Below are 273,981 nucleotides of genomic sequence, written 5' to 3'. Positions count from 1 at the left end.
CACAGACACACTCTCCAAGTCCACCCTCGACCACTGACCTGGCCTACGAGCCAGAACTGACTCAAGACAAGAAGAAAGCATCCCTAGAAGGGGAGTAGGGACTAGTTGGTTAGAGATGAGGGGTGAGGGACTGGAAACCAGGACTCCTGGGTTCTGTTCCCAGCTTTACCACTAACTTTGGGCAAGTGCCTTCCCCTCTCTGAACCAATTTCCCTCATGACAAAGGGATGGGGGGCTTAGTACCTGAAAAGCCCTTTCCGATGCTATTGCAGACCCTTGGCTCCTTTCCCCACTCTGCCTTCCATGCTGGCTACAGCCCCGCCCCAAAGTGCTGGGGTGGGGGGTGGCCTGTCCCAGGCTGTGGATGGATGGATGGGAGGGAGGGTTCTCACCTGTATGGCCTGCACCAGGCGGTTGCTGAGCTCCAGGGCAGCTGAGGCTGTGGAGGTCCCAAAGGAGGCAGCCCCGCGCTGCAGCCCCCGGATGATGCGCCCATCCTTGCGGTACTGTTCGATGGGCAGCCAGAACAGGTCACGCAGACCGTGGACTAGGGGAGGAAAAAAAAGGGGCCAGCTTAGCCGGACGTGGAGGAACACCATCGCGTCCTACCCGCCTCCATCGCCCCCACTATGCTTGGCCCCCATCACCCACTCCACACTTGCTCCAAGCCTCCATCCCCCCTACCTCCCACCTCTCCACACTCACACCAGCCCCCCACCCCCGCATCTCCCCTCCTCCATCACCCACCCCTTATGTCCTGACCCATGCCCTCTCCCCTCCCCCTGATCTAGAGCGAGGTGGTTCTCCCCACACAGGGGCTTGGCACAAAGCTGGGGGGAGCCCTGTGCAAGGAGGGGGTGAGGGCTGTGCCAGGAACTCACAGAGCTGGACGACCGAGTGCATGGGCCCCACACCACCCAGGATGCCTGGCAGCTGGTTCTTGCGGATGTCCGTCAGCCACTCAGTGAGGGCGTAGCTGATCACTTTGTCCACGCCCAGGAGCCTGGGGGGGGGGAAACAGACAGAGGGCATTGTGGGAAAGAATGACCAGCCCCAACCGTGCCCTCTTAGAGATGACTAAGCCCTGGAGCCACGCTACAGACTGCGCCCCGCCCCCTCCCCAGCAACTAGCAGGGCCCCAGCGGTGCCCGTCAGAGTAAGAGAGTGGGGCAGAAACAGGGAGCTCCATCCCCGAGTCTGAGCCCTGCATGGGCACAGCCCACACCCACTGCCTGCACTGACTCCGCCTCCCCCCGGCCCCCCAGGACTGGGCACGTCCCAGGCCCCCCAGTTCACCCATGTCTGCAGCAGAGGCGCTTGAGCTTGAGCTCAGAGCAGTTGAGCTGGGCCAGGCCGATGAGGATCCCGGCAAAGGTGCCCTGAAGAGGGGGAGAGAGAAAGGGTTAAAGCACTGCTGATGCACAGCCCACACCCCTCCCCCACAGCCCCCCCGCAACACTCCCTATCCCACACCCATCCCCCACACCTCCATATATGCACAGCCACTCCCCTCGTACCATGTGTACCCTGCATTCCCCTGCTCCTATCTATGCACAGCTCCCACCCCCCGGCACTGCCCTAACCCACAGTGCAATGCACACAGCCACAACCTCCCCCCCCCACCCCCAATAGCAGCCAGGCACTCCTCTGTTCTAAACCTGGTTCCCACATTCAGCCTTCCTTGCCTCAGTTTCCCCAGTTCTAGAATGGGGATTACTCCTCCTATGAACAGCAACCTCCCCCCCTAAATGCAGGCATGTCTCCACTCCCACCCTCCAGGTACCTCCCCCCCTCCCCCCCCGCAGCTGGCAAAAGAGGTTAGCTCTGTCCCCACTGCCCAGGCAACCAGGGTCAGTTTTGATGGGGTCTCCCCAGGCCAGTCTGATCTCAACTGACACCACCTGAACTTGTTCCACACCAGTAAACTCCACCCTGACCCCAGTAGCATTCAAACCAGTGACCTAAGGGTCAAAGGTGTCACGGATAGTCCCACTGCCCCCTCTAGTGCCAGCTCCCGGGGCTACATTAAGGCCCACCAGACAACAGCCAAAGGAGTGGATTCTCACCCCCTGGAGAGGCTGCTCAGCACTCCACCCCCAGACCCAGTAGAGAGGGAGCAGCATCCCCACCCCACAACTCTAGAGCCTGCCCCACTCCAACGTCCACCAGTACCAGAGCCCACCCCCCACACCCACACACCACCCTGGGCCAGATGCCACCCCAATACCTCCCCCCACCCCCACTCCCATCCAGGGCCAGATCCTGCCCAAAAGCCACAGAGCTCATCCAACACTATCCCCCTCCATCCCCAGTCCTTCCAGCAGGAGGCAAGAAGCTCTGTCTAGTTGGGGAGGGAGAGAGGGTCTGGGATTCCCCACCACCTCTGCCCCACCCAGAGGTTCACTGGCATCTCCACACCCCAGCCTCACTTACCACCTGGTCCATGGTCATATGCTTCCCATGATAGTCCAGCCAGATGGGCACTTCCGATGTGAACCGGAACTCCCTGGGGATCAACCAATCGGGACAGAGAGCTAGAGAGACTGGCAGACGAGGGGGCAGGACTTACAGCCGGGCCACCTCATGGGCACAGATCTTACGCTAAGCAGAACCCGAGCCTGGATGGAGACCACCAAAATCTTGGAACTGCAGGCAGCGGGGGTGGGGACTCAGCAGGGGGCGCTCCCCCCCCCCCTCGCCGCAATGAGCGCTGACCCAGTGCAGTGCTAGGGGGCGCTGTGCTGCAGGGAGCAGAGATCAGTACGAAGCACTCTGCCAGACAAAATGTGTAACTAAGGTCCTGCTGCTGTGTGGTCACTGATGGTCCCCCCCGGTACGGATCAGGCTGTGAGGAACTCCATGAGCCGGGCCGCATTCTATCTTCCATCATTTCTGTTCTGCCTCATTCACCCCTCATGTTCCCCCACCCACCGCTTCAATTCGAAATAAGATCCCCCTTCGCTGATCACTGTGCAGCAGCCCCTTCGCCCCACCCCAGAGGCAGCAGCATCTCGTACCTAAAGTAGATGGGTTGGTCCGTGGAGGACGAGGCATTGGAGGAGGAGCTGTTTTCGCTCAGTGTGGGCTCCACAGAAGCTGTCATCTCTACCCCCCCTGCCACCAACCCTGGCCCCCGGCTCCCTTCCTGCTCCTTCCCCAGAGATTCTGACTCAGTGGCTGGGCTGGCTCGGACCCCTGGATCTGGGCGGGCTAGTGGGCGGAGAGAGAAAAAAAAAAAAAAAAGGTGGTCAAAGAGCAGGGGCTTCACATGCCTCCCCCTGCTCAGCATCTCAGTTTCCCCCTCTCTAACTCAGCAGGCTGTACCTAGGGGCGGGCAAACTTTTTGGCCTGAGGGCCACATCGGGTTTCCAAAATTGTATGGAGGGCTGGTTAGGGAAAGCTGTGCCTCCCCAAACAGCCAGGCGTGGCCTGGCCCCCACCCTCATCCAACCCTCCCTCTCCTTTCTGACTGTCCCCTCCCCCCCCCAGGGACCCTTGCCCCATCCATCCCTCCCTGTCCCCCGACTGCCCCCACCACCCCATCCAACCCCCCCCTTCCTGACTGCCCCCCTGACACCCCTGCCCCCATTCAACCCCCCTGTTCCCTGCCCTCTCACCACCCCAACCCCTATCCACACCCCCGCCCCCTGACCACCACCCCGAACTCCCCTGCCCTCTATCCAACCCCCCCCCACTCCCTGCCCCCTTACTGCGCTGCCTGGAGCACCGGTGGCTGGCAGCGCTACACCCACGCCGCCCAGAGCACCGGGACAGGCAGTCGTGCCGCCGCGCAGCACAGAGCACCGGGTCAGGCCGGGCTCTGCAGCTGCGCTGCCCGGCCAGAGCTCGCAGCCCTGTCGCCCAGAGCATTGCGCTGGCGGCGCAGTGAGCTGAGGCTGCAGGGGAGGGGAACAACAAGGGAGGGGCCAGGGGGCTAGCCTCCCTGCCAGGAGCTCAGGGGCCAGGCAGGACGGTCCCGCAGGGGCCGTAGTTTGCCCTCCTCTGCTGTACATGCTCTTGGCAGCTCAGGCCTTAACAACACCCCCATCTTGTGGTGACAGGTGGTAGTGTAGCTGGCAGAGCCCATGAAATGCACAGTCAGGAGGAGCCCAGGTTACAGTTACTGTAACTCTTGGTGTGGCCAGACGCTCACGTGGCCCGAGAGTCTGTCCCCCTGCCTCAGTTTCCCCAGCATTAGAAAGGTTTATGCCAGCGCTACAAAGAGCCAGAAGACCCTCAGAGGAGGAAGCTTTATCCCTCCCCAGCCAGCCAGCCCGCACCTCTGGGCTGCCCTTCAACTCACGTTCTGTCCCAGCCTCCATGGGCAACACAGGGTTAATGCTGGCAGCCAGGCTGGTGAAGAAATCCTTCAGGAAAAACAAGGCATCCTGGTGGTGGGGGGAGAGACAGCAACAGGCAGTGTTATACTGGAAGGTGGGCAGCCCTCAGTCACAGACCTGGCTGTGCTAATTACCATTCTTTTAGGCTAAACGGAAGGAGCAGTTAAGCCCCTTTATGAGGGAAAGAGCTGGAAACAATAGAAGCCACTGCCCAAGGCCACAGGCATGAGCCATGTGGGCTGTGGGGTTTCCAGACCGGCTGCAAATGCAGGGGCTGGGGGATTGCCTGGCAAGCTGGGTGTGCGCGCGAGGCAGAGAGCCAGCACACAGCAAGAGAAGCAGAGGTGAGTGTGGCCCTGGGAGACAGAGCTCCTTGGACACTGGGCTAGCTTAGAAATTGTGAGCAAGGAACCAGCTGTTCGTTCCTGCTGTGATCAGGGACACAGGACCGTGGGCAGGGGTGAAAGTGGGCCGGTACAGCGTACCGGTAAGAAGCCGGTACCGTCCCATACGCAGACCATGTTAAAGTGCTGCCCTTCCCCGTCAGTGGCCTTGCCAGTAGGGATCCCACCGGCAGGGCCGCCGATGGGGGAGGCAAAAGGGGCCGCTGCTCCGGGGCCAGCGATTTAAAAGGGCCCAGGATTCCCGGCCACCCCTACCGCAGCAGCGGCCGGAGCCCCAGACCCTCTAAAATCGCTGCTGAGCCCCTGATCCCCCAGTCCCCCTTCTGCCTGAGGTCCCGCCCCTTCCAGGGGCCGGAGCTGGCCCCCATACCGGTAAGAATTTAATATTCCTTTCACCCCTGGCTGTGGGGACGTTCATTGCAAGCAGACAGGATGGCACCGGAGAACTTGCCCCCTCACGTCATCAATTTCTCCTCCCCTTGGGAGCAATCACTTGGCAAAACGCCAGATGCTGGCAAATCGCTTGGGCCAAGGGAGCACCAGGCAGAGTCTGAGCCCATCATTCGCAAAGGAGGGGGTGGGAGGTGGGGGATCCTTGAATGGGGGCTGGGGAGGGACAATGCTGAACCCCAGGAAGTTGGAGCTCCAGGAGACAAAGAGTTGCTTCCATTCATACTTGGAGACACAGGCCTTTCTGCTCTAGGGGGCACCAGCTCTGATCCAGCCCCACAGCAGGGAACTGGCTTACAAGGCCTTTCCCCTTGAGGGGGTGCTGGTCTGAATCCAGAGCCAGGTCATTAGGGACTGGGGAGGGGGAAAATGTTTCTGGATCAGGGCTCCCCCAGGGTGTGGGGCCAGGGCAGGGAGTCTCTAGGCAGGGCCCATGGAGCTATCTATCTGTAGCCCCGCTCACCTGGTCGATGTTGAGCCGCAGCGGCAAGAGGGAGACGCGCAAGCAGCACTCGGGGCCGCCCAGCCCGGCCTCAGGGCAGACATGCAGGGCCTTGATGGTGAGCTATGGGGAGAGGTGGCCGTCACTCATGGGGAGAGGAAGGGGAGGGTACGGTCCACTGCCCTCCCTCAGCAGGGATGGAGCAAGCACCCCACCCCTCCCGCAGTTCAGATCCTGCACCCACCCCACACCAAACCCTGCCCCCCAGAGCCCTCCCCCTGCTCAGATCCCACCCCTCCCCCCAGAGCCCACCCCTATACAGAGCTCACTGCCCCCCCACCCCAGTGCCCAACCCACACCAACCCCCTCCCTTCATGCCCACCCCAGATACCTTCCCCATCCCCCAACTGCAGTGGCTGCCCCACACCAACAGTCCTCAGAACTCACCCCTACCCCAGGCCTGGATCCTACCCCCCAGCCTCTCCTTAAACCCCAGCACTCACCTCATGTCAACTCCCTAGTATCTGCCCCTATCCCACCCTAGCCCCCCACCCCTGCCCCTTACCCATGCCTCTGTTAGCCCCCCAGCAGTACCATGTTGGAGTGGGCCCGGCGTGGCATCTTCTCGCTGGTGTACAAGTAGAGGAACTTGTTGATCTGGGAGGACGCCAGCCGGTCACGAATCTCCAGCTCCTGCACGATGAACACCTGCCGCGACACTGGCTGCTCCTCCAGCTCCGTGGACAGCTTCTCTGCCCCAGTGGGGTAGGTCTCATGCTGGAAGCTCACCTGGGGAGAAACTAAGGCTTGATAATAATGGGAGGGGGGTCCCTGACAGGCCAGACACACCCCGCAGAAGGGCTGGGAGCAGAACACGGTTCTATAGCATCAGGGGAGTTGAATATCATGTCTATGACAAGGAGGTCAGACCAATGGGCCTACCCAGCCCACTATCCTGTGGCAGGGAGTTCCCCAGAAAATCCTTTGTGGGACGGATGTTAAGCCCCACCCACTCACACATACCCCCGCCCTCACCTTGGTGAGTTGTATCTCCATGAGCAGGTCATGGAGGCGCCCGGTCCCGCCCTGCGTGCGCCAGGTGTTCTGGGGCCGGTTGGCCATGGAGGAGCGGGAAGGGGAGCTGCGGGCGCTTGACAAGCTGGGCCTCATCCTGTGGAGTGGGGGAGAGACAGGGTCACAGCTGTCCAGCCCAGCCCCAGGGCAGGCCGTGCCTGCCAGGAATCAAGGTCTCACCTGGGTGAGTGGGCGTGTCCTGGGGTGGCACGCCCGACCCCAAAGTCCCGCCCTCCATAAAGGTGCCAGACCACTGAGATCTCACGCAGCATGACCCGGCTCTCAGGCAATGGGAAGTGTGCCGGGGCCTTCAGCAGGTCTGTGCTGCCCAGCGGGCGCGAGAAGTAGCCATCCTTGATGGGCACCGGCCCCTCCAGCAGCTTTGTCACCACTGGCTCTCCGTCCTTGGGCTGGGGGAGGGGTGTGAGAAGAGGGGGAGAAGAGACACACACACAGGCAGGCCTCAGAGCAAATCAGTGGGCCCAGATGTCCAAACCCCACCCCCGATATCCCACTATTTCATCCTTCCTAAAAAATCCAGACATTTGGACCCAGCCCTGCTCCACCCCCAACTTTTCCCTATCCCTCCCAGCTCCCCATGGACCCCAAAGCCCTACCCCTGATCAGTCATAGCCCCCCGGGCCTCACAGCTTCCCCTCAGTCCCCCATCCCCGTGTGCCCCACAGCCCCTGCCTCCCCTTACTGGGATGCCCATGCCAGGCGCGTCCAGGATGCAGAAGTCGTCATTATCAGTGGCCTCACTCTCCTCCTCGCTGCCCTCCGAGGAGCAGAAATCTAGCCCCACTTCCACGGGCGCCGGGGGCAGGGCAGCAGGTGGTGGGGGGCAAGGCTTGCCCCCAGCACTGTTCTCCCCCGGGAAGAGATACACTGAAACAGGGGAGGTTTGGTGCAACTGCCCGGCCTCTCCTGGGAGGAGAGATTGACACTGGTGAGATTGGCCCCAATGAAATACCCTGCCATCCCGCCCGACGTCCGCCCTGCCTTGGATTGGTCCAAACAGGCCCCGCCTGCCCGACATCCCCCCCGCCCCTGGATCGAGCCAACGGCCCCTCCCCGGATCAGGACAATGGGCCCCTCCAGCCCCGGATTAGCCCATTCAGCCAGCTGACAATTTGGGGCATGGGGGTGACACTAATTTCTCTAGCCCTGCAGCAGGAGGGATGCAGCCACATGCCACCCAGCCCCCAACCCTTCCTCTCGACCCCCAAGGAGTTGTAGAGGCAGCAAGGGGACAGCGTGGTCCCCTCGGCTCCCCAGGCTCCCACCGGCACCCCCTACCAGACTCTAACGCCAGGTCCCTCAGGCTGCGGTCGGTGTCGATGAGGGCGTCAGTCAGGTCCCGCTGGTTAATGGTGGCCGTCTCAGCGGGCAGGCAGGAGGGCAGTGAGGCCGGGCTCTCTGACAGCTGGGGGCCAACAAAAACCAGGGGGTGTTATGTACCGAGTGATGAGTACCCATGGATCAGCACTGCCAGGGGAGAGCGCCCCCAGCTGAGCCCCACCCTGCTCCCTGGGGCACAGCACCCACTAGCACAGGGCGGGGGCACTTGGGTCAGTGCTGACGGCCAGGGGAGACACCCTCTATTGAGCTAAGTTCCCTCTAAGCTTCGTGGCCACCTATTAAGCCCCACCAGCCCCAGCACAGACCTGCCTCGGCCGGGGGAGAGGAGCCCCTCCCTCGGCCCAGCCCAGCTTCACCTGAGCTGCCGCAGCCAGGGAGAGAGCTGGAGGGGAGTCCTGTCTCCCCACTGCAGCCCTGGGGCAGTCAGAACCCCAAACCCCCCATCCCTGGCCCCACCCCTGAGCCTGCACTCCAACCCTCTGCCCCAGCCCTGAGCCCCCTCCCGTACCCCAAACCCCTCATCCCCAGCCCCACCCCTCATCCTAACCCTCTGCCCCCTCCCACACTGAACCCCTCAGCCCCACGCCCACCACATGAATTTTGTTATGTGCACCAATATGGAGGTGATGTCACACGTCACCTCCATATTGGTGCACATAAAATTCACTCGGCACATGGACTTAAAAAAATTAGAGGGAAGACCGATACTGGGCCCTCGTGCCCTGCAGAACAGTGCCTCCTAGTGCCACACAGCAGTACTGGAGTCTGCTCCGATTGCCAGGGCAGAGCACCACCTACTGAACTCCCCCATGTCCCTCCAGCATATGCCTTTCCTTCACAGCTGTTAAGGCCAGACCATCAGATCATCCTGTCCAAACTCCTGCAAAACGCAAGCCAGAGAACTTCCCCATGAGATCCCTGCATCCAGCCCAGACCTGAGGGTTGAGCTAGAGTGCAGCTCGGAGACAAACACCAAGTCTTGATTTAAAGACCCTCAAGGGCTGGAGACCACCCCGCATCCCTGCGAAAGTTGCTGCAATGGTGAATCTCTCCCCGCTAAAAAAGAAAAAAGTGTGCCTTATTTCTCCTCCGATTGGTGCAGTTTCAGGTATTGGATCTCACTGGGGTAGGTCCTCCAGCCATGCTCCAAACTGGCTCAACCCCACCTAACTAAACTACAAAAGATCCCTGCGCATGCCCCCCATTCAGGTACTGAACTGGCCTGACCCTGCTTAACTAGAGCATTGGAAGATCCCCATGCAGGTCCCCCATCCAGGCATCGAGCCAGCCTGACCTACTCAGCTAGGGATGACACCAGTCCAGACTTCCTCTCCCTACCTGCACCTTCTGGCCAGCAATCTCCGTGGGGCTGTCCTGCCGGGGTGGCGGGTGGAGGTCCCCGTGGTTGACCACGTACTGGATAAGGTTGGCCAGCATGGCGCAGGAGTCAGCACAGGTATGGAGATGCACCACGTTGTTGGAGCAGCGCAGCTCGAACAGCGGCTGGGTCTGGAGTGGAACAAAGCGAGTGGGAGACAGCCTGTGTCATACTGGGGTGGGGAGCTAGAGCAATGGGATCCCGGGTCCTTGGGAGAGGTCGGCACAGACAGCACAGGGCTCCTGAGGGGAGGTGGGGCTGCTTAGGTCCCGCAGGCTCAAAACACAGCAAGGCTGCTTCGAAAACACCAGAAGCTGCACTGGAGAAGGCTCACACCCCGCAAGGCTACAGCGAGGGACAAGGAGGGCTGAGAAGTCACCCGCCTCCTGCATTCAGCCACATGAAGTGTCCTCCCCACTCTGCGCAGTCACCTTTTAAGGGGGGGGTTCTCTCCTGGGATTTCCATTGCAGTTACCAGGCCCGCCCCCACCCTGCCCTTTCTGGCTGGGCTGGGCCTCACCAGCTTCCCATCAGCGCTCCCCTTCCACGTGGTGATGACCAGCTCGAGCAGATCCACGTCCAGTACACACACGTAATCTGAGGCCAAGGGAGAACAGAGATTCAGCCCGACTGGATCCCTGGGTCTATCCTGGGCTCTGGGAAGGGAGTGGGGCCTGGTGGGTTGGAGCAGGGAGGGCTGGGAGTCAGGACTCCTGGGTTCTGCTCCATGTTCGCTTTAATTTGGGCACTTCCTCCACACTCCTCTTTGTGCATTAGGTTCCCTGCAGCAACAACACACCCAGGACGGGGGACGGTTAAATCCATTCAAACATTTGGGAAACCCCTTGAAATCCACAGATGGAAGATTATTAAGCAATATGGGGTGTCTTCTACAGAGCCGCCTGCCACCATGCTGGGCTATGAGTGCTAGCTCCCGCATACAACTACTGACCAGGCGCAAGCTTGCTTAGCTTGAAAGACCTGCTGAGAGCCCAGTCTGAGGGGCTACGGGGGCATGATGCTTGAGGGATACCTGCTGCTCCCCAGCAGCCTTTCAAATAGCTGCTGTTTTCAGTACCCAGAGCACAGAAGAAGGATGGACACGCGGCCCGTCCAACTCTTACCCTTCCGCAGATCGACTGTCTCCACGTCGCATTTGTCAGACAAGTAGATGGCAGAGTCATCCAGAATAAACCTGGGGGAAAGGGAGTGACTTAAACTCTGCTGCCCCCCCACCAGTAGGCACATACCAGCCAGATCGAGTACAATCAAGATCTTGTCCATCACTGTACAATAACCATGAACACAAGGGCCCCATACAGTGCAATAGGTATCTGGCCCTGTGACACAGACCCCGACTCCCACCCTGGACCAAGGGAGTAAGTGCTGGGTAGCGGCTGGCTCAAGGAATAGGATGCCATTCTAGAGGGCATCGGTGCCAATCCAGCCCCGGGTGGGAAGACAGGGAACGGCACACAGGCCTTTCCCCTCTAGGGGCGCTGGCTCTGATCTGACCCCAGAACCGTGGGACTGGCTGGCTCGTGAGGATGGAGAACGGGATATGGGGCCTTCTAGGGGTGCCGGCTCTGTCCTGGCCCCAGGGTGGGGAGATTGGCTGGCTCAGAGAGGTGGGGAATGGGATACAGGATGCCAGCTGCTGTGAAGAGACTGTGCATGCTGGGGTGAGACTCCTCCAATAAGAGCACCTGGCCCACCGGTTCATGGCTACACCCCAGGTAACTGGAGCAGACACAGGCAAAGAAATCACTCAGGATTCCATCGTACTGGGCTCCTTCTACCACGCCCACCACCATGGCGTCCAGGCACCGTAAGATGGTGGCTCCAAAGCTGCTGACCCCATCTTCTTCCACACAAGCCAGCATTGGTATTGTGAGCAGCCCAGGCTCAGTCCAGAGGGAACAGGTCTCAAACCCCCTGATCTCACCAGCCCGGGGGAGGGACAGGCCCTCCCTGGAGTGGGCAGCTCTCTTGGGATGTCCCCAGCTGGAGGACGCCTACCTGAGCAGGAAGATTGAAGTATCCACAATTATGTTGCTGGACAAGGTGAAGGTCTCGGCCATGATGAGCACGCGGACGGGGAGGTACAAGGGCCTGAGGGGTGAGATGGTAGTGACAGAACCAGTGCCGGGGCAGGGTGTGGTGAGAGGGCTAAAGGAGCCAAGGAGAGTACCCGCACGGCAGGGTTATCCCACGCGTGCCCCGCCCCAGCCAAGATGGGATTGCAGCCTTCACAGAGGACAGATGATCCACAGCTGCCCTCTCCTAGGTCGTTACTCCTTGCTCTGAAGCATATGGTACTGGCCACAGCCGGAGACAGGATACTGAACCAGATGGCCCTCGGTTCTGATCCTGTCTGGCCGGGCCAGTGTTCCTGTCCCAGCTGAGACTATCTCAAGGTGACAGAGGCTCCCACCATCACATCGAATCTCCAGGATGCCAAGATAAGAAAGAGAGCAGACAGCAGAGACCAGGCTGGGAGGTTTTGCTTTAACAAAGACCCCACACCCCTCCCAGAGCTGGGGATAGAACCCCAGAGTCCTGGCTCCCAAACCCCCCTGCTCTAACCCACTAGACTCCACTCGCCTCTCTGAGCTGGGACAGAACCTGGGAGTCTGGATTTCCTCAGACCAGATCTGCTATTCTAACTTCTTTGTCTCACCTCTGTTCCTCCTGTACAAACAGCCAAAGGCCTCTCCTATTTTACAGCCACCCTTTTCCCCGTGCAGCCCATTTGCCTCTGCTCCCCTCAGTACCTGTAGTCAACTGCGCAGCAGAAGAGGTGGGTGTGCAGCACCGTAATGACCGTTGGGGGGACAAAGCCAAGAATTGGATCATCCAGTACGTCCAGGAAGTCAATCAGCTGAAAGAAAGGGCGACAGAGCGTGAGCGTGCACGCCCCAGACAGCAGGTTTTAATGGGAGCAGAAAGACCCGTGCTGATCCCCCCAGGTGGAGGATTCTCCCCACCCCCACCCGCCCCAGATCCCTGCATCCAGCCCCAGTGCCCTGTGGTTGAAGTAGGAGGATTCTCTTTAGACCAGGGGTGTCGGACATACAGATCCAGCCTGGCCAATGCATTTGTGTGGCCCGGAATCTCAGCTTTCATGAAAAAAGGAGCAAGTTTTTAGGCCTCACAGACTCCTCCATGTGCCTCGTGTATAAACAATTTCATGGCACCTGCCTGAGTCTGCCGAAAGCCTGAGCCAATGGCTGAGAGATGCGGGAGCTGCACTGAGTGAGAATGACACAGCGAGCTGCTAGTCTCAGAGCTGACCTTTCCACCTGACACACTCATCTGGCCCCGATCTGTAACAGATTTATCCTCACAAACACCCCTTGGAGGCAGGGCAGGGTTCTTATTCCCACTGCAGACTGGGAAACTGAGGCACAGAGGGGCAAAATGACTTGCCCACGGTCACAGCAGGCCAGTGGCAGAGCTGGGAATAGAATCCAGGTCTCCTGAGTCCCAGGCCAGTGCTCTAGCCACTAGGACACCCTGCCTCACTCCATCACCACTTTATAAGTAGGGAAAAAGAGGTCCAAAGTCACACAGGGAGCCTATGGCAGAGCCAGGAATTGAGCCCAGGTCTCAAGTCCCTGGCGAACACCCTAACCACTGGACAATCCCCATTCTCATCCAGATCAGCTATTCCACTGTTGATCACGACAGCAGAAGGAACCGGGTGGGGGCTTACGCCTGCAAGGGGCAAGAATTGCCACAATTAAACAGAGATTCAGGCCCTGCCCAATGAATGAGTTCGACCCCCCTTAGCTGGACACCAGGGCACGAGTCCAAGCTATAGAGGATCCAGCCTGTCCCCTGTCCCCATGCTGGTGTTGGCCCAGCTTCCATTCCTGGCCCTAAGTCTCCCTCAGCCCCATGGCTGCTACACTGCACACGCCCCTCTGCTATTCACTCCAGGATGGGTATTTCCGGCCCAGGACGTACCTGTGTGTACCAACTCTGATTGGTCAGCGCCATGTGATGTCGCATGGTGGCCCCTTCGAGCCTCAAGGTGACCAGGAACTCCTGGATTCGGGTTGCAAAAGGGAAGATTGGGAAAGCAAAGTTAAAAAGCAGGGAGATTTTCCACCCCACCCCAGACGGGGAAAGGCTCTACAATGGGCAGGATGGGGGGGAAGCCATTTATGAACCCCCTTAGGACATCTTCCCCCAAACACACCAGGCCAGTGGGCTTCTAGCACCCCCACATGCCAGTCCACCCCAGCTGGGCCCCATCCAGACCCATGGCTGTTCATGCCAAGTCACCCCCCACATGAGGCAGTGCACAGGAAGACAGAGCCACTTCTGTTGATTCATGACCATGCCAGATCAGAGGAGCCCTATTTGCTTCAAGCCAGAACTGTCCCGGTGGCTCTCTGAGGTGGGGAAGGGACAGAGGAGATCCTACAGGGTAACAGCCTCTAGGAACAGACAAGTCAGATGAAAGCTGGCGCTGAGATGTTTTAAGTTAAACAATAAATGCAGATCCCAGGGAGGGGTTGCTTTGGCTCTTAGCCTGTTTGGAGAAGGGAGAGCAGAGGGAGCCCTCCCAGCTGAGTCCCCTCTCCCTCAGCCCAGAGAGTGGAGACAAGATACCTTGATGTTCTTCTTCAAGTCCAGGTTGATGCGGATGGCAGCTGAGAGCATCTTGAGGGGCCTGTCCTTCCTGCCCCCTGCCAGCCCACTCAGCACCCCCTCCTCTGAGGAGTAGATTGTGGGGTGCAGCCTGTCAGGGGGGCTGAAGCTGGGGATCTCCAAACGACTGGCCAGGAAGTAGTCCTCTACCACAGCTGAGGGGACACAGAGTTTGGTTGGCTGGCTGGCTAGCCAGCCATCCCTCCCACTAACCCCCTCCCAGTGCCCTGTGCGGCAGAGCACTGGCCTGGGACTCAGGAGAGCTGAACTCTGTTCCCAGCTCTGCCACTGGCCTGCTGGGTGACGCCAGGTAGAGTCACTGCCCTGCTCTCCCTCAGTAAAATGGGGTAACGATCCTGACCTCCTTCATAACCCACTCAGACAGCTACTGATATGAACTCGGTATTAACAACTCTTGCAGCTGCATCCCCACCCCCTCCAGCATTGATCTGTCTCTTTAAGACCCACCGCCACCCTAGATGTCCCCCCACCACTCTGAACTACCGCAGGGTGCAAGAGCCTCCTCCTTTGCAATCCCCACTGCAGGGAACTGCCTCCTGGCAGACCTCAGCCCAGCTGCCTCTTTGGCTGCTCCCACCGGAGGTCACTACGAGGTTGGGCACAGAGGGCAGCGCAGGCCTGACCTGCTGCCCTTTGGCCTGGATGGGCCAAGTGAAACCCCAATTCCACAGCACTTCATGAGATCCCTGGAGGGCTCTGAAGAAATCAGACGGGTCCTGTGTGCCAGGGAGCAGGGCTGTGACTCGGCAGCCCTGGGATCTATTCTGTAACCATGGGCCCTTGCCAGTTGCCCAGCCAGTACGTGGGGATAGGTATGAATCCATGGCTCAGTGGGAGAGTCCTGGCTCCCAGCCCCCACTGCTTCAGCCCATCAGACACAGGAACAGAACCCCCGCTCTGACAGATGAGATCCTCCTCAGGACAGAACCCAGGAGTCCTGACTCCCTGCCCCCCCGCAGTTTGAACCATACCTTTATGATAAAGGGTGACTCTCTCTGACTCTATGCAGAGGTAGCCGAGCTCCTCCTGACCCTTGTACTGGGACACACTGAAGATGGTACAGTTGTCCACATCCAGCACAATCTCTCCATGGGAGTCATCCAGCTTCTTCCCCGCCTCACCCTGGGGGCAGAGGGGAAGGAGGATGAGGGTCGGACACCCCAGTGCAGACCATTGCCCTTCCATCCTGAAGGGTCAGATGGCAACAGTCACCCAGCACTGAGGAGCAGCAGCCTCTGGGATTGGATGCGAGGCTATTTATATGGGGATCCCTCACCTGGGGCTCAGATGCAGCCACCTCTGAGGAGGGGTGTGAGGCTTATTTAAACAGCATACAGCAGCATGGTACAGAAGGGAAGGATCCAGTACCTAATTCCAGAGGGAGTTGAAGGGTGGCGGGTGGGCATTTGGAGAATGACCCAGGTTTGCATTTGGCCTGGACACTAGAAGGAGCAGCTCAGTTCTACGGAAAAGTAGTAGCCCCCCATCCTGGGCCCTGCAGCACAGCACCACCTAGTGCCCTCCACATCGGCTCAGTGGGGAGGGCTCCGCTACCTTGCTCCCTGCAGCACCCAGAGATCTCCCATCCAGGCAGCGCCCAGGCCAGGCTAGCTGGAGCTCAGAGGAGATGGCCTGGCAGTGGGTCCCTGGGGGTTGCCCTCACCTTGGCCTCGCACAGAGCCGCCACCCTGCCCTTCAGGATAGTGACCACGGCGGAGAAACGGCTCTGCTGGTGTTGGCTCAGCTGGTCCCCCTTCCTCCGCTGAGCCACCACCTCGTCCATTGAATAGAAGTGAGAGGCCTCATCTTCAGAGTCCGAGTCTGATGGGGACAGGGAAGAGGAGGATTAGTGGCAGCTCCCGCTGCATGGGGAAACTGAGGCACAGAGGGGAAGATCTTGCCAAAGGTCACGTGAGGGCTGGGTACAGAACCCAGGAGTCCTGACTCCCAGCCCCCCTGCTCTAACCACTAGACCTCTGCTACCTTCAGAGCCAGGGACTGGACCCACAAGCCCCTTTCCTTATCCTGCATCCATCACAAAGCAAGCAACCATGATGCTATTCCCAGAATCCTTCACTCCCCATTTCCATTAAGGCAGGGGTTCTCAAACTGGGGGTCGGGACCCCTCAGGGGGTCGCGAGGTTATTACATGGGGCGTCGCGAGCTGTCAGCCTCCACCCCAAGCCCCGCTTTGCCTCCAGCATTTATAATGGTGTTCAATATATTAAAAGGTGTTTTTAATTTATAAGGGGCGGGGGGTCGCACTCAGAGGCTTGCTGTGTGAAAGGGGTCACCAGTACAAAAGTTAGAGAACCCCTGCATTAAGGCTTCACAGGTCAGTGCAGATGACAGGAGCCTCTCTCTGGGTTTGGGGGCGGGGCTTGGCTCCTTACCCAGTTTAAAGGCAGACTTGCACATCTTGAAGTTATCCTGCCAATACTTGGGAGGGGGCGGGCGGCTGGGGAAGAAGGCCCCAGGTGCAGCACCTCCCGCAGACCCGGAGGAGCAAAGAAGTGGGCTGGCCGGCTCCCACATCAGCAAGTCGTTATTTATCCTGGGGAAGGAAAGGAAAGATGCTTCACGCTCACAACTGCCTTTGCCTCCCCTAGGCCAGGAGCCCCTCAAACCTTCCCCAGGCCCAGCGGTGTTTGTTATCGACCTGGCCCACCCGGTTCTGAGCACGGTACTGACACAGAAGGAGACGGCCCCGGCCTTAGAGAGCTTACCACAGAGTACTCTCACAGGGTGCTGCAGGGAACAAGATGGGCCACTCAATAGGCGCCACCTCCCATTTTGCAGGTGGGGAGACAGGCACAGGAAGCGATTTGCTCAAGATCGCCCGGAAAGTTGGCAGCAGAGGTGGGGATGGAACCCAAGAGCCCTGACTGCCAGCCCCACCCTGCTCCAACCACGAGAAGCCACGGCCCTTCCCGAGCTGGGAAGAGAACCCAGTAGTCTTGGGCCACCTGGGATCCATCTGCTCAGGCCTGGCCCGCCCCAGCCGACAGCTCTTCCAACCCCACACACAGCCAGGGCCGGGGCCCACATGAGCTGGGCACTGCCGGTGCCCCGCTCTGCGGACGGAAGGTCAAGAGTCCAGGGGGCAAGCAGGGAGGATTCAGGGCCTAATCCCTAGAGGCTGCCAGGCCCTGTGGCTGCTCCTTGCCAGCCAGGATACCCGGCTAGATGCCCCCGCTCCCCCGATACCTGTTATAGATGCTCTCGTAGACCTCCTTGCTAGGCAGGAAGATGTGGACACTGGGCAGGGTCACTTCTAGGGTGTATTGCGAGGCAGCCACTGTCTTGGCCTGGAAATCTGCCATCTCCTCAGGGTCTCCAGGGATCACCATCTAGGGGGGAGGCCAGCATAGGAAGGGTTAAAGACTTACAGGGACAGGCACCCACTTTAGCTGACCAACTACTAAACCAGAGGGCTGTCAAGATGGAGGCTGTGACGCCCATGTCAGGGGTCACAACCTCCCCCTGTCCTTTCCTTACTGGTTAATGGGAGGGGAGAGCCAAAGCTAGATGAAAAGGGAACCTGATATGGAAGGGGGTTGAGAACCCCAATTGGGCTGTTCTCATGTCTCCGAGGCTCCTCCCTCAGGATCATTCAGCCCATACCCTAGGTCCTCTCCCTGCTGCTTCCCTTGTATCCTGGTGGGCTAACTGAGCCACCTGCCCCAAAGACACCACTCATGCCTTTCCTGGCAGGATCAGACCCCCCTGGAAGGCAGGACGGTATTCCATGCTCCCACCCATACCACTATCTCCTCCCCACTGAGTACCAGGGAGGGCCGCCCCCCTTACCTCCTCAGTTTCATACATGGTCCTTTTGGAAGAGAAGGGGGAGGGCTCGGGCCGCCGCAATTCACAGGGACTCTCCACCATTGACAGATCCATCTCCTCCACCTTGTCCATCGCCAAGTCCCACTGGGACAGGCTGTGCTGGGGGGTCAGGGTCACCGTGATCCTGTGCAGGGCCGGGAGGAGGGAAAGTCAGAGGGCACAGGGGAAGCAATGTAGCCCCCTACAGGGCTACCTGCCCCCTTCTCAGATGCTGCAGTGAAATTTTGCCCCCAACACATCTGAGCCCCCGCCCCCCATGCACCACAGCAGGAGACACTCCATGCAACCAGAGGATGTATGATTGGATGACAATCAGCTGAGATGCAGATGAGGGAGGGAGCTGGTGGGATGGGAGGGGCTCTGGCGGAGGGAGCTGCTCCTACCAGGGTGCACATGGGGCAGGGAGATCAGCCCCCCAAAGCAAACTCACTTTGGGAAGAGGTATTTCTTGCCCAGTCCTTTGGCTGCAGGATCAAGGGCTTTGCTCACGCGGATGCAGGGTACGGAAAGCCTCTCACCGTCTTCGTACAGACCTGCAAGGAGAGTGGCTGGACTCAGTGCCCAGACACACCCCCATACCCTCCCAAATACTACCTTTCTACCCTACACCTGGAAGGAGTTTGTAAGGGGGCTGGGGGGAGAATTAAAGATGCAGGGCTCCTGGCTATCCCATCCCCAGCTCTGGGAGCAGAGCGGGGAGGGGCACAGGAATCAAGATTCCTGGGTTCTGTTCCGGGGTCTAATGGTTAGAGCAGATGGAGGTGGAGGTGGAAACCAGGACTCCTGGATTCTATTCCTGGATCTGGCAGAGAGGGAGGGCAGCCTACTGGTTAGAATAAAGAACAGTGTCAGGATGGCTCTGGTAAGAGCATGCAGGTTTCTGTAGCATCTACAAAACCAAGAGGGATCCATTTAGAAACATCCCCTTCATATTTTACAGCAGGAGACGTGGGGCCACATGTTCCCCCCCCAATTCAACCTGAACAGAGTGGGTCCCTGTAGGCCTCATGCCTTGTCCCTGAAGCCTGGGTTTGCCCGCCAGCCCCTTAGGGGAACAAGACACCCCTGGGAGGGTCGTTGGCAGCAGGGACCCAACCCTGGACCTATGGATCCTAGAGCCAGAGCAGACACTGTCCAAGTCTACTAGCCCAGAGGCCATAGCAGCCTCCTAACCTCCATAGGGAGCTGTGAGCCCCACTCAGGGCAGGGACAGACTTCCCAGGAGGCCTTGCAGCTCAGCCCTTCCCACGCTCACCATGCAGGTCGCTGAAGGTCACCTCCAGCCGGGTGGGCTCCCCGTGACCCCCCTGCCCTGCCCGCAGCTCCGTCTGGAACACCACATCAGTCAGCTCCAGTCGCAGGCTCTCTTTGCGCACAGCTTTCTCCATCCAGGGTCGCCGCTCCGGCTCGGGCCGCAGATCTGGCACTGGGAACTGCAAGCGCAGGGTGGCCTTGGGCGCTGCCAGCCGCACGGTTGTGTGCCTCTCGGGGGCATGGGGAGACTCTGCCTGGCGCCCAGCCACAAGAGGGGGAGAGAGGAAAGAATTAACAAGGGCCTCGTCTCCCTCCGGGTCCCCCGCCCGTTGCAGGCGCAAGCACCTCCTCCTCTGCAGCCAAATGGGAACAACCCCCCCCCCCCCCCCGCCCCCTCCTAGCAGATACTCCATCCCCCACACACACCACATGCATGTCTGCATGGAGGCCGGGGGCTTGATCTTGCATGGACGCTGACGCTGCCAGATGGAGGAGGGACCCAAGCCGGTCTAGGACACCCAGGTCCACATCAGAGTGGAACTCTGCCAGCTCCACCAACAGCTCCGAGCTTCGCTTAGCCCCAGTCTTCTTGAGATTGCTCTGCAGGGAGAGGGAGAGCCATCAGAGCCCTGGGAATGCCTCCCCAGCCAGGGGAGAGGCTGCTCTACATGGGGTGGGGGGGTGAGGGAGTTCGTTCTACAGAACACTGGAGAGTGAGGGGGAAGCTCAGGTGCTGCCCCCGCTCATCTGGGACTATACAGACTGTTGTATTATTGTAGGGTCTCTTGCGATTGCCAGTGTCTTATTCTAGGGTCACCCAGGAAGGCTGGGGCTTCCTTCTGTCTCCGCCTGCTTGGCTTTCCCTGCTGCTGATGCAGCCCCACCCACTCTGGCTGTGTAAGATCATGTGTCCCTGCAGGTCCCAGCACATGGAACTGAGACCTGCTGGCACTTAGCCACATGTCAGGTCAAGCCAACTGCAGGAGAGCTCCTGCCACAGTCAGGCCAGGCCAATGGAGTACCAACCTCAGGCCAAGCCACGGAGCACCAACCACAGAAGAGCTCCCCTCACCCAACCCGTTCAGGCACACTATTGAAGTGTGGGCATGTGGTTAAGGGACTGGATTGGACTCTGGACACTTCGGTACTATTCCACTGTGTGACCTTAGACCAGTCACTTCCCCGATTCCTGCCTCAGTTTCCCCATGAGAATAAACCCTTCCTTTGTCTAAACAGACTGAGCTCTTCGAGGCAGGAACCATCTCACTGCTGCAGTGCTCGGCACAATGGGGCATTCCCCCCCCGCCTCCACATCTCAGCTGGGGACTCCAAGTGCTACTGGAATACAATTTAATAGTAGCCAGGCAGAACCAACAAAGCCCTGACCTCAGGAGCACTTCCACTCCCAGACAAAGGGACAGGACCAGTGCTCCCATCACAGCAAGACCGATAACCCAGGACAGCCAGCGTCCCCCCACCTCCCTGCTGCGAGGGCCCAGTGCAATGCCATCAAGTGGCAGCCTGCGATGGCTCTGCTCCGTTTTGCCCAGTGGCTCCCCAGAGGAGAAGCCTGTTTGTGGGGCAGGAGGGGAGAAAAAAAACACACCAATCGCACTGACTCTCAAGACACCCTCCAGCCTCAGGCTGCTGCTCACCTTGGATGGCAGCTTCTCGGACTGCTTGTAGTGGATCTGGGCGCAGGGCCGGGCCGAGGAGTTATAGGTGAAGGCACTGGGGTTCTTGAAGGTCATTAGCTGAAGAGAGAAGGGGTGCGGTGAAGGTTTGTGCAGCAGGTCCAAACAGGAGATGCTCAGTCAGTTTCCCCAAGAACAGATTCAAGCTGCCCCACACTCACCCACCCACCCTTCTCTGGGGAGATGTTTCATCCCATTGGGTGCTGGCACAGTAGCTGCCAGGGACAAAAGGCTCAGGTGGCCTGGTCCTCTGATTAGACCTCTCCTGGAGAGGCAGTGCGCCCCGCTGGACACTCACCAGGCTGCTGTGTTTAGACCCATGGTCTTTAAGTTCCCCCTTTGTCTGCGCAGGGGCTTCAGTCACCATCCCTGTCCTTGGCTTCTCTGGCGCATTTCCGGGGCACAGACTGTCAGATACCCCTCCACTGAAGTGGGACCTTGCAGCCCAGCTGCCTTAGGCCCAGTGTCGTTGTGTCCCCCACAAGACACCCCAGTAGCTTACACTGGCCCTTTCCCAGAACTCCACCTGTGAGCAGGGCACTCTGGTTTATAGTTTAACCCTTCGGGACACATGATAGTGAAAGGCAGCAGACACAGACTTGCAGAAGGATTTTTGCAACCATCACTGTTCAGACAGCACAAGAGATCTACAGATCCTGGTAGACCCAACGCCTACACGCCATTCCCTGCCTCAGTTTCCTCACCACTGGGGCATTCTTTGTCATGGATGTTTAACAGCCCCTGTGCCCAGCAGCACACAGAGGGGCCAGAGCATGGAAAAGCCCAGCATGAGAAGAGAGGCAGGAAGAGGTGTCAGAAGTAGCTTTCCAAAGAGAAATGCTCTAGCCAAGGGGCCAGGCTGTTACAGAACCAGGAGGTTGAGCAGGAGGGCCCTGGCTTCCCTGAACGACACTGACCAGAACCCAAAAGACTTTCAGGAGTGGGCAGGGCTCCGAGGGAGGGATAGAATTCAGGTGTTGTGTGTTCGTCCACAGAGCCGAACTCTCCTGTGCTTTCCAAGAGCAGAGTGTGCATTGAGGGGCCAGAGGGAGGTTTAAGGAGTTCCTTTGCGAAGCCTGGGTTCCTTGCTTTAACTGCAACATGGTCCCAAAGGGTTAATCTATATATAAACCAGAGAGCTCACGAAGGTAGAGCTCTGGGAGCAGCATGCATAAGCTACTGGGCAAATGTGGGAGGAGCGTCAGCACTGGTTTGGGGGCCCATGGCAGCTGGGCCGCAGCATCCCACCCCTCAAGGAGAAGGGCCAGAAAGGGAGTCTGCACCTCTGAAGTGTGTCAGCAAGGCCAGGACCGAGGCAGCAACTGGAGGCTGCTCAGGTCCAGTAAGCTTGAAAACACGTGGGATCCAAAGGTTGGGTCCATGCACCAGCCTGGTGCCTGGGTGTTCACAGGGGTGACTCCACCAGGGCTTTAACACCCCACCTCTGCCCTTTAGCGTCTGGATTAGGATCCCACAGGCTTTGCCCTGCCTGGGCATCAGCTGGTCCAGCTTTCCCCCCACCCCCCAACAGTAATTCCCCTCCCTCCTGGGGGTTTACACCCTTCTGATCCTTGCACATGCTCTCCCACCTCTCTCAGGCAGAGCCGATGGAGCACTGATAGCAGGAGCACTCCCCACTCCCCCACACTCTTAGGCAAAACAAATCTTCCCCACCACAGTCAGCCCTTACCCTGGGGCTCAGCACACCATGACTGCAGGCTGAGGTCTCATCCCCCTAGACACCCCGAAGCAACAGCCATGGTCAGGTCAGAAGCGAGGAGGGCCGGAGAGCCATGACCCCAGCGCCTAGCCCTGGGTGTGGCTCTGCCATCCGCTCACCACTCCTTACCTCGGTGTACTCCGGCTTCTGCTGCTTGCGCTCCGGGCTGGCGCTGGCCCACAGGCACTCCAGGATCTCCAGCATGCCGAAGCTCACCTCCGAACTGAGCACGTGCAGGGAGCCAGCTGCTCTCTGTTGGCAGGTGACCTGTAGGGCTGCTCCAGTCAGCCTGGGGCAGGAAGGCGGAGTCAGAGCCTGCAGTAGGGGGTGGAGGGGGGGTTTGACAGCCCCGGTGCTGGGGCCCACGCAGACCTCACAAGCTAAGCAGGCACAGGGACAGTCAGCACATGGATGGGAGACTTCAAGGAGTGAAGTGTGGAGGATGCTGTCCCCTCACAGTCCGTGCTTACCCCAGTGCCTCAGGAGCAATATTAGGGGGCACTGTGCTGCAAAGAGTGGAATGGGGGTGCTCTCCTTTTGCCCCAGCACTGCACTAGAGGGCACTGTGCCACAAGGAGGGGGTGCTCTCCTTTTTCACTCAGTGCCAACCCCAGCGTGTGCTAGGGGGGCACTGTGCTGCAGAAAGTGGAATGGAGGGGCACTTACCCCTCCCAATCAGTGCTGGCCCCAATACCCCAGCACAGCGCTAGAGGCGCTGTGCCCTCCCCTCCCAATCCATGCTGGCCCCACCTCCCAATGCTCCAGTCCCTGGAGATCATACATCTAGAACATCCCCTGGTACCTGCCTCTGCACCACTGCCCAGACTGGGGTAGGGAGCAGCCAGCGTGTATCATGTGTGCCCCACGAGGGGCAGGGAGCTGAACCCAGCCTACCTGAGGTTACTGCAAGGACAGGCCTTCTCAAAGCACTTGCGCAGATGCCCAAAGTCCCGCCCACCAAAGGCGGAGTCTTTGAAGAAGGCCAACTCGGCAAAGAAACGCTGGGCCAGCTGGGGAGGGGCAGGCGGGCCGGGGCACTGATGCGGGACTGTCAGGGTGAGGCCTCCCACCGTAACTCTGAGCAGCGTCTCCGGCCGCAGGCTCTCCAAGGAGGGCAACTGTGGGGCCTTGCCTGAAACAGATCAGGCACCTCGGATCAGACAGTCCCAGCAATGAGAGCTCCCCACCCCCCAAGTTAGTCCCAACACTCCTAGGCTAGTCTGGCTAGCAACGGGACTACAACTGGCCGCCCTCCCGACTGCGGGGCTCACATCAGGTCTCCCACACCAGGTGAAGCTGATGCATTACAACCAACCCCCCACAGAGGACACTGGGAAACCTGCTAGGACACACTTCCCTCCAAGCAGGGCATGCCCCACAGCAGAAGGGGCTGCAGGTTGGGATTACCAGGCAATGGCAGAGCTGTGGTGGGGGGCAGGGAGGGACTGGTGGGAGCCCAGTGCTGGGAATAGAACCCAGGAGCCCTGGGCCCTAGAACTTTGCAGGGAGAAAGAGGGGTTAGGCTAAAGGAGGTGTGGTCTTCCAAAGGGGAAGGACCAGGGTGGAGGGGGAAACCAAGGCCCTTCTTGCTTCCCCGCAGGGATGAGGCACTAACCTAGCTGCCCCAGTCAAATTTGAGTTGGGAGTTATTGCCTTCTACCTCTCTCAAACTCACCTGGATGTGGCAGCCCCCATGCCCCAACCCAAAGGCAGCTGCATCTCAGCGCCAGGTGAGGGATCCCTGTATAAATAGCACCCGTGCTCCACCCCAGAGGTGTGTACACTTACCCCTAGATGGCTGAGTCAGATTTCAGCCATGAGTGAAGGAAGCCTTCTACAGTCAGCGAGCTTCGGGGATGGACTCTAAGCCTGCAGCCCCCCCAAGCAGGGAATAGAACCCAGAAGCGGTGACTCCCAGGCCCCCACCCGCTCTAATCCACTACAGCGCCTTACCATCCCAGACCTGGGATAGAACGCAGGAGTCCGGGCTACCAGCCCCTGCTGCTCTACCCCACCAAACCCCGCTGCCCTCCCAGCACTGAGCGGAACCCCACTCTCCTCACCAAAGCGCAGCACGAACCCAGCGGGATAAGCCCCACTCACCTGGCAGTTTGCTCAGGCCCTGGAGGCCTGGGAGGGTAGCAGCAAAGGGGGAGCGGCCATAGCGCCTGGGGCTGCTCAGAATCAGCTGTAGAGAGAAGTGGAGATTAGGGATGTGGAGCCAGACCAGGGTGACACACACGAGGTTTGGCGGCACCAAGGTGCTCCCAGGACCATGTGGCTTTGGGAGCAGAGTAGGCACAGACAGCTCCAGAGGGCTCTGCCTGGTTCTAGACACGGGGAAGGGGGGAGCTGAGGGGCGACAGTGTCAGATGCTGCCAACTATGCCCTCCCACTCAGCCCGCCCCCCAGTGAGTTCTCACCCCTGGTGCGAAGGAAGGCGGCTGCAGGGGGCAGGCGCTGTAGTCGCTGTGCACAGAGGAGTCGAGCTCGATGTCAGAGAGATCGCTGACTGAGCGCACAGAGGTCACACTACTTGTCATGGCAGCCATGGAGAAGAACATCTCTGGAAGGTAAAGGGGGAGAAGCAGGGTCACGGGAGGGAGGCGGAGCCCCAGCAGAGGGACAGGCAGCCTGTTGTACTGGGAGACCATGCAGCATGTGGGCAGGCACACCAGAAAGTGCTGCCCTCACATAAGGTTTCACACAGTAAGGGGGCTAAGGGGCACCAGCAGAGCTGGGGTGAAAGGGGAACAGGGCTGGGATAACACACAGGTGGTGGGTTGGGACTGAGGGGCACCAGAAGAGCTCACGGTGAGTCGCGGGCTGTGCAAGTACATGCTCTGGTTTTGTAGCGCACCCGTGCGTAATCTCCCTCGCCCTGCAGTGACAGGGCCACACAAAGGATAAGAGACCTGCTGTTGCTGCCAACTGAGGAAAATCCTCCCTGAGCTCAAGTGGGAGTGGCCAATGCTGCTTCTAGAGCCAAAGGGCCCAGGCTCCTCACCCTGGCTCCCCAGGCAGGGTGTGTGCGTGTGTGTGTATTTGTTTAACAGCTGAGCTTTGTCTGCAGCACACAGGCCATGATGATGTGCACAGTCTAGCACTGACACCCCTCCTCCCCCAGTGCACCTTGCCCAGACGTCACCTCTGTTCTCCAGGCCCACGAAGCTCTCCAACTCCTCCTCCAGCCGGCCCGGCCCCAAGCCCTGGCCCCCGTGCAGCTGTTGGCTCAGATCCTGCTCTATCAGCTTCAGGTCCTCAGAGTCCAGTGGGCGGCTCTTGCTTAGCTTCTCCTGTAGGCCATTGGCTTCTTGGGTTGGGGAGAGGAGGAGCCGTGGGGGTTAGGGAGGTGCAGAGAGGAGATTGCCCCTGGGGACCAGCTGGGGTACTGGTGGGGAAAGAGGGGCTTGGGCAGGGTCCCACCGGCACATGGGTTGCCAGGCAGAGACAGCTGAGCCCCACTAAGCGAGGAGCTCCCTTCCCCCGCCCCAAGGGCAGTACTGATCTCGGGAAGTTGGCACAAGTCAGTCCCCCGAGACGTTTGAAAAGTCGACAGCTTTGGTCTGTCTCTGGACTTGCCCTGCCCATTCCATGCATGTGGAGGAGTGTTGCCCATGCCCCTTGACTAGGTAAGGTGATGTGGGGTGGGGGGTGAGAGCTCCTGCAGCAGGGGCCGCTCCTGCTCCTCCCCTGCCCAGCACTTAATTCTGCCTCCCCAACGTCCAAATCAAACCTGTTTCCCCATCTGCTGTGGCCTCACTTCAGCTCCTCCGGAATTTCCCCCCCCCCCGCCTTTTTCCCAGGCTGGGCATTGCAAGGAGGGAGAGGAGCTATCCTGAGCTCTCGCTGCTCCCTCCTCCCCGCCAAGCTTTTCTCACTGGGGCGGCGGGAGAAAACAGCGAGCGCAGGCCCTCAGGATGGCTCTTCTCCACTCCACCTACTCTACTGAGGGAATGGTTCAGGTTGCTGACCAAGGGGGAGAGAACTCTCTCTTCAGCAGCTCTGATTGGTTGCTCTGCCCCAGGAGGTGGGCAAGTGGGTCAGGCAGCCAATCAGATGAAGCTTCTCCCAACCCCGCCCCCCGCAGGGGTCAAACTCAGGTAAAAGGGCTGAAGCTTCTGGGGCCTGCCCCAGGCAGGGCTGCAGCCCAGCCAGCACCTGTCACTGGCCGAGCATCCAGAGAGCTGGCAAGGGGCATGTGGGGCCAGGACAGACAGCTGAGCCCCGAAAGCAGGGGCACAGGGATACGAGGCATGGATAGCTGAGCCCAGATCACAGCAGCAGCTCCTCAGAGATTCCCACAATGGAAGGAGCATCAAGACAGCAACCAGGTGGTGATCCCCAGATTCCTCTCCCCAGACTCCTCCAGCTCTAACCCACTGGACCCCCTTCCGCTTCCAGAGCTGGGGACAAAACCCAGGAGCCTCTTTAGGTGTTACCAAGAGCTGTGTTTCGCCAGGGTGGAGGAAAGGGTGGAACGACCTCCCAGCAGTGGCTCACCTGAGACACTCAGTGCTGTCAGCAGGTCATGCAGGTAGAAAATTTGCTGGGGGGAAACCAAGAGGTGCAGGGATCCCAGCTTCCCATCCAGTTCCAGCTGGGGAGAGGAGACAAGCAGAACTCACTAGGCAGGTTCCTCCTTTTTCCCCCCGACGCCCCCCTCAACTTAGAACAGACCAATGGGCCGATGAAGTGCAGCCTGGCTCCCCGTCCCAGATCAAACCAAGGGGCCCATCCAGGCTGGCTCCCCTCCCAGCCACAGCATGTTCTTGAGGCAGGGAGTTCCACAGGTGAATACCAGTAGGTGGTGCACTGTGCCACATCTCTAGGAGACCCCCTTTCAGCTGGGGAAGTGAGAGGGATGGGATCCCCGCCCCGCCAATGTTTCTCACCTTGGGCCCGGGAAAGGCCTCGTTCTGCTTGAGTTTGATCCTCATCTCCATGTAGCCGGAACAGCTGCCAATCTGCAGGGGAGGGTCAGGACACTCGGGCACCGCTCCACTGGCTGAGGACAACGACTCGCTCATTTGGGGTTGGGGCTGGGAAGATGGAAAGGAGACGAGTTTGGTTGCTACAAATGGATGAGGCTGGTTTGGGACCAGCAGCCCCTCTCATCCCAAAAGGATTCAGTGGGCTCTCCCCGCATGGTAGCCAGGGAATACCGTGCTGCCAACGCACACAGCTGGGGAGAGAACCCAGGAGCTCTGACTTACAATCCTATGCCTTGTGTTCAGATCAGGATTCCTGGGTTCCTTCCCAAGCCCTGGAAGGGGAGTGGGGTCGAGTGGTTTGAGCAGGGTGCTGGGAGCCACGACTCCTACATATTAGACCCACTCCTCTCTCACAAGCAGGCCCATCTCTCCCCTCCCATGGCTGTGCCTAGAGGTACCTGGGGGCCAGGCACAGGCGAAGCTGCACTTTCGGGGAACTCCTCATAGTACAGCTGCACGCCACTCAGCTGCAGGATCTTGTGCACGAAGGCCGGGGGTTGGTGGATGTCGACTGGGAGCACCTGGCTGGGGTCCTTCACTGCCTCGTCGCAGTAATCCAGCCTGGGGGAGCAAGTCACAGGTGACAGGGTTAGACACAGCCCCATGGGTACCAGAGCTGGGCCAAAGGTGGCCTCAGACAGCCGGGTACTTAGCACTTAGAGCAGTGAGGGGGGCTGGGAGTCAGGCCTTCTAGTTCTATCCCCAGTTCTGCGGGGGGGCGGGGGGGGGGGGAGGAGTGTGGGACCTGGTGGTTAGAGCAGGGCCTGGGAGCCAGGACTGTGGGGGGGAGGAGAGTGCGGTCTAGCGTATTACTGCAGGGGGGCTGGGAGTCTGGACACCTGGGTTCAATCCCCAGCTCTGGGAGAGTAGAGGGGCCTGGTGGTGGACAGCACGGAAAGAGGGAAGAGCACCCCTCACTGAAGCCCTCACACATCTCCCTGTACCACCCCATTCCTGCTGGGATGTCTCCCATCCAGGTACCAGCCTGGCTTGACCCAGCTTAGCTCAAATTCTGACAGGATCCCCAGGGGGACAGTCTCCTTCTCCATGCTTCATTGGATACCCCCCTTCACACTCAGGAATGCAGGGAGCAGAACCCCCATTACCTTTTAATATGCACCTCCAGGGCCACCCCAGTCTGAGAGCTGCTAGGTATGTGCTCTACCCGAACAATGGTGTCCAGGAACGTCACTTTGATCCTCCGCAGCACTGGGCAGGGGATGCCAGAGAGAACCAGAGACGTTAAGGGACCATCTCACAGTGATTACCTCGGTTTCCATCTGTAGCTCTCAATATGCTTTAGAGGAGGGTAGTATTGTTATCCCCATTTTACAGATGGGGAAATGGAGGCACAGTGGCGGACCTGGGAATAAAATCCAAGTCTCCCAAATTCCTACTCCAGTGGTCTATCCACTAGCTCACACGATCTCCCACCCCAGAAATCCCTGCACTAAGCCTCTCTCCTCTCTCCCATATTGGTTCTTATGAAGTGCGGGTTATCTGGGCTTTCAGCCACACAACTGACACCTGCCACAATCTCTCTCCAACCACTCCCCTTGGGGAGGTTGGGGGTGCAGTGGAGTGGTATGTTTTGGGAGCATTTTGTTTATATTCCACCCCTATGTACATGCTACCCTGAGTTTATACCAGACAAGAGAAGTTGTTTACCACTGAGATTAGTGGTTAGACGGGAGCCAGGACTCCTGGGTTCTATTCCCTGCTTTTGGACAGAAGTGGGGTCTGTATGGGTTAGAGCAAGGGAGGCTTGGAAACAGAACCCAAGAGCCCAATCTCCAACTCTGGGAGTGGACTGGGTTCTAGCAGGTTACAGCAGGGGTAGAACTAGGAGTCAGGACTCCTCGGTTCCATTCCTGGGTCTCCACCTGGCCCTTGGTTCCCCAGCTGCAATCAGATTCCCCCTGCCCCCCATCCTACAAGATCCCAGGGGAGACTCACCTGTCTCAATGGTCTGAGCGAACATCTCAAGGCCCTCAAGAGGCTGTGGGGGCTCCTCAGGCTGGTCCTTCAGGCACTCCTGGGCCAGCTGCATGCTTGTGGTCATGCATGATGACCAGCTCTGAGATTCTGTTCCTGGGGCGGCTGCTGGAACGGAGGGGCACTTCATTACTGAGGGGCAACGAACCCTGAAGGCACTGCCAGTCCCATCCACCAAAGGCAGGGCAGGCACACACTCACCGCCCACTTCAGAGCGCAAAACAGAGGCACAGAACAGGAAAGGGACTTGGGCAGAGGCAGGACCCAAGCCCCAGGCCACCCTAGCCACTAGGCCTTGGTTTCCACACCTAATATTGGGAATAATCCTTCCTCTGTCTTGAGCAGGGACGGTCTCTCACTAGGTCTGTGCAGTACCCAGCACCAGTGGGCCTGGTCTCAGGCCTGGAGGGGTCTGAACAGCACCTGGCAGTGATGAGGGAGGGGCTCATACTCTCACCCTGGGCAGGGGGAGGGGAGAAATGTCTGTAGGAGCAATTTTAAGAGCCCCTATTAATTATTTATTTCTACTGGAGCATTTTCTGCTAGCATCCAAACGACCCTCCAGAAGCAGCCACCCGCTTCCGGAATCCCAGCTGGTGAGGTCAGTCCCCACCCTGGAGCCCTCACGTCAGGTGCAGCCCATTGCCGTGTGGTGCGCTAGCAGAGATCCCAATCGAGGCCTGGCTGGGATGGGGGCAGGATCCTCAAGACTTTGTTAAAACCACCTCTCCTGCAGGTAGCAGGGCAAAACACACATGTTGAGGGGAGGGAGGGAGGGAGGGAGAAACAGTAATTAGCTAATAGGGACCCCACTTCACATGATTGGCTGGCTGAGAGCTTTGACCATCACCAGGGCTTATGGGAAATGTGGAAGCAGGATGAGAGATGCCGAGCACCTCTTCATTGCAGGGAGGAAGAGCAGCAAATTAAGACACCAGCCATCAGTGCCGGCTACCAGCACTCCCTGGGCCAGGCCTGCCCCTGGGACCACACACCCTGAGAGCTCAGGCCTCCGCAGCTGGAGCTAAAGGAACAACACCACTAATGGGCTTGGGGAGCAGGGACTAGCCAGAGTGCAGGCTGTTGTGGCCATGTCCCTACGCTAGGGAGAGGCTGGGAGCAGCTCCAACCCTCGGCCCCACACTCACCACTGCGGTACTTGGGCCGGCACGTGATCTGCAGCCCTGTCACCTCCACGGTGCAGTTCTCCGTCACCAGTGCCGACCAGGGGATGGTAACCGCGATGCTGTTGATGAAGCCATCCACAATCTCCAGTGGGGCGCTCACTGACTCCAGGAGCTCATTCACCGACTGCAGGGAGAACAGAGAAACATTCAGACAGAGACCACTCACCTGGGACAGAGATGCAGCCACCTCTGGGGTGGGGCAAGGGGGGCTGTTTATACCAGGATACCTCGCCCAGCACTGGGACGCAGCTACCTCTGGGTTGGGGCGTGGAAGCCAGCAGATATTCCATGTACTGTCACACAGGGTTATTTGACCAAAGACAGCAGAGAAAGTGGACGTCAGTTTTCAGAGCCACTTTCAGCTGAGAGCTTCATGGAGCTCAAATCTATTTAACCTCCAGGCCCTAAACTGATTGTGTCAGGATTCAAACTGGTAGCATCTCTGAGCCAAGGGATTTCCAGCTTGTTGCTAAAGAACACTAAGCCATCCCCTTCCTGCCCCTTCAAACCTTCCCCAGTGAAGGACTGAGGGCTTAAGCATCGCACCAAGTATTAGGCAACTTTACTACCTACTATTCTCTAGAGAGGTAAACTGAGGCAGGGAGCCTGGGGTCACACAGCAAGCCAGGGCAGAGATAGGAATAAAACCCAGGAGTCCTGACTACCAGCAGCCACCCCTGCTTGAGCCACTAGACTCTCCTCCCAGAGCCAGGGATAGGGCCCAGGAGTCCTGGCTTGCAGTTTGCTACCTTTTCGGGAACAGGGAGCCGACTCAGCACTGCATTCCCCACTCTTCCAGGCAGAGGCAGCTCACAGCTTCCCAGTGTCTGGAACAGCCAGATTCCATTTCAGGGCCCATTGTTAACCTCAGTGGTGGGCGGTTAAGTGTGTGAATCCAACTGGCCTGTCCACATTCCAGCAGGGCTGGTTACAAATACCCTGGGCACTTCAGGCTGCACTTCCTGTCCTAGGCTAACATGCCCTGTAATGCCCCACTCCAGAACTGGCTGCATGTCACCAGCCAATTCTTGCATGCTGCACTCTTATCTGGGAATCCTCCCTCTGATGGCAGATGACATGGATTGTTGTTCTAAAATCTACTCTGGTGACAAGGGCTGGGGAGGTCAGGTGACTTGGTTGCAAAACCATTTCAGCAGAGGAAGTAGCAGGCTGTCCGGACAGGGTTTCCAGCTAGTTAATTGTAGGCCTCATAGAAATGCTAAGTATTAAGGCTATTGGATTATTCTAACAATAACACTTGGAATCCCAACTCAGATCGGAGGCCCTCCTCATCAGGCCAGAGGCTACACAGCCCTGCCCCCCACTAAGATCAGGGCCCCTATGGGGCCAGAGATTGCACAAAACAAGATCAGGGTCCCCCATCGTACCACGCACCGCACAGACCAAGATCAGGGTCCCCCAGCACTGCACAGACCCTCCAACCCAAATCAGAGGCCCCCCATTGGGCTGGAAGCCACACAGACCAAGACCAAGACCAGGGTCCCCCAATCGCACCAGTCCCCACGCTGACAGCGATGGCCAGTCCCTGACCTGATGTGCTTCCAGTCAAAACAGACAAAGGATGGGAGTCGCAACTGAGCCACAGAGAGACAAGACTTGCCACAAATCAGTGGCAGAGCTAGGAATAGAACCCAAATGTCCTGCCTCCCAGCCCAGTGCCCCAGACACTAGACCAGAGGTGAGCCACAGCCGGCCCACAGGACCGTCCTGCCCGGCCCCTGGGCTCCCGGCTGGGGAGGCTCGCCCCCGGCCCCTCCCTCGCTGTCCCCCCTTCCCCGCAGCCATGCCACCGTGCGGGCAGCACAGCTTGCACCTGCCCACCTCCCAGGCTTTCAAATAAGCCTGTCCTGCCATTCAGAGCAGCAAGGTAAGGGGCTGGGGGGAGGGGGAGGTGGGTTAAGCGGTAGTCGGTTCCGGGGGGTAGTCAGGGGGTGGAGGTTCGGCGGTCAGGAGACAGGGAGCAGGGGGGGTTGGATGGGGGTGGGGTCCGGGGGGGGCAGTTAGGGATGGGGGTCCCGGGAGGGGCGGTCAGGGGACAAGGAGTGGGAGGGGGGTTGGATGGATCGGGGGTCCCAGGGGGCCTGTCAAGGGTTGTGGGTGTGGATAAGGGTCGGGGCAGTCAGGGGACAGGGAGTGGGGGGGTTGGATGGGGGTGTGGATAGGGGTTGGAGTAGTCACGGGTCAGGGAGCAGGGGGGTTGGAGGGGTCGGGGGTTCTGAGGGGTGCAGTCAGGGGGCAGGAAGTGGAAGGGGGAGGATAACGGCCGGGGGCCAGGCTGTTTCGGGGGCACAGCCTTCCCTACCCGGCCCTCCATACCGTTTCACAACCCCGATGTGGCCCTCGGGCCAAAAAGTTTGCCCATTCCTGCACTAGACCATACTGCCACCATGTGTCACACACACAGCTCAATAAGAGCAGAACGAGGCAACCAGTCCAGAGGCAGCCAGCCTGGAACAGCTTCCTGGAAAGCCAAGAATAGGGAGGGTGATTGAGACATGGCGGGGAGGAGAGGGGGAACAGTGGGACACAGTAGTGGTGGTGGGGACATACAGAAGGCTAGTCCCAACACGCCAGGGGAACATCAGTCTAACAGGTGTACAGTGACTGTGGCTGCTAATTATAACCCGCTCATGAAGGGCAGCAGCTCTGTTCCCCAGCAGGTAGGACAACAACCGCCTCGGTGCAAGGGGCGGGACTCACTGGCACCAGGATTATGGGCTGGCCGGCCCAAAATGTCAACATCCCACACCGCCACCCCCTGGCCTGTCAAGGAAACTAAGGCAGGGCTGGGCCAGTGCAGAGAACAAGAGAACCCTGAGGGGATCTAGTGGGTTAGAGCAGGGGGGCTGGGAGTCAGGTCTAGCAGTTGGGGCTGGGAGCCAGGACTCCTGGGTTCAATCCCAGCTTTCCCGCTAACTCAATGTGTGCCCTTGGGAGGTACAGCCCCTGTGCCTCAGTTTCCTAATCAGAGACAATGCCTCCCCTCTCCACGCCTCCTCCTCCTCCCACAGGGAAGCTCTGTGCCTGTTTTGAAGCCAGGCATGACAGTCAGGAAACCCTGAGTCACAGAGCAGATTAATGAGCAGCTCCCAGGCTGGCATGAGCCCAGGGCATTCATCAGCCCTGGGGTCTGATCGCTCACCTACCCACACTCCCTCCTACCCCCCTTGGCATTTTCTGTATCCATGGCACACCATCAATACATACATGCAGAGCAGCCTCACCTGCGGCGCTAGGCTAACCCCAGCAACCAGCTAGGCACTACCAAGAGTAACTGGCATTACCAAGCCACCGGCAATATCGCGCCACCACCTGAGGGCCTCCCAGCACCAGCGAGCACAAGCAGGGTAATCAAGGCACAGAGAGGGGAAGGGCAAAGGTCACAGAGGGTACCACTTCAGAGCCAGGAGTTCTGGCTCCCAGCCCTCCCCTGTTGTAAACTATTAGACCCCCCCCCACCCCTTCTAAAGCTGGAGAGAGAACCCAGAAGTCCTGGCTCTTTGCCCCGCTCTGACCCTCTAGACCCCACTCCCCCATTTTGATACTGACATCAGAAATATCTCCCCCTCAATTGCTACAGACAGCAGTGGGGTTCAGTTCCTCACTCTACCACAGAGCCCTCGTGCAAGCTTGGGCCGTCACTGCCATTGCTCTGTGCCTCCGTTTACCCATCTGTAAAATGTCCCACCTCCATCTCAATTAAGAGCACCTGATACAATAATGGGGGGCTCAAGATGACCAATGACCCCACAGGCAGCAGCCAGGAAAGCTCCTAGTAGCCCAGGGGAGAGGCAGAGGTACACACATACAGAGGAAACAGACACCCAAGAGCCATCTACTGCCAGAGTCCAATTCCCAAAGTTTAGATCAGAACCAGATCTCAGCCAGCAGGGATGTGTCACAAAAAGCATCACCCCGTAGTGCCAGGGACACTTGAGGCGAGTGGGGGGCCCAGGAGGCAGCACTTGCCCCTCCCAGTCAGTGCTAAACCCAATGTCATAGTCCCAGGGTGGTGTTAGGGGGCTCCTGTGCTTCAGCAAGTGGGGTGGGGACTCAGCAGTGGGTGCTTTCCCCTCTGCAAGAGTTCAAAGGTGAGTCACAGCACTGGTGTCCTTCCCGCATGCCTGCAAGCAGCTAAACCAGGGGTTATCAAACTGGGGGTTGGGACGCCTCAGGGGGCTGTAAGGTTATTACCTGGAGGGTCACAAGCTGTCAGCCTCCACCCCAAACCCCGCTTTGCCTCCAGCATTTATAACAGTGTTAAATATATAAACAAATGTTTTTAATTTATTATGGGGGGGGGGTCGCACTCAGAGGCTTGCTACATGAAAGGGGTCACCAGTACAAAAGTTTGAGAACCACTGAGCTAAACTCATCCCTCAGCCCCCTAGGCTCTTCTCTCCCCCCATCCCCCGCTATTCTGTTGATGTCTCTCAATTCCAACCCACAGCCTCACTGAGTGGCTCCACTTTGATTCTTCCTCCCAACCCCCTCCACCCCCTTTGCCCCCCTCCCTCCCGAAGAGCAACACACCCAGGCCCCATGCAGCTTCCTTGTCCCCTCATTCCCTTCACAGTGGGGCACTGGAAGCCGGGCCCTGACACTCACCACAACACAATGCTGGGCTATTATTTGGGACCTGGTGACACGACCCAGGGACACACTCCCCTTCCCCAAGACTCTACACCTGGGGTGACAGCAAGGTTATTAACCCAGCAGCTACAGCGGCCCCTCCCTCAACCCAAGGTGGCAGAAGGCAAGGAAGGGCAGCCCAGCTCCAAGGGAGGTGGAGAAACTGGAGGCACAGTACTCCTGCTAATATAAGCCAGGGGAAGAAATGTAGGGGTGGGCTAGGTGAGTGAATGGCTCAGATACAAGCACACACCCCACATGGGGTAACACTACAGAGTTGGGCTCCCCAGGAGTGGGGGTGAAACTTCTAGCATTAGCTCCATACCAGCCTAGTCAGGGGTAGGAGACAGAGCACTGGACTAGGAGAGGGTGTCTGTCTGTCCAGCCCTATCCTGGTTGTCTCATATCAGCCAGGAGACTGGCCAGATAGGCTCAATGGTACTTCACCTCCAGCAAATGAAATCCACAAGGAATAGGTCATGGAAATATACTGACATCAGCACTCCAGGGACCTGTCCTAGCACATGGGGTGAGAGTTTAAGGATTAATCAGGTATTTCCGCACCCCAACTCCTTCATGAGGCCACTTCCCAAGTGGTTTACCCTCCTCCCTCCCTCCCACCCAAACACACAGTGCAGTTACTGCTCTATATGCTGGGTATTTTATAGACATGACCCTGAGCATGGAGTACTGCCAGGGCAGGTGGGAGGCAGTGAAACACACAAGGGGTAGCATCCCATCCTGAAGCTAGCTCTTCCTGGTGGGATCAGTCACTGTCACTAATTGCACCCACCCTCTCTTCCCATTCGCCACTCTGCTCTCTGGCCCTGCATACACCTGGTTCCTACCCCATCCCCTTCTCACCCACAGAGCCACGCTGCCCTGTGTTTGAGCATTGGCCTGCTAAACCCAGGGTTATGAGTTCAATCCTTGCGGGGCCCATTTAGAAATCTGGGGCAAAAATTGGGGATTGGTCCTGCTTTGAGCAGGGGGTTGGACTAGATGATCTCCTGAGGTCCCTTCCAACCCTGATATTCTATGATTCTGTATATCCAGGCAGATGCCTCTCAAGGTCCTTGCTCCTCCTCCCTGAGCCCCATCCCAGGCCTGCAACCCTACACATCAGGGAATAGGGCTCCCATCTGGGCTCCTAACATCACCTGGTTCTCCCCTCTTCCCCTCCAGCTCCCAGCTATAGATCTAAGCCCATGCCACCTCCAGCGCCTCAGCATAGATTCCAGCCCCACCCCAGCCAACCTTGCCCCCCCACCCCTCCGGCATCCTGTTTCCCCTTTGGCTCACCCTGTCCTTCTCCAAGGCCCCACAGCGTCCTGGACCCCAGCTACGGACCCACAGCCAGAGAACTGCCCAGACCCTGACCCACACACCGAGGTCGATGTTCCCCAGCCCCTTGCTACCAATCCCCGCCACACCCATCCAGCCCCCTGGGCGCCCCTAGTCCCAGCCGTGGCGAGGTGGCTGACCCGCGGCGCCCCCGACCCGCGCCCCGGGCCCTCACCCAGATGTCGAGGTGAATGTCCCGCAGCGCCCCGGCGCCCTGGTACAGGTCCAGGCTGAGCTGCTCCAGGCTCAGCCGCTCCTCCAGGTAGTGGCCCAGGTAGTGCTGCAGCAGGTAGCGGCAGGCCCGCTTCTTGATGGAGCTGGACCAGGGGAAGAACCAGCGGGACATGGCTGGGTGAGGGACGGGGGCCTGGGGGCGGCTCTTCCCGGCCCGGGGTGCGCCCTCCCCGCCGCAACTTCACTCTGCCCCCCCGCCCGCGCCTCCGCGGCCGGCTTGTTTTCCCCCAGCACTGGCCCGCTGGCAGGGCAGGCCCCGCGCTGGTTGGCTGGGAGAATGTGGACCGCCCCCTCTCGCTCTGTTCTGATTGGCTCCTCGGGGAAGCGCCACAAACCGTCCCAGGCTGGTATGAAATAGAGTCCAGAGACCGGGACTGCGTGTGCGCACGTGTTTGCCGCTGTAAAGGGGCTCGGACCGTGCATACGTCTCACTGACCAGAGCAACAAATGGACGCTCCGGGCGCTAAATAGGTCCCGAAGCCTCCTTACTACGCATGGGCGCAGTGGGCTGAGCTAGAAAGCGGCACGCCTAGTGCCAGATAGGTGCCACACACCGTCCCCGCCGCGCATGCGGGGAGTGGCTAATACCAGGAAGTGGAGTGAAATCGTTCCTTAAGGCCCCATTTTACAGACAGGGAACGAAGGCAGAGGCTAAGTGATTTGCCCAAGGTCACATGCAAATAAATAGCAGAGACTAGACTTGGGCATGGGTCTTTTGAGTCCCAAACATGCAGCCTAGCCACTGGCTCATCAGCCAAGAGCCCCAGATAATACCATGTCTGGAAGGGGACATGGTGAGGGATGGGAAAGGTTGAATTAAACATTGGCCGGGACTTGACAGGATGCAATCAGGTTGTGCTGTCCTCTCAGTGGTGTGATGCCATCATTCTGTGTGGTGATGTCACTGTGCTCCTTTGTGGTGTCATTTCACCTCCGTGTGATGCCATAATAAAATGGGGCCCAGCCAGGGCCATGCCTGTAGCACATAGCAGTTCAGTCTCCCGAGGACTGAAATGCTTTAGCTGTGATGTTAACTAAAATATTTGAGCTTAATATAGGGGTAGCTGGGTGAAATTCTCTGGCCTGTGACATAGAGGAAGTCAGACTAGATGATCTAATGGTCCCTTCTAGCCTTAAACTGTGAAACTATTAAACCAACCAGAGACTCCAGCTGGAAGGAGCAAAAGCAGCCAAAACAAGGACCTTTGGACAGCCAGAGAACTGCCCACAGTTTTGGTTGGACTTTCTCTACCATGTGCTGATTGGCTGTTTGCTCTAACCCTCTACCTCCCTCACACTCTCTTCATCCTGCTTCACTCTACACCTGTCTCTCTTACCCTCTGCTCCCCTGCCCTGTCCCCCTCATCATCCTTTTCTACATCTTTCTTCCCATTTAGCCTCTCCGCTCCGAAATAAACTCTCCCCACTCCCAAAAATCATTAAACTAACATGCTATTTGCTGCCATCATATAGATTGCTCTGCCTGTGTAGGATACCCTTTCCCCCAAGCAATGTCTGTCTGATCTATTGCGATTGTAAGATCATAGAGGCAGAGTCTCCCTGCTACGCTGTGTTTGTGCAGGGCTTAGCACAATGGGGTACCATTCTTGGCTGGTCCTTAGGCACTACCATACTAAACTTGATGAACAACCACTATAATAGTGCTGCATTGTAACATCACTGTGTTACATTGTGATATCATAGCACTGCATTTTGATGTCATAGTGCAGCATTGTGATGTCATTGCATTGCCCTTGTGATGTTCTAGCACTATATTATGTCACTGTATAAGACTGTGATACCTTCATGCTAGCTGTATTGTGATGTTAGTGTGCTCCCTCATGATGTTACAGTGCTGTTCTGTGATGTCACTGTGTCACATTCTGATATCACATTCTGATTAGCTGTGTTGTGATGTCATAGTGCTGCATTGTGTGGTTACAATGCCATTGCACCCCAGGAAAATGTCAACAACTGGCATGGATAAAAGCCAGCAAGGCATTGTCAGAACATCACCCAATTGCATTAGAATGTCCTCCCGGTGGTGGTGCAGAAATGCCACCCTGGCAGCACATGCAAAGTGCCCTCACTGTAGCACAGCAGTGCAAGCTGGTGTCCATACGCTGCTGCAGCATCGAGCACAACAACATCATGACAACCCAGACAGCAGCATGGCACATGGAGGGGATGGTGTGGCATCTTATGGTCTCCCCAAATTCTCCTGGCAGCTGCCAAAACCCCACAAACTGAATCTTCCACAAGGAAAGCAGGAAGATTGTGGAGAATCCACGATGGGCAGCAGCTTCAGCTGTGGTTAGACAATTCCTTTCCTATACTTGTTCTGTGTTTGTACAGCTCCTAGCACAATTGGGGCCTGGTCCGTGATTGCAACTCCTAGTGCTACTTCAGTACAGAGAACAAATAACAATAGTGTGACATTCTATACCTTGGGGGAGCATACTGAAATCCCCATATTCCTCATTTTCATATAATCGTGATCTTACATATAAAGCATGCCTGGTAAGGTATCAGGGGAAAGGTTATGATCTGCTGAAAGTCATTTCTCTATCCATATATGTGTATCATTAATGCATATGAAGTTATGAGAATTTTGTTGTACGGTGGTCACTAAAACATGCTGTAAATTGGGGAATCAGCCAGATATTAGCTCCCCAGAGGCAACAGATGGAGTGTCAAACAACCCATCAACATCCATTGTCCAGCAAGGGAATTACAATGCACTGATTCACCTGCATGAGGCCACACTAGGGGAATTGCTCAACCTTGCTTGGAGAGACTTAGCAATGTCCCCCTGACATGCCTGGACATGTGCTCCCCAAGCACATGGACTGAGGGTATAAAACAGACAGAGTGGACACATACTGGGCCCTTCTCCTGCCGCCCCCTTTGCTTCAAGCAACTAAGACACTGAGAAGAAGACAAGACTCCAACAGAGGAGATTGGCCCAGCTTTAAGGAACAAACCTATATTTTAAGGACTGCAATATCCAGGGTGAGAAAAACTGCTTAATCTAGATGTTGCCCAATCTAATAGGGTTGAGAGTTTAGACTGTGTGCTTATATTTTATTTTATTTTGGAACCACTCTTTTTGCCTTAATACCACTTAAAATCTATCTTTGTAGTTAATAAATTTGTTTGTTTATTCTACCTGAAGCAGTGTGTTTGGTTTGAAATGTGTCAGAGACTCCCCTTGGGATAACAAGCCTGGTACATATCAATTTCTTTGTTAAATTGATGAACTCATATAAGCTTGGGGTGTCCAGCGGGCATAATTGGACACTGAAAGACGGAGGTTCTTAGGGTTGCGTCTGGGACCGGAGATATTGGCTAGTGTCATTCGATTGCACAATCCCAGGAGCAGCTGACATGCCAGAGGCTGTGCGCAAACAGCCCAGGAGTGGGGGTTCTCACAGCAGAGCAGGGTAAGGCTGGCTCCCAAAGTCAAGGATTGGAGTGACCTAGCAGATCACCGGTCCGGATAACACCAGAGGGGAATGTCACAAATACAGTAGTCATCTTTCAGAGTAACAGCCGTGTTAGTCTGTATTCGCAAAAAGAAAAGGAGTACCTTTTGTGGCACCTTAGAGACCAACCAATCCATTTGAGCATGAGCTTTCGTGAGCCACAGCTCACTTCATCGGATGCAAGTCATCTTATTTTCTAACCATAATCTTATTTTCCACCTGTCTCCAACAGGCAACTCCACAGGCTCCTCAGCAATCACAAAATCAGTGCCCAGAAGGGAACAATGAATTCCAACATTTCAGGGACTGTTCTAGGTCTCAGTGAGCAGCACCCTCTGGATCATGGGGAAATTCGGAAAACCAGAAGAGCCCAGTTTCCACTTCAGTAAGGCCAATTTGGTGCAGCAGGCAGAGGAAGCTCTGTGGAGCCACCTGCTGCTGCTTAGGAAAATCACAGGCAGTAATATGATGCTGTTCTTTCTCATCAGGTGTACAGCTTGGCCTCCACCAGCTATGAAATAAGAATGTACAGCACCTAGCACAACGGAGCCCTGGCCCGTGAGTGGGGCTCCTCGGCACAGCTGAAATGCAAATCCCAAATACCAGTGCAAACTTCTGAACACCCACACCTGCTGTGAGAGTTCGTGAGCTGTGACCGAGTGATCAAAGGCCATCAGCACTGAATGGCTGTCTCTTGGGGAAACAATCAGGTAGCTACTGGCAGGGCCAAAGGGAATCGCTCTCCCCAGAAGCCTGAACACATGGCTGCACCTGATCCAAAGGGGCAGAGACTGTGCTTCTCCCAGCCAGAGGGTAGCATTTCCATGGCCACAGACACAAGGCCCAGAAGGAACGCTTGCCTCCACAAAGGGCTGGGACCAAACCCAGGGCCTTGTAAAGGAGGCTGAGATTAGAGAGCGGGGATGGGGTGCAGGAGTTTGCTGTTTTCCATAAACCTGTAATTCTCCAATGCTTTCAGAGAGTGTGTGTGTGTGTTTGCGTGGGTCCCTGCTGCCCCCAGCTGGAGGGAATGAGCCCTGCTTTGTGTGCAAGTTCACATGCCTGTATAAGAAATTCCTTTGCTAAGTCTGTGCACTTCCTTCCTTTACTGCTGAGTTATCCCTGAATGGTGTAACTAAGAAAACCAGGGTTCCCACAGCCAGGTAGACTCCAGAGGAGAAATGTATAAGCAACTTTGGGACTTGGGAGGACTGGGGCACTGTTTCCAGGGTCTAGGCAGCTGAAGTCCCACTGCTCAAGAAGGGTGTCAGACTTGGGGTATATCCCTGGGAGACCCAGTGCAGGGACAGGGATCAGTCACTACCCAGACATAGGGGGCTAAGCAGCATGGGGGATCCAGCAGTTGGAGCCCATCACAACAAACCAGTGCCCATTTGGAAACCAGAATTGGACCAGTTGTGACTCCAGGGTGTTAGCAGGTGGCTGTCCCACCTGGTTACTTAACATAGCAAACACACGCTGCATATGGTCTATACTAACCCCAGTCTTGGACCACTGCAGTCAGTACAACTTCAGGAAGAAGAGCATCCTATTGATTCCTCAGCATGGCTTCTGATCAGCTAATATTGCTATGGGGGAGTGTCACCAGATGGCGCTGTCACACATAGCCTTACAATTTATTTTCCCCAGCTTTCAGTCTTTGAAGCCACACTGTATCATTGTTGGTTTTGTGATGCAGTTCTTTTCTTTCCAGATGTGCTGCTCTTGCAAGCAGCAAGAGACTTTGCTCTTTGCTTTTATCTTTTTAAATCGCATCAGTTCTGGGGGACAGAGCAGCTCCCTGGGAACTGGGCATGGGTGTTTGGGCAGAGTTTACAGAAAGAACGGATTGTCTGTCGTGCTGTTTTTGTCCACCTCTGTTCCAGGACTGGTGCATATAGCACAGGGGATAAACAAGCTACATTAAGAAAATACCTACTGATTCTGTCTCACTTACTTCTCCTCTGATAGGAAACCAATTTACAAGGTTCTGACACCAGCTATGGCCAAGGGGCAGCAATATTAAAAAGGTGCATTTCAACTGAGGTCACACAAAAGGCTTTCCATGTCAAAACCCTTCCTAGCAAAGGGAATTTTCCACGCAGCTAGTGGATACGGAGGAAGGTTAAGTATACAGAATAAAACACCGTCACGTTAATATGTGCTAAGCAAATTGATTCAGAGTCCAATCTACCAATTCTGCCCCAGCATTTGCTAGTCCCTGATGAGCCATGTGTAAATCAACTGTGAAAAGCACTGCAAGCAGGTCAATTCCATGGTAGTATTGGATACCTGCCGGAAAGACTTAAATACGCTAGCTCTCTCAGGGTTTACAGTCATCCTAGTGGGAAGAAATGTCTCCCCTCTTGATCCTGTGGCAAATGAACACCAAAAAACTAAAAATCTAAGCTGGAGAATCCCAGACAAAAAGGACCCTTTCAAGATTTTGCTTCTGTGATAAAAAGCTGGTTGTCTGGTTCTATCTCTATCTAGTTCTGCAGTGGGGCCTATCATGCTAGTATCTGAGCCTCCCACATATTAATAGATTTATCCCCATAATCCCCTCTGGGCAGGGAAGCATCATTAGCCACACTTTACAGATGGGGAAATTGAGCACCGAGCAATGAAGTGACATGCCCTAGGTCACACAGGGAGCCAGGATTTGAACTCAGGTCTCCAGAATCCCAGTCCAGTGCCTGACTCATGAGCCTGTGTTTAGAATTTGGTTTTCAGTTCCTCTTTCTTGCTCCTTTTCTTTCTTGCTCTGAAAACAAAGGGAGAAGAGAAGAACAAAAGCACCAAACAGCTGGATCATTAAAAACAACAATTAATAATTAATGACCCTTTGTCCTTTCATCCAAGGCTTGTGTAAAGTGTTTAAGATCTGTCCTTCTATCCATCCCCATACACACCTCCTAGCTAGCTATCCATCCATCTATCGCCATGTATACACACCCCAGTCGTCCCAAACACCCCAGCTATCTATCCAGCCATCCCCATACACACCCCTCTATCCATCCACACACACTGCATCCATCTATCATACATTCACACACCTGTGCCCATGTACACACACTCTCAGGTTCACACACATACACATCCTCAGACACACACAATCCATCCCACGCCCAGCCCCCAGCCCTCACACAGTGCCCATCATACCCACCTGTCCTCCACCTGCATCATCGTGTCGGCTAGTGGGACCCCCAAGGTCTCTGGTAAGCAATTGACCAGGATGCCAGCTGTGATGGGCACTGCCCCGAACAGGAGCAGGGGCAGGAAGGAGACAAAGGCCTGGGTCATCTGCACCATGGGGGCTGCCACCGCTCCCAGACGAGCCATCATGTTGGTGACCCCCAGCCCTGTCTGCCTGGGGAGAAGGGGAAGCCACAGAGAATTGAGCAATCCCATTAAGGCTGGATACTTTATACAAATGAGCAGATGGTCTAATTTGCATATTTTATGAATAAGCAACTGTTTATTTGCATAACCCCCTTGCAGTCAAATCTATTCATTCCCACTCCAGACCCATCAGTTCTCAGCTCCACCTTCCCATTGGATACATCACTGGCCCCCTCCCTCCATCAAGATCTGCCCCAGGCACAGCTCCAGGGCTCCCCCAATGGGACACTAAAGCAGCGCTTTACACTTTACGCTTTACACTTTACACTTTACACTTTACAGCCCAGGTGGGGGAAGCTGAAATCGGGAGTGTCCCAGCCAAATGGGGAGGTTCAGCAGGATTTGCCCCAGCAGGACCGGAGGGTGCAGACGAGGGGAGACACCCACAGAGCTCAGCCATGTCCCAGCTGAGGAGGGACTGGAGCGGCTAGCTGAATGAGGGGGGAACCCCAGGGAGGGACGTCTTGTACCTGAGCAATGGGACCCTTAGGCTGGGCTTCAGGGCATCATTCGTCACCATGTGGTGGGGATTAGATTGAACATCCCAAGTCATTAGAACCCGGGAGGCCTGACTCCCAGCCCTGCTCCCTGTGCTTCAGGCAATGCTGCCTCCATTGATGCTGTCCAGCAGAGGGCGCCGCCCCACTCACCTGATGACGGTAGGGTAGAGCTCCGTGGTGTACAGGTAGGAGCAGCTGGAGGAGGAGGAGAAGAGCCCTTTTCCCAGGACAGTCAGGGCAATCAGCAGCACCTCCATGTCTAGGGGGAGCAAGGGGAGGATGACCCAGAATGCATCAGGCTGAGAAGAGCCTACACCCCAATTTTTGCTCTGGAGGTGCCTGTCACTAACTCAGAGACCCAGCATTGGGTGACGGGCAGCCCAGGACCAAACCCGCCGCGCTGGGGCTGCGTGGCACCGTAGCTGGGCAGGGGCACTGGTCACTTGCCAGTCCCCTGGGCCACCTGTAGGGCTACAATCTCGGCCACTGGCCGAACCTCCTTCCCACTCCCAAAGCCGCCCCAGCTTCCACCACACCATCACTGGCTCGGTTTCCTGCACAGCAGGGAGGACGGGATACCAGGCTGGATGGACCCATTGGTCTGATCCGAGATGGCAGGAAGTGGGGGCTACTGGGCTGGCCAGGCCCATGGGTCTGATCTGGGCGAGGCTCCGAGCTGGTGAAGCCCAGGGCAGTGGGGAACGCTATGCCGACTTGTCCGAACGTGCTGGACTCACCCTGCGGCACGGGGATGCTGGCCAGGATGAAAAGTCCCCCCAGGAACAGACAGGCAGCCTGCGTGAGCCGGCGCCCCAGGCGGTTGGCGGCCACGGCCACCAGCATGCGGAAGGGCACGTCCACAGCGCCAAAGATCAGCTGCACCAGGAAGATGCTGATGCCCCCGAAGCGCTGCAGGTCCAGGGCCAGGTGGTAGTAAGAGAAGCTGTTGGAGAACCTGCCGGATGGGGGTGGGGAGAACTGGGGTGAGGGAGGCTCAAAGGGGGAGAGAGTGTGACTGTCTCCCAGCCCCATTCCCGTCTGTTTGTCTCTCCCTCCATCTCTCCCCCTCCTCTGGTCTGTCTGGTTCTCCCTCCCCATTTCTATCTCTCTCTGTCTCCAGCTGCTCGGGTGCGGGGGGGGGGACTTTCCTGTTCACATGGGGGGAATCCCGACAGGGTTTTGGTGACACCCACATTTACTTCTAGGGGGTTCTCCCCACTGAAGAAACTCCCTGCCCCATGACAAACCCAGCCACTGGGGGACCAAAGCAAAGTTGAGCCTCCCCCATATCTCCTCTTAGGTTAAATCAGTGCTGTGGGGATAAACACTCTGCTCCCATCCTGAGCATGGAATCCTCTCGGGGGCTAAGCAGCGTGGGGACTAGAACTCAGATCCTCCTGCCATCTAAGCCCAGGGGAATCCCACTCAACAAGAGACAATGGTGCAACCACCCTCCCCAGTCAGTTTATCGCACTAGTATTGTTAGCCTGGGGGATACAGATGGGGGCAAGGGGAGCCCCTTACCAGGCCAGCATAAGGCAGCAGGTGACCCCACGCATGGGCGCTGTCCGGAACAGCTCCAGGGCAGAGTGCCGGGAGGGCCCCAAGCTCTCTTTCTTCTGCTGCATTTCCAGCCTCAGTGTCTGGGGAGGGAGAGAAGGATGGAGCTGAGACCAGGGTGGAGAAATCATACCTCTTCTCCAGAGGGGGAGATGGGCAAAGCCAGGGAAAGAGAACCCTGGGACTTGACACCCAGCCCCCTCATCTCTAACCACTAGACCCCACTCCCCTCCCAGAGCCAGGCATAGAACCCAGGAGTTCTGACTTCTAGCCCTGCCCTTCTCTAGCGACTAGACCCCACAAGGTACCCTGTGCCCCTCACCTCCAGGGAGATGCCCTCCCCCTCCAGCTTCTCGCCATTGATCCAGGCCACCCGTCGCAGGTTCCTCAGCGCCGTCTCAGGCCTGTGGTTGACGATGAGCCAGCGCGCGGACTCTGGGATCCACCTGGGGAAGGGAGGGGTTGGACTGGGGCTCAGAGAGAGAGAGAGAGAGAGGGAGGGGAGGGCATGGTGCCTGCTGAAGACTGGGCACTCACGTCCCTGGGCTCTGGGCAACAGATCTGGGATTCTGTGCTTCCCTGCCAGTTGGTTTAGCCAAATGGAGACCCTGCCAGAGGGGAAGAGGGTTGCAGGGTCTCCATTTGGACCAGGCAACAGGCTACCACTGCCATAGGGTGTGGGTCCCCCCTGGGCTCCCAGACACAGGGCCCTGCGGCTCCTGTGCCCATAATGCCATCCCTGCCTGGAGCCGTGGCTCCCGGTGGATGTGTGGTCCCCTTGCCCCTCAGCCCCAAGGGCACCTACCAGCTGTAGAGGAAGAAGAGGAAGAAGGGCGCTGAGGATGCCAGCTGCAGCTGGCGCCAGTCACGGATGGCATATGCCAGTCCAGCCAGGACCAGCTGGCCCAGCGTCAGGCTGCAGGCAAGGATGGTGGCCACCGTGGCCCAGGACTGGGATGGGATCCACTCCATGGCTGGGGGCAAGGAGTAGGGTGAGGTGCAGCACCCTCCAACCTCAACCTGCCTGCCCAACTTTGGGGAGTGGGGCTCAACCCTGCACCCTTCTGCACTGGGTAGGCCCAGGACGGGGCAGTGTGGGGAGAGCTGCCCCCTATGCACCCACACATAGAACCCTCCCCCAGGACCTCCATAAACACTTCCCTCCCCTCCCCAAACAACCTCCCTCACATTCCCCCTCCCACACAGCCCCCCCAAAATCCCACACAGTCCCTCCCACACAAAGCCCCCATCACAACTCCCCCACAGGCCACACCTCCAGCCCCCCCACAAACATCTCCCCTTATGCACACACACCCCACTGTCCCCCCATTCTTCACACACCCACACCTCAGTCCCCCAGGTCCTGCACCCTCACACTCAGCCCCCACCATGCCAGCTCCCCACCCCCAGCCTTCCCCCCACTCACTCAGGCTGATGCTGTTGAGGATGAAGCCCGCGGTACCCGTGCCACTGAAGAAGCGGAAGGCACAGTAGGCTGCCAGGTTGGGGGCGAAGGCAGCGCTGGTGCCCATCACACCCACCAGCAGCAGGGACCAGAGCAGCAGTGCCCGGCGCCCCAGCCTGCAGCAGGGGAGACAATACCATTGGAGAAAGGGGGGATATGGGCTGGATGGGCCCATGGGGCTGATCTGGAGGGGGGCAATGGGGGGGATACTAGGCTGGATGGGCCCATGGGGCTGATGCAGGGAAGATAACAGTCTGGGTCGGCCCATGGGGCTGATGCATGGGGGGATACCAGTCTGGGCTGATCCGGGGGGGACGGGGGATGGGAGGGAGGATGCTAGGCTGGATGGGCCCGTGGGGCTGATGTGGGAGGGGGATACCAGGCTGGATGGATGCATGGGGTGCTCCAGGGGGGCAGGGAAGGGGGATATTGTTTTACTCACCTATCCGCCAGGCCCCCGTAGACCAGCGCTCCCACCAGCACCCCCGCCATGTAAATGGACTGGGCAAAATCCTTGAGAGCCCGCTGGCCACAGACCAGGTGCCACTGGGGAGGAGTGGGGAGAGGGGTGTGAATCCAAGGATGCCCCATGGCACCTGCGCTGCTGGGCAAAGGGCCGACTGCATAGTCAGATGGGCTCCAGGGACACAGCTGGCACAAACGGCCAGGAACCACACCTATGTCTCCAGTGCCCACCTGAGCTACCTGAGCCCTGGCTAGTATCTGTACCCTGGCAGCAGTCAAGGTAATCAGCAGCACCTCCATATCTAGGGGGAGCGAGGGGAGGACGACCCAGAATGCAACAGGCTGAGAAGAGCCTACACCCCAATGCTACTGTGCCATCTGAGCTCACCTGCACCCACCTGGGCCCACTTGGTCAGAGCCCAGCTGGGCCATCCCAGCTGTTCCTCCTGTCCATCCCCACCAGTACCATCCCAGCTGCCCCTGCTGTCCATGCCCACCTGTGCCACCCAAAACCTCCCTTGCTGTGCATGCCCACCTGCAGCTCCCATGCCCACCTGAGCCCTGTGACCCCCACATCTTGTGCCCAAGCCTGCCAGCACCCATGCCCTTCAAATGCCCTCTGTCCCTTTTATGCCCTGCTGATTCCAACTCACTCCCTTGTGCCACCCATTGCTGTCAACAAAGCCCTTACCCCGGCACTGTCCATGCAGCCAGGAAGAGCTGAGTTTCCACCGCCCCGCACAAGGGCTGGGGGGACAGGACAGCGTCCCCGTCCATGTCCCCCTCCCTCCCCCAAATCTGGAGTCTGGAATGATGGGTGGGGCCTGCACCCGGGGATCATGGGTTGTTCCAAGCGGGTTACTGTGTAACCCAGCTGGGCATGGGGCAGCTGGCAGCACGACATGTCATGGATGAGCTAAGAGCAGGAGAAGGGATTGGCACAGGATCCACGCCAAGGAAAACACTAGGACTGTCATCCATTATCCCAGCTCTCAGAGGGGCAGCTAAGGCTGAATTTCTGCCACAGCAGGCCCCTGTGGGCTGGCAGGAGGGGCACAGAGACACAGGCCCTTGGGCAGCACCCCATTCCCTGCAGCAAAGCACCCCCTAGCACTGCACTGGGGTACTGGAGTCAGCACTGCCTGCGAGGGGGCAGTGCCCCCTACTGAGGTCCCCCCTTACCCGGCTCCCTGAAGCACAGAGCCTCTCGGTGCCAGGCTGGGGACAGCACCAGTTCAGAGGGGAGAGTACCCCCTGCTGAGCCACCCAGCTGGCTCCCTGTGACACAACATCCCCTACTGCTGGGGTCAGAACTAAGAGCACCCCCTAGGGAGCCACCTCCCTTCTCCCTGCAGCAGCACAATCAGCGCAGACTCCATGGGAAAAGCAGCCCTAGTGAGCCCCCCACCTGGCTCCCCAGAGAAGATGGGCACTCCTTCAAGGTCTCCCAACTACCGAACTAGCTGGGTCTTGCTTAGGTGATGAAACCTCCGAGGGGGCATCTCAGGATATCACTGAGTCATCATGGAGCTTGGCCAACCAGGCAGCCTCCAGGCTAGCTCCTCCCACCTCCAGCTGGCTCAGAAGCCCCGCCCTGCGTCACCTCCTGGCTGGTGTTGACTGCGCAGTCAAGGCAAGGGCTCCTTCCAATGAGTCAGGGCAGCATGGGGGTCCCTGCACCACCAGGCTGTGAGCACCCACCCTTTGCTCCAGGCCTTGCCAGGTCACAGCCTTGGTCCTGGTCTACATAGGCATTCATGGATCAGATCATAGCTACAGCGGAGACATCGCCTCCATGTAGGGCCGGCCAAGGGAGGGAGCTCCTGAAGGGCCAGGGCGACCACAAAGCCCAGGCTAGCTGCCACAGAGATAAGGCGTGGTTCAGGCCCAGGGGAGAACTTCCAGAGGACATGAAGCTAAGCCACAGCCCAATAGCCCCGCTGCTTGTTAGATAACGCTTTGCCACCAAACTGATCCAACAGCCCCCTACATCAAGCACAGTCTGTATGCTCCCAAGAGGAAGGAGAGCCAGAGATGCCATGTAGTGCAGTAGGCACCTTACTATGCCAGTCTAATGCATGAGACAGGCTCGGATACTATGGGTGAGAGCACAAAACCGAGGGGGTCAGGTGGATGGATGGATAGGTGGTTAGATGGGGACATAGATAGATGGGTAGGTGAATGGACAGGTGGGTAGGTGGAAGGATAGATAACCAGCCCATGATGTTGTCACAGCTCCAGGTCCCCACTCCCCTGAAATGATCCCTCATGCTCCCCTCTGTACCTCAGTGATGATGGTGGAGTTGAAGACACTCCTGTCGTACGCCCACCCATCCAGGCAGGGCTCAGTGGCATTGGTGCTGGTTCCGTTGGGAGCCAGGAGCTGCCACTGCGGGGTGCTGAACCGCAGGCACCTGTCTGGCTCCTGGTTGTCATCCATAGGAACATAGATCTTCAGCAGGTCTCCTGTCACCTCTGTGGTGTCATTGTCTCCCATCGGGATGTAGCACCAGTGCCTGGGGACAGCAGCTGTGAAGTTCTGCAGGAAGTTATGGGAGGCCACCATGAGGAGAGGGAGGAAGACCAGGGCGACGAGGATGGTTTGGAAGAAGCCCATGCATTGCTCCTTCTCCAGCTGGACTCCAGGGGCCATGGAAGCTGTGGGGAAACCTCTTCCTGACTGCCTGGTTGCTCTTTTTCTCCAGAGCCCCTGGCTTGTATAGCAGTCAATCTATCTGGCCTTTGGCCCTGGTAAATCTTTGACCAGCATCAAGGGCAGAGTCAGGTGGGAGTCTGAGAACATGGAGGAAGTAGGGAAGGGAACAAGGTCCAGCAGAGGAAATACTTCTCAGAAGCATTATTCATCTACTAAGGTGCGGGGGGAAAGGGGGGGGGCAAGTAGCCAGGTCACAAAATGGGAAATGGGACACAGACCCTTTCCCCTCTGGGGGGTGCTTGCACCAATCCAGTCCCAGGGTGGGGTGCTGGCTTGGTAGGGACGGTGGGGAATGGGATCCTGGGGCATTTCCCTCTAGGGCTCGTGCTCCTATTTGCCCCCATGACTAACAGTCATTCCCAGGTGGTGGCTCACATGGTTGGAAGCTGTGGAGTCCACTTAGTCCCGCTCCAGTTGCCCCACATCACGGACGCTTCTGAGACCATGTGGCATTAATGAGCCACGGAAACCCAGTGGGTTCCCTTGGGCAGGCAACAGACAGGAGTGTTCCATTTGGTGGGAGAGGATTTAGCCAGAATGGGAGCAGACCCTCCTTCACAGCCTTCCCCCTGCCTGGCACTGAACTTTGTGGATGGGTAGAGCCTAGACACCTGGATTGAGAATGAGTGAGGTCCTGTACCAGGCACAGCACAACCCCGACTGAGATCAGGGCCCCATGGTGCCACACGCTGCACACACCCCGACTGAGATCAGGGCCCCCATTGTGCTGGGTGCTGCACAGTGAAAGATAGTTCTAGTCCGGAAGAACTCACAGTCCAAACAGACAAAGAATGGATTATTCTCCCTGTGATGGGTTGGACACCCCGTCCAGGATGCCACTTGATATGCTGGGGTTCCACTGAGCCCACCCATTCCACCAGCCTGGGCTTCCTCACCCTGTCCTTGCTATGCTAGGCCCTCAAGTCTTCTCTAGCACACACACAGGTAAGGCCACACCCAGCTGCAGACACAAACTGAAATCAGCTGTGTGGGAGGATTCAGGTCAGGACTTTATCCAGCACTCACGTGCACACTTCCTTTGAGGTGTAAACCCAAAATCATATGGTCTTTCATTGTATAGAGACATCTGTACAGCCTAAGCTCATAAAAATAGCCCCCTCCCTCAAGGTGGAGGGAGATATGCACAGCTTCCCCACCCTGATATGAATTGGACAAACTGGGTTTTGAAATAAATTTATGTCTTGTTTAACTACAAAAGGTAAATTTTAAGTGACAATAAGGGATAACAAACAGAACAAAGCAGATTACCTTAGTAAATAAACAAAAAACGCAAACTGAGCTTAACACACTAGATAGGGAGGATATAAATTAGCAAATTCTTACCCTGAGTGATAAACAGGCTGGCAGATTCTTCAGGCACAAGTTGTTTTGGCTTTCCCAGGATTTCATACACAGACTAAAAATCCTTCTAGCCTGTGCCCATCACTTCCCACAGTTCAGTCTTTGTTCCTCAGGTGTTTCCAGGTGTGGTGTTGTAGGGAGAGTGAGGTCCCCCCATAATGTCATTTCCCCCCTTTTATACTTCCTTCCCACTTACTGGAAAGCTCTTTTGCTGTGACCTGGGTCAAACCGTTCCCATCGTGTAGTGCTATCTCTGAGAAGTTTCTATTGTACACAGTTCCTGGGGTAATCCTTGTGCTTGTGTGTATTTCCTCAATAAGCCATTAACATTGTTTGGCCTTTTTACTGTTGTACCTGAAAGGCTGCTTGTGGGTGTTTTCAACCTCACGACATGTTTCAGTAACACATACATAACCAAGCTTTAGAACTTCACATACGACAATAGCACATACAATCTGATGAGATATTACTGTCTAATGGATCAAGACTTTTAGAACGATACCTCACAAGGCTTACTTTGTACAAAACATATCCTAATTACATGACAGTGGTGAATATTGGGGTGCCAGGGTGTCACATTGGGCACCCCACATCAGTGGCCCCTTTTGTTCAAGTCATTGCCCTATCGGCCAGCCCGCATGCTGCCGAGCAGCTTGGAGCTCTGTTCCTGTGTGGCAGGCCACCGCTACTTCACTTCTGTCGGGGCTCTGCTCTGCTTTGCATCTACAGCTCTCAGCTGGCCACATCATTTCTCCAGATGGCAGCCCTGGGTGTGTGTGAGTGTGTGTGGGGGGGGTAGTGCAGTATCTCTGCGGGCGGGGGCCCCTCCGATTCCCCCAGGAGGGATCTGGGCCAGGAATGCCCCTGCAGGCACCAGCCCAAGGAGATCTTCCAGTTCAGGGCCAGCCCAATAGAAAACTTGGGAGATCATCTGAAATCACCCTGGATAAGACCCACATGCACTTCTCATCTTCCCCTGCAGCCTAAACTGTGGGTCTGTTGATCTATCACTGCACATCCCTCTTCTCTGCCCCACCCCAGCCACTGGGGCACCCCTCTCTGCCCCTCCACCCACCCATCCCTGGGGTGCCCCCCAATCTACCCCTCCCTAGCTCTACACCCATCCACCACTGGAGCGCCCCTCTCGGCAGCCCTGCTACTCCACATAGATGGGTGATTACTGTCTGGGATGATCAGAACAGGAGACTCACCTGGTATCCAGGGCTAGATTGTCCCCTCCAGTCTTCCCCCTAGGGTCTCCTACCACAGCACAGGGGTAACACGGGGGTGCTCATATCACCAGACACCCCTCCCTCTTCTGCTAGTAGCCATCACTTGACATAGCTTCTTTAGGTGTGGAAACTGTTATGCACATGGTTCCCAGCACCCCTGCAGGAGCCTGCCTGGCTCTGACCCCCACACCCCCATGTGGGGAGAGTATGGTGAATCATGGGAAAATGCAGTCTACCCAGGGAGCCCAGCCTAGAGGAGAATGAGGCACTCAAACTACATTTCCCATGATGCACCAGTCAGGGATTCCCAAGATGCATTCCGTTCCCATCTACAAGAGGGGAGACCATGGTGCATCATGGGAGATGTAGTTATCAGGGCACCCATCTCACAGAGAAGACAGGAGCAGGAGGCTACCAAACTATATCTTCCACGAGGCACTGCAGTGGCATTTCAGAATCAAAATACTTAGATTTTTGCCGAAAATATCAACATTTTCTGGAGAGAGAAACATGCCCCCCACCCCTGTTTCCAGAGGAGCTCCAGCCCTGACTCTGTGGGGTGGTTGGTGTGCAGGGATCAGGGACATGGAGCAAGGGGAATTTTTTAGTGTGGCTGGTTTATTTACAAAAATGTACAGAAGACCACAGGAACGAGTGCAGGAAATCTCACCTAGGCACCCCCCCCCCACACACACACATCCTGTCCCTGCTGCCTGGAGGCTCGTTCCCCACCCAGAGGGGTCACTCCAAACTCCAGCCCCACTGGTGAATGTTACAGATTGGATCCAACTGCCCCGCCTCCTGTACAGCCTAGCTGAGCTACCTAGGTGCCCCCAGCACCTAACGTGGAGCCATCGACACCTTCAGAGCCCCCAGGCCCTTCTCCCCAGTCTGCTCAATTTTCCCCAAGAGCATCAGAGCGTCAGTTCAGCCACAGGATCCAATCCATGCTCAGCTTGGTAGTGGCTCATCAGCAGCTATGAAATCTGTTGGCTGGGTCTCAGCTCGCAGCAGGACAGAAACCGGCATCTCATGAATAGAAAAGGAGTACTTGTGGCACCTTAGAGACTAACCAATACAGACTAACACGGCTGTTACTCTGAAACATCTCATGAATGGGCCACAGATGCTGTAGAGGGGTGGGTGTCAGGCCAAGATGCATCACCAGGAGGAGCCAGTTCACAGCCCGACCAGGCCGAAGGAAGGAGCGAGTATTAGGCCAATACACAAAATCTGGGGGAGCCAGTGACAGCCTGGGCCAGTGACAGCCCTGCCGGACCGGAGGGAGGAGCGGGTGTCAGGCCAATATACACCAGCAAGGGGAGCAGGTACCATCACACCTGGCAAAGTTGTTTGGGGAGGTGTCTCCCTGCTCTGTCCACGCCCCACAGGCTCCCTGCATGTGAGGCGTAAGGCCCCCCCCCCGTGGGGCAGCTCAGTGACACAACTCAGAATCCCCCACCCCCCATTTGCCCTGTCTCTTTAAGGAGGCTGATTCCTAAGTTGCAAAGGGAACAGCAGGTGGTTCCTCCCTTCACGTGGGCCTTTTGGTGCAGCCTGCACCTGTGCATTGCGGGGGCCAGGACTGGGGGCTTTGGGTGGCCGGGAAGGCTGCTCAGATCCTGGTTGAGTGGACAATGTGAGCCACAGTCTCCCCGGCGGGCGTCTCCTCGCCTTTCCTCCTGGCTCTGGAACAAAAGAGGGAGGGTGTGAAAAGGATGGAAAGGGCAGGTGGGAAGGGATTGACAGGCAAGGAAAAGGTTTGCAGGGGGAAAGGGCAGCAGGAGATATACCCCAGCAGCCTGTGAGTCACACCTGTCCTCCACCTCTTCTATGGTGTCCAGCAGGGGGACATTGTGCATCTCTGGCAGGAAGCAGGCCGCGATGCCGGACACGACGGGAGCCACCCCAAATATCACCAGCGGCAGGAAGGGAAATTGCTGCCCGGCCACCAGCACCGCCGGGGCCACCATGCCGCCCAGACGAGCCATCACGGTGGTGAAGCCAGTGCCTGTCTGCCTGCCAGACACAGCATGCTGTGAGAGACTCGTAACAATAATAACATGTCCCGCACAGAAATGAGGCTGCCTCTGGGATGGAGCACAGGGGCTGTTGTTACAGGGAGCCCTTGCCTGGCACTGAGGCAACCACCTCTGGGGGGGGGGTCACAGGGGCTATTTATACAGAGATCCCTCACCCAGTGCTGAGATGCACCTGCCCCTGGGGAGGGGCGCAGGGGCTGTTTAAACAATCAGAGATGGGGAATCCCAGTCCTGATTTTACCTGACAGAGGTTGGGAAGAGCTCTCCCCCATACAGGCAGGAGCAGACAGAGGAGGCAGCCAGGCACCCTTTTCCCAGCACCACCAGAGCCAGTCGCACCATCAGCATCTCTGGAGAGGGGAGAGATGGGGATGTGGAACTGGCCTTCCTGGAGATCAGAGCCCTGTGCAGGTTTTAGTCACAGCAGTCCCACGTCACAGCTGCCACATGAGCCATGCAAAGTACCACAGCAGCATTTCACAGTGGGAAAACTGAGGCATGGGGCTGCACAGGTGAAGTGGCTTGTCCAAGGCAGAGCCATGAATAGAATCCAGGAGTGCTGACTCCCAGCTGCCCACCCCGTTCCAATCACCAGACCCCAGTTCCCTTCCAGGACTGGGGATAGAACCCAGGAGTCCCGACTCCCAGCCCCACCCTCCCACTCTAACCCCTGAGCCATCTCTCCTGAAGGTCATGGGACAGGAGACTCTTGGCAGAGCCATGTCACAAGGGCTTCCCCCACTTCCCAGCTCAGTGGGACCAACCTGGCTCCCATCACTGCTGGAAGCTGAATGGGCTAAGAACCTGGGGCTCCAGGGGGCTCCTTACCTCTGGGCACAGGGATGTTCCCCAGGAGAAAGACTCCGGCCAGGATGAGGGAGCTGGCCTGGATGGCTCGGCGCCCAAAGTAGCTCAGCGCCAGGGTACAGGCCATCTTGGCCAGGATGTCAATGGCCCCAAAGAATGTCTGCACCAGGAAGATGTCCAGGCCAAAAGCCGGCAGGTCCATGGAGAGCCCGAAGTAGGCCAGGTTGGTGGAAAAGCTGCAGAGCAGAGCGGAGATGGGTCAGAGGGCCGAGCAGGACTCATAGATAACATGGAGAGCTCAGCCAGTTTGTGACATCAGGGGTAGAAACAACCCATCCATCCTCCTAGATACAGCTGCGTCCACACCTCCCCTGTCGATCCTCCTAGTGTGGCAAAGTACCTTGTTCACCTCAGCAAGCTCAGTTCTTTTTCGCCTTGGAGACACAGGTTTGGGCAAGGCAGTCCGTCTAGGTGGCACAAGGTCAGGCTACACCTTTCCTCAGTCAGTCCCTTGTGCCTGTTTTCCTTTCCCTCCTGGGGAGGGAATGCAGCCTCCCTTCCTGGAAAGGTTCAGTGTCTTGCTGCACTGTTATATATTGGATCATTGTATATCCAGCCTACTGTTGTATATTGAATCATTGGCCTGATCCTGTCCAAAATTCCCAAGTGAGGGCCCCATTTGCCCAAACTCAGGGGGATCTACCTCTGTCTCCCCCTCAGGGAAAACCCTCGGGGAACTAGGTCCGGTGACAGAGTCGATCTCTGGCCCAGTCCCGCTGTCCGTTGGGCCATCTCTTTTCCCTACAAGCATAGATTTCTGGTACTGGGCCAAGATTCTCGTTCCCCTCATTTTAACTGCCCTCCGTTCCCTCCAAGTCTTCCTGGGCTTTCCAGGCGGAGAGAACAAATCCTGAGCAAATTCATAGAAGGAATTTAACTATCGGGGCCATCCCCTGGGTCCTGGATTCATTACTTCATTCCGCCTCCTCTCCAGCGAGCAAGCTATCAAATCCTGGGAAGTCTCGTCCGATGAGGACTGGGTAGGGGAGTTAAGGAACTATTCCCACCATCACCTTAATGGGGTTTCCAAGAACTTCTATTTTTACAGGGATGGTCGGGTAATAATTGACATCCCCATGCACGCAGGATATTCCTGAGAGCTTGGCCCGGGGTAGTTGGTCTTGCCCGACCAGATTTCCTGAGACCAGCGTGATCACACTTCCCGAGTCTACTAACGTGGTGGTCTCTATACAATTCATTTTAACGGGGCTAGTGTATCTATGAGGGACCATTGCAACCCCGACTAGATTTATTAGATCACATGGTCCTCCTATATCTCCCAGTTTGCATTGCATGGGCTCTTCTAGATTCAGGCATTGGGCAGTGATATGCCCCAATTCGCCACATGCATAACATTGGTACCCGGCTCGGGGCAGCCCCCGATTTTTAGGGCTGTTAGGCTCAGGGGGTAAAGCCCTTCTCCCCCAGTCCTCAAGTCTCTCCGGGACCTCTGGCTGCTCTTCAGGCTCCTTCCTCCCCTCCATAGTCCGGCCTGGCACTAGGGCAAACTGGGGCCTCGGCGCAGAGATTTGTCTCCGATTCTGGTGCCTTCCTTCCCCGGTGGTCCAAGAAAGTTCTTGGGCTGCTAGCTGTCTCTCTGAGGGCAACTAATTCATCATAGGAGGAGGGATCATTTTGGCAGACCCACCCTCGTATGTCCGGCGGCAACCCCCTCATGTACCTGTCCAACACTAGGATTTCCACAGTTTTCTCCGGGCTGTGGGTCTCGGGGCAGAGCCACTTCCGGGCAAGGTGGATTAAGTCAAATAGCTGGGACCTTGGTGCTTTGTTGTTCCGGTATTTCCACTTGTGGAAGCACTGGGCCCTTATGGCTGGTGTCACGCCTGACCTCGCCAGGATCTCCACCTTCAGCTGGGGGTAATCCATAGCTGTTTCTGTTGTCATGTCAAAATAGGCCTTCTGGGCCTCCCCGCACAGAAACAGAGCCAGGATACCTGCCCACTGGTCTTGGGGCCAGGCCTCCCACAGGGTCATCCTCTCAAAGGCGAGGAGATATGCCTCTATGTCATCGTCCGTGGTCATCTTCTGTAAATAGTTGCTTGCCTGCAGCGGCCGGGCCCCCTGGGGGCCATGCGTCAGGGCTTTTAACTGGTTCACCACTTCATTCAGGGTGGCTCAATCTTGGGCCGCCTGGTTCATCAGTAATTGGTTTGTCTCCTGCTGGACTCGCACTGATTCCTGCTGGGCAGCCATCTGTACCCTGGTAGCCTCTTGTTGGGCCGCAGTGGCCTGTACCAACGCCTTCACTACATCCTCCATTTATTTGTTTGTTTGTGGTGATTTACCTTGCCCTGAGATGGCTTGCCACTGAGCCTCACTCACTTATCCCACCACTGACACCATGTGTGGCAAAGTACCTTGTTCACCTCAGCAGGCTCAGTTCTTTTTCACTTTGGAGACACAGGTTTGGGCAAGGCAGTCCATCTAGGTGGCACAAGGTCAGGCTACACCTTTCCTCCATCAGTCCCTTGTGCCTGTTTTCCTTTTCCTTCTGGGGAGGAAATGCAGCCTCCCTTCCTGGAAAGGGTCAGTGTTTTGCTGCACCTAGCCTACTGACAGCTTCCCAGCTTCTCTCACTCCCCCCCCCCCCCCTTTCCTAACAGGTGAGGGTTTAAAAAGGTCTTAAGCAGTTGGAGTCAGCTGAACCTAATTGGTTCTCTAGGATTCCCTTTTCAGCTGAACCTTATTAACCTGTGGTTACCTCTCGTCAGTGGATAGGGAGGGGCCTTTTAACATTCTAGGACTGATTACTACCCCCCCGCCCCCCGTAGCTGTTTGTCCTGGGTTTACCACACTAGATACAGCTGTGTCCATCTCTCCCCTGTCCATCCTCCTAGATACAGCTGTGTCCATCCCTCCCCCGGTCCATCCTTCTAGATACATCTGTGTCCACCCTTCCCTATCCATCCTCCTAGATACATCTGTGTCCACCTCTCTCCCATCCATCCTCCTATATACAGCTGTATCCATGCCTCCCCCCATCCATCCTCCTAGATACACCTGTGTCTATCCCTCCCCTGTCCATCCTCCTAGATACATCTGTGTCCATCCCTCCCCCCGTCCATTCTCCTAGATACATCTGTGTCCACCCCTCCCCATCCATCTTCCTAGATACATCTGTGTCCACCCTTCCCTCGTCCATCCTCCTAGATACATCTGTGTCCATCCCTCTACCGTCCATCCTCCTAGATACATATGTGTCCATCCCTCTACTGTCCATCCTCATAGATGTGTCCTTCTGTCCATCCCTCCACCTCTCCTCAGAGATTTAGCTGTGTCCATCCATCCATCCACCCACCCACCCATCTGTCCATCCATCCCCTCCTTAGATCCAGGAAGATGTATCTGTGTCCTTCCATCCACATTACTAAATCCTAGATGTTCGACTATCCGTCCATCCCTCCCTCTCCCCATGGACCCTCTTTTCCTTAACTGTCTATCACCACAGCTGACCTTCTATCCAGTTCAACACTACCCCTCCACCCTGCACCATCTAGCTGTCCCCTGATAGGTACCCTTATCCCGTGGTAGACATATGGCTCTGTCCATCCCCTCCGGGGTGCAGGAGGGTCACTCCCTGGTGCTGGAGTCTCTGAGCCCCAGGCTGGCCGGGTGGAGGGCCCTTACCTGACACTCATGAGGCAGCAGGAGATGCGTCTCATGGCCGGCGTGTGGAAGAGGCCCAGGCAGGAGCATGTCCTTTTCCCAGGGAGGCTGCCCCCCACCTTCTCCACCATCTAGGAGAGAGAAGGAGGTTCAGCAGTGCCCCGGCCACTCAGGGCCCCAGGCGAGGAGGAGGCTGGACATGGACTCGCCCCTTCCCTTGGCCCCACTCGCCCAGCCCAGGACCTCGCCAGCCCCAGAGCCCCACCCCCTATCTTGCCCTCAGCTGGGAGCCTCGCAGGGCTGAGGCTGGAGGCAGGAGCTCAGCAGGAGACCCCGTCCATGGCCTCTGGCCTTGGCATCTGCCCTGGGAGCCTGAGCAGTAGGAGAGGGTAATGGGGGGAGGGGGCAAATCCCAGCCCTGAATGTTGGGAGAGGGCCAGCCCCAGAGCAACAGATTGAGGGATGGAGGGACAGATGGCTGTATGTGGGGAGGGATAGATGGACAGGTGTGTGTGGGGAGGGAGGGAGGGGGGGATGGAAGGAGGGAGGGACGTGTGTGTGAGGGGAGGGAGGAATGGACGGGTGTGTGAGGGAGGGAGGGATGGACAGGTGTGTGTGGGTAAGGAGGGATGGACAGATATGTTTGGGGAGGAACCGAGGATGGGTGTGTGGGGGAGGGAGGGACGGACACATGAGTGTGCACAGGACTGGCTGATTGGAGAGATGAAGCCCTTTCAACTCTAGATGGGATCAGGGCCCTCGCCCCGTGTGACATGCACCTCTTGCCCTCTCGCCTTTGCCCCCCCATCTTCATTCCCCACGAAGGAACTTCCACCCCCCTCGCTGCCCCCACTGTGTTTGGGGTGGGGGCTCCTCTCTGGACAAGACCCTGCCCCCTTTCAGCTTTCCCAGCTCTCAGTGCCATGCAGGTGAGGAAATGGGCTAGGTGCCAACCCAACTGGGGTCCCCCCAAGGGCTTCCCATCCCCCTCACCAGGACCAGCCCCAGCTGGGTATCAGGGCTGGGACATGCTGTGACCCCGAGGGGTCAAAGGGTATCAGCTCACTTCCAGGGAGATGCTGTCCCCACCCAGCTGCTTCCGGTTGATCCGGGCCACCCGTTGCAGGTTGCTCAGCGCCGTTGCAGGCCTGTGGTTGACAATGAGCCAGCGTGCGGACTCCGGGATCCACCTGCGGAGGGGAGGAGCCAGGATTCCACTCAGACAGGGCTGATCCCTGGGGGAATCTCAGAGTGCTTTGCTGTCAGTTCTTCAGCCCCCTGTTTTATGGAGGGGGAAACTGAGGCATGGGGGAGATGTGATTTGCCCCCACCAAGGTCACAGAGTTAAGCAGTGGCAAGGCTGGGAATAGAACACAGTCCTCTCCCCTGCTCTTACCGCTAGGCCCCACTCCGTTCCCAAAGCAGAGAGTAGGACCCAGGAGTCCTGGCTCCCAGCCCCCTGCTCTTACCACTGGACCCTACTCCCCACCCAGAGCAGGGAATAGAACCCAGGAGTCCTGGCTCCCAGCCCCCTACTCTCGCCACTGGACCCCACTCCTCTCCAAGGCCCTTCTGGGGATAGGGGACTCACCAGGCACAGAGGAAGAAGATGAAGAAGGGGGTAGAAATGGCCAGCTGCAGCCAGCGCCAGTCCCGGATGCTGTAGGCCAGGCCAGCCAGCACCACCTGACCTGCCGTGCTGCAGTAACTCAGCCATGTCACCACCAGGGCGCGGGACTTGGTGGGGACCCATTCCAGACCTGGGCAGTGGCAGAGGGATGAAACATCTGAGCTGGGGGGTGACTCCTGAGCCCCTTTCTCAGACCAAGCCCCTCCCCACGCCCATCACTCATGGGCCTCAGCCAAGGCCAGCCTTGGGAACGGGGGGGACGGGGGTGGGGCTCATTCTGTAGCCCTTTCAGCCTCCCCACTCGAGCCTCCCACAATTAGGGCCAGCCGAGATATTCCTGCTAGGAACTGGGCTGAGACACAGCGAACTCATTGCATGCTATGCAATGGGACACTGGATGGGGAAGGTCCCTGGGCATCATTAACCTGGATTGGAACTTGTGCCCCCTATGGGGAAGGGTCCCATATCCCATTCCTCACCCTCTTAGGCCAGTCAGTCCCTCTGCTCTGGGGCCGGATTGGAGCCAGTGCCCATTGGAGAAGAAAGCCCTCATATTCGACCCCCTGAAGCCAGCCAGTGCCCCCACTCTAGGGCCAGATTGGAGACAGTGCCCAGTGGAGCAGAAAGCTTTGTATCCTGTCCCCCACATGCGTGTTGGTCCCGCTGCCCTGGGGCTGGATGGTAGCTGGTGCCTCCTAGAGGAGAAAGGCCCTGTCCCATTGCCCCTGCCCTGGGGATACTCACCGAGGCAGATGTAGCTGAGGAGGAAGCCAGACAGACCGACCCCGCTCAGCAGGCGGAAGGCGCAGTAGGTGAGGAAGTCTGAGGATAAGGCAGCCCCGGTTCCCATGACAGCCACCAACAGCAGAGAACACAGCAGGATGACCCGCCGCCCAAACCTGCACCACAGAGGGGAGCGTCCAGGGTAAGACCCCAGAGGGAGCAACACAGCTCTCACATGGCAGACTGTTCACCTGCGGTACTCACAGCCACAGGAAACTGCAGCGCTCCATCGGGCGTCTGTGATTGTTTGGAGTCAGTAACTGACAGCTAATAATCACTGATCAACAGCAACTGCCCCAGCTCACTGATCATTACTGGTAAATAACTGATCATCGAAACAAGTGACCAGCACTTGATCCCTGATCATCGATAGCCGGTAACTTGTAACTAACCGAGCTTGGCCGTACACTCGATTCTCTGGCATTTCTCGCTCAGTCTGCAACACGATAACCTTTGAGTGCTGCGTCTGATCCAGCCCAGAACGTTCCAGGCACCAATTGCTAAAACCCTATGGGGAATTTGGGCACAACTGGAAGAGGGAAATGGAGGGTATCCGGAGCCCCAGCAGCACTTTAGCAGAGCCACAGCCTCAAACACCCGAGATCAAAAAACTGGTTGAGGGCACCAATTAATGCACTAGCAGCATGACAACGCTCCATCTCAGCTCCGCCCATCCTCCCAACAGAGTGTAACGGGGAGAGGGGGCGGAAATGACATCTCCCAGACAAATAACAATGGGGGAGGGTAGGTAAGGGAACACGGGGGGGGGGGAAGGGGTGTGCCCACAGCCCCTGGCACTGGGGGACAATGGGTGATCCTGGCATGAGGGGGCGGTAGGGGGCTTGCAGTGTGTCCCTGAACTAGAGGGGGCTGGATGCAGCAGAGGGAGCTGTGCAGGGGCTGGAGGGATGCATGGTGTGTACAAGTGCTGGGACAACAGAAGCAGCAAAGGGTGGGACCCCCTTGTCAATAACCAGCCCTTGCTAACGCCTGTTGGCTGAGTGCTGAGCGCTGATCAGCGATGGACGTGTCTTCGCTGACAGCCGGGGCTGTCACCCACAACCCATGGTTAACAGGCGGTGCTGGGGAGCTGAGCATCAATAACCAGCCAGTGACAAGTGAGGGGGTAAACCACTCGCAAGTGTAGGGTGCTTCTCAACCCAGGGAGTGTTTCCATGCGTCATGGAATGACCTAGCATTGGACCATGCATCTGAGCCAGGGCAGCGTGGGCAGGGGGGCACTGGGCTGGATGGGCCCATTGGTCTGATCCAGGGGTGGGTGGGTAGAGGGGATACTGGGCTGGATGGGCCCATTGGTCTGAGCCAGGGCAGCAGGGAGAGGGGGATCTGATCCAGGGTGGGGGATGTTAGTTTCAGGGGGACGCCCCCGCCTCACCCACCTGTCTGAGAAGACTCCGAAAAGGAGGGCTCCAAGCAGCACCCCTGCCATGAACAGCATCTGCGCCAGCGCCGGGAGGGGGCCCAGGTCACACACCAGATCCCACTGGCAGACAGACGGACAGTCGGTGCCCACAGGGACAGGGTGTGGCACCCCCAGGGGGCCCCCTCCCAGTCAGTGGTTTGTCCTGGGGGGACTGGAACTCCATAGCCATGTATCCCCCAGCACTCAACCTTCCCCCAACCCTTCTCTGGCCCCATCCCCAGCTCTCCCCATCCTCTCTCTCCCCTACCGTCCTCCCAGTTCCTGTCCCTCTTCATTCCCCACCTCCCCTCCCCTCTCTCCCCACAATCCTCACTCTGTCCCCTCCCCCTACGTGGGTCCCCCCATCCCTGCCCCCACCCCATGGCTCTGCCTCGGGGCAGCGGGGAAGAAAAGGGGCTATGAGCCATACCTCAGTGACGATGGTGGAGGAGAAGGTGCTGCAGTCGTAGTACCACCCGTCCCGGCAGGGCTCTGTCTCGCCTTCCCTGCCCAGCGAACCGTTGGGTCTTGGACGCTGCCCATGGGTGCCTGCCAAGTGACAGCACCGCTCTGGGCTCGGGGCCAGGGAGAGCCCCCCATGAGCTGCCGTGCTGTTGCCCACCCAGCTGGCGTTGGTGCCTGGTGGCGGGGGGCGGCACTGGTGCTCAGGGGAGATGGCACTGAAGTTCTGCACCAGGTTGTGGCTGGCAATGAGGAGGGCAGGCGCAGTGAGCAGCAGGACACAGAGGAGCTGGAAGGGACCTGCACTGCCCACCTTCTCCAGGAGGTCTCCAAAGGCCATGGTTGGGGGGTGGCAGGGGACACCAGATGGTGGGGGAGATGGGCACAAGCCCCTCCTGGGGTGACTGCAGGGAGAGACGGGCGCCTCAAGGGAGAGACAGACACAGGCACCTGCAGGGAGAGATGGACACAGGTTCCCTTAAGGAGCAGCTTTTCCCAGTTCCTGGCTGCCTTATATACAGAGCAGAGGGGAAGGTGGGGAGGGGGGTTAACGATTGACTCCTGCCATGTTATGCTGCTAACCCAGAGTGCCCTCCCCTCTTCTCCCCACAGTTAGAGGCAGCTGCTAACAAGGAGGAAGCTGGCATGGAGGCAGGGGGAAGTGGGCACTGGAGATTGGGAACTGGGATCCAGGGCTGGGATTGAAGAGAGAAGGCTGGTGCCAGACTGGGCACAGCCACTGGGGACCAGGCACTGCGTCTGCCCTGGCACTGGGGACCGGGCACTGGTTCTGCCCCAGGCACTGGAGAGCAGACACTGGCACTGCACCCGGCACTGGCTCGTCCCGCAACAAGCTGGCACTAGTCACAGACCCAGTCAGGAGTGTTACTAATGATGCAGAGTGAGACAATTCTGGGGTCACCTGCCCATCTCTGCTCCCCACACCCATCTCTCCTGGGTGGGGTGGGGGAACCTTTGCCAATGTGCCTCGCATGTGCAACAAGCTGAGTCAAGTCTCAGCCCCTGCCAGGAGTCCTGGCTTTGCCCTCATTTACCTTTCTACATCTCTGCCCCTTTAACCTTCTAAACCCATAACCCTCTTCTATCTCCTCCACACTCCCTTCACCTCACATCATCCCTTTAAAGACACATCCACCCAGCAAACAACTTTCCTTCCTATCCCCCGCCCCACATCTTGATCCAAGGGGATTGGGTCTGGCCACCTCCCCCAGGCGTGAGGCCCAATCCCCCCTTCTTACGTCAGAGCAGCACATTTAGGGTTAATCATTACCCTCCTACCGGATTCACACACTAACCCATTTCCTGTGGGAATCAAGATCACCCCCCTGACCCCCAATTTGATGCCTTCAGTTCCGCTACTCAGTCACCTATTGCTGAAGTTTGGTCTCCACAGCCTGGTCCATGCATCCACGTCTCATCCGGCCACACCCCCTTGTTTCACAATGGGAGGGAGAGGGGTTCACCTACGGGGGGAGGTCCCCCTCAAAATCAGCCTCCGAATGTCACAATGTTAATGGTGCTAAGCAAGGGGCCAAAGGGCTGGCCCCACGGTGGGTAGAGAGACGGGGGAAGATGGATTGAGACCAGGCAGACTCATCACACACTGAAGGGGGTGGTCCCCAGCAGGAATCCAGCTCCAGGGAGAGAGGCTGAGACCAGCCATAGACTCATCACCTGCTAGGACGGGACTGGCCCACAAATCCTCTGGCAAGAGCTGGTATATCTCATTCCACCCACACACCCAGCCTCAGCCCTGAGCCTCTCCATGACAGGTGCCCAGGGCTTACCTGTCTGCCCCTGGCATTGCACCCTGCAATACTCTCTCCCTGTCCCTCTGAGCTAGGCCCAGAGCTGGGCTGAGTTGCCAGCACCCTGTAGTCCCCACGTATCCCAGAGGACACCCTCTCCACCCATTTAACCACCCCACTGTGGCAACAATTCCCACCTGCACCAGCTGCCCCCTGGTAGGCACAACAGCATGTATGGTGGCAGTTCCCGTGTGCGTGCACACGCATATGCATATGCACATGTGTATACATGTATGTCTGAGCATGTGCGCATGTGTGTGTGCATGTGAAGCAGTCACTATGTTCACAAAGCGATGCTCTCACCATGGGTGCTGGAGATTGGAGGAATGGGGTGGGGGGCTCCAGCAGCAACAGTGGAGGAGGGACAGCAAGGATGGTGTGAGGTGGGGGTGTCTGGAACAGAGGTGACCTTGCTGTCAAAGTCTCAGCAGGGGGCTGCTCTAGCTCAGGGGACGGTGAGTTTGGGGGGACACAGCACTTGCCCCCCTCCCTGCAGCCCCCCTGCATTACTCCACTGCCCTGCCCTGGGGGGCCCAGCCACCCACCAGCCCCTGTGCTATCTCTATCCTCTGGCCTGACCACTCTCCCTTCACCTCTCTCATCCATTAGCCATAAGACACTTTTAGGAGCCCCAAATCCCTGCTCAGCTCAGCCCACAGCACCTCCCTCCCTGCTGGAGACAAGTTCAGCCACAGATGAAGCCATGGTGTGGACTCAGCTTGGTGGCAGCCAGGGCTGGCTCTGTGTGGGGGCCTGCCCTAACTCCACAGCCCAGCCAAGGGCTGGGGCCCCAAGACAAGGGGGAGCTGGTCTGATAGCCCTAGAAAGTGGGATTCAATGTGTATCCCCAGGCAGCGCTATGTCAGGCCCATGGGCCCCTCCAGCCCCATATCTACTTCCCTGACATCCCTGGTCACACCCATGGGCCCCCTCAGTCAGATATCCCCCATCCCTGCCACCCCGATCACACCCATGAGCCCCTCCAGTCAGCTATTTCCCCCTCACTGCCGCCACTGGTTTCACCCACGGCCCCTCCAGTCAGGTATCCCACTTCTAAGAGTCTCCTAATGCAATTCTACTCCATGTGACCTACTCCAACGCATTGCTACATGGTGCAATTTAATGTGACAGCCTCCATCTCAATTCAGGGGCTACACTACTTCTGCTGTCCCTCTAGTGCAGTGCAGCCCCTTGCATTTCAAGGAGATGCTGCGCACTGCATGCAATTGCAGCCAGTGAAATGAAATGCAGCAGAGTGCTTTCTGCTTCAATGCAATTGCAACATAACACAGAGTCAAAATGCTCTTCTCATTTAGGGCTTGATCCTTTGGGGAGATGAGTAGTTGAGGGTGCCTGGTAGCTCACAGGTTCAAAGCTATACATGGATGCTGTCTCATAGCACCCCCTTGTGGCCTAGGACAGCCCTTCAGGCACCCTGCCTCAGTTTCCCTATATGTACTGAGAATAATCCATTTATACCCAGAGTCTTTAAGAACCATATTTCCCCTTTCTTAGGGCTAATTAATTCAAATTAACCAGCTACACTCTTTAAGTTCAGGACTTCCCGGCCCTCTTTCTTGGGACTGGGCGATTTCAGTCCTGGTCTGCCTGGCCTGCCCTCAGATTTAGGGGTTTCACAAGCTCTCCCCACTGGGGCTGTGTCCCAGATGAGCTCTTCCTCTCCACCTGAGCAGCTCCCCACTTTACTGGGCTTGGAGCTTCCTCTTGAGTCATCTGGCCAGTCACTGTCCAGTTTCTTGATCTTTCCCAGGTGGGTCTAAACTCCAAACCATGTCTGTGCTGGATGGGAGAGAGTGGAGCATTGCTGTGCCCACTCTTCAAAGCTCCTGGTCCTAGGCCATTCAAGGAGTAATGGTTTTGGATGGCCCAATACCTTTCCCCTTTGTGGCACTCTGTACCCCAAAGCAATACCCTGACACCCCCATATTTACCATGGTGATATGATTATTATATGTTTTGAACAAAGTATGCCTTGTAAGGTATCATTCTAAAAGTCTTGACCTGTTGAACATTAATATCCTGTTGGATTGTATGTGTTATCATTGTATGGGAAGTTATTAAGTTTTGCTATGTGTGTGTTACTGAAATGTGTTGTGAAGTTGGAAACACTCCCAACCAGCCTTTCAGGTACAACAGTGGAGAAGCCAGACAGTGTTGACGACTTATTAAGGGGAATCCACACTACCAAGGACTATCCCAGAAACTGTATACAATGGAGCATGTAGACAATGGACACTACTTGACTCACTTCATAGCAAAGGGTCTTTTCAGCAAGTTGGAAGAAACTATAAAAAAGGGGAAGTGACATCATCATTTGGCCTCACTTCCCCTACAACTCAACACCCGGAAACATGTCCAGAGAACAAAGACTGAACTGGGAAGATGGTCCCAGGCTGGAAAGGAGAACCCCAGCTTGTGTATTAAGGAACTATATCATCAGGGTGAGACACTGCCTGATTCAAATCCTGTCTAGTTTATAGAGCTCAGATTGCGATTTTACTTTTATTTCTTAGGTAACCAACTTTCATCTGTACGCTTACTACTTATAATCACGTAAAATCTATCTTTTTGTAGTAAATCAATCTGTTTATATTTTACGTTAAACAGTGTGTTTTGGTTGAAGTGCTTGGGAAATCTGCTCAGTGAACAAAAGCTGATGCATGTCCTCTCCACATTGAGAGAGGGGCAGACTGTGTAATAAACTTACACTATTAGGCTTCTGACCAGGGCAAGACAGTACAGCCCTGGGTGCCTAGGCTGGGGAGCTGAGGGAATTGACTGGAGCCTCTCGATTGTTAGTTGATGAGTGGCTAGGAAAAGCATTCATATAACTCAGCAGGATGTGTCCCTGCCTGTGGATGGCTGTGTAAGTAAAGTACCTGGAGAGGTTTTAGCTTGTCACAGCATCACAGTGTGAGAGGGAGCCTAGGTTAGTATGCCCGAGTACCCCAGATCCAGGTTGCATCCGGGGAACCTGTCACACCCTCCCAGACACTAACTGCTCCCCAGGACCAACTTCCTCTTTCCTAATGGTCGCTTCCATTATTTTTCCAGCCTTCATCTGCTGTCCTCAGACACATGGAATCAGGGTATATGGCCTCCCAAACTATCCCCTCTGGCCTTAAAGGCCAGTACATTGTACAAAAAGCTTCCATGGAACGGATGCAGCGACATCACTGAGATCGTACAGAGGAGAATTTGGCCCTGTGTGAATTCCAATGAAATTAACTGCACTCCAGATTGAGACAATTCAGCTGAATGCAACGCAATTCTGTGCTGTCACGCCAGCTTTAATGCAGTTCTCTTTGGTGTGTTGCACATCAGTGCAATGTAATTCAGTGTAACACATCCTCCAAGTTTGGTGCAGCTCATGACTCCCATTTGTGTGCAATACAGTACAGGGCAATCCTTCCCAGTGCAAGGCAGCAGCCACCTGCATGGCAACAGCTGTGCAGAACTGCATTTTCCATTCCCCGCTAGAGAGGGACCCATCTCTAAACCTCTCTAGGCCCCTTTAAGAGCAGGCCTGGCCCACTCACTACATCTCTAGAAGCAGCCATTACAGATCCAGGAGGTTAGGACTGGGCTACAGAGTAAGAAAGAGAAGCAGCAAGATAGGCTAGAGTCCCTGTCATGCACCCTCTGCCTACAACTCCCATGCTGCAAAGGGACAGGATGCTGATTTAACCATTTAGTGTGGCATGCTCCTGCAAGCAGTAATAACACAGCCTCTGGCAATCAGGTGTTTTATTTTGGAGGGGATTTGGTCTGAACCTAAAAGTGCTGGGGTTGCAGTATTTATGCAAATAAACATTGGGAAGGGAGGCATCGTTAGCCATGGTTCCACTAATAACTGTTCTAACACCCATGGTGTATCATAACCACTACAAAGGAATACAGTACATAGCACTCTGCCAGAGCTAGGTGCTCTCAAAGCACACAATGAAAATTCATTAGTAAAGGTTTGCCAGCCTCCTGCAAGTGCTATTATCCCCCTTCTACAGAGGGGAGAAACTGAGGCAGTGGTAAAGCCAGGAATATAGAATGCCTCTGATCCTACTGTTTGAGACCTTGCTCCACTCCCACAACAATCAACTCTCACTCCCTGCTCTAGCCCACTAGACCGCTCTCCCCTCCCAGTGCCAGGACTAGAAGCCCTAGGACCTCCTGCTCTAACCCACTAAAAAATCCCACTTGCTCCTTCCTGCATTTGAGATGCAATTTTGCCCTGGATGATTCCTGGTTTGTTCTAAAGATGGTAGTGCAGGATTTCTTGGGGTTGGTGGGTAGACCCCCCATGAGATGCAGCTGTCCAGCCTCACCAGCTGGGACTGAGACCCCTTTATTCCATCTCTTGCTCTGGTGTCCACTCTCCCTTGCCATTGGTTTTGAAAGCCCCGTTGGAGTAATACAGAGGAAATGAGGTTGTAATCATGTCAGATTCAAATGATTAATGCTAATGTTCCCAGCGCTGGAGACGGGCGCTCTCGGACTGCAAGGCCGAAACCTCCTTACATGCCTGGCTTGAAGCCATCAGAAACCTTGCAGGCACTCTGTTCTGGGAATGTCCCCGTGCAATAGTGTGAGAGCTGCAAGTGACACTACAACTGTGTGAGAAGCTCTGCCGGCATGTGTGAACAATTCCCCCTGCAACGAGGCAAGCAATTCCTGGAGTAACTGAGCGACCCCTAGTGCAAACGCGTGAGCAGTGCCCAGTGCAGCTGCTCAGCTCCTGGTGCCTCCTGTGCAAATGGGCCCCGGTGGCAGCTGCAGTCATGTCACTTGAGCAACACCCTGGTGCACCAGTATGGGCAATTCCTCGTGCAAGCAACAGAGCGAGCAGCTCCTGGAGGTGCAAAAGGTGTGACCCGTAGGAGCAACCCCTAGTGCAACTGAGAGCTACCTGCGGAGCACCTCCCAGCCCAGCCGGGAACGCCCTGTGCCTTTAAAACTGGGCCGAGTCCTGCTCTCAGCCCAGCCAATGGCCGCTGGGGGTGACATCATCCTACAGCAATGACGCAGGTTCTATTTTTAAGGGACCAATGGGTTGGCCGGAAGGGCGTCACGTGGCCCCGAGAGGTTACTTAATGTCAGCCTAATGAACGGTGCAGCATCAAAGAGAGGCAGGGGAGGCTGCTGGCTGGGGAGGGGGGGGGGCCTTGCGGGACCAGGGGGTTGGCGCTGCCTGGGCCGGGATCCCATGCACCGAGCTGGGGAGCTGCTGCATCCAAGCCCCTGACCTCGGCCCCAAGCCATCGGCTGCTCCCTGGATCCGCACAGGCCGAGCTGCAGAGCGGCGGGGGAGCTGGTCCATGAGGCTGCAGGCATCCCCGGTGGGGCAGCCCCCAGGAAGAGGAGACGAGCCGCGCGCCTCACCTTAGCTTCCCCACTGCGTTGCGAGGAGGGGGCCTCGGGTTGTTTTTGCAAGTCCCGGTTGCACTTGCCTCTGGGGAGGGTGGGAGCGGGACAAGAAGGGAGGAGGCCTCGGTCTCTGCATTGCAACAAGGGCAGGCTTCGCAACGGGGGCTGTCATTTATTCAGTTTGCTTGACTGTTTACGAGCTTCCCAGCAGGGCAGAGTGTTGGGGAGGGAGCCATGGTAAGATGAGTCCAGAGTCTCTCCAGAGCCCTGACCCTGCCACCTGAGGAAGGCAGCAGGGAGGGGAGCAGGTGTGAGAGTGACCCCCAGTCTTTCCCCCCCTGCACAGAGATCTCTTGCTTTCAGTGCATCTGGCCATAGGTTGGGGGATGCAACTTGGTGCAGAATGACCCATCTGCTGCATCAGTGGCTATCTCCCCCCTGTGCTCCCCAAACCTACAGCAGGTGACCCTGTTGGAGATGATTATATGACTGGTGACCCTCCTTTTTCCCCTCCCAAGACACAAATTTCCTCCTTCCTTTCCGACCCTTGGATCCTGTCCGCGTCAGAGAGAGACTGGAATCTCCTTCCAATTTTTTATAGTAGGGTTACATTTTTGTGTGTGTGTGAAATCCTAGATCTGTTACATTTTGGCTTAAATATTGTGGCTTGGCTCTCTCCAAAGGGACAGAAGCTGCCTAGGTAGAGGGCAGAAGGGATTGAGCTACTTACAGCATCCTTAAGCCATAAGCTTTGCCAGTGAATGGAAGATAGTGTGTGTGTTGTTTATTTGGTGCATGGGTCTGATTTTTTTTTAAGGGTAAAGTCTTCCATTTAGTTCGGAAAACAAGCTGGGTAGCTGTGGGCACAGTGCTGTAAAAAGCGTTTACATTTATCTTCCTCATAGTGACAGCAGGGTGGGGAACTGCAGTCTGTGTCATTTAGCAACTTCCCCCTTTGTAAAGTTTTTGCTGCTTGGATGGGGGTGGCAGGTCAGATTGGTGTGTGCAATTTACTACATTGCTGCTAAATTCAGGGGTTGGTGTTGCATCATTGCTTTGGCTTGGGGGTGGAGGAAGCTGAAAGCAAATGAACTTAGGGAAGTGTCTTTAGTTTTGGAAGAGATGGTTTACAAACGTGTCTTTTAAAGTCCAGTCTTAAGTCAGAGGGAGCACAGTGTGGTTGGCATTGAATGCACTTATTACTTAAGGGTTTGCAAAAAGGGATAGGAGTTTTGCTGCTAGAATTGCCCCCTAACATTTATCCTACAGTCACCAAAGTTTGGAGGGAGCTGGTTTCAAATCCTCGTTGGCTTCTGATTCATCAGGATCACTACTGGGGGGAGAGGTGTCTGAACTGGGCTGCCTGATTCATTCCCCCTTGGAGACACGTGCGGAAGAGAAACTTGGGATTCAGAGTAAAAACACTTTGCTTTCCAAATGCACCAGGAACTTACCTTAACCCATGCTTGAATAACTGCCTGGATTTCAGCCGAACTCATCCTCTGCATCGGGCTGCCCCTGGAATAAATAGGTGATCCCCCACCCCTACCATTGTAGCCAAGTGTGGGGCAGGTGTTTGTGTGTGGGGGAGAATACCCCCTGCAGTGATTCATGCCAAAGCAGGTGTCTTATTGGGTCTGAAACTTTGAATGTACCTGTAGACCTAAAGTAAGGCTCCAGGCCTGGAATCCTTTTGGGAATCGGAAACTGGACGATCACCTGCACCCTGCCCCAGGGCGCGAAGGGGAGCTGTGTTGGATATGTGCTGCCCGCTTGCCATGGGGTGCGTGCTGAGGATGCGAGTAGCTTATATTCCTGCCATGTTGGACACCTCTCCAGAGTGCTAACGGGCACTGCTTTACCCAGCATCCTCTTGGCTTAGCCAGAGTGGCCCTGTCTATTGGAGGAGAGGAGCCAAGTAGCTCTGATAGCTGCCTCCGCCTGCGAACATGGAGACCAAGCTGCCCCCCGCTGGCACCCCCACCAGCCCCTCATCCCCAGGGATGTCGCCTGTCCCCCCGCCTGATAAAGTGGACGGTTTCTCCCGGCGCTCCCTGCGCCGCTCCCGTCAGCGCCGCTCTCACAGCTCATCCCAATTCCGGTACCAGAGCAACCAACAGGAGCTGACACCCCTGCCCTTGCTGAAAGGTGAGTGTCGCACAGCTGGTGGGGATGGGAATGGGACTCCTGGGTTCTGTCCCAGCTCTGGGAGGGGAGTGGGGTCTAGTTGTTGGAGCAGGGGGTTGGGAGTCAGGATTCCTGGATTCTCTTCAGCTCTGGTCAGGTGCCTCCCATGCCTCAGTTTCCCCATCTCTGAGAGGTGGGGATTTCTACCCTATCTGCTCAAGGGATGACACACGGATATTTGAACAGGGCTTGTCCCATACAGCAGATCAGGGAATGCTCAGTGTGAGCATGAGACCCTTATTTCCTGTCTGCCCTGCTTAGCCCCATTTTCCCTTGTCACCCACGCCCTGTGCTTTGAGTGCCTTATTGTTATCCTGCCCTTTGTGATTCCAAACAGCACCTCATCCCCAGTGTCACCCTGCACAGGGGTCACCTGGGTGCTCTGGGGCTAACTGATCTTGGGCTTTGTTAATGTAGGGTTTTCTAGGAGTCCTGGTGCTGTCTGTACTGGGTTTGTTATGGCAGTGTCTTTTTGGGAGCATCAAGCCTGGCTTTGCTTTTGTAGGGTTGCCTGTGAGTGTTGGTCTTTGTTATTGTAGGGTCTCTTGGGAATCCTGGCGGCTACTGCGAACTGTGCTGTAGGTCCCTTAGTGGAGCTAGGCCAGGTTTGTTGGAGGGTCGTGCTGGTTTTGTTAGTGGGTCACATGGGAGCTCTGGGCCTGGTTTTTTGTTGTTGGGCTGTGTGGTAGTTCTTGGCTTGTTGTGGTGGGCTTACTTGGCAATGCTGGTTGCAGTTCTCTTCTTCTCCCCTACCCCCAGGCTGGTCTGAGCTTGGCTCTGCTGTGGTGTGTTCCCTGCCCGCTCCTGCAAAGAGGGAAGTGGCTGGAACCCCTTAGTCACCACACCCCTCCCTCTTCCTTTGGCCCATCTGGGCCCAGTGACTCAGCTACCCTGCATGGCACAACAGGCCCCTGGGAAATGAGGCGGCCCCATGAGGACTGGCTTAGAACCAACCACAGGGAGGGGGACTGGCTGCTCAGGGGATGGGGAATGGGATATGGGCACCAGTTCCCGTCTAGGCCGAGTTACTAGGACATCACTGACCTCTGATGCCCATTTGGTTGCCCACAGCATGAGATGAATTTGCCAGGTCCCAGCCTGGCTCCAAGCAGGACATGTGGCTGCACTGCACAGCCAGTTCACTCAGGACACAGAACTGGGTTGGCCCTATCCTGTTAGTTTCCAGTCTGCAATGGCAGGGGTGTGATGCTGATGCCCTGCTAATGCCTCCCCTAACAGCACTGGCAGCTCCTTGAGCCCTCCATGCCCTTAGTTCAAACCTTCCCCTTCCTTACTTCTTTGGGAGTCTCTAGCCCCTGGCCTGCTAGACAGTCCCAATCGCCTTAGCATCCCATGGGGGGTTAGGACTTGGGAGGAGCCCCGGTACTGGATCTGGGGATGGGGGGGAGGATCTTTTGGGGTGTCGCACCATCATTCAAGTCCTTAGTGGGGGGCAGGCCCCCATGGGCAGGGAGGTGTCCCATAGGGGTCACCGCTTATAGGGGCAACAGTTCCCTGGTCATCTAGTGCTTGTTGTGTTCAAGCTGCCATGTTGCATCAGACCCATGGGCCCATCTAGTCTGGCCTAGTATTTAGACTTCAATCCCTGAGCTGGGGATAGAACTCTAGAGCCCTGACTCCCAACCCACCCCCACCCCCCCCGCTGTAACCATTGGACCCCACTCCCCTCTCAGAGCTGGGAATAGAAGTCTGACTCACAACCCCCACCCCCGAACCTGCTAGACCTCCCTCCCCCCTCAGTACAATGCTGGGTGTTCGCTTGGTTTCTCTAAGTGCCTTTTGGAGCCAGCAGCCAAATTGATGCTGAGTGTCTCCCTGGGAACCTTTCCAGATACCCACTGGCGCTCTCAGTGGCTGGAGGGGGGAAGGGGGGCGGTTATGTGTGTGGGAGCCCAGGGCTGTAATAGAAGGGGGCTGCAATTTGAGACACCAGTCTGGTATAACTGATCTGGCCACACATGTACCTGGGTTTGATTTGCCATGATTCTCATGGGCCCTTCTGAGCCGACTTCAAGCAGTCCGGGACCAGTGTGCAGCCGACCTTCGCACCTGGGGCTAGCGAGAGGATCCCCCATGCTGTGGCCAAAGTCAGACTGTGTCATAACTCGCGGGCGACTGCCCTCCAACCAGATTGGATGGTGAGCTGAGGGCTTTGCCGCAGATTGACTTGGCAAGCTCCACGTCTGCTAAGAAGCCCCGGGCTAGGGTAGCAGGGGAGCTGTGGATGGGGATAGAGGGGCCCCAGTGGAGCTCCGTGCATATGTGAGCTCAGCTCTGCAATAGCAAGAAGCTCTTTAAGCTCCAGAGGTTTAAAAACACAGTGTGGGATTTGGCTTCCCACACGTCTGCCACCCATGTCAGGGGATCCCTTGGGCCTTCCACAGATCACGTCTTCACCCCCACGCTGCGATCCCAGCCCTGTAGGCTTCTCTGTTCAGAGCTGCCTGGAGGCTGGTGCTGCTAGCTGCATGGAGCTGTCACTGGGGGCTTAAGTGAGACCAAGGAGGGAGTGGGACTGAATGGCCTTCTCCTCTAGGAGGCCCGGGCTCAGGTCTGGCCCCAGAGTGGGGGGACTGGCTGGCTCAGGGATGAGGAATGGGACATGGGGCCTTTCCCCTCCAGGCGCCACCATCTTTGTTCCGAGTTGCTTGGTGGCCTCTTCCTGGAGTGAATTTGTCAAGTCTCAGCCTGATTCCAAGCTGGGAGGGGAGTTTGTGCCATCCATCAATCTGCACCTTCAGTGGTTGAGGCCCTGGTGGTGAATTCAGCCTCCCTTCCCTTAGAAACCCCCCAGCTTCAGTGTTCAGCATCCCCCAGTGTCTGACTTAAAGATCTCGCCTGTCAATCCCTGCCCCCCAGTGCCAGCTGTGCCCCTGGTATCTTCCGGGGATGGGGGCAGAGCTGAAGGGCAAGGAGGCACTGGTGGCAGAATTTGGAGATTGGAAGGTGGTAGGGGAGATGCGCTCCATCTGTGTCCAGCCTGGAGGTGCAGGTGAATTTCTGTAGGCCTGTTTTATTGGGTCTCCTGTTTCACTCCCTGCCCAGAATGGAACACGAGGCACCAGAGCTGCCTGGCAGGCAGGGAGGGAAGTGAATGCTGGGGACTTCAGGGACAGTGCCTTGCTTGTGTCTGGGGGAGCAGGGGCTTCTGCTGGGTCTAGATCATGGGGCTTGGGGAGCCAGATTCTCTCTTGGCTTCAGGGGACCTGGTCCCAGCTGTGTCTCTGGCTGGGGCTGCCTCATGAGCTGCTGTCTCCACCTGGAGGCAGGAAATTGTCTGCCTTGGGAGACAGCTCTGGGAGGAATATGGGCATCGTCTCCTCCTCCCCCACAACTGGCCTTATGTTCCCTCCCCTCCCCCCTGCTTCCCAGGGCTCTGGATGCTGCTGCTTCATCTCCGATCTCTGCTGCTGTGATCTCTGCTGCTGTGGAGACTGGTCCTGTGGGGTTTCCTACCCACTGGCCTCCCTGAGGAGAGAACCAGGAGTGGGCTTGCTGAGTCAACTCGCTGCTGCTCCTCAGTCCTGACCCACTGGCAGCCCTGGCTCTGCTGCTGATGCGTCTCAGTCTCAACCTGCAGCACCTTCTACTGTGTCAAACGCCGTGTTTCTTTCCTGCCCCAGATGCACCTCCCCTGGCCCAGCGCTTGTCAGGAGTGGCCAGTGCCTATATTCACACCCAGGCCCATGGAGGCAAAAGGCCAGTCTTGCAGCAATACCTCCCACTATCCCACCTGCCTAACCAGGACCCCCCCCCCACCCCACAGGGTCTCCCCACTGTTATCCCAGCCTCATGTGCTCTAGCTGTGCTTCCACATGTTGCTAGAATACTGAGGGCATCACAGGCAGGGGCTGTGCCAGTCCCAGCCCGGTGGCCACTGGTGGGGGTGGGGGCTGCCTGTTCTTGCTGATCAAAGCTGATGCCAGTGCCATCTCCCCAGAGAGCTGTTGGGGCTGAATAGCGTCTTGAGTTCAGAGTGGAACCTAGATATGGGGCTGGGGAGAGGCTCTGACGTTTGGAGACCAAGGGGTGTGGAATCCGAGATCATCTCGTCACAGAATTTACTGGGGCTCTGCTAGATTCCCTGCCCCACTGTTTTTAGGGAGACTCTATTCTGAGCCAGTGGCTGGGGGGGCTGTAATCTGTGTGTTGAGGGAAGTGCACTGGGGCAACTTTCCCTGCTGGCCTCAAATGGAGATCCATGGGGGTTCTTTAAGAAAACCAGAGACAGCCCTGAAGTTTTGTTGCAGGGACCCTGGTTGTCTTGGGGCTCCCTGCTGCACACCAGGTCTGAGTGGCTGTAGGGGCAGGTTGAGTGGAGTCTAACAGCTAGAGCACTAGGACTCCGGGGTTCTATTTCTGGCTCTTCCACTGACCATAAGCAAGTCTCTTCCCCTCTCTGTGCCTCAGTTTCCCCCTGCCACCTGTATCTTTTCGACGGAGGTCTTCAAGGCAGGGACTGTTTCTTGAAAGTGTCTGTTCAGTGCCCAGCATGACAGGCCCCTGATCTTGGAGGGGTTGGGGGCTCTGTGCAGTGCTACCATCATACCCATAATTATTCCTGGTTCACAGGTATAAATCCCAGCTCAGGTAGACATGCATGGGCTAGCTCTGCTTGAGCAAGAGCCTAAAAATAGCAGCGTGGCTGCAGCGACTTGGGCTGGCTACCCTAGTACATGCTCAGGTTGTTGGGCAGTATTGTACTCGCTTGGCTAGTCCAGGCTGCCACCACGGTCGCACTGCTATCTTGCTAGCTCAAGCTCTGTCTGCCTGAGCGGGGAAGCACCCTCTCACCTGCTGTGTAGATGTGCCCTGTGTTACAGCTCCTCCAAGGAGGTCATTAATGGTGTCTAGAAATGGTGTCTGCGTCCTGTCCTGAGGTGATATGTACCCAGTCAGTATGGGGATAGTTGAAAACGTCCCCATTATTATTGGGGTTTCTATTTTTGTTGCCTCTCTAATCTCCCTGAGAATTTCACAGTCATGGTCACCATCCTGGTCAGGGGGTCGGTAGTATATTCCTACTGCTATACTCTTATTACTCAAGCATGGAGTTTCTGTCCCTAGAGATTCTGTGGGACAGTTTAATTAATTTAAGGTTTGTACTATGTCTATCACATATAGTGCCACTCCCCCACCAGCACAACCTACTGTCATTCCTGTATATGTCTCAGTTACTACCGTGTCCTGTTGATTATCACCAGTTCACAAAGTTTCTGTGATGCCTATTATATCAATATCCTCCTTCAATACAAGGCACTCAAGTTCATCCCTTCTGACCTTAGAATCTGTGACCCTGAGTCACCACAAAACCCAGTGTTTAACTTCTTCATTGGTGTTAAACAGGGCTTGGATTGTTAATTATTTGCATTGTGGTAGTGCCTAGGAACCCTAGTCATGGACCGTGGCCCCATTGTGTTGGGTGCTGTACAGACACAGAGCAAAGACTGTCCCTGCTGTAACGTAATATGGGAAGGGAACAGCTTGATGTGAATGGACTTTTCATGCCAAAGGGATTTGCAGACAGGGAGACACCCCTGGGGAGAGCTCCCTAGAGCAGGGACTGTGGTGATTCTCAGCAAACCCCCAGCACGGTGAATTGGCTTGGGGTTTACCTTCCCTTTGGCTGTTCTCCCAGGGTTGGGGCTAAGCCCCCTCACCCATCCACCTAGGACTGAACCACTTCATGCTGGGGGCTGATGTTTGCGCAGTGCTGACTTCCCTTTCCCCAGATGTGGGAGTGCTGAACCCCCCTCCCCAATGGGAATCGTACCACTTCATCCTGATGGCATGCTCAGTGTTGCACCGCAGCCATGTGGGAATGTACCATTCTGTACTGGGGAGGGTGCAGTCCCTGTGGGATTGTACCCCTTTACACTAGGGGTGCATGCTTTGCTCTGAACCCCCAGCCCACAGTGGATTGTACCACTGTCTGGTGAGGAGGTGTGGTGTTGGGGCCAACCCACCAGTGCATTTGGGATTGTATCACTTTGTAGGGGTATGTGCATATGTTGTCAGGACAGTCCCCCCCTCTCCCCATGGGATAGTGCCACTTTGTGGGGGGGTGGGGGTCAGTGTCAGGGCTAAGTGGAAGTCCATGTGGGATTGTACCACTTTCCCATGGAGGGGGGGTGTTGTCGGGGCTAAGCTTCCAATCCATGTGTGGGTTTGCATCGCTTTGTGGCGGGGGTGTCCTTGGTGCTGATGCCCCCTTTCTGCAGACGTGGCGGTGGCGGAGCTGCACGAGCTGCTGTGCAAGAAGCTCCAGCAGTGCTGTGTGCTCTTCGACTTCCTGGACTGCGTGGCCGACCTCAAGGGCAAGGAGATCAAGCGGGCTGCGCTCAACGAGCTGGTGGAGTGCGTGGCCACCAACCGTGGCGTCCTCATCGAGCCCGTTTACCCCGAGATCATCAAGATGGTGAGGGAGCAGGGCAGGGTGCCAGGAAGGAAATGGGGTCTGATGGGCTAGAGTTGGGCCTGGGAGCCAGGACTCTTGGGTTCTAACCCCAACTCTGGGAGGGGAGTGGGGTCTAGTGGGTTTGGGGGGTGGGTGTGGGGGGCTAAGAGCCAGGACTCCTGGGTTCTGTGCCTTTTTCCATTGCTCAAAGAGCAGGTCAGTGGCATTCTGGGTGGGACTGACTCCAGTGGAGAATGGGGGCTGGAATAGGCTGGATTGGGGTGCGAGGGTTAGGGGTAGTGGTGTGGGGGGTTCCCCAGACCCAATTGACCCCCCCTTTCTAATCTTTCCAGATCTCAGTCAACATCTTCCGGACACTCCCACCCACTGAGAACCCCGAGTTTGACCCTGAAGAGGACGAGCCGAACCTGGAGCCCTCCTGGCCCCATCTCCAGGTGAGACACTCCTCAGGGAGCGTGTGGCAGGAGGGCAGGGGTCCGGTGCCACTGGGGGCTGCAGGATTCGATCTTGCTGCCCAGAGAGGCAGCAGAATATAGTCACAGTTGGGGCTCCCACCCAGAGTTGGCAGCACTCCCATCCAGTTGGCTGCAGGGCAGGGATTGGGGGAGGGGCACAATTTCTAGCTCTGGATCTAGGCTGGACTCCCTGCCATTCTTAAGGAGGGTGCGTACTTATGGGCAATGGAGCAGGGCTATGCCACAGAGTTGGGTGGCAAGGTGCAAGGATGAAAATACTGTCTGTTGTGGGGAGCCACCATGCATCCAGCAGTGCTCTAAATTCTCTTGCTCAGCTGGTCTACGAGTTCTTCCTCCGCTTCCTGGAAAGCCCTGACTTCCAGCCCTCTGTGGCCAAACGCTACGTCGACCAGAAATTTGTGCTGATGGTGAGTGGTGCCTGGGAAAGCAGCTGGATTGGGGGGACCAAGGAATATTGGGGGAGTGGAAGATCATGAGAGGCTGCTGCTGTTGGTCTGTTGCAGCATGGGGAGTCAGTGGGGTGGGGGTAATGGCTGCTTTGAGTCCCCTCCCTCCAAGGATCTACATTCAAGGGGTCCCTTGGCCTGGGTGGTGGGAGCCTGGCTCCTAGCTGGTGTGCTGCAAGTTTGCTGACTCTTGCCCTGACTGGGCTCCAAACCTCCATCATGATGGGGCACTTTGGCTGGCAGCAGACACACACCCCCAGAACTGGACAGGCTCATTAGGAGCAGTACCCCCTGTGGTGGGTGCATGGAGTGAGGGGGCTTCACCCATTGCAGCCGATCCTAGGCTGGGGAAGCAGGCAGGAGTGGGTGGACATGCTTAGAGCAGATCTGGGTCGGTTCTGAACCTGCCGGGGACAAACTAATCATTGCACCTACTGTCTGCGATGGGGGAGGATGGGTCATCTGTGGGATACCAGGGTTGGGGGGAAGAGCTAACTCCCCCCCAGGGATATTCAGGCTGGATGTTGGGATGAAGGTTGGCGGGGGTGGAGCAGGTTGCAAGGTCATCTGTGGGACCCTCTCCCCTGGCCCCCCAGCTGCTGGAGCTGTTTGACAGTGAGGACCCGCGGGAGCGTGAGTACCTCAAGACCATCCTGCACCGGGTCTATGGCAAGTTCCTGGGACTGCGTGCCTACATCCGCAAGCAGTGCAACAACATCTTCCTGCGGTGAGCCCCCCAGGCAGCGTGGAGCCTGCTAGGGGGCAGAGGTCCCCTTCCAGCCAGTCTCAGCCAGGCACTCCGACCTAACCAAGGAGCATGGGCTGCCATGGCACTCCAGGAAGTCCCTCCTGGGGAGGGTGGGACTTCCTGGGGATGATGATTTGTGGCCAGTGGTGGGATTCCCTGGCATCACGCCTCTTTCAGGGGCGGGAGGGTGGGACTTCCTGGAAGTATGTCCCCAAAGCATATAAAGCCCCCCCCCCAATCCTCTCGTGGTTGGCAGGTGCCTGAGTTGTGTCCCCTGGTCTCAGAGGGCCCTGAATTCCACCAGTTACCCAGGTCTCCCCCTGCTCTATGGGGGATGATGTGCCCTGACGGGACTCTGCCCCATATGCCCAGTATGTGTGGTGAGGCTGGGGAAATCACCCCCTAAGTTTGACCATGGGGTTGGGGTGACCAGTAGAGGGCTGCTGTGACTCAGAGTGCCCATCAGGGAGCAGTGTACTGCCTGCAAAGCACAGGCTTCCTGGGAGCGTTCTCCAGTTGCTCTAGGCTGAAGCTGGTACTGAAGCCATGGGGGGGCACTAGCCTGCCCACAGCAGCCTCCCCTAGACCTCCCCTCCCCCATTCCCTCCAGAATTCACAGCACCTGTTTCCTCCCCACCACGCTGCTGGCAGGGCTGGCTCCCTCCCCCCACCACATATGGGGGTCCAAGGGGCGCGTGCTCGAGCGGGGAGTTGGGGGTTAGTAAAGAGGCATTGGAGGCATTTTCATCTCTTACCTCTTTCTCCCCCCAGGTTTATCTACGAGACGGAGCATTTCAATGGTGTGGCCGAGCTCCTGGAAATCCTGGGCAGGTAATGGTTGGACATGGGGACAGGTATGCAGAGGTGGGGGGTGCACATTGGTGGGGTGGGGGACGCCCAGCCTTACAGGCCCATGGTCTGTTTTCTGGAAGTCAGTAGAGGGTGCCCCATAAGGATTCAGCCCTCCCCAGGGGGCATCCCCCACCAGTAACCATAGAGTAGCCACCAGAGCACCTTGTACCCTCCCCCCAGAGGCTGCTGGGGTCTAGGGCTCCCTGTCCCACATCCTACCACACCCCACAGTTTATCCCACCCCACACCCAGATGGAGCCAGCACAGCTCCAGCTCCCCGTCAGCTACTGGATCCTGATCTCCGTCCCCCCAGTTGTGTGTGTGTTTGTGTCAATAGATAAGCCAATAGAATATCAGGGTTGGAAGGGACCTCAGGAGGTCATCTAGTCCAACCCCCTGCTCAAAGCAGGACCAATCCCCAATTTTTGCCCCAGATCCCTAAATAGCCCCCTCAAGGATTGAACTCACAACCCTGGGTTTGGCAGGCCAATGCTCAAACCACTGAGCTATCGCTCCCCCTCACCACCTGTCCCTCCTCCCTTTAACCTGCAGCATCATCAATGGCTTCGCCCTGCCCCTGAAGACGGAGCACAAGCACTTCCTGGTGCGGGTGCTGATCCCGCTGCACTCGGTCAAATCCCTCTCCATCTTCCATGCCCAGGTAAGTGCCACCGCCCTTCTGGGAGTGGCCCTGAAGTCTGACCTTTCACCTCCAGGTCAGATAAGGGGTCACCTCCAGGGGTGGGAGCTGCAGGAGTCTGCTCCTGAAATTGTGCAAGGAGTAAGAGATCCCCAGGGAATGGGCTGGTTCAAGGGGGCAGGGAATGGGTTACAGGGCCTCTCCCCTGTCAGAGGGTCTGGCTCTCATCTGGGAGATTGAAGAGTGGTCTCAGTGGTCATGCCCTAGCACAGCAGCCGTGCGGGGGACCCATGTGCTGTTCTGTCCAAGTCAGCACTGCCTTTAGCCCCTCTGAGATTTGATTTCCCCTGCCCTCCCCCACCCCCCGCAGTTCCAGGCATTGGAAGTTGCCTCATTACTGCCCCCTTGTGGCTGCCTTATGTCTGTTGGCATAAAGCTGGGATAGTGTCAGTCATGGATAGGGGCCTACCAAATTCATGGTCTGTTTTGGTCAATTTCATGGTCATAGGATTTAAAAAATGATAAATTTCATGATTTCAGCTATTTAAATCTGAAATGTAATGGTGTTGTAATTGTAGGGGTCCTGACACAAAAAGGAGTGGTAGGGGGGTTGCAAGATTATTGCGGGGGGGGGGGGGGGGGGGGGGGGGGTTGTGGTATTGTTACCCTTACTTCTGCGCTGCTGCTGGCGGCAGCGCTGCCTTCGGAGTGGGCAGCTGGAGAGCGGCAGCTGCTGGCCGGGATCCCAGCTCTGAAGGCAGAGCCGCCACCAGCAGAAGCGCAGAAGTAAGGGTGGCCTGGCACGGTATCGCCACCCTTACTTCTGCGCTGCTGCTGGCAGGGCGCTGCCTTCAGAGCGGGGCGCCTGGTCAACAGCCACTGCTCTCTGGCCACCAGCTCTGAAGGCAGTGGAGAAGTGAGGGTGGCAATACCGTGACCCCCCCCTTTAAATAATATTGCAACTGTCCCTGCAAATCCCTTTTGGGTCAGGACCCCCAATTTGCGAAACACTGGTCCCCCTCATGAAATCTGTATAGTACAGGGTAAAAGATCAGATATCATGGTCTGTGATGTGTTTTTGATGGCTGTGAATTTGGAAGGGCCTTAATCATGGACCCTGCTGATGGGAATCTTACCTCTTGGGGGAGGGGGTGGGGGAAATCTGCAGGTTGGGAGGGATCTCGGTCTGGTGCTGCCTGTGGGATGGGCATGGGGAGCAGACCCCCTGGGTTCCAGTATCTAGGTGGTGGGGGAGCCCTGTCTCAGATGCTTCCACTGCCTGCTGATGGGGATCTGAGCTAAATGGGCTAGGGAGGAATCTAGGGGGTGGGGACCAGTGCAGGGGCTCCGTCTCTGATGCCACCCCACTTCCCCTTGCAGCTGGCGTACTGCGTGGTGCAATTCCTGGAGAAAGATGCCACCCTGACGGAGCATGTAAGTGCAGCCCCATGGTGGGGGATGCGATCCAGGGCCCAGTGGCTCTCCTCTCTAACCCTGCCATGTCCCCCTTCCCACAGGTGATCCGGGGACTGCTGAAATACTGGCCGAAGACCTGCACTCAGAAAGAGGTGGGGCTGGGGCTGGGTTAGGGGCCTGCTAGCGGGAAACAGGCAGACATGGGGAACTGGAGTGTAGGGTTGTGGGGAGGGGCATTGGTGAGGAGCATCTGTGCACTGCATAGGGGCCTAGAGGGATGTGGGGGGGTGAAAGACTGGATAGCACTGGATGGGGTAAAGAAAGGGTATTGGGGGATTTGGGGGCAGGCACACGGGGTGGCCATTGTTGGGGGGACACTTGTTAGGTGTGGGGAGGCATGGTCTGTGGGGATCAGGGAGCACACAGTCTGGGGTGTGACCTGGGTGGGTTATCAAGGGTGCCTCTCCTAGCCCTGTAGCTCACAAGGAGAGATCTGCCTCTCCCCACACCCGGCAGGTGATGTTCCTGGGAGAGATTGAGGAGATCCTGGATGTGATTGAGCCCTCGCAGTTTGTCAAGGTGCAGGAACCGCTCTTCAAACAAATCGCACGCTGCATCTCCAGCCCCCACTTCCAGGTGTGTGCAGGCTGGGGCGTGGGGCCTGAGCTCAGGGTGGGGCCTAGACCCCTCATGAGTCTGGGGTTTTTCCCATCAGGGCTCTAGGACACCAAGGGTCACTGCCCCTAATTAGGGGCTGGGGAGGGGGTCCCATTCTCCCTCCCTTCAAGGGGGTCCAGACTTAGTCAAGCTAGGGCTCCCTGAGTCTGGGCTGGTCCTGAATCCTGGGTCCCCCACCCCAGTTTGGGGGCTGGGGGGTCAGGGTTGTTGGTGCTGAGAGGTCCTTTCCTCGGGCTTGGGGTGCAGTCAAGGTCCCTGCTGGTGGGGATCAGACTCCCAAAAAGGGCAGCCCCCAGCACTCATTCCAGGTGGCAGGGGAGGTGAGTGGGGTTGGGAGGGTGCAGGGCTGGGCAGCCCCCAGCACTCACCCTGTCTCCCTTGTCCCCAGGTGGCAGAGCGGGCTCTGTACTTCTGGAACAACGAATATATCCTGAGTCTGATTGAGGACAATTGCCACACGGTGCTGCCTGCCATCTTTGGCACCCTCTACCGGGTCTCCAAGGAGCACTGGAACCAGTGAGTGTGTGTGAGGGACGTGTCTCAGCTGCCTGCCCTCTTTAGCCCCTGCAGGGTTCCAGGCACTGGGGATCCCTCCCCTCTGGAGAGTCTCTCCTCCTAGGGTCTTGCTGTTCCCAACAACCCCTCCCCTGCTGTGTAAGGAGCACAGGGTAGTTGTGGGGGCATTGGGGAACTGGGGTGAGGAGCCTGGGCAGGGGGCTGTGAAGTGGGCATCCTGGCAAACCCCAAGATGCTTTGCAGGGCTGTGGGGGGTGAGCATTGTGGCAAGCGCCAGGATGTGTTGAGGGAAGAGGTTGGTGGGTTCCCTGGGGCAAGGAATCCAACATAAGGCTGGCACCTGAAGCCAGTCAGGGTCTCACCTCTCCTCCCTCCCCCATGCCCACAGGACAATCGTCTCCCTGGTCTACAACGTGCTCAAGACCTTCATGGAGATGAATGGGAAACTCTTTGATGAGCTCACAGCCTCCTACAAGGTGGAGAAGCAGCAGTGAGTGGGGGCCAGGTGTTGGAGGGAATGTGGGGCATCCAGATGTTGGAATGGGGGCCAGTCTCCTCCCCCCATGTCCTTAGGGCCAGCCCCCTCTATGCTGGAGTCCCACAGGGATTCTGGGAGAGGTGGGCACTGCTGCCCAGTCATGTGACCCACTGCCTGGCATTCCATAGGCCATACCTGTCTTAGTCCTTGCACAGGGTTGGGCTGGGAGCTGGGGAGTGAGGAGCCCCCAGCCAATTTAGAGTAAGCGCCCCCAGCAGTGTGCAGAAGTGGAAGGCCAGAGGATGCTGCCGAGTTATGCTGGTTGTCCCTGCACAATGCGCTCGGGTGGTGCTCCCCTCATCTTGGCCTGGGTTTCCCGAGGGCATGCCCCATCCCCCACAATGCCCTGGGGTGCTCTGAGGCCATCTTGGCCTGGGTTTCCCAAGGGCTTCTCCAGAGCCCCTGTGAGGGCGTTTGACCCCAGGTGCTGCCTTGGGTTATCAGCAAGGGGCCAAGTTGGGTACCGCCTTCCCCCCTCACTCTGCCACCCTGTCTCTGCAGGGAGCTGAAGAAGGAGAAAGAGCGTCAGGAGCTCTGGAAGCAGCTGGATGAGCTGCAGCTGAAGAAGCTGCAGGGTCTGGAGGAGGCGCAAATGAACCGACTCAATCTCCAGCACAGCCTGGGCTTGCAGGGTGGCAACAAGAGTTAGAGAGATGCCGAGCCGGCCACCAGCCCCTCCCCTGCCCAGCCTGTGCCAAACCAGAGCTGGCCCCTCCGTGCTGCAGGAGCCCACGGCCCCCCAGCCATCGCCATCCCCATCCTACTAGGGACATGGATCCAAAACAGGACTGGAGGGGGGCACCCCCTGCTTCAGCAATTGCACCCCACTTGGGCTGGCACTTCTCCTCATCACATCTCCATGGTGTACACTTAACACATCACCCCACGTGACCTCTGTGGGTCCTAGCTGCCACAGGGGCATGTTGTTGGGGGGTAGCCCCAGTGCCCCCCATTCCTTGGGGATGCAGGGTCCAGCCGCAGCCCCTTGCCAAAGGGGCAGGGCCAGGCTACGTCTTGGGGTAGGAGCAGGGTAGGGATGCAGTAGGCTGCAGGGGCACAGGACCTCTGGTGAAGGGGTCCCCATGGCTGCTAGGGACAGGGTGAGTTGCTTGGCAATCAGCCTGTCTCCATTGTTCTGGTCCAGGGAGCCACCTCTGTTTGGCATATGGGATATAACAAGGGGTTAGATGGGGGACCCAGCTTAGCTATTCCCAGTGCAAGCTGAACCCCCAGCCCCCCACCACACTGCAGTGGCTTGTGGCTGGCTCTGCTGTAGGGGCCGGATGGGGGGGCTCTGTGTTTCTTAAAGCAATAGACCCTCCTGTTCCAACCTAGGGCTCCTAATGTAAGAGGGGAGGGAGTAGAGCTCCTTTTGAGAGGCTGGGAGTTCAGTGCCTGCCCCCCCCCCCCGTCTGTGGGATGGGTGTTACGCTAGTACGAATGGGCAGGGTCTACTGATGAGCCTGGAGGTGGTGAGACTGAGCTGCTGTGATGGGAAGGACTCTGAAAAAGATCAGCTGAGACTTACATTAATCCTCCTCCATTTGTCCCCTTGGCTCATTACTGCCCCTGGGGCAGATCCATCTCTCAGCCCTGGAGCTTGCTCCCCAAAACTTGGCAATTAGCTTAGTGGGGCACTGTCTGAGCTCCCCTTATTCATCATTGCACCCCACTTCACTCCCCTACAGAAACAGCTTGGGGGAGATCTCCCCCCTCCAATACATCGGGGCACCCCACAATGCTGATCCGTACATCCGCGCACCCCACAATCCTTCCCGTTTCCACCCCTATCTCAGTCTCCTGCACAAACAGCGTGGGGGAGATCCCCCCTCTCCTATATATCTGTGCACAATCCTGACTGCCCTGCACAAACATACTTTGGGGAGATTCCCCTGTCATACCCCCCCCCCCCCCCCCCCCCCACGCACACACACGCCCCAATGGAATCCAGGCTTCTATGGGATCCTGTTTTCTCCCCCCGGCCCTCCATTGCTGCTCCAACTGGCAAATGTATCTCCCCTAACACAAATGCCTCAATAGCAGAGATGTTAGAGGGGTCTGTGTAGTGCCCTCAGGTACGGGACCAGCAGCCATGGATGTGACAGCTCAGAGGACAGAAGGGATTGTTAGTGGGGAGGCAGGAGTGGAGGGCCTGTTGTCACCCACTACCTGATTTTTTTTTTTTTTTTTTTTTGGTACACTGCTAAGGGACAGAGAGGGAAGCAGCTGGGGAACTGGATCTGGGGTCCATGGGTATGTGGGGGTGGGGGTACCCCTCCCTGGAGATGGGGGTGGTGCAGAAAGGCAAGGAAGAGAGCAGCCTTATAGCCCTGCAAGGCTAATATCAATCTCCCCTGCCTCTTCCTCCCAATCCTCTTGGTTCAGCTCTTGGGGGTACATTCCTTCTTGCCATGACCCCTCCCCGCAGCAGCTGTCAGCTGCTACTGTCACTTTAAAAGTTTGCTTCCTTCTTCCTTTTCAATTTCCATTGGAAACATGGGTCAGTCTATTCAAAACATCCCCTCCCCCCCATGGTGCACTCTATCCTGCAGCATTCCCTGGATGGTAGAGTCAGTATACCCCCTCCCTGTTTAGATGGTATGGTCCATTCTGCTCCATCTCCTCAGGGAGTGATCAAGTTGAACCAACCCCTTTTCCAGCTTGGAGCCTTGATAGACTGTACCATCTGGGGAAATAAAGGGATGAGCTGAAGATTACTATTTGATGTGGTCTTTGAGTGGCTTGTACCATCTGGAATCAATTGTTGCATCTTTGGGGCTAAAGAGGGAGGGGTCTGCATAGGCCCTGCCATGGAAGTGGGAGAAGGGTGTTGAATAGGCTGTGCCATCTCAGGAGATAGGGGAAAGGGATTTAGGACTGTTCCATTCTGGGAACAGGGAGAACTGTATAGATGATCATTGCTGGGTTGGGGAAGTTAAACTTGACTTTTCTAAGTCTAGCAATGGGGTGGGGGGGGGAATAGACTGTGTGGTCACAGGGCAAGGGGGGTTGGATTCAGCATTCCAGCGCTGGGAAAGGGATAAGTGCACAGTTTCTATTATATTAAAGGGGGTGAGCTGGATGGAACCTGCCATTGCGGGGGTGGGGGCAGTTGACTGCTCTGTCTCACATTGAATGGACTACACCATTTGGCTGGGTGGATGGCAATGTATCTCATAGGTGAGAAGGAAGGGCCTGAATAGACTATGCCATTTGAAGGGGGTGTTGAATAGACTTACCATTTTGGGGCATGGGGGTTGAAAAATTCCCCATTTCTAGTCCTGCTGAGCCCATGCTCTTGCATCTCCAATGTCTTAATTTTCTTCCCATCTTTGAGTGCCGGCGCTGGCCAAAAGGCATCCCGGGTATCACATCGTGCCCTCAATACTAGGCATGACTTAAAATATTTTACAGTTCCCTGGGGGTTTTGTTATTTTTTTAATTACTATTTTATTGGTGGGAGTAGTGGGATATTTTTAATTTAAACCTTAATTTATTTGTAGCAACTCACACCATATGGTGACTGTAGTAACCGGGTGCACAATTGTTGTCTCTTAGATACAGCGGCGACGTAGTTACCATGAGAGGAATTGGGGCTGGGGATGGACACCAGGGGTTATTTTTGAGGGAGGAGGAATTCGGGGGGAGGGGTGGAGTAAAAAACAAGAAGTTAAATTACTATATTTAAGATAATTTGGTTTAAAGCTACCCTCTCTCTTCTTCTCCCCCCCCCCTTATTTTTGTTTGCTGGATAAGTCTGTATTCAATAAAGAGATACTTTCATGTCACTGGGCTCTGCAGATTCCATTCACAAAGCGTTAGGCTGTGAAGGTGGGAGAAGGGGCATGTAGGTGGGGGCTGGGAGTCAGGACACCTGGGTTCTTTTCGCAGTCACTGATTTGTTCTGTGACCTTGGGCAGGTTGCAGATCACGGAGTTCTCTTGCTATGTAAAATACACTCACCACAGCTGGTGGCAGTGTTAATTGCTGGGTGGCAATAGATGAGGGCAAAGTATTAACTGCTCATTGGGCAAAGAGAGAAACACGAGTTGAAAAGCAGAGTGGGAAGAGCACTAGGCTTTCCCCACCCAAAGCTGGCCATAGAACTCTGGACTCCGAGTTCCAGTCCTCCCCTCTCCCCCGCCCACCCCCCCAGCGTTCACAATTGGTGACTGGGCTGGGACTGGGGGGGAATACGTATATGAGCAACATATGGAGTTTGATGGGTAGAGGATGCTAGTTGTCCCTTCTGTTGGGGAGGGGCAGGTCCATGGTGTTCAGAGCTTGCTCTAAATCAGAGGTGGGCAAACTATGGCCCGTGGGACTGTCCTGCCTAGCCCCTGAGCTCCTGACTGGGGAGGCTAGCCCCCGCCCCCTCCCCCTCCCACCCAGCCAGAGCACGCCACGCTGCCAGCGCTCTGTCTCGCTGCTCTTGCTGGGCAGCGCGGTGACGTGGCTGGCTCTGGCCTAGTAAGGGGGTGAGGAGTGGGGGGTCCCGGGGCTGCAGCCAGGGAGCAGGAGATGGTTGGGGGTTCTGGGTGTGGGCGGTCAGGGAGTGGGGGGGTTGGATGGGGCAGAGGTTTTGGGGGGGGTTGGGGGGGGTCTTGGGGGGAGTGGTCGGACAAGGAGCGGGGGGGTTGGATGGGGGTGGGGTCTTGGGGGGAGCAGTCAGGCATTGGGAAGTGGGAGGGGGAAGGTGGGGGTGAGGGCCAGGCTGTTTGGGGAAGCACAGCCTTCCCTACCCGGCCCTCTGTATAGTTTTGCAAAACTCGGGCCAAAAAGTTTTCCCACCCCTGCTCTAAATCCTTCTGCAGGGGATGGAAGTAAGAAGGCTAGCCATGCTCACTTTGCCCTGGGGCTGGGGAGTGGCCTGTTAACCCCTGCCAACAAGCAGAGCAAAGAGGGATATCAGTGTCCTAGTGGGGAGCACCCAGTAATGAATTGGTTCCAGCTCTCCCCCAGTACGAATAGAAACCAGCACTATTTTCTCCCTACAGCCTAGGAAGGGCTGGCCTTGTGGGTACAGCTCTGTAATGAGACCCTGGAGTCCTGACTTCAAATCCTAGTTGTGTGTGGTGTTTCCCCGTCTCTGAGAGGGGGATCAGAGCGTTTCCAGTGGGGTATAATCCCAGTCACACTTGGAAGGGTCAGATACTCTAGGGGGATGCGAGGACTCTAATATCTGAGCCAATAGCGATCTTCATTTGCTGTTCCACTAGCAGGACTGCTCTAGTCACACTCCGGGCACAGCTGACTCTCTCCAGAAGAGGGCAGCAGCAGCAGCCACCCCATTGAAGAGCCTGTATATCAGCAGTTTCCAAAGGGGGGTGGACCCCCCAATGGGGTCATGCCATCAGCAGATGGGGTTGGGGCAGTCCCTAATATGCAAAGGATGCCATTTGTCTCTGCACAGTGTGACCCTTGTGTGTGAGAGGTCATGATGCATGGAGGATGTCATTTTGCTCTACAGCCTGGTATCCTCCACACAGTGTGACCTCGTCTGCTCCATATGGATGAGATCACACTGCAGAGTCTGCCATTTTGTAGAGCAAAATGGCCACCTCTATGCAGTGTGACCTTGCATGCGTAGTGGGTACAGGGTCTTGGTCACTTGGTGCGGACAATGCCCTTTTGCTCTTCAAAATGGTGCCCTCCACACTGGCTGGGGTCCCGGCAGGAAGTACTTTGTTGAAATGCACTTGTGCCAGCAAAACTTTGGGAAGTGCTGATCTATATGGTCTGACTCTAACGCGGTTCCTTTTGCTTTTCCCCCCACTCCATCCTAGGGCAGGATACATCACTCCCCATACCATAGGTAGTCGTATGTCAGAGGAGGCTGAAGAAGCCCATCCTGTGAGTGCCCTACAGGGAACCCTATCACCAGCTCTGCACCTCTGGCTGCTACTGGAACGTCTACCCCAGCATTAACCCCTTGCCTGCCTTCCTGCAGGCACTGATGCTGGCAGCAGGGGAGAGGGGAGTGTTTTCACCCATGTGCTACAAGGGGGGGGAGAAAGTGGTGAACTGAACCCTCAGCCAGTGCCTTGACTTAGGGGTGATGCCACTAGGAGTCCCCCTCCAGGAGGATGCTGGGGAAGCAGAGGTGGGGAACCTGTGGGACTCTGCCCCTGGAGGGTGCTGGGAAAATGGAGGCATGGTGTTGAGATTCAAGCCACAAATACGTCTTCAGTAGGCAGACCACTTCCAATTGACCAGCAGGCTTCCAGAGCGGGCGTTGCCTTCCCCATTGGGCAGCCAATGAGTTGCCCCTGCAAGTATGTCTGTCTACCAGCCAGCAGGAGCACCTGCCCCCATGGACCAGTGAGGCAGCGGGTCCCTACCATGGGCCAGCGGTGAAGGCTTTGAATTCTTCCTAGCCTGGATGCCCCAGCAGGGCAGCAGCTGCCAGCCGCTCATGGACCTGCAGGGATCTCCATTGATCATGCCCTCTGTGGCTTGTTGCTGCCCCTGCAGGAGTGGCCTGGACTGATAGCAGCTGTGTGTGGGAAAGAGCCTTTGGAGGGGCAGGTCTCCTAGTGTTCTCTAATCAGAATAAAGTTTCCTAGCTGGAGTCAGGTTCCTTGACACAGAAATCAGCCCCACCCTGGTCTCTGCCCCATGCTCCCATGTCTAGTCCCCCTCTGCCACAACCCCATGCCCTCACCCCCACCACGTGTGCAGAGTAGAGCTTTCCTTGAAGGCCAAGTGGTTCCTGGCTTGGGAACACAATGGCTTGAGCACATTGGGAGTGGGGTGGGGGCTCCAGATCAGACTTCTGAACCACCTACACACCAGGCTGGGAGATGAGGCCCTTTACACAACCAGACTGTGGGTCTAGGGCATCAGCTCAGCAAGAGGCTATCCCAGCCCAGAGTCCCCTTCCCTCCTCTGATGATGATAACCTTTGCACCAGTGCAATGAAGGTTGCTATCCCTGTTTTAAAGAGGGGGAAACGGAGGCACTGAGTGACAACAGTCACATGGTGAGACTACAATAGAACCCATGAGTTCTGGCTCCCCTCTTCACTTGCTCTACCCCACTAGACCCCACTCCCCTCCCAGAACCAGGGATAGAACCCTGGAGTCCTGATTCCCAACCCCTCTGGCTCTAACCCATTAGATTCCACTCCTCTCTCAGCATTGAGAATAGAACCCAGGAGTCCTGGTTCTCAGTCCCTCTCTGCTCTAACCACTAGCCCCTAGACCTCATTCCCCTCACAGAGCGAGCAATAGAACCCAAAACCCCACACTATAACCCCTAGATTCACTCCCACCCCCACCCCCACCCCCCAAAGCTGAGACTGAATTCTTATCTTCTAATTGTTCACGGTCTGGGCTTTGGCCACTGGCCCTTTCTGCCTCTTCCTACGCAGACTGGCTCCCTGGTGTAACACTATTCCCTGGTGGGGCCATGGTCTGAGGCTGAATTTGGCCCTGCCTATTTCTATGACTTGTACAGAACCCATCTAGGGATTTAACACCTATGACGTGAGAACCAAGAGGAGATGCTGCTTCTTGCAGCCAGCAGAACTCCTGGTCACCAAGACTGTAGGTGATCCAAGATGAGTGGGATTTTTTTTTAAAGTGCTGCTTAATTTTAGCAGCTGGGCCTGACACCTTTAAGCAGCCCAGCTGGAAAGGTTTGTTTGGCACAGAAACTGCTGGGCAAGTTGAAGTTTCTTCAGCAAGATCATTTATTTTACTAGCTCACATACTACAGCACTCAGCCAGAGAGCGGAAGCACAGGTAGCCTTGGCCCCAACGCAGTGTTGTTATTCATATTAGAGTCTCGGCAACTTGACCAAGATCAGGGCCCCCATCAGGGAGCACAGACAGAGTGAAAGGGAGTTCTTGCCTTAAAGAGCTCACAGTCGAAACAGGCAAATGATGGGAGAGCAAATGATGGGAAGCACAGTAAGAAGAAAGAACATATGCATGGTCACACAGCAGGTCAGAACAACTAGACCCCATATCGCCAGTGTATAAAACACAGCCCTCTGGCTACCCCACTACACTACGCCCTATACCAGCTCCAACTGGCCTTTTACCAGGTGTGGGTGAAGTCAGATGTGTGCAGGCTCAAGCTATGTCTCTGGCTCTGCCTCTGGCACTCCCATATAAAAATGAGCAATGGGAACCCACTTTCCTTCCATAGACTCCCTAGGAGGCCTAGGTTCTGGTTCTGTACTAGGATGCTCTGCTTGGTAAATAAAGGGGTCTTAAAGGGTTCCGTTTGTTATGGGGTCAGCATTCAGTCATGTTCTACTCATGGAGGGATCTTTCCTGCGAATGACAATCAACTCTCAGGGGCCAAGGTATGAGCTGATCTCTTCTCTAGGGTCAGGAAGGAACATATTTTATGCTCTAGCCCAGAAGTGGGCAAACTACGGCCCGCAGGCTACATCCGGCCCGCGGGACCATCCTGCCCGGCCCCTGAGCTCCTGACAAGGAGGAGGGGGGTTGGATGAGTCAGGGATTCTGAGGGGGGCAGTCAGGGAGTGGGAAGTGGGAGGGGGCAGATAGGGGGCAGGGGCCAGGCTGTTTGGGGAGGCACAGCCTTCCCTACCTGGCCCTCTATATAGTTTTGCAACCCCAATGTAGCCCTAAGGCCAAAAAGTTTGCCCACCCCTGCTCTAGCCAGATACATTAACCTGAGGTCAGGTATTGGCTTCTTGGCAACACAGCAGAGGGGAAAGGAGCCCATGAATTTCTCTGACTAGGCCCAGCGTACAGGCAACACCCATTTACAGCCCTACTTGGGTTGGGGAGCCTGGCTCTGCGGTTTGTTCCGGCTGGGGGCTGACTGCTAATGGTATCTGTTTGCAAAGACAAACCTACAGCAGCAGCAGCAAACTGGCAAATTGAAGCTCTCGGTAAAGCTGGGAGCAGCCGGGGTGCCCTCTCGTGGTGGCAAAGCAAGCTTGGTGTGGACTGCAGTGGCCCCTGCTGACACATGTTAATATGCACAGTTCTAGACAAGCCCAGGCTGTGGGTTCCTGGGTGTCGCAGGAGAGGGCTTCTCTGGCCGAGTCAGTATCGGGAGAGGCGGCACATGTCGCACTGGCAGCTCTTGGCAGTGAAGATCTCTATCTCTTCGTGGCGGATGGCCCGGCATTGCAGGCGGACTTTGATCTGTGGCAGGGGGATGGGAGGGTGAGAGAGGGACTGGTGCCCACCCCCGGTGCCCACCCTGAATTCCAGGCCCTGGTGCAAGTTAGAGCGGGTGCCACTTCCCATGATCCCTTGGGGGCAGAGAATAGCCAGAGAATGTTGCATTCTGGCCACGCCCCTTCCTAGGAGCAGAGCCCTTTTAACGCCACACTGACTGGCAGGGATGGATTCTGAAAGGGCCACAGAGTAGCCCTGAGATTCCAGCCAGCGCTGAAGATCCCCCCTCGTGAGCGCTGTGCCGGACCAGGGTGCGCTGCACCTCTGCCAGTCACATCACTCGTGTGGCTGTAGCGTGCACCAAATCCCCAAAGTAGCTGAGAATCGGCCCTGCTGTGTCCATCCAGCTTCCCCTATGTGCTTCGATCCCAGCTGCTGTCTCTGGGATCTGGTGAATCATTGGGGAGCTACTGGATTCCCCCATACCTGTGTATCCTCGAAATGAGCCCCCTCTCTCTTGCTTCTATCTATCATCCCAGCTCTTGCATGCACACGGGAGCCCCGTGTCTCCCAGTCTGGCTGAGTTTGTGGGAAGACTCATACCAGCCTGGGCCCACACTGTGGGGCAGGATCTATGGCATATCCCCCAGCCCCGCTCACCTTCTGCATCTTGCTGATGGTGCAGCACTGGGACACAGAGGTGATGTTGTGTTTGAAGCTGCTGGCCAGCAGGACGGAGTACTTGGAGGGGAAGGCACTGGATTCGCAGTAGCCCACACAGGCCTGAACCACATGGGTCCCACGGCAGGTCCCACGGCGGTCGCTCTTGATGGTTACATCAAATGCTATGGAGACAGAGGAGAGTTCAGTCTTCATGGCCTGGCCAGCCCTCAACCTCTGTGCTGATGAGCTAGGGGCTGGGCAGAGAGCCAACTAACTCATTCCACACCAGGCCCACAGAGCAGGAAGGACCCTACTTGCTTGGGATTTGAACTGGCAACTTTAGGATCCAAAAGACCCATCCCCTGCACCGAACACTCAAGTGGGTTTACAGCCATGAGCATCCCTTAAAGTACAGGTGTGCAAAAGTCAACTGTGGGGGGCAGGGAGCTATAGTGGTTAGAGATTCCTGGGTTCTATTCCTGATTCTGTCACAGACTATGCTTGACCTCAGGGCCAAGTCACTTCCCCCTGCTGTGCATCAGTTTCCCAGACTGTAAAATGCAGCAATTTCAGGAGTCCCCGGGGAGGGGGTCAACATCAGATCCAGGGTTAGGGAGATCCTGGCTCCCTGGTGCCATATTCAGCCCTGACACCGCTCCATTTCCCCCCTCCTCTGTCCTTACGGTGCAGATGGCATCCCGGCCCGATGGCCTCATAGCTCCAGCATGGGGAAGCCATAAGGATCAGCAGCAGGGAGATGATGATGACAGCATGGCAGGACGGCATGGTGCATGGGCTCTGCAACGGGAATGGCACATGCTCAGGGTACAGAATCAGGGCAGCAGGAGGTGGGAGCGAAGGGACTGCTCTGATTAGAATGGTGTGCACATGTATGCATGTGTGCACAGCTACCCTCTGCTGGCTGGAATCTGAACCTCTGAGCTGTGTGTCCTATCTCCTATACTGCTAATGGGGATCCTTCTTGAGTGGAAGGGCTCTAGCCTTTGGGAACAGAAGAGACTGGGATGTGCTGAGGCAAAGGCCATAGACCAAGCTTCAGAATCTGGGCTGTCCCTATCCCCCCTCCCCACACACTCAGGTTCATAGATTCCAAGGCTAGAAGGGACCATTGTGATCATCTGTCCTGACCCCCTGTACAGCACAGGCCAGAGAACTTCCCCAAAATCATTCCTAGAGCAGATCTTTTAGAAAAATATCCAATCTTGATTTTAAATGGTCCATGATGGAAAATCCACCTCTGCCCTGGGGAACTAGTTCCAGTGGTTAATTATCTTCACTGATAAAAATGTGCACCTTCTTTCCAGTCTTTCTCTGCTAGACTCAGGAGCCCATTATTCCATGTTTGTTTCCCATGTCGGTACTGCTAGACTGTGATCAAGTCCCCCCCTTCACCTTCTCTTTGATAAGCTAGGTAGATTGAGCTCCTTGAGTCTCTCACTGTCACCCAGGTTTTCTAATCCTTTAATTCTTCTTTCAGAGTAGCAGCCGTGTTAGTCTGTATCCGCAAAAAGAAAAGGAGGACTTGTGGCACCTTAGAGATGAACAAATTTATTTGAGCATAAGCTTTCGTGAGCTACAGCTCACTTCATCGAATGCATCCGATGAACTGAGCTGTAGCTCACGAAAGCTTATGCTCAAATAAATTTGTTCATCTCTAAGGTGCCACAAGTCCTCCTTTTAATCCTTCTTGTGGCTCTTCTCTGAACCCTCTGCACTTTATCCACATCCTTCGTGAACTGTGGAACCAGAACAGGGTGTTCTCGCCACGCTAGTGCCAAATAGAGAGACAAAATAACCTCTCTACTTCTATTCGAGATTCCCCGCTCTGTGAATCCAAGTATCACATTAGCCCTTTTGGCCACAGCATCGCACTGGGAGCTCCCATTCAGCTGATTCTCCACCACACCACACCCCACAAATCTTTTTCAGAGCCGCAACTTCCCAGGATAGAGTCCCTCATCAAGTAATCGATTTAGTCCAATTAAAGCACGTATTGTTTGCTTGTGCCCACTCAGATTTGTACAGTTCTACCTGGAGTAAAACTTAACAGCAAATACAGTAAAATAGATTTTCCTTTTCGCTATAGCAAGCTCTTTCAACTCAATTTCTCTTGCAAATCAAAAGAGCAATGATCAAAGGTGCATTGACTAGTATGCAGGGATTGGGAGTCAGGACTCCTAGATTCTATCAGTAACTCTGGGAGAGAGTCTAGTGGTTAGAGCAGTGGGCTGGGCATCCTGGGTTCTAGTCCCCCCTCTGGGAGCCAAGTTGGCTAGCACAAGCCTGTGAGCCTTCGACTGTTCCCTCTAATGACTATTCTCTCTTCACCTACAAACTCCTCCTGCCTCAAGGATTGAAAGGACCCAGGAATTTGCTCTGCCTTCAGTGCAGCTCAGACCCCAGCTTTCTGCCCCCTTCAATTCCCCCCAGCCAGGAGTGTATCCTACCATCTGTGCTTGGCTGGCAGGAAGTCCGCAGCAGAGGGTGTTAGCAGCTGTCTTGCACCAGGGTCCTGTTGGGCAGCTCCCGAGTCATGGTATCCTGCTGCAAGCTCTCCCAGGTGCTATATCTAGCTCAGGCATTTGCATCTCCACACCTCAGCCTGCCCCTTTAGGACTCTTACTTTTCCCATCTCCACCTCCTGCCCCGCCCCCACCAGCCCTCCCAGCTAAGAGAAATAAATTGCTCTCTGGATTTCCAGAGCCACTCACTTTTTCAGAGATCCCACCCCAACAACTTCCATCAGCTTCTGAGGCCAAGCCCTTCTTAGCTCTGGCTTAAAAGGGGCTTTGGAGCTGGGTAAAAGACCACTCGTGGTTACAATAAACTCCCTTCCCCTTAGAACCATCAATTCGGGGGCAGCGCAAGAAATAGTTTGTTAGCATAGAGAGTGCGTGCTCATGTGCATGACAGAAAGTGCCACTGTCCTCTGTTAGATGGAATTGGAAAGACTCAAGTGTGTTTCATAAGCCCCATATTGCTAACAGCCAATGGGGATTATCTGTAAACTCCAGACCTGTCCTTGTAGAAGGAAAGGCCTGGAGCTCTAGCCACACGGCTGTGCATGCTGTCTAGAGACAACAGGGGTGTTGCTAGATTTGTATGTCTTGTTTTGAGCACAGTGCAAACTATGTATTCACCCCATTTTACCTCCCAATGAGATGCAGCTGCTTCTGGGGTGGGGTGAGACTTATACATCCACCAGTGAGAAGCAGCAGCTATTTAACAGCACCGAGCCAGGGGACTTTTAATGAGTGTTGAGGACATGGGTCTTGCATCTCATCTGATGTACCAGATGCTGCGATCCAAAGAACCAATGAATGGCAAGCGCCTGCTCAGACCAAGCAAGCTGTGCTTCTGCAGACCAAGCAAACTGCAATAATGTCTTCCTGCAGGCAGCCTTCCAGCTCAGGAGCACAATAAGTTCCCTGCTAGACACCCCGGCGTGCATCTGACTACCGGTGCATTAGGGAGATAATAGCATTGCCTTTGCAAAATGTGCCCATTTCTTGCTAATAACAATTTCTCCAGACTGGTGCAGGGTCACTCCAGGTCACAGCTCTGGCTCCATGGGCAGCTCAGCGAAGAACAATGGCTTGTCCTCGTCCAGTGGCTCTCCTTGGAGTGCCAGGGTGTATTAATTAATCACTGGTCTCTAGAACCAAGCTCTGCGATAGACTTGCTGAGTGACCTCAGGTGGGTCACCACCCTTCTTTGGGCCTCAGTTTCCCCATCTGTGATTAAAGGGATAATTATAATCTAAATAAATAAGACAAAAGAAGAATGATCAACCTCATGTTCCAGGTGGGGAAACTGAGACCCAGAGAGAGTCAGCAACTGGCCCAGGGTCACCCAGGGAGTCTGTGGCTGAGCCAAAACCTAGATCTCCTGAGCCACAGCCCCATGCCTTAACCCTCAAAATCCCTGCTCTTCTCCATCCATCACTGAGCTGTCTCTTGCTTGATAGGGGATGGTGCCAGCTCTGCAGAGACCCCAGCATCTTCCAGGAAAAGCATGGGCAAGTAGACAATGTTGTCCAATGGCTAGTATGCTGGGCTAGAACTCGGGCCACCTGGGTTTATTCCTGGCCTGCTGCAGCCCTTGGGTGACGTCACTTCCTCCTTTAGTACCCTAGAAACAAGAATCAACCTTTCTGGCTCTGCTGTGGGGTGGGTCACATTAATGGTGGGGAAACTGAGGCACAGAGCTGGGGAAGTGACTTGCCCAAGGTGAAATGGTGAGTCAGTTCTCAGAGCAATGGATTCCAATGGACAAAGGTGTAGCAAGATCAAGTGGCTGGTAGATGAAACTAGGCAAATTGAGACTGGAAGCAGGGCACAAATGTGTAACAGTGAGTGGGAATTCACCACTTCCGAAAGGAAGGGTTGTGGATTCTCCACCACATCCAATCTTGATTTAAAAATTGTCGGTATTTCTAGCAGGTCTGCTCTGGTTCACACAGGAGTTAATGCAGGGATGTCTTGTGGCCTGTGCTGTGCAGGAGGTCAGACCAGATGACCCCAGTGGTCCCTTCTGGCCTTATCATCTAGGAAAATGGCTGCCTTCTCCTAATCTTTACTGACAGGTTTGATCTTGCTTCTGAAAGCTGAATGAAAACCTGCCACCCAGAGGCGGGGGGGAGGGAAGGATCCTTCCCAAAAGAACAAAACTGCCACTATAGAACAAAGGGATCCCAGTGTCTCCTCTGGAGGAGGTTAAATCCAGCTGTGGGGGTGACAGGCAGTTGAACCCAGGCTGGAAATGGCTGAAGTTGACCAATGGCGGAGGGGGAGATCTGGGGGAGAGGGGATTCATTTTAAAGATTCTTTTTCAAACCAAAACAACAACTTGGGTGGTTTTGTTTGGGGGTTTTTTGGTGGGGTTTCTTATTTGCTATACATGGTAGGGCAAAATTGTTAGAGGCCCTGGCCAGGATCAGGACCTCCAGTTGGGCCAGACACTGCACAGACCCTGACCGAGACTGGGGGACCCCAGGTGTGCTGGGTGCTGCACAGACCCAGACTGAGATTGGGGCCCCCATTGTGCTGGGTACCGTACACACCCCTGTCCAAGATCAGGCCTTCCCTTGTGCCAGGCAGGCAGACAGCGAGAGACCGTCCCTGCCCCAAAGAGGTCACAGTCTACATAGATAAAGGAAGGTGAATTAGCCTTGTTTTTTAGCTGAAGACTGAGGCAGGGAGAGGGGAAGTGATTTGCACAAGGCTACCTAAGGAGTCAGTGGCAGAGATAAAAATCAAACTCAGCCCTCCTGTGGCTTAGTCCAGCTCCTTAGCTACAAGACCATCCTTCCTGCTGTAAGAATAGCACTGGCCTGTCTTTATTTAGGGGCTTATGGATTTAGGATCCTGACTTTTAAAATCTTAAAGATCAAATTTTCCAAATTGCCTAAGCCCCATTTTCAAAAGTGACTTGGAGTCATGTTGAAAATGGGGCATAAGCATCTTTGGAGAATGTGATTCCCCCGGGCCTCTATATTCATGGGGTCACTAAACCAGACACTAACTCGATTAGCAGAGCTCTGCACAGCCTCAAAGCACTGAGGGCTCTTAACACCTCTCTCCTCCAAGCCAATTAAATCTTTAATTCCAGGAGAGTTGAATTAAACTAAGGGGGGTTGTGACTTAACATGTTGGAAAAGAGCAGGGAGAAAGCTCCAATTCTTTACCAGCAACTATTTATATCACCCAGACATATTTTAGGCATCGGATTAAGTTCAATATATAAACCTGCTATTGTTGGATTGAGTCTTGGGGCCAAGCTTTTTCTAAATGGAGGGTTGGCTCAGAAAGCTTAATGCTGCGTAAAGAAAGTGGAATTTGGCCAGAAGGGCTGAGATGTCAGACTTCCCTGGATAAAGAGGGCTTTGAAAAGCTGGCATGACTGAGTTGGGTTCTTTGTGAGGAGATCATCAGCTGTGTTTCTAGTGGCACTTCTGCTTGTGTGTTTCAGCTCAATCCATCCGTCTCTGGGGTGGAGCAGGGCAGCTGTTTGACAGGCAAGAGTTTAGGGGAGGAAATTAAGGATCTTGAAACAACGAAGGGTTAGTTAAGGAGGCAAAACACTGGAGCTGGGCTGGGATGCCAAGGTTCATGCCCTGGCTGGGGGAAGTACCAAGGGATCTCTGAAGCCCACAAGGGCCGTGGCTTCATGTTGAATTTCAGGTGAGACGCCTCTGACACCACAGTCCTGCCTTGCAGTTCTGGCCTGTAAACAGCTTCTCACTTTGAGCTGTTCCTTGCTTATGTTTCCCAAGGGCTCAGGACCCCCAGTTGGGCCTGATTTCCAGAAGTTTGCTTTGCTACAAGCCTAGTTGTGGATGCTGGGCTCTTTGGAAAAATCTCACCCTTGCCTGCTGGTTTGCAGTGCAGCAAGCAGACCCTGCGTCAGCTATTTCCAAGTGCAGTGTGGGTCACATCTGGCACTGGCAGAGATCAGGATTTGGCTGTTGGTCCCAGGGAGGAAAGCACAAGATCACTGTGGAAAAGTAACTGTATCCTGTATCAAGCCATCTCTAGCATCCCTGAGCTTACAATTCGTTCTCTAAGCAAAGCCATAGATTTGTGCATGTACATGTACCCGTCCCAGGGCCTCGTCAAACTTATGGGAAATGATCATGCAAAAAGAGTCATTACAATAAATATTTCATAGGGCTATTTCTGTATTACTCTCAGCCTGTGAAAATACCAACTGCCCACTCTCCTTTAGTCCATTCAAGGAGCCAAGCACACATCAATATCCCTCTGCTTTTTTTGTCTCTCCTATGTACTCATCTGCACCCTCCCCCAATCACTGTAGTGTCTAAGTGCCTCCTGGTCTTGAATGGATTTATCCCCACACACCCCTGTGAGGCAGGGCAGTAGAGATGGGGAAACTGAGGCACAGAGGCTAGTTTGCCCAAGATCACAAGGGAACCTGTGACAGAACAGGGGATTGAACCCTGGTCTACCCATAACCCAGGTGAGGGGCCCTAACAACTGACCCATCCTTGCTCTCTGTTTGGTTAATTGTTCTATATTGCATCTGTGGGGTGTGGTTTTTAAAGGGGAGGTCTTGGGAAGTTTGTAGCAAGAGAAGTGGATTGTGGTTTGCCGGAAAGAAAGGTCCACGTAGCCAAGTTCTGTTCTGTATTGGAACACCCCAGAGTCCAGGGAAGGAGTGAGGGAGCTTGGATCAAGGGTGGGGCTGCCTTTTGTTTGCTGGGTAAGCAGCAGAATAGGTTAATACCAGGGCAGAATCTGCTCTGCCTCCACTGAAGCTAGTGAGGGTGACTATGAATGTACATAGTGTAATTGAGATCAGAAACAGACCCTGACCCCAATGCATTTGGGGGTGACTCCAAATTGACCTTGGAGGAGCTGAGATCAGAATCCAGCCCTGCCCCCACTGGGTGATTCTGCATTGATCCCGGAGGAGCTGAGATCAGAATCAGGCCCATCTGATGTTATACGGTGGGGCCAGCTGTGCTGCTGGGGTAGCCCCATGTGGAAGTGCCCTACTGCTGACCCCCTCAGAGCAGGGAGGAGCTGGGGGGGACGTGAGCAGGCAGGTAGCCGCCTCGCCTGAATGACAGTTTGGAGGAAGCTGACATTAGCTCAGTGGCTGCCTGTGTTGAAAGACAAAGGCCTTTCGAGCTGGGTCTTGTTCCTGCAAGTACCTGTCTGTGCGTGTAGGGGGAAGGAAAATGAGTTAACTGAGAAATGCTGAGCAGGGGGCTTAGATTAAAGAATCAGTGAGGGACTGGTCAGAGTTTGGGGCTGGCTTTATTTTTCCATCATAAAAGCTGTAGCTAGGGTGACTCGTCTCCAAATAGCTGCCGGGGCCGGAGTCTGATCTCATTGAGAGCAGTGTAACTGCAGGAAGGAGGAGGGGGTGTCTGGTAGCTAGAGAAGGGAGCAGGGGGAGGGGCAGGCAGCCAGGACTCCTGGTTCTGTTCCTGTTTCTGGAAGGGGGATGTGGTTTAGCGGCTAGAGCAGGGGACGTGAGAGGGAGTCAGGACTCCTGGGTTCTATTTCTAATCTTGCCACTGACTCACTGCTAAGTACAGGTTTCAGAGTAGCAGCCGTGTTAGTCTGTATCTGCAAAAAAAACAGGAGTACTTGTGGCACCTTAGAGACTAACAAATTTATTAGCGCATAAGCTTTCGTGGGCTATAGCCCACTTTATCGGATGCATGCAGTGGAAAATACAGTAGGACGATTTTATATACACAGAGAACATGAAACAATGGGTGTTATCATACACAATATAACGAGAGTGATCAGTTAAGGTGAGCTATCACCAGCAGGAGAGGAAAAAAAACCTTTTGTAGTGATAATCAAGATGGGCCATTTCCAGCAGTTGACAAGAACGTGTGAGGAACAGTGGGAGGGGAGGGGGAATAAACATGGGGAAATAGTTTTACTTTGTGTAATGACACATCCACTCCCAGTCTTTATTCAAGCCTAATTTAATGGTGTCCAGTTTGCAAATTAATTCCAATTCAGCAGTCTCTCGTTGGAGTCTGTTTTTGAAGTTTTTTTGTTGTAATATTGTGACTTTTAGGTCTGTAATCGAGTGACCAGAGAGATTGAAGTGTTCTCCGACTGGTTTTTGAATGTTATAATTATTGACGTCTGATTAGTGTCCATTTATTCTTTTACGTAGAGTCCACATATCTATTCAGGGGACACCATCGTAGGGCCTAATCACATCAGCCACACTATCAGAGGCTCGTTCACCTGCACATCTACCAATGTGATATATGCTATCATTTGCCAGCAATGCCCCTCTGCCATGTACATTGGCCAAACTGGACAGTCTCTACGTAAAAGACTTTTTGTGGCCCCCAATATCCTCCCAAAGTTCATTGTCTGGGTTTCAAGAGCCAGCAGGTTTCTTGCTGTTCTTCCCTTTCTGTGGGCTTCCCATCCCCTTGCTGATTTGTATGTAAATGGGGCTCCTATTGTTTGGATTCCACATATTGGAAAGAGTAAATTGCTGCCTTCCCTCCTGTCTGGCACAGAACCTGTTTCTCCCTTGTGTTTGGTCACAAATTTTAAAGTATAATATCAGTGACCATCCATCATTCCTCAGAGCGTTAATGCAGCATGACATTAATCACCAGTGTGTCACAGGCTTTCATAAAACACCTTACTCTGTTGGAAGCAAAGGCATATTTAGACCCAACAAAAGCCTGCTGTGAATTTTAAGTTTGTTTTAATAATGTTTAACAGAGTAAGCATAAGTAGAACTATGTATGTGTAACAAATTGTAATTATGTTTAGTGGTGCGCACGTGTTTTAAAAAATGAAAAGCAATCACGTTTGCCAAAACAAAGAAAGTAACTAAAAAGCTAGAAAAAATGTTTAAACCAACAATTTAAACCAGGGGAGGAAAGTTAATATAAAAACAAACGAATATATATAAAAAAATAACCAAGTTATAAATAAGTTTGTATAACAAAGGGAGGTTGAAGCTGTATTGGCAGGTGCTAAAGGCAACTGTAATAAGATTGTCCTGATAAGCTTCCCACTTGTGTGTAATTGATCATGGCTTGCCGGGTGTTTTGCCTTAATAAATTTGTTAAACCCATCTGCTAAGTAAGTAAATCTCAATCCAACATACTCAATAAACTTTTATAATACAGTAATTTTATAAAAATCAGTTGAGTCAATTGCTTAGCACTTGAAGTGCAGACCCGCTGTCATTACAGCCCGGTAAACCATTGAAATGGATTCTCAGATAAAGTTCCTTTCCTCCTGCTCGGAAGAGTTGCCATGCACTCTGGGGAAAACTTCATTCTGGTTCCTCCCCTGCTGGTGAGAGATGAGTTGGTACCTCCTTCTCCTGTTACCTTGATGGCTTTGTTTACTGCGTATGTAAATACATCTTCAATGTCTCTGCTTGATGACTAGGCTTGTCAGACAAGCAAATACACATCCCATTGTCCAAGGCAGACTGGGCTTATGTGGTGCTTGCCAAACACATTTTAAGAACATAATTCTAGCACATATTCATGACTCCTTGTACACACCCTGTACATACATCACACAAGAATATTAATGATCAGGGAGTGTAGTGAGGAAGAGTGGCCTCCCTCCAGCACAGAGGGGTTTAATGCTTCCTGGTGGGTGTTGCCAACCTTGTCGCGCCCACCTCCCTTGCGGGAAGTGTGGGGGTGGACGGGAACTATAAGAATAGGGCCCTGCACTAGCTCAGTTGTGGCTGGACCAGGGAAAGAGGCAGATGTCCCTCCCAGGGAGCTGAGCCCTCAGCTGAGCCTGTGGCTGGTAGCAGGGAAGAAAAGGCAACCCATGGCCCCAGGAGATGAAGACCCTGGGGAGAAACCAGAGGAAGGGCCGCCTGACAGTGAGACAGAGACAGATCCCAATGGTCACAGAGCAGCAACAGCAGGAACTAGTCGGAAGTAGCCCAAGGAAACAAGACTTTGGTCTGCTTGTGCTGCTGGGATGTAAGGCAGCGAGTGTTTCCCCAGTGGCAGGATCGCCTGCCACTGGTAGGGCCTAGGGCTGGGTCCCCTTAACCCCAGCCCCCTGCTCAGGGCTGGCCACCCACTAACCTTTAAGTCCAAAGGCCAGCAACGGACAGTTTAATTGTTGCTATTTGCCCCTGCAAGGAGGCAGAGGGCTGTAGACAACTGCAGTGCTTCACCCACACCCACAGGACCGGAGCCTTCGACTCTGCCATGTATCCTAGCTAGGAGGCTGGGGCTACCAGCTGACATGCCCATTCCTCCTTTTTGGAGACCTGAACTGGTATCTGGGTGATTGTCCGTCAGCCATTCTACCTGGCAGCTGCACATACCAACTCCCTGATGCCACCAAGAGGTGACACCCTGACCCTGAAAGGGAGGACAGTTGCAGGGAGTTATTAGTTTTCCAGTGGTATATTACATGCCACCTACTGGGTCTACATCATGACAACTGTGTGTTGGGTGTAGTGTGTGTGTGTGTCAGGCCTGAAGTGTTGCTGACAGTAATGAACCACCTCTGTGTCACACCTAGATTCGTCCATTTAACTGTACTTGCCTTTCAGGGTGTATGTCCCAAATCTCGGTGATCCCCTACTAGGGGGAGTGCTGTGAGGATAAATCCATCAGGCCAGCTAAGAACCTAGGGAGATCTCAGCCCCACAGAAACTCAGCAAACATCAGGTGGAAATTTCTCTCTGTTTAAGCAAACTGGCCATGTGGGAAGCAGCAATTGAAATCAAATCCGGGTGGTGAATGGACAGGGTACAATGATGGCTTTCTGTGGTCTACAGTCTCCCAGCAGCAGGTAAGTACAGGAGGGGTATAGGGTTGGCAGAGATCTCATCCTAAGGTAGTGGATGACACAAAAGGCAGCATTTCAGGCACAAAGGAGTTGGTATTGATTGAAGCTGGTGAGCTGTGTGAGAATTTCCACTTGGCATTTCAGTATGTGAGGGTAAATTTTGGAGTTGGTTGAAAATTTTTCAACCAAACAGGTTTCCATTTTTGAAGAAGAAAAAAAAATGAAAAATTCTCAAAACCAGAGAGTATTGTTTTAACATTGAAACAAAGTGAGAAATTTCCATCAGTGTCAGAAGTGTTTTATTTTTACTTTCTTCTTTTGATTCATTTTCTTTAGACTTTATGTTAAAATATTCAATAGAACATATATATGGTATGTTACAAATAGAACATGTAGAATTATAACCAATAGTAAAGTGAATTTTACTATTATATAAAAGTTTCAATGAAACACTTGTCATTGTTGAAATGACGCAGTTTTGCCTCCTTGAAACAAAATGACTCAATGTGTTTTGAATCTTTTGTTTCTCAGGAAAACTTCCAAAATTCAGCTTTTAGATTCAGAATGAAACATTTGCAATGTCAGAACCTTCCTCAAAAGGGGGATTCCGGATCCCAACTAGCTCTAGTTAATTTCCCTTGGAAAGCTCCATCCAGACAGGGCATTCCTGGACTTGCACTTTAGCTGGTGCTAGTCACACTACAGGAGGTACAGACCTGTTGGCCCATCTAGCCTAGTATCCTATCTCTGACGCTGGCCAGCACTCGCTGCTTCCCAGGAAGCTGCAAGGAACCCTGCATTTAGGGGGTAACCTGCCCTCAGGGACAGTGGCCTCCTGACCCCCATTAGTTAGAGATGAGTTTATGCTCTGAAGCAGATTGGGCTCAATAGATGTTCCTGTAATAATACTGCTACTAATGCACGTATTATCATGGGCCCTGATGTTGGCTGGGGTGTCTAGGCATTACCCAAATACTAATAATGCACACACCATAATGTGGGCCCTGATCTCTGTCTGAGCCCAACTAATGTACACACCCCAGTTGGGCCCTGATCTTGTTTTTGGTCCTACATGCTACTGTGCTACTAACTAGTAGCTAAACGCCCATGCTTGTACACGTGGCATTTTTTCCTTAGGGTTCTCCTTCCTTTAGCCTCTCTGTGGCTGGTGAGGGTAGCTTTCTTTTGTGGCATTGTGTGTGTGACCAAAGCTTAGAGTGGCATGGGAAACAGTGCTGCCATATACCAGTAAGTATGGGCACTGTGCCCAGTTCTGTAGGGCTTGGAATCTGATTATTTCAGTACCTGTGGGAGGCTTTCCCCAGTATTCCTGTCTACTATTCACTGAACATTGCAGCAGCAAACATGTTAACGCAGCACAAAGTGCCATCTATTTGTGAACAGAAAATAGAGAACAGCAGCAGTAAAGCCACGGAGGGAGGTAGTATTTTTGAGACCCTGGGTTTCTATCCATTGTGGTGTGGTGAGGCACAGCCCTGTTGTGCCCATCTTCTCTGATCAGCTGTCATACTTCAACTGCCTCAGAACCTTTGGGCTCCAGCATGCCATCCGGTTCTCCCATGGCCCAGGGATGATTGAACCTGGTGATATGCTAAGCGAAAAACACTCTCTGCCAGGCTTGGCGCTGCTTCGCTGTGTGCTGACTCAATGGCAGTCCTGGAAGGCTTGTCTTGGTGTGTCAGTGGTGAGTGAAGCATGTGTGCTGGGGCTGTGTGCGTGGGGTTGCGGTGGGGGTAGTTTTGAAGAATTGTGGTAGCTGAACCAAGTAATCCAGCGTCTGTACAGTCTCACTCATACAACCAATGAAAATTGTTAATGCAGCATAGCTATAGAGTAAGGATGGTGATCTCAGAAGTAACTCGACCAATGGTCTAGGACTCCTGCCATGGCACAGATAAGTGCCTTACTATAGCTGTGCATAACAAGGGGGCACTCATTAAAAAATGGATGGTACCACATGGCAAAGCCCATCATGACTCAACCTGGTGCCCTGCTGAACAAAAAGAGCCCTCAACCATGCTTGTAGCTGTTTCCATTGCTTCACACTCATTCTATAGCCATCATAGTCTTCAGAGAGTCGGGGGAGATTTTGCCTTCCTCTGCAGTCTAGGGCATGTATCAAAGGCAGGTTTAAGCTAGTGTAAAGGGTGGAGTCTCTGTCCCTTGAAGTCTTTAAATCATGATTTGAGAACTTCAGTAACTCAGCCAGAGGTTATAGGTCTATCACAGGAGTATGTGCGGGAGGTTCTGTGGCCTGCACTGTGCCTGAAGTCAGACTAGATAATCACTGTGGTCCCTTCTGGCCTTCCTGTGAGAGTGACATTCCTGAACTCTGATTATATGGCTAATGTGTACACCATAATGGGGTGTCTGGCTCATAATATACCAATCTAATAAGTGAGCCTCTGCCTCAAAAACTGAACCCCCTCATACAAGAGAATAAACCCAGTTTAATTTAAGGTTCACACCTGTGCAGACACAAACCCCAAACCAACAGACTCTCATGCAGAAACACAGTGTCTATTACATAGAACAGACATTTACAAAAATGTCAGAAGTTCACCGTTGTCTCATTAAACATGGCGCCCAGTTAGCAAAGAACCCAGGAAAATATCAGTTCTTTTTCAGTACAAACAATTGCCCAGACAGCAGCTTGGTAATGGCTCCTTAGGGTAAAATTTACCCTGTACTTAAGGCTAGGGAAAAAGCCTGGACACCATAATGCAACAGGGCTGCACTGAGGGCTAAATGGATAGGGCCTAGCACTAGCCCCTCTGAGTCGCACCTTTTAGGGAATCCCAGCGGATTGGCATCCCCAGTTCTGTGGTGGGGGGAAACCAGGCTGGCTAGAGCAAGGTCAGGTGTTCGCTGGAGGTTGGGAGCATGAATTTTATGAGTCTCCTCACATGGCACCAGTCTGTTTTGGCTTTAGTGTTAGACAGCATCAGACAGGGTCTTCTGCTCCCCATTCTGTGCTGGGTTCTGTCTGTGCCTGATCCCATTCTGGGATACCTCAGGGATTGGTCAGGAATTCCCCCTCTAACCATGACCTGCGGAAGATGGTTTGATTGTTGTGGAGAGATCGACTGCCTGGAAGGAAGCAAAGTTGCATCCACTCACCAGCCCACCCCCCAGATCACGTTTGGTGCTGTCCTTTCAAGCATCGGCTTCTGGCTGAGGTCAAAGATGGAACTACATGGGCTGTGGGCCTGAGCCAGGGCAGCAGGGAGGGAGAGATACTGGACTGGATGGGTCCATGGGTCTGATTCAGTGCAGCAGCTCTTCTCTCACAGTTTAACAGCCCTCCTTAGCTTATGACTCCCAAAGGATAGCCAGGGTCACTGTATCCCCTGGTTCAGCTCCTCAGCCAGCCAGTGCAGAATGGGGGTCTGTGTTGGCAAGGAGGGAGTCAGCATGTCTGGGCAGGTGGATTCATGGTTCTTGAGCATTTGAGTCCAGTACTTCAGCTCCTCCTTCAGGGTCTCAATCTCCTTCTTCAGGGCTGTGTTATCCTGCTCCAGCTTCTCATGTTGCTGGGGTGAAGGGAGCAAAGAAAGAAGGCTTTAGACTAAAATTCAGGCAACACTGGAGAATGGGTCTCTAGGAGGCCAGGTTCAGCAGGGAAAGGGAGTGGAGTCTAATGGGTTAGAAGGGGAGAGGGGTGCTGGGAGTCAGGACTCCTGGGTTCTGTTCTCAGTTCTCATTCTTACTACTTGATTATTAGTAAGGTTAATATTTTGTCACCGTTATTTTTAGTACAAGTCAGGGACATGTCATGGGCAATAAACAAAAATTCACAGAAACCTGACCTGTCCCTGACTTTTATCAAAATAATTGTGACAAAATAGGGCTGATGGGGGGAGGACTGAAGCCCGAGCGGGATGGGGAAGAGCCTGAGCCCTGCTGCGGAAGGGGGGAGGGGTCCAGCGTGCACTGCTCCTGTGGCTTGGAGTGCTGGGGGCCACCCGTGGCAGCTGGAAGCTCCAGAGACCCCCCACCACAGCTGAAAGCTCTGGGACCGATGGCTTGGAGCTCTGGGTCCCCATGCCAGCTGGGAGCTCCAGGGCCCCTGCTGGCTGACAGCTCCAGCCTGTCCCCTCAGGGCTGAAGTGGAAAATGTCACAGAGGTCTCTAAAAGTCATGGAATCCATGATGTAATCTTCTCCTTAATTATTAGGAAGATCAGCTCTATTAATTATTTCTAGCCAATTCTGTGCAGAACACCAGTGACCCCTAGTGGTTGATGTGGGGGCAGGCACAGTCACAGAACAGCAAACAGCAACAGTGGGTACGCAGCTGACTCCAAACAGCGGGGCACAGGCTCTGATGGTGCTTTCACATCAATGCGCATACAGCAGGACATGGGTGCTGGGTTAATAGGCTGGTCACTGTCTCTCATGAGCCAAATTCTGCTCCTAGTTACCCCCATATCTGCTTTTACAGGGTCATGCAGAGGGACAGAATTGGGCCCAAAAAATTGTAGATAATCCATGGCCAATAACATAATCATGCTGGTGCAAGGATAGACGCCTGATTTCCCCCGCCCTCCACCTGCTATTGGCTGTGCTGGATCTAGGACTCCTGGTTGAACAGTTCCGGTTCTATCCAGCAGGGGACGTTGCTGTGCCTGCATATTCATCACAGTATGTGCCCTGCGGCTGCGTTAGCATTGCCCTCAGCACTGCCACTCACTTCCCGGGCCTTTAAATCCACAGCCTTCCCCTCGCATGGATGGTGCTTGAGGATTTTTAGGCACCTTGATTGCACTGAAGATGAGGTGTGGGGGTTGATGAGGGGCCAAAAAGGCCCTGGGGTAAAGAATAATAAGGAAAATTTTCCAGTGCTGTTCTGTGCATCAATGGTGCGGCCTCCTCTGGAATACTGGATAGCAGAGGAAGGTGGGCGTAGTGGTCAGAGTCAATTCCCTGCTCTGCCACAGATTTCCTCTATGGCCTTAGGCAAGTCCCTTAGTCTCTATGTGTCTGACTTTCCCCATCTATACAATGAAGATAATAGCACTACCCTGCCTCACTGGGGTGTGGAGAATAAAAATGCATTAAGGCCAGTGAAATGCTCAGTGACTAGGGTAATGGGGTGCAGACAGGTACCTGAGCTAGGTTCTGTGTGCACTGCTGGTCACCCCACCTCCAAAAGGACATTGCAGAATGAGCAGGGGGGTTAGAGGCCTGAAAACACTCTCTGAAAAGACTGGGATGGGTTTCAAGGAGACAAAGGAGAGGGGACATGATCGAAGTCTCTAAAATACTGACTAGTCTAGAGAAGGGAGATGAGAGCTTCTGTTCTCTGTGTCTCGTACCATAAGAACAAGGGGCTGTTTGATTAAATTGAAAGAGGGAAATTCACAACCAATCAAAGGAGAAGCTCACTTATACAACATGGCATTTGACTGTGGAACTCTCTGCCACAGCAAGTCACTGGGGCCAAGAGGTTAGCAAGACTCTGAAAAAGGAGTGTGGAAACGGATATGGAGAACAGGAATAGCTGCTTTTATGGGAACCTTACACCTTTCTCTGATGCATCTGTTGCTGGGCACTGTCAGAGACAGGCTACTGGGCCGGCCTGGCACATCCTATGTTCCTGCTCTGTACAAGGTCTCTTGTCTCTCACTGGCTCCCTACCAGAGTCCAGACCACTGAGCGCTTTTTCTATCACTTTCCCTCTGACAGCTCAGCTGGACATAGCCTTGTGTCCTTGCTAGACACGGTGTCTCCTTAACCAACTGCATGCAAAGGGAATGGTTTGGAAAACCCCCTGTGTACCTTGCTATGGGGATGTAATAGAGAATGGAGGGCTAGAAATTCTGCAGCTCACAAATGCGATGGAACAGACTAGTAAGAGACGGTGAGAGTCTAATGGGTATGCATGGTCTGGGAGTCAGGACACCTGGGTTCATAGATTTTAAGGCCACAAGGGACCATCATGATCGATTCTAGTCTGACCTCCTGCATAGCACAAACCAGAGGAGCTCATTCCTAGCTTGATCCCAGCTCTGCCACTGACCTGCTGGGTGAGCCTGGGTAAGTCCCTTCCCCGCTTTATGCCTCTTTCCCCTCCCACCCTTTGTCTATCTAAACTGTCAGCTCTTCAGGGCATACAGTGATGTAAGGACTAACACGCAGGACGGGAGCCAGGACTCCTGGATTCTAGCCCCAGCTCTGGGAGAGGAGGGGGAGGTTTCATGGGCTAGAGCAGGGAGAGGGCTCAGAATCATTTCCATGAAGGTGGCAGTTGAGCCCAGGAGGAATGAGTTCCAGTGTTCCCCCGGCCCTAGCCACTAAAGCGTATTCCCCTCCTAGAGCAGAGAACAGAACCCACGAGTCCTGACTCCCAGTCTCCTGCTGTGATCATGGGCCTGCACTGACTTCACACAAACGCACCAGATCCCACACCAGCAAACTGTGAGGGGCCCAGGGGCCACACTTAATGCATGTGGCTATTTTTGGTTCACAAAACCCCAACTTTCTGGTGCTGCAGGAAACCATCTTGCAGAGCCGCAGCTCCTCATCCTGCCTCCCATCCTTGGCTCTGGACAGCCAGGATGGCACCTCACCCCATCATCCCATGCTTGGGTCTTAAAGAGCCAGCGATTGCTCCAGGGCTAGAGAGTGAGACCCTCCCTCCTCCAAGGCTGTGGTTCCAGCATGTCTTACTAAGGAATCCCACCTCAGGGCCTTGCCACTTGTGCTGACAGAGAATCCCTGCTCACCGGTAGAAGTATAGGCCTTAGGACACATAGTTATACAGTTTTGATCACCTCCACCAGAGGGCAGTAGTCCTCGCACCTATGACTTCCCTGACTCCCACCATCAGTTCTTGTTAAGTTGCTAACGGGGGAGCCTTCCCTTTGGGGGGTCCTGCACCAGCGCCCCTATATTTCATCCTGTCTTGTCACTGTTAGCCCCCTTCACTGACCTGATGGAGCTCATCCGCCTTCTCCGTGTGTTTCTGTCGGCTCCTCTGGGCAGCTGCCCGATTCTTTTGACGTCTTTTCAGCTTCTTTTCTTCCAAAGAATTCTGGGAGACAAATCAACCAGTGAGGCACGAGATGAGTTGGCTGGGCCTTAGCTGAGGGGGCTCCCCAGAACAGAGGGCACTAGCTGATCCCCAACCCACCCCCTTAGCAGTGAGGCCGAGGGCTGGATGGGCCACTGGGGCTGACCCCCTTCTCCCCTCCTAGAAGTTGGGTGAAGTGAAGCCAACCATGGGGAAGAGCAAGGGGAGAAGGGAGGATACCTGTCCTGCTGCTACCCACACTGTGCCTGCGCTGGGGCTAGAAACAGGGTGCTGTGGGATCCAGTGGGTTAGAACAGGAGACTGTGTCAGGGCTCCTGGGTTCTAGTCTTGGTTCAGGGAGGGGAGTAGAGTCTAGTGGTTAGAGCTGGGGAGGGCGCTCAGGACTTTAGGGGTGTCTCTTCTCTTCTCTTTATCATCCCAAGTGAACCCAAGCCAACAACAAAGCACCAGAGTTCTGGGGCAATAGAACACATAGGACTATGGCTGTTGGCACTGGCTGCTTTGAACACACACCAGTCATGGCTCAATGGTGAATCTGCTCAGGGCTGACCCTGTCCCGCTATGCCTCATGGCAGCCATGGGCACACTCCTTCATGCATACAAGGGCTGTGGCTTTTAAAAGCCCCCAGGGGATTTAGGAGCACAGGCCCAGTGACTGTCTGTGGGTTGGGGCTCCTAGGTGACCTAGGCACTGTGGAGAGTCCCACCCAGGCTGGCAGTCAGTCTCCCTATTGTGATCCCAACTACCTGAGGGGAACCTGGAGTCAATGCTGGGCATGAATTGGTTATTCCAGGGTGACAGACAGCTACAGCTGACCCTCTGCCTGTCTCCCCACATCTTTCTCACTTTTTACACACACACAATCTGGCACAGACACAGTCTTTGTCATATACACAGTCACACAATCTCCCTTTCACACAGGCAGACACACACACACATTCAGATACACAAAATATCTGTCAAATGTTCAGACACACAATCTCTCTTTGACACACAAAAACACTACACTCCTACCCATACAGTTGTCTCTGTCACACAAACACTTTCTCACACACTCTCTTGCACAGTTCTCTCTCTCACACACACACACACACACTGTCAAACACACATACTATTTTCTGTCACACACACAGGTCTCTGTCTCACACTGTTCTCTCTCTCTCACACACACTGACACACATACAGGTCTCTCTCTCAGAGACACACACACAGATCTCTGTCTCATACACACACACAGTCACACAACACACAGTTCTCTGTCTATCACACTCATTGTCACACATACTCACGTACACATACAGGTCTCTCTCACACACACAAGCACAGTTCTTTCTGTCACACATTTTCTCACACACATGCTCTTGCACACATGCATGGTTCCCTCTCACACACACACACTGGCAAACACACACATTTCACACACACAGTTTTCTGCCACACACACACACACAGGTCTCTGTCTCACACAGATCTTTCTTGACAGGTTTCAGAATAGCAGCTGTGTTAGTCTTTATTCGCAAAAAGAAAAGGAGTACTTGTGGCACCTTAGAGACTAACAAATTTATTTGAGCATAAGCTTTCGTGAGCTACATCCGATGAAGTGAGCTGTAGCTCACAAAAGCTTATGCTCAAATAAATTTGTCAGTCTCTAAGGTGCCACAAGTCCTCCTTTTCTTTTTACAGATCTTTCTGTCTCTCTTACACACACAGTCACACAGTTCTGTGTCTCACATACACACTGTCGCACATGCACAGTTCTGGCACACTCACACAGTTCTCTCTGTCGCACACTCACACAATCTCTCTCACACAGCTCTCTCTGTACTTACCACTCCAGACATTAGTATATTCCCATCCTGCGAGTCCTCAGAGAGGCAGCTAGTGCTGCTCTGGGACAGAGGGTTAGTCCCAAACCGCTCCATGCTGTGGACATGCATGGGGTTAGCTCTTGAGATGACAGACCACGAAGGAAAAGTGTGTCCTCAGGCAGAGGGGTGCTTAGGACCTTGGGATCATCCCGAGAGCCCCTGTGCTTCGCTGGCCTGGCCAAGCTCTCCCTCACAGGCTGCCAGCCATCTCCTAAGAGTCCAGTGCATTCGAGACGCCAGCCTTTATATTCGTGACGCCAGCCTCAGTTTCGATTTATCCTAAACCAGCCCTTTGCTCAGAAAAGTCTGGCTCAGCTGGAAGACACGTGTTTGGAATTTCCTGCTTTGTGGGCAAGCCCAAGAGCTTCCTCCTATCTGGCTGGAGACAGAACATGCGGCGTCCCCTAGCCAGTTCCCTAAGTGCTTTCACTTTTCTGCAGGCAGTTGGTTCCTCATTCCTGCCTACGGGGACCAGATAGTAAGTATGAAAAATTGGAAAGGGGCATGGGGGTGGGAGGTAATAGGCACCTATATAAGACAAAGCCCCGAATATTGGGACTGTCCCTATAAAATCGGGAGATCTGGTCACCCTATTCCTGCCCATGATTGCCCCTGTCCCCAGGTCTGTTCAGAGCTTCCTCACCACACTGCTGGCCTGGCAGCCAGTCCCAGGTCTCAAGGCCACACTAGGGGAAAAGACAAGTCCTCAAGCTTTAAATATCCTCCTGGGGCATATCCTCAGATAGTGCAAATCTGCAGATCCTTCCAAGCCAAAGGAGGGAAGGCTCATGCGGGATTTGCACCAGCGAGGATCTGTCCCATGGCGGATACTTTCCCTTCAAGATATATTGTTACTATTTAGCAGTAAAAAGTGACAGTGAGGTCTAGTTGCTTAAGCACAGGTCTGGGAGGCAGGATGCCTGGGTTCCTTTGCTGGTTCTAGTGTATGTAGTAGGGGGAGGGGCAGTTTAGTGGTTAGAACAATGGGCATAGGCAGCAGGTATAATAGGCCAGGGGAGGCTAAGCCTCCCCTGGCGCAGCTGCCGCCGCCCCACGACTGGACACCTGGGCCATGGTGGGCCCGCCTCTGCTCTGCAGCGAGGGCTGGGCAGGGGGGGCCTTGCAGGGGAAGGGCGTGGAGGCGAGGATGGATGCTGTGCGGGGTGGGGGGGCCTCGTGTAGGGGAGGAGAGGAGGGATGTGGAGAGTGCGAGCAGCAGGGACCTCAGGGGAAGAGGGTGTGTGGAGGAGAGGAGGGACGCAGGGAGCCGCGGGTGGTAGGGGCCTCATGGAGGAGGAATGTGGTGAGTGGTGGCAGGGGGGGACGAGCAGGAAGGGGGAGATGGTGGGGCAGAGCTGGGGTGGAGGGTGGGCATGGTCATGGGTAGAAGAGGCGGGGCAAAGAGCTAGCTTCCCCCAGGGGAAGCTTCACCCACCGCCCATGGCAGTGGGGACTGGGAATCAGAATTCCCTGGCAACCCTAGACAGCGGCCAGCTGTCCACAAAGGAGTCCAAGGACTCAGTGGATGCTGCCCAGAGGAACTCTGCCCAGAGATGTGAGGCAACAAGAGAACGGAAAGAGGTCCTCTGCAATATCTTTGGGGACCATTTTGTGTTAAGTCTATGATTGGTTTATGTATGATTGCGCTCTACTCCTTGGGGGTGGGTTACAGCCCCTACAGGGACTACAGACAGTGGGAGGTGATTAAGGTGAATCACTGAGGGCAGGTCTACACTTAAAACACTGCAGCTGCACTGCTGTAACGCGTCAGTGAAGATGTTACTTAGGCTGAGAAGAGGGATTCTACCATCAGTGTAGGAAATCCACCACCCCGAGAGGCAGTAGCTATGTTGATGGGAGAATTCTCCTGTTGACTTAGCGCTATCTACACCAGAGGTTAGGTCGGTTGAACTGCTTCGCTCAGGGGTGTGAATTTTTCACACCCGGGAGTGACATAGTTATACCGACCTGATTTCCAGGTGTAGATCTGGCCTAAAGATAAACAACTCGAGTGAGGTATGACCCCTGGAGGGGTTTGCATATACTGGCTCAAGCTGGGCTTTCCAGAGACTGGGAGACAAAGGAAAAGGCTTTTGGTATAAAAGGATGACCTTGAACTGACACTAGGCCTTCTTTCTGATCCAGCGATTGGCCAGGACCTTATGTCCAAGGGCCCTCAACCCCGGAGGAGGGGCTAGAAAGACTTTGGGCTACTAGGGCCCTGTGAGACTGATAGGTGATTCCTGGTGTGTTCAGCATGTGTTTAAATTTGTTTATTGGTTGTATATGTTTTCTCTGTAACGCTTTTACCTTAAGAATAAATATGCCCAGTGGTGAGCTGGAGCCGGTTCGCACCGGTTCGCTAGAACTCGTTGTTAAATTATAAGCCCTTTTAGAACCGGCTGTTCCGCGAAGGATAACCGGTTCTAAAAGGGCTTCTAAATTTAACCGGCCAAAAGTGGCGCCTTAGGCGCCAACTCCACGGGTGCTCCAGCCCTGGAGCACCCAAGGGGAAAATTTGGTGGGTACAGAGCACCCACCGGCAGCTCCCCACCCCACCCCCGGCCCCAGCTCACCTCACCTCACCTCCGCTCCGCCTCCGCCTCCTCCCCTGAACGTGGCACCCCGCTCTGCTTCTCCATCCCCCCCCACCCCACTTCCTGCGAATCAGCTGTTCGTGCAGGAAGCAGGCCCAGGGAGGCGGAGGTGAGCTCGGGCGGGGTGGGGGGGGCCGCCCGCGCTGCAGCAGGTAACCCGGGGGGGGGGGCGCGCAGGGGAACCGCTCCCCGCCCCAGCTCACGTCCGCCACCCTCGGCCTGAGTGGGAAGCTGCGGCCTGCTTCTCAGCCCTCCCCGGCTTCCCGCCGAACAGCTGATTCGCGGGAAGCCAGGGCGGGGCGTGGAGAAGCAGAGTGGGCGAGTGGGTTCAGGGGCGGAGGTGAGCCGGGGCCGGGTGCAGGGTGGGGAGCTGCCGGTGGGGGCTCTGCACGCACCAATTTTCCCCGTGGTGCTTGAGCCCCGAAGCACCCAGGGAGTTGGCGCCTAAGGCCCCATTTTTGATGTGATCAATGGGGGGAGCGGCCTCTCCCCCTGCTCCCCCCTAGCTACGTTCCCCCGCCCCTATGAGCCAGAGGGACCTGCCGGATGCTTCCTGGGAGCTGCCCCAGGTAAGCACTGTCGGGACTCCCCACCTCGCCCCCTGGCAGGTGCCTCTGGCTCTTAGGGGTGGGGTGGGCACCCACTACGGTGGTCCACGAGACCCTCCTGCCCAGTTCTGGGGGCAGTCAGGGGACAGGGGAGGGGGGTGGATGGGGCAGGAGTCCTGGGGGGCGGGCATCAAGGAACGCGGGGGGGTGGGGGGAGGGTTGGATGGGGCAGGAGTCCCGGGGGGAGGGGGTGGGCAACGACTCCCTCTTAGGGTGAGGAGGGAACTCGTTGTTAAGATTTTGGCAGCTCATCACTGAATGTGCCTGCTTAGAAAGAGTTATGCGGTCATTTGTAACTGCTGGCAATAGACTGTTCATAACCCTCAGAGAGAGAGCAAAGCCCAAGGACTGGGCTTTTGGCAGACTGGCTTGCTGGGGATATCACAGTGTGAGGCAGGGACCAGTGCAGCTGTAAAAAAAATCCTGGTCAGAAGGGAGAGAGAGATGCTGGTCTCTACCCAACAAAGGCAATGACTGGGAACTAGAAAACTTAAGTGGGTGACCTTGAGAAGCCATGGAGAGGGAATACAGATCCAGTCACCCTGCAACTGTGATAGGCCCCACAGTCAAGCTCCTTCTCCTGGGTTGTAGAGGGTCAAATTGGCCAGTGCCAGGAAGAGAAGAAGCTGTTGTGAGTGGGACCCTGAGAGGAAGCAGCAAGGCAGGGCTCTTTGGGCACGGAGCCCACTGGAGGGGCAGACTTGGGGATTTCAAAGCAAGGTAACTAGCAGCTGTTGTTAGTTTCTACTGCATTCTGGGAAACGGGACTTTGTGTGCATTCTTTGTGAATAGATGAGATTACACCTAGGAATATACCTACCTCATCTCACTGATTTCTCCTACTAATGGAAGCAGCCCTGCAAGGCCCCAGGTAATGGCTAATTCCTTGGGCCAGAGGGGCAACACTACACTCAAGACTTTGAGGCACTCAGATACCATGGTAATGGGGGCCATCTAATTACCTAAGACAGGTATTGCCCAGGGTACACATTAACCCTTGGCTCTAGGGTGAAAGAGGTCATAGGAGTGGCACTCACGCTGCAACTGACTGTAACCAACCAATACTGGAGGAGAGTTAAATACCTGTGGGTTTATGAGTTTATCGTACATACCACTTTCAAGCTGTTCCCATCCACCCACAGGCACCCTAACTTTTGCTGATATCCTTATCAGATTTTTATTGGTGTTTCTGGTAAAGAGATGCAGCAGGCCCTCATCACTACCAGGAACTGAGGGAGATTTAGTTAATCATTGATTGGCACCAACAGTGTCTAGGGACCTCTTTTCCCTCTACACCTTATCTCTGGTAATCTCAGCCACAAATTCAGCTGCCATCTCTGTATGGACGGCTCTCACAGATACTGGTCTACTCCAGACCTGACTCCTGTCCAAACTGAAATCTTGCCCTGTCTCTCTGACATCTCCTCATTGATGTCTAGCTGTCAACTCAACCTCAACATGACTAAAACAGAGCTCCTAATCTTCCTCCCCCAGCCCACCCTGCTACCTTCTTTCTTGAGCACTGAGGACAATACCACCATCCTGCTGGTCATTTAGGCCTGTAACGTGGACATCATCTTCAACTTGGACCACTTTCTAAGGCCTCATATCCAGTCTATGACTAAATCTTGCAGACTCTTTCTGCATAACATCTCTTAGATACAGCCTGTCTAAACTGCTCATCCAGGCTCTCATCCCACGTCTTAATTACTACAATATCCGTCTCTCTCGCACTGACATACATAGACGCCGACTGCGTAGGTGCTCTGGGGCTGGAGCACCCACAGGGAAAAATTGGTGGGTGCTCTGCACCCACTGGCAGCCAAGCTCCACACCCCGTCCCAGCTCACCCCATCTCTGCCTCCACCTCCTCCCATGAGCGCGCCGCATCCCCGCTTCTCCTTCCAGTGCTTGCTGCCGTGAAACAGCTGTTTTGTGGCGTAACAAGCTCTGGGAGGGAGTGGGGAGGAGCGGGAATGTGGTCCGCTCGGGGGAGGAGGCAGGGAAGAGGCAGAGCCGGGGTGGGGATTTGGGGAAGGAGTCCAATAGGGGCAGGGAGGGGGCAGAGTTGGGGCAGGGACTTTGGGGAAGGGGTTGGAATGGAGGTGGGGCAGGGACAGGAGATGGCGGAGCAGGGGTGGAGTCAGGGCGGGGAGGGGTCGAGCACCCACCCGCACCAGGAGAAGTTGGCGCCTATGCTGACCTATGCAATCTTGCCCCACTCATATCCATTCAGAATACCGCAGCTGCAAAGATCATTTTCCTATTCCATTACATCCATCAAGTCTTTCCTCTCTTTGCATCCCTTCATGGGCCTCCTGTTCTTTATCTTATTAAACATAAACTGGTTGCTTTCACTTTGAAGGCCCTTCCTGACCTAACCCCACTTTACCTATCATCTCTCATTCAGTAGTACTGAAAGGTTGACTCCCACCTCTGACTGGCCCAGGATGCAGCCTCCATCACCCACTTGTTAAATTTTCAACTAAGCACCTTCATACTTTCTCCAATGCTGCCCCGCAGGGTTGGGAGGAACTCCTGGCAAACACCCTCAGAGCTATCTCGTTATCTGTTCTGCTCCTGTACTAGATATGGACTGGTCTCAGCCCCTGCTTATACACACCAGATGTGTTCATCATAAGATCCTTGAATGCTCTGCTGGGTATAGCTAAATTTTAGCTTTAAATAAGGTATTTTACACTCAGTGCCACCTAGTAGGAGAACAATATATTACAGTTTAGCATCCCATTACAGCTCCCCCTTTAAAGTTCCACTTTCCTACATTTACAATATTTACACTATCATATTGTCTTTGAAATTCAATATGTATCAGTCTGTTAAGTGTCTCTCAGTCATACTGGTTTTCTAGTTACACAACCTGAATATATAACAGCGTGGTCTTCTGGCTGTCCATTAGCTGCAACAACTGGCTGTGGTTAGTTTGGAATCCTTGAATCTTCTTCTGCATCTGCCATCCGTGGAGTGTTCTCTGTTGATTGTTCATTCTGAGGAACAAACTGTAGATGTTGATGGTTTCTGTTGCATTCTCCACTGCCAGGCTCGATTACATATGGTCTGGACACTGAATTATTTTTCTTTACAACACCTGGAGTTGTCCTTCCTTTTTCTCCATCCAGTTGGACATGAATATGGTCACCAGGTTATAGACCTGTTAGTTCTCTAAATGAGTGACATCTATTGTAAAAGTGTTCATAAGGGCTTTAAGCATCTGTATCCGATTTGGCTACTCTCGTCATGTCTGGTCACTTTGGAGAGAGGCTCTTTTCCAAAGTTGGAACAGTAGTTCTGAATTGTCTTCCCATCAGGAATTGTCCTGGACTATATCCAGTAGCTGCTATTATTGTTGATCAGTAACTCAGAAGAATGAGGACTAGATCTTCCTGCTGTAGGATTTTCTTGGCTGTCTGTACCACTGTCGCAGCCTCTCCATTCACTTGTGGGTAATGTGGGCTGCTAGTAATATGATCAAAATCATACTTCATTTGGAATGATCTAAATGCTGCTGCAGTGAATTGTGATCCATCCTCCATCACTAGTTGTTCTGGAATACTGAAATGAGCAGAAGTGCTCTTCAGTTTCTCAATAACACTGAGACATGTTATGTCTTTCAAGTACATTATTTCTATGTACCTGGAAAAATAGTCCACTATGACTAGGAAATAATTAATTCTAAATTTGCATACATCTGCAACTTGTCTCTTCCATGGTCTCTCTGGTAGGGATGCTTGTACACTGTATGGCTGAGAATTGTCTCTTAAGTTGATTTGTACTGGATCTCCTTTCAAATGTCCAATGTCATCAAGTCCTCCATCAAAGTCTTCCACCTTTCACACTAGGCCCACAATGGCTGCCACACTGTGGCTGAAGAGGTTGTTGGTCTTTGATCCTTTGATCCACATGCACTCTGAATGCATAGTTTTTGTCTTTGTAAGTTGTTTCTGTGGTGAACTGGCCCAATGCAGTTCAAAATACCTCCAGGGGTAGTCAGAGCTGTGTCAGAGTTAAGCACTGGGTGGGGTTGAAGGTGATTGTAAGTCACTTCTGAGATGACTATGACGTCAGCTCCTGAGTTCATTTTAAAGTCAATAGACTTGCCATGAATACTCAGCTTCACTCTCCAGCTAGGTTCTGTTTCATCACAAGAGGTGGATCTCAGAAACAATGGCTCTTGGTTGTCTGTAATATGAATCAACTCCCTGACTGCTTTGGTGCGGCTAACAGCTGCAAAATGTCCATATTTCATACATGTATTACACCAGTGGTTCTCAAACTTTTGTACTAGTGACCCCTTTCACATAGCAAGCCTCTGAGTGCGACCCCCCCCCATAATACATTTAAAACACTTTTTATATATTTAACACCATTATAAATGCTGGAAGCAAAGCAGGTGGAGTGGAGGCTGACAGCTCGCAACCCCCAGATATAACCTCGGTGACCCCCTGAGGGGTCTGGACCCCCAGTTTGAGAACCCCTGTATTACACTATGTGCCTCTGGCTGGACATGTATAAACTCTTTGGATATGACTTTTTTCACACCTTATGTACGTAGGCTGGAATTTGTCCCTCTTAGACTATGGTGCAGCTGCGCTACTGTAGAGCTGCTAGTGCAGATGCTCTAAGTCAATGGGAGAGAGCTCTTCTATCAACTTATTTACTTCAGCCCCCATGAGCGGTGAAGCTCTGCCACTGACATAGCTCTGTCCACAGCAGTGCTTAGGTTGGTGTAACTTACCTCGCTCTGGGGGGGTGGCTTATTCACACCCCTGAGTGACATAATTTATACTGATGTAAGCTGTAGTGTGTACATAGCCTTAGCCTGGGAGTTTTCTCTTCTCACCTAAGTGGTTTTATGATACTAACTTTTAACGCTCAAGTGTCTTTTTACAGTTTCTAAGCTAGTTTCAGGTTTTTCAGGTATGTCAAGTTGCTGTAGGTTTTGCTGTTTCACCAGTTCAGACTATTTTGCAATTTGAAGAGCTGTGTGTGGGGTTAGATCTATTTTTAATTGCTGTAAAGGTTTTTGCCTGTTAACCCAATAGCCAGCCTCTCTCTAATATTTTCATGTTTTGCATTCCCAAAATCACAGTTTTCAGCCACTGTATGCAGAGCTCTTTTAAACGATTCAGCATTTTTCTCTGGTTCTTGAATTCTCTGATGGAAACATGCTCTTTCTTAAACCACATTTTAAAAGGATTTAAAGATATGCTCTGCTTGCTTCCCTATAGCATAAAATATAAATGATACCTGTACATCTCCAGTTTCTTTGTGCAGCTTGGTAGCAATGCAAAATCTTGCAAAATATTGTTTTTAGTCTGTCCATTCTTAATGTTTGTCAAAGTTGAAGTTCTCTGGGGCATTGAAGAGTGGCATGCTGTTGAGATCCTACAACCTTTGTTGCTTTGTCCCTTCTGTTTGCAACCTTTGTTGCTGTTTTCCTTCTGTTTCTGTTCTCAGTTTACTTCTGACACCATGTCATGTTTTTCTGTACCAAATATGGACTGGTCACAGAACTGGTTTATATACACCAGATATGTTCATCGTGAGATCCTTTAATGGTCTGGCAACTATACCTAAGGTTCGCTTTAAATCAGGTGTTTATGCACAGTGCCACCTAGTGGCAAAACGGTATAATACAGTTTAGCATTCCATTCCATTATCCTATTTCAAAACCTTCCTTAAAATTCTCTTCTGCTGTGAGTCCTACAGAAAACTTGGCAATGGTTAGGCTGCTAGGCTGTGGTCTCAGCACACCATCATGCTGACTGGTATTGTTTCATTGTTTCCTTGTACTCCCCCTGTCTGTCTGTATCTATTGGTTGTACTCCCCTGTCTGTCTCCATCTTATAGTCTCTCGAATTACATAAGTTCATAGAGGATAGATCCATCAATGGCTATTAGCCAAAATGATCAAGGATGCAACCCCATGATCTGGGTGTCCTAAGCCTCCAACTGCCACAAGGGGAGTGGATGACAGGGGATGGATCGCTCTGTAATTGCCCTATTCTGTTCATTCACTTTGAAGTATCTGGCATTGGCTACTGTCAGAAGACCGGATACTGGCCAAATGGACCATTTTTCTGAACTAGTATGGCTGTTCTTATGTTCTTTATTCTTTATACTGAGGTTAACCAATTTATTTGAGCGTAAGCTTTCGTGAGCTACAGCTCACTTCATCGGATGCATACTGTGGAAAGTGTAGAAGATCTTTTTATATACACACAAAGCATGAAAAAATACCTCCTCCCACCCCACTCTCCTGCTGGTAATAGCTTATCTAAAGTGATCACTCAAATTTGATTATCATACACATTGTAAGGAGATCAAAGGACTATTTTTCTCTCCTTCTCTCTCACGCCAGGTAACATGGCGCTGCACTGGGAGGACTCGGACACTTAAGGGGAGAAAGTAACGGACTTCCGGTCTGGAGCAGAAGTAGCTGGTGGGGGCGTTTTGTGCGTAGGAGGCAAGACGCCGGTTCCGGGGCTTCCCCGGTGAGTGAATGAGAGGCGGCCCCTCCCCCCCTCAGGTGGGGGCAGCCGTCAGTGGGGGAGGGGAGAGAGGCAGCAGCAGCAGCAGCGGCGGGGGTGGAAGTGCCCCCCGGGGCAGGAGAGGAGAACGGGGCTGTGGGGTGCTGGCGGGGTGGCAGGAGGCTGGAGCAGGAAGGGATGGGGCCGGGGAGCAGCCAGCAGATGAATTTGTGGGAGGGGTGTCGAACTAGCAGAGGGCAAAGGGGGGGGGGGTTAGAGGGGAGGGCTCGGGAAGGCTGGCCTGGCTCTGAGCCTGTAGCCCCACGGTGCGGTTCACTTGCCACCTGCTGGGAGGAGGGAAGGGGATGAATCTCCCACCCCTTGCAAAGGTCCCCAGGCCGTGCTAACAGCTCCGTAGTGCTATCCATTGCAGAGTGGTGACTGGGTGAAACCCAGGGAATCGGCTGGGCAGTTTACGAAGCTTTAGAGCCAGGGAAAACGTCTCGGCTCGCCGTTCTCGGCCAAACCTCTTAAGGCTGAATCTTGTTTTGTTTTTTCCCCTTTAACCATATGGCCTGGAATCTTTCTCAACCAATCACGTTGCTTCTCTTTGCCCTGCCTCTATTTTTAAAAACGATAATCCTAGACACATATCAACACTTAAAGGGCTTTACTAACACTAATCCTTCATTATACACGGCCCAGGTCCTGGTTTTCAGGAGTGAGGCATATCTGAGTGCTGTTGTGAAGGAAGCTGAGAGGCTAGTTATTTTTTTAGGGTCACAGGTTAACACCAGACCTGTGGTTACTTGAAAGATCATATGTTCAGCTATAGGCATCTATTAATTGGGGGCCGCCATATTTGGGACACGTGATAACGTGGATACTGAAGTTGTCTCTGCGTCCCACCACCAGGAGGCACCTTTCCTCGCTTTGCTCCTTGAACTGAGGCTGCTAATAAAAGTGGTGGTGGTTTTGTGGCTGCCTGTCCAGTGGGAGTGGGACTGAGAATTAAGTTGTATGCTGTGGGGCCACTGAACGAGTGTCAGACGGAAAACAGTTTGACACTGGCCACTGCCAGGGACGGGATATTGGAGCTGGTCCAGTCTGGCAGTAACTATTCCTATATTCAGCCACTCCTGACATGGGTCATATTTGAAATCAGTGCACTAAAGGTGGAATAATCTGAGCCAGTTTGTGTCTCTCCCCTACCCCCCCCCCCTTGCTCCTAGAGACAGACTGGAGCTCCTAAGCTAAAGGTGAAAGGCTTCATACCCCATTCCTGCTCTTCTGAGACATCCTTGCTTCACCACTCGTGTGTGTTTATGTTGGAAACCATCCCTGTTGTATGCCAGTGTCTGCTATCAGACAGCGGTATCTCCCTTTCTTCTAGCAATGCAGTCTGATCTCCCCTCTTCCTGGAGTAGAGACAGGCTAAGCCACCCCTCATCCTTGCTTGTTTGTGCTGTTTCTCACTAGAATAATTGTATCCTCAAGCACGTCCTGAGCCTAGTCTGCTACTAGCCATTGAGCAGGGCCATGTGCTGTGACACCTCCACCCAAAGGGCAGGTTATGCTTTTCGTAAGACCTGAAGCCACCTGCCTTGCCAAACTCTTCAGCAGCTGTGTCTAGGCTGGTGGCAGTGAGCTGGGCGGAGTAGGGAGGCTAGACCCAGCAGCTGAGCCAGGTCTCCTTGGGGCAGGGGATCTGCCCGGCACAAAACCTGGCCCCAAACTCTGTTCTAGTCTGGGAGGGGGACGGCCTCTCTCTTGCTGCTTCCTGATCCTAGGAGGCAAAGATGGCGCCACCACGCGGCTTTATCAGGAATGGGAGGGGAGGGGGGACCGCGATCAAATGATTACACGATGGTCCCGCCGTCAGTGGAGCCGTGTTTTTTCCCTCCGCCTCCCCATAGTTTTTGGCAGCGCGATGCTGATCACGTGTCCGTCATCACGTGTCCCAAATATGGCGGCGCCCTAATCACTTCCGCGCCTGGAGCTGGACTTCCTGGGGGTGGCCGGAAGTGAGCGCCGCCATCTTGTTTCTGTGGTTTTCGGGGAGCAGCTGGCCTCCGTCGGGAGCTGCGCTGCTTTAGGCCTCCTGGCCCTTCCGCCCTCCTCCGCGGTGAGTCCCAGGCGAACGGGACGGGAAGGAGCCCGAAGGATCATGGCCCCGGGCTGGTTTGTGCTCAGTGCGCATGCGGGGATGGTATCCGCGGGAAACACGGGGGGCGATACCGTTGGGGAGCACCGTGGACTGAGGAGGGGCAGAGGCCCTTGGCCGTATGGAGACCCTGAGTGGCCTGGTCACGAGGCTTAAGGGTTTCCTGCCTGTCCCTCAAGTTCACAGTCCCCTGCTTCGAGCCACGCCCCTCTCCCTGCCCAGGGCACCAGGCTCCTCCTCTGTAGCCCCCGTTCCTGCTCCACTGGAGGCGGGGAGATCGCTGCAGGTGGCGAAGGCGTCTGAGATCCTGCCTGGCTTCTCCATTTCTCTAGCACCCATCACCGTGCTGAGTTTCCCCCAGTGGAGGAGGTGCAGATTGTGTGTCTGGGCTGCATGCTGCCAAAGCTAAGCAGCTACGGGTTTACTACGGGTTTCACTCTAGTTGCTAGCCTGTGTAGGCCATCCACTTCTATAAGCAACTGTGAAAATAGCCACAGGATTCCCAGTCCAGCTTTGTTCTGTCAACCCCACGCAGGCAGCTGGGTTTTCTGCTGATCGCTGTAGTACATTCATGGTGTTATAAGGTATTAGGTAAAGTGCCATACATTTATGATGTACCAATCAGACACATCTCCTGCTGTTGAGAGCTTGGTCGAGGAGAGCTTAGAGAACACAAATCAGACACATCCCTACCCCAGGAGAGCTTGATCTAGGAGAGCATAGCAAGCACAAATTGAGACCATCCCCACCCCTAGAGAGATTGGTATTAGGGCTATCAAGCAATTTAAAAAATTAATTGCAACTAATAGCACGATTAATCGTGCTGTTAAACAACAATAGAATACCATTTATTTTAAATATTTTTGGATGTTTACTACATTTTCAAATATATTTTAGTTACAACACAGAATACAAAGTGTACAGTGCTCACTTTATATTTTTTATTACAAATATTTGCACTGTAAAAAAAATTTTATTTTTCAATTCACCTCATACAAGTACTGTGTATTGCAATTCCTTTATCATGAAAGTTGGAGTTATAAATATAGAATTATGTAAAAAACTGCATTCAAAAACAAAACAGTGTGAAAGTTTAGAGCCCACAAGTCCACTCAGTCCTACTTCTTGTTCAGCCAATCACTCAGACAAACAAGGTTAGTTACAATTTGCAAGAGATAATGCTGCCTGCTTCTTGTTTACAATGTCATCTGAAAGTGAGAACAGGCATTCGCATGGCACGGTTATAGCTGGTGTTGCAAGATATTTATGTGCCAGATGTGCTAAAGATTCATATGGCCCTTCATGCTTCAACCACCATTCCAGAGGACATGCTTCCATGCTGATGTTGGGTTCTGCTTGATAACGATCCAGAGCAGTGTGGACTGACGCACGTTCATTCGCATCATCTGAGTCAGATGCCACCAGCAGAAGGTTAATTTTCTTTTTTGGTGGTTTGGGTTCTGTAGTTTCTGCATCAGAGTGTTGCTCTTTTAAGACTTCTGAAAGCATGCTCCACACCTCGTCCCTCTCAGATTTTGGATGGCACTTCAGATTCTTAAACCTTGGGTCGGGTGCAGTAGCTATTTTTAGAAATCTCACGTTGGTACCTTCTTTGCATTTTGTGAAATCTGCTGTGAAAGTGTTCTTAAAATGAACATGTGCTTGGTCATCGTCCGAGACTGCTATAACATGAAATACATGCAGAATGCAGGTAAAACTGAGCAGGAGACACACAATCTCCCCCCAAGAAGTACAGTCGCAAATTTAATTACTTTGTTATTTTTTTTAACAAGCATGGAAGCATGTCCTCTGGAATGGTGGCTGAAGCATGGAAGGGGTATACAAATGTTTAGCATATCTGACATGTAAATACCTTGCAACACCTTTCAGGTGACATTACATTGATGGGAGATAATGTTGCCTGCTTCTTATAATACAAACAAACTTGTTTGTCTTAGCGATTGGCAGAATAAGAAGTAGGACTGAGTGGACTTGTAGGCTCTAAAGTTTTACACTGTCTTGTTTGAGTGCGGTTATGTATCCAAAAAAAAAAAATCTGCATTTGTAAGTTACACTTTCACGATAAAGAGATTGCACTTCAGTACTTGTATGAGGTGAATTGAAAAATACTATTTCTTTTGTTTATCATTTTTACAGTGCGTATATTTGTAATAAAAAATAATATTAAGTGAGCACTGTGCACTTTGTATTCTATGTTGTAATTGAAATCAATTTTGAAAATGTAAAAAAAATCCAAAAATATTTAATACATTTCAGTTGGTATTCTATTGTGGTAAGTGCGATTAATCGCGATTAATTTTCTTAAGTTAACTCACGCAATTAACTGCGATTGACAGCCCTACTTGGTATCACTGTGATAGCTTGAACGTAAACAGGAAATAACTCTTCTCCCCTCTGTCTCTCAGTGGAGTTTGCGTGGGTGATTCCCGAGAGCATTGCAGGCTGGAAGTGCAGCCTCCCGCCATGGTGAAGATCTTTGTGGGAGGGGTCTCCCCTTCTGTCACAGTGGATGAGCTGAAGAAGCTCTTTGAGCAGTATGGACAGGTGAATGAGTGTGACATCCTGAAGAATTTCGCCTTTGTGCACATGGAGAAGGAAGACGAGGCCCACAAGGCCATCAGCGAGCTGCACAAGCAGGAGTTCTACGGGGCCCACCTGACGGTGGAGTACGCCACCTCCAAGATCCGTAACGCCACCAAGATCTATGTGGGCAACGTGTCCAGCAAGGCCACGACAGCACAGATCAAGGAGCTCTTTGAGAAGTTTGGCAAGGTGGTGGAGTGCGACATCGTCAAGAACTATGCCTTTGTCCACATGGCCAAGGAGAGGGAAGCCATGGATGCCATCTTGAACCTCAACGACATGCCTCTGGAGGACCAGAAGATCTTTGTAACGCTGTCCAAGAGCAACAACTCGCTCAAGACAACCAAGGGGACCTCTGTGCCACCTCCAACCCCCCCCAGCTACTACTTTCCCAGGGGGCGCATCCCCCCGCCACCACCTCCATATACCCCCTATGTGCCCCGATCTTGGTATGACCGGGAATATTATGACCACTATGCCTATGAGCTCTACGACCGGGCGATGACTGCCAGGACTGCATACGAGAGGGCCCTGCCACCTCCGCCCTCTACCCCCACCGCATACAGAGAGAGGAGCCCTGTGGGCAGGCGGACGACCGCTGCGGTGGCCCAATATACTGATCCCTACACTGCCGCGGCTGCCGCCCAGACATACAGCCAAGTGTACAACCAAACGGGTTATGCAGCAGTGGCGGCTGCAGCCGCAGCAGCAGCTACCTACTCCCAGTACAGCATGGGTGCCACCTACAGTGCAGGGGAGTACTATGAGAAATACAGCAACAGCTATGCCACTCAATATGCCCAGACGTACTAATCTGACTGGGCTCATAGTAGTAAGTGACCAGAGATCTTAGCTTCGGTGGGGGGCGGCGGCATGGGGTGGAGAGTAACTAGCCCTAGAACTCCTTATTGGCACAGTTTTTTATGGGGTAAGGGAGTGCCACTCCTCCCTAAAGTAGCTCTCTGATGCCATCCACAGTGGATGGAGGTTACCATGCCTCCTGAAAGGCGGTAAATAGGCTCCTATGAACTAGAGAACCTTTTGTGTGTGTGTGTTTATATATATATGTATAAAGATAGCCTAGATTTCCTTTGAAGGTCAAGTAGCGCTGGCGAGAAGTGAGTTTGCCTGCCTGCCTCCCTCCCTCCCCTCCCCGTTAAGATATTAACCTGCTTTCTTTTTACTTCAGTCTTTTCAATGCTCCCACTTTCCGAGGTTTGTTAGGTTGCATCTTTTCTCTATTTTCCCCTCTCATCCCCTTTCCCTCCTGGTTTCCTTTCCTCATGTTTTGGTTTGGTTCGGTCTCTAAGAAAATAATCCCAGTTTGGAAGATCTGTCGCCCATTGTGACGAACTGGCCCCCTGCAATTCTGCACTGAAAGCCAAGGCGATTCTACTCGTAATTCAGCGCTGATCCTTTCTTGATTCCCCTCCCATCTCATCAGTTTTAACTGTTGTAACTTGCAGTGCTCTTTTTTCATTTTTTGCTGGCTAATTCCTCGGCACGGTCTTCCCGTGTTGTGCATTGCGGAGCGGAGTTTTGAAATGTGTGTCTCTAGATCCGTAGCTAGGACTGGAGGGTGGGAGGGGTGCCTTGTTCTGTTTCTGTACCTCAGTATGACAAAAGGAAGTGGATTTTTTTGGTGCATCCAAAGTCTGTCTGTGTCACGGCTTCTTTTTCCCTTTTCATTTTTTTACATTGATGATTAAACAGCTTGTACAGAACTTCCCGGCGTCTCGTCGTCAAATCAGCTGCTGCGTCGCTTTAACTGTGCCCAACCCTCTGTGCGGCTCTTCTTTCCCTGCCTCCCTCCTCTGTGCCTGGCAAATGGCAAAACTGACACCCCAATTTCGCTTGACCGTATCGCGCTGCCTGTTCCGCCGCGGTTGCCTCAGTTAATGGAGCGACCCTCTTCCCTTCCCGTCTCCCGTGTGCCCTCCCCACGGCGAGTGCCTTGTTAGCAACCCCACAGGCTGCCTGGGTTTCCCTCCTGCCTTCTGGCCGCAGCATTCCTTTGCTCTAACTTAGCCAGGGCATCTGTAACTCTGACCTATTGCAAGCCCCTTATCTGTTGTTCCTGTTGTTGACGCCAACTCCCCACCCACCCACACGCATTTGTTTAGACCTCACTTGTCAGGTATCTAACATTGTAACCCTTTCTCCCCCACCCCATTGATTTTTTTTTTCTCCATACACAGCCCGGTGCTCGGAGGCGTAAGGGGGAAAGGGATCTCGGCTGCAAAGGTGCAGGCAGAGCTGATTCAAGACAGCGCAATGCCTTTAACCACTACCCTGCTGAAGGAAGCGTGAAGCCTCCACTACAAGCTTGAGTGAATATACCACTCCCCTTGTCCCCTACCTGCGCTTCTTCCTCTTCTGGTGCTCTTGGGTTAGCCATTCAGCAGTCCAGAGGGCACCCTCTGGTGAGAGCGCAAGGCTAGCAGGACTCATGGGTTCTATTCCTAGCAACTCCCTTCCCCTCCCTGTGCCTCGGTTTCCCCCCAGCAGAGATTGCGTTTAAATCCTTGGGTAAGCACTACATGTGCAAGGAGATCTTGGCTTCTTGCTGGGGATGCTGCCTCCACGCATCTAAAGCGCTCCACCCCACCCCCACCCCACCCCACCCCTTGTGATGTATTCTGGCTAGTTCATGTTCCTGCCCTTACTGGGTTTGAAGATCTAGGGACAGACCCACTCCTTAGCACATGCATGTCTCAGCCTGGGGATCGCTTTGGTCATTCCAGATCCCCCTGCATGCATCCGCTTAGGGCTAGCACACCCTGCTTCCATTTGCTTTTTAGTAGCTGTCTTCAGTTGCCAGAGATGATGGCATAGGAATCCATTGTGCTGCTGAATAGTCAGCTTGAGCTGCTTTCTCTCCTAGGAGCAGACTCTGGGCAGAACATGGTCACCGGCTGGGGCCAGGAATTGCACCCCCCATTGGTACAGCATTGGGTAATGCCTTCTATTGATGTGGGATACAGAACTAGGTGGACCACTGGTGTGTGAGAGAAGTGATAGAGAGACCCTTTCATTCCCCCAGCAGCACGTCTGGGAGGTGAAGTGGGAGCATCAGAAAAAAACAGTCGACAGGGTAAACGTCTCCCTCTGGCATCTGTCCATGGCAGATTGAGGTAAGGCAGAAAGACCTTCCTGATGAGTGTTTGAGCCTGTGTTTATTGGAGATGATGTTGTGAGCAGGGGAGTGGGGTACAGGGGGGAATGGTGTAGTGGTTAGAGCAGGGAGAGTCTACCACTATAAGCTTGTAGACAGATCACTTCCCCTCCCTGTATCAGTTTCCCCGTGTGTGACTGAGGGAGCCTTTCAGTGCCTGGAGAGCCTCTAATGGAAAGGGCTGTAGACGCATCATTGCCATTCAGCCCAGGCTCAAAGGTCAGACTGCTTCCATCCACTGACCAAGGGGGGGTGGGATGATGTGTCCCAAGAACAGGATTTGGAGGAGCCCGCAGCTCAGGGGAAGCTGCTCTGAGCGTCCAATCAGAACTGTCTGGATCTGGCTGTGGGGGAGCATTAGGGAGCAAGTCTTAGTTCCATAACCATCCAAAGAGGGGGCACGGTATCTGCTTTCAGCACAGTTCATGGAGAGACATTTGTCAGCCTGACTTCTGAGCCATCCTGTTGGGACTGTCAAGTCTGCTGACGCCCCAGAGTCCTTGGTGCTGGCAGCCGTGCACCATCCGAGCTCTGTGTTTAAATCTGTGCATTCTATGCTGAAGGCCAGCTGTTAACCCAAGCCCCTCCAGGCCAATGGGAAACCAAAGGGCAGGGTGCAAAGCCCCTAGATCCTTTTAGAAACTCGGGAAGGAGGGGCTAGTGAATCTAACTCCCCCGTCTGTTCTAGATTGACCCTATCCCAAAGAGACCTTACATCAAGGTAACCCCCAGACCAGGAACTCTTTTGGCCTCAGATGACATGTCAGGGGAAGAGCAGGATTTCTGGAGGACCCACCAAGCATCCTGCTAGCAGAGGTGAAAGATGACTTGAGGGATTCCCCGAAGATCTCCCAGTCTCTTCTCTCTAACCACTGTGAGCCTTAAACACCCATGGGGACTCCAACCTGAGATGAAGCAGGAGGTAAGCGCTTTTCTCCCCCCTTCCCTTTCACTCGCACTCCAAGAGGAAGGAACAGTCGTGTGCTTCTATCACAGACAGCACAAGGTCTGGGTTCGAGTCCCTGGTTCTGGCACTGACCTCAGGGCAAGTCTGTGGATCTCCTCTATAAAAGGGGGAAGGGTTGATTCAAGTTTGGTTAAGATCTCCACTGGCTGGTGCTGAGTCAAGTAGTATTAGAAATCCCTGCCGCAGAGAGGTTATGTTCTGAAAACATGTGCCACCTGCCTTACTGTGGTAATCTAGTTAGGTCTTTATATGGTTCCCATAGTGACCTGATCACTGTCTGCAGCTGGGGTGGAGATTTGAGAGTAGAGCAGTCTTTAATCTCCCAGACAAAGGCAGAACAAGAGCCAATCGGTGGACGTTGAAACAAGACAAATTCAGACTGGAAATAAGACAAATTTTTAACCCCGAGAGGAATTAGCCAGTGAACATAGGGACGTTGTGGATTCTCCATTACTTGGAGTCTTTAAGTCAAGACTGGCTCTCTTTCCTAAACCTGCACTGTACCTCACACAAATTACAGGAGTGATGCCGGAAAAGGGATTCTCTGACCTATATATAGTATGCAGGAGGTGAACCTCAATGATCAGAATGTGCCGTTCTGGTCTTCAAAGCAGTGAATCATTTCCGCAGTATGTGAGCATCTCAGTTTTGAATGGATTTATCTTCCCAACACCTCTGTGAGGCAGGGCAGCGCTGTTCTCCCCATTTTACAGATGGGGAAACTGAGGCACAAAGCAACTAAATGACTCGGCCAAGTTCACACAAGCAGACTGGCAGAGCAGGGACTCAAACCCAGGTCTCCTGACTCCCAGTCCAGCACCTGAGCCTTAAGATCATTCTTCATCTTCTAAGTTACGTACCATTAGGGTTGCCTGCTTGAAGAAATACAGACCCTTGGCTCTGGTTAGGTGGCCCTATTAGTGCCATGAGCCCAGGCTCAGTGTGGGGTGAATGCGGCCTAAGGTGAACATACAGATCTAGGGCAGCTGACAGTTCCCAGCTTCAATTCCTTGGCACTACTGCATCAAAATGGGTGCGCTCTCCTCTTCCTCATCAACCTGAACAGGAAGGGGCAGATTGAGGTAAACCCAGGCCTTTGGCACAACAGACCACCCACAACATGATCCGTGTGTGGAATGGCTTGGCGACGACGAGAACTGAAAGGAAGCCTGGAGCTGGGGAGCCTCCAGCTGAAATTCTCTTCTCTTCTTACTCTCTCCTAGAGCAGAGCGGATTGGGCCTTCTCTCTCTCTCTGTCTCTCTCTCTTTCCCTCCCAGCCCAACTCCACCATTCCTTGTTCTCCGAAAGCAGCGAGCTCCGTCCCCGCCACAGTGCTCTGGATGCTGTCGGAAGGCTCCCTGCTCGGTGAGATTTTCCACACTTCCTGGCTGCTGGGTAACGGGCGACGGGCGCAAACTCAGCCTTGGCCCAGCTCTGCCCGGGGAGATCTGCATGGAGCTAGGAGTTGGGAGAAGTCTTTCCCTGTGATCATGACTGGTGCTTGGGGTGGGATTGATCTTTCAAGGTGTTGAGAACTCTCATCACCTGGTGGGGTGGGATGCCGGCTTGTAGGGCTGGCATGCTTTGCATCATGGGCCGCTTTCTCCGTCTAGGGGTGTTGGGACAGGAGGGAATTCTCTGGCGTAAAGATCCAGGTTGTCCCAATTTCCTCCTGGGTGATAAGATTCTTCCTGAAGCCTTTGGTTTGGGTGAGACTGGTGGGGGCAGCCTTGCATCTTCGCTCTATACCAAGGCAGCTCAGATTTGGCGGGGCCTCTTCTCTGCCTCAGAAAGATCTCTAAACCGCTGCTTCTAGGTGGGAGTCACCTTGCTTCCTTGTCTAATCCGGGGCCTTGACCGACACCACACCTTCCACAGCTTCCCTCCTTGATCCCTGCCCCTTGACATGGGGGGTCCCGCATCAGAGATGGGGCCAACAGAGCTCGTGTGTGGGACGAGAACGGAGGCGTGTCTACCACCGGGTACCTTCAGCAGTAGTCTCGACTCCCTGTTCATTGCAATTGGCTCCAGCAGAGAAGAATGGAGCGCGGGGACTGCAGGCTCTTCTGCAATGGATGAGCATGGCGAGCTGCTCCTGAGGCTGGTAGGTGTGTGTGTGTGGAGGCCAAGGGCGGGGTAGAAGGCTAGAGCTCAGTCCTTTGTGGGTTGGAGCAGTGGAATACATAACTTCCTAGGAGGCTCTGAGCAGCAGTAAGTATAAAGCCTCTCTCCTTTAGAGATCTGGGTTAAATTTGACCACAGGAGCTACATGAGACGGGTTGAGTTTGTTTTGCTGCTCCCCAGTGGACCAACCCCCGACCCCCAAGATGGCCAGATAGCTAGTGTCAGCTAAGGAGAAGCCCAGGAATGGACTAGTGGAGGTGGAGGGTGTTGCTACAGGACATGATTGGGGGCCATTGGCTGCTGTGTGAGAGAGGAGTCTGGGGTGGGTATTGAGGGGGGTCAGCAGAGCTGGGAGAGGAAGCCAGGGGACTGTGTGTCAGGACTGAGAGGGACCTTGACAGAATTGTGTAGCGGGGGAGTCAGGCTGGGATAGCTGGGCGGCTGTGGGTTGGGATTAAGGAGCATTGGCAGAGCTGGGGCCCGGGGGGGCTTGAAGTGGAGCCCAGCCTGGGATAGCATCAGGGCTGTGGGCCAGGATTGAGGCGCATCAGCAGAGCTGTGTGTGGACCCAGAACTGGATTGCCTGCTAGTTCTGTGCAGCTGGTGCTAAGCTGCCGTGACATTTCGCATTGGAACTCCATCAGCACTAGGGGCAGCCCCCTCTGCAGAACCCTAGCATCTCTGAAAGCAGTTGGCTTCTGCTGTATCAGTGACCATTGGCTACCTGGCTCCAGTCCTCATCCGAGGCCCAAACTGCACTTGAGTGAAATTTGTCGCCCTGGCATAGTGCTCTGGGGTTGGTGGGTGGCACCTGGTACAGCATCACACAGGTAGGGGCTGTAGGGGCAATGCTTGGGACTAATAAACATCCTTGTTTTAAGTAGCATTTGGGCTGGCGGCTGATTATTTCGTGTCTACCTCGGTCCGTGGTTCCCTGCTAGTCACTGAAGAGGGCCAGCTGGCTTTGCTAATGGGCTCCTCTTTGAGGAGTCACAGACCCTGAAATCTTCTTCCCAGCTGATCTCATGATGCAGGAGACACCATCCCTCACCTCCCTCTCTTCTCTGTCCATAGAGCTGCTTCTGTGGTGGGATAATGGCCCAGTGGTGAGGATGCTTGGGAGACCTGGGTTTAATTCCCAGCTCTGCCACAGACTCCTGGTGTCACCTTGGGCACGCCACTCTGTCTCGGTTTTCACCATCTGGACAATGGGGATAATAGCTCAGCACTGCCTCATGATGGGGAAGAGGAAAAAGAGGTGAGGCTTCAAGGCACCCAGATGAAGGCAATCCCTGGCTCTTATGAGCAGATCTCAGAGCACTTTACAAAGCAGGTCAGAATCATGACCCCCCCCCATTCAGGGGAACTCTGAAGCACAGAGTGGAAACGTGACTTGCCCACGGTCACCCAGCAGGCCAGTGGCAGAGCCCCACTCTCCTGAGTCCTAGTCCAGTGCATGATCCCCTGGGCCACACAGGCTCTCCTAATGGGGACCAGATAAGTACCTTAGATGGTCAGAAGTACAGAACAGTTGGTGTTAGAGGGCCACCTACCCCAGAGCAAGGAGAAGGGGAATCCTATATAATGGGAAAGGCTACTTCTGAAGCTAGACTGACTCCAACTCCCACTTCTTCCAGTAGGCTTTGCTTCCTTCCCCTGGAAACATGGAGCACAGTTCCCAGGCTATGGGTGTGGTCATAGGATGGGGATCTCCCAAATGATTGATAGTCAGTGCCCTCCTAGGTACTATTTCCTATAACATTGTTTACTCTGCTTGCCAGTAGCCTCGCTCCCCTGAGGAAAGTGAAAGTGTCAAGTGTTTTGTTTTGTTTTTAACTTTCCATTGACTGGCATTCAGTCTCACAATCCTTTATCAGTGCCAGCAGTGCTGAGAACCTCCAGCTCCTGTACTTCATATGTTGGTATAACATGATTGGGGGCTGCTCTGCACTTCTGAAAAACAGGTCACTTCCCCTCTCTGGCTCCTTTCTCCAGCCTCACTCCTGTGGAGGGTTGAAGGGCTGGTTTGTCTCTAACTCTTGAGAGTTGGATCCCCTGTAGGTACATGGGAGGGCGTTTGCTCTTTTGCTGAGATAGAGGGGACTTCACTCTCCAGAGCTTGTACTCCACTATCACGTGCCAGTATGAAATTCAGTCCCAGAATGGAGAGGGCACCAATTTTTGCACTGATCAAATAGCTCAATTAGTTTCTCCATCCTGGTTCCTGAAGGGCTTCTGTGGATGAGGGAGGCTTGGAGGTGACAGCCATAACCAGTGAAGTGAAGAATGGCTGCAAATTTCCCTGCTACTGGTCATTTGTGATGCTACTGTGTTTCTCTGTGCTCACCACCTTGAATAGCTACCTGGTTGTGCTGCAGCACCTCCTTCCAGCCGAGGGACGCAGAGGCATTTGTACACCTTTCATAGCACCAGCTAGGTGCTCTGCAGCTGTTGCAGCACCCTCTCCTTTCAGTAAAGGTAGACAGTGAGATGTGTAAACTAAAAAGAAAAGGAGGACTTGTGGCACCTTAGAGACTAACAAATTTATTAGAGCATCAGCTTTCATGAGCTACAGCTCACTTCATCGGATGCATCCAGTGAAGTGAGCTGTAGCTCACGAAAGCTGATGCTCTAATAAATTTGTTAGTCTCTAAGGTGCCACAAGTCCTCCTTTTCTTTTTACGGATACAGACTAACACGGCTACTACTCTGAAATGTGTAAACATAGTATATCATCTACCAGCTATGCAAGTGATGGGTGCTTTGCAGAATAAGCACCCCCACAAAGGTCCTAGCCCCCAATCTAGTGCACACAGGAGCTCTGAGCTGTGGTTGGGGAAGGGTGATCCCTTGGGGCTTGGGAGGAGTTAATAGCTGTGAAAGCAGAGATATCATTGCCCTGTCTTAAGGGATCTGGTGTGTGGGAACCCCTGGCCTTGATAAGGGTGGCCTGTTTGCTATTAGCTCTATCACCAACAGCAAAAGATGATTCGGAGACCTGTGATGACACAAACTGGGCGCAGACATGGCCAAGCCACCAGTGCAACTTCCCTTCTGCAGTGGGATTCGTCCCACCAGCAGAGGTGGCAGGAGCCCAGTCGGTGGGGTCAGGGCCAGTAGTAGCCAGCCTGGCTGTTGCGGTGCATTGCTGTTTGGCTGGTCCTCCCACCCCCACCCCATCTAGGGTGGGGTCAGTGACTTACTGCCCCCTCTCATTTTCCCCTGGCTTGGGGGGGCAGCTTGCTTTCCCCTTGGGCTTGGCTGGCACCTGGCTTAGATGGGGTCCCACCCAGCTGTCCCATTTCGGGCTTGCTTTCCCATCACTTGTAAATGAACCCCTTTGAGGGGCTGTAATACCAGTCTCCACCCCCAGGTGACGCTGTGGGCTCCTTTTAAGGATTCTTCCGCGTGACAGTCCACCGCCTCTGTGATTCCGGGGGGTGGGATCTGTAATTTCAGCCCCGTCGCCTAGGTGGCGATGTCGGAAAATCTAGCGTTGTGAGGATCTCTCCTGGCCGCAGGATCCGTCCTCTTTGGTTTTCGGCAAGGGGGCGGAACGTGTAGTGAATGCGCCCAATGGGGATCAGCGTCATGGTGATTGGCGGCGACGGGACCCAATGGGCGCTGGTCCGTGAGAAGCAGGTGCCGGGCGGGGTGGAAGAGGCGTCTGGACTGCTGGTGATGGGGCTGCTGACTATTCTGAAGAAGATGCGACAGAAGGAGCGGGAGCTGCGGCTCCTTATGCTGTATCCTTTTGCAGGAGGAGAGGATGGGCTGTACCAAGCATCGCGGGATAAAGGGGGTTTTTATCTTTTAGATGTGGGAGCTGACGGCTGTACCAAGGAGTTGGGGGGAGGGATGTATCCTGTGGGTCTGGGCTGTACCAACAGTTCTTGTGGGTGTAGCCTGTGGGGCTGGGTTGTACCAAGGGTTAGGGGGAAGGAGGTGTATCTTGTGGGTCTGGGATCTGGGCTCTACCAAGTGTCCTGGAGGGGTGCTGTATTTTGTGGATTTAGGGATGAGGTGTACCAACTCTCCTGGGGGGCTGTATCCAGTGAATTGAGGGGTTGTACCAAGTGCTGTGAGGGGGTGATGGAAGAGGAAGGGGCTGCACTCATCCGAACTGGGAGTTTCCTTTTTATGGGCTAATCCACCATCCAGCTGATCCAGCCGTTGCCACCCCCCCCCCGGTGGCTTTATCAGGGTTGGAAGGGACCTCAGGAGGTCATCTAGTCCAACCCCCTGCTCAAAGCAGGACCAATGCCCAATTTTTGCCCCAGATCCCTAAATGGCCCCCTCAAGGATTGAACTCACAACCCTGGGTTTAACAGGCCAATGCTCAATCCACTGAGCTATCCCATCTCCTTGACCTACCTCCCCCAGTGGCCTGGACAACGCTGGCAAAACAACCATCCTGAAGAAGTTCAATGGGGAGGATATCGACACCATCTCACCCACACTGGGCTTCAACATCAAAACCCTGGAGCACCGGGGGTGAGCACCCAGCGGAGTGCCTAATCCATCCACAGGAGCCCAAACCTGCCCAGCCCATCCATCCCCTGGAGAGGATTGTCCCTCCAAAGTCTGATCCCCCGCCACCTGCAAGGCAGGATTATCCACCCCTCCCCACACTGTAAACCCTCAGTCTCTGATCAACCCTAGTTTCAAGCCCCCTTAGCCATACGTGGTAGCATTGTGGAAAAGGATCTTAGGGTTTCAATGGATCACAAATTGAATATCATGGTCTAGGTTTTCTTGGTCCTGTCACAGTGCAGGGGGCTGGACTTGATGACTTCTCAAGATCCTTTCCAGCCCTACATTTATGTGATTCTGTAGTGCACCCTTGGAGAGCTGATTCCCCTGCCTAATAGATCTCAACATCCCTGGTCTCCAGCTGGTTTTGTCTTCTTTACTGTAAGTTCTGTACAGATCCCTCACCGAATTCCCCTAACAGTTCCTGCTCCCCCTTGAGCTTAACTCCCTTCAGATCATGTGGGTGGTTTTTCTGCCCTCACAGGCTTCACTTAACCAAAGCAAGATGAGGCTTTATTGACAGATCCCCTGCACCCCCCTCCCCCCCAGCTCAGCCCCTTGCTCACTTTCTGTTGCTCTTAAGGAATTTGGAGCCAAGAAAGTTTGGTCTCCCCAGAGCCAGATGCAGAGGCAACATCCCCTCCTTGCTCCAGGATGCCTGTTCCCCATTGCATGCTGGGATGTTGCTTGGCTGCCCCTTTACCTCCACAATCTGTGTCTTTTTCTACTGCTCCTCAGGTTCAAGCTGAACATTTGGGATGTGGGCGGACAGACATCCCTGCGCTCCTACTGGCGCAACTACTTTGAGAGCACTGACGGTCTCATCTGGGTGGTGGACAGCGCTGACCAGCAGCGCCTGCAAGTCTGCAAGCAGGAGTTGCAGAGCCTCCTGGTGGAAGAGGTGGGAAGTGCATCTGTCTGGGGGGAAGGGAGGATCTATATTTGGGAGTGGGGGGCTGTACCAATTTGTCTTGGAGGGGATGGGGGGGTGTATCCTGTGGGAAAAGTTATATGTATGGGATGGGTTATATCAAGTGTTTTGGGAGAGGGGGGTGTATCTTTTGGGCATGAGGGAGTGGGCTGTACAAAGTATCCTTTGGGGGGCTGTATCCTGTGGGTCGGTGGGACAACTTCTGACTGAACTAGGCTGGACGTAGCTGGGATTTGGGTTCGGGTCCCTGAGGTGCCTGGTTTGGTATTGGCCTGCTGGAGGCAGCACCTGCCTCTGCTGCAGAGAGGACCCCAGTCTCCCTGCTGCCAGGTCCCTCAGGACTGAGAAACAGCCCCCTGTCTGGGCCAGAGGAGGAGGAGGTAGGCCTGGCTGCTGACTGGGTGGGAGGGTGCTTGAAGGACTAACAGGAATGGGGGACCAAGACAACAGGACCATGCAGCTCACCCTTTGATTCCTTCCCCACAGCGCCTGGCTGGAGCCACCCTGCTCATCTTCGCCAACAAACAGGACCTGCCGGGAGCACTGTCCTCCAATGCCATCCGTGAGGTGAGAGCCACTGGCCTGAAGCAAACCAGGGATATTGACTGAGGGGAGTGGGGTCTGTTGGTTGGAGGACGGGGGTCAGAGTCTGGGAGTCAACTCTTCTGTTCCCAGCTCTGGAAGGGGAGTGGGGTAGAAGAGTTACACCAGATGAATGGCAGCCAGGACTCCTGACTTGTCTCCAGTTTATCACTGACTCACTGTATGATCTTTTCCCTCTCCGTGCCTCAGTTTTACCAGGTTGCGAGTAAGGGGCTAATCCTTCCCTCCCCAGGACAGGGACAGGAGGGTGTGCTAGTGCTGGGAGATGTGGGCTGAAGACAAGTTTGGTCTCAGCACACTCAGGTAACTCAGCGTCGTCTTGTCTTCCCTTAAGGCCTTGGAACTAGACAGCATCAAAAGCCACCACTGGTGCATCCAGGCCTGCAGTGCCTTCACTGGGGAGAACCTGCTGACGGGGATCGACTGGCTCCTGGATGATATTTCCAGCCGGATCTTCACTGCGGACTGACCATGCCCCAGACCTGGCCCCCTCCTTTGTGGGGGGCTGCAAGAGTGGGGGTGGGGCTGCATCCAAGCTTTGAACAGAGTTCCCAGGACCATGTGGCTGTTGTTTCCATGGACCCTCCCATCATGCTTTCCTCCAACAGTCAGTCATCGGGACAGCAACTCTCCTTGGACTCGGCCTAGATCCCAGCTGCCCCCTGGATTGACGCATGGCTTAGTGCCCCTGGCCCGGGTCTTGTGCATGTGTTTCAGGGTTTGAACCTCTAATGCTGGCAATCAATTGGACCGAAATGATGGGGGAAGCAGAGGGACCAAGCCATTTATGGGGGGGGGGGCGGGGCGTAACTGAGACCCCATCACTAGAGCACAAGGCCTGTTGAACTGTGTGCATGAGTGGGACTGGCAGAGAGGGACTCTTTCCCACCTCACCCCCAAAAAAAGAAAGAAAACAACCCACCTCTGTATAAAACATTCACTCACATTTTTCATCTCCTGTGCTAATAAAATCAGTGGCCTGTGTCCTGGCTGTGCCTGGAGTCCTTGAGCCTGCGTGGGTTGCCTTGTGGTTTTGGTTTATTGTGCCAGCTTCCCCTGAGAGATGGACTACCCATAGGGGTGGCTCCAGATGCCCAGCTACAGCATCTGTTTTTCACATGGGCTTAGTGATGCTGGTATATTTTTTTCCAGCCTCAGCTGAGTTGCAGGCGGGGGGGTGTCTGCAAGGATCTCCCTCACCCTCTATCCTGAACCCCCTGTGGTTTTATTAAGGAAAAGTTAGCACATGTGACTCCATTTTGGTTTGGGACCCACCATTGTTTAAATGCCAGCACATCATACACCAGGAGGAGTAATCCTTAGATACTGAATACCTGTGAAAATCCTCCTCCTTGTCTCCAGCCTGCCTTGATTCCCAGTATCTGGTTTTTGTCAGTCTCTAACTCCCTGTCTCTTGGCCTTGATGTGAGGCCTCCCATCCTGATAATAAAAGTTACTGATGCATGGTTTTAGGACCATGCTGTGTAATTAACATACTGGTATAGCATGAGGAATGCACCAAGCAGGGATAGGTGGTAGATAAGACAAGGGTTTGTTTATTGGCTAAGGTTTCTGATGCACGAGGGCAACATGCTTTGCTAAAAGGTATATAACCTTTGTATAATTTGCATTCAGGGTCCCCTCCTGGCTAGCAGGGGGGCACCACGCTCGAGCGTAATAAACTTAGTGTCTTTTGGGAACTCTGCAGTTGTGGACTTTATTTCTGTGCCTCAGCCTAGATTCGAACTGTGCATGACCTATCAGGTATTATTCGCAGCATTGGTGTGCGTGTCCTATCAGGTATAATTCGCAGCACTTGTGTGCGTGTCCTACAAGGTGTAATTCGTAGCACTTGTGTGCGTGTCCTACCAGGTATAATTCGCAGCAGTTGTGTGCGTGTCCTACAAGGTGTAATTCGTAACAGTTTTAAGCAGAGAGAGATTCACTTCCTGTTCTTAACTGTTACTATGAGCTGTTAAACAGCCCCCTCTGTCCCAGTCAGTGGTGGCTGGATCTCAGAGCCAAGCAAGGAGTCACTGAATAAACAGCCCCTGCTCCCCACCTCAGAGGGGGCTACATCTCAGCACTGGGTGAGGGATCCCTGTAAAAACAGCTCTTGTGCCCCACCCCAGAGGCAGCTGCATTTTAGTGATTGAGAAAGTTAATCTTTGTCAAATACAGTTTAATAATTCACCTCTTTCCAGTGCATTTAATCTCATCTTGCTCTGCAAACTCTCCACTCACCCTCTTTGTGCTGCAGCAACCTCTGGGATGGAGAAGGGATAGCAGAGCCATGAGAGGTGCTGTTTTGGCCAAGGTCCCTCAGGCAGTGGGAACACCTGGGCTGCTGCAGACATACCCTCTGGTCAGCTGTGTCCATACAGCAATAGCAAGACCTCGACTTTAAGGATGTACCTCAAAGCTGCCCCCCAACGTTGAACTGTGGGGCTTGAGCAGCCTGGTTGAGGTTGGAATGGGATATGAGGATTGAGGTTCCAGGGAGCATCAAGTTTTCAAACCTTATTCCCAGCTTTTTGCCCTGCTTGTAAAGTGCATCAGCGTTAGAAGGGTGACACCGTTTTTCTCCCCACTTTCTATTTACCTGCCCTAGCCCTACCCTGTTACCTTCCACTTTCTATCCTTTAACATTACACCCTTTATACCTTACCCTGTAACCCAGTGGCTCTCAACCTTTCCAGACAACGTTGCCCCTTTCAGGAGTCTGATTTGTCTTACGTACCCCAAGTTTTGTTTCACTTAAAAACTACTTACTTACAAAATCAGACAAAAATACAAAAGTGTCCCAGCACACTGTTACTGAGAAATTGTTCACTCTCTCATTTGTACCAAATAATTCTAAATTAAATCAATTGGAATATAAAGATTGTAGTTACATTTCAGTGTATAGTATATAGAGCAGTATAAATAAATCGTTGTATGAAATTTTAGCTTATACTGACTCTGCTAGTGCTTTTTGTGTAGCCTGTTGTAAAACTAGGCAAATAACTAGACGAATTGATGTACCCTCAGGAAGACTTTGGTGTACGCCCAGGGCTATGTGTACCCCTGGTTCAGAACCAGTGCTGTCCCAATTACCCCTTTGCCCCTGCCAGTCTTCCTCTCTGTATTCCTTTCCCCATTCCAAGCTCAACTCCCCGCTTACCCTGCCTGTAACACTTTCCAGAAGAGCCCTTGACTCTTCAGCTCGCCTGCAGCCTTGCACTTTACACACGCTCCCTGGGCTGGGGCGGGGACAGGAGGTCCAGCCGCGTGTGCGTAGTATGGGCGGGGAGATGCCTACATCGCTTGCGCATGCGTAGTGGCTGTTCGGCAAATCCACGCTCCCTGGCGGCAGTCACAGCAGCTGGGCGGCTGGCTGCCGATGTGGGGGAGGGCGGGCTCAGTATTTAAAGGGGCCGCCGCCCCAATGGGAAGAGGGTGATGGCCTGCAGGGTGAAGGATGAGTACCAGCGGCATTACACGGTCACGGAGCCGAGGAGCCACCCCAAGGGCTACACCGAATATAAAGTGACAGCCAAGGTGAGGGGCAGCTCCTGGGACCCTCCCCAGGGGGCTGCGCGTGATCCCTTTAAGGTGAAGGGCCCTTCCTGCTGGGCAGCAGGGGCTGCTGATACCCCCATGAGAGGGGATACCTCGCTTGGCCTCCGTGGGGCGAGACTTGTCCCTGGTACTTTTCAGGGGGAAGGACACTGTGCGTAGCTGCTTTAAGAGGTGGGGAGCTGCTTGTGGGCCCTGTCAGGTCTCCGTTTTGGGGTGTCGAACCGTGTCGTGGTTGTGGCCCCTTTAAGAGGGAAGCTTCCTGCAGGGGGAGCCTTGTGTCCCTGGGTCCCAGGAGACCCGCACCTGGGACGGTGTCGTGGCCAGCCCCTGCCACAGCTCTCCACACCTCAGGGGCGTCCCAGGTGGGAGGCCCTCCATAAGCCCCAGGCACTGTGGATATTGCAGGTCAAAGGCATGTCCCACATTGCCCATGTCCCAGGGACGCCCTGGGGATGCCCCAGGGGGGTGACCCCTGCCACACCGCACGCCGTGGCTGTCACATTTCCCACATCCTTGGCTGATGGCCCCGCCCTGCTGGTCCCTTCATTAACCCCAATCCTCCCCATCTCCTCCTCATGGCTCGGAAGTTACTGACTCGTTGTCTCTTTCCTCCTTAGTTTGTTTCGAAGACGAAACCGGAGGATGTCAAGGAGGTGACTCTTTTAAACCCATCTGCTCATGCAGGGGAGGGGTGCCAAGAAAGGGTGGGAAGGAATCCATATCCATCCATCCGTGTCCTCAAAGAGAGGGAGCAAAGAATTCGGGGGGGGGGGGTCTCTACTCCAGGTTAGTCCACATGCACGGCTGCTCAGCAGTGGTGGGCAAAGTCCCAAAATTTGAGGTCTGGTGGAGCTGAGTTTTGGAGATGGTTTTGTCTTGGGGTTTTGAGTCCTATGGCAAAGGTTGTGGGGCAGGGGCAGAGTGGCTGAGGTCTGGGGTGAAATTCAGGAGGGCTTTAGGGAACAGAAATCCAGGAGTTTGACATCAAAGTTCAGCCTGGAAGGAGCTGGGTCCATAGGTTTGGATTTGGGGGTTTGAGTTGAAGGGTTGCAGTTTGGGGAATATGGGAAGGGTCCCTGGGACTGTGGGAGCTGCAGGGTTAGAGCACATCTGTGGCTAGTTAACTGGGGCACCTGGGGGGCTTGTGTCTTTCAGATCACGGTCTGGAAACGGTACAGTGACTTCAAGAAGCTGCATGGGGACCTGTCCTACATCCACCGCAACCTCTTCCGGCGCATGGAGGAGTTCCCCGCCTTCCCCAAAGCCCAGGTCTTCGGTAAGGGGCTTCCCAAGGGGCAGGGGACTCAGCAGCCCCTGGAGCCTGATTCATCTGGGTGCCCGCAGAGCAGGGGCAGTGGCAGAGAGAGCTCCCCCCCACACGCAGATGCACTCCGCTCTCCCCATCCTTCCACCTTTTTCCCCCCCACCACAGCTCTCTCTCCCATGCCCAACTCCTCCTATCCTCACAGCACAGCCCCCTACCCCATGTAGCTCCTGCATCCTCCCACACAGCTTCGTCCTCCCCACAGTGCTCCATGACATCCTATAACATCTGCCCACACACCCAGCTCTTTTCAAACAGCCCCCTTCCTCCTCTTCCCCCAACAGCTCTGTCCCATCCCCCCACCAACACCCTGCAACTTCCCATAGGTCCCCACACAGACTCAGAGCTCCCTTACTTCCCCTCCCACATACCCAGACCCCACCCTGCCATCCACACATCCCACCTCCCATTGCCCCAGGCACAACAGCCTGAGTCCCCAGTGCACCCCTAGAGACTGCTGGTGTGGGGCGCTTGGACCTACCCTCCAAGTCACTTCACAACCAGATCACCAAACGGGCCTCAGATGGGAATGACCTAATTCACTAGGGACCTGGGACTGGATCAGAGCTGGTGCACCTTAGCAGGAAAAGATCCCATAGCCCATTCCCTGCCACCCTGAACCAGCCAGTCCCCTGCCCTGGGGACAGACTGGAGCTGGTGTCCCCAAAGGGGGAAAGGTCATGCCAGGGCATGCTGCAGGGGGGCTCACACCAAATTCCCAGAACAGAGGCACACAGTGGATCATACCATCTGAAGTGAATTGAGGTGGGATGCCCACCAGACAGTGGCAGGGGTGGGCGGGCTGGAATGTACCACAGGTCTAGAGGTGGAGTGGATGGTCTGTCTGGGGAGGGAGTTGTGCTGCAGGACCTATGCTAATAGGAGCTCTCTCCTGCAGGCCGCTTTGAGCCTGAGGTGATTGAGGAGCGCAGGAAAGCAGCTGAGGCCATGCTGAGGTTCACGGTGCACATTCCTGCACTGAACAACAGCCCCCAGCTCAAGGAGTTCTTCAGGGTACGTGGGGTAGGGCTGGGCTGAGGGACCGAGTGGTCCGAGTCCATTGCTGATGCATTAAGCTGCTCACATGCATGGAAGTACCAACGGCCCACCCAGTTGCTCTACACCTCCCATGAAAAGCTTGGGCTGAGGAGATTCTCCCCATCCCAGTGTACAGCAGAGACTCCTCTGAAAGATGATAGTCAGGACTGAGTGGGTCTAGTACACTGGTTCTCAAACTTTTGTACTGGGGACCTCTTTCACATAGCAAGCCTCTGAGTGTGACCCCCCCCTCCCATATAAATTAAAAACACACTTTTTTATTTATTTAACACCATTATAAATGCTGGAGGCAAAGCGGGGTTTGGGGTGGAGGCTGACAGCTCATGACCCCCCCCCCCATGTAATAACCCTGTGACCCCCTGAGGGGTCCCGACCCCCAGTTTGAGAACCCCTGGTCTAGCGGGTTAGAACAGTGGGAGCTGGGAGTCAGGATTCCCGGGTTCTATTCCCAGCTCTGGGAGGGATGTGGGATCTGGTGGGTTATGGGGTGGGGCTGGTATCTGGGCGCCTGGGTTCCCTTCCCAGTTCTGCCACTGACCTGCTATGTGGTTCTGGGCAGGTCACTTCCCCCATTTGTGCCCATCTTCCCCACTGTGCGTGTCAAAACGTCCTGGGAAGCATCATTGCGCTGCTCCATTGGCAGCAGACAGGGCTAATACCCCATCCCTGCCCCCATGGCCAGACTAGCACTCTAGTCCCTGGCTGCCCCTTTACCATGCTGCTTCCTTCCTCCAGGGAGGGGAGGTAAAGAGGCCCCTGGAGGCCTGTGACCTACGCATCCTGCCACCCCCTCTGATCCCAGTGCCACAGGAGGGCACAGATGCCGGGGATGATGCTCGGAGATCTGTGGCAGAACTGGGACTGCAGAGCCTGGAGCCTGAGGGGGAGCCAGAACCACACCGAAGGGAGCAGACGGAACCACAGAGCCCAGTGCCCCGGGGAGCTGTGGGCGTAGCAGGGGAGGAGCATAACAGGGGGGACGAAGGAGAGGAGACAGGTACGAGATTCTTGCTATTGGTTTTGTGGGTTACAGCAGGGCGACTGGGTTCTATCCCCAGCTCTGGGAGCAGGGGAGTCTGACCGAGTGACAAGAGCTGGGTTTTCTGGGTTCAGTCTCAGGCCCTGCCACAGACTCGTGGTGTGACCTTGGACAAATTGCTTCCCCTGTCTGTGCTGCTCTTTCTCAGTCTGCAAAATGGGGATAGTTATATTGACCAGCCTCTCAGCAGGGCTGCAAAGGGTTAATTAATTGCTATGGGCAAAGTTCTTGACTTCCGCAGCGGAAAGGCACAACAGAGGGGCAAAAATATTATTGTGCCATTAAATGTTGTGTTGGTGATTTGTGACGTTCAGGAACCTTTTTCCCATTTAAACCTGACCCTGGCTAACCAAACAGACCAACCTTGTGCTTGCGGCAGGGGGAGCAGGAAGGGAAACTTGCCAGCTGCGTTTCAGAGCAGAGATTTAAGCAACTCTTATTTATATTGTGGGAGCATGAAGGGACCCCATTATGGGGTGCACCTTAGCAGGAGTATTAAGGTTTGGTCCTGGAGGACCCCTCCATATTAGAGCCCCATTATGATGCGCACATTCTCACCAGTATTGTGGTGGCACCTACAGGCTCCAGCTGAGCTCAGGGCTCCTTGTGTTACATGGTCCCAGCCCAGAAGAGCTCACGCTCTAAATAGACAAAGGGTGGGAAACAGAGGCACAGAGAGGTGAAGGGACTTGTAGAAGGTCACCCAGCAGGTCGATGGCAGAGCTGGGAATAGACCTCAGGAGTCCTGAGGCCCAGCCTTGTTCCCTAGCTATTGGCCCATGCTGCATCTCCGTATATGTGAAACTGACCAGCCCAGTGATCAGCTGTCTCAAGTGCAATTGCTAAGAGCCACTCCCTAGTAGGGAGGCTGCGATTGGGAATTAGGTCCCCAACTCCCAGAGGATTTTGGCATTTAACACCTTTTACAAATCGCAGCCTTGATCTCCGTGAAGGACTTTGCCCTTGCCAAGGGCTTGGCGTCCAAAGGCACTGACTATCCATGGCTCTGATTGGGGCAGCAGGTGCTTCAGAATCTTAGGCCTCCTCTTCTCTTCAGGCCGGGGAGCAGGGTTAGGGGACAATGCACCATGAGCACATGACATTCAGCTGATTCAGGGGGGGACGGGGGATGATGCATCATGTGGTTCGTAGGTTGGGGAGTGAGGGAGGATTCCGCTGCTACAGCAAGCGAGTCAGGAGCGGGGAACAAAGAGCTGTAGTCACAGCCCAGCACCAGGGAGGGACTGGACAAGAGGCAGCTCAGGGGCCTGAGCCTATAATGAAAGGCATCACTTTCGCCAGTGAAGATTGTTGGATCCCAGGCTCTATCCTGCCTCGGGCAGAGGCTCTTCAGCTGGCCCAGCCTAGACGCACTTAGCAGCACTATTCATGTGATGGTGGTACCTAGAGGCTCCATTATGGTGGAATACAGTAGAGTACAGAACACAGAGGCCCTGACCAAGATTGGGACCCCACTATGAGGTACACAGTCGTAGTAGAATAGCATCTAGAGACCCCAGCTGTGATCTGGGCCCCATTATGGGTGTGCATTATTAGTAATATTATGGTAACATGTACAGGCCCCATCCAATATTGGGGGCCTTATTATAGTGTGTGTATTATGGTCCCAGCCAGAGGCTCCAGCTGAGATCAGGGCCTCATTATGTTGTGTATTAGTAGCATTACAGTAGCATCTAGAAACCAGCTGAGATTTGCCCCCCATTATAGCATGCACATTATTAGTCGTAATATCGTAGTGCCCATAGGCCCCATTATGGTGTGTGCTTTATTATTAATCATACAGTAGCATCTAGAGGCCCCAGCCCAAGCCTGTGGTCCCATTGTGGTGGGTGCATTAGTAGTAGTATTACAGTAGCACCTACAAACCCAGCGAGAGACTGTCCCTTCCCCAAAGAGTTCACAGACAAACGGTGATTCTCCCGGTTGTACAGATGGGGAAACTGAGGCCTTGAGCACCAGACCCTCAGCTGATGGTGAGGCTGCTCCCTGGGCAGGTAGGCAGGCTGGCTTCTCAGGGTGGGGTTCAATTCAGACACCCACACTTTCTCCTGTGCTTCTTGCCTGGCTCTCAGGGGACCCTGCACTGGCTGCTAAATCAGAGGAGGACCTGGACCTGCTCTTTGCCTCGGTGGGGGAGGAGGAGAAGGAGAGCGGGTCGCCTCTCCGCGGCCCCCTGTCTGACCAGGACTTGGCCCTCTTTGACCCATTCATCAAGGAAGGTAGGAGGGGGTTAGATGGGTCTGGGTCATCTCTAGGGGATGCCAGCTCTGATCCAGGCCCAGGATGGCTGGCTCAGGGGAGTGGGACATGGAGGCTTTCTCCTCTGGGAGCTGGGCGGGCTCAGGCCACTTGGAGGATGTGGGGGTGGGAAGCTTGCCTGGTGCTCCCCATAGTGGGAGGGGGGGAATGGAGGGTTTCAGTCTCATGAAGGAAGCAGGCAGGGGGTCCCTGCTACCTTTTAATATGCCTCCCCCCCACACACACTTTGTGCTTTCAGAGCAATGCTCAGCCAGCCTTTCCCAGGGGGCCACGTTGGCCGTGGGATCAGAGCTGCTCCCCGGCCAGGACATTGAGCTGGCGGCTGATGCCCTGTGGGACCTGCAGATCTCTCAGCCTGCGGAGCAGGAGGCAATACAGGGACTGGACCCTGGAGGGTACCTGGCAGTGGCCACTGAGGAGATCACGCTGGCCTTGAAGCGAGAAGCAGCCAAAGACTACGCAGGCGCCCTCTGTGGCTACCGCAATGGGGTGGACATCCTGCTGAAGGGGGTGCAAGGTACTTGAAGGGATGGGGGAACCATTTGGTCTGACCTCATTGATAAACCAGTACCCTCCTTAGCATAGAGGGGAAAGTGACATCCCCCACCAGGCATGGCATGGAGTCTGCAGCACAGCCAGAGCAAAATGCAGGAGTCCTGGCTCCCTGCCCCTTGCTTTAACCACTGGACTCCACTCCTCTCCCAGAGCCTGGCATCGAACCCAGGAGTTCTGACTCCCAGCTCCCAACCCTACTCTCCCAGATATGTCTGTGTGTCACGGCAGCTATTAACCCCCTGCCCATTAGTGTCTGCGTTTGGAACCCTCCCTCCCATCAGCGGTATCGCACCTCCATCGATTTCCGCCCCCACAGAGCAGAGTCACAGGCCTTGATTCCATCAGGCCGCGCTTGGTCCCCTCTCTATGGGGGGCTGGGAGGATCCTAAATCACCCCAAGCAGGGACTTGGGGCAGCTCTCACAAGCTGAGGTGGAACAACCCTCCGCACGTCACAGCGGAAAACCAACAGCCAACCCGCTCACCCACAGGGACATGAGGGGATGAGAGTCAATCCAGGGATTGGCCTGGGCCAGCGCTGTTATTACTGGAACATTGCACCCTTCGTGGCGTAGGTAGGCAAGCTGTATAGCCAGCGGCCCCGCCCCATTGCTGGCCAGCCCCTCGTTTGCCCCAGCTGTGTCCAGCCCCCTGCCCAGACAGGGCCTTCGACCCTTACCACCCTTCACACCCAGCCAGCCCCTCCACCCCCAGCTGGACCCCTCACCATCTGATCCTCCATTAGCACTTAAGAAGTTGGATAACACACAGAGCTTGGCCTGCCTGAGCAGCAAAGTATATGGCCCCCTGGTGAGCTGCTGCCTGTGATATGTGCAGACAGCAGCAGAGGGCGCCAGTGAGCCTCTCCTGCAGCACCAAGTGAACCGATTTCTAGTGGAAATCGGGATTTGCTCCTTGTCCCTAGAGCTGCAGGCTGCCGGCACCTTGACCATTCCCAGAGATTCTGGAAGTGGTTGGAGGCAGTTTTCATAAGTTTCCACATTCCAGCCAGGCAAACAGAAAGGCCCTGGAGTTCAGGGTGGGCCTCCCTTCTCCTGAGCAGTAACCACGAGAGAGGCTGCACCTGGCCACCCCAGTCCTGGAGCGGGACCCTGGTGTGCTAGGTGCTGTACAAACATGGAACAGCCCGTCCCTGCCACAAAGAGCTTCCCAGCTGCAGCTGGGTATTGCCAATGAGCCAGCCACCCTCAGCCTGCTGTCAGGAGGGAGGAAGAGCCACCCAACATTAAGGTTACCCAGGGTGTGAGATTGATCCTATGTCCCTTTGCCAGGGCTGCCCCCTCCTCTCGGTCTTAAGCACAGATTTTGCTGTGGCTCTTTGACCATCTTTGCCCGTCCCTGATTCTTGGGGGGGCCTTTTATTTCCATGGGAGGGTTGCAAATTATCTCAGGCTACCTAACAGCAGTGTGGATCCTCCCACGTTTAGTCTGGACTGTTGTGGCCAAACAGGCCAGCGTAGAGAACAAACCCACAGCTGCTTTCTCGAAATTTCACCGAGATTGGAGGTGTGGGTCTTGGTCCTGAAGTCCCTGATCCTCAGCCCAGATTATGCACCCAGTCCATTGGGAACAGCTGGCAGCATGCTAAGACAATGTCTCCTGCGGAGTTAACTCTAGGATTGCATGCAGATTGTTAGCCTCATCTCAGCTGATGTGTCTGCCCCACTCTTGGGAGCTGCTAAGATTTTTTTTGGGGGGGGGGCATCCCATAGTTCTTATTGCCACAGTGAGCTGAGTGGCTCTCATCCTTTTCTAGTGAATTGGGGGAGAACCTGTCTGTCCTTTGCAGGCACATGGACAGGGAGGAATTGGGGGAAGGCACTGAAGGATTAGCTGCCCTCGAGCAGCACTAGCTTGCAGTCACCCTGCACTGTTGTCGTGCTAGCAGCTGGCGAGATTCACTCCCTGGAGTTTTAGCCTAAACCCCCTCCGGGGCTGGCCAGCCTGAGTTCAAACCACCTCCGCACTTGCATTAATTCTGCAGCTGAAGACAAGCCCTCAGTGTCATACATTTCACTGCAGGGAGGAGTGGGCTAGCACCATAGCTCAGTGCAGGGAGCCAGCTTGTTGCTTACGGTCATGGGCACATCTGTGCGTTTCCCCTCTCCTTGCCCAGGAGACCCCGATCCTGCTCGCCGGGAAGCAGTGAAAAAGAAGACAGCCGAGTATCTACATCGGGCCGAAGAGCTGGTCCAGCTGCATCTGACCCATCTCCAGCCATGAGCCAGGATCTAAGTCCCCTCCCTGCCAGCAGGACATGGGGCTGAGCTGAGATCTAAACCCCAAGCTGCCTTTCCAAAGAGATCTAGGGCCAACGCCTTCTCATGCTGGTGACTTAGCTATGGCCTTTCCCTCGTGTCCCCCCCCCCCCCCGCCCCCTCCCCCCCCCCGCCGGGCTCAGAAGCAGGACTACAGGTCCTGGCTAGAAACACACCACTCACACAGCCTCCATGGTTTGCTTTAACACAGGGCTGTATGGTGAAGGGGGGAAATCTCTCTCTGCACTACTAAAGATGTTTGTGTCTACAGCACTTCTCCAGACAGTGGGTGATTCTTCTGCCACCTTGGCTTGTGCTTTGAATAGTCATTGGGCAGGAAGTTCCAGCTCTTTCCAAAGATGAACAAGCCCTGGAGCCCCCACAACCACAGAGGGAGAGGTCAGCACCCCCACTTTGCAGAAATTGAGGCACAGAGACATGACTTGCCCAAAGTCATATAGGAAACTGGTGGCAAAGCTGGGAATAGAATCCAGCAGTCCCTCTTGTTCTAGTTTTCTAGACCTCACTCCCATCCCAGAGCATAGAATAGAAGCCAGGGGGCCTGACTCCCAATTCCCCCTCCCCTCTCAGAGCTGGGCATAGACCATAGGAGTCCTGGGACTTGAACATGGGAATGTAATGGTCAAAGGGCTCGGATTCTCCCACATAAGCTGAGCAAGGCTCTTCCCTCAGACATCAGCAGGTCTTTTATCCTCGGTGTTGCATCCACTAGTGGGTGACAAGGCCAACACACTAAAGGGATGGAGGAACCTATAGCAGGAAGGGAGGAGAGGAGAATGGAATACAGAGGAACTCCTGTGGCCCTCCTTTCTTGCTGCACGTGGGCATGACCTGCACCACCTGTCCTCCCCCATTCACTTGGCTGCATGGGGTGACTGGTGTGAAAGCTTGAAGTGGGACTGCTGCTGACTCATTCTCACAGCAGCACTCGAGCCCTCAGAGGGCTATTGACGGAGCCCAGGATGTGGCCAGGGCTCCGTCCTTAGCAGGGGGCCCTGCATCCATCCTGTGGGGCTGGGACCCTCTCATCTTCCCCCTGAAAGCAGGGTCAGGATTTAACCCTCAAGCTTTCCCCTAGAGGCACAATCGGACAGGGCAGTGATTGCAAGAGACCCTGCAACAACAACGACCCAGCATCTATAACCACAAGGCTTGCAGGCCATTCTGTAGCAGGCTTCTGCCAATAACAAACCGGTGTGGACATGAGGCTGCTTGGGTAACGGGGACTAGCGGAGAAGGGCTAACGCTGTGTAGCTTGTATCAGCCAAGCGCATTGCATACATCAGGGACTCTTTGCCCTCCGTTTTCCCCACAACTCTCTGGGCACCGCCCTCCCAAAGGTGCCAGGGCTGCAAGGCACCTCCCTGCCACCTGCCCTTCGCCTGAGGGGGTCTTGTCTGTGCCTGCTGTGGAGCAGCCCCCTGCCTCTGGCAACACAAGCCCAGCCTCCCACTCTCTACAGCTCAGCCCCAGGTGCACACTGACCCCCAGCTCCTCCACCTGTCGCCCTGGAGCACCCAGCCCCTGACCCACTGGATGCACTCAGCTTTGTCATGCCCGCAGGAGCAGCACACAGCAACTTCCAAGAGTCAGCTCTGGCTCCCTGCTCCGCTGAACATCCAGCACTTAGCCAGTCAGAGTGAAAACAAACCACCTTTATTAGCAGAGGAGAGACTCAAATGAGGGACAGGAAGAATATTGGAAACCATCTCAGTTACACAGAAAACAAAATAATCACATGCCTAGACTTACTTAACTCACAAGACGTTGCCCCCGTCTCCTGCAGGACAGCTTGCCCCAAGTCCTTTTCCCAGCCTTTTCAGCCAGCATGGCTGAGATCCCCCTTTCATAAGCTCAAGCCCACTGGCAGTCTGTCTTTGCAGATTGTGGGATGCCAGGGCTTCTCGCTGCACCCCCAGAAATACCAGACTAAACCTTTGAGCTTTGCCTGAAAACAGGGTCCTTCCTGCACCCCCCATTTCCCTCTTCCTGTTAATTTCCTTCTGAAGACTGCAGGAGCTCTTCATTGGACTCAGTGCATTGGCAGACTTCTCCTGGGGCACACACAATGGCCCAACCAGGGAAGATAGGTACCTCCCACACAGCTTTGAGTGCCTTGCCTTTAACTACAAGGCCTAGAGAACACAATTTTCAGCATAGCCACAACTCCTCATGTTTTCCATACATCCAGCTCACAATTATTTTGGCAATCAGTGTGAGGCAGGCTTCTAGTAGAGACCTTCCATGACCTTTCTGGTGAACTCTGGGGATCCTTGTACCCTTATGTATCACTGTACCCTCTGCTAGTTGGCATCAAGTGGTCTTTGGGTCACAGCCCTCTATTTCAATGACTCATGGTGATTCCCCCCACCCTTCTCCCCATACCAGGTGCTCTGTGTGCCCCCCTTTTCCTTTCCCCCAGGCCAGAATATGTGCATGCCCTCCATTCCCCTCTCTCCCCTATGCCAGGGATTCTGTGTGCCCTCCATTTCCCACAAACCAGGGCCTTTATGTGACCTCTTTGCTCCTCCCGCCATACCAGCGTTCATCATTTCCTCCTATTCCAGGAACTCTTTGTATCCCCACTCATCTAGGTCATATAGATTTGCTACCTGACTAGCTCTACTCTCCTTCCTCAGTCAATCCAGAACTAGCCTAGTGGCTCTCATCTATATGTAAAGCTCTTAGCCCCACACACCCCCAGAGGCGGGACTTAATCTATAAATACATGGTCCTCCATCTTGCATCCCTTTAGCTACCCATCAAATACAGCTCTCAGTTCAGAGAAGCAGGTGAGCCTCACCCAGAGATGGGGAAATGTTGGGTGGGGCATGTCTTGTTGTTTTGGGAGAAGAAGAGAAGAGGGTGAATTATTTACCCCGGGGGCATTTTTAATTTGTAATCTTAACTGTTATGGGAATCCTTAGGGCTTTCTGCCTCACAGCCTTGCTTGCATAATGACCAGGTTTTCTGTATTTTACCTGGTCTGCACAATGGATAAGAGCCTACTACTGCTGCTGCCAACTAATGGCATTTCTCTTGTGGCTTATCTGGTAGAGGCCTGTGCTGATTGCATTGAAGAGCCTGAGTTCAGTCCCCTTCCTAATGGCTCTCAACTATGACTACCATAGAGAAGTATTGGATAGAGCCTTTCTATGAGGTCTGGTGTTAAGGCCCCAGGGCTGGGACTCCAGAGACCTGGATTTGATTTCTGGTGCTGTCACAGACTCAGGGTGTGACCTTGGGCAAGTCACTTCCCATCTCTGTGCCTCAGTTGCAGAGTACTGGCAGGGTACATTGTTTAATGTTTCTGAGGCTTGTAACTACTCTGATGGACTCCTCCGAGTCAGGGAGAGCTGACAGTTCTGGAGAGCTGCTGTCTGTTGGATTTTCTTTAAATTGAATAAAAAACTCAGGAGTCCTGTCTCCTCCCCCCCCCCCCCCCACAACCCCTGTTCCCAGAGCTGGGAATAGAACCCAGGAGACCTGATTCTCTGGCCTCCTCCCAACCCATTGGATCCCACTCTATTCCCAAACCTGAAAAAAGAACCTAGGAAGCCTGACTCCCAGCCCCCTTTAGACCACACTCTGCTCCCAAAGCTGGGAATAGAACCCAGGAGTCCTGACCCTGTTACTCTAACTACTAGTCCCCAGTCCCCTCCCAAAGCCAGGAATAGAATCCAGGAGTCTTGATTCTGCGTGTTAAATGTGTTTTACCTGTAAATTTCCCACCCCTCATGTGTCTGAGAAAGTTCGGATGGGGAAGGTGTGGGTCAATGGAGAGAAATCTCCCTGGTTTTTCAGTGTCCTGGTGTGTGGCTGCAACCTGGCTTTATGGCTTTCTTGGGGGCTGAAATTGTGGGTGAATTCTGATCAGAGAGTTAGGGAATGTGGGTCTGATCGTACAATGTCTCCACACAGCCTGTGGGACTCATTGCCACAAGGTCTCATTGAAGCCAAATTAGAGGGATTCAGACTAGAATTGGATGTTGATCTGAATAACAAGAACATCCAGAGCAAAGAGTAAAATGTCCCCTAGTTTTTGGGAAGAGGCTGAAATCCTCATGCTTCAGGGCAAGAGCTCACTCCTGACTAATGAGGGGTCAGGAGGCATCTGCCCCTGTGATCCACTTATGTCATTACTGAAGGGCTCCTTCACCTGCCTTTCAAGCAGCTGGGACTGGCTGCTCTGGGAGATAGGATACCAGGCTAAATGGGCCCCCGGGCATGGTACTTCCTAGGTTCCTCTTCTGGAGGGGATGTGGTCCCCTTGCCCTGATGGCTGGGGAAGGAGCTCCAGGAGTTCCCTTCCCTGCTCACAGTTGGAAAGCACTTTGCAAGCAGCAAGGAAACAAAGCGCACAGCTGCCAACTTGGGTGGGAACAACTGAGGCACAAAGAGGGCAAAAGAACTCCCTCCCGGTGTCAAGAGGGGAGTCAAAGGGAGAGCTGGGAATAGAACCCAGGAGTCCTGGCTCACAGCCCACCCCCCAGAGCCAGGGATAGAACCGAGGTCTTGACTGCGCCGTCCCCCCCGCCTTCTAAGGGACTAGACAGCAGCATTCCCCGCCCGGAGCCCTGTACGGCTGGGATTGGATGGTGATATCACATGATGATGACGAGCCGTTTGCCGGTGCAGGGAGGAAGCCGCCTCTGGCGCAGTGCATTGTGGGGGAATTGCAAGCTTGGGGGCGGGTTGGAGCCAGTTGGGCATTGTGGGACCCAGGGACGACTCCTTGGTTGGGGGGAGGGGCGATTGGGCTCTTTCCTCAGAGCGGAGAGGCGAGTGGGGGGTCTGGGGGTCAGGACTCCTGGGTTTTATCCCTGGCGTTGGGCAGGTGTGTGGGGGGAGGATATAATTTTGGGGGGCGGCTGGGATTGGTCCAGTTCTCCCATAGGGACAGCCCTGACCCCCAGGTCTCCTCCTAGGCCCCCCACCAGAGGTGTAGTTCAGATCACCCACCTCCCAGGCCCCACAAGGAGGGGCCTTTACCTCAGACCTGCCCCTCCTCAGAGTCCGCACAGGGAGGGCCTGATCCTCCTCATCTCGCCCCACACGCTGTGGGGACCCCCAACAGCCCCCCTGCCCAGATCCTCACACTCTCTGTCTCTGCTGCAGGTGCCTGCCCAATGGGGGGTGCAGATGAGTTCCCAGTGGGCACATGCCCTGGGATGTGCCCGCTGGGTGAGCTGGCACAGCGGGAGCGCCAGGGCCGCCTGCACCGGCTGGAGCTGCGGGAGGGGACGCGGCAGGGTGACCCTGCCCGTGTGGTGAAGGAGTATTCCCGTCCAGCTGCAGGCAAGGAGTTGCCCCGGCCCCAGGAGCTGCGCCCTGCCCCAGTGCTGCTGGCCACTGTGCACTACCTGCTGGGCCAGGTGGCTCCGCGAGCCGACCTGCCCCCAGCTGAGGTCCATGCTTTCATCTCCGACCGGTTGCGTGCTGTGCACCAGGATGCCACGCTGCAGCGGCTGCGAGGGGCTCCATGCGTGGCCCTGCTGGAGCGATCACTGGGCTACCTGCTCCATGCCGGCTACCAGCTGTGCCGGGAACCCCCTGCCCGCTTCGACCCCCACCTCCACCGCACCCAGCTCCAGGAGTGCTTCAGCTGGCTGCGGCGCTGCTACCGGGACAGCTGTCACCACGGGGAGCCGGCCTTCCAGGCCCTTTTCCTCCTCTACAACCTGGGTGAGCAGCACTGGGGGGTGCTGTGCTGCAAGAAGCAAGAGGGAGTCAGTGGGGGTCACTGCTGCAAGCAGAAGTGGGGGGAGGTTTCGGGGGGGGCCTGTGACATAGGGAGTGGGAGGGGGTCAGTAGGGGGCGTTGTGCTGCAGAGGGCAGGGCAGGTTGCTCAGTAGGGGGCGCTGTGCTGCATTCATTGGTCAGTAGGGGGTGCTGTGCTGCAGAGAGTGGGACATGTTGCTCAGCAGGGGGTACTGTGATGCAAGGAATAGCGTGGTGGCTCAGTAGAGGGCGCTGTGCCACAGAGACCAAGGTCAGGGGCTCAGTAGGGGGCACTCTCCCCTGGCAGTCAGTGCTGACCCCAGTGCGATGCTGTGCTGCACGGAGCAATGTGGGTAGATCAGTCGGTGATGCTGGGCTGCAGAGAGGGGGCAGGGGCTTAGTATGGGGCACTGTGCTGCAGGGAGAAGTGCGGGCTCCTTGTGCTGCATGGGGTGGCACAGAGGGCTCAGTAGGGGATGCTGGACTGAAGAGAATGGTGCAAGGGGCTCATAGGAAGCCAGATGACAGGGAGAGGGGGATGTGGTCAGGGAGGGGTGCTGTGCAGCAGGGAGCAGGATGGGGGATCTCAGTAGGGGACCTGTGCTGCAGGGAGTGGGGGGGAGCTCAGCAGGGGGTGCTGTGCTGCAAGAAGCAGCCATGGGGGGCTCAGCAGGGGTGCTGCTCTGATTTGCCCCTTTTCCACCCTAGGCTTTCCGGAAGCCCTGCGCCAGGTCCTGCAGCTCCCAGACCCTGTCCGGGCCTCCCCCGAACTCCGCACAGCGCTGGCTGTCAACTGGGCTTACCTGGAGCGCAACTGGGCACGGTTTTTCCGCCTGGTGCAGGCCCTGCCCTACCTGCCGATTTGCGCCCTCCATCGGCACCTGGGCCCTGCCCGGCGCCTGGCACTGCTCACCTTTAGCCACGGCTTCAGTACCAGGAACTGTCGCTGCCCTCTGGCCTGGCTCGCCCGGCTTCTGGCAGTGGACGGTCCTGAGGAGATGGCGGAGCTTTGCCGCCATCATGGGCTCATGGTGCTGGATGGAGCCGTGGTCTTCCAGAAAGCAGCTTTCAGGGACCCAGACGTGCTGGTCCACAGCCCCTCACAGCTGCTAGTGGACAGTAAACGAGGGGAGGCCCCCCTGCTGGAGATCATCGAAGATGCTTGTAGCTAATGGTTTGAAGAGACCTTGGGGTGAGGATGGGAGCCAGGACTCCTGCGTTCCTCTCCCTGGCTCTGGGAGGGGAGTGAAGTCTAGTTGGCTGGATTGGGAGTCAGGACTTGTGGGTTTTATTGCTGGCTCTGGGAAGGGCTGAGAGGGAGCCTCCTGCGTTCCTGTCCCTGGCTTCTGCTCCATGCAGTGAAAGAGGAATCAGGTTTAGAGTAAGAGACTGGGAGCCAGGACTCCTGGTTTCTCTTAGTGGCTCGGTCACTGATTCTCTGTGTGTCATCTCCGCCAAGCCACTCCCTTTGCCTCTTTTTCCCCCTGCATAAAAGAGGGTAAAGGAAGTAACTTACCTGTGCCTAGTGCAACTGGATGGCTCCGGGCAATCTTTCTCTGTTGATGGGCTTGGCTTCCTCCATTTGACCCCTTGTGCTGCATAATTTGTCTTGCCCCTCCTCCCCGCCCCTCGTGGGTTTGCGATTCAGGAAGCTGGCTTGGATCTTGGGGTTTGTGAGAGTTGGTTTGGGTCTGAGCTTTGGTGTGATGGTTTGGGGTCCCCGATCCACATGGCGGAGAGCTGTATGGAATGGCAGCCAGTGTCCCCTGCCCCAGGCGGGAGGTTGTGGGAGATGTAGGACACAGCCCAGAGCGCCCCTGGAATTTTGGGGTGTCTGAAGGGAGTAGAAGTCAGTTTTACAATAAATGTTGATTTGTAAGAGGTTGTGGGTCTGTGCAGTGGCGAATTAGCCAATGGGCTCATAGGACTCCTGCCCAGGGGCCCTGGCCAATTGGGGAGCCCCACCCCCAGCAGACAAGCACTGAGGTGGGGCTGGGGGAGTCGCAGTGCCGGGCAGGGCGGGAGAAGACCTAGCATCCTCACCCTGGCTGCGGCCCCGGGACTGGAGGAGCTCTGGTTCCCTGCTGTGGCTTCTAGGCTGGGGGGAGCTCTCACTTCCTGCTGTGGCCCTAGCGGGGGTGGGGGGTAGACAGCACTTACAGCGGCTGAGCCGAAGGGGGCAGTGGGCACCGCGGGGGGGGGACTGGGCACCGCGGGGGGGGGACTGGACAGGGCACAAGGTGTGAGGCTGTGGGCGGAGCCACAGGTGGAACAGGGGCGGGACCACAGGCAGAAGCTCTGGGGAGTGGGCCCCCTACTTGCTCTGGCCCAGGGCACCACGAAACTTTAATTCACCTCTGTCTGTGGTGTGGGTCTGCCATGCTGGAGCATTGTGTTAATGTCTAGGGGGACTGAGTATGTAGTGTTCTGAGGCAGTGCGTGGGGGGAAGTGAGTGAATCATTGGGGATAAATGGGGGGTTGTGTTTGTCTAGGGGTATTGTGTGTAGTTGCCTTGTGTGTATGTGGGGAGTCATGGTGTTACTGGGGGATCGGTTGTGTGTGAGGTTTCTCAAGTGGGGGTGTTGTGAGGCAGAGTCTGTGCGTGTGTGTGAGAATTTGAGTGTGGAATGGGGGTTGTGTGTGATGTCTGAGAGTTGGGACGCACACGCATCCTTGCGAGAGGATCTCAGAGAGGAGAGTAGGGACTAGTGGTTTAGCGTGGGGGGAGGGCTGGGGTGGGAGCCAGGACTCCTGGGTTCTATCCCTAGCTCTGGGAATGGGGTGGGAATCCCAAATCTTGGCAGAGATTAAAATGACCCAGGTTTTTGAGACTAAAGCCCGAGGCCTGCTCATCTGGGGGTAGTGCGCCCTGCAGGATGCCCACCAGAAGCATAGTTAGATGCCAGGAAAGAGAGCCATGCGCCTAGGCCGTTGGTTGGGATAGAACGTTTTCCTTTGTGCTTTGTTCCTGTGGTTCAGTAGTTGATACCTGGGTTTGACGAAGGCTCTTAGGGGTAGCTGTAACCCACTAGTTACAGGCTCCCAGAGGGAAGATCTGCTGGTACCTTAACCCAGCAGGCCCGGGATGGGCCCAGATGTGGCCCAGCACCCAGGCCAAGAGTAGGAGAATCACAAGATTCCTCCTTGAGAGAGGCGAAGGCCAGAGACCTGAGGAGGTTGTGCTCATAAAGAAAAGGGGTTTCCCACTGTTTCCTGTTTCCCGCTCCCCGCCTCCTGGAGCCTGCTGGTCTCCCTGGCCTGAGGCCAGATCAGAGCTTGGAGAGGAAAGGCCCTTTGTCCCATTCCTCACACCCATGAGCTAGCCAGTCCCCCTACCTGGGGCTGGATCAGAGCCACTGCCCCAAAATGGGGATGGGGAAAGGCTTGTGTCCCATTCCCCAACCCCCTAAACCAGCCAGTCTATCTGCCGTAAGGCCAGATTTGAGCTAGGGCCCCCTATAGGAGAAAAGCCCCATATCCTGTCCCCAAGCCCCCCTGAGCTAGCCAGGCCCCCTGTCCTGGGACTAGATTGGAGTTGGTGCCCCTTATAGGGGAAAGGCCCCATGTTCCATTTCCTGCCCGGTGGCTGGATTGGAGCTGATGTCCCCTAAAGAGGGAAGGACCTACCCCTCTGAGCCAGCTGGTCCCCCTCACCTGGTGCTGGATGGAAACCAGTGCCTCCTAGAGGTGAAAGGTGCTGTATCCTATTCCCAGGCCTCCTGAGCCAACCAGTCTCCCACTCAGGCCAGACTGGAGCTAGCTAGCACCATCTAGGAAAAAACCCATGTCCCATTCCCAGGCACCCTTGTGTATCCCCAGGATGGGTGGGGGGTGTCTATAACTCAGAATCCGACAGCCTGAGAATCTGGGCTGTGTTTATTTCCCTCCAAGGTGCCTCTCCCTCCCTCCCCTTTATGGTGTCCAATTAAATCTTAAAACAACTCAGGCAAACACACAGCAGCCTCTCAAGAGGAACTGGAGGCCCATGTTCTCACGGGGCCCAGCTGGGACTGATAAGCTGGGACCTTCCAGCCCCTGGGAAACTCCTGCCCGTGATGTCTGTGACGGGGTAAGTGACAGATCCTCAGGTAATGGATGAGGGGCCTGTCTCTCCCAGAAGATTAATGAATCTGCTTATCTGGAGCTTTTATTAGTCTGGGGAATTTTGCCATCATCAGAGCAGGTGACTCTGTTCCGTAGTGATCCAGATGGGTCATGTCTGCCCTTTAAGGTGGTGCTCCAGGGGCTAGGCTGCTGGCCTGGGACTCAGGACAGCTGGGTTCAATTCCTGGCTCTGCTGCAAATTCTATGGGTGATCATCCACTCTGTGACTCAGGTTGCCTGTCTGACAAATGGGAAGAATAATCCTGCCTTTGTCCATGACTGCAAACTCTTAAGGGCAGGAGACTGTCTCTCACTCTGTGTCTGTGCAGTGCCTGGCCCAAAGGGGACCCCAGTCCCAGCTGCGGATTGTGGAGCACTCAGAACAACAGAGGCCCCAGTCTCAGTCATGGGTCTGTGCAGCACCCAGGATGACAAGGGTGCTGATCCCCATTGTGGGTCTGTACAGTGCCTGGCTCAATGGGTACTGTGTGTCCACCCATGAAAGCAGCTGGCAGGTCTCTTGTCCCATGGGTCACCTATGGCACTGGTCACAAAGAACCAGGAGGATCTGTCTGCCAGTGTGCAAGGGAGTTTGCCAATCTGTGCACCTTCCAGAATTGCCCCAGGCAGGGAGCAGATACTGGGTGGGTGGAGGGAATAGGCCCTTAAATACCTTGTGGGCAGAAGAGTGGAGTTTAGTGATTAAAGCGGGGCTGCTGGGAGTCAGGATTTCTATTCCCAGATCCATGGGCGGGGAGGGACTGGGAAGAGCCATGACTTCCCCCCATGCCTCCAGGGGAACAACTCCCTGCACTGGGGTATGCAACTCTGTGCAAAGACCCTATGAGTCCCTGGAACTCTGCTGTGTCAAAGGGGCATGAAAACAGGCCCTGATAATGCCAGCGAGCAGAAAACAAGAGGCGCGGAGTGGCTGGGGTGGGGGCTGGAGATTAAGGGCTGAATGGAGGCAGTGAATGGGCCAGGCAGCACGGGGGGGGCACAAATCCTTTGGACGCATCGAGACGTGAATATAGGAGCAGACACAGCACTTGTGCCTAAGCCCTGGCTTGCCACCCACGTACGGGGCTGGGTGGTTATTGTGGCGGCCACAGGCCCAGACTAATCCACCCGCATTCCTGATGGGTTGGCTAAAGGCTTCTCCCAGGGTTAGCTCATTAAACCAGCCCTGGGGAGTGGGTCTGGGATGAGTGGGGAAGAGACCCTTAAAGACCCTGTGGGCAGGGGAGCAGGGTGGAGCATTGAGGATTGGGGATATGGGAATCAGGACTCCTGGGTTGTGTCCCCACCACAGGAATGGGAGTGATGTCTTGTCGTTGGAACAGCAGGGCTTGGGAGGCAGGTTCTGTCCCGACTCAGGGAGGGGAGTGTTGGCAGCTAGATAGTGGGCCCTATGTGAGGCAGTGTGGGTACGCCTGGCTGTGAGCATTGGGTGTGGTTGTACATGAGGAAGGTGTCTGAATGCGAGTGGGTACATGTGTTTAGGGGAGGGGGTTGTCTATTTGAACAGCTGCCCCATAAATGTCGCAGTTTTAGGTTGCAATTCCCCCTGTCCCCTTCCCTCCTCCTGGGACTCCACAGATCCCAACCTCCTAGGACCCCCCAGACCCTGTTGATCCCCTCCCCCACTGGGGTCACATTGACTGACACACACACACACACTCACTCACTCACTCACTGTGGCCCCTTGGATTCTGGCAGGTCCCTTCATGCTCCGAGGCTGCCCCGGCTGCCAGCTGCCTGAGGGGAAGTACCGTTGTATTTATGATGTGATTTACAGCACCCCAGAGTGGCAGCTGGGAGGCGAGGGCTGTAGCCACCTGACTTAGCCAAGGGTCTGGGGACTGGAGCAGCTGGGAGCCAGGATTCTTGGGTTCTATCCCAGCTCTGGAAGGGCAGTGAGTTCTAGTGGGACAGGGTCAGGGGTGGGAGCTTGGAGTCAGGACACCTGGGTTCTCCCCCCAGCTCTGGGAAGGCAGTGGGGTGTAATGGGTGTTAGAGCAGGGGGGCTGGGAGTCAGGACACCTTGGTTCTCCCCACAGCTCTGGGAGGGGAGCAAGGTGTAATGGGTTAGAGTGGGGGACTGTCAGGATTCCTGGGTTCTCTCCTCAGTTCTGGGAGGGGAGTGGCTTCCTGTGTTCACTTATTTCCTAGCATTTCCTTCTCCCTTAATGGTCTCCAGGACTTGGCTCTTCCTTTTGGCATCTGGGTCCAGCTTGACCCTCCTCCCGCTCTGGCTCAGGATTGACAAGGGGATAACCCTCTGCCCAATCGTGGTTCAGCTCCTCCCCTGCTACTGGCATTCCCCTCCCCCCACGTGGGGCTGTGTCCCCGTGGTGTGATGTCACCAGAGGAATGACCCAGGTCCTTCCTGGCTCTGTCAATCAGTGTGGCAGAGACTAGCTGGCATCAGGAATCAGGGCTCAGGGGCTCTCCCCAGGGTGGGCACCTGCCAAGCGGTGAGTCAGAATACCATCTGCCCCAGGCACCTGCCTTCAGGTGCCAGCATGGGCAAAAGGGGCAGAGTCAACTGGGGATTTCCAGGGCACCCCAGGGATGCTGGGGAGGAGGGAGAACAGAGGTCATGGGGGTTCAGGAGCAGGGTGGGGAAGTTGAGGGGAGGCAGGGTCTGGGTGAGGAGAAGCTGGAATTGGAATATAAGGGTTGGCATACAGGGAGCAGGGGAAGGCTGGGAGTTGGGTGCAGAGTTTGGATCAGGTGATGCTCAGGGTTTGGGGCCAGGGAAGGTCTGGGGGTGGGGTGCAGGGGGTGAAGCAGGGTTGCAGAGGGGCTGGGGGATTGGGGTAATTAGGGGAGCCAGAGGGGATGCAGGGCTGGGGGGTAGGAAGGTCCGGGTTGGGGGTGCAGGAAGAGGTTAGGGGAGAGCTGGGATGGGAAATGCAAGGGAACAGGGAAGGTCTGGGTGGAGGATGTAGGAGGGCTGAAAGGAGGCAGGTTCTGGGTGAGAGGACGTAGAGGGCTGGCTGGGGGGAGACAGGTGGAGGATGCTGCGGGAGGCAGGGCCTGGTTCGGAGGATGCAGGGGGGCAGAAGGGAGGCAGGGGGCTTATCTGTTTACTATAAAGTTTAGCCAGAGTGAGAGCCACAGATCCCAGAATCCTGGTGCTGCCCCCCTCCAGCCAACGTCATGGGGGTTGTTAGATGCCCGTTGCCCCAGCCTCCTGCTTTCTACGCATAACACAGCCTGTTCCTAGTAGTTGTTCCTAGTAGGGGTTTGGGGGGCGGGGGAGAGGGGCTGGGAGGAGGAGGGGTTGCACTCTTGTGTCAGAGTAACAAAATGGAGAGCAGCCTCCTGGCCCTGAAGGAGTCGGGGAGGGGGGTCTGAGGCGAGGGCTGCGGGGAGGGGGGCAGGGATCTCAGCAGGATGGCCTGCCACAACCTGGGGCAGCGAGGGGATCACAGCAGAGGCGAGGCTGGGGCTGGGGGGGGGCTGCTGGAAGGGGGACAGGGCGCTCTCAGATGGGGAACTGGGAGGTCTGCCATAGCCCAGGCCTGGGCGGATGTGGGGGCAGGGATCTCAGCAGGGGATGGAGGGTTGGGGGCACTGTGTGTTGTTAGGGGGTTGTTAGGTTTGTATCAGGCCCACACGCGTCTGCCTTCTCAGGGAGCAGCCAGAGGCCTGTTTGCTTTGGCCAGGGACCATGGAGGGGAGAGTTTGCTGGGGGCGGGGGGAGAGTGAACCTTTGCTCTAGTGGCACCTCTGCCTACAGCCCTTAAATGGCCCTGCACCCTCCCCTAACCTGCTAGCCCAAGGTCCACCAGCTGGGATCTCTGCATGAGCCAGCTGTATTAACCCCTTCCAACTCCTGCCCCACCTTTAGGTTGGGGTTGAGACAGACCCCATCCCACCACACAGAGCGGGATCCTCTGAGAAAAGCCAAAGAAGGAGCGGGTTGGGGGAGTCAGTAGGGGGCACTCTCCCTTCACCGTCAGTGCCCTAGTGTGGTGCTAGCAGGTGCTGTGCTGCAGGGAGTGGGGCAGGTTCTCAGTAGGGGGACTCTCCCCTTGTATTCAGTGTTGACCCTAATGCCCCAGAGCGGTACTGGGGGCGCTGTGCTGCAGGAGGGAGCACAGTGCACAGCCGGCTCCCCAACTCCCATGTGTCTGATCTTTTTTGCAGACTCCCAACAACGATGTCCTTCTCCAGCACCAATCTCAAGCTGGAGCGGCTAGAGGAGCAGCAGCCGGAGGACCCCGGCTACCAGCTCAGCCTCCAGAACCAACCTAGGGGCTGTGGGGACATGGCGGCCCCTTACCCTGACAGTGATCTCATTTCCCAATGGCTGCGCAGGAGTGTGAAGGCCAAGCTGGTGGAGGCCTCTGACTTGGGCGAGTCTTCCCAGGGGGACGGGGAGGTCCAGGCGAAGAGGGGTCTGGATCCAGAAAGTGCCAAGGACTTTGTCTGGGCTAAGCGGGCCCGGGTAGAGAACATTGTGTGCAGCATCAGCAGCTCATACCGTGATGGGGGCCTGGAAGAAGGAGGCTCTGGGTATGGCCGCTCCCGCCGGGCCCAGGAGCGGAGCCAGCTCAAGCAGCAGCTGGAGAAGATGCGTGAGCAAGTGTTTCAGCTGCAGGAGAAACTGTGCCAGATCTACAGCGGGGTAGCCCAGGAGGAAAGAAGCAACATGGGGGCAGCCTGGTCCCAGGAGCCAAGCAGAGTTGGAGCCAGCACTCGGCATCCTGTGGAAGGGAGTAGGCACCCTGGCACCCTGGCCGAGGCCCTGAAGGAGGAGCTTGGGGCAGCCATGACCCAGGTGGTAGACACGGTCATGCAGGTGTTTGCCCGCCAGCAACCCCCACCGGAGGAGCCCCCCTGCAGTTACCCAAGTGACCAGACAGAGGCACTGCCCCTAGTGGTGAGGAAGAGCCTGCCCCGTGCCCCCCCAGAGCTGGTGGCCAGCACCTTCCCCCAGCCCATGGCTGTGCCCCCATACCTGGCTGCCTTCAAGGACAGAGCAGCAGGAGAGGCCTACTGGGAGAGTGTGAGCCTGCGCACCAAGCTGTCCTCACGCCACCTGCTGCAGCCGCACTGTGCCCTCTTTCAGCTGGCAGAGCCAACTGACCGGCAGCTCCCCAAGAGCCAGGCCACAGAGACGCACCATGGCCAGGAGCCAGCACTCTACAGGCCCTCAATATCCTTTAGTAGCCGGCCAGGACTGGGGTAGAGTGGGGAGAGGATCTGATCCCTGTCCCACACTTCCCTCACACATCCTGCCCCCAACTAACCCACACACATTCACCCCCCACACACACACTGCCCCCCCCAATCCTGCTCCCAACTAGCCCACACATATTCACTCCACTCACACAACCTATCCTCCACTGTCCCACCACACACACACTCTGCCCCAAGCCAATCTACACACATTCACCGTCCACGCACACACAGTTTCCCATAGACCCACACACGGGCATCCCCTTGCTGAACTCCCACACACTGGCCCCTGCCTCATATACATATACGGACATCCACACACAGCCTCTTCCTTCTCCCTCCCCCAGCCCATATGCAGCATACTCACACCCATACACACACTCCTGTCCCCCCACCTCACGCACACCCCATACACTCATTGAGCCCTGCCATCAGCTCAGCCAGCCCTCCCCTCTGGCCTTGCCCTGCTCCACTCCACACCTGCTCACATCTTGCTGCCACCTGTGAGGCGTTGGCAGGGCAGGTGTTAGCCTCACCTGCTCCCTCCACACCACCCACCCACCGCTAGTCCCCTGAGGCCTGGCGTAGGTTTAATGGTTAACCAGGCTGAGCCGGACCCTAAGCTGATTGCACCAGCTCAGAAAGAGCTTCCTCCTGAAACCCGCTAGGCACCTGCTGGGAATAATCCCTGGGATTAGTGGGGGTGGGCTGGCAAAGACACTCCTGCTGTCCCCCCATCCTACACACTGCCTCCCACCCTACACGCTGCTCGCTCTACACACTGCCCACCCTACATGCTGCCCTGCATCCTACACACTGCCCCCTCCTGCAACTGCTTCCCACCCTACACACTGCCCCCTCCCCTGACTGCCTCCCACCCTACACACTCCCCCCTCTCCCCGCTGTCCCACGTCCTACATGCTGCCCCCTCCCCTGTCCTACACACTGCCCCCTCCCCACACTGTCCCCCATCCTACATACTGCCTCCTCCCGACTGCCTCCCACCCTACACACTGCCCCTTCCTGCAGCTATCCCCCGCCCTACATGCTGCCCCCTCCCCTAACTGCCCTCCAGCATACACACTGCCTCCTGTCCGCTGCTCTACCCACTGCCCTCTCCCCCCACTGTCCCCGCCCTACATGCTGCCCCCTCTCCTGACTGCCTCCCGCCCCACAGGCTGCCCCCCTGTCGACTATCCCCTACCCTACACACTGCATGCGCCCTACACACTGCCCCTTCCTGACTGCCTCCGCCATGCTGCCCTGTCCCTTGACAGCCATCTCCCCTACACTACCCCTCCCTCGAAAGCCCCCATACACACTGCTACACACACATACACCCCACACACACAACCTATGACCCACTGACCCCCTCTCTCTTTACAGCCTGAGTTGAGCTGCCGGGGTGGAGATAAGAGATTGAGAGGTGAGATTCGTTGGGTACAATGGGGAGGAGGGGCTGGGAGTCAGGACTCTCCTGGGTTCCATTCTCAGCTCGTGGTCAGGGGTCACTGCTTTCTTGGGGGGGGGGGCAGTCTGCTCTCTGGAGGGCCTTGGAGCGAGGTGCCCCCATTATAGCCCTTCCCCTGGTTGCTCCTTAACCCCATCATTCCCAGGAGGGCCTCACCCCTGGGCACCTGAAGAAGGCCAAGCTGATGTTCTTCTACACTCGCTACCCCAGCTCCGGGACGCTCAAGACCTATTTCTCCGACGTCAAGGTGGGTCCTTCAGAACCTCCCCAACTCTGGGACAGTTTGACCATGGACCCTCCCCATGGATCCAGGCCCCCTTCTGTATGGCCCATGCAGGTCCTCTAGCACCATCCACCCATGGAGGGAGGGTCCCTTCCCCCCACCCCCCACACTGACCCTGTTGGCAGAAACAGACACTTAGGTAGATCATGTGACGAGAGATGTGGCGGGGGGGGATTGGACTGCCCTTTTCCCAGGGAGCTGGAGGGCAGGAAGGGGGATTGGACCCCTGTTTGCAGGGAGTTGGGGGCAGGAGGGGGAGATTGGACCCCCCCTTTTCCCAGGAAGTTGGGGCAGGGAAGGTGGGTCACTCCTCCGTTTTCAGTGAATTGGGGGACTGAGGCCCAGGGCTGCGTTGATGGCAACGTCTCTCTCCTCTTGCTGTCCCCCCAGTTCAATCGCTGCATCACGTCCCAGCTCATCAAGTGGTTCAGCAACTTCCGGGAGTTCTTCTACATCCAGATGGAGAAGTTCTCACGCCAGGCATTGAGCGATGGGGTGCTCAGCGTCGAGATGCTGACTGTCACCCGGGACTCGGAGCTGGCACGTGTCCTCAACCAGCACTACAACAAAGCCAATGACTACGAGGTGGGCAGGGAGGCAGGCAACGTGGGGCACACAGACCGGGTGAAGATTTGGGAGGGGCCCCGTAAGTGGGGCACGTGGGTGGGAAGGGGAGCATAGGCCAAGTTGGGGATTGGGGAGGGATCCCGGCTGAGGTGAGGAGTGCAGGCCTGGGGTGATCTTGGCAGCATGGGAGCAATTGACAAGAGGAAACTGACCTTGGGGGAGGAATAAAAGAGCCCTGCTAAGACTCTCCTGCGCCAGGTGTCACCAGTCCTGACAGGGTGATGCCCTCATGTCTTTTTCCCCCCACCCAGATCCCCAGCAAGTTCCTGGAGGTCTCCCAGATCACCCTGCGTGAATTCTTTAGTGCCATCTCCCGGGGCTGTGATGCTGACCCCTCCTGGAAGAAATCCATCTACAAGGTTATCTGCAAACTGGAGTGCGACATACCCGATGCCTTCAAATCCCCCCATGGTCTGCCAGATACTGTGCATGAGTGACTGGGGGAGGGGCGCTGCAGAGTTGGGGTCCTTGGCGGGGGGGGGGGGGGGGGAGGGCTCTGGTAATTTATTGCTGATGTAATCCACAATGTTGCTAAATTGCTGGCTGAGGTCGGGGTGGCCTTGACACCACCCACGTTTCAAAATTATCCTCCCCACACATAGCAGAGAAGGTTGCATTGGGAGAGTGTATGGACTGCAGGCCAGGGAGGGATCCCAGCAGTGGGGGAGGCAGGCGGCGTGGGGAGCACAGGAAAGGAATGGGGATGGGGGAGGGAGGCAGGCAGTGTGGGGAGCACAAGAAAGGAATGGGGATGGGGGAGGGATCCCAGCAGTGAGGGAGGCAGGCGGCGTGGGGAGCATAGGAAAGGAATGGGGATGGGGGAGGGATCCCAGCAGTAGGGGAGAGAGGCAGACAGCGTGGGAAGTGCAGGGTGGTGGAGGCAGGGTTGTGGGAGCACAGGCAGGGGGTGGGGATGGAGGAGGGATCCCAGCAATTGCAGGGGAGGTGGTGTGGGGAGTGCAGGCTGGGGAGTGGAGCCAGGGGAGGGATCTCAGCAGTGAGGGAGGCAGCTGGCATGGGGAGCACAGACCAGGTACAGGTGAAAGTTTCTTCTTGGGGTGGGATCTACAGCTAGGAACAGTACCCACATGGGGCCCATCCACACCCTAAGCAGTGGGTGGTTTGTGTTAGTGGCTGCGCTTGCCCACGTCCATGAGTCTAAGGCCTGTGGGAGGGGGGTGGCGGGGAGAGGGGCTTGTGCTTCCCAGTGTATGTATTGCTGAGACTTCACGCTCCCTCTGGACCCTGCCAATAAAGACACATTGAAAAGCTGCTGTCTGTCTCCTGGGGTTGGGGCTGGGACTGGGGTGCTGGGGTTAAATTCCAGCGGGTGCATGTGCCAGATCACCCTACCCATAGCCCTGTGTGTGAGCCCAGAACATCAGCAATTCATAGTCCCCTGGTCTGGGGGTTCTGGAGGAATTTGGAGGCAGTGTTGTCCAGTGGTTAGGGCACTACCTTGGGAGTCAGAACACCTGGCTCTGCCAAACTTCATGTGACCTCGGGCATATCATGTAACCTTTCCATGCCTTGACTTTTGCTTCAAATGGGGAAAATTATCCTTCCCCTTGTCTGCTTAGGTTCTTTGGGGCAGGGACTCTCTCTTGCTGTGTGTTTGTGCAGTGCTGGGTAAAATGGGCCCCCCGATCTCAGTACGGGTCCTGTGCAGCACCTGGCATGACGGGGGCCACAGTCTCAGTTGTGGGTCTGTGCAGTGCCTGGCACGATGGAGCCCCGATCTCTGGGGGCGGGTCTCTAGCTACTATTGTACACAAACAGTACCAGGCCTGAGACTGGAGTCAAGACTCAGGTGATGTGATACTGCCTTTGAGGGGGGCCAGTGGGGCGATGATTTGCTGATGCCTATGCGGATGAGACGCTGCCAACTTGTGGGAATTAGGAAGTGTGGAGAAAGAGAGAGAGCCAGAGTGAGTGCGGAGGACAATTCCTCCACCCCCCATCTGGATCCCCATTAATTAAATGGCTGCCCTGCTCAGGTGGCTGAACAGCTGGTGGTGCATTTTAAAATCACAAATCCCCCCCCGCCTGGCCCAGCTGCAAATGGCCAGATTAATACACCCGATTAACCGTGGGGGGAGGGAGGGATGATGTTAGCATGATGGCCTCAAAGCCCAAAGTGCTGCAATAGTCTCTCTCTGCTGGCAGCCCCACAAGCCTAGAGCCGCCCCCGTGCTGTGGAATCCTGTCCCCTAGTCCCTGTGGGGGAGGATTTCTCAGCAGAAGCTAAAGGTGACCTCAGTCTGCACAATCATTGCAGGATTTTTCCAAAGCTTTCTGCTTAAAGACACCGGGAGGAACTAGGGGACATAAAGAGTTTTGAGGGAGGGGCTAGTTTGAATTAGATGGGGTGGAGGAGTGACCTGAGGGATGGGGCAGAGTGACCAGAGGGGTGGAGGAGTGACCAGAGGGGCTCAGAGTCCAGGAGTCTCCTGCTTTGGTTCTGAGAGGCAGTGGAGTTTGCCAAGGACTCTTAAAATGCAGTAACTGGTGGCCACTGCGCAGGGAGGGAGGGTGGAATGTGATATGGGGTCTATCAGCTCTGGGTACCAATCCCGATCCAACCCCAGGTCAGAGGGAGTTGGGAGAATGGGCGATGGCTGCTGCTTATACAGGGATTCTTCGGGAAGCACGAAGATGCGGCCGCTATTTATACAGGGGTCCTTCGCCTGGCACTGAGATGTAGCTGCTGCTGGGATGGGCACCGCAGCTGTTTATACATGGCTCCCTCCCTCATCGGTGCTGAGATGCAGCCACCTCTGGGGTGGGGCATGGGAACTGTTTATACAGAGCTCTCTCGCTCAATGCTGAGAGGCAGCCACCTCTGGGGAGGGGCATGGAGCCATTTACACAGGGATTTCTTGCCCGGTGCTGAGATGTAGCTGTTTCTGGGGCAGGGAAAGCACAGAAACACTACCCAACCGATGGGACAGCAGAAGAAGTACACTCCTGTAATCAGCTGGTACGGTAGGAGGTCAAATTGAATGGGCCATGTTGGAATTTGGCCAGATAGTGGGGGCTCTTGGGGAAAGCGCTAGGCAGGTTTAGTGACGAGGCGGTGTCAGTGAGCCTCATTTTGAAATCTCATGTTAAGGTCAGCAGCACAGCACCCCTTAGCCGAGGCACTGGGGTCAGCATTGATTGTGAGGGCAGAGCGCCCCCTACTGAGCCCCTGTCCTGCTCCCTGCACAGCACCGACTCAGCCTGCCCCTGCTTAGCAGTGCTTAGCTAGAGAATTATATCTCTCCCCCCCCAACCCCTTAGCCAGCGGCCACAGGGGTGAGAGAGGGGATGGCAACCCATAGCTGCTGTGCTGCAGTGAGCAGGAGGAGCTGGGGCCAGCAGTCTGGGGTGGAGCAGAGAAGAGGCTGCCTGCCCAAATCCAGGGGTGGCTGTAGATGGGTCCCATTGCAAAGTGGCTGGAACTAACTCGTCTTCCTTTCGCTTTCCCAGCCCCAATCCCTGCAGGAAAGAGTGGGAGACACCTAGGACCCGCAAGCTGGGAGCTGCCATCGCTGCGAGGCTGCTGCTACTCCATTGGGGCCGGGAGCTGCCCCCATAGTCTTGGGACAGAGACCACAGGGTAAATGAGAGCTGTCGGTTTGGTACAGAGCCCTCGTAACGTGCGACTGCTCCTTTAGTCTGTGCCAGCATGTGGGGCTTGCTGGGCTGGAGGCTCTCCCCCTCCCTGTTGGTGCTCCTGCCTGTAGCTGTGTCTGGTACCTTAAAGCCAAGGGCCAGTGGCTTCCTTGCAACTTGGGCCTTGTGAAAGCCATGTAGTCCAAGATGGCCGCTGCGCCATGGTAACTGGGCCCAACAAGTATGGCCCAAGATGGCCGCTGCGCCATGGTAACAGGGCCTGGTCCGTGTGGTCCAAGATGGCCACCTGTCCAGGTTTTCCCAGGATTGTCCCTGCCCTGGGATGTTTGTCCAGGTGTTCAGTACACCTGCAAGCTGTATGGTTTTATGGGCTCAGGATCATCCTGGTGTGACAGGCTGATAACTTCCTGCAATGTCCTCACTGAACGTTACTGAATTAAATTAAAACGTATTGCATTTGTTTTAACATCTTTGCACTCCATGTACTGAAAACGCGATGGTGTCTGTGTTACTGCGGAATTGCATGTATTTCCACGGGACAGGTCAATAGGAGAACAGCAGGAGGTGGTAAAGGAAATTCACCCAGGCAGCCTGTAACATCTCTAGAGGAGACACCCCCTGGAGCACTGCGCGTACACGAGATCAAACTGGATTCTCGAGGGCACAACAGACAAAGAAAGCGGTTTTGGATAAATAGCCTGGTTTTAACCTGACTCAAGGCCTTCTTCCTGATCCAGCAAACAGCCAGCATGTGAGTGGATTCTCGTATTGTTTTGAATGTTTTCTCTGTCGTGCTTTTTACTTTAAGAATAATGTAGGCCTGCCTAGGAAGTGCTGGGGCGTACCTTATAACTGCAGCAATGATATGTGTTAACCGTCTCTAAAGACAGGTTTTAGAGTAACAGCCGTGTTAGTCTGTATTCGCAAAAAGAAAAGGAGGACTTGTGGCACCTTAGAGACTAACAAATTTATCTGAGCATAAGCTTTCGTGAGCTACAGCTCACTTCATCGGATGCACAGATGCTCACGAAAGCTTGTGCTCAAATAAATTGGTTCGTCTCTAAGGTGCCATAAGTACTCCTTTTCTTTTTGTCTCTAAAGAGAAAGCAAACAGGTCTGGCTTGGGCAAGGTGCCCCTGCTGCAGGGAACACTGTGCAGGCAGGGACCTGTGCAGCTTGCAAATCTCCCGGTCAGAAGAGAGAGGGCCGTGGGTCTCCAACAGGAGAGTAAAGAGCTGGGGAGCAGAAAGCTTGGGGGGGGGCCCTTGCTGGGCCATTGAGGGGAAATACTGGTGCGGTTGCCCTGAACTGTGACATGTGGACGTCCTAATTTGTGTATCTCAGAGGTAGCAGCTGTAGAGTGGGGCCCACGTGGTCCAGCATGGCTGCCATGCCACAGCAGCAGGGCCTGTGTGGGCTGAGAGGTGGGGGAGCATTGTTATTGCTGTTTTGGAGACGAGGAAAATGAGATGTGGAGAGGGAATGGGACTTGGATTTGTGGCAGTGGCTGAGATGGAGAAAGAGCCCAGGAGCCCTGATTCCCAGCACCCCACACTGGGCTAATTGCAAGACCCCATGCCCCTCCCAGAGGTGGAGATAGAACCCAGGAATCCGGACCCACTCCCTTCCCACTCCGTGTTGTGGTTGTGGGGCCTTTAATGGCCACAGTGCTGTGGTAGCAGGGCCCACCGGGCCCAGGATGGTCACCTTAGGCCATGGAAGTGTTCCCAACTCACAATGTTTTTGTGAGTGACAGGATGGATTTCTGGAGCCCATCTGGTAATGCCATGAGAAGTTCCAGCCCCCGCATGGCTGGAAGGCAGAAAAGTCCTCCTCCAGGAGGGAGGGAGAAAAGACCCCAGCAGCTCAGCATGGCTCCGCTCCCTCGTCCCCCTGGGATTGATCCCCGGCTTGGGAAGGGTGCGGGTTGAAGAGCCCCTGGAGTTGCCCCTCCCGGCCTGGAAGGGGGGGGGGACCACACTACAGCCCCTATGCCTGGGAGAGGGGGCTGAAGAACCCCAGGAGGAGCAGAGTTCAGGCTCGGGGGGCTGAACTGAGGAAGGGGCTGGGGAGCAAGGGATAGGCAGATGTTGGGGTGAGAACTCAGGCAGCAGGGGGCCAAAATCACCATACCCGTTAAATTTGGTAGAGTGAGTGACACCACTTGTCCCCCCACCCCCACTTGGGGATGGGCCAGAGGACTTTCAATATCGAGACAGACTGAAAACTACAATCTAGTCTTTTAAAACAACAAAACTCCCTTGGTGTGTGGGCCAGTCCCATGATGGTTGGGGTCAGAGCGGTGAGTTTTGATCTCATCGGGGGGGGGCAATACTGTGGGCACGAGGCCCAGGGGCCCCACCATGGCTGCCCTACCTGTGGTGGCAGCAGTGCCTTTGGGTCCAAGTTGGCCACTGCACTGTGGTAGCAGAGCTCCTGTGGGCCCAGATGGCCTCCCTGCGCCATTATGAGCTTCACCTTCCACTCCTCCCACCAACCATATGAACAAACAGAAGCACCTGCTGCTGTCATCTGTTCTTTAATAGTCCAGGCTGGGTTAGGGAGGTGGGGTGGAGGCTAATCAGTCAGGGGTCCCAGGGAGAGCAGGTTACCCCACTCCACTGGGATTTGGGAATGTCATGCTCTTCCCCCCAGTGCCCACACTAGGGGACGCCATCAGTTCAGCACAAGGCACGGAGGGGGCATTTGGCATTGATGGGGTGCCAGGACTGCCTTCTGAGTAGGATAGTTGAGGTGTATAAGCTGCTGGGTTTTGAGTGACAGGGTGGGACTGGGGTGGACCCCAAGATTTTAGGCCACAGCTTCCAGGGTGGAGGCAGCGTTCTCCACAGCCTGCACGACGATGGTGAGGTGCTTCTGGACTTGGTCCCAGTCCCCTGTCACCAGGGCACTGGTGTAGGCGTCGGCCAATCCTGGGAAGGTGGCCTGGTCAGAGGATTTGGATGCCCAGATCACGTGGCTGAGGAGTTGGAAAGAGAATGGGAGAGGTCAGTATCATGTTAGCCCTGTGATACACATGGGGAAACTGAGGCATGGAGAGGTGAAGGGGCTCTCCCAGGGTTATGCAGGGAGTCAGCGGCAGAGCTGGGAATAGACTCCAGGTGTCCTGAATATCAGCCCCCCCATGCTTGAACCACTAGACACCACTCCTTTCCAGAGTTGGGGATAAAACCCAGGAGTCCCAACTCCTAGCCCCCAGGCTGTAAACCCTAATCCCCACTCCAGACCCCTCTTCTCTAACCACTAGACCCCACGCGCCTCCTAGACGTCATTCTCTTGCTGATGCCCTTTCACCCAGGATGCACCAGGGATTGGTGAGGATGGGCCCTTCGGAATGGAACCCAGGTGTCCTGTCCAGCCCCCCACATGGCATTACCTGTAATAGTACTTGTTGGGGAAGGCCTGGGGGTTGAGAAAGGCCCTTTCCAGCAGCATTATTTGGTCATTCACCATCCGGATCTGGAGAGGACTGGGGTGGGTGGGAAGGAGAGACCAGAGTAGGATTAGGGTCCCCCTTACATCAGATGCCTGTGGGGGGGCTCCATCATCTCATCCAGCCTTGCCTACTGCTCTCCAGGCCTGTGACCTTGTCCCAACCTTTCCCTTTCTGGAGGACTGGAAGAGACCCCCCCTCCAAGCTCCATTCCCAGAGGGGTCTCCACTAAGGACAACAGACCCCTCCTTCCCTGCGTCCAAGGATTATGTGCCCTTTGTAAATAAGGGAGACTCCCCAACCCTCACAGGTGACATGTTTGCACAAGCATGGCCATGCATGTATATGTGAACATGCTAACACGTGTGACCACTCCCTGCAGGTCAGTGCCTCCAGGCTGTGCACCCGTGCAGTTGTACAGAGGCAGGCAGGCATGGACACCCACCAGTGCAATTGCACATGCAGTCAGGGACACGTCTCACCTGGGAGACTCCTCCTCCTTCAGTTTCGTTATTCGCTGGTTGAAGTCAGCAGCCACCGATTTGAACTGACCAATCGCAGCCTTCAAAGGGTCTGCAAGGCGGGCAGGACCAAGTGTAAGGGAGCAGGTCTGCAGCCCCTTCTCCCTATGGTCCCCATCAGCACCTTCCCCACACCAATCTGGGCTCTCCAGGGAAGCCAGGCTATGGGCCCCTGAAGTATTGGAGTCAGCCCTGACTGCGAGGGGAGAGCAGCCCCTTGCTCTGCTCCTTGCAGCCAGTGCCCACAGTGCAGGAGTTAGCACTGACTGAGAGGGGAGAGCACCTCTTGCTGAGCCCCCCCATCTTGCAGCACGGCACCCGCTAGCACCATGGTGAGGAAAGCACTGACTGCGGGGAGTGCAGCTGCTACTGAGCAGAACTGCACTTGGTCATTGGAGCTGGCACTGACCCAGAGGGGAGAGCGCCCCCATTGAACCCCCACCCTGGAGCACAGTGAGAGAGAGATTGTTGGGGGTAGTACCCAGTAGTCCCACCCGCCCGCACCAAGAGAGAGATGGTTGGGGATTGTACCTAGGAGTCCCGCCCACCCACACTGAGAGAGAGATTGTTGGGGATAACACCCAGCAGTCCCACCCGCCTGCACCGAGAGAGAGGTTTTTGGAGATAACACCCAGGAGTCCGGCCTGCACTGAGAGAGAGATTGTTGGGGATAACACCTAGGAGTCCCACCCACCCACACCGAGAGAGAAATTGTTGGGGATAGCACTTAGGAGTCCCACCCACCCACACCAAGAGAGAGATTGTTGGGGATAGCACCTAGAAGTCCTGCCCGCCCACACCAAGAGAGAGATTGTTTGGGATCACACCCAGCAGTCCCACCTGCCTGCACCTAGGAGTCCCACACTGAGAGAGACATTGTTGGGGATAACACCTAGGAGTCCTGCCGCCCGCACCGAAAGAGAGATTGTTGGCGATAACACCTAGGAGTCCAGCACGCACCAAGAGAGAGATTGTTGGCAGTGAGGTTGGCCAGGAAGTCCCCCTGGGCGGCCGCACTGTACAGCTCATCCAGCTTCTCTCCATAGTCGCTCACATTAAGGGGGAGGACGAGGCTGTCGGCCAGCCGTAGCAGCACGTTGCCGACCGTCCGGGCCACGGCCTGGTGGCTGGTGAACCCTGTGGCCAAATGGGGATAAAGGGATTAGATGCATCCTAAACCTCCCCCCGCAATACCCAGGCCCCCATGCCTGCCCAGGGTGAATGCCACGCCCTTTACCTGGGTCGATGAACCTGTCAGCATAGTCAAAGGTATCGAAGGCCGTGTGGTAGGCAGGGTAAATCCGAGCAGATGTCTTGTTCTAGGGCAGGGAAGGGGCAAAGCAGCTGAAAACAAAAGGGGCACAGATCCCAAGGCCCCCCTCTTTCCCCTAGTGAGGTGAGATCTCCCAGCAAACCCTCCCCTTGACTCACCTGCCCAGCTCCTTAGCCCCACACTGGGGTCAGCACTGTGAGGGACAGTGCCCTCTACTGGGCCCCCCCAATCTGCTCCCTGCAATACAGTGCCCCCCAGGCACAGCACAGGAGTCAGCACTGACTGAGGGGAGAGCGCCCCCTACTGAGCAGAGGGTAGCAGCGAGATAGCCCAATTCTGCGCTCTCCCTGCCTCTTTTCCAGCGCCCAGTGAATGCCCCACGTGGGCAGGGATCTGGGATTGAGGCCATGTCTGTCAGGAGGGAGCGGCTCAGTCAGGCTCATCCCAGAGCAGCAGGTGTCCTTACCCTGTCATAGGTGTAGGCGATGTCCATGGAGGTGATGCCTAGGTAATGGATGAAGGAGGCATAGTCGCTCCCGGCACCCAGGGACCCTAAGCTGTGCGGGGGATGGAGATGGGTGAGTGACTCAGGGCCAGGCAGGGGGGAGACAGTGGGAAGGGGAAACATCCCTGGGTGGAGAGCAGAGTTTGCCATCTCCTGCTCCGCTGATGTGGCCCCTGCCTACAGGGTGAGATCCCCAAGCCCCCATTCTTTGGTATGTTCTGTGGCTGTTGTCATGGTTCAGAGTTGCCCAGGCTCCTGGTATTCTCCCTCTCTGCCACCCCAGATCAGACCAATGGGCCTGTTTAGCCCAGTATCCCCCTCGGTGGATCAGAACAGTGGGCCCATCCAGTCCAGTATCCCCCGCCCCCCATCTGCTACTCCCCCAACAATGAAGCTTTCTCTTCAATCTGAGCCACAGAAGGGGGTGGGGAGGAGAAGATCTTGGCCCCTTTCCGGTCCCTCCTACTCCCTATCATCCACCCTTGGAGTGTGGGGGCCTGGGTGGTGGTTCCCACTGACTTGGGCTCTCACTTGGGGATGACGCCGTAGCTGGGGCTGATGCGGTTGAAGTGGTTTCTCCAGTTGTCATAGACGGACATGGAGGAACTGGCCGGGGTCTGGACCTGGAATAGGTTCACATGAGTCAGACTCCCCTGCAGTAGGAGAGGGGACGGACACACACACCTCCCCCACCACAGATCCACCCTGGTACCTGCTTGGCAGCTGCAAAGATGACACTCTGGGCAGGCGGTGTCCCCTGGGCTCTCAGGGTGGCGTTGGCTGTGGAAAGCCCAGGTGAGGCAATGTTAGGGGCTGTGCCGGATCATACAGGGAGACCCGCCACGCCCTGGGGCTCTGCGGCACCAACTGGCCCGCAGCACAGCCAGAACGGCATCACCTGCACTCTCTGCCACCTGCTTATGTGGCACATGCTTTCCCTTCCATGGCTGTTCAGTCGCACCCTCTGGCACGTGTACTCTCACACAACCATTCAGCTGCACCTCCTCAGACACGTATTCACTTGCTTGCAGGCTCTCGCACTTGTGCCCATCTGATTGCACATGCACTCGCATGACGCACGCTCCCTTTCATCCCTTCCTCCCCAAAACACCCCAGCCCGCCTGGGCACGGTGTCGCGGCCCTTCTACACAACGCAGAGAAGGGGATGGTGCAGCAAGCACGGAGGAGGGAAGGCAGGACAGACAGACGCTCACCGAAGACAGAGATGTCCACGTTGATGTAGGCCACGCTCCGCTCCCGCAGTTTGCTGTAGAATTCCTGGGCAAGGGAGAGACCCAGCAGTTAGTGCAATGGGATCGGGTGAGCTGCATGGGCCATGGGTCTGCTCTGGGCTCGCTGCGCCCATGGGTCTGGTGCAGGGAGTGACAGGCTCATTGTAACATCCTGATCCACTACAGTACATTCAGCACATACCTGGGTGCAGGTCTGCTTGGATGCAACAGAGGGCAGCAGCTACATCCACCCTCCCTCCCATTTTACCCCTCCAAAGGGGAGCCGCTGTTAATCCCCCTCCCCTCTCTCTCTTGGGTTTTTACCTCCGTGTACTCGGTGGAGCCAATCAGACCAAACTCCTCAGCCCCCCAGCTGCCAAAGATAATGGACCTTCTGGGGCGCCACTTCCCTGTGGAGAAACAAGCAGCCTGGAGATTCAGACGTCGCGGTTAGAGCAGGGCAGTTCTGGGAGTCAGGACTCCTGGGTTCTGCCACTGATGTGCTGGCTGACCTCGAAGGCAAGTCCACTCTGTGCCTCAGTTTCCCTAGCTGTGCACTGGGGATAGTTGCACCCCTGTGCGCCCCCCCAAGCCCTCATACCTTCTTTCAGCATCTTGCCCAGCACGCGGGTGATCTCCAGCATGACAGCCGTCCCACTGCTCGGGTCGATGGCTCCGTGCACCCAGCTGTCTCGGTGGTTGCCGTACAAGACATACCTGTCTGGGGGGGGGGGCGAGGAGAGAGACGGAGCCCTGCTGCTGATCGGGATGTTGGGGGGAGTGCACGGGGGTGGGGAGGGCTGCTCAGGATGGAGTGTGGTGGGGGGAGCTTGCCAGCTGTGAGCCCAGATGATAAAGGAGCAGTGTTGGAGGGGGGTGGGGGTCACTGGGGAGCACTCTTGGGCATGGGGGAAGAGGAGCCCACTGAGGAGTGCTCCAGGGCATGGAGAGGGGGAGGGAATGAGAGGTTTGGGGGAATGGGCATGGAGAGAGGTGTATCCCAGTATGGTGAATGGGGCAGGGTGGGGGACACTCCAGGTTTGTGGGGTGGGGGAGAGGGGGTTGGGGTGGTGGGAGTGGTGGTAGGTGTGGGGGTGCTTGGTGGTTGTTCACAGGGGGCACACTCACCAGGTTCCTCGCTGCCCCGGATGAACCCCATCACGTTGGAGGAATTCTTGATGACTCGCTGGTTGTAGACGTTGACCTGGACATCGCTGTGGGGAGAGCGAGAGGAGCTGGGGTTAGCCTAGTGGGGGTTGGGGTGTGTGTGTCAGGGTCAGTGCAGTGGGAGATTGACATGATGGGGGCTGGAGCAGGGAACAGGGGATGGGGGAATTGGGGCCAGCATGGGAGGGGTCTAGGGGAGGTTGCGGGGTCTGGGTCATTGCAATGGGGGTCAGGGAGGGGAAAGTGGTAACAATGCAGTGGGGTCTGAGGGGAGTTGGTGCAGTTGGGTGGGTCTGGAGATGGGAGCTGGTGCAGGAGGAAGTTGGGGTCCGTGCCCAGGGAGTGGAGAAGAGGGGATTTGGGGTCAGCTAGGGTCTTGATGTGGTGTCTTGAAACCTGTTCAGATTGTGATCACTTTAAATTCACAGGGATTTTTCTGGTCCTGCTTGAAGGCAGGGGGCTCAGAGGCAGTGAAGCGTGGATCTGGGCCTTGCAGCAGTCTGTCTGCAGAAAGCCAGCCTGGAGTAAGGTGAGTGAGCTGAGCCTCTGGGCTTTGTCTCTCTCTGTGTTTGGGTTCTTGTTCTGACTCCTGAGACCAAAAGTAGTGTTGCCTCCCAGCAAGAAGACTGTATGGTTTGATCTAACTACTCTGTGTCTGCTGGGAACACACCACTAGGGAATGCAGGGTCCGAGGGGCTGGGTTAGCACAGTGAGCGTTGGGGAAGGAGGGGGAAGTCGAAATTCCCAGGTGACTTTTGGTGGGAGCTGTGGGGGTGGGATGCAATCCTGGACCACATGTATACATCCATACCTGGTGTTGGGAAACAGCCCCCCTGTGCGGAATCCTGGTCCCACAGGATAGGAGCAGCCCAGAGAGCCCTGCCAGGACGCAGGGGCCACAGGGCCAGACAGGTTACTAGAAGACATAGAGCCAGAGATATATGGGGTTATTAGAATCTCTGCTCCCCACAAACCACTTTTGCTGCCCCCGCAAAACCACCAAGCCTCCTCTGTCAGTCTCCTCAGCAGCTCTGCCCTGGCCACAAAGGCTGCATTCCCACTCCTGATAATAACCTTCCTTTGTTTACTCTGCAGCATCTTTTCCCTGGGATACTCCAAGTGCTTTACACCCCTGAACAGTTCAAACACTGGGGACTCCCACACTACCCAGGAGGTGCACTGTGGGTGTCTTTATTTTATAGATGGAGAAATCGAGGCACAAGGTGGAGAAGTGAGTCGTTCAAGGGCATGCAGGGAATCAGACCTGGGAAAAGAACCCAGGAAACCTGACTCCCAGCCCCCTCTCCTCCAACCCACTGGGCCCTATGCCCCTCCCAGATCTGGGGACAGACCCAGGAGTCCTTCCTCCCAGCCTACCCTCCACCACAGTCTAACCCTCGTTCTCAGGTCTGCTGTTCTGACCTCTAGACCCCACTCCCCTCCCAGAGCTGGAAAGAGAACCCAGAGTGCTGACTTCCAGCTCCTCCTGCTCTACCCATTGAACCTCACCCCCTTCATATATACATTACACCATAAACCTGTGCTATTAGGCTGTTCAATCCACTTCTCATAAAATCTACATGGCCCTCTATGGAGGGGCCATGGCATGTACAATACAGCAGGTGTACAATGGTGTAGTCAGGACTGTGAGAGAATGAGGCATTTCCCGTTGCCTTGGGGGTTATTTATGATCTTATTGTGGTAGTGCCCAGAAGCACCATGTATACAGGGATTCCTCCCCACTACTGAGATGCCGCCACTTCTGGGTTACGGCGCGTGGGCCATTTATACAGGGATCTCTTGCCTGGGGCTGAAATGCAGCCGCCTCTGGGTTGGGGTTCTTGCCCCAAATTGCTGACGATCAAAGTAATTCAGTTCAGGTGAATTTCCTGACCTCAGTGGTGCATCAATGCCAGAATCAGAAGCGGAGGGGCAGTGGTCTGGCTGCATTTAATTTTGTTGCACTCTTTCCCTGCATTTAATGACTGTGTTTTTAACAAACGGACTTGGGGCCTGAGTTGTCGCCACTTAGTGGCTAAAGCTGATGGTGCACATGTGTATTCCCCTTTCAAACTATTCCATGATTAGTAATATTCCCTAGCTCTTATCTAGTGCTTTTCAATCAATGCCATTATCTCCATTCTAGAGATGAGGAAACTGAAGCACAAAGAGGGGGAAGTGCCTTGTCCAAGGTCACTCAGAAGGCTGGTGGCTGAGCCGGGAATAGAACCCAAGGGTCCTGAGTCCCAATCCAGTGCACCAGCCAGCAGCCATTCTCACCTGCTATGTCCTGCTACAGGACAACGCCAGGGCCAGGGGAGATGATTGCGAGTCTAATGGGTAGTGGTCACTGAAATGCATTAAGGGGTGGATTCAGCCAGATTTCACAGCTTCTTTGCCCCAACTCCACTGAATTGGTCACCCACCAGATTAGTGTCTGGGCGTCTTCAAAGCCAATTGGCTGGGATGGGATTGGCGGGATCCCCTGGATCTCTGACTCCTTGATTCTGTAGGTGAATTCTACAAGAGAGAGGCAGGTGAATCAAAGAAGGAGGCTTATTATCTCCGTTCCCCCAGTGCCCTGTTTGGGATGGTGGGGGGTCATTTGCTGCAAAGATGGTGGGCAGTCCAGACTTGGATCTGATGGGGTGCAGGGGACATACCCCAGATGGAGGTATGTCACAAGGAGGACCAGAGAGCCTGGGGAGTCAGGACTCCTGGGTTCTATCCCAGCTCTGGGAGAGGAATGGAGTCTAGTGGTTAGAGCAGAGGGGGCTGGGAGTCAGGACTTCTGGGTTCTATTCCTGGCTCTGGAAGGGGAGTGGTGTCTCGTGATTAGAGCCGTAGAACTAGGAGACAAGACTTTTGGGTTCTGTGCAGATGGTGGTGGAAGGAGAGGATTTCGGGTGAATTGGGTGGAGGAGGCCAGATGGGCTCCTATAGTCCAGGGAATAGGGGGCACTCCAGGGCAGCAATTCCCCAATGGGTTTGGTTAATCTGCAGAACTTCCCGCTACAGGATATAGCTGGGGGCAGAGGATGGAGTGTCATCTGGATGAACAAGAGCAGGGGTCGGGGGATGAATTCAAGGAGGCTCTTGGCCTCATCAGCAGGGGGTTGGGACAGACTCCCCTCCTCTTCATGGGAGGGAACAGCAAGAGGCATTGTGGGTCAAAGCCAGTCCCGCCCTGCCCTGCCATGTTACCTTTGGCAGGATAGTAGGGTGTGAGCAGGTCCCCGAAGTACCCATTGTAAGAGCCCCGCTCCACACCGGAGGGGGGCAAGTACCAGGAGTTGGGGTAGGTCTCCTCCTCGGATGCCCGCCCATCATTGATGTCTGCAGGGTCTGTATACACCACCACGCCAGCTACACCAAACTCTGCCCCGTTCACTGCCTAGAGGGTTAGGGTCAGTCAGATTATCCACTCCACCATCACCACCATTGCCAGGGGGAACGGGAATGGCAGCTGGAATGTCCCCCACACACACCGTGGCCCAGACTGGAGTATGTGTGCTGAGCTGTTCTCTTATTCCTGCCTCAGTTCCCCCTCTTCTAGCTGGACTTCCCCTGCCCCCACCCCCTTGGGGGGCAGCAATGGCATTCCGTGACTGTTCCATCCAGCCCCCCACCTTGAGGTGGGCCACTCTTCTGGCACCCCCCACCCCTGGATCTGTGCAGTGCCCCGTCTGGGGCTGATCAGGCTTTGGGGGGACAGGCCTTGGGCGGAAAGTGCTGGAGCTGATGGAACTGGGGGAGTGGGAACAGGGGTGATTGGACTTGGGGGGAAGGGGCCTTGGGTCAGATATTGGGGGGAAAGGGATTGGAGGAATGGGGAGGGGATGATGGGATGGAGAGCCGGGAGAGAGGTGATGGGATGGAAAACTGGGGGACAAAGGATGGGGGGGGATTAGGATGGGGGGGGCAGAGAGGGAGCAACTGGATGAGGGGGAAGGGAGCCCAAAGGCCCCCTCTTCAGTGCCACATGAGGGGGCAGTCTGGTGTCCGTGGCCAGTAGGCCCTGAGTTCCCCTCACCTTGGCGGCACGGTCAGCCCCCCCATAGCGGGTGATGGCGATGGTGCCATTCAGGTTGATGCCCATGTTGACCAGCTCCTGGTAATCACTGCGCTTGCCCTGGTTGGCATAGACCAGCCTCCCCTGAGGGGAGAAGAGAGGAGTCAGCCCCAGGGCGCTGCGGGAGAGAGGATCAGAGGGGCTGGTGGGGGGGGGGGGCAAGATAAAGTTGTCATGGGGTCAGGGTCCACTTGGGTCTTTGATGTGAGAGCAGCCATTTGTTTCCATGGGTACATGCCTGTCAGTTTGGTGATGGGGGCTGAGGGGAGGCTGTTTGTCTCCAGGAATACATGGCTGTTGGCACAGCAATGTGTTAGGGGTGTTTATCCCTCAGGATATGTGGCTGTTGGCATGATGACACGTGGGGGTGGCTGTTTATCTCTGGGGGTACGTGGCTGTTGGCAGGATGACATGTGGTGCTCACTGTTTGTCTCAGGATACGTGGCTGTCTCGTGGTGACATTTGGGGTGACTGTCTCTTTGGACACATGGCTGTTGGCAAGGCAACCTGTCTGGGTGGCTGTTTGTCTGGAGAGATGTCTGTTGGCAGGATGACGTGTGGTGCTCGCTGTTTATCTCTGGGATTGTGTGGCTGTCGGCAGGGCAATATGTCTGCCTGGCTCCGTGGTCATCAGCATGGGGATGTGGGGGGCAGCTGTCTGTCTTGGAATACACGGCTGTTGCTACCACAGCCTGAGGGCAGCCATTCAGGATACCCCACCTGTTGGAGTGACAACCCATGTAGTGCTTGCTGTTTGTCTCTGGGGATACGTGGCTGTCTTGTGGTGACATTTGGGGTGACTATCTCCATGGACATGTGGCTGTTGGCAAGGCGACCTGTCTGGGTGGCTGTTTATATCTGGGGACAGAGGCTGTTGGCAGGATGATGTGTGGTGCTCGCTGTTTGTCTCTGGGGATACATGGCTGTCTTGTGGTGACATTTGGGGTGACTGTCTCTTTGGACACATGGCTGTTGGCAAGGCAACCTGTCTGGGTGGCTGTTTGTCTGGAGAGATGTAGCGTGACAACCTGTGTGGCTGGCTGGGGATAAGTGGCTGTTGGCTCGCTGACAGCTGTTTGTGGCTATATGAGGACCTGGGCAGGGCAGGGAATTGACTGTCTCCATAGATACGTAGTGGTTGGCATGTCACCCTAGGGACAGAGATCTCCTAGCAGCCTTGATGGGCTCATAAAAGAAGGGACATGGTCCTGATTGGGAGAGGAGATAAGATAACTCGCTGACAGCCACTGGGTGCAGTGGGAGGGTCTGAGCTGAGGTCACGAGGAGGTCTCGAGGGGTTATACCCAACCCTGCTCCATACCCTGGGGTTCCCAGGGGGGGCGTAGGCAGCATAGGGCTGAATCACATCTGCATGGGCCTGGTCCGCTGTCACGTTCTTCTCGCTGCGCCGGGTTGAGAAGATCTGGTTGCTGTTCTCCACTGGGGGTGGAGGCAGATCTCGTCAGCTGTGGGGTGCCTGCTGTGGGACATCCCGTTCTGACCTTTGCCGCCATCTGCCTCATCTCTCCCTGCCCCTCTCTGCCCTTGTCTGTCCCCAGTCCCGTCCCTCCAGCTCCCTGTCCTCCGCTGCCTTAATTCCCCGCCACCCCTGGCCTCCTGGCCTGTCCCCTGCCCCATTCTCCCTCTTAGACCTGCCCCAGTCCCTGCTGCCTGTCCCTTCTCTAGCCCCAGCTGCCTCAGGGCCTGTCTAGCACCCCACAAGCCCCTGTGCCCAGCTGCCCCAGTGTCCCCCTCACCCCTGCACCCATTTGCCCTGTCTCCCAGTTTCTCCTGCCCTCCTTCCACCACTCCAGCCCTCCCTCCAGTACCCTGATCCCACCGCTACAGCCCTGTGCCCTGCACACACACACCCAGCCCTCACTTGCCCACACACACCCACGGCCATGCTGTTGGGTCTCTGTGGGTCAGGGAAGGACAGGAATGCGCCATACACATCCTCGCTGGTGCTGTCCAGACCGATCTGCGGGTCCTGCCAGCGGCTCAGCAGCAGCTTCACAAGCTCTTCATCCCCCTTAGTTGTAGCCATGTGGGGCTGGGAGGCCAGGGTCCTGGTGAAGGGTACAGGGGAGTGCCTGAGATCACAGCTCCCTCAGGACTGCAGGTTCTGGTGGGGGATAGAACCCAGGAGTCCTGGCTCCCAGCTCCTCCCTCCACCCCCACTGTAACCACTAAACACCACTCCTCTCGCAGAACTGGGGCTACAAGCTAGGGATACAGGGCCTCTCCCTCGATGGGGCACTGGTTCCAATCTGGCCACAGGTTGAGAGGAGGCTAGCTGGCCCAAGGGGGGACTAGACTGTATGGGACAATCCTGTCCTATCCCCAGGGGATGGGGCGGGGCAGGGGATAGATTATAGGGGATGATCCCATCCCCCTGGGTGGGAATAGGCTGTAGGGGATGATCCTGCCTTGCAGCCCAGGAGTCCTGGATCTCCTGAATGTGGGTGAATTCAATGGGGCTTTTCCATCGCTCCTCCCCTCCTTACTTCAGATTCTCCCGGATCTTCCCGCTCTCCACCTGATCCATGAAGCTCTGCAGCAGGGATTCATTCAGATCCCGGCCCACGGTCTGCACCCAGCTAGGCGTCCCCTGGCTGGGTGCCCCCTGGCCATTCCCCGCTTTGGGGATGGCGAAGTGGCCCAACAGAATTCCGACCGTCAGCAGCAGGGCCCCCACAATCACGGCCCCTAGGATCTTCAGCCAGCTCATCCCACAGCCTGCCATGGGCTCCAGCCTCTTCCTGGGGGTGAGGTGTGTGTGGTGGGCCCTTTATAGCAGATGGGGCCCCACACCCTCTGGATCAACCCATGCCTCTGATACTGTCACCAGGGCTCATGGGGTTACTCATTAGCTCCCAGATCCAGTCTAGCAGCCTTATCTCCCTCCCCACACAATACTCCTAATTCATGGCACTGAGGGATGCCCTTTGGACACCAAGCACTGGCCCATAAAGCCGGTGTTCCATAAATGGGAATCAGGAAACAGATGGAAAGGCGGTTGGTTCCATTCCCCACCCCCATTAGAAAGGGCATTGGTGGGTTGAGAGCTTCCCAAGGGGAGACAGGACTCCTGGGTTCTATACTCAGCTCTGAGAAGGGCGTGCAGTCTTGTGGGTTCAAGTTGGGGGTGTATGCTGGGAGTCAGGACTCTGGGTCATACATGTGGCCCTGGGGAAGAAGTGGCGTATTCTGGTTAGAGCAGGGAGTTGGGGCTGGACTCCTGAGTTCGATCCCTGGCTCTGGGAAGGGAGACATTTGATAGTTAGAGCAGGGAGACTGGCAGATAGATAGATCTCCTCTTTCAGACGGGCAAATGGAACCCAGGCATCCTGGCTCCCAGCCTCCCACCCTAACCCACTTGACTCCATGCCCCTCCCAGAGCTGGGGACAGAACCTGCATCTCAGCACTAGTTGAGGGAATCTCTCTATAAGCATCCCCATGTCCCACCCTGGACACAGCTTCATCTCGGCGCCGGGTGACTCTTCCCCGTGTGCTGGCCCAGCTCCGTGGGCTGAAATCAAACACCCGTTGGCCTTCGGAGTTTATTCCTTTAACGTTGGTGTCTGTAATTTTAATTAAAAGGGGTCGGGTCATGCTAGTGGCTCGGTCCAGGAGCCTGTGTACAGTGGGGGCGGATCAGATCACAGTCAGCAGGGAAATGCAAGTTTATGCAGATGGGGCTGGTGGGAAGAGCAGCAGGGTGGGGTGCAGCCATAGGGGTCAGCCCAGGATTGATGCTCCTGGCCCCACATGGATTTGTGGGATCCCCCCCTACTTTCCTTTATCTGTGTCCCCTCCCTTTCTATCTGGGTCTGCCTGTCAGTCCCCATCCCATTTCCCCACCATCTCTCGCTCTGTCTGTCCATCCCCTACCCCATCCCTCTGGGTCTCTATCTGTTTCCTCTCATTTCTCTGGGCTGTCTGTCTGTCCTCTCCCCACAGATCTCTCTGGGTCAACGTGTCGTCACCCCCGTTCTGTCTGTCTCCCAGGCAGTCTGTAGCAAACCCAGACTACAGTTCCCTATGCTCAGTGGGGTGCTCCTGATCCGCTGGGCTCCTTGCTGTGGTGAGGGGTAGACAGTGAAGTGGTAGGGGGCAGCAGGGGGTAGACAATGAAGTGGCTGTGGGGTGGGGGTCTCATCTGCCTATGGGCCCCCTTACAGCAGTGTGGAGTCCATCACCCCATCCCCACACTCCTGCTCCCTTTGCAACACCTTCTCGCCTTTGGCCCGGGGCAGGGACCCCCCTCTGTGCTGGGGCTGGTGCAGCAGGGGCTGCTCTTTGCCCGGGCTCTGGAAGTCCCAGTTGTAGTGGATCCGGCGCTGGTGCTCCTTGGCCTGGCCCATCTCGCTCCTGTCCTGATAGCCCTCTCCACTCGCCTTCGCCGGCTCCTTCTCCAGGTGTTGGTGCTGCCTCAGCAGGCTGTCCAGGATCCTCTGAGCTGACTGGTAATCCAGAGACACCCCTGGCTCCTTCTCCCCAAGGCCCTGGCTCCAGGCCTCATCCCCATCGGAGCTGTCGGTGCTGCTGAGCTCCGGCACCGGCACTAGCTCCAGCTGCCCACCGAGCAGCAGGCCCTGTGGGGATGGAGGGCGCAGGGCATCAGTGGGCGGGAGGGTGGGCCCAGAGGGAGCCACCAGCGCCTCCTGCCTCAGGTAGAGGAAGTGCGGCATGGGGAGAGCATGGATCTGGGCCCCTTCCTCCGCACTGCACTCACTCTCTGTTGAGTTGACGTGCTCCAGCAGCTCCCCAGGCCGCTGCTGCTTCCACGGCATGAAGGCTGTGGTTCTCCCTTGGCTTTCCAGCTGCCCCAGGGGTGGGAGGCTGTGGTAGTTGGGCGCCAGAGTCCTGTCTCCGTTGGGCATGGCTGTGTCCGACTCGGAGCTGCAGCCCGGCTTGTTGGCCTCTGTGGCCGAGTCAGACTGGCTGGGGGTGGTGGTGGTGGTGTGGGCGTCAGAGGCACTGTCCATGAAAGCGGGAGGGGGCGCCACATCAGAGATGTGCAGGGAGTAGAGGCTGTCGGCGGAATTGGCCTTCTCCATGTGCCGGTGCTTCCCCGCTGATTCTGACAGCAGCGCCGAGATCTGCAGGGACAGGGGAGGGGATGTCACACCAGCCCAGTGCGGCCGTGCCCAGCGCAATGAGACAGAGGGGCCAGTGGTGGTTTAAAGCCCGATATCTCCTTAACTGCGAGTGCTATATCTGAATGCTTTGTACCCTCAGCTTTTCAGTGGTGTCAGGCATTTATTTCGAGCTCTGTGGTTGCTGAGCCCTTGGATTTTTCAATCCCGTCAGTCTGATTACCCTCTGGAACTCTGGTGTGAGTTTAGCAGCCTCAAAAACTGCTAAAGCTTGCAGCTGTCGCTGTTTAAGGTGCAGTATCTCCTCAAGTCTTCAAGCTAATAACGCAAGACTTGCCCTGATGGAAAGCTGGGATTTTGTGTAACCCTGAGGATTGTCAAGCTATTGGCTCCCCCAGCCACACCATTCTGATTACCTTTGAGCTTGTTTCCCTGAGGCCACAGAAGTTTGAAAGGGTCGCAAAGTGCTAGGGCTGGTGGCAGACTGAGTTTCCGTATCTCTGACATCGTGGGGGTTAGACCTGGTCTCTCTGTGCCGTTAGAAAGCTGAGTCCCAGCTTTCCAGAGATACACGGCACTAATTCCTCACCTCTTGGGCTTTAAAAATACAAGGCTGCCACTGGCTCCGGAATCTAGCGACATTTCCTTAGTACTGGATTTTTGACTCCACAGCTGGAAGCATTTCCCATTCCTTCCCAGCACCACCTCTGCCTGCCCCCTCCCCATAGTCCACATTTCACCCCCTCCACCAGGAACACTCCCCGTGCTCCCCCAGTCTGTGCTCTCCAGGCCGCCCACCACCCCTGAGCTCACATTGAGTCTCTCCAGCGTGCAGATGGTATTCTGGGCACTAATAAGCCTCTCGAGCAGCTCAGTAATGCGCTGGTTCAGGGTTTGTCTCTCAGCTGCCATACTCTGAGCCTGCGGGGAGAGGGAGACAGCAAAGGGCTCAGGACTACAGGCGCCAACTCTGGGGGAGTTCATGGGGAAAAATTAGTGGGTGCTCTGCACCCACCGGGAGCCAAGCTCCCCGCCTGACCTCACCTCCTTCTCCGCCTCATCCCCACTCCTCCGCCTACCTCCCAGCGCTTGCCGCCACCAGACAGCTGTTTGGTGGGGTAGCAAGCTCCGGGAGGGAGGGGGGAGCAGTGGGAACATGGCGTGCTCAGGGGAGGAGGCAGGGCTGGGGCGGGGATTTGGGGAATGAGTCGGAATAGGGGAGAGTTGGGGCAGGGACTTTGGGGAAGGGGTTGGAATGGAGGCAGGGCAGGGGCAGGAGGGGCCGGGGGCAGAGGGAGGTTGAGCACCCACCGGCACGAGTAGAAGTCGGTGCCTATGCTTAGGACAGCAAGACGAGAGGGTCAGGGGAAGAATGGCCTCGTGCTTGAGGGAGGTTGGGAGTTGGGATGCCTGGGCCCCCAGTGCTGAGATGCAGCCACCTCTGGGGTGGGGTATGGGGGTGGTTTAACATCTGCACAACAATGTTGGACAGCATTTGAAGATAGGACATGTAGGATGATCCCGTGTCTGATTGAAACTGCCAGGCAGGGAGCAATTTTTAAGGCCATGAAATGGTTTGGGATTTGGCTGGGATACCTGGGTTAATATCCAAACCTCTGTGCAAATTGTCAGGGCAGCTGTATACCCCAATGGGGGGTGGAGAAGGGGAGAGAGACTTGGCCTCATGTCTCATCAGAACTATGGGAGAGATTGTGGGGTGGAAAAATTGGATCCCAAGTCCCTCGGGAGTGTAGCTACACATTGCACTTAATGTATGGATTAGAGGCTCGGATACCGTGGTGATGGGCCCAGTATAAGAGCCTACATTGAATGAGGTAGTGGGTTGTTCCCTGTCTGGGCAGCTGAGTGTCCAGGGTACATGGATCTGACCACGGAGTTGCTCCCTTTCAATGGGGGGGTCTGTAAGCCCAAATCTGGGGCTTCTCCCCGCCAGCAATGAAGCTGCCCTTACAATGAGGTGAAGTTTCTCCTCCAGCAGCTGGTTGGTGCGTTGGGTGTTGGAATAGTCCTCCTGCAGCCTGGGGGGAAACAGACAAGAGATTGACACTGTCTTGAAAACCTCCCTACAGATGCAGGGATCTTTCACCTGGTGCTGAGATGGGGCGTGAGGGCTGTTCATACAGGGATCCCTCGTCCGGTGCTAAGATGCAGCCGCCTCTGGGCGGGAGGGCATGGGAGCTGTTTATATAATGATCTCCTGCCCAGCACTGAGATGCAGCCTGCTTTGGGTGGCACTGTGCTGGGGTTTTGGGGTCAGTGCTGATTGTGAGGGGAAAGCACCCCCTACTGAGTCCACACCCCACCCTCTGCAGGACTGTGGATTTTCTTTGGAGGTTTCCCATCCAAGTACTAATGAGACATAATTCTGCTTAGCTTGCGAGATCAATCTCGGGACCCGATTTTGCTGAGTGCCCGACAGAGGAGCACACAGACTAAGAACCCATGTCAGTGTGTGATTGGTGGAGGCAGTGGGATACATTCCCAATCTCTACCGTCTCTCAATATAGACATAATTATTGTTAATGGGGGCTGGTCTCTTACAGGCTTCTGTGTTGCTGGCAGTGCAGCGGAGGCCAAGGGGAGCCATGCCACATGAGTGGGACTGTGCCCAGAAGGGCCTAGGGGGACAAGAAACTTGAACCTCAGGGAGAAGAGAGGGAGGGCCTCAGAGCTGTGCAATGGCAGGAGGTGCTACTGGAAAGCCAGCTCCACCAATCAGAGCTCTTTGGCTCTTTGTACTTGCAGCGGGGAGTCCCACAGGTTAGTTGTGCATGTGGGGGAGGGCCCTGTCTCCAAGGAAGTAGGGTTGTGAGAATAGACTTGATGCCTCCAAGAGGGGTGGGGCTATAACAGACTCAACTGCCAAGCGAGTGAACCGGAGAGCAGGCTCTGCCCCCAAGGGGAGAAGGGCTATACTAGACTCTGCCTCCTGGTGGGTGTGGCTATGACAGCAGACTCAACCCACAAGGGGGTAGGGCTGTAATAGACTCCACCTCCTGGGGGAGTAGCTGTGAGGAGGCCCCAACCCGCCCTCAAAGGCCAGGCTTCTGGATCCCTCACCTGCTGAACTTCTCCTTCAGCAACTCCAGCTCTTCCCAGGTCTGCGGCAGATCCTGCTGCCCAGCAGGGCCAGACTTGGCCCCTGCACCTGCTCCTTCTGCCTGCTCCACGCCATGGTCTCTGGGCAACCTGGGGTCACAGAGAGCACTGGCAGTGGGGAATCTGAGCCCCAGAGGTCTTGTCATGCCAGAGTCCTGGACCCGGTTGGAGTGACTGGAGCTAGGGCCAGAATCCATTTGGGCCAGAGCTGCTGGCCTGGCTCCCCTGTTGGATCTTTGAGCTGCATGCCCCCCTCTGCCCATAGACCAGGGGCCTAGCTGCCTACAGCCCTCCATCGGCGCTCCCCCTGCAGAGCCACTCCAAGGCTGCTGGGGGCTCTTAGAGCACACCCCATCCCCATGTATTCAAGTGCAGTCCCCTTCACACCTCTGGGGGCCAGAATCTCTGGGGCACTTAGGCCCCTTTGTACACTGTGGGGTGGAGACTGCCCCCTGGGATCCCCCTCCCCGCCCCCCGTAGCTGGGGAGGAGCTGGCATAAGGGCCCTGCACTGGTCCTGTTTTCAGCAGAGGGGTTGTAGTCTGAGTGCTCTGTGCTCTTGACTGTTCTCTGCCCCCTGGAGGTCGTGGGAGGTGGATCAGGGATGTGGTCAGAGTGCGCTGCGCTATACCTGTTCTCTGCCCCCCGGGGCCATGGGAGAGGTATCAGGGATGCAGTTGGAGTGTGCTGCGCTCTGGCTGTTCTCTGCCCCACCCCCCGGGGCCGTGCGAGATGGATCAGGGATGCGGTTGGAGCGCACTGCGCTCTGGCTGTTCTCTGCCCCACCCCCCGGGGCCGTGCGAGGTGGATCAGGGATGCAGTTGGAGTGTGCTGCGCTCTGGCTGTTCTCTGCCCCACCCCCCGGGGCCGTGCGAGGGGGATCAGGGATGCGGTTGAAGCGCGCTGCGCTCTGGCTGTTCTCTGCCCCACCCCCCGGGGCCGTGCGAGGGGGATCAGGGATGCGGTTGAAGCGCGCTGCGCTCTGGCTGTTCTCTGCCCCACCCCCCGGGGCCGTGCGAGGGGGATCAGGGATGCGGTTGAAGCGCACTGCGCTCTGGCTGTTCTCTGCCCCACCCCCCGGGGCCGTGCGAGGGGGATCAGGGATGCGGTTGAAGCGCACTGCGCTCTGGCTGTTCTCTGCCCCACCCCCCGGGGCCGTGCGAGGGGGATCAGGGATGCGGTTGAAGCGCACTGCGCTCTGGCTGTTCTCTGCCCCACCCCCCGGGGCCGTGCGAGGGGGATCAGGGATGCGGTTGGAGTGCACTGCACTCTGGCTGTTCTCTGCCCCACCCCCCGGGGCCGTGCGAGGTGGATCAGGGATGCGGTTGAAGCGCACTGCGCTCTGGCTGTTCTCTGCCCCACCCCCCGGGGCCGTGCGAGGGGGATCAGGGATGCGGTTGAAGCGCACTGCGCTCTGGCTGTTCTCTGCCCCACCCCCCGGGGCCGTGCGAGGTGGATCAGGGATGCGGTTGGAGTGCACTGCGCTCTGGCTGTTCTCTGCCCCACCACCCGAGCCATGGGAGGCAGATCAGGGATGCAGCTGGAGCGTGTTGTGCTCTGGCCGTTCTCTGCCGCTGTTCACACTGTGCTCTAGCTGTAAGTCAGACGTTGAGCAACACTGAAATTGTCCTGACACTAAGGTATGGGTATAAAGGAGGCTTCAAGCTGCCTTCGGTCTTTCCAGGACAGGGACAGGGACGGGGGTATGTAAGAACTGGGCATAGAATCAGAAGTGTAGGGCTGGAAGGGACCTCGAGAGAGATCTAATCCAGTGCCTTGCACTGAGGCAGGGCCAAGTAAACCCAGAGCATCCCTGACAGATGTTTGTCCAACCCGGTCTCAAAACTCTCCAATCATGGCGATTCGTCCATCTCCCTAGGTAACCTGTTCCCATGTTAACTGTTCTCAGGGTTAGAATGTTTGTCCTAACCTCTAATGTAAATCTCCCTTGCTGGGAGTGGCGCTGGTTCCTTTGTGTGCTGCAGAACAACTAATCTCTGGCTTCACTGTACTAGCCATTAACATACTGAAGGCTCTTATCAGGTCCGCCCTCAGCCTTCTCTTCCCTAGGCTGAATGCGCCCAACGGGTCAGGCTTTCTAAACCTCGGATCGTTTTCGTTGCTCTTCTCCGGACTCTCTCCAGTTTGTCCAACTCTTTCCTACAGTGCGGGGCCCAGACTGGACACAACACCCCAGCTGAGGCCTCGCCCTTGCCGAGCAGAGTGGGACAGTGACCTCCTGTCTCTTACACGCAGCTTAAATGGAACATGCATCATGACTGGAGGCGCCAAGGTATGTGGTATGTGTTCAATACTCACTTAGCTGGCTCCGTATCGGCGGCCTGTGGCTGCAGCTCCTGGGTAGACAGACGGAGACAGACTTCAGCAACAACCTGAGTCTTTGTAAAACACCACCAATGCCCAGCACAAGATCTCAGAGTGGGTGAGCCTACATAGTCCCCTTGAACACAGAGGGAAACTGAAGCACACAGCAGGGAAGGGACTTATCCCCAAGGTCGTACAGAGAGTTTGGAATAGAACCCAGGTGTCCTGACTCCCAGTCCCCGCTCTAACCCACTAGACCCCACTCCCATGCCAGAGCTGGAGATAGACCCCCTGCTCCCGGGGAGGAGATGACAGGCTGCAGAGTGAATTGTATCTGGCCCTTTGTCTGGACAGCCGTGCTGATGGACCTGGTTCTGGGGGGGGTTGGGGCTGCAGTTGGCTGGGTGATTGAAGGGGAGGGTCTGGAGGAGATGGGTGGCACAGGATCTGGGTGTTTCTGGGGTAGGAGGTGGGGTTAGGGCTGCAGGTGAGTGCAGGGAATGTGGGGATGGGATGGGGTTTTGGGAGGTTGGGGCTGCAGGATGACCCTAGGGGGGCTTGGGGGGAATCTGTTTGGGGCCGCAGGGTGTAGGTAATTCTGGTGGGGGGCGGAGGGGATAACTTGTTGGTGCTGCAGGGTCCAGGTGACCTGAAGGAGGTGGGGGGGGGGGGGTAGAAATCTGTTGGGGCTGCAGGGCCCGAGTGACCCAGGAGGGGTCGAGCAGGGGGATCCGTTGGGGCTGCAGGGCCCGGGTGACTTGGAGGGATGGGGGAAGGTCAGGAAGGGATTTGGGTGGGGCTGTAGTGCTGGAGGGACTAGTGCCACCTACCTTGCAGTGGGCCCCGCCTTGTTGTGTTGTCCCTTCAGGCTGCTCCTTGCCCCAGAGCTCCTTCGGGGGGCTGGCCCGCTCCTTCTCCACCTTCCTGGGGGCAGGAGGCTGCTCGTGACCCTCGGTCTCCTCTCCAAGGCCCAGTCTGCCTTCCCCGGGCCTCCTCTGCTCCTCGCCGCCCTGCCTGGTCTGTGGGGCCATGCCCAGCTCCAGGCTGCTGACATTGTCCATGTGCCTGGAGGGAGCTGGGTTGGTGTGATCCCCGCGGGGGCCCCTCCTCCTGCCATGGGGGCCCCTCTCCTGCTGGCACTGGCCCTCCCGGCTCTCAGCCAGGGACCCCTGGGAGCTGCCTTTGCTGCCGGAGCTCTTGGACTCAGAGCTGTCGGTGCCGGAGCCCTTGCCTGCACTGGTAGCCTCTGGTGGCTTCCAGCCAAGGGAGCTGAGGCTGGAGGGGCTCATGACTTGTCTGGTGATCTCGTTGAGGAACTCAGAGAACCTCAGCTTCTCCTGTACTAGTTTCATCTGGTCCATGCTGTGGTGCTTCTTGGTGATCCCCAGCTCCGGCAGCAGCTCCAGCTCCTCCTCAGCCCTGGGGGGCAGTGGGGCCTGGGTGTCCCTCTCGCCTGCCCGCACAGGGAAGGTCTCGATGGACTTGGCCTTGCGCAGCCCGTCGCCCTTGGCAACAGCCCCGTTTTTGAGGATGCCTTTGCTGGGTGCCGGGGCTCCTGCCCGTTTGTGCAGCCGTGGGGCCAAGATCTCAGCCTGCTCATTGAAGACCAAGCTCCTCTCCAGGCTGCTGGCTTTGTAGAGCCGGCTCTCCCCGCTGCCCTGGGCAGGAGGTGGGGACTGGGCCTCCTGGGGACCCAGCTGCCGAGACAGCCGGTCCACGCTCTGGCTGTGCCCCTTTTTCAGCCGGGGAAAGGAGACGGGCTCCTCAGCCTTGTAGCTGGCAGTCCCCTCCCCTCCCCGGCGCAAGGCCCTGGCTTCTTTTGAGATGTCCACACACGACTGGGAATGTTGGGGCTGGGACATGGGGCCGCCCAAGAAGGCCTCCTCCTCCAGGCTGGCTTCAGAGGACCAGGAGACTGCGGTGGTGGAAGATGCAGCCGAGGAGGAGGAGGAGAAGCGGTCGATCTGCCCCTCCATCCACTGCTGGCGGCACCGGCTCATCTCCCGCTCTGAGCCCTTCCTCTCCTTGTGGCGCTGAAGCGGGGTGAAGAACTTCTCCATCACTTGCAGCTTCCCAGCATGCACCTGGCCACCATCAGCCTCGTCCCAGTGCGCTGGAGAGAAGGGCCCTGCCTGCCCCTGGGCTTTCTTGTAGGATTTCCTGCGGATGGCTGAGGCACTCATCCTCAGAGCAGGACGCACCATCCAAGAGCTGCTCACAGCACCGGCAATTCCTGCCTGATTCTGATGCCGACCCCTCACCATGGTTATTTAACCAGACCGGCCGGCTTAGTAGAGCAGAAGCAGCAAGTGTCAATATGATGGGCGCTGGGGCGTGTGATGGAGGCGAGGGAGGGAGGAAGGATGGGTTGCTGGCCACGTCCACCTACCCACATGTCCTCCCGCACCCACGGATGGCCTTGCATCAGCACAGCCACTCTGGGTATGGGCGGGGACACGGGCTGGCATCTCAAATAGGAGTGAACTGGGAAAGCTGCTCTGAATTCCTGTTTCCTTCAAATGCCAGTGGTTAGGGCACTGGGCTGCTAGTCAGGACACCTGGGTTCTATTCCCAGGTCTGCCACTGAGCCCCCGTGTGACCTTGGGCGGGTTCTTTACCTTTTCTGTGCCTCGGTTTCCTCTCCCACCCCTTGTCTTTTGGGCAGGGAGTCTTGTGCAGCACCCGGCACAAATAGAAGCCCTCATCTCAGTCAGGAATCTATGCAGCACCTGGCACAACAGGGGCCTGATCTTGGCCATAATGTGCCATTGTAACCCAAAATGTACCCTGTGACTCTGCCAAAATGGAACTGTTGTCTGGTGGGTTAGAGCAGCGGGGGGCTAGGATCCTGGACTCCTGGGTTCTACCTGCAGTGCTGGGAGAGGAGTGGGGGAAGGGGGACTGGATTCAAAGGTGGCATGGTGTGAGGTTCACTGTCTCTCAGGCATGGTATATGAAGCGCATTTAGCTGCTGTCTCTCAAACCAACCTCTCCCTTCTTGTAACCAGTTCTTTGCTAGGTCCCAGGCCCCTGATGAGGCCCTTCCCGGCTCTGGTGTCCTGGGTCTGGTCGGTGCTGGGAAGAGCCCTCTGTCTCAGCTGCATACAGCTCTCCCACTGGGGACTTGGCCAGAGCTCGGTGCCAGCATCAGGGCCTCGGGTACGTGAATGTTGCTCTTGCATGCCATAGGTCCCGGAGTTAATGCAAGCGCCACAGAACTGGGACTGACCCGAGCTGGCTTACAAGGGCTCGTGTTTCTTGAAGCAGTGTGGTCTGATGGGTAAGGCACTGGCCTGGGAGTCGGGTCAAGCTGGGTTCTATTCTCAGCTTTACCACTGACATGCTGCATGACCTTGGGCAAGTCCCTTCCCCTCCCTGTGCCTCAGCTTTGTCTCCTTCCTTTCATCATAGGAATGGCCATACTGGGTCAGACCAATGGTCCATCCAGCACAGTGTCCTGTCTCTGACAGTGGCCAGGTGCTTCAGAGGGAATGAACAGAACAGGGCCATTTTGAGTGATCCATCCCTGTCATCCAGTTCCAGCTTCTGGCAGTCACAGGTTTGGGGACCCCCGGAGCATGGAGTTGTATTCCTGACCATCTTGGCTAATAGCCATTGAGGGACCTGTCCTCCATGAGCTTATCTCGTTCTTTTTTGAACCCTTTATAGTTTTGGCCTTCACAACATCCCCTGGCAATGAGTCCACAGGCTGACTCTGCGTTGTGTGAAGAAGTCCTGCCTTGTGTTTGTTTAAAACCTGTCGCCTATTGATTTCATCAGGTGACTCCTAGTTCTGGAACACTTTGCTATTTGCTTTCTCCACACCTTTCATGATTTTATAGACCTCTGTCATATCCCCCTTAGTCGTCTCTTTTCCAGGCAGAACTGTCCCAGTCTTTTTAATCTCCCCTCATACAGAAGCTGGTCCATCCCCCTCATCATTTTTGTTGTCCTTCTCTGTACCTTTTCCAATTCTAATATCTCTTTTTTGAGATGGGGCAACAAGAACTGCACGCAGTATTCAAGGGGTGGGCCCGAACCATGGATTTATGTTGTGGCATTACGGTATTTACTGTCGTCTTATCTATCCCTTTCCTGATGGTTCCTAACGTTCTGTTCACTTTTTTGACCTCTGCAGCACATTGAACAGATGTTTTCAGAGAACTATCCACGAAGACTCCAAGATCTTTCTTGAGTGGTAACAGCTAATTTAGCCCCCATCATTTTGTATGTAGAGTTGGGATTATGCTTTCCAATGTATATTACTTTGCACTTATCAACATTGAATTTCATTTGCCATTTTGTCACCCAGTCAACCAGTTTCCTGAGATCCCTTTGTAACTCTTCACAGTCAGCTTTGGACTTAACGATCTTCAGTAATTGTGGATCATTTGCAAATGTTGCCACCTACTTCTTCACCCCCTTTTCTAGATCATTTATGAATATGCTGAACAGCAAAAGTCCCAGTACAGATCCCTGGGGAACAATGCTATTTACCTCTCTCCAATAAACTGACCATTTATTCCTACCCTTTGTTTCCTGTCTTTTTAACCAGTTACTGATCCAGGAGAGGACCTTCCCTCTTATCCCATGACTGTTTACTTTGCTTAAGAGCCTTTGGTGAGGGACCTGATCAAAGGCTTTCTGAAAGCCCAAGTACACTATATTGACTGAATAACCCTTGTCCACAGGCTTGTTGACCCCCTCAAAGAATTCTAATAGATCGGTGAGGCATGATTTCCCATTAGAAAAGCTGCGCTGACTCTTCCCCAGCAAACTGTGTTTATCAGTGTGTCTGAAAAGTCTGTGTTTTACTATAGTTTCAACCAATTTGCCCGGTAATGAAGTCAGGCTCGCTGGCCAGTAAATACCAGGATCACCTCTGGAACCTTTTTAAAAAACTGGCATTACATGAGCTACAGTCCAGTCACCTGGTACAGAGGCTGATTTCAGCGATAGGTTACATACCACAGTTAATAGTGCTGCAATGTTCACAAGTGAGTTCCTTCAGAACACTTGGCTGATACCATCTGATCCTGGTGACTTAATTGCTGTTTATCAGTTTGTTCCAAAGCCTCCTCTACTGACACCTCAATCTAGGAGAGTTCCTCAGATTTGTCACCTAAAAGAAAGGGCTTGGGTGTGGGGATGCCCCCCACGTGCTTTGCAGTGAAGACCAATGCAACAAATTCACTTACCTTCTCTGCAACAGCCTTGTCTTCCTTGAGTGCTCCTTCAGCACTTCAATCCTCCGGTGGCCCCACTCATTGTTTTTTCCTGTTAGTTTTTGTGTCTTTAGCTAGTTGTGTTTCAAACTCTCTCTTGGCTTGCTCTTGTTATACTTTTACACTTGACTTGACAGAGTTTTTTGTTCCTTTCTATTTTCCTCACCAGGATTCGACTTCCAATTTTTAAAGGATGCCTTTTTGTCTCTAACTGCCTCTTACTCTGTTATTTAGCCATAGTGGCATTTTCTTGGTTCTCTTACGCTTGTTTTGATCTGGGGTACAGTATTTCACAGTCACTGTCACCATCCTGGTCATGTGGTCGGTGGTATGTTCCTACTGCTGTACTCTTCTTCTTCAAGGGTGGAATTTCTATCCCTAGAGAATCTATGGTACCGTTTGATTCATTTAGGTTTTTCACTTTATTTGACTCTGTGCTTTCTTTCTCATATAGGGCTTTGGTATCTATTTAAACTGTGACATCTTTGGGGCAGGGACTGTCTCTGACTGTGTGTCTGTGCAGTGCCTGGCATGGTGGGGGGATATCTTGTTTGCAGGGGGTATCTGTGTGGCGCCCAGCACAATAGAGTTTTACCAGATTTGCCCGTTACTTTGGGGTATGCTCATTTATCAGGGTTACTCTTCTGGGAGGGGAGGTTCTGTAATTCTATCAATGTACTGCTTGTGGCATAGGCGCCGACTCTGTGGATGCTCCCCGCCCCAGCTCACCTCTGCTCCACCTCCTCCCCTGAGTGTACCACATCCCACTTTTCCCCTTAGCTCCCAGCGCTTACCGCCGCGAAACAGCTGTTTCGCGGCAGCAAGCACTGGGAGGGAGGGGGAGGAGGGAGAATGCGGCGCGCTCTGGGAGGAGGCGGGGCTGGGGCGGGGATTTGGGGAAGGGGTTGGGATGGGGCGGGGCAGGGTGGAGTCGGGGTGGGGCCGGGGGCGAGCACCCATGTGCGCCTGGAAAAGTTGGCGCCTATGTGTGTCGCTTGTGTTTTCATACGGAGCACTACTTCTGCAAGTTCCCCCCCAGTGGAGCTATCCTGCAGGACCTAGGTTCCCCAGGGCTGGGTTCTCCCAGCACAGGAATCAAACAAACACACACACATTAACAGTGTGCGTCTGAGAGGACCGGGTTAATCGGCACTCCCAAGCTGACTCCTTATATGTCCCTGGACTCAGCAGACTGGGTCGAGCAGCACTTCCTAGCCGCCCTCATATGCCCCAGGTTCAGCACAACCCTATCCCCACTTTCACATTATGATTGTTCTGGTAGTAACCCACTTGATGAGGAAACACCACAGGACTTTTGGGCACTGCGGGGATCTTTTAGCTTAGGTACTAGGAGGGTTGCTGCAGAATGAATGAGAAAGCCAAAAAACACCCATGAGGGGAGAGAGAGAGAAGCAACCAGCTTAACCATGAAAGTTATTTTTAATAACCATAGGGGAGCCAAACAAACAAAACAGTGACAATAGTAAATCTAACTTAAATTTGATTATAAAAATCAGGGTTAGAAAACTGTAACTGATCTCAGTTCAGGGTCAGAAGGCTGTACCAAGAGAGAGAGCTGGGTTCTCACCACTCTGTGAAGCTTGATCGGGGGTCCCAGGTGGTGGTGGTAGCTGAGGGTCCAGAGTGCTGGAGACAGGCAGAGCCCCCAGCACGATCAGTCAGGAGAAGATGAAGTCCCAAGGGAACTGATGCAGATTTTGGATCTGGGCATCAGAACACTTACTTGAGCATGGGTAGGGGTTTTTGTCGGGAAAGAACAATGGTCCAAGGGAGAACACTAGATTTGTTTGTGGGTAAAGTGATGGCTCAAGGGAGTACACCAAAGTTGTTTTGTTCAGGCTAGACCATGGAAGGTGCTCATTCCTGGCTATGGGCAGTGCTCCTTCTACAGAGCTCACAATGCAATTAGGCAGCTTCACTATTTTGGATACCAATAAAGGATTTATTACTAGAATTGGTCTGATAACTACTGAGCTGGGTGTGTGCAGGTGTGGGTTCATTAACATCTGGAGCAGAGATCCCCATCATGCAGTGCTTCCCTGCTTTTCTGGCCCCAGAGTTCAGTTCTTGCCTTGGAATTTATGTTCTCCATTCTGTATGCTAATGGAGAAGCCTCCCTGTCCCATCTCAATGCAAATGAGGGTAGGGGAGTTTCCTTAATCCTGTCACCCTTGTCCAGAGGGGTTTAGGTGCGTCTCCCACTGCCTTTTCATTGCTTTTTGTAAGTCTTTCGTCTGATCGGTTTTGGTTCAAGCAGAGGCTAAGGGTCCGGGGGGAGGTCTTTCGTTAGTCAGACAGGCTGGATACTGCACCCTGGTTCCCCAAGAACACACAGCTGATAGGTAACAAGGGCCCCGATCTCAGCTGGGGACTCGACACCACTGGAACACGGATAAGAAATGATGATGATAATTTGTGCTGTCATTAGTGATCTCTCTAAAGTCCCTGTATTTAAGGCTGCATTGCGATAAGCACTCAGACGGCAGGAGATGCCAGAGTTCATGTTGCTGGTGCATGTGGCAGGTTCATAGATAAATATCCACTAGGGGGAGACACAGACACACATTGCTACTCATCTTAGAGCTTTGCTCAGGGCTAATTTTAAAGCCTGACATGAGCCCGACTAGAGGACCAGAGCCTGATCCTGAGCACGTTGGGTAGTTCTCATATCCAGGCTGACCCAAAGCCAACACTAGCTGGTCCCGTTGCGTTTGGGTCGTGTGCGAGGGTCTAGCCGCCAGCCTGGACTCAGTTTGCTTTACTTTGTTTCCTCTGCAGAGCCGCCAGGGCTAACTAACCCCCAGCCCTAATCCCGCATCCCGGCCCAGTGCTGGCCACCCGAAGGGCGGCTGGTTCCCTCCTCATCCCAGGTCGCTGCTCCCGACCCCGTGCCAGCGCTGCCCGTCACTCTTGGGGCTCGGCCTGGGGGGGGCTCCCCATGCCCACGATCCATCTCCGCCAGTCTCCTGCTCCTGGGGTTGGCGTGGGGGCAGCTGTGTGCCCACACCTGCCTCCCATTGCGCTGACACTGCTGGGCACACACACTTTGCGACACACACAGCGCAGCACGGTGGCAGCAGCTGGCAGGAGTGGGGCATGCAGCCACCACCACGCCAACCCTCATGGGCAGGAGGGGATCCGAGGCTACCGAGCCCGTGAGGGTCGGGTTGTTTTTATACCTGCCCTGAGGCTGACACCGGCAGTCAGGTCCCATCGGGTTGCAAAGCTCTGACACGCACACCCTTAATGCTGGCCTGCTGTTACAATCCTGTGTGTCTTAATTACCCACTCACCCACTATTCCGCAAGTAACAGGAGGAGGCGGCAGTGCTGCCTAGTGGATAGCGCACTGGAGCGAGGATTCAGGACACCTGGTTCTGATCTCAGTTCTGCCACTGTCTTGCTGGGTGAGCTTGAGGAAGCCACGTCCCTGCTCAGTGCCTCAGTTTCCCCATCTGTAAAATGAGGGTAGCGATGCTGACTTCCTGGGGTAAACGGCTTTGAGCGCTACAGACTGCAAGTGCTGTGTAAGAGTCAGGTATTGGTGTGCGGATGGGGCAAACTGAAGGGTATTGGGCAGTCCGTTTTAAAGCAAAAACATTCACAGAATGGGGCCTTGGCAGGCACTGGTGTTTCCGCTGTTGCTCTGTTGTCAGACTGAAGCTGGAGCGGAGTGTCGTGTGCGAGCTGCTGCGAGTCTGGGCAGTGCCAGGTGTAGGGGGGGCCCCAACCTTGGGTCTGGTACCCTGGATAATGATTGTGATGTCACTAAACCAGAGGCTGCTTCCCTGGTGGCGCCCCTAGAAGCACAGGGTTCTATCCCAGGGTGCAAAGCGCTGCTGCTGGGCTGGATGCATTCTGGGGGCTGGGGGGTAGCAGAGCTGTGGGATTTGGGGGTGAGGGGATGTCAAGCTCCCAGGTTCTTTGGTTCCCCATCGTGGTACTGGCTGAGCACCTCACACATCTCTTATATTGTATCTGCCCAGTCCCCCCAGTGCCATTATCCCCACGTTAGGGGTGGGGAAATGGGGGCCCAGAGAGGCCAACTGACCTGCCCAACGTCACCCAGGTAGTCTGTGACAGGGCAGGGAATTAACCCCAGGCCCAAACAGGTGCCCTAGCCCCTGAGCCATCCTTCCCTCCCATGACCCCTCCTGCAGCAGGGATGCTGTGACACTGTGTAACCACACACCTTTAACTCCTAGGCAAACCTGGAGTCCTCTTCTCCCGGACGCCACAGATGCTCTTGGAAAGTCCTGTGGATCATGTGATCAGGTAACTAACTATGATGGGCCTCATCCTCAGTTATGCCACCCTGAAGTTCGACGGCTCTGGGGTGCAGATGGGCTCCTGGGGATTCCCCCCTTCAAAGGGGGAGGGGCTTTCCCAAGGGGTGTAGAACTGGTGTAAGGGGAGTGCACTGTGCTCTGGCTACTCTATCCCACTGCGGGCCATGGGAAGGCTGCTCCAGTTCATGTCGAGGAGGGCAAAGATTAAGGCCCTGTCTACACTCAAACCAAATCCATCCCCTCCCAGTTAAGCTGACCTCACCCCCTGGCATAGACATGGACGTAACTACCGCTTCTCTGGGAGGCAGATTAACTGAGAGACCCTCCTGTCGCTGCAGCAAATGTCTACACCGAAGCGCTACGGCTCGGCCATTGTAGCGTGTCAAGTGTAGGCAAGCCCCTAAAGCCACCTTCTCCCTGTCCCAACTGCAGGGACAGTGCAACTGAGAAATCGGTTTTAAAGAGTGGGGAGACAGTAACTGGGCCTCAGGACACCTGGGTTCTGTTCCCACCTCTACCATTGACCTGCTGTGTGATGACTAGAGCCAGTCATTTTATCGCTTGCTGCCTCAGTTTCCCCTCCTACCCTGTGTCTGTTTAGACTGTGAGCTCTTCAAGTCAGGGACTGTGGGTCTGTGCAGCACCCAGCATGATGGGGGCCCCGAGCTCTGTTCAGCTCCTAGGAGCTACCAGAATACAAATAATAAATGTGCTCTCATGACAGAGTTATGTTATCTGAGGCCATTCCCTAGCTTTTAACTCTGCAGCCTTCATGCAAGGGGCGGTCTGGTATTGCCTTGGCTGGTTGGTCGTTTCAAAGAAAAAAGTTTTCCCAGATCCTGGAATTATTTGGCTCAACAGCCCTGAACTAGCGTGTGCAGTGTGACAGACGGGCACTGAGGCAGGCACTGCCCACTCCATGAGGTGGGGGGAACCTCCTGCATTGGCGTAGGCTGCACACTGTGCAAGGGACGTCTCCCAGTGTGCCAAGATGCAGCCACATCTGGGCTGGGGCATAGGGACTGTTTGACAGCAATGGTGCACAAGAGTCCAGAGCAGGAAGGCAGCTGGCATGGTGTGACGTGAGGGGCTGTCTCTGCCTTGTGCTGTGCAGAGGTTAATACGCTGATCACTCTGGCCTGCCCTAGGGCCCTGGTGAAAATAACATCATGAGGGAGACAGTCATAGTTTGGAGAGCAGCCCTGGTGTGGGGGTGGGGTGGGGGTGGGTCAGACCCACTGAGGTGAGTGACAACCCCTCCCGCACACACCTTGTTTCTCCTGTTAGCCAGATCCTTCTCCAGGCCTGCTGCGCCTCCTGCGTCAGTTACAGCCCCCCAGCTCAGCGATCTGTGCTCCTCGCTAGCTGGGGCTGTTTATAACAGGGATCCCTCGCTCTGGTATCCGCTCTGGGGTGGGTTTATTGAGCTAGAGGGGTGAGTTTACAGCCCCAAACAAAGCATCTCATGAGTCTGATCTGGGATGAGTGTTGGAATAAATAAGGACTCTGCGCACACACACCCCTGTGATCCCCAGTCCCTTGCACTCACACTCCCTGCAACCCACTTGGTCCCTCTCCCACCTGTAGATGAACTAGGCCCAAGGACTCGGCTGCCATTTCCACCAGGAGGGGACCAGCCTGGATTCCTCCCCAAAACTTTTCGGGCACAAGCTAGACGTGGATTCCGCCTTCGTTGCCAGAGTGCAGCGTTCAGTGCCCCCGCCCCCACCCGATCGATATCATGTGATCCCGCTGCCCCCAGCAAAGATACAGCAAGGTTAGAGTCAGCCCCCATTGGCTTCCTGGGCAGGGATCGATGGGGCATGGATTTAATCAGCTCTTAAACAAGCAGTTGGGGAATATAGCTGTGGGGGGGGCAGTGACAGTGAGTTGGTAGCAGCAGCCTCCCCCCAAACTCCTCACCACTGATAGCCCCCCATTCCCCTCTGCGCTGCAAGAACTTTCATGCCATCAGTCCATCTCCCCCCGCCCCCCCCCGGAAGTTTTTGTTGGGTGATGTGATCGTGCTGCTTTGCACACGGGGGGAGGTGGGCTGTGGCTTCTGGCCCTGTGGGGACCTAGGGGCTGGGCAAGGGAAATCTCAGCTGGGGGTGTGGGAGTGCCGGCGTTGCAACTCATGTTGTGCCATGGCCTCACCCGTATGCTGAAGCGTCAGTGATGCCTGCTTCACCCATGTCACTCTGACGCAGAGTCCGGCCTCCCCTCCTGTGCTGGGGGCAAGTGGGATCGACAGGCCTCATGCTGCTACCAGTGGCAGGGATCCAGTCCCCCAGCTTTCCATAGCACCAGGGCCTCGTGCTGCCCGGGGCTTTCCATGGGGCAGTGTTCAGCGGCGTGGCTGCGGCCAGGAGCAGCACAGCGGGGTGGGGGCACACGTGTGGCTGTACTGAGCCCGGGGGTGAAAAAGCAGCATGGCAGGGAGGCTGGGCAGGAATAGCTGCGGGGCTGTGAGGCTCCCTGCGCGGCTGGAGAAAGACAAAGGGGGGTGGGAATCAGCCAGGCTCCCTGCAGCCACCCCCCGTGATCAGGTGGGGAGCTGGACGCTGAGATTTCAGGGGTGGACAGAGCTGGTGGCGGCGCATACAGGATCGGGCCCCTCTCTGCACCCCAGACGCTCCCTGTGCAAGGTACCCGGTGTAACAGCAGCCCCTGGGCGGGGCGGGGCAATGCTCCCGGTAGAGCAGCCCCAGCCCCAGCCCCCTCTCTGCTGCCACCTGGTGGCTTCCCGTAAGCAGCCGAACCAACCGCCTCGGCGGCGGGAGGAAAATACTGGCACAAGCGTTTCCGGGCACGACTACGTCTTCCGCGCATGTGCCTTAAAACAGGGCGTGGCTAGTCGCCTGTTGGTCCTGGGTGTAGCCAATGGGGAGGCAGGAGCTGCGTACAAACCCGGAAGTGGGCTCCGGGCGCGTGGGCAGCCTCCGGAAGAAAGGAGGCGGGTGAGCCGCGGGCGGGTCTGGGCGCGCTGGGCCCGCCTCCGCGGCCTTCGCTGTTCCCTCCCTGCCCCGCCTCGGCTCGGGGGTGGGGCGGGGCGGAGGCTGGCGCCGCGGCCGATGTCGCTGATTGGCCCCCCAGGGCCCCGCCCCGGAGGAGGCTGCAGCGCGCGGTGGCAGCTGCGGGGCGCCTCCTGCTGGGCGGCCTGGCCCTGGGCAAGGGGGTGCGCGGCAGCAGCGTTCCGGGGAGACCAGCTTTCTGGGAGTGGGGCGTCGCCAAGGCTCACAAAGAGCTGAGATAAAAAAGCTGCCCTGCCTTTCAAATAAGCCCAAGCCGTGGCAGAGGGAGGGAGGGAAGTAGGGGCGTTTATACGAATGCCATAATTTTTGCACTGTTAATTGCCTTAATGGGGTACAGTGGGCCCCTACCGGTACTGCAGGGAGTGCCAGGGGAGGGGGAGAGAGGCAGGACTTGCATCCCACCCCTGACAGCAGCAGGTTACAATACACAGGTTACATTCATTACTTGAGATATGCAAGATGCACAGAGTTCCACATAGTACAGTGATTCTCATTGAGAATTATGTTTTCCAATGAGCAGGTAGCACTTGCCCCCTTCTATCCAACTGCAAGGAGGCCACTCCACCATTAATCTCTAGCTGCCTTACTGAGTCCGTGACTGTACTCAAGTATTAATAGGTGAAAAACAAAACAAAAAAAAACCAATTGAAATTTATTAAATATTTTGGGTGTTTTTTTTTACATTTTCAATATTGATTTCTATTACAACACAAATATAAAGTGCACAGTGCTCACTTTATATTATTATTCTTGATTACAAATATTTGCACTGTAAAAACGATAAATGTGTGAGGTGAATTGAAAAATACTAAGGACTGAAGTGCAATCTCTTTATGGTGAAAAGAAAAGGAGTACTTGTGGCACCTTAGAGACTAACCAGTTTATTTGAGCATGAGCTTTCGTGAGCTACAGCTCACTTCATTGGATGCATAGATGAAGTGAGCTGTAGCTCACGAAAGCTCATGCTCAAATAAACTGGTTAGTCTCTAAGGTGCCACAAGTACTCCTTTTCTTTTTACGAATACAGACTAACACGGCTGTTACTCTGAAACCTGTCTTTATGGTGAAAGTGTAACTTACAAATGCAGATTTTTTTTCAAGTTACATAACTGCACTCAAAAACAAAACGCTGTAAAACTGTAGAGCCTACAAGTCCACTCAGTCCTACTTCTTGTTCAGCCAATCGCTGAAACAAGTTTGTTTACATTGATGGGAGATACTGCTGCCTGCGTGCGTATGCCCCTTCATGCTTCAGCCACCATTCCAGAGTACATGCTTCCATGCTGATGATGCTCGTTAAAAAAAAAAGTGTCCATTAAATTTGTGACTGTAGTCCTTGGCGGGGGGGAGAATTGTATGTCTCCTGCTCTGTTTTACCCATTACTCGCATTCTGCCATGTATTTCATGTTATAGCAGTCTTGGATGATGACCCAGCACATGTTCATTTTAAGAACACTTTCACAGCAGATTTGACAAAATGCAAAGAAGGAACCAATGTGAAATTTCTAAAAATAGCTACAGCACTCGACCCAAGGTTTAAGAATCTGAAGTGCCATCCAAAATCTGAGAGGGAAGAGGTGTGGAGCATGCTTTCAGAAGTCTTAAAAGAGCAACACTCTGATGTGGAAACTACAGAACCCAAACCACTAAAAAAGAAAATCAACCTTCTGCTGGTGGCATCTGACTCAGATGATGAAAATGAATATGTGTCAGTCTGCTCTGCTTTGGATCGTTATCAAGCAGAAGCCATCATCAGCATAGATGCATGTCCTCTGGAATGGAGGTTCAAGCATGAAGGGACAGATAAATCTTTAGCGCATCTGGCACATAACTATCTTGCGACACTGGCTACAACAGTGCCATGCAATCGCCTGTTCTCACTTTCAGGTGACATTGTAAACAAGAAGCAGGCAGCATTATCTCCTGCAAATTGTAACCAACCTTGTTTGTCTGAGTGACTGGCTGACCAAGAAGTAGCACTGAGTGGACTTGTAGGCTCCAAAATTTCACATTGTGTAGGAGGGGAATTGAAAAATAATTTTTTTTTGTTTTTTACAATGCAAATATTTGTAATAAATATAAAGTGAACACTGTACACTTTGTATTCTGTGTTGTAATTGAAATTAATATATTTGAAAATGTAGTAAACGTCCAAAAATAAATTTTATTCTATTGTTAACAGTGCGATTAATTGCACTATTACTAGTGATTAATTGCTTGACAGCCCTAAAATTTATTAAAGATTTTTAGATGTTTTTCTACATTTTTGTAACCAGCAGCATTATCGTCTTTGCTTAGCTGAAGGACAGAGTGGACTTGTAGACTCTAAAGTTTTACACCGTTTTATTTTTGAATGCAGTTATTTTTGTACATAATTCTACTTTAGTAATTTCAATACACTTTGAATTGTGTTGTAACTGAAATCAATATATTTGAAAATGTAGAAAACAGCCAGAAATAGTGAAATACAGGGTATTCTATTATTGTTTAATAGAGCGATTAATTTTTTTAATTGCTTGACAGCCCTAGTAAGCAATACATACCAGAATCTATAGAGCAGACTTCTAAAGAGAGACAGACAGACAGAACCACTTTATTAATTTTTAGAGTGAAAAAACAACACGTCAGCTCTATGTACAAAAGAATAATGCAGGTTACTGGGGAGAGGCTTCATTCCACAAGAAGATCAAACTGCTCTGCTTCTTCAAACTGTGCATTCATCTGAGCAGCCCACTCATCCAGTTCAGATTTCTAGATCAGAGGAAGTAAAAAACAACAGAAAAACTGTAATTATAACAAGCACAAGCTGATTGATACAGAGTAGCTAACAGAATGCAGGGGTCCCTGCCCCAAAGATCTCCCCATCCCTCAACTAGAGCACTTGAGTGATACCAGAATTCCCAATCTCATTCCCTTGAGGTCTCCCATCCAAGCGGGCAGTACTCACGTCTATCTGGGGGATCCTCCTTTTCTTCCGTTTCTCTTTGGGAAAGGAGATGCCAGGAATGTTTGTGTCCCATTCCTTAGTGGAGCCCAAGGCACTGGGCTCCACTGGAGTCTCCTGGGCAGGGGAAACCTTACCCACTGGAGACACATCTGCCAGTGCATCAGGCACTAGGAACTTCTCAAAGCCAAAGAGCGAGCACTTCTTCTGCAGGCCACGGGCAAATGTGGGTGTTGACATGTCCAAGCTGGGTGAGGCATCCAGACGGCTGTAGGATCGGCGCACTTTCTTAGACATCAGAACATCCCTCTCATCCTGGGGAGGAGAGTCGCATACATTGATGCTAACTGTAGACAGGGCAGCCTTCTCCACCAGGCCTGAGGCATTGGCAGGGAGAGATGATGCTAAGACTGGATTAGCATCAGTGCTTCCACATCCTTTGGCCTCGCTGCTTTCCACTGGGAAGTTCTCCTTTCCTGCCTTCTGGGAGATCTGCAAGGAAAGGAGATGGAGTTTATCCCTTCTTCTCCCTCACCAATACAGCTAATCTGTGGAACTCCCAGCCACCCCCCACTCCTCACTGGCGGGGCCAATGGACACTTCAGTCTCAGGGCTGTCTAAAGGAAGTAGCTCAGCCCATATTTACTTTAAGTTAAAGCAGGTCTGTAAAAGTTCAAGGTCTGCCAAGTCTGAGGCTAGCGCCCTAAGTCACTGGGACCATCCTTCCCCTGATATCCAATATACTAGCAGAACCCAAAGGAGAACATAGACACTTACCCTGGGGCTGCGCCGTGGAGTCAAAGCAGTACCAGTCATCTTGGAGGAACAAATGAATTACAATTAGTGTGTAGCCAAAGGGCTGTGGGAGGACAAGGGGAAGGACATACAGAGCATGGACACTCTTATGGTGTGTTTAGAAATACCAGACTCAATGCTACTTGTTAGGACACTCATAAAAATCAGACCATTTCCCAAACATCAGATGTCTCAGTTCAGAACTTGACACTCTTATCCCTCAGAAGGGGGTGTCTGGGATGAGAGATGTGCTCAGCAACACATAGGGAATGTAGCTCGACAGGCTGTCAGGTACATAATTATGCCATATCACCACAGTGGGGCTTTTCATTTTACTCCACACCAACTTAAGGAATCAAGGATTAATCATTGAAACAAACATTTCAAGGTTACAATAGAGGTTACAATAACTTACGCATGCGGTTTGTTCTGCTTCAGTTAAAGCAACAGCAGGCTGGAAGGCAAAAGGGAAATTAATGCAACTTACATCAGCCAAACAAGTCACATCAGCCACAAAAATGCCTTACAGTGGGATACAAACTAAACTGACTGAGCTCTTTATCAAAAAGATGGAGGAGTTACTTACCTGGTATAGTAAATTGAATTCTTTGAGATGTCTCCCTAGGGGTGCTCCATGCTTCCACTCCAGAGACCCTTGTGCCCAGATATGAGGGTATATAAGGAGGGGCAGACCTGACACTACTCCAGTTCCTTCTCAACCACGAAAGTCCCAAGAAAGAGACTCTGAGGCCAAGGGGAAGGAGAGCAGGTAGTGGATCACCCACAGGAGGAGACATCTCGAAGTGAGGCCCCAGTGCGAGGAAGTGGATTCAGTTCTGCTCAAAGGACAGCACCACCAAAGGCTGTATCAATCCTGGAATAGGGCACAAGAGTGTAATGCTTGTAAAATGTGTGCGGCAAAGACCAGGTGGCGGCTTTGCAGATGTCTGAGATGGGTCAATTTTTGAGAATGGCTACAGAGGTAGATTGAGCCCTGGTGGTACAAGCAATAACTTTTGGAGTGTAGGATGAACCCCTGAAAACTCACAGAATGATAGAACACAACCTGCAAATCGCATGGACAGTTTTTTGGGTGGAGATTGGATGTCCCTCCATTTGTTCTGCAACAGAGATGAAGAGTCCAGGGGAAACCTGAAAAGGGCCTAGTCCTGTTGAGGTAAAAGGCAAGAAGTAAAGTGAGGTCTCGTGGCAGAGTTAATTCCTTGATAGGTGGGAAGATGTTGAATAGGCCTTTGATAAATCTTACAGTGGTGGGGTGGGGCAAAGACTGAGAACCCTTCTCTGGGAAGGTGAGAAGCTGTGAGGGCAGCTAGGTAAACTTTGATGGAGCTCAGCAATAAGTCTGTGGTTTTTAAATTCAGCAGGTAATCGAGATTGTGAGCTAAAGAGCATTTTGGTTGTAAAGAGCATTTGGGCTGCAGAAAAGCGCTCACACCTGTATGCAATGTGATAGGCACCAGTACCATAGTTTTATGGCTTTGGTGCACAAGGACTGGGATCTTGCTCCTCCATGCTGATTGATGTAATACACTGCTGCGCTGTTGTCCTTGATGTATAGTAGGAAGTGATGGCAAGTGTAACTGACTGTTCTGAGCTCCAATATGTTGATATGGAGGGTGGTCCTTTTGCCCTGAACTGTGAGGTTTTGGGAGCGTACACCCCAACATGTGACAGAGTCATCTGTGGTGATGATCGTTGAAGGGTGCTGTACAAACAGAACTCCCATGAGTCCTTCCATGAGTTCAGAGAATCAAGACCCTTCCGAGGTACGGACGGCCACTTGGATAGGTTGTGTCTGTAGGGGGTGTTGATGGTTCTCAACCATGCTTGAAGACACCGAAAATGGGAGTTGTGAACATACAGGCTGCCCCATGGTCCAGAAGTTTAGGAAATCCTCGTAGTGGTTAGTGGACTCTGTTGGATTATTGAAACAAGGTTGGAGACAGGGGTGAAATCTGTCCGTGGACAAGTATGCTCTGGTGGAAGGAGTCCAGAGTGGCCCAGATTAAGTCTATATGTTGTGTGGGTGTTGGGGTAAACGTCTCCATGTAGCGGTGGAGACCCAGCAAGTGAAACAGAGACAGGGTCTTCCTGGTTGCACTCTGTGCTTTGAGAAGGGAGCGGCCTTTCAGGAGCTAGTCAGCTAGGCAGGAAAAGATGATGATGCCTATCCGGCGAAGATAGGCTGCCGTGGCTGACAGAACTTTGATAAAGACCCTTGGGGGGCAGCGGGGGATGGTGGAGAGGCCGAAGAGTAGGATGCAATGCTGGCAGTGGTTCTTGCCTACCACAAAACATAGGAATTGTTTGTGCAAGGGATGAATGCCACCATGAAAATAAGGTAGAGGGAAACAAACCAAACTAATCTCCCAGATTCAGAAAGGGAATTGTTGCTCGGGTCATCATACTGAACTGTTGGGAGCAGATGAAGATGTTTAAAGTCCTGAGGTCTAGAATTGGTCCCCTCCACCCACCTACCCACCCACCCCCATTTTTCTTCAGGACGAGGAAGTACTGAGACTAGAGCCCTTTCCCAATGAAGGCCAGTGGGACAGGTTAGATCATCCCCAAAACTAGGAGGGACTGTACCTCTTGCCTTATGAGGTCTTTGTGGAGGGAGGTAAAGGGGTCCCTGAAGAGGGACAGGGAGTGGGAAAGAGCTCAACTGGATGGAATAGATTATGGAAATTACTTCTAGGATCCATCTGTCCAAGATGATGAGCTCCCAGGAAGGTAGGAAATGGAGGGGAATGGATGCAACATAGGATCTGGAGTGGGAAGTAGTTTGTGACCCTCACCCAATTGGTCACAATGGATATTTTGAAGTCATTGCTGGTTGGGACGTTGCTGATGGAGAAGGCCCTTTCTTAGGGAATTTGTGCTTCTTCCAGGGAGGTCTCCTGGTAGTGGACTGGGCGAGATCGTTGAGCCACCTGTGACCTGCTGTATTTTCTTTTCATTGCAGGTGTACATAATGATGCCCAGAGATTTTAGTGTCGCCCGGGAGCCCTTGAGAGAATGGAGGGACCCATCTGTGGCATCACTAAACAAATTGAGGTCACTAACAAAGAAAAGGAAGGTCCTTTACAGTATTTTGTACCTCCTGGAGATGGCTGGAAGACTGTAGCTAGGAAGCTGGGCCTATGACTCCTGCTGTAGTCAGGGAACTTACAGCTGTGTCAGTAGCATCTAGCGAGGCTCGGTGAGATGCCTTAGCAACTGTCAGACCTTCTGCAAAGAGGACCTGAAATTGTTCTCTGTGCTTCTGAGGCAAGTGTTCATTAAATGTTGAAATTTTTAAATAGACAGTCAAGTCATATTTAGCCACCAAGACTTGATAATTGGCCACTCTGAACTGCCAGAAGGCTGAGGAGTGCTTCTTAGGGTCCAGAAGCTCCAGTCCTTTTTAGATCCTTATCAGTCGTTGTGGAACAGAACTGATGTTGCCTGGTCTGTTTGTTAGCAGCCTCCACCACCAGAGAATTGGGAATCAGGTGGGAGAAAAAAAACACTCAGTTCTGCGGGGAGGAGGATGTAATGCTTTTTGTCAGCTTGTTTCCACATAAGTGGGACAGTGGCTTCAGTTTGCCACACCATCCATGCTGAAGTAATGATGATCCTGATGTGACCTCTTTTGGGATGGGACCCTTTAGAAAGGGTCACCTAAGGATTCCGGTAAGCCCACTGTGGTGGGACTCCAAGGTTGTCCTTGCCATGGTAACTGGGTGTACTTCCTGCTATGAGCTCCTTCTTCAGTGTGAATCTCAAAGGAGGGAAAGGTGGAGAAACCATATACAGACACTTTTGAGTCAGATGAGGCGTCATCCTCTGTATCCATTGGGGGGTGGTCAGTGGTGTGGGTACTGGTGGTCAGGGCAATACTAGGCCCTGGGAAGAGACCTGAACTTGTGTCAGTACTATGGTTAGAAAGGGAGGCTGGTGAGGTGGTGCCGGAGAATGTTATCACGGTACCAGCTGAAAATATTTCTCGGAGCCCTCAAAGATTGCACAGGGAAAGTGTCGGTACCAGAGAGTGAGTCACCATTGAAGAAATGGACAGAGGGTAAGTAACTGTGGGGAGTATCTCTCAGTACCTCTTAATAACAGTGATTTGGGCTCTTTGAGGATTCATAGGTCCTCATAACATAGGAGCCTGGATGGTACTGGGGTCTGCAGATGTGGTTCCTCAGGAGTAAGAACACTGGGCGGTACCAGAGACTGCACCAAAATAGGTACAGTACACTTTTTGCTTCTGGCTATGGAAGATGGTACCGATGAGGACTTTGCCTTGGTTCAGGCTTTTGGAGGCACTGAGTCAGGTGGCAATGCTGGTGCTGCTGTAGATGGCCTCTCAGTATGTGACGTGGTCGGCATAGTTGGTAACAAGGTTGCGGTACTGGAGGGAATAGGAGCCTCAGCAGTACCCGTACTGGGACATGAGGTCTCCTGAGACACAGACTGAGGAGGTGACTTTCCCCTTTCCTTGTCTGGCAAATGGGGTCTTCTCTTCTTGGAGGACCTGGGGAGTACCCCAAAGTGTCCAGGGTCTTTGCTTACCACTGAGGCGAAGGTGGTGGGTGGAACTGAGGTATGGGGAGTGACTCGCCCCCCACAGGTCTCAGAGAGCACTCCATAAGTAGGAGTTTGTCTGTACTCCCTCAATTATTTAGATCTGCTTTTAAATCCTAAACAGATTTCACATGTAAAGGGAACGTGGGTTTCTCCCAAGCAGTGGAAGCAGCTTGATTGTCTGTCGCTGTGGGGGAAGGACCTGTAGCAGGTCTGGCAAGATTCAAAGCCCAATGTCTTGGGCATAATCCACAGCCAAGGCCATGGATGAGGCCCAGGGGAAAAAAAACTTGAGGGCCCAAAAATGGGCAAAATGCGGCGAGTGGACACCCCTCAAACCACAAGCTGGAGCAAATAGAATAAAAATAAATAACTAAGAAAAAAACTAAAAGGAAAATGGTATAAGAAAGTGAGGTGCAGCGAGACACGTAGTTCAGCTACCAGACACTGTGATGCTCCATCGCAAGCCACAGATGGAGGAGAAGGAACTGGAGTGGCAGCAGGTCCATCTCCCCCATATACTCTTGTAATGGGCATGAAGGTGTCTGGGGTGCGGACCCACGGCCACTGTTGACAAAAATCTCCAGTGAAGAGCGCACGGGCGTGTACATATCCGGACATAGAGCACCTACAGGGATGCTTCTTGAAGAAGAACAAGAGGTGACTCAATTACGACATATAAATAGCTTCACCAGGAAAAAAATCCCAGGTACTACAGGGTTCTTTAGCAGCCTAGAGGAGAAAGGCAGAATAAGAACCAATGGCTGGAAGTTAAAGCCAGACAAAATCCAATTAGAAATGAGCCACCCCCCTCCCCTTATTCTTTTTTCAAATAGAAGGTGATTAACTGGAACAAACTCTGAAGGGAAGTGGTGGATTCTCCATCCCTTGATGTCTTTTCTGGAAGATGCTTTAGTCAAACAAGTTATTGGGCTCAATGCAGTGGTAACTGGGTGAAATTCTCTGGCCTGCATAATGATCTAGGTGATCTAATGGCCCCTCTGGCTTTAAGATCTATAAAGTGGGCTACATAGATTTGAAAATAGCTTTCAAAATCCACAGCCACGTTATCCCAGTTTTCCGAATTCCTGATTTTTCATGTATTATAACAGTTGAGAATCTCTTTTTGGGATGTGGCAGTCAGAATAGGAATATTTTAAGTCTAAACTGGTGCTCACACAGTAGCTGTGCCATTAATAACTTCTCCAGACAAGTAGCAGTACAATATACACTAAGAAATGTAGTGTTGGAAGGGATCTGTCATCTAGTCCATCCACCAGCGCTGAGACAGGACCTAGTAAACCAAGTAAACATTCCTGAGAGGTGCTTGCCTAACCTGTTTGTAAAAACCTCCAATGACAAGGGTTCCACAACCTCCCTGGGTAACTTATTCCATTACTTAACTGGCCTTAGGGTTAGCAAATTTTTCTTAGTATCTAACCTGAATCTCCTTTGCTGCACATTAAGCTGATTACTTCTTGTCCTGCTTTCAGTGGACGTGGAGAACAATTGATCACTGGCCTCTTTATAACAGCCCTTAATATATTTGAATATTGCTGTCAGGTCCCCCTCAGTCTTTTCTCAAGACTAAACATGCCCCGGTTTTTAGCCTTTCCTCATAGGTCAGGTTTTATCATTTTTGTTCTTCTCCACTGAACTCTCTCCAATGTGTCCACATCCTTTTTAAAGTGTGGCAGCCAGAACTGGACACAATATTCCATCTAAGACCTCACCACTGCCAAGCAGAGTAAGCCAATTACCTCCCAAACACGCCTGTTGATACACCCCAGAATGATACAGTATTAGCCTCTTTTGCAAGTGCACTACACTATTGGCTTATATTGAATTTGTGATCTACTAGAACCCCCAGATCCTTTTCTGTAGTACTGTACTACCACCTAACAAGTTATTCCCCATTTTATATTTGTGCATTTGATTTTTTTCCTTGCTAAGTGTAGTACTTTGCTCTGAAATCAACAAGATGAAATTCAGTAAAGACAACTGCAACTTATCAGGGCCATTTTGAACTCTAATCCTGTCCTCCAGAGTGCTCTCCCTCCTAGTTTGGTGTCATGCACAAATTTTATAAGCATACTCTCCACTCCATTATCTGAGTCATTAGTAAAGTATGGAATAGTACCTGACCCAGGAGAGATCCCTGCAGGACCCCATTAGATATCCCCTCCCAGTTTGACAGCAAACTATTTGTGACTACTCTTTGAGAACAAAAACTGGACACAATCTTTCAACCAGTTTTGCACCCAACTTATCCTAATTTCAGATTTCCCTCATTTGTTTATGAGAACGTCACATGGGACTGTATCAAAAGTCTTATTAAAGTCCAAACATATCACGTCTGTTGCTTCGCCCCTATCCACTAGGCCCATTATCTTGTCAAAGGATATTCGTTTGGTTTGGCATGATTTGTTCTAGACAAATCCAGGTTTGGCTGTTACCTACCTACAATAAATATCTGCTGAGGTGCACTAGTCCCTAAAGAGTGTACAAGTCTCTACCAGGAGACTATTTCAGTTGGACTTGCTGGGCTCAGCTCACAATGTAAAGCAGAAGTGCTGGAGCCCAGACCCTCAGTCTAGGAGGCAGCATGGCCTATCCTGAAGAAACGAGTGGGACTCCTTGGGGATCTGCCACGCTAATGGGGGGCTTTCCAAGATACTGTTTTAAAGCTGAGGTGTAGCTGTGGATCCATGGCAGAACCTACCTACCAGTTCCGAGTTTGCTGAAGTCTGCTTTTTTAAGTCCATACATTAAATGAATAAAGATGGAATTCATTCCAAGTCAGATACAAACATGTCAGCTTCATAATGGGTGGGGGTGGGTGTTGTCTAATGGTCAGAGCAGTGGACTGGAAATCAGGCTTTCTGGGTTCTCTTTTCCGTTCTGGAAGGGAGTGTGTCTAACAAGTACAGAAAAAGGGCTGGGGGCCTGGACTCCTGGATTTCTATCCAAGCTCTGGGAGAAGAACAGTGATTAGCAGGTTAGAGCAGTGGAATCTGGAAGCCAGGACTCCTGGATCCTACTCACAGCCTTGCATGATCCTGCCCAAGTCCTTTAAGTACTCTTTCCTATAACATATGATACAGAAAACCAGCTGCAGAGCCAGAACTAATAGTCGGTGTCCTGCCACCCAGCCCACTCTGCTCTAAATGCTAGATAGCACTCCTTTCCAGAGCTGGAAAGAGAAACAGAATGAGATTTGCCTTTCCTTTCTCAATGGGCTGTGTTGGAATTATTAATATTGATATGGGAAACCATCAAACACTAATTTTAATTTAATTTAAACACTAATTGATATGGGAAACCACCAAACACTAAATTCCTTTATTAAATCCCAAGGCCAAATTATATTTATACAGTTGCTCTAAACGTGCCTAAAAAGTCTAGCTAGTAAGCAATGTACTCCATCCAAACAGTAACAAAACATTTATGAACTTTTGATCAAGATACTTATAAATGAGCTAAACCCGGGGGATGCTTAGACCAATATTGGTCAGTTCCAGCGTGGTCAGGCAGGTATTAGCAATGAACCCTTTAAAAGTTTACTTTTTATACCCTTTATCAAACAAGCAATGTCATTGCCAATTACTGACTTCAGCTAAAAATCAGTGTGAAACTATTTACCCTTTTTCCAAGTCTTAATCCAGATAAGATTTACAGCCTCCTTTCTTCCCAAAGCCTTTTCTTTCTTATCTTCTCTCCCCACCTCCTCCCTTGCTTACTAGCAGAACGGTGGGAAGGTTTGGGCGTGTTTCTTTTAAGACAGATTTTCTTTATCTTGTTACTGCAGCTCTTTATTTTATTAGTTTTACTTTTGAAACCATACAACCTTGGCTGGTTTGGAGTTGGGGAGTATAATCAAAACAGATTTCAGTTCGCGTGCGTACACAAACAACAGCTACAGGAAGGTTTGACTCACAGACCTGCTGTTTTCGGGGCATGATCTTTTTCACCATGATCAATCGCTTCACCACTGGAGCTGGAAGCTGCATAAATAGGATAAAAGAGACAAGACTTATTATTTGTTTCTTGCACTGTAGTAGAGCCTAGGACCTGGTCCTGGGGCAGGACCCCATTGCGATAGGTGATGTACAAACACAGAACTAAAAGATGGCCCTGCTCCCCAAAGCTTCCAGTCCAAGCATAAGACAAAAGAGACAGATGTGCTCAAGGAAAGAAAGGTCAGACTGGAACACAATCATCTTTGACGACCCACAGCTGTAGCCCATTGAGCTAGCTTTAGCATTTTATTTTACTTAACAGTAACGCAAGAAACGTACAGGCCTGTATCCTGTAAGACATTAGCTTACCCAGTTACCATAATAAGGCTTTGAGTCCCATGAACTTTGTTATAGATAAATGGCCTGACAGTGACCCTGAGGCTTGGGGAACTGGGAATAGTGTGCTTAAAGCAGAAAGTTCGTACAACAGAATACCAGGTAATCACAGGAACACTGAACTGATACTAGGTTTGGATATTTTAGGATAAAATGTTGGCAAATGCTTAACTGCAAACTGGCCTTGGCAATAAATTGATGTATTTGACAATTAGTTGAAACCATGACTATACTAATTTATAGGATAAGGACACCCCAACATAATTAGGGTGAAGAAGTTAGATATGGACAAGGGAGGCTGGGCATGTGTGTGAATATTCATGACAGCCCCCAGGTCCTATAACAGGCCAGACCTCCGTGTAACAGGGGATCTGGACCATCAGACTTCTTTGGCATGCCAGAGACAGAGCAGGACCGTTACGCCAGCTTCCCAAGGAAGGGTGTGAGTATATATGCAAGGAATGGTACAAAAGATAACAAAGTTGAGATGGTCCCTCTACCTCTCCTCAGGGTCCAGGTCGCAGAAGCTCTTAAGCAGCTGTCCTGGTAATCAGCCTGTTACCCAGGGACCCCTTGATGCCAACTGGCTGAGGGCATGGGGCAAAGGGGTATAGGCTTTTTACAGGGATTCCCTGGGTCAAGTAGCTGCATAATAGTTCACAGCAAAGGGTGGCATATGAGGTCTCTACTGAAAGCCAGTAGCCCACTAGCCATCATAATCATTACAAAACGTATGAACAGATTTTGAAGAAGTTATGTATCTACACTGAAAATTATGCTATGAAGGTCTTGGAGTCAAGGCAGGTCACCAGAAGGTGACATACCTTGACAATGTTCCTTTCAGGTAGGAGATAACACCCACCTATCTCCCTGTCTAGCCATTTGTATACTTTGTTTGCCTATTTGCATACTGAGCCAAGTACACACTGAAACATTGTGAAACTTACAAGAGAGGAAATCTCTGCATGGTGTAACAGAGAGCAAGGGGGATGTCCTGTTTATGAATAAACACGAAGGATTTTTCTGGGATATCGGAGGGCATGTCTACACTTGCCATTTAAAGTGGAAAAAGTCCCTTTTTTGCACAAAAACCATGGGAGCGTCTACACTTGCCAATGACTTTTTGCAGCAAAACTCAGAAGTTTCACTCAAAAAGTAAACCACCTCCACGAGAAGCATACAGCTCTTACCGGTGATGCTTTTGCAGTGATGTGCAAGTGAAGACATGTTCTTCCTGTTTACAGAGCTTTAACCTCCGGAGCATATCCCACAGTGCCTAGGTGACCACTCTGGCCAGCAGCTCTGCTGCTCTGACACCAGGTAAACAGACATCCACCCTCTTCCTGTAAAGCCCAGGGAACTTTAAAACTCCCCTTCCTGATTTCTTGGCAAGTGCTCACTTATCTGGCCAAGTGAAATGCCTGCTCCACAAAGCAAACGACCCCTGCTTGGAGCAATGCTGAGCTACTCGAGCTGATCGGCGTTTGGGGAGAGGAGGCTGTGCAAGGACCCAGGATGCCCTGCGATCAACCCCCACCCCTTCCCATAAGGCCCATCGTTAAACTGGAGAGAGCTGCACTGTGGGATATCTTCCCTCAAGCGCTGCTCTCATCAGTGATGGAAGTGCTGCTCATGTAACCACTCTCTGACGCCCGTGGAAGTAAGTGAGAACACAAACCAGTGCTTTTCTTTCACCGGTTCCCTGTCACCGGTGAAACTGACGGTGCAAAATCTCTGCAAGTGTAGACATACCCTTAGGGTGCAAAGGAACACCCTGAACCCTTCATCTAGCACTGGGGTTCTCAACCTTTTTCTTTCTGAGGCCCCCCCCACATGCTAAAAAAAATTCCACAGCCCACCTGTGCCGCAACAGCTGCTTTTCTGCACAGCCAGTAGATTAAAAGCAGGGGCTGGCGTTAGGGGGTAGCAAGCAGGGCAATTGCCCAGGGCCCCACGCCACAGGGGCCCTGTGAAGTTAAGTTGTTCTGACTTCGGCTTGCGGCCCTCGGCAGAGCTCGGGCTTCAGCTTTTTGCCCTTGGCCCCAGCAAGTCTAAAGCCGGCCCTGCTCTCTGGTTTATTTTGGCAGACCCCCCTGAAACCTGCTCGTGGCCCCCAGACTCCTGGTTGAGAACCACTGATCTATCAGGCAGACTGACAGCAGGCTGTCTTATGAAAGGAGGGTCACAGCCAGCCTGGCTGAAAAGCTCTGCAAGGATTTTGGGTGAGCAATACTGTACCAGTCATGACAGTATCTTGTTAATTAAGTCTAGGCTTTGGAATGTGTGTTATGATTTTATTTTATATGTCACCATTTGTTTCCAATACTTGTACTTGCTACTATGGTTTGTTAAATAAACTTATACTTGATCTCATTATAAACCTATCTCAGTGCTGTGTATTAAGCAGAGCGGGGATCCTCAGGAGGATTTGGTAAGCCGGGCTGTACTGCTTCTTTGGAAGCAGCAAATCTGTGAATACTGCGAGTGTCCAGGGGAGCAGGAGCTGGTGACTCCAGGGAGACACTCAGAGGGCTTGAGTGTGCCAATAGCTAGCCTGCAGAGTAACAGCAGGGTCTGCGAGGTCCAGAGGGGAGGGCTTGTGTTGTCCATGGCCAGTAGAGTAGTGATCCCGAGCAGGCACAGACAAGGCTTCCTCACACAAAGGGCAGGTGGTTGTGAGGTACCTCACAACCCTGGGAACCCCCTCATAGCATCCTAATGGTGTAATCAGCACACTCTACACCCTGTTTGCTGATTAACCAAGGATCATGCGCCAAGCATTCACATACCAGATAGTATATATACACTGAGAGAGTCAAAAGTGAGAGGCTTAGAAACAGGTAAAGAAAAAGGTTATGGTGTGTTGTTTTCCATTGCTTTATTTTGGGTAAGGGAAATAGAACATGAAGGACAGGTTGAGTAAGCCAGAGACATGCCAAACATACCAAATCACAGTTGGAAAAACTGTACAGATCATGGCTTGGAGGCTTTAGGGAAAATAGTAGAGGGGATAAAAATTTCTGTTCATGCAATATGATAAGCATCATGGAGAACTGATTCATCCATCGAAATTACGTGAAGTTGAGTGGGAGGTGCAGGCTTAGGAAACCAGCCTGGCACAGGTTCCAGAGGGGCAGCCCTCCAGTTAGAACTGGCCAAGAGGGAGATCATAAACTGGAAGCAACAGAGAAAGCCAAAAAGAGGAAAGCAGAGGAGCGAAAGCAAGTCACAGAAGTTAAAGGAAGGGAGAAGGAAAGGCCCCACAAGCTTAAAAAGCTGGAATTACACAAACAGAACCCTCAGCCCACAAGTAATCCTCCCTAGGGATCACCCAGCTGGGGGAAACTGCCTGAGTCACAGTGGGAGAGAGTCCATTGAAGAATATGACCACCTTTGAAAGGATAGGCAGGATGCACCAAATCCCTGCTGAACAGACTTGGCCGTCTTACCTCCCAAATTGACTGGCAAAGCCTTACACATATTTAATCCAGTCATTCTCAACCTGCAGCATGTGGGCCACTTGTGGCCCAATGAGCACACAGCTGCAGCCCATGTGACATCCTCAGGCCATACAGGGAGTATATAGTGTGGATGCCGCCCACATAACACAGAGAGCTGCATGTGTGACCCACAGTGGTAAATAGGTTCAGAACAACTGGTTTAATTATATGAATGTAAATAATGCTATGTTGTATGATTGGTTTAAGGGGTCGATGTTAGAAAGCTTTCAATTTACCCCATAGATATATCACCTAAAGTGTAGAAACCTAACAACTGGATAACAGGAAATATGGTCATAAAATGGGAGATTATTGGAGAAAATGGATGAAAAGTAAAAGGGGAGAAAATGATCACCGGTTGGTAGATCGGTTTGCTCAGGTGCGGTTCTTTGGGGTCTGCTCTGATGAAGTGGGGGCAGAGGTGTGGGAAATTTCCCCAGCAACTGCGGAAGAGGCAGCCAGTGCTGCTGACTTATACCTGCAAGCGAGACCATTCCTAGAGCACAAGGCCCAAAAGGAAGGACAAAAGCCTGGGGTAAAAGGGAGACCCTTGTTTGTTCCTGGGAAGAATGAAGAAGGGGAGGGGAATAAGCACACGAAAGTCCCTAATTATCAGATCCCAGCCTGAGGGAACAGCCCAAAGTATTTTCTCTGATGTGGGTCCCTAGAACACAGGCACAAACAATGGGGAGTCCAAATACAATGCCTGATCTATCCAAGTTAACGCAGCTACCCTCAGTTCAGAGCCTTCAGTGATGCCAAAGGGGGTTCTAGTTAAATTTTGTGCAGTCTGACCTTCTGGAGGTAGATAAAGAGTGTATTAGGGAGGCCAAGGTAAATGGCCAAATGTGCCGGAGAGGAGAGACATAATCACATACCTCCTCTACTCAGGAGGTACGTCATTAAGGAGGTGGATATGCTCCCAGGAAAGAGGTAAAACTCCTGGTCTTGGGGCAGTTTAGAACCATGGTGTCTTTAGCTCCCATTGAATTAGAGTGGGAAGGCTTAAGGGGAATTTTGAACGTAGGAGTTTTTAAGAATTTACTGGCTAATGTATTGGTGGGAAATGACAGGATATCACTGGCCAAGGCTATTAGTATTCTGTCCCAAAGGTAAATTCTTGGGGGGAGGGGGTGGGGGGGAACCTAACCTCCAGAACACAGCAATATGTCTAAAGGGGAGGGAAATGAGGAGTCGTCCCCCCCTTACCTGAGGCAGCTCTCAGTACAAGCAAGAGCCAAAATGGAGTTTGCTGCAGAACCAACTGCAGACATGTCCTGGGGAAGCATCCTCAGTATTGACCCAGATAGAGAGCACAGCAGGAGGTTTTCAGAAGAGGGAAGGATTTAAAGGGAAGCCTTGGTTGGGGAAAACAGAAGTCCTGCTGGGGCCCTACAAATAATCATTCCCACAAAGCATTGTGTGGAGTTAAAGCTCTTAGCCCAAAACTGCCCTTTCGCTGGTCACTTAGGAATGGAGAAGACATATGAAAGGCTAAAGAAAAATGTCTATTGGCCCCATATTCAAAATGAAGAAGAGGAATACTGCAAGCCTTGTGACTTATGTCTCTGCCAGGCTCCTTTGTATCCTTTACTGGCAATCAAAGCAGCATTTTTCAGCCTTGCTATGAACATCATAAGGCCTGTACCCAGACCAACTCAGAGGGGGAAAATTTATATTATTGGTGGTGGATTTTGTCACTAGGTACCCAGAAGCAGTTGCTCTGTCAAATGTGGAAGCTGAAACTGTTGCTAAGGCACAGTTCTCCATAATCAGCAGGTGGGCTTTCCAAAAGAGGTCTCATCAGATTGTGGATCAGATTTCATGTCCCAGAATGTGTGGGGAAAAATACCACCCAGAAACAAATGGATTAATTGACAGGTTCAACTGGATCCTAAAATCTATGCTAGGAATGTAAGTAAACAGGGACATAGTGTTACTTTATCTGTTTGCGTATCAGAAGGTGCCCCCAGAGTCCCTGGGGCTTGCCCATTTGACCTCCTGTATAGAAGAATGGTCAGAGGTTCCCTGGATCTCATTAGAGACTCCTGGGAAGGTGGCACTGAAGCAGAGGGGGAACCGGTGACTGAATATGTGCAGAGGTTCGGGGAGGATTTAAAATCCATGATGGGGATAGTGCAGCAAAACCTCACTTTTTAAAAGCTAGGCCGCTCAGAAAGAATGATCTGATTACAATACCTGCGACCAGTGATTTCATGTGGGAGATTTAATACTGGTGCTAGACCCTGTAAAAAAGTACAAAATGCAAAACTCATGGGAGGGGCCTTTAGAGGTAGTAGAAAGGGTTTAATGATGTTACCTACAATGTCCAAAGGCCCAACAGAAAGGTAGCAGCTCAAATGGCATATAAACAGGTTAAAAGTGTATCACAATCATAAAAATCACTTGGGAATTGTGCTGAAGAAATTCAGAGAGGCAGGTCTCACAATTACAGCATCAAAGTGTAAGACAGGGACAGCCAAAGTCCCTTATCTAAGTCACTGGATTGGAGGGGGCCAGACCCCTTAAAAGTGGAATCCACTGTTAACTGTCCCATGCCCTGAACCAAAAAGCAAGTTCAGTGTTTTATAGTCTTGGCAAATTATTTCCTCGGGTTTGTGGAGGGTTTCAGAGACCTTGTGTACGTAATTATAGACCTCTGCAAGAAAATGCAGCCTGACATGGTGGTTTGGATTACTGCCTGTCAGGAGGATTTTAATAAAAGTGAAAAGAGCTCTGTCAGAGAAGCTAGTCTAAACTTTGACAAGATGTTTGAATTCTGCACAGAAGCATCCAATACAGGCCTGTGGGCTATATTGATGCAAGTGAGCAAAGGCAATAAGAAGCATCCTACTGCTTTCTTAAGTAAAAAAACTGACACCCCCCGCCCCCTCACTGGACAAAATTTCACTGTTATAGAAAGAGAAAGTTGTGCAATTGTGTGGGTGGTCAGGGAGCTAAGGCCATACCTGCTCAACAGAAAGTTCAGGGTCCTAACAGGCCACTCCCCATTGGTATGGCTTCACAGAACAACAGGTACCAACTCCAGACTGCTATGCTGGAATATAGCACTTCAAAATTATGATACGGAAATTGTACATGTTCAAGGCAAGGAAAGTGTAGTGGTGGATGCACTGTGTAGGCAGAGGGTTCTGTGGATTAGCCAGTGGCTGACCCTACTGCACCAATGTAGGGGGGGATGATTGACTCAAGGACCCATGATGCCAAATGGCAGAGAGTACAGGGGGTGCATAAGGTTTTAGTGTGATCCTGAGCCAGATATCTGCATATAGTTCACTGAAGGATGGCATGTGACAGCCAGTAGTCCACTGTCATCATAATTAGTGTGAAATGTATGTATAGATAATATTTAAGGAGTTATGCATCTATACTATAAATTATGCTTTTTAGGTCTTGGAGTTAAGGCCGGTCACCAGGAGGTGACATACCTCAAAAATGCTCCTCTGTCCCTGTCTGGCTATTTGTGTATTATGTGCCTCATACGGTATGGCTGTTTGCATACTGAGCCAAGTACAAATTGAAAAACCATGAAATCTACAAGAGAGGAAAACTGAAGGGGATGTCTTGTTTTTGAATGAAGACAAAGGATTGTTCTGGGATATCTTAGGGTGCAAAGGAACACACTGCATCCTTCATCTAGTAGGCAGCGTGCTGTCTCAGGAAAGGAGGGTCACAGCCAGCCTGGCTGAAAAGCTCTGCAAGGATTTTGGGTGAGCAATACTCTACCAGACATGAGAGTATCTTATTAATTAAGTCTAGGCCCTAGAATGTGTGTTATGATTCTATATGTAGCCATCTGTTTCCAATACTTCTGCTTGCCACTCCTTGCACCACTATGCTTTGTTAAATAAATATACTTGATTTCACTATAGACATATCTAAGTGCTGTGTGATAAGTGGGGCGCTGATCAGAGATTAACTGGGGTGTTCTGTTCCTCTGGAAGCAGCAAGTTTGCGAATACTGTGAATGTCCATGGGTGCAGGAGCTGTCCAGGGAGACAGAGGGCTCGAGCATGCTATCGCTAGCCTGCAAATGGATAGCTGGGCCTGGGAGGGCTTGTGTTGCTCACAGCCAGTGGAGTTGGGCAGCTGACCCACAACAGGGACAGACAAGGCTTTATCAGGTGCCTCACAACCTTGGGTACCCCCAGAAAGCATCAACTTCTCCTCCCCACCCCCACTCTGCAGGGCTAGGGAGCTCTCAGTGCCATTTTGCACTAGGCTTAGATTCTCCCTTTCAAGGTGCCATCCAGGCCTAAAAGGTGGGCCAAGTTGGGCCTGACTGTGCCCAGAGGAGTTCTTTAATCCTTTCTTGGCTGGGGTGCGAACCTACCCCACTACATACCCCACCCCTCAGGAGCCCAACTCCCACACCGCCCAATCCCAACTTCTCCACTCCCTGCAAAATGATGTCCGTGTTTCTGTGTTTTGCTCCAGCATGATGTTGTATACTAAAAGTATAGTGTTGGGAGAGCTAACTACCACCCCATAAGGTGCAGGTTCATCTCTTTCATCATGGTTAGAGGGAGGTATGGGCCGTAATGAGGGAAAAGGGTTACCCAAAAAATAATTCCTAAGAGATTCTATGCCCACTTCACTGCGTGCGCCTCCTTTTCAACCATGGAATAGGCTTCCTCTCTGTGAAAGACCCTCCTACATGAGTATAGAAGTAGGTGCGCCTCACCATTCACCCCTTCTAACAGCACAGCACCCAGGCCTACTTCTCTAAAATCAACCCGTTTGAAAAATCTGGATGGAAGAGGACTGGTTCCTGGCACAACCATGTTAAAGGCATTCTCACAAGTGCTGTTCCAGCAGACCTCCTTTGGATTACCACCTTTTATTAGGTCTGTCAGAGGGGATGCAATGGTGGCGACACAAGGGACAAATTGCCTGTAATACCCAGTTAGTCCAAGGAAGTCTCTTACCTGCTTTCTTTGTTCAAGGATTGAGTAGGCCAGCACTGCCTTCACTTTGCTAACTAGTGGCCTACATTGGCCTCATCCCACATTATTACCCAGGTAGGTAACACTTTGATTTCCCAATTTGCATTTGGCCAGATTGACTATGAGACCTTCTTCAGCCAAGGACTGGAGGATGGCTTGTACTTGTTGCAGGCAGGCCCAGTTGTTGCTATATATAACAATGTCCAAATATGCAGCATCGTATTGCTGATGAGGCCTGAACACCTTGTCCATTAAATGCTGAAACATTGCTACCACTCTAAACCAAAGGGCATTGTCTAGAAGTAGAAGAGCCCAAAGGGAGTCAGTCAAGAAGACATTTTTTTCTTGAAGTTTGGGAGAGAAGGGCTGTCATAACCATACAGCTAAGGGTGGCCTAGAATTCCTCCTTACCTGTAAGGGGTTAAAAAGCTCAAATAACCTGGTTGGCACCTGACCAAAGGAACCAAGGGGGATAAAAGATACTTTCAAATCTGGGGGTGGGGAGAGGCTTTGTTTTGGGTTCTTTGTTTCTGTGTTCGTTCGCTCTTCAAACCATGTCCTCCAAACCATTCTGAACCAGTCTCTCACATTACAGAAATTGTAAGTACAGCCAGGCAAGGCGTATTAGTTTATCTTTGTTTTCTCAACTTGTGAATTTTCCCTTTGCTGGAGGGAGGTTTATTCCTGTTTTGTTGTAACTTTGAAACTAAGGGGTTCCTCAAAGTTTTGTTGTAACTTTGAAACTAAGGGGTTCCTAAGATGTTTTGTGCATCTTTTGTTACCCTGTAAAGTTATCTTCCAACCTGATTTTACAGAGGCGATTTTTACCTTTTTTTTTTTTTTTTATAAATACAATTCTTCTTTTAAGAACGGATTGATTTTTTTTCCAGCGTCCAAAGATCCAGGGATTTGGGTCTGTGTTCACTTTGTAACCAATTGGTTAGGATATTATTCTCAAGCCTCCCCAGGAAAGGGGGCGTAAGGGCTTGGGGGGGGATATTTTGGGGGAACAGGAACACCAAGTGGTCCTTTCCCTGATTCTTTGTCTAAATCACTTGGTGGTGGCAGCATACTGTTCAAGGACAAGGTGGAATTTGTGCCTTGGGAAAGTTTTTAACCTAAGCTGGTAAAAATAAGCGGGTCCCCACAACTGTATCCCAGAGTTCAGAGTGGGGAAGGAACCCTGACAAGGGCGATTTGCCAATACCCTTTTTTAAAGATCTATGGTACTGATATAGCTGACGGACCCTAAATGTTCCAGTAGCTCCCAGACGGTCTCCCACATCTTCTGGGGTATGGGGTCTCTATCCTGCTGTCCTGGGACCATCTTGATGAGAGGGTGTATCAGCTGGGGCTAGCCGGGTGCAGGGGAGAATATACTGGGAAAGGCCTCAGCAATAGTAAAACCTAAAGCTCTTGGCCAGGTAGTTCAGCACCTCTCTCTGCATGTGTGCTGGCTCTGGGTGAATGGATGCCCAAAATCCCAATTCAGCTTCTGGTGGGTAAGGAGAGGTCAACATCCCTTCCCTGGTTTTCCAAGGCTTCAGCAGGTTCAAATTGTAGACCCTGGTTTCCTTCCACCTCCCAAGCAGGTGGACCTCACAGTCTACAGGGCCAAGCTGATGATCCACTTCAAAAGGCTCTTGTCATCTGGCTAGTCACTTGGGTTCCGCGCTGGGGAGTAGTAACTACACTATCACTGGACTGGAAGATCTAGAGGCATGCACCCCGTTCTTGTGTTTGCTGGGACCCCAACAGGTTTTAGTGAGCAAATGGAATTGGAGGAGCTTCCTGAACTGGAGAACATCCTGGGCCACATTGGATGCTCTCAGTTCCTGCTCCTCCCAGCCCTCATACAGGAGAGCCATTATCCCTTGAGGCTGTTGCTAAATAACAGTTTGAAGGGAGAGAACTTGATGGAAGCTTGCAGCATCTCCCTTATGGTGGACCAAAAAGGAGGAAGTAGCTGATCCTCAATGCTTGCGATCAAAGGACACAAATCTTTTCAGCACTGCCTTCAGGGTTTTGTTGAATCTCTCAACTAGTCTGTCCATTTGTGGATGACAGACGGAGGTTTTTAGCAAATTGATCTTCAACAGGAAGCGTAGCGCCTGCATTAACTCCCTTTGAGTAGGTCCTCTGGTTTTCATAACCTGGCTAGTCTTGCCATTCCAGCACCGGTCCCAGCATTCTGGTTTTCCTAGCTTAGATCCATGGTTCTCAATTTTTTGTATTGATGACCCCTGTCACAAAGCAAGCCATGCTTATAAATGCTAGAGGCAAAATGCAGTTTGGGGGTGGAGGCTGACACCTTGTGACCCCCTTAGCGGTCATGACCCCCAGTTTGAGAACCCCAATTCTAGGCCGACATCCTAATGCGTTTCATTAGAGCAGAACGTGACAGCAACAGGGACCTGCATCTCACGGTGGCTGTAGATATGTTACCATTATTTTTTGCCTTTGACTGGACCAATTATGCCTTCTGGATAGCTGTGTACATCAGTGACATAAACCTTCTGCCAGATTATGCCCCCAAAGTTCATGAGCAGTTTGTGCAAGGAAATCATGCTGTGGCTCAGTCTAAAAAATAAATTCAGCAGAGTCTGAACAGACATGGCACTTGAACAAACAGTAAACCGTGATAGTAAAGTAAAAGGGGTTATTGATGGATTTCACTTTGAAACCGGAAATCTTGGTCAGATAATTCGTCACTGCTCGGGAGTGCTCAGTTGTCACAACTGTTATGAAGGTAAAGTTCTTTGGATACAAACCATGTCTGAGATTTCTCTCAGCACTTGTTAACAACTCCATGATCCAAATATTTCAATGCATGACCACTATGTCCATTCCACTAAAACAAAGTGTACAGGGAGGCATGTAGGAACCACATAGCAACAGTGTGGCCTAGGGGCAAGAACAATGCCACAGCCCCCCCAGATCACATCACAACTCTTCCAACTTATTCCTCCACCATTCAATACACCTGCACCCAACACAGTTAATGAAGTTGGAGTGCATGCAGATAGTTCCTAATGGCTATTACCAGTGCCACTGAAATAGTTTTACCAAGGGGCACGATGGATTTTCCATTACTTGACGTCTAACTCAAGACTAGCTGTCTTTTTAAAAGACATGGTGGAGCTCAATCAGAAGTAATGGGCTTGATGCAACAATGAGTGAGGCTCTCTAGCCTGTGGTATGCAGGTGAGCCTAGCTGATCGGAATGGACCCTGCTGGGTGATGGGCTTAAAATCTTTGCCTCTGCTTATCCACAGCCCAAGTACAACAAGGGCAGTGCCTGCCAGCCCCAACTCTTCTCTAGTGAACAAGAGTTCAGCATCTGCAGCCCGTTCCATTCTCTGTCCAGGCTGCCAACGAGTAAGTCAGTTAAACAATATAAGTATTTGTGAACTAAGAAACCCAATTCACTCACACAGGCCACTGAGTGGCTTTCAGATGGGAGAAGCTTCTAGTTAGTCATGACTATTATACATGGTTTCTAAAGTGCCAACAATTAAGCCCACATTCAGGTGCATTATTTATGAAGTGGCAATAGCGCGCAAAGAGCTTACACTTTAGACAGCCTTCATACTGCCAAGCACTGCACTTTTTGTGCATCTGCCCAATCCACTCTTTTTTTTTTTTTTTTAAAAGGGGTGCTGCAGTTAAATCCCTTTTCCTCAGATGGCCAAGGATATGTCTTGTCCTTTGCACATAGAGCAAGTTTGCAGCTCTTTGCTTTGCAATAATAAGGCACAGATTCATCACTGTACAAACAAACCACTTGAGTAAGACACCTGCCCTGCAGAGCTTACAATCCAAACAAGCAAGGAACAGTCCAGACTGGAAAGTGCCTTGGGTGAGCAGATAATATCACAGCACCAAAGGACTTCTGCGTGGGGGATGCTTCTAGACTGAGGGCACAACTCAGGATGACTTTTAAGGTTGACAGCCTGTTGAGTTCTCCAGAATGGAAAAATCTAGCTTTTCAGGGCTCGTATAACCTACTCCAAACCCTCCCACAGCTGGATTTGGGAACATTTGTTACTAACAGGGATGCATTATTACTCACTGGGCTCCCCACCATCTTCTTCTCCACCAAAGGTTTCCTCTGGGGGCCACGCCTGGTAGGAGACCCTGAAATCCTCTCGGACCTGCGCCTCAGAGGAGGGGAGACAGTGTCTGAAAGTGAGGGAGAGAGGAAAAGTTTGAAAGTTGATTGTTCCCACCGCGTGGGGAAGCCCCTTCATCCAAACTACCAATGTGGGGACATTTAACTGCCTCTCAGTACTTTCCTACCTCCTGGTGTTTGCCTTTTCATAGGCATAAGATGCTAGGAAGCTGTGAAATACCCTCCAGTCCTGCATCCTACCCCACGGAATTCTCCAACCTGAGGGAGACATTCCCATGCACCCTGCTCCTCCAGTGGGACCCCTCCCCACATCCTGATTCTCTGAGGACCCCCCTCCCAAACCTCAGGAAACATGCCCACAAATCCTGCATCCACAGGGAGCAACACCTTCTCCTCATACCCTGCTCCCCAAGCCCCCATCAGTACTCCAACAAACGATCCTCCACACGCTGCTCCCATGGAGAGGAATCCCATGCACCGCTACAGGCTGGGGACCGACTGGCTAAGCAGCAGTTCTGCAAAAAAGGACTTGGAGATTACAGTGGATAAGAAGCTGGATATGAGTCAGCAGTGTACCCTTGTTGCCAAGAAGGCTAATGGCATATTGGGCTGCATTAGTAGGAGCATTGCCAGCAGATAGAGACACGTGATTATTCCCATCTATTCGGCACTGGTGAGGCCACACCTGGAATATTGCATCCAGTTTTGGGCCCCCCACTACAGAAAGGATGTGGACAAATTAGAGAGACTCCAGCAGAGGGCAACGAAAAGATCACAGGGCTGGGGCACATGACTTAAGAGGAGAGGCTGAGGGAACAGGGCTTGTTTAGTCTGCAGAAGAGAAGAATGAGGGGGGATTTGATAGCAGCCTTCAACTACCTGAAGGGGGTTCCAAAGAGGATGGAGCTCGGCTGTTCTCAGTAGTGACGGATGACAGAACAAGGAGAAATGGTCTCAAGTTGCAGTGGGGAAGGTCTAGGTTGGATATTAGGAAACACTATTTCACTAGGAGGGTGGTGAAGCACTGGAATGCGTTACCTAGGGAGTTGGTAGAATCTCCATCTTTAGAGGTTTTTAAGGCCCGGCTTGACAAAGCCCTGCCTGGGATGATTTAGTTGGGGATTGGTCCTGCTTCGAGCAGGGGGTTGGACTAGATGACCTCCTGAGGTCCCTTCCAACCCTGATATTCTAGGATTCTTCCTTGTATCCTGCTCCTCCTGGAATCCCCCTAAGATAAATTACTGCCCCAGACCCCACCTGAAGGAAACATCTGATACCAGTGCCCCCCAGAGACCCAACCCCAGCGGAACCCCCCTCGTACCCGCTGCCCCCCCCCAGAGACCCAACCCCAGCGGAACCCCCCTCGTACCCGCTGCCCCCCCCCAGAGACCCAACCCCAGCGGAACCCCCCTCGTACCCGCTGCCCCCCCCCAGAGACCCAACCCCAGCGGAACCCCCCCTCGTACCCGCTGCCCCCGCCCCAGAGACCCAACCCCAGCGGAACCCCCCTCGTACCCGCTGCCCCCCCCCAGAGACCCAACCCCAGCGGAACCCCCCTCGTACCCGCTGCCCCCCCCCGAGACCCAACCCCAGCGGAACCCCCCTCGGACCCGCTGCCCCCCCCAGAGACCCAACCCCAGCGTACCCCCCGCCCCCCAGAGACCCCGCCCCCTGCGCACTCAGTGCCCCCCAGAGACCCCGCCCCCTGCGTAGCCCCCGCGCGCTCAGTGCCCCCCAGAGACCCCGCTCCCCGCGCGCTCAGTGCCCCCCAGAGACCCCGCCCCCCGCGTAGCCCCCAAGTGCCCCCCAGAGACCCCACCCCCCACGTGCCCAGTGCCCCCCAGAGACCCCGCCCCCGGCACAGACCCCTCCCCGCCCAGGGTGACCCCCGGGCCGCACTCACCCCCGCGGGCTCCGCTCCCCGCTGGGGCCGCGCCCGCAGACCGGGTCCGCCTCGGGGCCGCGCCCGCCATCCGTGGGCCTGTCCGCTCCGCGCCGAGCGGGATGGAACCCGCCACCAAGCCCCGTTCGAATCACCCGCCGCTACGGTGGAAGTGACGCGCCAGCTACTTCTCGCGAGCCTTCGAACCCGATCTTTCCCTGAGAGCGCCGGGCTGCGGGGAGTGTCTCAGGTCGTAACGTCATCAAGCTGCGTCCTACCCGGAAGAGACGTGGCAACAGCGGACTCAGCCTCAATAGGAGCCTGTGAGTGACAGGGGGACCCTATGGAGGGGCAAAGCGGGGCTGGGAGCCAGGACTCCTGGGTTCCCTCCCTGGCGCTGGGGAGGGGAGGGGTCTGGCGGTTAGAGCGGGGGCGGGGGGGACTGGGAGACAGGACTCCTGGAGCCGAGAGGGGAGTGGGGTCTAGTGGTTGGGGGGGGAGGAATTGGGACCCAGGACTCCTGGGTTCTGTCCCAGCGCTGGGAGGGGAGTGGGGTCGATCTGGGCTTTGATTTTGCTCAGTACGCTTTCTCTCCTGCTGTGTCATCAGTGAAGCACCATGGGGCTGTGTAAATGCCCCAAAAGGAAAGTCACCAACCTTTTCTGTTTTGAGCACCGAGTGAATGTCTGTGAGAGCTGCCTCGTCGCAAACCATTCCAAGGTAACTGGACTCCAGCTCCAGTCTGGCTGCTGAGCAATGGCATCTCAGGGGAATGGGAGTTTCTAGGGCTTCAGCTATAATCTGGCCCCAGGGAGGAGGGACCAGCTAGCTCAGGAGGGTGGGGAATGGGATACGGGGCTTTCCCCTCTTGGACACTGGTTCAGTTGTTACCAACCTGGATCAAATATGAAAGTCCTCTTTGCTCAACAACCCTCTGCCCTGCCCCCAACCTGAGTTCTTGGTTATCAGTGTTCCTCTATCCTGTGTCATGACTCCTGGAACGGCGCATCCTGTTAATATCCAGCAATGGACACCTTCCTCGTATTTCCTCTGATCCCTCCACAATTCTGTCCAGGGGCCTGTTAGCATAGACCTCATTGGACGTTCCCATCTACAAATGCTTCATACCTAGGGATATGATGAATTTTCTGTCCGTTGCAATCTTTAAGTCATAAGTGGACATCTTTCTACAAGAGATATTCCAGCTCAGACACAGGTTATGGGCTTGATGCAGGAATCACTGGGTGAGATTCTGTGATTTGTACTAGGCAGGAGTTCAGACTCAACTAACATAATGGTCCCTTTAGGCCTTAAAATGTAAAGTCTTTTCTTGTGCTGCTCCTCCAATTGCAACCCTACCTCACCCATACCATGGGCTTTCTGTCACTAACTTCCTGTATCTTCCAGTGCATTGTTCAGTCCTATCTCCAGTGGCTTCAGGACAGTGATTACAACCCCAACTGTCGTCTTTGCAACACCCTCCTGTCAACCAAAGATACTGCCCGGCTTGTGTGTTATGGTGAGGTACTTTTAGCCATGGCTTTGGGGGCATTTCAAGAGCTTTGCTTCGTTTTCTTTTCATTAGCAAGTGACAGTCCTGGCCACCAAAGCCTGATTTATTTTTTTTTAAAAGCAAATTTAAAACTTGGGTCAGAAAAATGATTGCCAAAATGGCACCCTGTTTATTCTGTCTTTGTAGTTTCTTCATCAGACTGGGTATCTCTACACACAGATTCCCCCACCCCTTTACCCCACATAAGAGCCAGCTGGCCTCTGAGAGTGGGAATAAAGCCCCTACAATTATGAGAACTGAGTGGATGAATACAATGTCTATGGCAGAATGGTCTCCAGCTTACTTTCCAGCAGCTGTGCTGCCCCTGGGGACTAATGGAAGGGGAGATGTTTGTGAAGTAGATCTGACTAGGGGAGTAACTGATCTAGACCCTTCACTTAAAGACATTCCATGGTCTTCCTGTTTGCAGATCTGTTTCACTGGTCATGTCTCAACGAGATGGCAAACCAGCTCCCAAAGAACACGGCCCCAGCTGGCTACCAGTGTCCCAGCTGCAAGGGTCCTATCTTCCCCCCAGCCAACCTGGTCAGTCCGGTGGCCTCAGTGCTGCGAGAGAAACTGTCGACTGTGAACTGGGCTCGGGCCGGGCTTGGGCTGCCACTGGTAAGAGATTACCCATGAGACTATCCTCTTGTTTTGGGGCTCTCTGAGGGTTTTCAAGATGGGAGCCAAGAGGACAGCCAAGCTAGACAGATACTGCTGTTAATGTACCAGCCGGAGATGGGAAACAGAGTATGGGGCCTTTCCCCTCTTGGGGGATGCGGCAGAGGGGACACCAGCTTTGATCTAGCTTCCGGCTTGAGCAGCAACCACTATCTGGGATTGGCTGAGTTGATGGGGCCGAGTTTGCTTTGGTGTCTAAGGTCTGACGCAGTTTTCTTCTGTTCTCTTCAGATTGATGAGGCTGATACCATACAAGAGACAGAGTCGCCTGATACCACAGATTACACTGACTGGTCTAGCTTCTCTGGTAAGTGCTGCCGGGCTATGGGCATGGGAATGGCTCCACTGATGCCTGCACAGGGCCCATCTAGCCCAGTATCCACCTCCTCCACCCTCACCACACTAGATCAGACCTAGGGGCCCATCTAGTCTGCTGTCCCCTCCTTCCACACTGGATCAGACCAATGTCACGTCTAGCCCAGAATCCCCACCTCCCTGCTGCCTGGGATGAGACCAAGGGGTCCAATTTCATCTGCTCTCTCGTCTAAGGTGATGGGAGGGGAAGACTGGCTGGCTTTCAGGGATCAAGGAATGGGATATGAGACTTTTCAGTTCTAGGGCATCACTTCTAGTTGGGCCCCTGACACAGAGATCCATGGAGCAAGTGGGTCACAATTTGCTGTCCCGGCTTTGTAGATGGAAGCCAGCTGTCTTAGGCTGCCCCATTCCACACAGGATTCATTTTGTTACCTCCTTTCTTGGCAGCAACTGCAGGCCCCAGCTCAGAGGAGACCATCCAGCAAAGTGCCATGTCGGCCTATTCCTACAGTGCTCCGCCCGGCCTCTCGTCCCCACAGCAGCAGCAGGGCGTGAACAATGGGGGCGTGAAGGAGGAGCATTCAGTCATTGACATGGGAAATGCTAGCAATGAGACCATCACCATCAATGCAGGTGAGCAGCATTGTTGTCATCTCCTGCGGCGGTGGGGGGATTACGAATCAGTGGGACACAGCCCCTAAGAAGTGAGGACCCAGTGGCTACCTTCTGAGTGGGGTAGCGGTTGTGTGTCTCATGTCCCCTAGGCTGTTTCCATTCACTCCTGTCTGGATCAGGAGCCCACTTAGAGGACAAGATAACTCAGGGGCAAAGGAGTCTGGGTCAACCACAGCCAACAGGGCTAGGGAAGAACGGGTGTATGGATTGCCTAGCTGTGGCAGAAGGGGGGACAATAAGGTTAGGGGGGTGCCTGTACCCTCCACCACCACCTTCTCCTTTCCTGGTGCCAATGGCTCTCTGCTAAGCTCCTACACTCCCCATCTCCCCAGCAGCCTCTACACCACGGAAGGTCTATGACACCCGGGAGGGTGGGGGTGGCAGTGGCAGAGCATCCAGCACCCAAATCGACTGTGATGAGGACAAGTACCGCCGGCGGCCAACGCTCAGTTGGTTCGCACAGCTTCTGAAGTAAGTGGTCAGTGGTGGGGTGGGAGGAAACCAGTGCACATCCATGACAGGGTCGCAATCTCGGTTGGCACCTGTAGCTATTACTGTAATACTACTAATGTGCCCCCGATCTTATTTGCGGTCTTTAGGCGCTACCATAATACTGCTAATGATGCACATGCCCTGATGTGCCCCTGATGTCGCTTTGGGCCTCTGGGCACTGCTACTGTCATGCTAATAACAAGTCCCCTGGCAGGAATCGCTCTGGGTCCAAGAAGCGGCAGCCAAGATCCCTGATCCAGCGGTTTGTCATCATCCTCCTGATTGGCGGCATCGGCTTCCTAACCCTGATCATCATCATGTCAAAGCTGGGCCGGGCCTCGGCCGACAATGACCCCAACCTGGACCCCATGTTCAACCCCCACATCCGGGTGGGCCAGGAATGAACCGAGCTGGTGGCTCCTCCCTGGGCACCAAGACTGGCCTGCCAAGGCAGGGATGCTGGGGACTGGCAGCTGCAAGTGGGGCTCCGGGGGGAGTACAAGGGGAAGCCTCCAGCCAGGACACTGCTGGGTCAGCTCAGCTGAGCGTCAAAACATGAAACTGGTGAGGGGGGTGTGAAGTGACTTTGGCCTCTTTTAAAAATGAGACTCAACTCTCTAGGTGGGGTGGGCAGAGCAGGATTGGGAGGAAAGGGGAGACTTCTACAGCTACGGATTGGGCCCCCCGAGGTGGGCTGGAATGAGCTCTCTAGTCGCTAAGTGCTCCAGCTGAGAATCCGCCACTGTAGCTGTTCAGCTTTGGAATGGGCCAGGAAAGAGGAAAGCGTCAAGCACTGGTGATCGGGGAGGGCTTGTGCTGCTAGTACCAGTGTCCAAGGACTGGGGCAAGTGAGAGGCAGCACAGGAATGGAAGCCTGGACTCCTGGGTTCCATTGCCAGCCCACAAGGATTTATTGGTCAGAGCAGGGAAATTGGGAGCAAGGATTCCTGAGTTCTGTTCCCACTGCTGCTGACCCTGTTGCTCAATCTCAGGTGAGTCACTTCCCTGCCCCATGCCTCAGTTTCCACACTCTGTAACTAGCAATGCTGCTGGTGGGGTGTGTGCAGGGAAATTGAGCATTTCCATTCCTGCCTGCAGAAGAGCTGATGTTAGCAGCACTGAAGGGCAAATGTCCCATACCTTCTTGGAAGCGTGAACTCCTTGGCATTACAGCCCTGCCCCCCTATGAAACTGGCATCTGGCTCCTTAAACCTTGGGCTTCAATGCCCTTCCCCTAGGAGCCTCTCAACTGTCTGTCACTTGGAACTTGCCAGCCCAGACTGTCTCAGTGGGTGAGAACACAGTTGTTTGAATGCAGGTGTTCGAAAGGGTTCAGGGCTCTTTTGTTCCCCTTTCCCATTCTCCAATCCTGGGCAGACTCTGGTTCCTCAGAGGTGCCTTGTAAAACCCATCCCATATTTGATGGACCCATTCCTGTAGCCTCAAAGTGCTGCAGAGCTCTCTGATTCTAAGCTCATCTGCTATGTTAAGCCACCTTGTGCTTTATTCACCCTTGTCTCCAAAACCCCTTTGCCCCGAAGAGGGAGGTGTCATTATTTTCCTGGTCTCAACTAGATGGGAGACAGAGGATCTGTTTGACACAGCCAGCTGCTTGGACTTTTTGGGGGAGGCCTGTTCCAACAGAAACCTCCTTTCCTGCCTGGGGATGGGGCAGGATTTCAGCCCCACCCACAGACCCCACATAAAACTGCCCTTCTGCTTTGCTATGAATGGGAGTGGTGCAGAATCTTCCATCATCCCCCTTCTCCCACACATCCTTTGGGGGTTCAAATGGAATGGACACTGGATCCCAACCCTCTCCCTGCCACACACACAAATGTTTTAGTTTTACAAATGCGGCTCATTGAACCAAATGACAGGAACCAGCCCCTTGTTGCATCCTCATTTACCCTCCCCTCCTACTGAGCTATATTGGGGGGTGGGGGAGATATAACTTACTTTCACCTATTCTAATTTTTCACATCAGTAACTACCTGGGCCTTAACTTTGCTAGAATTCAAAGGGCAAATACTGAGATCCACCCCCTATGTCCAGCATTATTTGTAGGGATGAGATGTCGTTAACCCCCTCCCCCAACATCATCTCCATTGAAGGGAGCCTTTGCTTCCCATCTCATAATACCAGGGGAAAGGGAAGGAGCTGGCTGGGCCTCTTGGGTGTGATTATCTTACAAATGAGAATGGGGTGGGGTTGGTGTCCCTCTGTGTCCCATGAGGGCGGGTCTGTGAAATTCCAAAGCTGGTCCCTCCCGTCTCTGTACAGAGCTGTTGCTATGGGTGCTTTGGGCTGTCCCCTACTAGAAAGGGGCATGTGTGTGTGTGAAGTATTGACCTGTTCTGGAGTTTAGGGAGGGGATGGGACATGCTGGTCAGCACTGGAGTTTAAAGATTGGGGGGTGGGAGGGGAGAGACTTCCTGGCTTGTGGATTTTCAGAACTCTGGTGGGGATGGGGTTTCATGCTTTGAATACGGTTGCTTTCCTTCTATTTACTGAAATGGTTGATAGGAGACAGTTCTTCCTGCAGGGTGTGAAATGCATGGGGCGGCCTCAGTGACCAAAGACAGCACACGCCACACCCCCCCTCTGCCCAAAAACTGACCATTGCCTCCAATCCCCCTGCTTTCCTGAGTCCAGATCTTTGACTGGGCCTGAGTCAGGATCTGTTTTGCAACCTCCCCAGCTCCCACCCCTTTCTGCTGATGGCTCTGCTAGCCCCTGGGGTAGGGGAGGTGGCATGGGACTTAGGCTGGAAGGCAGTAGAGGAAAAATATCACCTTCCTCACAAGCCACTGCCAGTGGAAAGGAGAGCTATGAACATAAGTCCTGTGGGCTTCCACCAAAGGGTGGGGGCTGTTTGTGGTGGGGGATGGAGGGGGTGGAATCAGAACCTCTTCCCCTCCCTTGGGTTAGTTCCAGCATGAGCCAGAGGGTTGGATCAGACCCATGCCCTTTAGCATGACCCTATGGTCAGGGTGTTGGGGTAGGGGTTGTGATGGGCCACTGCTATGGAACGGGATGAGCCCTGTAGCCATCAAATGCTCCCACTGAGGGTTGGCCACCTGAGTTGTTGAGTGCCCATTGGGCGTGTTGGGGGAAAGATCCTGGCTGTAATGACTGCCTTGCTCCCACCTCCCAGGAAGGTGACATGACTAACGAATGACACCGTCGCTAACACTACAGCAATATCCTGTATTGTTATTAAACTTGATTTTGGCTACAGCCTGAGCAGTGTGTTACTGCCCCCTTTCCTCCCCGCTTCCCAATTCCGACAGATCTGGGGATGAATGCTGCGTGTGCGTCTCTCTCCAGGGCTGCTTTGGACAAGGCCAGGATGGGGTTCAGTAGATCTCCTCCCTGTATTCAATAGTCAGGTAGTCCAGGCAGAAGCGGCCCACGAAGAGGGTAAAGTTCATCACTAGAGGGGTTAGAGCCAGAGCCCTGGTCAAGGGGATGGGAATGGAGATCATAGCTTCCCTTTGCGGCTGGACCAGAGGGGCAGCTAAACAGCTGGAGTCCTCCCCAGAATAACTGAGTGTCCATGCGTTCACTGTCACGCACACAGGTCCCCCAGCTGTGCCCTTGTGTGGTTCTGAGTCATGCTCAGAAACCTCCTGAGCTGAGGAGCCTAAATCCCAGGTGCCATGTCCCATGCAAGCTGGCTTTGGAAAGTGCTCCCACTAGAGCACACTTCTCATCTAGAGCTGAGGATAGAACCCAGTAGTCCCGACTCTTGTCCCTCCCCACAACCACTTAAACTGGTTAGACTCAGCTGAGTTTCCCCTGTTGCCCTTGCTGGGAACACCCAGCAGTTCAGGCATCTGGCTGGAGTCACTTACCCAGTGAGGTCAGGGCAAACCCCCTGAGAACCTTGTCATTGGCCTCCAAGGTGTAAAATGTTGCAAGCAAGGCCCAGTAAAAGCTCATCACATGGGATACCTGCAGAGACCAATGCAAATGGTCAGGGAGATGGTCAGGACCCTTCCCTGATCTGTCACTCCCCAGTGCTAACCTGCTAGAACCCACTCCCCTCCTAAATGTCTTACTACTCCTGCCCAGAGATGAGAATAGGACCCAGGAGTCCTAATGCTGCCCTCCTCATACTACAGACATCCCTCAGTATTCAACTGTATTAGGGGTATAGGAATAACCAACCTGGATTGGACCTAAGGTCTGACAGTGGCCAGAGCCTGTAGATCCCTGTCCAGTAGAGATGGGTTATCTCCACTTCAGAGATGAGGTGACTTGCCTGAGGTCACAGTCTGTGGCAGAGATTCAAGTAGAAAGCAGGTGTCCAAAGTACCTGGCTAGTGCCTTAACCTGTAGGCCAAGCTACAAGACACAAGGAGCAAGGGGACTTCCCTTACCAGTAGTACTGTGGTGCCATGAAAGCTCATGAGATCGAACTTCTGGGTCACAGTGAAGTGGTAGAGGTCTCCTCCGAAGATACCCATGTGAACCAGCAGCAGCAGGAGGGAGGCACTGGTGAAGATTACTTTGCTGGGGAAAGTGATGGTGACAAAAGAGTCCTTCCAGCTCATACCTCCCCATCCCATGTTAGGTGTAAGGTCCAGCTGCTTGGTAACTCTGACACTGACCATGGTGCTGAGAGGGGGTAATTAGCTCCAGGAGGCAGTCTGCAGGCTGTTTGTAGTGATGGCGTGACCTCACTGCAGGCTAGGAGTGGTTCAGAATCCATGTATCAGGGTGCTGAGGTCATAAAGAACTGGGAGTTCTAGAAAGGTTTGCAGAACAGCCATAGGGACTAGGAGAACGGATTGCAGAAGATTGAATGAATGGACACTGGGAGAGGGGAAAAGAGGATACAGGATGGGGAATCATTATAAACTCTTACCCCCAATTTGAGATATCACCGTGATAAACAAGTTAGATTGTCCCCATGCATGATAGATTATAGATGGATGGATGAGCATGTATGGGAATATTAGATAGTGATGGGATGGATGGATAGATTAGATGGTATATGAGGGCATGGATGGGTAGATAGATGGATTGGATGCATTAGATTAGATGGGCATGGAAAGGGATGGATGGATAGATTAGATGATGAGTGTGCATGGGGATAGTTAGATCTGTGGATGGATGCACAGATTAACTAGACTAACAAACTGAAATAATAGGATGACATCATAAACCCGTTTGAAGGTGTCATGTGGCAAAATAAGGACTAGGAGATGTCATAAATCACACCTGTGTGCTGACATCATAAAATGGTCTGGGAAATGCTGGGCAGATGGCTGATTAATTCATGTGTGTATGGAACTGGCTGATGTCAGACGGTGACATCGCAGCATGCCAGCGCGCCCACAGGCTCAGGGAACCACGCGGCGCCTATGATGTCACTGGCTCATGACAGGACATCATGCAGTTGCAACGCCACCTTCAAAACGGCGCCTTGTCGTGGTTACCGTTGCGCTGCCCCAGCCGCCAGAGGCGTATCGCCGAGACAGCCGCTGCCATCTGTCAAACAGCGCGTCGGGGGATGAGTGTTCTCGACAGTACGTTATAATCCCGGAAGTGACATCACCGCCATGGAGGGTAAAAGCTCTCAAGAAAACTTTACTGATCCCGGAAATGACCTCACCATCGGGAGCGGGGGGGATGTTCTCAACAGAACGTCACTGATCCCGGAAGTGACCTCAGCGTCTTTTTTCCCTCATCCAAACAAACCTGTGCGGCTCTGGGCCGGGGGAGATGTCAGCTCCCCAGGGGGGACCCCTGCCGGGCCCGGCCGAGCCCGGCTCGGAGGCGCCGGGCGGGAAGCGGCGGCCGCACGGGATGCTGAAGCTCTACTACGGGCTGCCGGACCCGGCGGGGGAGGCTCGGGGCGGCCTGGCCCCAGGCGGGGATCCCGGCGGACCGACTGACATCAATGGGGCGCACTTCGACCCGGAAGTGTTCCTCACTAAGGTGCTCCCTGATGCTGCATGTGCTCAGACCCAGGGGTCCCTATGGGACCCCGCGTACCAAGGCCTCCCCTCAGTATGCCTCAGTGAGCCCCCCCACACACACACTGACCCCTCTGCCGGACTTCCCCCCCCGGCCCCGGATCGCCGAACCCTGCCCGCGGAGCCTCCCCTCCCATACTGATTCTCCAGGGTTCGCCCCTCAAGTCCCCGGTCTGCCCCTACTAAGGACCCAGGCTCCTGGGGGTAGCTCCCCCGGCGGGACTCCACACGCCCACACTTCACTCCCAGGGACCCTGTCACAGCAGCCACTGCACCTGGGGATTCTCCCAAAAAGGGGTTGACTTTATAGCCTGTCTCTCAGGGAAGCCAGCCTGTCAAACCCCTTTCAGTACTGCAACCCCTGCCAGTGACTGTTGCCTCCCTTGGGGAGCCCTCTTTCCTGCTCCCTCCCATGCACCTCCATCCCCCAATATGGGGGGGGGGGCTGTGGGTCATGATTATGGGGTACCAGCAGAGTAGGGGAGTTCAGGCCTGAGATTGATGGGGCTACAGGTCAGGCTTGAGGTGCACCAGCAGAGCTGGGGAGAGCACATAGTCTAGGCCTGAGATTGTAGAGGGCTGCAGATCAGTATTGAGGGGAATTGGCAGAACTGTAGGGCGAAGCTCAGGGTTGGGATAATAGGGAAACAGGTGGGGATTGAAGGGGACTGGCAGAGCTGGCATCCCTAGCCATGCCCCTCACTCACTGTTATTCTCCCTAGCTGCGGAAGGAGTGCTCACTAGCCCAGCTTATGGACTGTGAGACTGACATGGTAAAGCAGATCCGCGCCCTGGACAGCGACATGCAGACCCTGGTCTATGAGAACTACAACAAGTTCATCTCAGCCACAGGTACCATGCAGGGCTGCCCAGATCCCAGTCCTCCAGATGTGGGGGATGAGTGGGCCTGTGTCGTTAGCATTGCAGCTGAATCTTTGGGCCTGGCTGATTTCATTCTTCTATTCCCCAGACACAATCCGCAAGATGAAGAATGACTTCAAGAAGATGGAGGACGAGATGGATTGCCTGGCTGCCAACATGGCTGTCATCACAGAGTTCAGTGCCTGCATCAGCAGCACCCTCCAGGACCAGCACGAGCAGATCACCAAGCTCTCGGGTACTGGCCACAAGCTGCCCTCTGAGCCAGCTGGAAAGATCCAAGGGTCTGATCTGGGGTGGTAGGGATAAGGGGCTGAATAGGCTCATGGGTTTGATCCAGGGCAGTAGGGATGGCATGGGGAGGCATGTCAGGCTGGATGAGCTCTTTGGTTGTATCTGACACAGTAAATCCTATGTGAGGTTCAAGAGCAGAGAGGATTCTGGGAGAGGGTGGCAGGTGTGCTGTCCTCTGCCTTGTCTGGGCCAAGACACCAAGTCTCTTCTCAGGAGGCAGGGACTCAGGAGTGGATCTAGGGCTTCCAAGGCTAGAAATGAGGCATGGAGGGAAGCCTGGGAGGGAGAGCCCTGTAGCTGCACTGTTCATTCCCCTGCTTGGCCAGTGCTGTGGCTGCTCATCTCCACAGCTCGGGAGGGCAGTGTTACCTGGTCTCCCTGATCTAAGGCCAAGATGGCAGCTGATGGAGGGGGAAGAGCAGCCCAGGAAACCACCCAGTGACCAGAAGAATCAGGATAGAACAGGGGTTGTGGGAGGGTCCATGAAGAGCTCCAGGCCACATTCTGCCTGAGCAGCTGGAGAAGGGCATACGGAGGAGGTGCGTGCTAGGGGATGCTGGCACTGTCTCTAACAGGATCTCTCTGGATCCCAGGGGTCCACACGCTCCTGCGCAAGCTGCAGTTCCTCTTTGAGCTGCCTGCCCGCCTCACCAAGTGTGTGGAGCTGGAGGCCTATGGACAGGCAGTGCGCTACTACAGCAAAGCCCGCTCTATCCTGCACCAGTACCAGCACATGCCCTCCTTCCAGGGCATCCAGGATGACTGCCAGAAGATCATGGCCAGCCTGGCACAGAAGCTGCGGGAGAAATTCAGGTACAGGCCCTTGGATCTGATCCAGTGTTGGGGGAGTAGACACAGAGCGAGGTGGGACAGCTGCATTGGTCTGACCCAGAGAGGGAGGGATACCAGGGTAGATGGGTGCAATGGTCTGATCCAAAGGGTGATAGGTTATCTATTACCTTAATCACCCAACTTCCCCCATTCATTTCAGCCAGGCTGTTAACTCTGAAACTTAACGGCAACACAAATAGTGACCGCATGGTGGAAATCAGCAACACTGAGGTCTGTCATCAGGTTTCAGAATTATCAACTCGATTGGGACAATTGGATTGGATTCCAGGTCCAGAAGCTGCATGCTGTTGTTAATTCCAATAGCCGTCCCTTAAACCCTGCTGCAGATGCATTGGGAGCTGGGGGGTCCATGTGTCAGCTCCCCTGGCATCTCCAGTATCCTCTCCTTTCCTTGGTAGGGACGGGGGCTCTGGGGCAAAGGACCTGGCTGAGTGCGTGGAGCTGCTGCTGCAGCTGGATGAACCCGCAGAGGAGCTGTGTGACGAGTTCCTTTCACATGCCTGCTGCCGGTTGGAGGCTGAGCTGGAGGCCCTAGAAGCAGAGCTGGGGCAGCCAGGTGGTGCCCCTATCACTGACATCCTGGAGTTCATCGACCGTGGCTGCAACATCTTTGTCAGCAACATGTGCCTGGTGATCGCCTCCTACCAGGAGCTCTTTGTCAGCCGAGAAGGGGTGCAAAGCATCACCCGCATGGCGCAGGACAAGCTGGTGGCCTTCGTCAACTCCCTCATGGAGACATACTACTCCCTGGTGGAGCGGCGCATCCAGTTGGAGAAAGGGGTCGGGGACAACTCACTGCTGGTGCGGGCCCTGGATCGCTTCCATCGGCGCCTACAAGCCCTGGCCAAACTGCTGCCAGCCTCCAACGTGGCAGCAGAGGGCACAGAGATTGTGGTGCGGGCCGCCAAGGAGCGCATCCGCCAGTACCTGCTGGCCCTGCAGAGCTTCTACCAGGACTGTCTGACAGATGTGCGCCAGTCACTAGCTGCCCCACGCCTGGCAGGCAAGGAGAGCCCCAACCTGGCTGAGCTTCTGGGCACCATCTCGGCCTCTGTCCTTAACCAGATCAAGTCAGTGCTCACCTACGTTCACCTTTTCACAGCGAAGGACATCACCTTCTCCAACAAGCCCTATTTTAAGGTGACACTGCCTGGGGGGGGGGAGGGGACTGTGAGCCATGGGAGTTAGAGGTTGAGGGTCAGGGGTATTCAGTTTCTTCTCCAACAGTTCTGGTGCCCCTCAGCAATCCCTAGCTCTTCTAGCCCTTTTCATCAGGACATCTTCAAAGCTCTGTATAAGGGCAGTCGCTATCATCAGCTCCATTTGTAGAGATGAGGAAACTCAAAAGGATGGTCCAGTGGTTCAGGCACTAGCCTAGGACTTGGGAGACAAGTTCAATTTCCTGCTCTGCCACAGGCTTTCTCTGTGATCTTGGGCAAGTCACTTAGCCACTCTGTGCCTCGGTTTCCCCATTTATATAAGGGGGATAATAGCTCTGGCCTGCTGCATAGGGGTATTGTGAGGATAGATACGTTGAAGATTGTAAGGCACTCAGATGCCATGGGATATGTATGGATATGGCCCCAAAGATACACACTGGTACAGGGAGGGAAGTGAGTTGCCGAAGGTCACCCAGCAGGCCAGGGGCAGAGCTGGGAATAGAACCCTGGTCTGTTGAGTCCCAGTGCTCTATCCTCTAAACCACATGGCCATAAACACCTAATCCTTGGCTATGGGCCTTCCAGGGAGTCAGAATAACGCAGTGGTCCCCAAACTTTTGAGAGTCGTGCCCTTACCCCTGTCTTTGGGGCCGGGAGTGGAGGCTGCAGCTGGGGTGCGGGAGTGATGTGGATAGGGATAAGGGGGCCGAGGCTGGGGCCACAACTGGGGGTGGGTCTGGGGCCAGGAGCGGGGCCGGGGACAGAGCCGTGGCCAAGGCTGGGGGCAGGGGTGGAGCCACAGGGGGCTGTGGTGGGGACTGGCAACCGAGCCTGCAGTCAGGTGCGGCTCTGCTCCCAGCCCCACCCCGCCCCACCCCCAGGCTGGGGATAGGGCCAGGCACAGGGCTGGGAGCCGGGGATGCGACTGGGATGGGACCAGAGCTGCGGGCAGGGAGGGGCTGGGTGGTGCTCCCTCACCAACCCTGGGGCTGGCCCAGTCCCTGCTGCCCCCCGTCCCTGAAGGTTCCTCCATGCCCCCCGGTGGGGGCGCGCCTCCCAGTTTGGGGACCTCTGGAATAATGTATTCCATGCAGATACTATTCTGTATCAGTCTGCAGGGGTTTCCTGGCTGCTGCTGGGATCTCCCTGACTTCATAACTGGCTTCAGAGCCTGTCCCATCCCTCACAAGGACTTTGTACAATTGAAACTACACCATACATGTGCCTTTTTATGTTGATACACAATTCAGCTGTGTGTTTTGTCTCCTGAACTAAGGAGCCATGTGGGCCTTTCATAGATTCTAAAACCAGAAGGGACCATTATGATCACCCAGTGCTCTCCTACGCACACAGGCTGTAGAATTTTCCCCAGATGCTGGATTAAAGCATGAAAGAGATCTAGTTTAGAAAGAAATCTAGTTTTGCTTTAGGTTTCAGAGTAGCAGCTGTGTTAGTCTGTATCCAAAAAAAAAAACAAACAGGAGTACTTGTGGCACCTTAGAGACTAACAAATTTATTTGCGCATGAGCTTTCGTGGGCTACAGCCCACTTCATTGGATGCATAGAATGGAACATATAATAAGAAGACACACACACACACACACACACACACACACACACACACACACACACACACACACACACACACACACACACACACACACACACACACACACACACACACACACACACACACACACACACACACACACACACACACACACACACACACACACACACACACACACACTGGAATTTGCCATACAAACTGTAAGAGGCTAATTAATTAAGATGTGCTATTATCAGCAGACTCCAGGTGGTGGCCAGCCCACGGCTCCCTTGGTGAGCTGTTCCAATGTTTACCCACCCTCCCTGCTAGGAAATTGCTTTATTTCAAGATTACATTTGTCTAACTTCAACTTCCAACCATTGCTATGCCTTCATCTGGTGGACTGAAAAGCCCCATCTATCAGATTTTCAAACTGGCCCGTGGGCAGAGAAGAGTTCCTAGGCTGATGAGGAGAAAGGAGAGCTGATCTTAGGAGACTGAAAGAGCTGGACTTGTTTAGACTGGTCAGACGAAGGCCAGGAGGGGATCTGACTGCTTTCTGTACATACAGCAGAGGGGCAAACCCTAGGGAGGGAGAACAGCTATTGGAGCTAAAGGACAGTGTTGGCACAAGAACAAATGGGGATAAAGTGCCAGGAATCGGTTGAGGCTGGAATTGAGAAGGTTTCTACCTATCAGAGGAGGAAGGGTCTGGAACAGCCTCCCAGCAGGTGGAGTGGGGGGAAAACAGCCCAACTAATTTTACAAGGGAGTTTGTGGCCAGGACGATATGGCCTGGTTGCTTGTGATAGCGGGGGTTGGACTCAGTAACCTAGGAGGTCCTGTCGAGTCTTATGTCCCTGTAACTTTTCCCTATATCTTTCCCCCTAATCCCAACCCATGGCTCCTAGGTCTCCTCCCACTATGATATTTCTGCTGGTGCCCTTTGATCCCCACCCACAACCCCACCAGGTCTGTCATCTGGGTGTATTCCATGGGCAGTCTTCATCTGGGGGAGCAGACATGGAGTGGGGAGATGGTGTCAGGATTGCTGCCTGGCTCCAGGAGGAGCCATTCTACTGGGCAGCAAGAGGAAGTGCTGAACCCCTCCCCCCATTTCATCCCCCAGGGTGAGTTCTGCAGTCAGGGTGTCCGCGAGGGCCTGATCGTCGGCTTCATCAAGTCCATCTGCCAGATGGCCCGGCAGTTCTGTGAGACCACGGGGGACAAGGGTGGCTCCACTCCCCCCGCCCTGCTGCTCCTGCTCTCCCGCCTCTGCCTGGACTACGAGACCTCCACCATCAGCTACATTCTCACCCTGACCGATGAGCAGTTCCTAGTGCAGGTGGGCAGGCGCCAGCCCCTGGGACGCAGGAGCAAGGAGGAAATACATCTCTGCCCCCAGGATCCAGGCCCTTAGTATGGGGGGAGGGGAGTCCCTGTCTGTCTTGCTCTGGGGATTCTCCACCTGGGACCCCATGTTCAGTTCAAAGCCCCTCAATCCCCAGGGCCTCCTTTCCCATCAAGGGCTAGTAGGATGGACCTCGACAGGGTGGGGGAGGAGTCTCCCCGAAGAGGAGCATGCTAGGAAGTGGCCCCAGAGTGTGTGACTAAGCTAAATTTCCAGGGGATGTTCCCTGGGGCTGGGATCCCCAGGGCTGAGGAATCGTCTGCCCAGGGGAAGGGATGGGATATATGTATTCAGACTGGATGGCAGTGGGAGATCTAGTGAGTGGGCATGCACCCCCCTGGCTCTGCTGCATGCCACAGGGTTTCCTGTCAGTTCCCAGCTGATCTGACCACCCCACTCCTTCAGTGGGTTTGAGATTCCATCCCCACCTGCAGGCAGTGGGGACATGGGGAGCATCAGGGATGGGGGCAGCTTGGGGGGAAGTGATGTATGGATGGCACTGGGCAGGGTAGGATGGGGGCAGCCCATGCCATCTTGAGTGCCCCTGCCCCACACAGAACTGGTGGGGAGTTGGGGAGATGAAGCCTATGTCATCCCTAGCAGCACCCCTGCCCACACAGAGCCAGTGGAGCAGTGGGGTGAGGTGGGATGGAGAGGCTGAGCGACCCTGACCCACATGGAGCTGGTGGTGCTGGGTGGCATGTGTGTGGAAGGGTGGGGCAGCCTGTCCTTCCTGGAGCTAGTGGGTGTTGGGGAAAATGCCTGGTCCGGCACCACTGACCCACTGTTCTCCCTCCCTAGGATCACTCCCCCATCACCCCAGTTACCAGCCTGTGTGCGGAGGCCCGCGAGGCAGCCCAGAGGCTGCTCAACCACTACGTGAAGGTGCAGGGGCTGATCATCTCGCAGATGCTGCGCAAGAGCGTGGAGACACGCGACTGGGTCAACACCATTGAGCCGCGCAACGTGCGGGCCGTCATGAAGAGGGTGGTGGAGGACACCACCTCCATCGACGTGCAGGTGAGTGGGGGAAAGGAGGATCCAGGGCTTCCTGTACCCCCAGGGACCCCGCACTCACCCAGGCTTCTTGCCTCCCCCGTTGCAGGTGGGGCTCCTGTACGAGGAGGGCGTCCGCAAGGCCCAGAGCAGCGACTCCAGCAAGAGGACCTTCTCCGTGTACAGCAGCTCCCGGCAGCAGAGCCGCTATGCACCCAGCTACACGCCCAGGTCAGGGGGCTGCGGCAGGGTGTGGAGTGGGTCAGGATTGAGGAGCATTGGCGGGGGGAGTGCAGGGCTGGGAAAGCAGGAAGCTGCAGGTCAGGATTGAGGGGCACCGGCAGGGCTGGGATAGCAGGAGGCTGCTGGTCAGGATTAAGGGGCACCGGCAGGGCTGGGATATTAGGGGGCTGCAGGTCAGAACTGAGGGGCATTGGCAGAGCTGCAGTGAGGTGTCTACCCTCCTAGCTACGTGTTGGGGTAAGTGGCCTGCACAAAGGCAGGTGGGCTGCTCCTACCTGCACCCCAGTGGAGAGGGCTTTGACCCAGTGTTTTACTCCCAGACGCAGCCTCAGGTGAGGAGGCCTGCCTAGATCCAATCCCCTGCTATGCAGTGGGGTTCCTGGCTGCTGGTGAGTGTGTAACCCCTTGTCTCTGCCTCCCCCCCCCCCCCAATGCAGTGCCCCCCTGGACACTAACCTCCTGAGTAACATTCAGAAGCTGTTCTCTGAGCGCATCGACATCTTCAGCCCCGTGGAGTTCAACAAGGTGAGCAGAGCTGCCACCCTGGGGGAGAGCCACAGATCAGAGCCCCCTAAACTCAGCCAGTCCTCTAGCTCCCCCTCAGTGCAGGGACACAGCTCCCAACACTCACTCCATCTGATCATAGTGGTCTCTTCTGGCCTTAGGATCTATTAATCTTCAGGGGACCCCCCACAGTGCATTAAAAGAGGAACAGAGCTCCCCACACACCTCCCCCGTCCTCTGGGGACCCTTCCCTCTAGAGCTGTCACACACCCACTCCATGTTCACTCACACTTCCCTGTTCCCTAGCTGCCACTGATCCCCTTGCTCCTCTGGCTCGGGGTGCAGCCCAGACCTGGCCTCATTCCTCCACAAGAGACTTCAGCCACATAGGGAGTCCTGGAGGTGATTCTTCCCCTCTGTGTCCTCCAGGCCCATAAGGGACAGTGCTTGAATGACCTCCCCACCCACTCCCCAGGTCTCCGTCCTGACTGGCATAATCAAGATCAGCCTGAAGACCTTCCTGGAATGCGTGCGACTGCGGACCTTTGGGCGCTATGGCCTGCAGCAGATCCAGGTGGACTGCTACTATCTACAGCTTTACCTGTGGCGCTTTGTCTGCGATGAGAACCTGGTGCACTTCCTACTAGATGAAATCGTGGGCAGCACAGCCCACCGCTGCCTGGACCCTGTGCCCATGGAGCAGAGTGTCATTGAGGTCATCTGTGAGAGGGGCTGATATGAGGCGAGTCAGCCCAGCCTCGAGGCAGACGCTGGCTTGCTCCTATGCGGGGAGCGGACACGTGTCCCCCTCAGACTCATCCATTCCACCAGATCTTTCCCACACCAGATGGTTGTGAGGGGTGCCTGAGAGCATGGCAGAGAATGGCCTGTGAACATACCGGGGGGAGGGGGAATGCCATGTGCATATTCTCACTGCTGCTAGCCTGGATCTTATTGGACAGGGAGGGGAATGTGCTGAATAAAACATACCATGATCTGATCATGTCTCTGCGGCTCATTGCAAGCTCTGGGGTTGGCTCCCCTCCAGTGCCCTCAATCTCAGAGACCCCCTGTCATGTATGGCTTCCTTGGTGCCTTGTTACTTGCAGGGTCTGAATTTCCCTTCCCATCTAGCAATAGCCTCCTCCTCTGTCCTTCCTGGATGTGGGCGCAAGAACTTTTGACTTTGCAAGCTGCCATGTGCTACAGCCTCTCTGTATTTCTCCATATCATCCCTTCTCCCCCTCCTGTTGTTTCACTTTGTGCGGTTTATAGAATCATAGCAACGTAGGACTGGAAGGGACCACAAGAGGTCATCTGGTCCATCCGCCTGCACTGAGTAGGAACCAAGTATACCTTGACTATCCATGCCAGGTGTCTGTCTAACATGTTATCAAAAACCCCAATAAGGGGATTCTGCCTGCTCCCTGTGTAACCTGTTCTAGTCCTTGCTTATTGTTGGGGTTAGAAAGTTTTTTCTAATATCTAACTTGAATCTCCCTGGCTGCAATCTAATCCATTTACTTCTCTTCCTACTCTGTGTGGACGTGGAGAACAACTAATCTTTAGAACAACCTTTTGCGTGTAAGTGTGGTACTCAAAACAACACAGGGCTCCAGTTGAGGCCTCACCTCAAGTAGAGCAAGTACAATTACATCCTGTGTCTTACATATGACGCTCCTGTTACTACATCCCAGAATGACATTTGCTATTTTTGCAACAGCATCACAGCCTTGAATCATATTCAACTTGAGATCCACTATGTCGCCCTCCAGTTCCTTTTCTGCAGCACTTCTGCCTAGCCAGTTATTCCCTGTTTTGTATTTGTGCATTTGATTTTTCCTTCCCCAGTGTAGTGTTTTGCACTTGGTTTTTATTGACTTTCATCGTATTGATTTCAGATCAATTCATCCAAGGTCATTTTGAATTCTAATCCTGTCCTCCAAAGCGCTAGCAACCCTCTTCAGCTTTGTGTCATCTGGATATTTTATAAGCATATTTTCTACTGCATCATCCAAGTCATGAATGGAAATATTAAATAGTACCAGACTCAGGATAGACCCAGGCAGAACCCCACTAGATACGTCGTCCCAGTTTACAGCAAACTGTTGATAACTACCCTTTGAGAATAGTGTTTCAACCAGTTATGCACCCATCTTATAGTAATTTCACTTAGTAATTTCATATTTTCCTAGTTTGCTTATGAGAATGTCATGTGGGACTGTGTCAGAAGTTTTACTCAAGTCCAGATATATCAATCTACTGCTTCCCCTCTATCCCCTAGGCTAGTTATCCTGTCAAAGAAGGAAATTAGGTTGGTTTGGCATGATTTGTTCTTGACAAATCCACGTTGGCTTTTCCTTATAACCTTATTATCCTCTAGGGGCTTACAAACTGATTGTCTAATAATTTGTGCCTGTATCTTTTTCTGGGTATCAAAGTTAGTCAGACTGGGTCTATAATGCCCCGAGTCCTCCATTTTCCCCCTTTTGGAAGATAGGTGTTATCCCCAGTTGTCTGGGACTTCACCCATTCTCCCTGAGTTCTTGAAAGTAACCGCGACTGGTTTGCAGATTACTTCGGCATGTTCCTTAACTACCCTATGGTGCATTTAAGAAGGCCCTGCTGACTTGAATATATCTAACTTAGCTACATATTCTTTAACCTGTTCTTTCCCTATTCTGGAATGTGTTCTTCCTCCCCCTTTTCAATAGTAACTGTATTAAGTATCTGGTCCCAACTAAGCTTTTTAGTGAAGACTGAAGCAAAAAAGGCATTAAACACTTCAGCCTTCCCTGTGTCAGCCATTATTTGCTCTCCTTCTCCATTAAGTAATGGCCCTGCACTTTCCTTTGTCTTTCTCTTACTTCTATTTTTGTAGAAAGGGAGATGCTGACCACAGTATGGAAATGCCTGCAGCGCCTCTGCCCTGAAACCACAGGATTCTCCCATCTTCATTCTTCAGGGTGGGAATGGTGGAGTGTCACTCTGGTTTTGTAATAGCACAATGCATGCACAGAATTTAAATCCAGTTTTCATCCAGGTCAGAGGTAATTGCCTGGGGCAGATTCTACCAATAAATGGGATTGGCTTGTCATATCCTTCAGAAAGATACAAGGGGGTGGTCTACATTTGGAACTTACAGCTGTATAACTACACGGAGAGATGCAGCTATGCTGACCTAATCTCCGGTGTAGAAGGCACTAGGTCGATGGAAGAATTCTTCCGTTGTCCTCGCTACTGCCTCTTGGGAAGTGAATTAACTACACGCACGGGAGAACCCTCCTGTCGGTGCAGGTACTCTCTACACTGAAGTGCTATAGTGGTGCAGCCGTAGCTGTAATGGTTTAAGTGTAGACATACCCTAAGCCTCACTTGCACCTGCCTCTTGGGTGGGGCATGGCAGCTGTTTATACAAAGACCACTCACCCAGTGCCAAGGATATGTCTGTACCGCAAATTAAGGTGTGACTAGTGTGAGAAAGCATACCGATGCTAGCTTTAGTCTAGAGTGTGCAGGTAACGACACCAGTGCAGATGTGGCATCATGGACTTCAACATGGGCTAGCCACTCAGATAAGTAGCCATGGTCCCTGGCAGGCATCTGCTGGGATTGCTAGTCCATGCTGATACCTGTGCCACCACATCTTCATTGCTGTTGTTACCCATGCTAACTATATGGAATCTAGAGGCGTATGTCTACCCTTGCTACACTTACACCTTAATCAGTGGTGTACATATACCCTTAGATTCAGCTGCCTCTGGGGTCAGGCACCACAGATGTTTATACAAAGACTGCTCACCACTTGCTGAAATTTACCTGCTTCTGGTGTAGAGAGTAGCAAGCATTAACACTGTGCCAAAGCATCCGTTTAGGACAGGGAGTTAAAGGGGAGGGACAACCCCCACCCCGATCTAACTGGGACTATCTGGGGCCACTGATGACAGAACTGACCTAGGCTGGCATTTGGGTAGTGAGGTGTATTTAATGCTTCTGCGCTTGGGAAAAATGTCTTTAATCTGCATGAGGGGTTAGAACCGCAGCATTGTGTGTCTGCCAAAAAACTACAGCAGAGCAGCGGCAGCCACACCACCCAGCAGGGTATCCTACCCCACAGCACCCCAGTAGTATCAGCACTCCTGCTGAGGGGAGCGTGCCCCTACCCTGCTCCATGCAGCACAGCACCCCTTAATGCCACACTGGTGCCGGCACTGACTCTGAGGGGATAATGCCCCCCTACTGAGCCCCCACCTCACTCCCTGTACCATAGCACCCCCTCGCAACGCATGGGGGCATCTGCACTGACTCCAAGGAGAGGGTGTTCACTGCAACCTACACCACTCCCTGCAACACCTTTACCCGGTCTCCCATCTAAATCCTGGCCAGACAACTCTGGGGGGTAACCAGCTCACAGCAGTCTAGCAGTTGGTTCTTTCTTTACTATCCACTCCAATGGCAGCAAGAGCTTCTTGTCTAGAAGGGGCCTTTTCATGGCTCCGTGGTGCTTCCTGCATCCCAGACACCGGGCCCCTATGCAGTCAGAACACCCCTGGTTTCGTAACTTGGACCGATCCTGTTTGCTTCAGAGGACGGCACGTGCCCCATGACCTGGCACTAGCTCAGGCTGTGATGAAAGGGCCGCAGTTGGGTAACACTCCCAAGCACCCTGTAGTTACCCGGGGTCCTGGGACACCCTGTGCGCAGAGAGTTTAACTCCTTGTGCCCTGCAGCGCTGCTCAGGAAGGCAGGGAGATTCCAGGGTTGGGCAAGTGAACATGCTCTGACAATGAGGTAAAGCACAACCTGGGAAAATACCAGTTCAAGGAGACAGAGAGTTTGGTTCTCCCTGGCCAGGCTCTCTCCTGGCACGACTGAAATGTCAAGTGTCATCATAGAGCAGTCCCAACTGCGGGTCTTGTCTCCTTTTCCTCCCTCCTAACATAGTGCCAAAACGTGGTCCTGGCTAGGGCCCCCGGTTACCATTCCAGTGTCGGAGCAGCATTTACCACTGGCATTTCAGTAGCACCTACAGAGCCCAGATGAGATCAGGGCTACATTGGGCCGGGCACTGCACAGTCCTTCACTGAGACGGGGGCCCGTTGGTAGCCATCGCTGCACAGATCCTGACTGAAATCAGAGCTCCATTGTATGGAGTGCTGCACAAACCCTGATGAAGACTAGGGCCTGCATTGTGCCAGGTGTTTCACAGACCCTGACTGAGAGTGGGGCCCCCATTGTGCTGGGGGCTGCCTATGCTTGATCGAGATTGGGGCCCCATTGTGCCAGGTGCTGCACAGACACACAGTAAGAGTCAGCCCTTGCCCCAGGACAATCTGAATAGACAAGGCAGAGGAACAACTATTCTTCCCATTTCACAGAAGGGAAACTGAGGCCCAGAGAGGTTCAGTGATCTGCCCATGCGCACACAGGGAGGATGTGTCCAAGCCAGCAACAACCCAGGGATTCTCCAGCCTCACTCTTCAGGCTTGGAGCTGGTCACCAGTGGGAATGAAGAAGGACTCTGCCTCGGGCCAGGATTGCACAAGGTTTTGGTCTGAAGCATCCTGAGGTCACGGAGAGTCCCAGTCCAAATGGCCAGACTTTCTCACATTTACTGGTATAAGTAGGAGACTGGGAGTCAGAACTCCTGGGTTCTATTCCAGCTCTGGGTGGGGAGTGATGTCTAGTGGTTAGAGCAGCAGGGCTGAGAGTAAGGCTGCGGCCCATTAACTCAAGAAGATATAAGGCCACGCACACCAGCTTGCTAGGGTGACCCGCAACCGTTCACAGCAAACGCCCAAGGAAGCAGTAACTGCAGGAGGGGGCCCGGAGGGGAATTTCCCCCAACTTCCTATTTTGCAAGTTCCTGAACACCCGCTGAGTAAACAGCAACCGAGGTGGGGGCTGGAGCCTCCTGGGAGCTGCTGTCCTCTTCCATGGTGGGGGCTTAAATAAAGCTGGAGCAGACGGGTTTTTGGCAAAGGGCACAGGCGGTGAACGCGGCTGCTGCGCAGTATCTCCAGCACGAATCCTCGCTCCCTCAGGGTGAGTAGAGGGGCTGATAGGGATGGGGGAGATGCTGGGTGGGAGGGGGAGCTCTGGACAAGGATAGAGCAGGGTGCCTGCAGTGCAAGCTTCCCGGTCAGCATGCCTAGGTGCTGCCTTCTGAGTATGGCTGCTAGAGGGGAGCTCTGACCCTGCGGTCCTCTGCTGAGATGAAGGGGCCAGTTATGGTCACTTGTTCCCTGGGAGCTGAGCTGAGACTGGTCACCCTCATTTTTCATATGCTACTGGGCTGTTGTTGGTTACTGCCAGCAGTCACTGCCAGCAGTCACTGCCCTGGAGAGGGAATCCAGTGGGCTCCCCATTCCCTCAACCGCACAGTGCCCTGTACCTGATCCCTGAGATAGCCAGGATATGAGGACATTGATGGGAGGGAAAGGCACGCTCAGCTACCCTTGAGAGCCTCCTGGCTTTACTTGTGCCTGTACCTTACAGCTGTAGCGCACAACAGAAATGGGTATTTCTAGAATAAAATTGCTAGAAGTCTAAATAATAAAATGGGTGAACTGGAGTGCCTCGTATTAAATGAGGATATTGATATAATAGGCATCACAGAAACTTGGTGGAATGAGGATAATTAATGGGATACAGTAATACCAGGGTACAAAATATATCAGAAGGACAGAACAGGTCGTGCTGGTGGAGGAGTGGCACTATATGTGAAAGAAAACATAGAATCAAATGAAGTGAAAATCGTAAATGAATCAAACTGTACCATAGAATCTCTATGGATAGAAATTCCATGCTCTAATAATAAGAATATAGCTGTAGGGATATCTTACCGACCACCTGACCAGGAAGGTGATAATGACTGTGAAATGCTCTGGGAGATTAAAGAGGCTATTCAAATAAAAAACTCAATAATAATAGTGGGGGATTTCAATTATCCCCATATTGACTGGGTACATGTCACCTCAGGATGGGATGCAGAGATCAAGTTTCTTGACACCTTAAATGACTGCTTCTTGGAGCACCTAGTCCTGGAAACCACCAGAGGAGGCAATTCTTGATTTAATCCTAAATGGAGCACAGGATCTGGTCCAAGAGGTGAATATAGCTGGACAGCTTGGTAATAGTGACCATAATATAATTAAATCTAATATCCCTGTGGCAGGAAAAACACCACAATGGCCCAACACTGTAGCATTTAATTTCAGAAAGGGGTCCTACACAAAAATGAGGAGGTTAGTTAAACAGAAATTAAAGGGGACAGGGCCAAAAGTGAAGTCCCTGCAAGCTGCGTGGAAACTTTTTAAAGACACCATAATAGAGGCTCAACTTAAATGTATACCCCAAATTAAAAAACCTAGTAAGAGAACCAAAAAAGAGCCGCCGTAGCTGAACAACAAAGTAAAAGAAGCAGCGAGAGGCAAAAAGACAGCCTTTAAAAAATTGAAGTTAAATCCTAGTGAGAAGAATAGACAGGAGCAGAAGCACTGGCAAATGAAGTGTAAAAATACAATTAGAAAGGCCAAAAAAGAATTTGAGGAACAGCGAGCCAAAGACTCAACAAGTAATAGCAATTTTTTTTTTAAGTAGACCAGAAGCGGGAAGCCAGCTAAACCACCAGTTGGGCCGCTGGACGATCGAGGTGCTAACGGAGCACTCAAGGACGGTAAGACCATTGCAGAGAAACTAAATGAATTCTTTGCATCGGTCTTCATGGCTGAGGATGTGAGGGAGATTCCCAAGCCTGAGCCATTCTTTTTAGGAGACAGATCTGAGGAACTGTCCCAGATTGAAGTATCATTAGAGGGGGTTTTGGAAAAAAAAATTGATAAAGTAAACAGCAATAAGTCATCAGGACCAGCTGGTATTCACCCAAGAGTTCTGGAGGAACTCAAATGTGAAATTGCAGAACTACTAACTGTAGCCTGTAACCTATCATTTAAATCAGCTTCTGTACCAGATAACTGGGAAGGGAAATATACCTCACCAATCTACTAGAATTCTTTGAGGGGGTCAACAAGCATGTGGACCAAGGGGATTCAGTGGATATAGTGTACTTAGATTTTCAGAAAGCCTTTGACAAGCTCCCTCACCAAAGGCTCCTATGCAAAGTAAGCTGCCACGGGAGAAGAGGGAAGGTGCTCTCATGGATTGGTAACTGGTTAAAAGATAGGAAACAAAGGGTAGGTATAAATGGTCAGTTTTCAGAATGGAGAGAGGTAAATAGTAGTGTCCCACAGGGGTCTGTTCTGGGACCAGTCCTATTCAACATATTCATAAATGATCTGGAAAAAGGGGTAAACAGTGAGGTGGCAATATTTGCATATGATACAAAATTACTAAAGATAGTTAAGACCCAGGCAGACTGCGAAGAGCTACAAAAGGATCTCTCAAAACTGGGTGACTTAGGCAACAAAATGGCAGATGAAATTTCATGTTGATAAATGCAAAGTAATGCACATTGGAAAGCATAATCCCAACTATATATCTATATAATGATGGGGTCTAAATTACCTGTTACAACTCAAGAAGGATCTTAGAGTCATTGTGGAGAGTTCTCTGAAAACATCCACTCAATGTGCAGCAGCTGTCAAAAAAGCGAACAGAATGCTGGGAATCATTAAGAAAGGGAGAGATAATAGGACAGAAAATATCATGTTGCCGCTATATAAATGCATGGTTTGGGCCCACATCTTGAATACTGTGTGCAGATGTGGTCGCCCCATCTCAAAAACAGGTATGTAGGAATTCGAAAAGGTTCAGAATAGGGCAACAAAAATGATCAGGGGTATGGAACGGCTTCTGTATGAGGAGAGATTAATAAGACTGGGACTTTTCAGCTTGGAAAAGAGATGGCTAAGGGGAGATATGATTGAGGTCTATAAAATCATGACTGGTGTAGAGAAAGTATATAAGGAAGTATTGTTTACTACTTCTCATAACACAAGAACTAGGGGTCATCAAATGAAATTAATAGGCAGCAGGTTTAAAACAAATAAAAGGAAGTAATTCTTCACACAATGCACAGTCAACCTGTGGAACTCCTTGCCAGAGGATGTTATGAAGGCCAAGACCATAATAGTGTTCAAAAAAGAACTAGATAAATTCAAGGAGGATAGATCCATCAATGGCTATTGGCCAGTATGGGCAGGGATGGTATCCCTAGCCTCTGTTTGCCAGAAGCTGGGAATGAGCGACAGGGGATGGATCACTTGATGATTACCTGTTCTGTTCATTCCCTCTGGGGACCTGGCACTGGTCACTGTCAGAAGACAGGACACTAGGCTAGCTGGACCTTTGGCTGACCCAGTAGGGCCGTTCTTATATTCTTATGTTCTTAAATTGGGAAAGAAAGAGAAGTTACCTGCTTGTGACCCCCAGATTGACATCTCTTGCTCTGCAACCTGGTCAGGGCAGGGATTGCAGACAGACCCCCTTCCACCTTAATTATCTGCGTCAAAGTAGTACCTAGGAGTGCCAGTCATGGCCCAGGGCCCCATTGTGCCCAGTGCTGTACAAACACCTCACTTGAGATCCTATCCAGCCCACAAAGAGTCCAGTTACTAGCCCCACAGCACCCAGGATGGCCCTCTCTCTCCATATTCGACACAAGCCCAGACTCTTAGTTAGAGGCAGAGCTGCTAAGAAAATGCCCATTGTCTTTATTTTATTATTTTAATAAATTACAGTTCCTGTGGGAAGTTCTTGTTTCTTTGAGGAAAAAAATTAAACTGAAAACTGGGGGCAATTTTTTCCAGTTTTCCATTAAAAAAATATTGTTTTTCAAAAACCAAAAATGATTACCCAAAAAAAACCACACTGAAGATGAAAAGTTGATTTTTAACCAAAAGATGAACAACTTTTACCCAAAACCAACATTATTTTACTGAAACATTTTTCAATTTCCAGGTTTTTTAATCAGACAAGTGGAAATTTTTCCATTAAATGAAAATTTTCCACAAAGTACTCAGTCTTGGACAAAAAGCCATGTTTTGTCAGAAAAAAAATATGTTTTGACAAAGAGTCTTAGCAGCTCTCATTTATGGAGACCCTTCTTGCTGTTCCAGGGCGAGGCAGAAGCCCACTATCTATGGGTTTTATCTTGCAGTCCATCACAGTGGTGTCTGAGCAGCTTCCAGCTAAAATCAATAGCAGTAGACCAGTCCCCTTTTAGATATCTTACTATCTCTGTATAACACCAGTTCTCTGCGGGGGTTGTTAGTAGTAGGAATCAACCTGGAATCTCAAGCAGGAACCTCTATGCCTGGGCTAAGAGACAGCTTTATTATGCCTGTAGCAGCCTCATCAACCGCTTTACATCTCCCAGCCATCACTAGCAGGGGCTAGCGTGCCGCACAGAATGGGTGTGGGTTGTATCTGCACTTAGCACCACTAGCAGGCACAGTATAACTGTCCCATTACAAGAGTGGGTGCTGTGGAGTAACATCATTCTCACTCTTTGGCAGATTCCACCATGCTCAGACACCTTTGTCTCCTAGCGCTCTGGCTGCTGGGCTCTAGTGCTGCCCTGGCTGACGTTCAGCGCTGTCATGCCTCCAGGGTCCAGGCTTCAGTGGTCTCCAGCTGCCAAGCTCAACACCATGAGACGCTGCCGGAAATTGACCCATCCACCCAGATCCTTCTGCTGAATTTCAACCTCCTCTCCAACATCTCGGCCTCTTCCTTCCCCAGGCTGGAGAGGCTCAGGAAGCTGTCTCTGGGATGTCAGCTGGGGGGATCACTCTCCATTGGAGAGAAGGCCTTTGAGAAGGTGGCCAATATCACGTTCCTGGACCTTGGGGGCAACAGGAAGCTGAGCCTCCAACCCACGGCCTTGGCTGGCTTGCAGCAGCTCGAGGTGCTCCTGCTGGATGCCAATGGCCTTGACGAGACTGTGCTGGAGGGTGGCTACTTCCAAGATTTAGTGTCCCTCAAAAGACTGGATCTCACAGGGAACCAGATAAAGAGGCTGAGACCCGATTCCTCTTTCCAAGGCTTGAAGCTGCTGGCTTTCCTCCAGCTCCGGCTGAACAGGATCAAGACAATCTGCGGGGAGGATCTGACCCACCTCGGGGGACGACACCTGTCTCTTCTAGATCTCTCGTCCAACCTTCTGTCCTATAGGGACCCTTGGTACAACCACTCCTGCCCCAGTCCCTTCCGCAACATCACAGTGGAAACTCTAGATGTCTCCTCCAACCCGTGGGATGTGGGTAGTGCTGAACGGTTCTTTAAGGTCATGGCGGGTGCCCAGGTATGGCATCTGAAGTTACAGCACTCGGGGGCCATTGGGAGGGGGTTTGGGTTCAATAACCTGCAGGGCCTCTCTGCCAGCACCTTCTCAGGGCTCAGCCGGAGCAGGGTCCTCTCTTTCGACATGTCTCACGGCTTCCTCTCCAAGCTGGGGCCTTTGGTCTTCTCGGGTCTCCCTGAGCTGCGCGCGCTGCGCCTGGCATCCAATCAGATCCACGAGATCTGTGGGGAGGCCTTTGCTGGACTGCAGCACCTCTGGACCCTGGACCTCTCCCACAATCTGCTGGGGGAGCTGAACACGAAGACTCTCCAGAGCCTAAGCTCTTCCCCACTGCTGCACCTCAACCTCAAGTCCAACCACATTGGGGCCATCCAGCACAATGCCCTGGAGGGACTGAGGACCCTGCGGATGCTGAATCTGCAGGACAACGCCCTCTCACGCATGCTGTCAGGGCGGCTCCCTGCCCTGGAGCGCCTGCTGCTGGGCCAGAACAGGATCAAGGACACTTGGGGAATTGGGAAGCTTTCCACAAACCTGACCTTCCTTGACTTGTCTTCCAACCGCATGCAAGACCTGAGGGGACTCTGGAATGAGCTGAGGGGCATCCCTGCCTTGCAGTTCCTAAACCTTTCAGACAACCTGATCTCAAGGTGCTCTGAGCGCCAGGACAGAGCCATACCCAAGCGCAGTCAGCTCAGGGTGCTGGATCTTTCCCAGAACTCCCTGAATATTATCTGGAATGCAGGGGGCTGTGTGGATGTCTTCCACCATCTAGACAGGCTGACAGCCTTGAATCTCAGCAGAAACAACCTCCAGACCTTGCCTGAGGGCCTCTTCCAGGGGCTGGTGTCTCTCCAGGCTCTGGACCTGTCTGGGAACCTCATGGCCATGCTTCCTGATGGGTTGTTCCAGGATCTGCGCTCCCTGCAGGTGCTAGGGCTGCAGAGTAACCCCTTGGTGACCCTGTCACCATCTGTTCTTCAGCCACTCCAGGCACTGGCATTCCTGAATCTCCAGGAGGTCTCTCTGCTTTGCCACTGCAGCTTGCAGGACCTGGAGGCTTGGCTGCACTCCACCAATGTGACCCTGAGTGCTGGGAAGCAAGGGGTCACCTGTCTTGTACCCACCCCTCCCTTCCCAGGAATGCCCCTCCTTTTCTTTACCCAAAGCAGCTGTGTCCAGTAGTACAGCCCATGCTGTGCCCAGCTTTCCCCAGCATAGGATCCCACCTGTGCGGCTTTAAAAGCTGTTCCATATGCTGTGCGCTTGGCACTGAACTGTGATACTTATGCGATCACAGGCTGCGATGCCCAGGCACCTGCAGCTGTGAACCAGTTTCCCAAAGGCATAAACACAGCCTGGACTAGGAGTCAAGGCATCTTGGTTCGACTCCTAGTTCTGGGAGTAGAGTCTAGTAGTTAGAGCAAGGGGAAGGAAGTAGGGTCTAGTAGTTAGAAGGATGGAGCTGGGGTGGGGGTTCAGTTGTATTCCTGGTTCTGGGGTCTCATGGATCAGAATAGGGGGGCTCAGAGTCATGACTCCTGAGTTCTGTTTCCATTCTGTGGGGTCTAGTGGGTTGGAGTAGAGGGCTGGGAGTCAGGCTCCCTGGTTTCCAGCTCCAGGAGGAGAGAGGTCTAGTAGTTAAAGCAGGGGTGTTGGAAGTCAGGAGTCCTGGGTTCTATTCACAGTCCTGCCCCTGCCTGTATAACCCTGTACAACAATTCTCCTTTGCCCATCTTACAGTAGAGGCATTGGGAGATTTCATAAATCTCTGGGGTGTTATAAAGTGCTCGGTGTCATCACCTTTATTCTTCTAATGCCTGTAGAATGGGTTGAAATCCCTTATAGCTCCTGGCATGGCAGGAACTATGCTTTCTCAACCCTGGAGGATTATGGGTACACTGTGGGCATTAGGCAGGGTCTGTTTAGCACAGATGCAAGTTAAATCACTAGCTACACTCCAGTCACTGGGGTCTTGTCTTTCTTAGGGAACAAGGTGTGATTTTAACACGTTAGCCCATATCTGTTAACTAACCCTGTTGACATGTTGAAATCATAGTGCAGACCAGGTGAGCTGCAGTTTTAACATGGTTAGTCTCTAAGGTGCCACAAGTCCTCCTTTTCTTTTTGCGAATACAGACTAACACGGCTGTTACTCTGAAACCAGTTTTAACACGTTAGCTTGTCAAGGTAAACCCATATTAAACCTACAATCACTTTGTCTATACTAGGATTTTAACATGTGTTTAAAAACACACATTTTATCCTTACTTAGACCAAGGGATGCGCTCACCCAAGAGGAGTGCTGGTATTATTCATTATTCTTATATTGTGTTAACGTAGTGCCTAGGGATCCTAGTCAGGACCCCTTGGTGCTTGGTGCTGTACAAACACAGAACAAAACTCCCTGCCCCTACTTCAAAAATGACCCACAAGGCAGTGCGCTGGACAGTGACACAGGGGGCACTCGTACACCTACTCACAGTGCAGTGTGCCGTTTGCTTTCACAGCCTCTCACAGTGAGGCTGCGTGGTACTGGCAAAGGCCATGCTGGTGACACTGGAACAGCAGCAGCTGTATGCTGGCAAAAATACTATTGGTAAAACTTTCAAGGGTGGATGTGGCCTTAGATTGCAAACTCTTTGGGGCAGGGACTGTCTTTTAGTTCTGCACATGTACAGCACCTAACACAATGGGGTCCTTGTCCATGACTGGGACTCTAGACGTCATCACAATACACAACATAATTAATAACAATGTATGTAGACATGGTTGGGGCTTGCAGATGGGAGCTGGGATTTTGTATGAGTGCTATTTCCTAAATGGTCTCTCTGAAATAGCAGTGTTGATTTTTTGTTGTTACCTTTGCCAATAAAACCTCAAATTCTTAAATGCAATTTTAAAAGAACACAATAGTCTGGATTCACAGAGCCCTGGAATGTGCCAGGGCTGCAGGGAGAGCTACAAAGCCATGGGAGTACTAGGGTTTAAGAAAGGAGAAGAAAATCAAGTAGGGGGAAAGCCAGCAGGATACAGAGTTTGTCTGTGCAGGAGACCAAGCTTTCTCAGCAGCCGGTCCAAAAATGTGGAACAAAATTCTCTGGGAAACAAGGACCATCCCAACCCTGCTTGATTCCACTCCTAGTGCCAGGCTCACTTCTCCAACCAGCCTTCTCTGACATAAACACAGAACAGTGTGGACAAAGACACAACCCTACCTAAACAAACCTCTGCATGCAGGATTCTCCCCCTGGGGAGAGGATAAGAGAAAGAATGACCCCCACGGGGCAGATGTTAATCATATTGCATAATGCAAAGATACTGCAGTGATGAGAGTGGGATAAGAGCCTGTATAGAACAGAAAACTTTATCTCACTGCTAAGAATAGGTTCCTACTATTCAGCCCTGAATTTCCCTCTTGTCAATTTCAGCCACTTGATCCCAGCCACACCCCTTGAATGCCCCTCAACAAGCCCCTCATTTGTCTCAGCCTTTGTCCCTTTCCATGCCTCTCAGTCAGTTCTCACCCAAGCTTAGACATATTTAGCAATTTTTATTCTTAACTCATGAGTCAGTCCCTCCAGCCATTTTTGGCTGTTCTTCTCTTAGAACATCTTCCGATCTGACATCATTCTCTCTGGCAGGAAGGGGACCCAGAAGTGAACAGAGTTCCTAGAGCCACACAGAAGGGCTGTCTCTGCCTTGCTTCAGGCCTATTTGGTCCCCATGTATGTGATGAATCCCCAAAGGAGATCCATCTAGTAAACCAGAAGTCCTCCCCCTCCTCAGAGGGGAAGGACAAAAAAATCCAACATGGGAATCAACTAATTCTGGGGGGCAACAAATGAAAAAGACAGGAATGGGAGTGAGGGTTGTATGTTTACAAGCAGAGTTCCAGAGGGGGACACTGCGCAGAGGACCCCGAACAGCGGCCATTACTTCTCAAAAGAGTCCAGGGAGCTAATGGGCACTGCCCAGAGGAACTCTGCCCAGAGACATGAATGTGCAAGTGCACAAATTGGAGCCCCACAGTCATGTTTGCAAGGAACGCCCCTGTCCTACCCCCTCTTCCATGGCCAACTCCCAAAGGCGGTTGATGAGGAGGTCCTGTGACTTCACGTGACCACGGATGGGGAGAGTGTAAATAAAAAGGTCTGGGGAAAAGTGAAGCCAGAACCTCAGCAAGAGGTTCTGGAGGAGGCAGGAAAATGGCTGCAACCTGGTGCACAGTAAATATTAATGCGTCAAGGTCTCCCTCTCGCCACAAGAAAAACAAGTGTTGGGGAGTCTGAAAAGTGTGTCAGCAATGTGTCCGAGCTCATGGCTCCATGGCGGAGCTGCCAACCTATAACGCCAGTGGGCTGTGGAACCAAGGTGGAATACAGGCTGGCCCACCGGGGCTCCTAGCCCTCCACAGATGGCAAAAGGACAGTTCATATCAGGACAGGACACAAGAGCGAGGACAGTTTGGAGCTCCAGCTTCTGTAGTTGTTCCTGTGATGCAGCTCGGAAGCGGAGCTCATGTGGGAGGTTTGAAGCAGCTGGCTTGCAGGGCAAGGGCCAGGGGATACAGGCGGGTGGGGAACACCCTGCTGCAGGACTCACTCAAGGAAAGATACAGAGGCAGGGGGCAGGGCAGCCTTTACATCCTGGAGCATGAGGTGGGGGACACATGGGGTGGGCAACCCCATACACTCAGCAAGTGTACAGTATCCACCTAGACCTGCTGACTGTAGTCCAGGAGGTCTCCGACTTTGGTGTCACCAGCCAGGACCAATCTCCTGTGCACCGAGGGTACCTCCTCCACCTGTGCCACACAATGTAGATTGTGGAACCAGGGTTCAACAGGGAGTTGACACCCTTGGTAGCCACAATGGATCCAGCTGCAGAGGCCAACTTCAAGGTATTGAGGAGGTCCTGGTAAAAGACCAGCGGCTCAGAGGCATCTCGAGGGAGACTCTTGGCTGGAGTTAAAAGAGCTGCCAGTCATATCAAAGCCCTCAGAGGCGGCAGAGGAAGGCGTGCCATAACTGGCTCCATGTCGGACTATGAGCTCTAGAAAGGAGCCTCTGCAGAGCCTGAAGATGGAAAGTATGAACCTGGCTGTGTATACATACCAGGCCCTACCATCCCTCTTCCAGGTGGAGGCTCAGGACACCTGAAGAGACCCAGAGCTTCCCTGGTCAAAAGAACTCCAGGACCTTCCTCTGGAAGTGGAGGAGTGGACACAGGACGTTGAACCAGTCAGGGGTGCTGGAGCTCCCCAAAAGTGGCTCCCCACAGCCGCTGCTGAGGCTCCCCGGCCAGGCTCCACGCTGGCATGGCCAGGGAGGGGCACTCGGCGGGGAGAGGAGGGGAAGGGGACGGGGTCTGCCCAGGTGACAAGTGGACGGGCCAGGCCCCCTGACTTTCAAAAAGTGGGAGAGCCCTGCCCCCCCCGGTTCTGGTGCCTCTGGAACCAGTGACAGAGCATGGACAGGACCAGCTAGTTAACAACCAGTGCCCTTCCCTCAAAGGGAAAGGTACCGGAGACGCCCCGCCCATGCCTGCAACCTGTCAGACACTCTGGCCTCCAATTTTCCAGCTGGGAGGGATTGAGAGGTAAACAGCCAGATAGAGCAGCAGATCCGCACTGCACTGGATGCCCGGCTTCAGGACAGGAAACCTCTGGGAATGAGAGTTCCACGTGGGGTGTCTGCCCAGGGCCATCCAATCCCTGCTCTGTGCCCAGAAATAAAATCAGTATCCCAGCTGCAGCTTGGAAACTGCATGTGTTGTGAATGGAACTGCTGCATGCTCTTTGGTGGGGGGCCTCTCTTTGTGCAGTGCCTAGCACAACAGTCCTAGGAACTACTGCAATACAAATAATAACTGGCGAAAGAGGTTCAGGAGGGACGGAATTTGGTGTGGCACCAGGGTCTCAGGAACACAAGCTGGGGTCAGGCTGAGGCTACATGCACACAAACATGAGAGACTCAGAGTAAAGCACTGGCCACTCAGCAGGACTCATCAGGGTCTGTTTCCTACACACCTCTCTGTTGCTAATGAAACACACTGTGATGCTGAAAGGTGCTAATGGCGCCAGATTCTTGCATCCCAAGACAATCACAGCCCTAGTTCAAGCCACTGGCTGCCCCACTCAGCCTCCTTCACGCTCAAGAGGAGGAGCAATTAAACCCCTCGATGTAGTAAAGACAGCTGCAAACAATGGAAGCGACCCCCAAAAGCAGTACTAAGGGTGTCTTCACTGCTAAAAAAGGGTGTGTTTCTACAGTGAGCTAGCTAACAGCTGGGGAATTAGCTCAAATGGCAGAACACTCACTTGGCACGTGGCATGTGACAGGTAGCGGGACAGATGCCCATTTATTTTATTTTATTTTTAGATGTGTCGGGATGGCTAAGTGATCCAAGGCACCAGTCTCAGGGCTTTGCTTTCCCTTGCCCTGGGTAT

The 273,981-nt window shown here is 54.0% G+C and overlaps 16 protein-coding genes and 1 long non-coding RNA gene across 58 annotated transcripts in view; 10 read left to right on the top strand and 7 right to left on the bottom strand.

Annotated features, from left to right (window-relative positions):
* ATG2A (autophagy related 2A) overlaps positions 1-37,296 on the bottom strand; it is a 38,443-nt gene extending 1,147 nt beyond the window's left edge. Inside the window, exons 1-40 of one of the 3 annotated variants that reach the window (XM_037904559.2) lie at positions 36,996-37,295; positions 30,785-30,947; positions 29,598-29,744; positions 28,748-28,850; positions 28,040-28,202; positions 27,543-27,689; positions 27,151-27,247; positions 25,796-25,960; positions 25,071-25,213; positions 24,751-24,835; positions 23,542-23,779; positions 22,777-22,936; positions 20,889-20,987; positions 19,660-19,833; positions 19,235-19,487; positions 18,410-18,512; positions 17,941-18,103; positions 17,338-17,480; positions 16,524-16,684; positions 15,794-15,951; positions 15,102-15,252; positions 14,071-14,264; positions 13,420-13,500; positions 12,225-12,331; positions 11,470-11,562; positions 10,575-10,645; positions 9,971-10,047; positions 9,411-9,581; positions 8,010-8,136; positions 7,414-7,637; positions 6,891-7,120; positions 6,672-6,807; positions 6,231-6,425; positions 5,658-5,759; positions 4,304-4,388; positions 3,018-3,210; positions 2,434-2,506; positions 1,297-1,379; positions 882-1,003; positions 393-547 (exon numbers count right to left, since the gene is read on the bottom strand). In XM_037904559.2, the coding sequence (XP_037760487.1) occupies positions 393-547; positions 882-1,003; positions 1,297-1,379; positions 2,434-2,506; positions 3,018-3,210; positions 4,304-4,388; positions 5,658-5,759; positions 6,231-6,425; positions 6,672-6,807; positions 6,891-7,120; positions 7,414-7,637; positions 8,010-8,136; positions 9,411-9,581; positions 9,971-10,047; positions 10,575-10,645; positions 11,470-11,562; positions 12,225-12,331; positions 13,420-13,500; positions 14,071-14,264; positions 15,102-15,252; positions 15,794-15,951; positions 16,524-16,684; positions 17,338-17,480; positions 17,941-18,103; positions 18,410-18,512; positions 19,235-19,487; positions 19,660-19,833; positions 20,889-20,987; positions 22,777-22,936; positions 23,542-23,779; positions 24,751-24,835; positions 25,071-25,213; positions 25,796-25,960; positions 27,151-27,247; positions 27,543-27,689; positions 28,040-28,202; positions 28,748-28,850; positions 29,598-29,744; positions 30,785-30,947; positions 36,996-37,166 (5,706 nt within the window). In that variant the 5' untranslated portion in view covers positions 37,167-37,295. Of the gene's footprint in view, positions 1-392; positions 548-881; positions 1,004-1,296; positions 1,380-2,433; positions 2,544-3,017; positions 3,211-4,303; positions 4,389-5,657; positions 5,760-6,230; positions 6,426-6,671; positions 6,808-6,890; positions 7,121-7,413; positions 7,638-8,009; positions 8,137-9,410; positions 9,582-9,970; positions 10,048-10,574; positions 10,646-11,469; positions 11,563-12,224; positions 12,332-13,419; positions 13,501-14,070; positions 14,265-15,101; positions 15,253-15,793; positions 15,952-16,523; positions 16,685-17,337; positions 17,481-17,940; positions 18,104-18,409; positions 18,513-19,234; positions 19,488-19,659; positions 19,834-20,888; positions 20,988-22,776; positions 22,937-23,541; positions 23,780-24,750; positions 24,836-25,070; positions 25,214-25,795; positions 25,961-27,150; positions 27,248-27,542; positions 27,690-28,039; positions 28,203-28,747; positions 28,851-29,597; positions 29,745-30,784; positions 30,948-36,995 lie in introns of those variants that run through there. The other 2 variants (XM_037904560.2, XM_037904561.2) reach the window with 2 other exon arrangements.
* Positions 37,297-42,699: 5,403 nt separating this feature from the next.
* LOC102936539 (solute carrier family 22 member 6-B-like) lies at positions 42,700-50,650 on the bottom strand. The gene is made up of 10 exons (XM_027832575.3): positions 50,216-50,650; positions 47,909-48,012; positions 47,428-47,582; positions 46,807-46,975; positions 46,324-46,447; positions 45,966-46,084; positions 45,179-45,396; positions 44,592-44,700; positions 43,706-43,909; positions 42,700-43,303 (listed from the first exon to the last, which is right to left on the bottom strand). The coding sequence occupies exons 1-10, from the start codon at positions 50,582-50,584 to the stop codon at positions 43,255-43,257; spliced, it is 1,620 nt and encodes a 539-aa protein (XP_027688376.2). The 5' UTR covers positions 50,585-50,650; the 3' UTR covers positions 42,700-43,254.
* A 1,182-nt stretch (positions 50,651-51,832) lies between these two features.
* Positions 51,833-64,542, bottom strand: LOC119566799 (solute carrier family 22 member 6-like). Its single transcript, XM_037904524.2, has 10 exons — positions 64,044-64,542; positions 63,591-63,694; positions 62,152-62,306; positions 61,369-61,537; positions 60,844-60,967; positions 59,799-59,908; positions 56,112-56,326; positions 55,525-55,633; positions 55,057-55,260; positions 51,833-54,929 (listed from the first exon to the last, which is right to left on the bottom strand). Exons 1-10 carry the CDS (start codon positions 64,413-64,415, stop codon positions 54,857-54,859), a joined length of 1,635 nt encoding a protein of 544 aa, XP_037760452.1. The 5' UTR covers positions 64,416-64,542; the 3' UTR covers positions 51,833-54,856.
* Positions 64,543-71,006: 6,464 nt separating this feature from the next.
* On the top strand, positions 71,007-90,010 carry PPP2R5B (protein phosphatase 2 regulatory subunit B'beta). 3 transcript variants are annotated; one of them, XM_037904232.2, is made up of 14 exons: positions 71,013-71,886; positions 72,612-73,434; positions 79,716-79,912; positions 80,245-80,346; positions 80,703-80,795; positions 81,431-81,561; positions 82,354-82,413; positions 82,987-83,095; positions 84,455-84,508; positions 84,592-84,642; positions 85,007-85,126; positions 85,557-85,684; positions 86,073-86,174; positions 86,724-90,010. In XM_037904232.2, exons 2-14 carry the CDS (start codon positions 73,236-73,238, stop codon positions 86,869-86,871), a joined length of 1,494 nt encoding a protein of 497 aa, XP_037760160.1. In that variant the 5' UTR covers positions 71,013-71,886; positions 72,612-73,235; the 3' UTR covers positions 86,872-90,010. The 3 variants fall into 3 exon arrangements, with proteins under 3 accessions (XP_043407136.1, XP_037760160.1, XP_037760159.1); XM_037904231.2 differs by having other exon boundaries at positions 71,031-71,886; positions 72,556-73,434; XM_043551201.1 differs by having other exon boundaries at positions 71,007-73,434.
* A 4,770-nt stretch (positions 90,011-94,780) lies between these two features.
* Positions 94,781-98,619, bottom strand: GPHA2 (glycoprotein hormone subunit alpha 2). The gene is made up of 4 exons (XM_043551202.1): positions 98,461-98,619; positions 96,676-96,790; positions 95,990-96,174; positions 94,781-95,353 (listed from the first exon to the last, which is right to left on the bottom strand). The coding sequence occupies exons 1-4, from the start codon at positions 98,461-98,463 to the stop codon at positions 95,252-95,254; spliced, it is 405 nt and encodes a 134-aa protein (XP_043407137.1). The 5' UTR covers positions 98,464-98,619; the 3' UTR covers positions 94,781-95,251.
* Positions 98,620-109,758: 11,139 nt separating this feature from the next.
* On the bottom strand, positions 109,759-116,524 carry BATF2 (basic leucine zipper ATF-like transcription factor 2). The gene is made up of 3 exons (XM_007070403.4): positions 116,194-116,524; positions 114,262-114,363; positions 109,759-110,861 (listed from the first exon to the last, which is right to left on the bottom strand). Exons 1-3 carry the CDS (start codon positions 116,299-116,301, stop codon positions 110,667-110,669), a joined length of 405 nt encoding a protein of 134 aa, XP_007070465.2. The 5' UTR covers positions 116,302-116,524; the 3' UTR covers positions 109,759-110,666.
* Positions 116,525-116,627: 103 nt separating this feature from the next.
* LOC114021995 (RNA-binding protein 4.1) lies at positions 116,628-137,846 on the top strand. 28 transcript variants are annotated; one of them, XR_006292045.1, is made up of 9 exons: positions 116,692-116,710; positions 125,817-125,949; positions 130,516-131,525; positions 132,892-133,023; positions 133,578-133,648; positions 133,737-133,827; positions 134,557-134,790; positions 136,059-136,201; positions 136,715-137,846. XR_006292045.1 is itself a non-coding variant. In XM_043550490.1 (3 exons), exon 2 carries the CDS (start codon positions 130,574-130,576, stop codon positions 131,504-131,506), a length of 933 nt encoding a protein of 310 aa, XP_043406425.1. In that variant the 5' UTR covers positions 127,883-128,050; positions 130,516-130,573; the 3' UTR covers positions 131,507-131,525; positions 132,892-137,846. The 28 variants fall into 28 exon arrangements, 1 of the variants encoding a protein (XP_043406425.1); XR_006292047.1 differs by lacking the exons at positions 116,692-116,710; positions 125,817-125,949 and adding an exon at positions 127,884-128,050 and having other exon boundaries at positions 136,064-136,201; positions 136,653-137,846; XR_006292044.1 differs by lacking the exons at positions 116,692-116,710; positions 125,817-125,949 and adding an exon at positions 127,884-128,050.
* A 2,635-nt stretch (positions 137,847-140,481) lies between these two features.
* On the top strand, positions 140,482-144,028 carry ARL2 (ADP ribosylation factor like GTPase 2). The gene is made up of 5 exons (XM_007070350.4): positions 140,482-140,706; positions 141,344-141,454; positions 142,232-142,394; positions 142,911-142,991; positions 143,362-144,028. The coding sequence occupies exons 1-5, from the start codon at positions 140,528-140,530 to the stop codon at positions 143,494-143,496; spliced, it is 669 nt and encodes a 222-aa protein (XP_007070412.3). The 5' UTR covers positions 140,482-140,527; the 3' UTR covers positions 143,497-144,028.
* Positions 144,029-146,216: 2,188 nt separating this feature from the next.
* On the top strand, positions 146,217-157,363 carry SNX15 (sorting nexin 15). Of its 2 annotated transcripts, none has more exons than XM_027832487.3 (8): positions 146,217-146,567; positions 147,206-147,241; positions 147,744-147,864; positions 148,811-148,926; positions 149,707-149,968; positions 152,104-152,250; positions 152,529-152,807; positions 154,982-157,363. In XM_027832487.3, the coding sequence occupies exons 1-8, from the start codon at positions 146,469-146,471 to the stop codon at positions 155,086-155,088; spliced, it is 1,167 nt and encodes a 388-aa protein (XP_027688288.2). In that variant the 5' UTR covers positions 146,217-146,468; the 3' UTR covers positions 155,089-157,363. The 2 variants fall into 2 exon arrangements, with proteins under 2 accessions (XP_027688288.2, XP_043406424.1); XM_043550489.1 differs by lacking the exon at positions 146,217-146,567 and adding an exon at positions 146,612-146,759.
* Positions 157,364-157,517: 154 nt separating this feature from the next.
* On the top strand, positions 157,518-177,012 carry LOC102935859 (prospero homeobox protein 1). Of its 5 annotated transcripts, XM_043550488.1 has the most exons (6): positions 163,602-167,447; positions 169,129-170,140; positions 171,774-171,881; positions 172,308-172,502; positions 172,796-172,903; positions 176,016-177,012. In XM_043550488.1, exons 2-6 carry the CDS (start codon positions 169,142-169,144, stop codon positions 176,049-176,051), a joined length of 1,446 nt encoding a protein of 481 aa, XP_043406423.1. In that variant the 5' UTR covers positions 163,602-167,447; positions 169,129-169,141; the 3' UTR covers positions 176,052-177,012. The 5 variants fall into 5 exon arrangements, with proteins under 5 accessions (XP_043406420.1, XP_043406421.1, XP_043406423.1 ...); XM_043550485.1 differs by lacking the exons at positions 163,602-167,447; positions 176,016-177,012 and adding an exon at positions 157,518-157,936 and having other exon boundaries at positions 172,796-173,003; XM_043550486.1 differs by lacking the exons at positions 163,602-167,447; positions 176,016-177,012 and adding an exon at positions 161,921-162,057 and having other exon boundaries at positions 172,796-173,003.
* SAC3D1 (SAC3 domain containing 1) lies at positions 158,552-162,744 on the top strand. Its single transcript, XM_007070402.4, has 2 exons — positions 158,552-160,829; positions 161,574-162,744. The coding sequence occupies exons 1-2, from the start codon at positions 160,274-160,276 to the stop codon at positions 162,035-162,037; spliced, it is 1,020 nt and encodes a 339-aa protein (XP_007070464.2). The 5' UTR covers positions 158,552-160,273; the 3' UTR covers positions 162,038-162,744.
* Positions 177,013-178,702: 1,690 nt separating the features above from the next.
* Positions 178,703-191,124, bottom strand: NAALADL1 (N-acetylated alpha-linked acidic dipeptidase like 1). Its single transcript, XM_027832551.2, has 19 exons — positions 190,894-191,124; positions 190,269-190,455; positions 189,708-189,821; positions 188,348-188,470; positions 187,519-187,708; positions 186,741-186,834; positions 185,126-185,230; positions 184,276-184,361; positions 183,749-183,868; positions 183,472-183,557; positions 183,130-183,193; positions 182,628-182,695; positions 182,447-182,538; positions 181,877-181,967; positions 181,375-181,456; positions 181,098-181,274; positions 180,099-180,189; positions 179,560-179,652; positions 178,703-179,142 (listed from the first exon to the last, which is right to left on the bottom strand). The coding sequence occupies exons 1-19, from the start codon at positions 191,115-191,117 to the stop codon at positions 178,974-178,976; spliced, it is 2,256 nt and encodes a 751-aa protein (XP_027688352.2). The 5' UTR covers positions 191,118-191,124; the 3' UTR covers positions 178,703-178,973.
* Positions 184,743-219,281, top strand: LOC122466487. The gene is made up of 4 exons (XR_006292022.1): positions 184,743-184,843; positions 198,775-198,901; positions 208,384-208,453; positions 218,229-219,281. It is a non-coding gene; the product is annotated as an uncharacterized LOC122466487 (long non-coding RNA).
* On the bottom strand, positions 214,081-247,939 carry LOC102935638 (sororin-B). 2 transcript variants are annotated; one of them, XM_043550484.1, is made up of 8 exons: positions 246,775-247,939; positions 246,247-246,346; positions 236,727-236,836; positions 223,774-223,836; positions 215,658-215,696; positions 215,225-215,263; positions 214,451-214,939; positions 214,081-214,254 (listed from the first exon to the last, which is right to left on the bottom strand). In XM_043550484.1, the coding sequence occupies exons 1-8, from the start codon at positions 247,006-247,008 to the stop codon at positions 214,174-214,176; spliced, it is 1,155 nt and encodes a 384-aa protein (XP_043406419.1). In that variant the 5' UTR covers positions 247,009-247,939; the 3' UTR covers positions 214,081-214,173. The 2 variants fall into 2 exon arrangements, with proteins under 2 accessions (XP_043406419.1, XP_037760003.1); XM_037904075.2 differs by lacking the exons at positions 246,247-246,346; positions 246,775-247,939 and adding an exon at positions 238,690-238,829.
* ZFPL1 (zinc finger protein like 1) lies at positions 238,879-245,629 on the top strand. 2 transcript variants are annotated; one of them, XM_027832545.3, is made up of 8 exons: positions 238,879-238,991; positions 239,278-239,388; positions 240,076-240,187; positions 240,651-240,844; positions 241,136-241,211; positions 241,670-241,855; positions 242,233-242,368; positions 242,604-245,629. In XM_027832545.3, exons 2-8 carry the CDS (start codon positions 239,287-239,289, stop codon positions 242,791-242,793), a joined length of 996 nt encoding a protein of 331 aa, XP_027688346.1. In that variant the 5' UTR covers positions 238,879-238,991; positions 239,278-239,286; the 3' UTR covers positions 242,794-245,629. The 2 variants fall into 2 exon arrangements, with proteins under 2 accessions (XP_027688346.1, XP_007070409.1); XM_007070347.4 differs by having other exon boundaries at positions 242,230-242,368.
* A 71-nt stretch (positions 247,940-248,010) lies between the features above and the next one.
* On the top strand, positions 248,011-257,264 carry VPS51 (VPS51 subunit of GARP complex). Of its 2 annotated transcripts, none has more exons than XM_037904074.2 (10): positions 248,011-248,338; positions 249,099-249,228; positions 249,347-249,493; positions 250,143-250,362; positions 250,800-251,541; positions 254,240-254,455; positions 255,323-255,541; positions 255,627-255,748; positions 256,198-256,285; positions 256,694-257,264. In XM_037904074.2, exons 1-10 carry the CDS (start codon positions 248,123-248,125, stop codon positions 256,886-256,888), a joined length of 2,295 nt encoding a protein of 764 aa, XP_037760002.1. In that variant the 5' UTR covers positions 248,011-248,122; the 3' UTR covers positions 256,889-257,264. The 2 variants fall into 2 exon arrangements, with proteins under 2 accessions (XP_037760002.1, XP_007070408.1); XM_007070346.4 differs by having other exon boundaries at positions 248,014-248,338; positions 256,740-257,264.
* A 4,873-nt stretch (positions 257,265-262,137) lies between these two features.
* Positions 262,138-270,427, top strand: LOC102935193 (toll-like receptor 5). 3 transcript variants are annotated; one of them, XR_006292021.1, is made up of 3 exons: positions 262,138-262,309; positions 266,743-269,130; positions 269,197-270,427. XR_006292021.1 is itself a non-coding variant. In XM_043550482.1 (3 exons), exon 3 carries the CDS (start codon positions 266,751-266,753, stop codon positions 268,713-268,715), a length of 1,965 nt encoding a protein of 654 aa, XP_043406417.1. In that variant the 5' UTR covers positions 262,138-262,309; positions 263,246-263,374; positions 266,743-266,750; the 3' UTR covers positions 268,716-270,427. The 3 variants fall into 3 exon arrangements, 2 of the variants coding, with proteins under 2 accessions (XP_043406417.1, XP_027688375.2); XM_043550482.1 differs by adding an exon at positions 263,246-263,374 and having other exon boundaries at positions 266,743-270,427; XM_027832574.3 differs by having other exon boundaries at positions 266,743-270,427.
* Positions 270,428-273,981: the final 3,554 nt, after the last annotated feature.

The sequence above is a fragment of the Chelonia mydas genome, chromosome 7 (genome assembly GCF_015237465.2).
Source record: "Chelonia mydas isolate rCheMyd1 chromosome 7, rCheMyd1.pri.v2, whole genome shotgun sequence".
NCBI classification, from domain to species: Eukaryota; Metazoa; Chordata; order Testudines; family Cheloniidae; genus Chelonia; species Chelonia mydas.
This window is presented reverse-complemented; position numbering and strand designations above follow the sequence as displayed.

Excerpts from the sequence above, each read along its gene's own strand:
- LOC102936539 (XM_027832575.3), bottom strand. The coding sequence starts at position 50,584 with ATGGCCCCTGGAGTCCAGCTGGAGAAGGAGCAATGCATGGGCTTCTTC. Across the intron at positions 48,013-50,215 it reads ACTCCACCATCATCACTGAG|TGGCACCTGGTCTGTGGCCA; the intron begins GTACAGAGGGGA and ends ACTCCTCCCCAG. Across the intron at positions 43,304-43,705 it reads ATGATGCAGGTGGAGGACAG|AGCAAGAAAGAAAAGGAGCA; the intron begins GTGGGTATGATG and ends CTTTGTTTTCAG.
- LOC119566799 (XM_037904524.2), bottom strand. The coding sequence starts at position 64,415 with ATGGCCTTTGGAGACCTCCTGGAGAAGGTGGGCAGTGCAGGTCCCTTC. Across the intron at positions 62,307-63,590 it reads TTCGGAGTCTTCTCAGACAG|GTTTGGGCGGCGGGTCATCC; the intron begins GTGGGTGAGGCG and ends TCTGTGGTGCAG. Across the intron at positions 54,930-55,056 it reads ATAGAAGAGGTGGAGGACAG|AGCCAGGAGGAAAGGCGAGG; the intron begins GTGTGACTCACA and ends CTTTTGTTCCAG.
- PPP2R5B (XM_043551201.1), top strand. The coding sequence starts at position 73,236 with ATGGAGACCAAGCTGCCCCCCGCTGGCACCCCCACCAGCCCCTCATCC. Across the intron at positions 84,509-84,591 it reads ATGCCACCCTGACGGAGCAT|GTGATCCGGGGACTGCTGAA; the intron begins GTAAGTGCAGCC and ends CCCTTCCCACAG. Across the intron at positions 85,685-86,072 it reads TCCAAGGAGCACTGGAACCA|GACAATCGTCTCCCTGGTCT; the intron begins GTGAGTGTGTGT and ends CCATGCCCACAG.
- GPHA2 (XM_043551202.1), bottom strand. Across the intron at positions 96,175-96,675 it reads GCCGGGATGCCATCTGCACC|CATTTGATGTAACCATCAAG; the intron begins GTAAGGACAGAG and ends CTGTCTCCATAG. Across the intron at positions 95,354-95,989 it reads CCATCAGCAAGATGCAGAAG|ATCAAAGTCCGCCTGCAATG; the intron begins GTGAGCGGGGCT and ends CCCCTGCCACAG.
- BATF2 (XM_007070403.4), bottom strand. The coding sequence starts at position 116,301 with ATGCATGTCCACAGCATGGAGCGGTTTGGGACTAACCCTCTGTCCCAG. Across the intron at positions 114,364-116,193 it reads ATATACTAATGTCTGGAGTG|AATTCTTTGGAAGAAAAGAA; the intron begins GTAAGTACAGAG and ends TTTGTCTCCCAG. Across the intron at positions 110,862-114,261 it reads AGGCGGATGAGCTCCATCAG|CAACATGAGAAGCTGGAGCA; the intron begins GTCAGTGAAGGG and ends CCTTCACCCCAG.
- LOC114021995 (XM_043550490.1), top strand. The coding sequence starts at position 130,574 with ATGGTGAAGATCTTTGTGGGAGGGGTCTCCCCTTCTGTCACAGTGGAT.
- ARL2 (XM_007070350.4), top strand. The coding sequence starts at position 140,528 with ATGCGCCCAATGGGGATCAGCGTCATGGTGATTGGCGGCGACGGGACC. Across the intron at positions 140,707-141,343 it reads GAGCTGCGGCTCCTTATGCT|TGGCCTGGACAACGCTGGCA; the intron begins GTATCCTTTTGC and ends TACCTCCCCCAG. Across the intron at positions 142,992-143,361 it reads CCTCCAATGCCATCCGTGAG|GCCTTGGAACTAGACAGCAT; the intron begins GTGAGAGCCACT and ends TCTTCCCTTAAG.
- SNX15 (XM_027832487.3), top strand. The coding sequence starts at position 146,469 with ATGGCCTGCAGGGTGAAGGATGAGTACCAGCGGCATTACACGGTCACG. Across the intron at positions 146,568-147,205 it reads AATATAAAGTGACAGCCAAG|TTTGTTTCGAAGACGAAACC; the intron begins GTGAGGGGCAGC and ends TTTCCTCCTTAG. Across the intron at positions 149,969-152,103 it reads GGACGAAGGAGAGGAGACAG|GGGACCCTGCACTGGCTGCT; the intron begins GTACGAGATTCT and ends CCTGGCTCTCAG.
- SAC3D1 (XM_007070402.4), top strand. The coding sequence starts at position 160,274 with ATGGGGGGTGCAGATGAGTTCCCAGTGGGCACATGCCCTGGGATGTGC. Across the intron at positions 160,830-161,573 it reads TTTCCTCCTCTACAACCTGG|GCTTTCCGGAAGCCCTGCGC; the intron begins GTGAGCAGCACT and ends TTTCCACCCTAG.
- LOC102935859 (XM_043550485.1), top strand. The coding sequence starts at position 169,142 with ATGTCCTTCTCCAGCACCAATCTCAAGCTGGAGCGGCTAGAGGAGCAG. Across the intron at positions 171,882-172,307 it reads CCTATTTCTCCGACGTCAAG|TTCAATCGCTGCATCACGTC; the intron begins GTGGGTCCTTCA and ends CTGTCCCCCCAG. Across the intron at positions 172,503-172,795 it reads ACAAAGCCAATGACTACGAG|ATCCCCAGCAAGTTCCTGGA; the intron begins GTGGGCAGGGAG and ends CCCCCCACCCAG.
- NAALADL1 (XM_027832551.2), bottom strand. The coding sequence starts at position 191,117 with ATGAGCTGGCTGAAGATCCTAGGGGCCGTGATTGTGGGGGCCCTGCTG. Across the intron at positions 183,194-183,471 it reads GCTCCACCGAGTACACGGAG|GAATTCTACAGCAAACTGCG; the intron begins GTAAAAACCCAA and ends TCCCTTGCCCAG. Across the intron at positions 179,653-180,098 it reads AAGGAGGAGGAGTCTCCCAG|TCCTCTCCAGATCCGGATGG; the intron begins GTGAGACGTGTC and ends CACCCACCCCAG.
- ZFPL1 (XM_007070347.4), top strand. The coding sequence starts at position 239,287 with ATGGGGCTGTGTAAATGCCCCAAAAGGAAAGTCACCAACCTTTTCTGT. Across the intron at positions 239,389-240,075 it reads TCGTCGCAAACCATTCCAAG|TGCATTGTTCAGTCCTATCT; the intron begins GTAACTGGACTC and ends TGTATCTTCCAG. Across the intron at positions 242,369-242,603 it reads TGGTTCGCACAGCTTCTGAA|GAATCGCTCTGGGTCCAAGA; the intron begins GTAAGTGGTCAG and ends GTCCCCTGGCAG.
- LOC102935638 (XM_043550484.1), bottom strand. The coding sequence starts at position 247,008 with ATGGTCAGTGTCAGAGTTACCAAGCAGCTGGACCTTACACCTAACATG. Across the intron at positions 215,264-215,657 it reads AAGCAGAACAAACCGCATGC|ATGACTGGTACTGCTTTGAC; the intron begins GTAAGTTATTGT and ends TGTTCCTCCAAG. Across the intron at positions 214,940-215,224 it reads CTCCACGGCGCAGCCCCAGG|ATCTCCCAGAAGGCAGGAAA; the intron begins GTAAGTGTCTAT and ends CTTTCCTTGCAG.
- VPS51 (XM_007070346.4), top strand. The coding sequence starts at position 248,123 with ATGTCAGCTCCCCAGGGGGGACCCCTGCCGGGCCCGGCCGAGCCCGGC. Across the intron at positions 251,542-254,239 it reads CCAACAAGCCCTATTTTAAG|GGTGAGTTCTGCAGTCAGGG; the intron begins GTGACACTGCCT and ends TTCATCCCCCAG. Across the intron at positions 255,749-256,197 it reads GCACCCAGCTACACGCCCAG|TGCCCCCCTGGACACTAACC; the intron begins GTCAGGGGGCTG and ends CCCCCAATGCAG.
- LOC102935193 (XM_027832574.3), top strand. The coding sequence starts at position 266,751 with ATGCTCAGACACCTTTGTCTCCTAGCGCTCTGGCTGCTGGGCTCTAGT.